Raw genomic sequence first — 288358 nt, 5'->3', positions numbered from 1 at the left:
AAATAGAATGGTCCAAATTAAACAACAAATAAAAAGTCTCAGTCTTTGGCATAAAAAAAACAAATCTGAATTCAACGTTCCCTCTTTCTTAAGCAACAATGGTCTGATCATGCAGAATGGATCCTGCTCAGAGTAAGCAACTGATGTAATGTCTCATTTGTTCCGTTAACTTAAAACAGAAGGTAACCTGAGCCTCAAACCCTCCTCCTTTTTTAACCAACAATGTTCAGCTCCAGTACAAATAATGTTTTTTTATAAAATAAACTCGTAGTCATTGACAAATTTACATGAGATTTATTTTCAGCATTTAAATTTTTTTCAAGCCCAACTTCTGTCTGTTTGTGAGTTGTAGAAAGGTGGTTTAATGGTTTGTTCATGGGGACCTGGAAAAACACAGAACACATGTTCTGCAGGCACCATCTCAGGCCAGTAAGGATGATCTCAGCGTTTTAAGAGTTCAGTTTCAAGATTATTTTACCAAATCAGGAATTTGATAAAACATAACTGGGGGGATGTCAGTGACTGTTGATATGGCAACCTTCTCAACCAACAGTTGTTTCATCTACATGTTATAGATCAACATAATTATTAATTGTGAGTTGTTTTTACCAAGTCCACATTTGTTCTGCTTTTGTTCTTTACCAACTCATGAAGGCAACATCTGGTTGTTCAGCTGTTGGATTCATCATCATCATCAGTGTTCCTGCTTTGTGGTGCTGTGCAGGTGGTGTACAGATGAAATTTAGCTCTTTTTTAGCAGAAACAAGTGACTGCTGTTGCTGAAAACAGAACAATATCAATGGTTGGAGTGAACCAAAACAGTAGAGCTTTGGGTTGAGCACTTAAACAATGAGCTTAAATTTTTTTAAATGTAGATCCACAGTAGGATCTACATGGATATATGCTTATAAAGCAGCCACTTTAGAAGTGATTATAGGGTTTATATCTCCAATCTCTTTCCCGTAAAAGCTACTTTTACAAAATGAAAATGGCCGAGTGCTGACCCATGTTTTGGAAAATTTGTTCTCATAGATCATTTCGCCCCAAACTGTTTTCCTGAACCTTGTTTGTGTCCACAACCAACGTTTTGCATTAACACATCTTTGTATGTTTTTTTTTTGTTGTTGTTGCATTTAGTGTGCCTGTGTGTATTTTTCTCTTTCTCATATTCTGACTGGTTTGGGTTCCAGCGGCGTCTTCGCACATGCGCTATTCATACAATTAGCAGGCTGGACTCTGGATTCTGCGCAGCGCTGAACGTCTCCTGCTCTGACTGCAGCTGGGAGGGGCTACTGCGCGAGGACTGAGCCGCCCTGTGCGTAGTTTGTGACGTGAGAGTGCTGCCGTAAAAAGAGTGATGATGATAATAATAATGTCCCATAACACCAGGAATTATTGGCTAGATTTGTCACTAGTCGCTTTTTTGAAAAAGAGTCGCTAGAGGGTCGCTAGTCAGTATTTTTTATTTATTCTTTTGTCCTTTCAGCTTATCCCGTGAGTTCAGGGTCGCCACAGCGGATCATTGTCCGCATGTTGATTTGGCACAGTTTTTACGCCGGATGCCCTTCTATACTCACTAAATATAGCGACAAATTCTCTAAGTTAGCAACACTGGCTCATCAAGCTTGACAGCAGCACTAATTGTCACATAATCAGTGTGTGTAAAAAAGGGGGCGGGACCCCGTGAATTTGATTGGATGTACATGTAAGTTGGTTTCCCGAGTGACCAATCAAATTTGACTGATCGTTTTCAAGTTATATGTAGGATTCATTAACCTTTGGCGAGCTACTTGTTGGAGAGACCTGGTTACAGAGTCATGTATTGTATTCTTATAGTTATTTGCTTTTAAATTGTTTTGTTTTTTGGTCAAGCGGTATCTATTATTTTTTTAAGCAGTGGTGCTGTTGTATTCATGACCAAGAGCCCACACAACCAGGCAAGTCTTATAATAAAGGAGGCAGGGTTTTTCATGTTTGCTGTGTTGTGTTTGACAGTTGAGTGTCTCACTAAATAAAATCCACAACACACCAAAGGATGCAGCCCAACACTACCAGCACATGTACACAGCTTTTTTCCTGTCAAATAAAATAATAAACAATCCAGTATAATAATATTATAATTATATTAATATCACTTGATGTCAATTTAGTGGTGTTTCATGTGGGATACATTTATTTTGGTTGTATAATCAATGCAACTGTATAACAGCCGTTATACTTTTATGGGAGGCTAATATACATCTCAAAGAAACAAACAATTGCATCTAAGAGCAAATATTTAAATGGGCTGTTGTTTGTAAACATAGACCTTCAAGCAGGCGACATATATAGCTGTCAAAATTAAGATATGTTTGTACGACATCCTCAATCACAGCCAGACTCCAGACCGGACATCTGGACGCCCTACTTGTGAACACAGGTGACTTTAATCATGTAACCTTCTCCAAGACCCTCCCCACCTTCACACAGTATGTGGATTGTCACACCAGGGGGGAGAAGACACTGGACCTGATGTACTCAAATGTTAGAGGCCTACAGCTCTTCTGCCCCTTTCTTACTTATTGTTCAGTGGTTTGTATTTGTTTATTGTCTTGGTTCGGTAGAAGTTCTTTTCCTTTCTTTCTACTTTCACGTTGGGAGCAGCTGTAACAAGGTAAGGCAATTTCTACATGGATCAATAAAGCTTTTGAATTTTGAATCTGAATATTGAATAAGATGTAGTGTATGGTTTACTACACATTGCATTGTTTTTTCCTCATCAGATATGTCTGCCAAATCCTTTATACTTATCCACACTTAATTCATTCATTTCCCTCAAAGAGAAATGTGACTTGCATCAGATGTAACTCTGACTTCTATATCTGACAAATAATGAAAGCATTCAGGAAGCATTCATGTGTCACAAGCCAGACACCATTTTCTGACAGCATGGTGCAGCCTGTATCCTGGATGGATTTGTCTGGCTGTCCTTCTGCCCATTTGGTAAATGTCAGAGGTTGTTTTTTGATGTCCACCTCAAAATTCCCTTCGCTTTTTTTATTGTTAACATTGATCCAGGCATTTTTGTAAACGTCTCCAAACACTTGAGTCAGAATGTTGTTCTCCTCCTCATTCTGGGGTAAAGCCAGCTCTAAGCCTTGTTGGGAACAGAACTCCACAGCCCTGGAGAAAGTGTCTCTCTCCTTGTTGGACACGAAGTATTTCTGACCAACTTTCCGGACAAAGTCATAGTTTATAGCTGGGGAAAAAAAAGAGATGTTGTTGAGAAAAATCTTTCTAGTTAGTTCTGAAGAAAGTATTTAAAAATGACATTCACACAGGGTGAGGGGCAAGGGGCAGTGAGTTGGGGGGTTTCGTGATGGCCAGATGCAATGACAGGATAGATTTGTTTATTTAGACTTTTCATTTTTGGTCCAATTTAATTCAAGGCTCTTAAGATGCACTATGTGTCTGCATTTCACTCAAAGTTCAGAAAATAGTTAAATAGGATTCTTACCCAGCTCGTATTTAGACATCCTGATTGTTATGGCTTCAATGTCTGGTCTAAAGGAATCTGGATTAAACAAATTACATACAGTTACAAACTGGTAGCAAGTTGTCAGATTGAAGCAAGATTATACTATGGGCAAAGTTACATACAGTGTCAATATAATGTGAGACCTCAAAAGGGATCATGGTAGATTTAAAAAACAAAACAAAACTACAGGCCAAAACTTGCACAGGTTGTAGTTTTGGTGCACAGTACATTATAATAATTAGCTGCAACTTAAGTAAAAAAAAAAGTAAAGTATTATATGTATAAGCAACCTGGTTCACACGTTTTCACACAATGTCCAGGGGGTCCACGGGGTCCAGGGGGTCCATAGGGTCCAGAGGGTCCAGGTGCTCCAGGGAGTCCAGATGGTCCAAGTGGTCCAGGGGGTCCAAGTAGTCCATGGTGTCCATGTCGACCTGGTCGATACGGATTCGTATCACAAAATCTTCAGACAATGACTTAGATATTCTACTAATTGTATTAACATCAAATCATACTTATTATATTCTTGATGCATTGATATGTTAACATCCCTGTTGAAGCTGTAAAGCTGGAGCTAATTTAAACTATTTTATATTTTGAAAGATGAATAATCCCTAATCACAATAAATTCATATTAGGATTGATTATAATTTATTGCACAAAAGCTTTTATTTCATTTTGTCTCTGTGTAAAATTCATTATGCTAACACTGTCTTGTCTGCTCTGAATGAAAACACTGTTGCTTCTTGCTGGGGCTGTGCTGCAGCTGCAAAAGATGTAGAAGGAGCAGTAAAGACCACACAGTGAAAACAGCAGGCTGTTAGAATCTTGTCAGAGCCTGGTGAGATATAGTATACTGGGAGCAAAATTGTGGTGTTAATACCCACCTGGATGTCCAGGTAGCCCAGGGAGTCCAGGATCTCCTTTTATTCCTTGGAACCCAGGTAATCCAGGATCTCCACGCTCTCCCTTGTCACCTTTTGGACCAGAAGGACCAGGAAGTAGGCTGTAGCCATAAGGAGCCATCAGGCAGAGTGTGTAGAATAAGAGGAATCTCATCATCTTCCCTACTGATATACTTGAGAGTATATTAAACATAATTGGTTATTTGTGGAAGCTGAGAACGGCCATTGATGCTGTTATCTTTTTTATGCCGTTATCTAATTTTTATCTCCATTTGTTGAAACATTATTCTGTTTTTCGTAATGTCTCAGCCTCTCTAGGTCACATTTAGCTCCTTGTTTCCCAATGTTGTGTAATAATTTGTGATTTTGCTAAAGTTCAACAGTGAATACAGGTGATGGATATTCTGCAGGACTGTAAATGTTTTAGTGGTTAAGATGCCTTCAGATAAAAAACACTCCCCTGATCACCTACATCACTGTGTTGCAGAAAAAGCAGCAGGCTTCAGGTCTAACTTTAAGGGCATTTTTCATCTGTGTTAGTCTAAATTCCCGGAGGACATCCATCCAATACACAGCTCATGTCTATTGGATACTTTAGTTTGCTTTGTCCGTGTAAAACGGCCCATGATCAGTACTAGTGTCCTCCTGTTAGAGGATGTGCAGCTGTTCCAGAGTTCTCAAGAATGCTACACTGCAACTTTTCATTTTCATAATGGAGGCAGCAGATTCCTCAAAGGTACCATAACTGTGAGAGCTGAGAAAATAACTGCATCAACGAAGAACTGGTGATTTTTATCATTAGCCTACACTAAAATAATGCTTTATCAGCCTTTTACTCTCTCATGTTGTAAAGTCACACTGTCAAATGACATGAAAAGTATTTTCAGAATAAAACATGAATTGCTGAAAAACTGCAAAGAAAGATGGTCTTGAGACACAGGATTATTAAGAATTAGTAAACAGTTTCTTTGGAATAACGGACACTAAACTGAGTTAAGTGTGTGGTTGTTTTGTAGGAGCCTTGTAGCATTTCCATGCGATTTAATCGAAGTACAGGGTGGATGGAGACACAGTCATATGAAATGTCAAATAGCCTACAGTCACTGTTTATCCAGAGCAAAATCAGAAATTATTGCGCAGACTTTTAAGAATAAGGCTTTAGATGTGAAATACGAAAGTCGAGAAAGTCAGTATCTTGTTATCTCAGGAAATTAAAGACGTTTTTCCGACATAAGATTATTTTCCCATTATCACAAGATAACTGCACAAAAAAAGGTTACAGCAACCTTGGCCATTCTTGGCTTCAGTAGTTATTTATGAGCTTTGTCAGATACATTTTATCATCACTAATCATTATTCAGTGTGTACAATCAAATCAAAACTTCAAGCCAATGATATTCACTTCTTACTATGTCTCCATAGTAAAAAGAGGAAACCTACTAATACACCTACTCTCTAGAAGTTGCTTGTATTACAAATAGCTGTGGCTTTAGTACTTACAGCTGAATTTGATAATCCTGTTTCTAGTGTTTTTATATGTTGCACATGGTATTAATGGTACAAAATCTAGTAGCAGATAGTGGTAAACAGGAAGGAACTTACTATGTAAAGTTGGAGTGATCTTCTGGTCGTGCTGCTTCCTCACTACTTCCAAAAGAAATGAATTGAACAGTGTTGGATAGAATTGTCCAAAGTAAACAACAAATACAAAGTTTTCTTTTTTGGCAGAGAAACAAAAACAATCTGAGTCCAACGTTCCCTCTTTCTTAAGCAACAATGGTCTGATCATGCAGAATGGATCCTGCTCAGAGTAAGAAACTGATGTAATGTCTCATTTGTTCCGTTAACTTAAAACAGAAGGTAACCTGAGCCTCAAACCCTCCTCCTTTTTTAACCAACAATGTTCAGCTCCAGTATAAATAATGTTTTTTTATAAAATAAACTCGTAGTGATTGACAAATTTACATAAGGTTTATTTTCAGCATTTAAATTTTTTTCAAGCCCAACTTCTGTCTGTTTGTCAGTTGTAGAAAGGTGGTTTAATGGTTTGTTCATGGGGACCTGGAAAAACACAGAACACATGTTCTGCAGGCACCATCTCAGGCCAGTAAGGATGATCTCAGAGTTCAGTTTCAAGATTATTTTGCCAAATCTGGAATTTGATAAAACATAACTTGGGCATTTTCAGTGACTGTTGATATGGCAACCTTCTCAGCTAACAGTTGTTTCATCCACTTATTATATATCAACATAATTATTAATTTTGAGTTGTTTTTTACCAAGTCCACACTTGTTCTGTTTTTTTTTTTTTACCAACTCTTGAAAGCCACACCTGGTTCTTCAGCTGTTGGATTCATCATCATCATCATCATCATCAGTGTTCCTGCTTTGTAGTGCTGTGCAGGTGGTGTACAGATGGAATTTAGCTCTTTTTCATCAGAAACAAGTGACTGCTGTTGCTGAAAACAGAACAATATCAATGGTTGGAGTGAACCAAAACAGTAGAGCTTTGGGTTGAGCACTTAAACAATGAGCTTTAACTCACTATAAACCTCTGTAAAGGCAAGTGAATCATCAGTCAGGTGACAGTTTACTGTACATCCAGCACTTTGAGTGGCTGTGAGAAACAGCCAAGCACAGTCTCTGTGTGTAGCATCACAGAGGCTTGTTGTAGCCCAATTGGTGCCATACTTGACCCAGATGTTCCTGCCTAGCTACATTAGGAAACATGGGGGATTCTTTGGAGCAGCACAGAATGCATGAGAGGAGGTCCCTGAAAATACAAACGTGTCATTTCTGTTTAGTCAAGCAAATTATAATCACACATCAGTTCTGAGACAGACCTAAACATTCCCGTGCATTTTTTGCCATGGAGCCAAACAACAAATAAAAGTATTGCATTCCTCTATATTTTATTGTGGCATTTTGTTTGTATATACTTGTATGTTATTTCATTCATAATTTACTTGAAATCTTTTTCTGAGGAACATCTGTGCCTGTCTAATAATGACAACATACTGAAAGTGCAATTTTTAGTAACTTGAGTATAGCATAACTAATTAAGCATGTTCTGCCCTCTGTTTGACTGCATTTATAACTGCTAAGAAACCTTTAAATAGCTTTGTGTATAGCGTTTTGGGAGCAGCACTGCCCCCCTGTGGTCAGCTAGCAGTAGTAGGTTTAGAGCCTGGATTCCCCTGAGAGTTACTGAAGCAGGTAGAGGAAACAGCGTGACTGATTCCCTGCTGCTAATCTTCTTTATAACGTTGGAGCCTTATTTGTCCGTAAGTATTTTGTTTATTACCCTTTTTTATGCTGTAGACATACTATGGTTGCTGCATTATTATTTTGCTTTAAAATCGTTAATTCAGAACTACAGTAAATTGTGGCGATCATTGCTGTTGTGACCCATATTTTTATGTCAATATTTGAAACTTTGAATTGTACCTGTAAGATGTATGTTATGTTATTTTCATTCCTATTGTTATTTGTCTTCAGTTTTACAGTGAGTGAGTAAAGTAAAGCAAGAGAAAAGAAAAGTGAGCCTTCATAAAACATTCAAGAAAAGTTAGGCCTTGTGCGTATTGGAGGACTTCACACTCACCATGTTAGCTAACTGTCTAGCATAGAACAAGTTCCACTCTGTGTGAGGACAGTAAAAAGCAAATATGTCAGATAAGGATATGACTAATGATGCTACTGGTTAATTCACAGATATTAACACAAAGTGAGAATTCATAAGGAGGACTCTTACTGTCCCTTTATCCACTTATGTTCAGGACAGTAAAATAATCATTATCTCAATATCAAACATCTGACATTTGAAAAACAGTCAGTCAAGAACTTTCTATAACTGACAAATGATATAAGCAATCAGAGAGCATTCTTCTGTCACTCGCCAGGCTCCATTTTCTGACAGCATGGTGCAGCCAAAATCCTGAATGGATTTGTCCGGTTGTCCTTCTGCCCAGTTGGTAAAAGTCAGAGGTTGATTTTTCATATCAGCCTTAAAATTGCTCACTGCTTTTTCATTGTTGACATTGATCCAGGCCATTTTGACAGCTTCATCAAACATTTGAGTCAGTGCTCTGTTCTCATCGTTGTTCTGTGGCAAAGCCAGCTCTAAGCCTCGTTGGGAACAGAACTCATAAGCCCTTGAGAACGTGCCTCTTTCCTTGTCGGACACAAAGTATTTTTCACCAATTCTCTTGACAAAGTCATAACTTAGAGCTGAAAAAAAGAAAAGCGCATGTGGCAAATCAGGAATCCATCTGCAAATTGTTATTTTTTTTCATTATCATAATAGTACTTTGAAAATATACTATATAATATTTGAAATATCAAAAAATGTTTGTTCTCCCAAAAAAGATGAAATTACTGAAATGTTCAGTCTGAAATGTACTTATTTGTAATATGTATGTTGTTGGAAATCCTATGTCAAACTGTGTAATACTGCTACCTTAATGTCACATAATGTGTATTTTCTCACTTTAGAGTCTCATGCAGGAAGATGCTTACCATGATTTAATTTAGCAATGGTCCCCTTTAAGGTTTCAAGGTCCTGGCTAATAGAAGCAAAGGGCTCTGGATGAAACAGAGAAATGTCAATAAGCACAGTTGCAATAAATGTAAACATTTACAATTATCAGCTTCCTCTTTTCCTTCCCTCATAATCACATGCACCGACAATGTAGGGAAACAGAAATGGTTGTTTTCATAAATTGCTTGATTAACCTTTTTCTCAATTAAATTAAACAATATCTGGACCATTATAAGGCATAAAAATGCAATATAGTGCTGAACAAACACCTGTAGCTCAACAAAAATGAAAAACATTAAAAAGATGTCTTTTGTTTTAAGATTCTAACAGTTTTATGAAGTTTCACCGTATTTTTCTTTGTATCTACTTTGTTGCACATCTGAGTCTTTATATAGGTTTGTGTATTGGGGGATTTTCCTGGTAAGACATACCTCCAATCCACTGTGAATATGATTGTTTGGAACATGCTTTTCTTGTCTGTCTCTAGTGTGACCATGTCTGTCCATAGATGAACTGTGTAATCTTGCTCCACTTGATTTTTCTGTAGGACAACTACAGCGTCTCTTGAGGAAAATGTCTCTTTAAGTGATGTCTGAAGCACTAGGTGGTTTTAATGTAGTTATTAAAGATGCCAAAAAAAATCTACATTTGGCCTCTTTACATGTATTGAGGTGTCTCGTAACATCCCCAGTCCCCCTATTTGCTTACCAATGTAATCAGACCCCCTGACACCCATGGCAGTGAGAGGAAACTGGTCCTTACGTCAGATTGTCTTGCAATAAAAAGAGACTGCACTTGGAAACACGTGGACAAGCAAGCAACTTGTCCTCTACAAGCTTTAACAGTAAGGACTAAGTGATTGGTTTTGCAAACTTCTGCCCAATTTATTTCCGATCTCTGTTGAAGTAAAGCACACAGCTGCTCCTACAGGCCTTTTGTTGGGATCCGACATGACGGTATGAAATGTAACTGGTTTTGCTAACAACTGATGGGTGGGCTTCCTGAAATACTCATCCCTTTGTGATAATAGGGAAACTGGGAGACTGTAAGCTAAGTCGAGCCAACCCCTGTAGTGTACATTCTTCATTTAGTTTCTTTTTTAAATAGAGTAGATTTATTTAACCTAAAAAAACTAAGATTTAACTTTTCTTTAACCTTTTTTTAATTTTAGGCCTATTTGGACTTTCCTGCTCATGGTTGTTTTTTAAAATACTAAATTGCCAGAAATTTTTAAAAAAGGAACACAATACAAATATTTAGTTTATTGATTTTTATTACTTTGAATTGTATCCTCAGTATGTCCTATTGCAAACCCCACATTAAATATCAAATTGTATAAAGAGAGTGATATCGTCCCATCTCTAACAGTTATTGTTAAACGTTATTTGTCTCACAGATTGTTGTGTCATAGTGTTTTGCCCTGTTGAAGAGAGGAAATTGGGGGACACTTACTGCGTTAAAAAACTAAACATTGTCATTAGGAGACACACACATTAACAAGTGCTCTACTGGACAATATTCTATATGTTATGTTATGAAATTTTACCTCTACAAAGTCATATTGTCTAGAAAATTACAACCAGTATATCACCCATCACTAAATGGCAGATAACAATTTTTCAACTGCTGAATATTTCTCTGTGAAGTATGTTTATACGTTTAAAATGAGTCACCTCTTTCACACATTGTAACTGACCCAGGTAGTCCAGGTGGACCTGGATAAGAGGAAAAAGATTAACATATTCGTATCACAAAATCCATAGAAGATTCAAACAATAACTTGGATATTCTACTAATTGTATTAGCATCATATCATACTTATTATATTGTTGATGCATTAATGTTTAAACATCACTGTTGAAGCTGTAAAAGTGGAGCTTAATTAAACTATTTTATATTTTGAAAAAGGATTAATCCATAATCAAAATAAATTCATATTACGATTAAATTATTATTACGACAAATTGAATCAGCCTGGTCCTGAATTGTACTGTATCGTATCATTACAAATGTATTGTTTTTGTATCGAATCATGGTTCATTCAATATTTAGAGATAAGTATCAAATCTTTTGAAAGGAAGAGACTTTGATTAAAAAACAAGGCGACATCATTCCAATAACCATCACTCCTTTCATTCATCCTTTTTCTGCTATAGCATCAAATGCACTTGAACATGGAAATAAATTATAAAAAGTATGATCCAACAGTCTCCTAGAGTTTTTGTCAGCCAAAATGATCAGAGCCCTCTGAAGTAGACTTATTACTGGATAAGAACTTTTATTTCATTTTGTCTCTGTGTAAAATTCATTATGTTAACACTGTCTTGTCTGCTCTGAATGAAAACACTGTTGCTTCTTGCTGGGGCTGTGCTGCAGCTGCAAAAGATGTAGAAGGAGCAGTAAAGACCACACAGTGAAAACAGCAGGCTGTTAGAATCTTGTCAGAGCCTGGTGAGATATAGTATACTGGGAGCAAAATTGTGGTGTTAATACCCACCTGGATGTCCAGGTAGCCCACGTTCTCCTTTTATTCCTTTGAACCCTGGGGTTCCAATAATTCCACACTCTCCCTTTTCCCCTTTTAAACCAGGAAGACCAGGAAGTTGGCTGTAGCCACAAGGAGCCATCAGGCAGAGTGTGTAGAATAAGAGGAATCTCATCATCTTCCCTGTTTAAACCTTGAGTGTGTATGAAACATACAGTCATGGCCCAAAAAATTGGAAGAAAATTGTTCCAATAGCAAATGTTTAGGTTTTCACGCACTTAATGTTTTTGTTTGCACTGGAACAACACAAAAAAACAGTTATTTATGGAAGCTGAGAACGGCCATTGATGCTGTTATCTTTGTTAAACCGTTATCTCATTATTTTTGAGTGCTGTTGTCTCCATTTCTTGAAAAATTATTCTGTTTTTCGTAATTTCTCAGCCTCTGTAGGTCACATTTAGCTCCTTATTTCCCAATGTTGTGTAATAATTTGTGATTTTGCTAAAGTTCAACAGTGAATACAGGTGATGGATATTCTGCAGGACTGTAAATGTTTTAGTGGTTAAGATGCCTTCAGATAAAAAACACTCCCCTGATCACCTACATCACTGTGTTGCAGAAAAAGCAGCAGGTTTCAGGTCTAACTTTAAGGGCATTTTTCATCTGTGTTAGTCTAAATTCCTGGAGGACGTCCATCTAATACACAGCTCATGTCTATTGGATACTTTAGTTTGCTTTGTCCGTGTAAAACGGCCCATGGTCAGAACTAGTGTCATCCTGTTAGAGGATGTGCAGCTGTTCCAGAGTTTTAATAATGGAAGCAGTAGATTCTTCAAAGGTGCCATAACTGTGAGAGCTGAGAAAATAACTGCATCAACGAGTAACTGGTGATTTTTATCATTAGCCTACACAAAAATAATGCTTTATCAGCCTTCTACTCTCTCATGTTGTAAAGTCACACTGTCAAATGACATGAAAAGCATTTTCAGAATAAAACATGAATTGCTGAAAAACTGCAAAGAAAGATGGTCTGGAGACACAGGATTATTAAGAATTAGTAAACAGTTTCTTTGGAATAACAGACACTAAACTGAGTTAAGTGTGTGGTTGTTTTGTAGGAGCCTTGTAGTATTTCCATGCGATTTAATCGAGGTACAGGGTGGATGGAGACACAGTCATATGAAATGTCAAATAGCCTACAGTCACTGTTTATCCAGAGCAAAATCAGAAGTTATTGCGCAGACTTTTAAGAATAAGGCTTTAGATGTGAAATACGAAAGTCGAGACAGTCAGTATCTTGTTATGTCAGTAAATTAAAGACGTTGTTCCGACATAACAAGATAATTTTCCCATTATCACAAGATAACTGCACAAAAAAAGGTTACAGCAACCTTGGTCATTCTTGGCTTCAGTAGTTATTTATGAGCTTTGTCAGATACATTTTATCATCACTAATCATTATTCAGTGTGTACAATCAAATCAAAACTTCAAGCCAATGATATTCACTTCTTACTATGTCTCCATAGTAAAAAGAACTAGTAGAAAACCTACTAATACACCTACTCTCTAGAAGTTGCAGGTATTACAAATAGCTGTGGCTTTAGTACTTACAGCTGAATTTGATAATCCTGTTTCTAGAGTTTTTATATGTTGCACATGGTATTAATGGTACAAAATCTAGTAGCAGATAGTGGTAAACAGGAAGGAACTTACTGTGTAAAGTTGGAGTGATCTTCTGGTCGTGCTGCTTCCTCACTACTTCCAAAAGAAATGACTTGAGTTCAGTGTTAAATAGAATTGTCCAAAGTAAACAACGGATGTAAAGTCTCTTTTTTGGCATAGAAAAAAAAACAATCTGAATCCAACGTTCCCTCTTTCTTAAGCAACAATGGTCTGATCATGCAGAATGGATCCTGCTCAGAGTAAGCAACTGATGTAATGTCTCATTTGTTCCGTTAACCTAAAACAGAAGGTAACCTGAGCCTCAAACCCTCCTCCTTTTTTAACCAACAATGTTCAGATCCAGCATGATTATTATTTTTTATAAAATAAACTCGTAGTAATTGACAAATTTACATGAGATTTATTTTCAGCATTTACATTTTTTTCAAGCCCAGATTCTGTCTGTTTGTCAGTTGTAGAAAAATGGTTTGTTCATGGGGACCTGGAAAAACACAGAACACATGTTCTGCAGGCACCATCTCAGGCCAGTAAGGATGATCTCAGCGTTTTAAGAGTTCAGTTTCAAGATTATTTTACCAAATCAGGAATTTGATAAAACATAACTGGGGGGATGTCAGTGACTGTTGATATGGCAACCTTCTCAGCCAACAGTTGTTTCATCTACATGTTATAGATCAACATAATTATTCATTTTAAGTCCCCACTTGTTCTGCTTTTGTTCTTTACCAACTCATGAAGGCAACACCTGGTTGTTCAGCTGTTGGATTCATCATCATCATCAGTGTTCCTGCTTTGTGGTGCTGTGCAGGTGGTGTACAGATGGAATTTAGCTCTTTTTCAGCAGAAACAAGTGACTGCTGTTGCTGAAAACAGAACAATATCAATGGTTGGAGTGAACCAAAACAGTAGAGCTTTGGGTTGAGCACTTAAACAATGAGCTTAAAATTAACAAAATGGAGATCCACAGTACCCTAGTGAATAAAAACTATTCAAATAATTTAAACAAGACAGCATCACTGCCCTGTTTTATTGTATTGTATGCTTATAAAGCAGCCACTTTAGAAGTGATTATAGGGTTTATATCTCCAATCTCATAGATCATTTCGCCCCAAACTGTTTTCCTGAACCTTTATGAAATGTTGGTGTCCACAACCCACGTTTAACATTAAAACATCTTTGTATGTTTGTTTTCGGTTATTTTATTTTTTGCATTTAGTGTGCCTGTATGTAGTTTTGCATGCGCTATTCATACAATTAGCAGTCTGGACTCTGGATTCTGCGCGGCGCTGAACGTCTCCTGCTCTTACTTCAGCTGGGAGGGGCTACTGCGCGAGGAATGAGCCGCCCTGTGCGTACTTTGTGACGTAAGAGGGGCCTACGGCAGCACTCGCTGCTCGTTGAGAAGAGTGATAATAATAATGTCCCATAACACCAAGAATTATTCGCTAGATTTGTCACTAGTCGCTTTTTTGAAGAAGACTCGCTAGAGGGTCGCTAGTCTGTATACTCACTAAATATAGCGACAAATTCTCTAAGACACTGGCTCATCAAGCTTGACAGCAGCACTAATTGTCACATAATCAGTGTGTGTAAAAAAGGGGGCGGGACCCCGTGAATTTGATTGGATGTACATGTAAGTTGGTTTCCCGAGTGACCAATCAAATTTGACTGATCGTTTTCAAGTTATATGTAGGATTCATTAACCTTTGGTGAGCTACTTGTTGGAGAGACCTGGTTACAGACTCATGTATTGTATTCTTATAGTTATTTGCTTTTAAAATCTTTTGGTCAAGCAGTATCTAGTATTTTTTTAAGCAGTGGTGCTGTCGTATTCATGTCCAAAAGCCCACACAACCAGGCAAGTCTTATAATAAAGTAGGCAGGGTTTTTCATGTTTGCCGTGTTGTGTTTGACAGTTAAGTCGCTCACTAAATGAAATCCACAACACACCAAAGGATGCAGCCCAACACTACCAGCACATGTACACAGCTGTCAAATAAAATAATAAACTACCCAGTATATTAATATTATAATTATATTAATATCACTTGATGTCAATTTAGTGGTATTTCATGTGGGATACATTTATTTTGGTTGTATAATCAATGCACCTGTATAACAGCCGTTTTATGGGAGGCTAATATACATCTCAAAGAAACAAACAATTGCATCTAAGAGCAAATATTTAAATGGGCTGTTGTTTGTAAACATAGACCTTGAAGCAGGCGACATATATAGCTGTCAAAATTAAGATATGTTTGTATGATGTCCTCAGTCACAGCCAGAGTCCAGACCCGACATCTGGACGCCCTACTTGTGAACACAGGTGACTTTAATCATGTAAACTTCTCCAAGACCCTCCCCACCTTCACACGGTATGTGGACACACCAGGGGGGAGAAGACACTGGACCTGATGTACTCAAATGTTAGAGGCCTACAGCTCTTCTGCCCCTTTCTTACTTATTGTTCAGTGGTTTGTATTTGTTTATTGTCTTGGTTCGGTAGAAGTTCTTTTCCTTTCTTTCTACTTTCACGTTGAGAGCAGCTGTAACAAGGTAAGGCATTTTCCTAGTTTTTGACTAGGAAGTTTTTGAATCTTGAATCTGAATATTGATTAAGATGTAGTGTATGGTTTACTACACATTGCATTGTTTTTTCCTCATCAGATATGTCTGCCAAATCCTTTATACTTATCCACACTTAATTCATTCATTTCCCTCAAAGAGAAATGTGACTTGCATCAGATGTAACTCTGACTTCTATATCTGACAAATAATGAAAGCGTTCAGGAAGCATTCACGTGTCACAAGCCAGAAACCATTTTCTGACAGCATGGTGCAGCCTGTATCCTGGATGGATTTGTCTGGCTGTCCTTCTGCCCATTTGGTAAATGTCAGAGGTTGTTTTTTGATGTCCACCTCAAAATTCCCTTCGCTTTTTTTATTGCTAACATTGATCCAGGCATTTTTGTAAACGTCTCCAAACACTTGAGTCAGAATGTTGTTCTCCTCCTCATTCTGGGGTAAAGCCAGCTCTAAGCCTTGTTGGGAAAAGAACTCCACAGCCCTGGAGAAAGTGTCTCTCTCCTTGTTGGACACAAAGTATTTCTGACCAACTTTCCGGACAAAGTCATAGTTTATAGCTGGGGAAAAAAAAGAGATGTTGTTGAGAAAAATATTCCTAGTATTTAAAAATGACATTCACACAGGGTGAGGGGCAAGGGGCAGTGAGTTGGGGGGTTTCGTGACGGCCAGATGCAATGACAGGATAGATTTGTTTATTTAGACATTTCATTTTTGGTCCAATTTAATTCAAGGCTTTTAATACGTACTATTTGTCTGCATTTCACTCAAAGTTCAGAAAATAGTTAAATAGGATTCTTACCCAGCTCGTATTTAGACATCCTGATTGTTATGGCTTCAATGTCTGGTCTAAAGGAATCTGGATTAAACAAATTACATACAGTTACAAACTGGTAGCAAGTTGTCAGATTGAAGCAAGATTATACTATGGGCAAAGTTACATACAGTGTCAAGATAATGTGGGACCTCAAAAGGGATCAGGGTAGATTTAAAAAAAAAAAAACTACAGGCCAAAACTTGCACAGGTTGTAGTTTTGGTGCACAGTATATTATAATAATTAGCTGCAACTTAAGTAAAAAAAAAGTAAAGTATTATATGTATAAGCATACAACCTGGTTCACACGTTTCCACACAATGTCCAGGGAGTCCAGGTGGGCCACGGGGTCCACGGGGTCCATAGGGTCCAAAGGGTCCAGGTACTCCAGGGAGTCCAGATGGTCCAAGTGGTCCAGGGGGTCCATGTCGACCTGGTTGATATGGATTCGTATCACAAAATCTTCAGACAATGACTTAGATATTCTACTAATTGTATTAGTATCAAATCATACTTATTATATTCTTGATGCATTAATATGTTAACATCCCTGTAGAAGCTGTAAAGCTGGAGCTAATTTAAACTATTTTATATTTTGAAAGATGAATAATCCCTAATTATTAATTAAAAACCAAAATACTAAATTCTTTTTGTATCGAATCATGGTTCATTCAGTATTTAGAGATAAGTATCAAATCTTTTGAGAGAAAGAGACTTTGATTAAAAAACAAGGCGACATCATTCCAATAACCATCACTCCTTTCATTCATCCTTTTTCTGCTATAGCATCAAATGCACTTGAACAGGGAAATATAAAATAAAAAGTATGATCCAACAGTCTCCTAAAGTTTTTGTCAGCCAAAATGATCAGAGCCTTCTGAAGTAGACTTATTACTGGATAAGAGCTTTTATTTCATTTTGTCTCTGTGTAAAATTCATTATGTTAACACTGTCTTGTCTGCTCTGAACAAAAACACTGTTGCTTCTTGCTGGGGCTGTGCTGCAGCTGCAAAAGATGTAGAAGGAGCAGTAAAGACCACACAGTGAAAACAGCAGGCTGTTAGAATCTTGTCAGAGCCTGGTGAGATATAGTATACTGGGAGCAAAATTGTGGTGTTAATACCCACCTTGAGGTCCAGGTAGCCCAGGGAGTCCAGGATCTCCTTTCATTCCTTGGAACCCAGGTAATCCAGGATCTCCACGCTCTCCCTTGTCACCTTTTGGACCAGAAAGACCAGGAAGTAGGCTGTAGCCACAAGGAGCCATCAGGCAGAGTGTGTAGAATAAGAGGAATCTCATCATCTTCCCTACTGATATACTTGAGAGTATATTAAACATAATTGGTTATTTGTGGAAGCTGAGAACGGCCATTGATGCTGTTATCTTTGTTAAACTGTTATCTCATTATTTTTGAGTGCTGTTGTCTCCATTTCTTGAAAAATTATTCTGTTTTTCGTAATTTCTCAGCCTCTGTAGGTCACATTTAGCTCCTTATTTCCCAATGTTGTGTAATAATTTGTGATTTTGCTAAAGTTCAACAGTGAATACAGGTGATGGATATTCTGCAGGACTGTAAATGTTTTAGTGGTTAAGATGCCTTCAGATAAAAAACACTCCCCTGATCACCTACATCACTGTGTTGCAGAAAAAGCAGCAGGTTTCAGGTCTAACTTTAAGGGCATTTTTCATCTGTGTTAGTCTAAATTCCTGGAGGACATCCATCTAATACACAGCTCATGTCTATTGGATACTTTAGTTTGCTTTGTCCGTGTAAAACGGCCCATGGTCAGAACTAGTGTCATCCTGTTAGAGGATGTGCAGCTGTTCCAGAGTTTTAATAATGGAAGCAGTAGATTCTTCAAAGGTGCCATAACTGTGAGAGCTGAGAAAATAACTGCATCAACGAGTAACTGGTGATTTTTATCATTAGCCTACACAAAAATAATGCTTTATCAGCCTTCTACTCTCTCATGTTGTAAAGTCACACTGTCAAATGACATGAAAAGCATTTTCAGAATAAAACATGAATTGCTGAAAAACTGCAAAGAAAGATGGTCTGGAGACACAGGATTATTAAGAATTAGTAAACAGTTTCTTTGGAATAACAGACACTAAACTGAGTTAAGTGTGTGGTTGTTTTGTAGGAGCCTTGTAGCAATTCCATGCGATTTAATCGAGGTAAAGGGTGGATGGAGACACAGTCGTATGAAATGTCAAATAGCCTACAGTCACTGTTTATCCAGAGCAAAGTCAGAAATTATTGCGCAGACTTTTAAGAATAAGGCTTTAGATGTGAAATACGAAAGTCGAGACAGTCAGTATCTTGTTGTCTCAGGAAATTAAAGATGTTGTTCCGACATAACAAGATAATTTTCCCATTATCACAAGATAACTGCACAAAAAAAGGTTACAGCAACCTTGGTCATTCTTGGCTTCAGTAGTTATTTATGAGCTTTGTCAGATACATTTTATCATCACTAATCATTATTCAGTGTGTACAATCAAATCAAAACTTCAAGCCAATGATATTCACTTCTTACTATGTCTCCATAGTAAAAAGAGGAAACCTACTAATACACCTGCTCTCTAGAAGTTGCAGGTATTACAAATAGCTGTGGCTTTAGTACTTACAGCTGAATTTGATAATCCTGTTTCTAGTGTTTTTATATGTTGCACATGGTATTAATGGTACAAAATCTAGTAGCAGATAGTGGTAAACAGGAAGGAACTTACTGTGTAAAGTTGGAGTGATCTTCTGGTCGTGCTGCTTCCTCACTACTTCCAAAAGAAATGACTTGAACAGTGTTGGATAGAATTGTCCAAAGTAAACAACAAATACAAAGTTTTCTTTTTTGGCAGAGAAACAAAAACAATCTGAGTCCAACGTTCCCTCTTTCTTAAGCAACAATGGTCTGATCATGCAGAATGGATCCTGCTCAGAGTAAGAAACTGATGTAATGTCTCATTTGTTCCGTTAACTTAAAACAGAAGGTAACCTGAGCCTCAAACCCTCCTCCTTTTTTAACCAACAATGTTCAGCTCCAGTATAAATAATGTTTTTTTATAAAATAAACTCGTAGTGATTGACAAATTTACATAAGGTTTATTTTCAGCATTTAAATTTTTTTTTAAGCCCAACTTCTGTCTGTTTGTCAGTTGTAGAAAGGTGGTTTAATGGTTTGTTCATGGGGACCTGGAAAAACACAGAACACATGTTCTGCAGGCACCATCTCAGGCCAGTAAGGATGATCTCAGAGTTCAGTTTCAAGATTATTTTGCCAAATCTGGAATTTGATAAAACATAACTTGGGCATTTTCAGTGACTGTTGATATGGCAACCTTCTCAGCTAACAGTTGTTTCATCCACTTATTATATATCAACATAATTATTAATTTTGAGTTGTTTTTTACCAAGTCCACACTTGTTCTGTTTTTTTTTTTTACCAACTCTTGAAAGCCACACCTGGTTCTTCAGCTGTTGGATTCATCATCATCATCAGTGTTCCTGCTTTGTGGTGCTGTGCAGGTGGTGTACAGATGGAATTAAGCTCTTTTTCAGCAGAAACAAGTGACTGCTGTTGCTGAAAACAGAATATCAATGGTTGGAGTGAACCAAAACAGTAGAGCTTTGGGTTGAGCACTTAAACAATGAGCTTTAACTCACTATAAACCTCTGTAAAGGCAAGTGAATCATCAGTCAGGTGACAGTTTACTGTACATCCAGCACTTTGAGTGGCTGTGAGAAACAGCCAAGCACAGTCTCTGTGTGTAGCATCACAGAGGCTTGTTGTAGCCCAATTGGTGCCATACTTGACCCAGATGTTCCTGCCTAGCTACATTAGGAAACATGGGGGATTCTTTGGAGCAGCACAGAATGCATGAGAGGAGGTCCCTGAAAATACAAATGTGTCATTTCTGTTTAGTCAAGCAAATTATAATCACACATCAGTTCTGAGACAGACCTAAACATTCCCGTGCATTTTTTGCTATGGAGCCAAACAACAAATAAAAGTATTGCATTCCTCTATATTTTATTGTGGCATTTTGTTTGTTTATACTTGTATGTTATTTCATTCATAATTTACTTGAAATCTTTTTCTGAGGAACATCTGTGCCTGTCTAATAATGACAACATACTGAAAGTGCAATTTTTAGTAACTTGAGTATAGCATAACTAATTAAGCATGTTCTGCCCTCTGTTTGACTGCATTTATAACTGCTAAGAAACCTTTAAATAGCTTTGTGTATAGCGTTTTGGGAGCAGCACTGCCCCCCTGTGGTCAGCTAGCAGTAGTAGGTTTAGAGCCTGGATTCCCCTGAGAGTTACTGAAGCAGGTAGAGGAAACAGCGTGACTGATTCCCTGCTGCTAATCTTCTTTATAACGTTGGAGCCTTATTTGTCCGTAAGTATTTTGTTTATTACCCTTTTTTATGCTGTAGACATACTATGGTTGCTGCATTATTATTTTGCTTTAAAATCGTTAATTCAGAACTACAGTAAATTGTGGCGATCATTGCTGTTGTGACCCATATTTTTATGTCAATATTTGAAACTTTGAATTGTACCTGTAAGATGTATGTTATGTTATTTTCATTCCTATTGTTATTTGTCTTCAGTTTTACAGTGAGTGAGTAAAGTAAAGCAAGAGAAAAGAAAAGTGAGCCTTCATAAAACATTCAAGAAAAGTTAGGCCTTGTGCGTATTGGAGGACTTCACACTCACCATGTTAGCTAACTGTCTAGCATAGAACAAGTTCCACTCTGTGTGAGGACAGTAAAAAGCAAATATGTCAGATAAGGATATGACTAATGATGCTACTGGTTAATTCACAGATATTAACACAAAGTGAGAATTCATAAGGAGGACTCTTACTGTCCCTTTATCCACTTATGTTCAGGACAGTAAAATAATCATTATCTCAATATCAAACATCTGACATTTGAAAAACAGTCAGTCAAGAACTTTCTATAACTGACAAATGATATAAGCAATCAGAGAGCATTCTTCTGTCACTCGCCAGGCTCCATTTTCTGACAGCATGGTGCAGCCAATATCCTGAATGGATTTGTCCGGTTGTCCTTCTGCCCAGTTGGTAAAAGTCAGAGGTTGATTTTTCATATCAGCCTTAAAATTGCTCACTGCTTTTTCATTGTTGACATTGATCCAGGCCATTTTGACAGCTTCATCAAACATTTGAGTCAGTGCTCTGTTCTCATCGTTGTTCTGTGGCAAAGCCAGCTCTAAGCCTCGTTGGGAACAGAACTCATAAGCCCTTGAGAACGTGCCTCTTTCCTTGTCGGACACAAAGTATTTTTCACCAATTCTCTTGACAAAGTCATAACTTAGAGCTGAAAAAAAGAAAAGCGCATGTGGCAAATCAGGAATCCATCTGCAAATTGTTATTTTTTTTCATTATCATAATAGTACTTTGAAAATATACTATATAATATTTGAAATATCAAAAAATGTTTGTTCTCCCAAAAAAGATGAAATTACTGAAATGTTCAGTCTGAAATGTACTTATTTGTAATATGTATGTTGTTGGAAATCCTATGTCAAACTGTGTAATACTGCTACCTTAATGTCACATAATGTGTATTTTCTCACTTTAGAGTCTCATGCAGGAAGATGCTTACCATGATTTAATTTAGCAATGGTCCCCTTTAAGGTTTCAAGGTCCTGGCTAATAGAAGCAAAGGGCTCTGGATGAAACAGAGAAATGTCAATAAGCACAGTTGCAATAAATGTAAACATTTACAATTATCAGCTTCCTCTTTTCCTTCCCTCATAATCACATGCACCGACAATGTAGGGAAACAGAAATGGTTGTTTTCATAAATTGCTTGATTAACCTTTTTCTCAATTAAATTAAACAATATCTGGACCATTATAAGGCATAAAAATGCAATATAGTGCTGAACAAACACCTGTAGCTCAACAAAAATGAAAAACATTAAAAAGATGTCTTTTGTTTTAAGATTCTAACAGTTTTATGAAGTTTCACCGTATTTTTCTTTGTATCTACTTTGTTGCACATCTGAGTCTTTATATAGGTTTGTGTATTGGGGGATTTTCCTGGTAAGACATACCTCCAATCCACTGTGAATATGATTGTTTGGAACATGCTTTTCTTGTCTGTCTCTAGTGTGACCATGTCTGTCCATAGATGAACTGTGTAATCTTGCTCCACTTGATTTTTCTGTAGGACAACTACAGCGTCTCTTGAGGAAAATGTCTCTTTAAGTGATGTCTGAAGCACTAGGTGGTTTTAATGTAGTTATTAAAGATGCCAAAAAAATCTACATTTGGCCTCTTTACATGTATTGAGGTGTCTCGTAACATCCCCAGTCCCCCTATTTGCTTACCAATGTAATCAGACCCCCTGACACCCATGGCAGTGAGAGGAAACTGGTCCTTACGTCAGATTGTCTTGCAATAAAAAGAGACTGCACTTGGAAACACGTGGACAAGCAAGCAACTTGTCCTCTACAAGCTTTAACAGTAAGGACTAAGTGATTGGTTTTGCAAACTTCTGCCCAATTTATTTCCGATCTCTGTTGAAGTAAAGCACACAGCTGCTCCTACAGGCCTTTTGTTGGGATCCGACATGACGGTATGAAATGTAACTGGTTTTGCTAACAACTGATGGGTGGGCTTCCTGAAATACTCATCCCTTTGTGATAATAGGGAAACTGGGAGACTGTAAGCTAAGTCGAGCCAACCCCTGTAGTGTACATTCTTCATTTAGTTTCTTTTTTAAATAGAGTAGATTTATTTAACCTAAAAAAACTAAGATTTAACTTTTCTTTAACCTTTTTTTAATTTTAGGCCTATTTGGACTTTCCTGCTCATGGTTGTTTTTTAAAATACTAAATTGCCAGAAATTTTTAAAAAAGGAACACAATACAAATATTTAGTTTATTGATTTTTATTACTTTGAATTGTATCCTCAGTATGTCCTATTGCAAACCCCACATTAAATATCAAATTGTATAAAGAGAGTGATATCGTCCCATCTCTAACAGTTATTGTTAAACGTTATTTGTCTCACAGATTGTTGTGTCATAGTGTTTTGCCCTGTTGAAGAGAGGAAATTGGGGGACACTTACTGCGTTAAAAAACTAAACATTGTCATTAGGAGACACACACATTAACAAGTGCTCTACTGGACAATATTCTATATGTTATGTTATGAAATTTTACCTCTACAAAGTCATATTGTCTAGAAAATTACAACCAGTATATCACCCATCACTAAATGGCAGATAACAATTTTTCAACTGCTGAATATTTCTCTGTGAAGTATGTTTATACGTTTAAAATGAGTCACCTCTTTCACACATTGTAACTGACCCAGGTAGTCCAGGTGGACCTGGATAAGAGGAAAAAGATTAACATATTCGTATCACAAAATCCATAGAAGATTCAAACAATAACTTGGATATTCTACTAATTGTATTAGCATCATATCATACTTATTATATTGTTGATGCATTAATGTTTAAACATCACTGTTGAAGCTGTAAAAGTGGAGCTTAATTAAACTATTTTATATTTTGAAAAAGGATTAATCCATAATCAAAATAAATTCATATTACGATTAAATTATTATTACGACAAATTGAATCAGCCTGGTCCTGAATTGTACTGTATCGTATCATTACAAATGTATTGTTTTTGTATCGAATCATGGTTCATTCAATATTTAGAGATAAGTATCAAATCTTTTGAAAGGAAGAGACTTTGATTAAAAAACAAGGCGACATCATTCCAATAACCATCACTCCTTTCATTCATCCTTTTTCTGCTATAGCATCAAATGCACTTGAACATGGAAATAAATTATAAAAAGTATGATCCAACAGTCTCCTAGAGTTTTTGTCAGCCAAAATGATCAGAGCCCTCTGAAGTAGACTTATTACTGGATAAGAACTTTTATTTCATTTTGTCTCTGTGTAAAATTCATTATGCTAACACTGTCTTGTCTGCTCTGAACAAAAACACTGTTGCTTCTTGCTGGGGCTGTGCTGCAGCTGCAAAAGATGTAGAAGGAGCAGTAAAGACCACACAGTGAAAACAGCAGGCTGTTAGAATCTTGTCAGAGCCTGGTGAGATATAGTATACTGGGAGCAAAATTGTGGTGTTAATACCCACCTGGATGTCCAGGTAGCCCACGTTCTCCTTTTATTCCTTTGAACCCTGGGGTTCCAATAATTCCACACTCTCCCTTTTCCCCTTTTAAACCAGGAAGACCAGGAAGTTGGCTGTAGCCACAAGGAGCCATCAGGCAGAGTGTGTAGAATAAGAGGAATCTCATCATCTTCCCTGTTTAAACCTTGAGTGTGTATGAAACATACAGTCATGGCCCAAAAAATTGGAAGAAAATTGTTCCAATAGCAAATGTTTAGGTTTTCACGCACTTAATGTTTTTGTTTGCACTGGAACAACACAAAAAAACAGTTATTTATGGAAGCTGAGAACGGCCATTGATGCTGTTATCTTTGTTAAACCGTTATCTCATTATTTTTGAGTGCTGTTGTCTCCATTTCTTGAAAAATTATTCTGTTTTTCGTAATTTCTCAGCCTCTGTAGGTCACATTTAGCTCCTTATTTCCCAATGTTGTGTAATAATTTGTGATTTTGCTAAAGTTCAACAGTGAATACAGGTGATGGATATTCTGCAGGACTGTAAATGTTTTAGTGGTTAAGATGCCTTCAGATAAAAAACACTCCCCTGATCACCTACTTCACTGTGGTGCAGAAAAAGCAGCAGGTTTCAGGTCTAACTTTAAGGGCATTTTTCATCTGTGTTAGTCTAAATTCCTGGAGGACATCCATCTAATACACAGCTCATGTCTATTGGATACTTTAGTTTGCTTTGTCCGTGTAAAACGGCCCATGGTCAGAACTAGTGTCATCCTGTTAGAGGATGTGCAGCTGTTCCAGAGTTTTAATAATGGAAGCAGTAGATTCTTCAAAGGTGCCATAACTGTGAGAGCTGAGAAAATAACTGCATCAACGAGTAACTGGTGATTTTTATCATTAGCCTACACAAAAATAATGCTTTATCAGCCTTCTACTCTCTCATGTTGTAAAGTCACACTGTCAAATGACATGAAAAGCATTTTCAGAATAAAACATGAATTGCTGAAAAACTGCAAAGAAAGATGGTCTGGAGACACAGGATTATTAAGAATTAGTAAACAGTTTCTTTGGAATAACAGACACTAAACTGAGTTAAGTGTGTGGTTGTTTTGTAGGAGCCTTGTAGTATTTCCATGCGATTTAATCGAGGTACAGGGTGGATGGAGACACAGTCATATGAAATGTCAAATAGCCTACAGTCACTGTTTATCCAGAGCAAAATCAGAAGTTATTGCGCAGACTTTTAAGAATAAGGCTTTAGATGTGAAATACCAAAGTCGAGACAGTCAGTATCTTGTTATGTCAGTAAATTAAAGACGTTGTTCCGACATAACAAGATAATTTTCCCATTATCACAAGATAACTGCACAAAAAAAGGTTACAGCAACCTTGGTCATTCTTGGCTTCAGTAGTTATTTATGAGCTTTGTCAGATACATTTTATCATCACTAATCATTATTCAGTGTGTACAATCAAATCAAAACTTCAAGCCAATGATATTCACTTCTTACTATGTCTCCATAGTAAAAAGAACTAGTAGAAAACCTACTAATACACCTACTCTCTAGAAGTTGCAGGTATTACAAATAGCTGTGGCTTTAGTACTTACAGCTGAATTTGATAATCCTGTTTCTAGAGTTTTTATATGTTGCACATGGTATTAATGGTACAAAATCTAGTAGCAGATAGTGGTAAACAGGAAGGAACTTACTGTGTAAAGTTGGAGTGATCTTCTGGTCGTGCTGCTTCCTCACTACTTCCAAAAGAAATGACTTGAGTTCAGTGTTAAATAGAATTGTCCAAAGTAAACAACGGATGTAAAGTCTCTTTTTTGGCATAGAAAAAAAAACAATCTGAATCCAACGTTCCCTCTTTCTTAAGCAACAATGGTCTGATCATGCAGAATGGATCCTGCTCAGAGTAAGCAACTGATGTAATGTCTCATTTGTTCCGTTAACCTAAAACAGAAGGTAACCTGAGCCTCAAACCCTCCTCCTTTTTTAACCAACAATGTTCAGATCCAGCATGATTATTATTTTTTATAAAATAAACTCGTAGTAATTGACAAATTTACATGAGATTTATTTTCAGCATTTACATTTTTTTCAAGCCCAGATTCTGTCTGTTTGTCAGTTGTAGAAAAATGGTTTGTTCATGGGGACCTGGAAAAACACAGAACACATGTTCTGCAGGCACCATCTCAGGCCAGTAAGGATGATCTCAGCGTTTTAAGAGTTCAGTTTCAAGATTATTTTACCAAATCAGGAATTTGATAAAACATAACTGGGGGGATGTCAGTGACTGTTGATATGGCAACCTTCTCAGCCAACAGTTGTTTCATCTACATGTTATAGATCAACATAATTATTCATTTTAAGTCCCCACTTGTTCTGCTTTTGTTCTTTACCAACTCATGAAGGCAACACCTGGTTGTTCAGCTGTTGGATTCATCATCATCATCAGTGTTCCTGCTTTGTGGTGCTGTGCAGGTGGTGTACAGATGGAATTTAGCTCTTTTTCAGCAGAAACAAGTGACTGCTGTTGCTGAAAACAGAACAATATCAATGGTTGGAGTGAACCAAAACAGTAGAGCTTTGGGTTGAGCACTTAAACAATGAGCTTAAAATTAACAAAATGGAGATCCACAGTACCCTAGTGAATAAAAACTATTCAAATAATTTAAACAAGACAGCATCACTGCCCTGTTTTATTGTATTGTATGCTTATAAAGCAGCCACTTTAGAAGTGATTATAGGGTTTATATCTCCAATCTCATAGATCATTTCGCCCCAAACTGTTTTCCTGAACCTTTATGAAATGTTGGTGTCCACAACCCACGTTTAACATTAAAACATCTTTGTATGTTTGTTTTCGGTTATTTTATTTTTTGCATTTAGTGTGCCTGTATGTAGTTTTGCATGCGCTATTCATACAATTAGCAGTCTGGACTCTGGATTCTGCGCGGCGCTGAACGTCTCCTGCTCTTACTTCAGCTGGGAGGGGCTACTGCGCGAGGAATGAGCCGCCCTGTGCGTACTTTGTGACGTAAGAGGGGCCTACGGCAGCACTCGCTGCTCGTTGAGAAGAGTGATAATAATAATGTCCCATAACACCAAGAATTATTCGCTAGATTTGTCACTAGTCGCTTTTTTGAAGAAGACTCGCTAGAGGGTCGCTAGTCTGTATACTCACTAAATATAGCGACAAATTCTCTAAGACACTGGCTCATCAAGCTTGACAGCAGCACTAATTGTCACATAATCAGTGTGTGTAAAAAAGGGGGCGGGACCCCGTGAATTTGATTGGATGTACATGTAAGTTGGTTTCCCGAGTGACCAATCAAATTTGACTGATCGTTTTCAAGTTATATGTAGGATTCATTAACCTTTGGTGAGCTACTTGTTGGAGAGACCTGGTTACAGACTCATGTATTGTATTCTTATAGTTATTTGCTTTTAAAATCTTTTGGTCAAGCAGTATCTAGTATTTTTTTAAGCAGTGGTGCTGTCGTATTCATGTCCAAAAGCCCACACAACCAGGCAAGTCTTATAATAAAGTAGGCAGGGTTTTTCATGTTTGCCGTGTTGTGTTTGACAGTTAAGTCGCTCACTAAATGAAATCCACAACACACCAAAGGATGCAGCCCAACACTACCAGCACATGTACACAGCTGTCAAATAAAATAATAAACTACCCAGTATATTAATATTATAATTATATTAATATCACTTGATGTCAATTTAGTGGTATTTCATGTGGGATACATTTATTTTGGTTGTATAATCAATGCACCTGTATAACAGCCGTTTTATGGGAGGCTAATATACATCTCAAAGAAACAAACAATTGCATCTAAGAGCAAATATTTAAATGGGCTGTTGTTTGTAAACATAGACCTTGAAGCAGGCGACATATATAGCTGTCAAAATTAAGATATGTTTGTATGATGTCCTCAGTCACAGCCAGAGTCCAGACCCGACATCTGGACGCCCTACTTGTGAACACAGGTGACTTTAATCATGTAAACTTCTCCAAGACCCTCCCCACCTTCACACGGTATGTGGACACACCAGGGGGGAGAAGACACTGGACCTGATGTACTCAAATGTTAGAGGCCTACAGCTCTTCTGCCCCTTTCTTACTTATTGTTCAGTGGTTTGTATTTGTTTATTGTCTTGGTTCGGTAGAAGTTCTTTTCCTTTCTTTCTACTTTCACGTTGAGAGCAGCTGTAACAAGGTAAGGCATTTTCCTAGTTTTTGACTAGGAAGTTTTTGAATCTTGAATCTGAATATTGATTAAGATGTAGTGTATGGTTTACTACACATTGCATTGTTTTTTCCTCATCAGATATGTCTGCCAAATCCTTTCTACTTATCCACACTTAATTCATTCATTTCCCTCAAAGAGAAATGTGACTTGCATCAGATGTAACTCTGACTTCTATATTTGACAAATAATGAAAGCGTTCAGGAAGCATTCACGTGTCACAAGCCAGACACCATTTTCTGACAGCATGGTGCAGCCTGTATCCTGGATGGATTTGTCTGGCTGTCCTTCTGCCCATTTGGTAAATGTCAGAGGTTGTTTTTTGATGTCCACCTCAAAATTCCCTTCGCTTTTTTTATTGTTAACATTGATCCAGGCATTTTTGTAAACGTCTCCAAACACTTGAGTCAGAATGTTGTTCTCCTCCTCATTCTGGGGTAAAGCCAGCTCTAAGCCTTGTTGGGAACAGAACTCCACAGCCCTGGAGAAAGTGTCTCTCTCCTTGTTGGACACGAAGTATTTCTGACCAACTTTCCGGACAAAGTCATAGTTTATAGCTGGGGAAAAAAAAGAGATGTTGTTGAGAAAAATCTTTCTAGTTAGTTCTGAAGAAAGTATTTAAAAATGACATTCACACAGGGTGAGGGGCAAGGGGCAGTGAGTTGGGGGGTTTCGTGACGGCCAGATGCAATGACAGGATAGATTTGTTTATTTAGACATTTCATTTTTGGTCCAATTTAATTCAAGGCTTTTAATACGTACTATTTGTCTGCATTTCACTCAAAGTTCAGAAAATAGTTAAATAGGATTCTTACCCAGCTCGTATTTAGACATCCTGATTGTTATGGCTTCAATGTCTGGTCTAAAGGAATCTGGATTAAACAAATTACATACAGTTACAAACTGGTAGCAAGTTGTCAGATTGAAGCAAGATTATACTATGGGCAAAGTTACATACAGTGTCAATATAATGTGGGACCTCAAAAGGGATCAGGGTAGATTTAAAAAAAAAAAAACTACAGGCCAAAACTTGCACAGGTTGTAGTTTTGGTGCACAGTATATTATAATAATTAGCTGCAACTTAAGTAAAAAAAAAGTAAAGTATTATATGTATAAGCAACCTGGTTCACACGTTTTCACACAATGTCCAGGGAGTCCAGGTGGGCCACGGGGTCCACGGGGTCCATAGGGTCCAAAGGGTCCAGGTACTCCAGGGAGTCCAGATGGTCCAAGTGGTCCAGGGGGTCCATGTCGACCTGGTTGATATGGATTCGTATCACAAAATCTTCAGACAATGACTTAGATATTCTACTAATTGTATTAGTATCAAATCATACTTATTATATTCTTGATGCATTAATATGTTAACATCCCTGTAGAAGCTGTAAAGCTGGAGCTAATTTAAACTATTTTATATTTTGAAAGATGAATAATCCCTAATTATTAATTAAAAACCAAAATACTAAATTCTTTTTGTATCGAATCATGGTTCATTCAGTATTTAGAGATAAGTATCAAATCTTTTGAGAGAAAGAGACTTTGATTAAAAAACAAGGCGACATCATTCCAATAACCATCACTCCTTTCATTCATCCTTTTTCTGCTATAGCATCAAATGCACTTGAACAGGGAAATATAAAATAAAAAGTATGATCCAACAGTCTCCTAAAGTTTTTGTCAGCCAAAATGATCAGAGCCTTCTGAAGTAGACTTATTACTGGATAAGAGCTTTTATTTCATTTTGTCTCTGTGTAAAATTCATTATGTTAACACTGTCTTGTCTGCTCTGAACAAAAACACTGTTGCTTCTTGCTGGGGCTGTGCTGCAGCTGCAAAAGATGTAGAAGGAGCAGTAAAGACCACACAGTGAAAACAGCAGGCTGTTAGAATCTTGTCAGAGCCTGGTGAGATATAGTATACTGGGAGCAAAATTGTGGTGTTAATACCCACCTGGATGTCCAGGTAGCCCAGGGAGTCCAGGATCTCCTTTCATTCCTTGGAACCCAGGTAATCCAGGATCTCCACGCTCTCCCTTGTCACCTTTTGGACCAGAAAGACCAGGAAGTAGGCTGTAGCCACAAGGAGCCATCAGGCAGAGTGTGTAGAATAAGAGGAATCTCATCATCTTCCCTACTGATATACTTGAGAGTATATTAAACATAATTGGTTATTTGTGGAAGCTGAGAACGGCCATTGATGCTGTTATCTTTGTTAAACTGTTATCTCATTATTTTTGAGTGCTGTTGTCTCCATTTCTTGAAAAATTATTCTGTTTTTCGTAATTTCTCAGCCTCTGTAGGTCACATTTAGCTCCTTATTTCCCAATGTTGTGTAATAATTTGTGATTTTGCTAAAGTTCAACAGTGAATACAGGTGATGGATATTCTGCAGGACTGTAAATGTTTTAGTGGTTAAGATGCCTTCAGATAAAAAACACTCCCCTGATCACCTACATCACTGTGTTGCAGAAAAAGCAGCAGGTTTCAGGTCTAACTTTAAGGGCATTTTTCATCTGTGTTAGTCTAAATTCCTGGAGGACATCCATCTAATACACAGCTCATGTCTATTGGATACTTTAGTTTGCTTTGTCCGTGTAAAACGGCCCATGGTCAGAACTAGTGTCATCCTGTTAGAGGATGTGCAGCTGTTCCAGAGTTTTAATAATGGAAGCAGTAGATTCTTCAAAGGTGCCATAACTGTGAGAGCTGAGAAAATAACTGCATCAACGAGTAACTGGTGATTTTTATCATTAGCCTACACAAAAATAATGCTTTATCAGCCTTCTACTCTCTCATGTTGTAAAGTCACACTGTCAAATGACATGAAAAGCATTTTCAGAATAAAACATGAATTGCTGAAAAACTGCAAAGAAAGATGGTCTGGAGACACAGGATTATTAAGAATTAGTAAACAGTTTCTTTGGAATAACAGACACTAAACTGAGTTAAGTGTGTGGTTGTTTTGTAGGAGCCTTGTAGCATTTCCATGCGATTTAATCGAGGTAAAGGGTGGATGGAGACACAGTCGTATGAAATGTCAAATAGCCTAAAGTCACTGTTTATCCAGAGCAAAATCAGAAATTATTGCGCAGACTTTTAAGAATAAGGCTTTAGATGTGAAATACGAAAGTCGAGACAGTCAGTATCTTGTTATCTCAGGAAATTAAAGACGTTTTTCCGACATAACAAGATTATTTTCCCATTATCACAAGATAACTGCACAAAAAAAGGTTACAGCAACCTTGGCCATTCTTGGCTTCAGTAGTTATTTATGAGCTTTGTCAGATACATTTTATCATCACTAATCATTATTCAGTGTGTACAATCAAATCAAAACTTCAAGCCAATGATATTCACTTCTTACTATGTCTCCATAGTAAAAAGAGGAAACCTACTAATACACCTGCTCTCTAGAAGTTGCAGGTATTACAAATAGCTGTGGCTTTAGTACTTACAGCTGAATTTGATAATCCTGTTTCTAGTGTTTTTATATGTTGCACATGGTATTAATGGTACAAAATCTAGTAGCAGATAGTGGTAAACAGGAAGGAACTTACTGTGTAAAGTTGGAGTGATCTTCTGGTCGTGCTGCTTCCTCACTACTTCCAAAAGAAATGACTTGAACAGTGTTGGATAGAATTGTCCAAAGTAAACAACAAATACAAAGTTTTCTTTTTTGGCAGAGAAACAAAAACAATCTGAGTCCAACGTTCCCTCTTTCTTAAGCAACAATGGTCTGATCATGCAGAATGGATCCTGCTCAGAGTAAGAAACTGATGTAATGTCTCATTTGTTCCGTTAACTTAAAACAGAAGGTAACCTGAGCCTCAAACCCTCCTCCTTTTTTAACCAACAATGTTCAGCTCCAGTATAAATAATGTTTTTTTATAAAATAAACTCGTAGTGATTGACAAATTTACATAAGGTTTATTTTCAGCATTTAAATTTTTTTCAAGCCCAACTTCTGTCTGTTTGTCAGTTGTAGAAAGGTGGTTTAATGGTTTGTTCATGGGGACCTGGAAAAACACAGAACACATGTTCTGCAGGCACCATCTCAGGCCAGTAAGGATGATCTCAGCGTTCAGTTTCAAGATTATTTTGCCAAATCTGGAATTTGATAAAACATAACTTGGGCATTTTCAGTGACTGTTGATATGGCAACCTTCTCAGCTAACAGTTGTTTCATCCACTTATTATATATCAACATAATTATTAATTTTGAGTTGTTTTTTACCAAGTCCACACTTGTTCTGTTTTTTTTTTTACCAACTCTTGAAAGCCACACCTGGTTCTTCAGCTGTTGGATTCATCATCATCATCAGTGTTCCTGCTTTGTGGTGCTGTGCAGGTGGTGTACAGATGGAATTAAGCTCTTTTTCAGCAGAAACAAGTGACTGCTGTTGCTGAAAACAGAATATCAATGGTTGGAGTGAACCAAAACAGTAGAGCTTTGGGTTGAGCACTTAAACAATGAGCTTTAACTCACTATAAACCTCTGTAAAGGCAAGTGAATCATCAGTCAGGTGACAGTTTACTGTACATCCAGCACTTTGAGTGGCTGTGAGAAACAGCCAAGCACAGTCTCTGTGTGTAGCATCAAAGAGGCTTGTTGTAGCCCAATTGGTGCCATACTTGACCCAGATGTTCCTGCCTAGCTACATTAGGAAACATGGGGGATTCTTTGGAGCAGCACAGAATGCATGAGAGGAGGTCCCTGAAAATACAAATGTGTCATTTCTGTTTAGTCAAGCAAATTATAATCACACATCAGTTCTGAGACAGACCTAAACATTCCCGTGCATTTTTTGCTATGGAGCCAAACAACAAATAAAAGTATTGCATTCCTCTATATTTTATTGTGGCATTTTGTTTGTTTATACTTGTATGTTATTTCATTCATAATTTACTTGAAATCTTTTTCTGAGGAACATCTGTGCCTGTCTAATAATGACAACATACTGAAAGTGCAATTTTTAGTAACTTGAGTATAGCATAACTAATTAAGCATGTTCTGCCCTCTGTTTGACTGCATTTATAACTGCTAAGAAACCTTTAAATAGCTTTGTGTATAGCGTTTTGGGAGCAGCACTGCCCCCCTGTGGTCAGCTAGCAGTAGTAGGTTTAGAGCCTGGATTCCCCTGAGAGTTACTGAAGCAGGTAGAGGAAACAGCGTGACTGATTCCCTGCTGCTAATCTTCTTTATAACGTTGGAGCCTTATTTGTCCGTAAGTATTTTGTTTATTACCCTTTTTTATGCTGTAGACATACTATGGTTGCTGCATTATTATTTTGCTTTAAAATCGTTAATTCAGAACTACAGTAAATTGTGGCGATCATTGCTGTTGTGACCCATATTTTTATGTCAATATTTGAAACTTTGAATTGTACCTGTAAGATGTATGTTATGTTATTTTCATTCCTATTGTTATTTGTCTTCAGTTTTACAGTGAGTGAGTAAAGTAAAGCAAGAGAAAAGAAAAGTGAGCCTTCATAAAACATTCAAGAAAAGTTAGGCCTTGTGCGTATTGGAGGACTTCACACTCACCATGTTAGCTAACTGTCTAGCATAGAACAAGTTCCACTCTGTGTGAGGACAGTAAAAAGCAAATATGTCAGATAAGGATATGACTAATGATGCTACTGGTTAATTCACAGATATTAACACAAAGTGAGAATTCATAAGGAGGACTCTTACTGTCCCTTTATCCACTTATGTTCAGGACAGTAAAATAATCATTATCTCAATATCAAACATCTGACATTTGAAAAACAGTCAGTCAAGAACTTTCTATAACTGACAAATGATATAAGCAATCAGAGAGCATTCTTCTGTCACTCGCCAGGCTCCATTTTCTGACAGCATGGTGCAGCCAATATCCTGAATGGATTTGTCCGGTTGTCCTTCTGCCCAGTTGGTAAAAGTCAGAGGTTGATTTTTCATATCAGCCTTAAAATTGCTCACTGCTTTTTCATTGTTGACATTGATCCAGGCCATTTTGACAGCTTCATCAAACATTTGAGTCAGTGCTCTGTTCTCATCGTTGTTCTGTGGCAAAGCCAGCTCTAAGCCTCGTTGGGAACAGAACTCATAAGCCCTTGAGAACGTGCCTCTTTCCTTGTTGGACACAAAGTATTTTTCACCAATTCTCTTGACAAAGTCATAACTTATAGCTGAAAAAAAGAAAAGCGCATGCAGCAAATCAGGAATACAACTGCAAATTATTATATTTTTCATTATCATAATAGTACTTTGAAAATATACTATATAATATTTGAAATATCAAAAAATGTTTGTTCTCCCAAAAAAGATGAAATTACTGAAATGTTCAGTCTGAAATGTACTTATTTGTAATATGTATGTTGTTGGAAATCCTATGTCAAACTGTGTAATACTGCTACCTTAATGTCACATAATGTGTATTTTCTCACTTTACAGTCTCATGCAGGAAGATGCTTACCATGATTTAATTTAGCAATGGTCCCCTTTAAGGTTTCAAGGTCCTGGCTAATAGAAGCAAAGGGCTCTGGATGAAATGGAGAAATGTCAATAAGCACAGTTGCAATAAATCTAAACATTCATAATTATCAGCTTCCTCTTTTCCTTCCCTCATAATCACATGCACCGACAATGTAGGGAAACAGAAATGGTTGTTTTCATAAATTGCTTGATTAACCTTTTTCTCAATTAAATTAAACAATATCTGGGCCATTATAAGGCATAAAAATGCAATATAGTGCTGAACAAACACCTGTAGCTCAACAAAAACCAAAAACATTAAAATGATGTCTACTTTTTGAGTTTGTGCCAAATTTCCTGATGCAGCTAACATTTTTCCCTGCTAAGCTGCAGTGAATGACAGAGTTGGGTAGAATGACCACAAATGTGTGTCATAGAATTTTGTTTTAAGATTCTAATAGTTTTATGATCTATCACCGTATTTTTCTTTGTATCTACCTTGTTGCTACTGAGTCTTTATATAGGTTTGTGTATTGGGGGATTTTCCTGATGAGACATACCTCCAATCCACTGTGAATATGATTGTTTGGAACACGCTTTTATTGTCTGTCTCTAGTGTGACCATGTCTGTCCATAGATGAACTGTGTAATCTTGCTCCACTTGATTTTTCTGTAGGACAACTACAGCGTCTCTTGAGGAAAATGTCTCTTTAAGTGATGTCTGAAGCACTAGGTGGTTTTAAGTTAGTTATTAAAGATGCCATAAAAATCTACATTTGATCTATTAAGATGTTAAAAAATGTCTCGTTTAGCCTCTTTACATGTATTGAGGCATTGTGATATCGTCCCATCCCTAACAGCTATTGTTAAAAGTTTTTTTTCTCACAGATTGTTGTGCCACAGTGTTTTGCCCTGTTGAAGAGAGGAAATTGAGGGACACTTATTGCGTTAAAAAACTAAACATTGTCATTAGGAGACACACACATTGAACAGTGCTCTACTGGACAATATTCTATATGTTATGTTATGACAGTTTACCTGTACGTTAAAAAAATCATACTGTCTAGCAAATAACAACCAGTATATCACCAATCACTAAATGGCAGATAACATTTGTTCAACTGCTGAATATTATTCTGTAAAGTATGTTTATAATTTTAAAATGAGTCACCTCTTCCACACATTATAAGTGGCCCAGGTGATCCAGGAATTCCTGTAATGCCCCGATGTCCTTGAATTCCAGTGTCCCCTGAAGAGCCGTTAACAAGAAATTTAAGCAGACTTAAAAAGTCACTTTTGATGAAAGTGTGGATGAATTAAATCCAGAGATAGTTTTAATAGGCTGAATTCAGGTTCTAAACCTTGTAAATGCCTAATTTTTTAAATGTGAATAAGGTATTTAACAGCATCAGATGCAGAAAGGTTCCTTCTGCATTTTTCTTTGCATATTACAAACACCGACAGCACACTGGTGGAGTCGATACCACTGCTTCCTCTACCTAAGTCAGAGGTAAAGGAAATATCAAATTACTCTTATGCTTCTGCATGTTCACAAATTTCCAGTAATGAAAGGCTGGATGATGCAGAGATTAACAGGGTGATGCCAAAGTGCCTCATAGTAGTCTGAATAAGTCGGTCTTTTTTTTTCTATTCAGTTTTTACTGTTGATCTCTTTAGTTAAAACCTGTGCACCAGACTTCTAAAATTAGCCTGAGGAGAAAGGGGAAATCAGATTGCTGCATTCTGCGTGTGCCTCAGATTTCCAGTAACCTGGTTTCATAAGTGGATGTACACAGCAGTCAGAAAGAACCACTTTGTGACCAAACAGCCCAAACATCAGATCAGTTTTTTCAAGACAAGGATCTACTTGTTTGCAGAGCTGCATCAATTTCTTTATAACAACGGAAACAGAATGTTGGATCTTAATTAAATTTAGTGAATTTATTTTGTAATGTTTAATTAATTATCAGACCTATTCGTTTTAGTTTAACAGTGTTTGTATATCTGTGTGTCAGACATACAAACGATGCCACTCCAGTGGCTCCTACCTACAACCACAGGAGATTAGAAAAGAAGCCTAATTGATTCAGAAAGTAGTTCATACTGTTAGAAATTATTTAAACATTATTCAAAATATATTTGATTCAACAGCTTTTGGCTTGTCCCTTCAGGGGTCGCCACAGCGGAACATGTTCCGCATGTGGATTTGGCATATGTTTTTTTTTTTTTACACCGGATGCCCTTTTAAAATGTAATGGAAAAATAGACAGTCTTCGAAATAACTCTAAGCACTTCCAACTCTGATAGTCCTAACTGAAAGTATAACAGCATCCACCTCCTAATGGAGAGAGACCACTACCATTACCGAATAGAATTGCGAATACTGAATTCTTTTGCAGGCGGACAGCCACCAAGTTTCAGCCTGTGAAACCCTTTCATATACATTTATATATTTTTTTTAAACTAAAAAATTTTAATTAAAAATTAATATTAAAAAGTCAATGACACTCACCTTTCTGCCCCTGTGGCCCTCCTGGCCCTTCTGGCCCAGGTGGGCCTATCTGCCCTTGAGGCCCTGGTGGCCCTGGTGGCCCTGGTGGCCCCGGTGGTCCAGAACTTCCTGTGTCATCTGGAAGCTGACTGTGGCCATTAGGAGCAATCATGCAGAAGGTGCACAACAGGAGACGTAGCCTCATCCTCTAAATTAAAAATTTAAATCCTTATCAAATATAGTTTCTCTTTAAAGTTTGAAAAATCTTTCTGAAAAATTGTTTGTAAATAACATATTTAGTACCTTCAAAAAGGAAACTAAATCAGTGGTTAAAGGCCCCTTACAGTCATACATTTAAACGTTTACAATAATAAACATATATAATAAAAAAAGTCAACTTAATTCTTTAAGAATTTTAAACACAATGTTTTCATTTCACATTGAAAAACTGTAAGCTGTAAACATATAAATATTGTTAATGTTTATATCTTGTTAATGTCTAATATTTTCTATATAACTACTTAAAACAACATTCCTTCTACTTCACCATGATGACCGTTATCAATGTGTGTGTGCAGAAAGTCCTTGATTTTTAAACTGGAATTAACTTTTTGAAGTCCGAAATCATGCTCATGTGTCTTAAACTTTTCAAGTGAGTTGTTAATAACAGTGACTCTTTCTTCTTGCAAATGTAGTGTTTACAGTATTGTAACACTTAAAAAAAATAACATTTTTGTCTAAGTATTTCGGTAGTATTAAGTTATTTAGCAGAGGTAAAGTGTCAATTATTGAACAAAAAAGAGAAAAACTTACAGTTTAAACCGGAGCTATCTGCAAAATGTGCTGCTGCTTTGCTTCTTCCAAAACAAATGGTCAAATGTGTGAGCGATCCACTCCAGAGGAAATGAAAACCAGCTGGAAAATCTCTGTTTTGATTGTATGATACAGAATAAAGAACCACGGCTTCCCTTTGGTTTGAGACGAAAAATGACTACAGATTTATTTTAAAATGCATTCAGTTTATTCCACCGACAATGAATGGTACTTTAATCATGGTAAAAGACATTTAAAATCAGCTGCACCTCTACCAGCTTTAGTTTTTTTTCCACACTGAGACCTTTGTCTTTAATGAATATGTGTCGTTACGATTTATTTTCTATGATTTCAGCTTTGTGGTTTGTGAGCAAATCAGGACTTAACTTGCACATCTTTGTATAAACTGAGTTCATGTAAAGCCTTGTATTGTAAGGCGAAGGATATCAGACCTTCTTATATCTGACAAATGACGTAAACATTCATCGAGCATTCTTGTCACTCACCAGACTCCCTTTTCTGACAGCACGGTGCAGCCTGCATCCTGGATGGATTTGTCTGGCTGCTCATCTGCCCATTTGATGAACTTCTTTTTTTTTCATATCGGTCTCAGAATTTCCCTCTGCTCTTTTACTTGGCGTTGATCCAGCCCATTTTTTTTTTTTAATTGTCCCCAAACAATTAAATCAGTATGCTGTTCTCATCCTCGTTCTGTGGGGAAGCCAGCTCCAAGCCTCGTTGGGATCAGAATTTCTTTAGCCAGAATATTTTAAAAGTAGAATTCATGCCAGTGCTGCGGTATTGGATTGCATTAGATTGTGTAGGTGTACCTAAGAAAATGGTCAGCAAGTGTATATTATCACACAAGTTTGATACATTGATTAGATAAATTAAACTGAAATATGTAATATTGGCAAGACCCTCAATATAAAACCTTTTTATATCTGACAAATGATGTAGGCATTCAGGGAGCATTCGTGTGTCATTCGCCAGACTCCATTTTCTGACAGCACGGTGCAGCCAGTGTCTTGGATGGATTTGTGTGGATGTCCTTCTTCCCACTTGTTAAACATCACATCAGCCTCAACATTCCCATCTGCTTTTCTGTTTTCGATGTTGATCCATCCCATTTTGTAATCGCTGCTGAACACTTGAGTCAGTGCATTGTTCTCTTCCTCATTTTGTGGCAAAGCCAGCTCTAAGCCTCGTTGGGAGCAGAATTCAACAGCCATGGAGAAAGTGCCTCTCTCTTTGTTAGACACAAAATATTTCTCATCAACCCTCCGCACAAAATTGTAGTCTATAGCTGCAATATAAATAAATAAATGATTAATTTAAAAAACAAACAAACAAAAAGCAGAGAAACAGTATCATATATATTTTAATAATCATGAGTTATAAGTTAACTATGGGCCTCTGACTCTCAAGTTTTTTTCAAAACATACCACGGGTGCATTTACTCAGTACTATGTAGGTTTTTTCACCCAGTGAGCCAATCAGTGTATATATAAATTACAACTACTCACAGGTACTGGGTAAATTTAGCCCAAATATTATGTAGGTGCTATATTAGCTCAACACTGGTTGATTTTGAAACAATCAATTTGGAAAAACTGCTGCTTTTTTCGTCATCTACATTTGGTTACTATAAACTCACCATGTGGACCTTGTGTAGGATACTTACCCAGCTTTAATTTAGCAATTCTCTGCTTTAGGGTTTTGACATTGTTGTTGACAGAATAAAAGGCATCTAGATTAAACACAAAGTTCAGTCAAATGACAGGTAACATTGTAAAGCGCTTTATAAGACTATTTTCAAAATCTGCATACAATTTGCACTTATCTTCGCCACATTAAAGCATTAACACATTAAAGTTATATTGTGCAATGTTTTTCACATCTTTTTTAATATTTACAAATGTTCTCCTGAACTTGCAGTGTCAATTAATGTGGAGAATTGCCTGTGCAGAGTTACTTACTTCTAAAAGCTTTTTAACAAGGCTCGACCTTACTGACAAATTAGAGAAGAACAACTATTTCCGTTTGAATAGTATGTGTTTTACCTTCCTATTTACTGTAATTTAATAATTTTCTGCATCACCTTGTTTACACATTGTAACAGGTCCAGGTAGTCCAGGAATTCCACTAACTCCAGCAAATCCTCGATATCCTGTTGCCCAAGTGATGGCAAACAAAAGTAGAAGTTCACAAGCCACATTAGCAACCCTGTGATGATGAAATGCTCAGGAATGTGTGTTTCATCATGTTTAGGAGAATAAGGAAATAGGTAAAGTCAACATTAAATATCTCAGGACAATAGGGGGTCAAAGCTGAAACCAGAGGAAAAGCATCGTACTGCCTTAAACAAACACATCAACTCTGATTAGCATAAAGGAATTCAGACATTTCAATGTTAGTCTTTCAATAGAGGGCAGGTAACAAGTTATTCAAGTACCAGTCTCACTTGGGCTTCTTCTTGTTCCTCGTGCTCTGTCTAACCACAGCTGGAGTGAGGTAAACTCTATGCAGAGTTAACCCACGGAAGTCTGCTGGACCAGACAACATTCCTGGCAGAGTGCTCTGGGAATGCAAAGAACAGCTAGCGGATGTCTTTAAAGACATCTTCAACATCTCCCTGAGCAGCAACTTTGTTCCTACGTGCCCTAAGACAACGACCATTGTTCCCGTGCCTAAGAAGTCTACTGTCTCCTGCCTCTATGACTCTATGTCATCCCGTCGCGCTCACACCCATTGTGATGAAGTGCTTCAAGAGGCTCGTCTTGAGGCACATTAAGACTTCCCTGGACCCCATGCAGTTTGCGCATCTTCCAAATCGTTCCACGGACGATGCCATCTCCACGACCCTTCATTTGGCCCTCACCCTCTTCTCTGAACATGTCCAAACCCACTAAATCTGGCCTCTCTGGCTTTATCTCCAACATATCTAACATGAGCTGTCCTTCTCATGTCCTCATTCCTGATCCTGTCCATCCTCGTCACTCCCAAAAAGAACCTCAACATCTTAAGCTCTGCTACCTCCAGCTCTGCCTCCTGTCTCTAAGCCGAACAACATCGCTGGTCTCAACACCGTCTCGAACACCTTTGCTTTCATTCTCGCTGATACACTTTTATCACACAACACACCTGACACTTTTCTCTCACTTGGGCTATAGTTTTTATTCATTTATGATCATTGTCTGAATTCTTGTCACTCAGCCCTTAAAGGGTTTCTCTTGTTATTGAACTGTGTGACTGTGCAACACAATGCTAATGGGCTTTGCTAGCAGGCGAAGGGATTCAAGGCAATGCAGGACAAACCTGAGGAGCCATCAAAAAAAGAGGAGCCAAACACACGACAAAAAAAAAAAAAAAATTAGTTTAGGGAGCAAACATTCAGCCTCATCAGAGTTATATACAGTGTGCTAACCTCGACAATACCGCTGTAATGTTTCTGTCTAAAAGAGAGCATGAAGGCACTAAGTGAATATATGCGCTGCATGCAGCATTGTGATGAAATAAAGTTAACTCATTTTGAAATGGAAAAAATAAATAATCGAAAATATGTGTCAGCAAATCAGCATTGATTTTGTTACGGGTTGCCACAAACTATAAAGGGTATGGCAAACACTGCACATGTGACAAGCTAAAAAGTAATGTCCTTGTAGTGAAGAGGTTTCAAGCTTCCTGGTGTTGCGGTACTTGTCCTATGAGACGCCGTCCTGTTTACAGTGCTTTAACTGATTAGAGTCTTGTATTTTTTATATTTTTATTTTAGTAGATTTATTTTACTTCTGAGTATGTGATGAAATAGCGCTTTTTTTTTTTCTCAGTATACAAATCTTGATTTAAAACAAAAAATTATCTGAGGAAGTGACTTTTGGTCTTCCTGAACCTCAACAGGCACTAGACAGAAAAAAAGTTTTCCTGAAAATAGAGTTGAGATGATGTCAATAAAACCCAACTGTATAACATTGTTCAACTCTTTCACCTTCACTTCCAACTAATCCAGGTTGCCCTGGGAGCCCAAGTACTCCAACTTTGCCAGGCGGTCCTGGAGGCCCTGGTGGTCCAGGGGGCCCTGCTGGCCCAGGACCATAAAGCTGAATGTAGCCAATAGGAGCAATCATGCAGAAAACATAGAAACGGAGAATCTGCCTCATCTTCTGAATGGGAAATTAAAAATAATATATATTATAATTTACAGCCATACACATTAAATGCAAGCAATTATAATTAATTAATTCCGACAAATTAGAGATACCATGAACAGTTGATTAGAATGTGTTTAGCACTATTTTAACATTTCTGAAAAAGTTTAGGATTATCTATTCAAAGGAATAAGTGAGCATTTAATAAAATTATTCCCAATATATTGGTGACAATAATGTGGTAACAATAAGTAAACAGATTAAAAACTTACACTATAGTAAGAGGAGTGATGAGGATGTGCTGCTGCTTTGCTGTGTCTAAATGAAAGTGGTTGAGAAAATAGTTTGAAGCCAGATATTTGAGAGATCCAGTCTAGAGGAAATAAAAAGCAGCTGATTTTTCTTTTTTCTTTTTTCTTTTTTCTTTTTGGGATATGACACAGAAAGAACTACATCTTCCTCCTGGTCTGAGAACAGATTTCTTTAAAATGTATTTCTAGCAAAGACATTACTTTTTATTTTGATTGATTAAGATGCACCTTTATTTCCGGACTCTGGGATTTAAAGCAGCCATAGCTGAAGTATTCATGGATTGAGGAACTTATATATTATCCAACCCCCTTTAAAGAGTTTAGTTATAACTTTAAACCACATCAAAGTTGGCCGATTTTCACTACTTATAAATTATACTGTTAGTCACATTGATGTTTCCTGGCAGTAGGAATAGGCGATCTGGCTCAACAACCATATAAGGTGCCTCATTTTTGTGCCATGCCAGAGCTTTTGATTGAAATATTTGCCATTTGTTGGTTTTAAAAACGTGGATGTCCGAAGTGTCATATTGGCACATCCTACTTTTCAACGACGACTCATTTTTAAACGGAGCAGGTCCTGATTCAGAACTAGAAATTGATGCTTGATCTATTCACAACACAACTCAATCAATATTTAACTGGGAGATTATAATTGCTGGGACTGATTTGGGATTAGATGATAATTATAGAAGAGAAGACATCTCACTCTGTTAGAAATTTTAAAAATACAGCACAGTTTGACACTGACCAGCAGCTGTGATGATTAGCACTTGATAATCAGCAAAACAGGAATCTGCTCTGTGAATATTCTCTATGTATTTTAAGTTTTACATAGAACTGTAGAATATAGAATAATTTGTCACATTCACACAATATGACTTTTATTGTTTTATTTTTTATTAAGCTGTGGGAATACTGTATGTCTCTGTACAGTGCTGCTGATGCAGTATGTTGAATATTTAGTAGATAATAAATCAATATTAGCACAGTGAGAAAATGCATGTGCGTTACTTTTTCAGTTTAAAGCAGTTATAAAATAATGCACTTGATCAAAAATTAAGGCAAATATTTTATAAGATACACGAAAAGCAAACGATACATGGAAAAATGCAAATCATACGATCGTTCTACATATGACAAATAATGTAAGAACTCAAGTTGCATTCGTGTGTCACTTGCCAAATGCCATTTTCTGACAACATGGTGCAGCCTGTATCCCCGATCAATTTGTGTGGATGCCCATCTCCCCATTTGGTAAAGTTCAGCTGTCGGTGGTTCAGATCGGTCTCAGAATTCCCCTCTCCTTTGTTATTGTTGATACTGATCCAGGCTCTTTTGCAGTCGTCTTCAAAGTACTGAGTCAGTACATTGTTTTCCTCTTCATTCTCAGGCAAAGCCACCTCTAAGCCTTTTTTAGAGCAGAACTCAACAGCCCTCGAAAAAGTTCCTCTTTCCTTGTAGGACACAAAGTATTTCTGAGCAACGTTTCGCACAAAGTCATAGTTTACAGCTGAAAAAGAAAAAAAATGCATAAAATCTGCAATAAATTAACCAGTTTTCATGAGCCACAAACATTATCAGTTCAATTCAGAAGATCTGTTTCTGCAAAACTCACTTGTTTTAGAACAATATACATACCAAGCTCTAACTTAGTAGTGAGCATCGTCAGGGATTCAATGGGCCCAATGAAAACTCGATCAAATAGATTGTTACCAAAGTTCAGATAAGTTGGAACCAACATATCCAGGAACATAATGTACTGATATGCATCAACAAGCCCCCCCACATGTAAAGAACTTACATGGTTTTCAATTCCATTGCTAATTTACAAGAAAAGACTTCCTGTGCTTTTGCTATGTTCTCTATAAATTCCAGTTGTGCTCATTTGGAACAATACATCCCCACTACAGGACCACTGCGTGATGTTTAGCAAGGGGGAACTATGATTATTATATGATTCTGTTGAAATGTCATTTTCAATATCAATATATTTCAATATCATGCAGCCCCAGTTTCAACAATAATTTGAAATTCGAATGCATTCTCTTTAGTTTTGTTACTCAATAGGAAGGGTTTGGGTTTAGGTTGCACATGCCCACGGGTTCAAGTCCCCAGCCACCAAGGGCTACCCTGGTGCCGGTCCCAAGCCCAGATAAAAATGGGAGAGTTATGGCAGGAAGGGCTTCGGGTATTTAAAAAAAAAAAAAGAAAAGAAAAAACTCAAGCCATATCAACAAGCAGAACACATTCTGCTGTGGCGACCCTCTGAAGGGACAAGCCACAAGCCATTGATCTCGGTCTTCTGTGTAGCTTGGTTGTACAGCTGGGTGCAGTGTGTGTGTCTACACCACTTTGCACAGGAAAATAAAAACACTTCACATTAAATGTATGTATATTTAATAGCCACAGTATATCACCTTGTTTACATCTATCCCTGTTAATAGATTTAGACCCAGGTAATTCAGGAAATCCAGGTGGTCCTCTTTTTCCTCGCATTCCACGTTCCCCTGTTGGTCAGGTCAAGTGACATAAACTGGCATTTCAGTATAAATGAAATGTTTGGTACACATTAGAAGAAAGATAAGTCAAATTTGTACAGACAACTGTACAAATCCTCAATACTTTGAGGGACAAAAACATTTTGAATTGAAAGTGGAACCGGAGGAAAGGTTATAAAATGTTTAATGTAGTAATATATTAGCGCTTCATTAAAAAATGTTCCTAATTTAAAGTGGTCAGTATTCCAAGCTAATTCTGGTAGAAAGATGGCTATGCTGATATCGGTTCTACCCACCTTTGGCACCAGGTGGCCCAGGTGGACCTGGAGGCCCATTCGGCCCTGGAGGCCCAGGTGGACCGGGAGGCCCAGGTAGACCAGGAGGCCCAGGTGGACCAGAATCTATTCTGTCCCCTGTAGGACCACTAGTACCTTGCAGCTGACTGTAACCAACAGGAATCACCAGGCAGAGGATGCAAAATGTGAAACACATCCTTCCCAATGCAGGACAAAAAATGTAGATAAAATGTCAGAAGTATGTTTTATCAATTAATTAACAATTAATTCAAAGGGTAGGACATTGTATCAAAACAGTTAGCTTTACAATTGTATTTCTGAAAATTATTCCTAGTTAGTAATGTAAATGAAGTATCGAATAGTACCAAAGAACAAAATAAACTCACCTGATACTGAATTTGCTGCTTCTTTGCTGCTTCCAAACAAAATGGCTCAGAAAACTGCCCTCCAGTTCAGAGAAAATGAAATGCAGGTGAAAGCTCTTTCTATGGAATATGACACAGAAGAGTAAAAAAAAAAAACTGTGCTTGCCTCCAGTCTGAGAGCCTTTAGATTCCATAACACTGAGAATCCAATGTTGGAAAGAAGACTTGGATTCCATAACACTGAGAATCCAAAGGCCTTTGACAACATGTTGAAATCATTATTTTTTGGGAGAAACAACAGATTTCAGGCTCATGTGAATTCAAAGTTGAATGACATGTTGGTGAGATAGCCTCTTACTATAATTTTAGTCTGCTTTTGATAATTATTTATACATCCCTTGCTGAAAAAGGATGACAAACTGGAATGTTTCAGTTTAAGAAATGTCCATTCAGTTGGCCAAATACCTAATTCATGTATTTTCAATAGTCTACCATTTTGTAAACCAAAAAAGTCAGACACATATAATAAATTGCTTTTATTTGTAATGATTTTCTCAGTTCTCCTTGTGCTACAGCAGTTACTTAAAGCACCTTTTAATTCTGGCAGGGGTTGGCAATTTAATTGTTGGGGGTGGGCGGTGCCACCAATGGCCCTTGCCCCTGCTACATCCTGCTCCCCATTTTCAGCTTGCATGAGGAAATTATTTTGCTTGAAAAGGGAGAGGGAAATATAATTTCAAGTTAAACACTATAATTTGTGGAAACCGTGCACAATCTGGCACATGTTCAATTGCAGTATTTATTTACTTAGAAATATTCAGATGAAAAAATGCTGTACAGTTTTATTGACACTGATAACATATTTTCAAAACAGTTGCACAGACACAGGTCTTACAGTGAGAAAATCGGACATAAATGTAGCATCTTATTAAAAACTAGAATTGGAACAGTATTCGGACTGATGACGTTTCACAAGTCCTCGATATGCAAGTACAGAGAAGCACAGGGCGTTTTGCAACTCTCAAGACTTGGAAATCCGGACTTGGTGTACTGATTATTGTGAAAACCATTCTTTACTCAAGTGAGGAGAATTTTACCCCAGGAAGGTGCAGACGCAAGAGCAAACGATTACAGACAGAACAGATTAAGAAAACTTATCACAGGCTTATCACAACTTCAACTAAACAATAAAGGAGAAAATGAACCATGGGAAAATGAAGTTTGGCACTTTTATAAACGGTTTCTCCTAACTGTATAAGGAAAGGACTACTATTAAAAGGTTTGAACTGCAGTACATTCTGGACATAAAAGAGGTCTTAATACTCAGACTGCCACCTTTTCTTTGGCCGAGCATTTATTGCAGTGTGTGACAGTTAGTGTAGAAAGACAGGAAATGTGAGGACGGAGTGGAGATTTCTGACATTCAATTCCCTTATCTAGAAACCAAACAACCATTTTTACCATTTTGAATTCCGAATAGTCATAAAAATAAAATGATAAATGGTTGGGGGGAAGGGGGCAAAAAAGAAAATCTCCTTTCAAAGGATAATTTGCCTGTACAAAATTCAGATGCGACAAAATATATGAAAAAACCTTAAATATAGAAAATAATTAAATATTTATTTTTATTTCTAATGATAGTAAATTATTTAAGCTTCATATTTTTTGACTTCTACTTGTGCTGAAGTTCTACAGTGGGGAACCTTTTTATAGCACGTTCTCGTTCTGGTAGGGGTTGACCATTCAGTTATTTGAGCCTTGCCCTGACCTGTTACATCCTGTTCCCTATTTCCAGCTGTTTCTTGAAATCACTTCCAGAGAGAGATTAAACACAGTTTCAGTTTAAACACTATAATTTGTGGAAAATTTGAACAATCATGCACATTCCATTACAGTTCATTTTTGCCTAAACAATTCTTATCTTATCAAATTAAACTCATTCATATTTCTCTAAACGTTTTAAGTGTTACCACTAATGACAGAGTCTTATTCTTCGAACATAACTATACCCCAATACTGAACAAAATAATGGTAATGAGTAAAATGATGGAAGCCAGGACTGTGGCCCAGATGTTTAGGCAGCGAGCAGTTGAGCCATAGTGTCGGGCACCGTTCATATCTCCAGCCACCTTCCGGTCTCTGGCCTGAAAAGACCAAATAATATTCATTATAAAAGTGGATTTATCAGGGTTTCTGCAGGTCTGTAAAAAGTCGAGCTTTGAATAATCACAATTTTAAAAGTCTTTTTTATTTAAAGGTATTAAGGATTAGTCTCATGTAGTTTAGTTTATGGGTGTTTTGGTGACGGAAACCTTTAGTTTGTAAATACAAGACACTTCTGGTTGACTGGTTTATTAGTGTAGTTCTTACTCTCATCAATTTGTATTTATTGCATTAACAAATCTACTAAGCAAAACTAACTTTGAATCTGGAACAACTAAAAAACTCTGGTGTGCTGTTGTGTTTGATAAAATGTAGTGTGTCTCCCATGAATGGTTGTTTCTATTACTGTCATCTACCAAATACTGCTTGGTTGAAGCCTTTTGCAAACAAGAAATTCAAAGCCCACTGCCCCATGTGCAGGAAAATACTAAAATTAGGATTTTGGGGGTATGGAGACTCATGGGACGAGTCGTGGCAGAAATAAGAACACACAATTGTCACAATCAAACATTATGAATGGCACCCACTAACTTCTCTGGACAGTGATTGGATCAATACACACATTAGAAGCTGAGGTGGACTACTGTAACCCATTGTACTATCAAAGTATGAAGAACATGAAGAACAACAGGCTACATGTGTCCACGTGTGTTTAAAAGGGTAATGACAAAAGACCTGATTGATGAAATTCTTAAGCAGTTCAAAGTAATAAATGTAAACGCACCTTGATGGAATAGATGAAAGCAGCCAGTCCAAGGCAGAAGATGTTGGCGTAGACAAACGAGAAGAGGGACCATATGGTGTGGTCTTTCACGGGCTCAGTGCTGATGGTAACTACAACGGTTGCTTCAGGCTCTCCAGAGAATTTTTCATATTTTCCTGTTTCCAGTGGAACAGGCCCAACTGTGTGATCTGCGGGATTCATCGTTCTCGGCACAAGTGTAGTTCAGAGTAGTTGGTGCAGGAATGTGTGAAAGAACTTGTTGGTGTCACTATATGTGTTGATTTCCTTTTTTTTTTTTAAATCAAGAGTTTAGCAATCTAGTGTTAGCACATGTTTTCTGTGGGGAGGTTCTGTTTTTTTTTTTTTTTTTTTATCTTTTATTGTACATCAATATCAAAAGGGGTAAAACAATAAAACACTTTTGCTGGCTGTTGTGTTTGGCAAAGGACTTCTAGTATAAAAGTCCCGAAAAGATTCAGTTTGATCTGCTGTACACTGTGGACTTAAGAGGTCTTCAAACAGTAAACTTGTGTTTGGGCAAGCATTTTATTGCAGTGTTCAGCAGTTAGTTGGTGTAGAACAACAGGAAACGTGAGGAAAGAGTGGAGATTTTACCAAACGGGTGTAGCCTTACTAATGAGGGAGTATTCTGTTCAGCTGCTATTTGATTTGACCTTGAAACGAAATTATAATCAGTACATTTTAACTTGGTGAAAATGTAAAAATGTATTGCCACAAAGCAGAAACTCAAATAGGTTTCCCTCAAAATAAACAAAAGACCTTTTAGAGATTTATAAAGAGGATAAAGAAAATAAAATGTAGTTTATTGTCAAATGAAATTGTCTTCTATAAAACTGCTTAGATACAGGCTTCAAAGGTAAACTGGATTGAAGGCAGACTGCTTTTAAGGATGTATGGAGTTTCATTACACGTCTGTTACACAAATAAAAAGTTTGGATAAGTTGAAGAGATGATTGTAGGTGCCTACAAAAGTACAGGTAACTCCAACAATATTTGGAATCTACCATCTGTGTCTGTTAATAGCCTCTTACCTTCACAGTTGTGATCGTAATGATTTTTTTTTTTTCCATCCTTAAATCTCTAACTTTTTTCTGTTTAAACCTTCAAAATCTCGCAGACAAACTGCAGAGAGATAGGACACATTTACTATTACTACTGAATTTAATTCTAAACAATCACTGGGAAAGAAAATTTTTTTTTTATGACACATTATTACTTTTAGCTTCAGAATCTTCGTATTAAGTTAAATAAATAAATTGAACAATGAGCATAAAGCAAACACACATTTCACCAAACCACAACAGATGGCAACTCGAGTACTACTTGAAATTGATTGTATTGTTAAAACTGTTGCTCTTGTACTGTTGCTCATATGACTGAAGGCTTTACAACCACAACAACGAGAACAATAACAATCATAAGAAATAAGATGGAAGCCAGGACTGTGGCCCAGATGTTTAGGCAGCAGGCAGTTGAGCCATAGCACCAAGAACCATCCAGTTTCTGGCCTGGAAAGAACAAAGCATATTCATTTTATTGGTTAAGTCATAGTCATCCCCAACTTCACGAGATTTAAAACTGCCAACGTTGAGCATAAACTCAATTTTTCCCAATTTTCTGAAAGAGCTGTAGGATTATTTGTTTCAAACATTATTGCTTTCTCCTCTTTTCATCTCAGCCATGAAAGGAGTGAGGCAAGGTTCAGGTTCTTTCAATAACCTACTTTATTTACCTATTTACCTAACCTACTTTATTTGACTATTTTTATTATCCTGTCTTATATAAGATAATAATATATTATATAAGATAATAATATAATATGGCCTTAAATTTAATAACTGGATGTGATTGTCTTGTTTTTATATACCTGTGAAATTTGTGGAGGCTATTGATTTCTAAAGTGCATAAGGGGGCAGAGGAGGGGTTGAGCAGAGCTCAATTAGGGGCTGTAAATAAGTCTGCATCCCATTAAATTAATGAGAAGGCTGCAAGCACAAAGGTCTGTACTGAGTGGGTCCTATAGCATTTGAGGCCCTGATTAAACTCAACATAGGATTGAAAATTCAAAAACGATTTTGTAGGTTGAGAAAACCGAGCGCACATTAGTTCTGCAGCTTTTGCACAGCTGCAGTTGGGGTTAAACAGCTGGCTGACAGTTGGCTTCTGTGCTTGATGTTTGTGGGTGAGAAATACACTCTGCAGGGAATGTTCTGTCCTGCTGGGGGGAAGAAACTCTTTTTCTTTTTCTTTTCTTCTTGATTCATTTATGTCAAATTGGATTATATTTCAACAAATATACACATAAATTGATAATGGATACAAAGAGATATCATACATACACTGGGAATGTTGTATCATTGGTGCATTATTCTTACTCAAGGAATATTTTTACTTTGAAATAGTTTAAATATTATAAATATGGGAACATTTCATGTCTCTGTTGGAAATTATATTTTAGGTGCAGTATTTATGGTGGCTAATGTAGAGACTAGAGTTGAATAGAGGAATGTAAATGGGGAGTAAAATGGTTGGTCAGTTTTCTAGCGGGAAAGGAAAAAGAAAGAAAGAAAAAGAAAAAGTTTTCCTGAAAATAGAGTTGAGATGATGTCAATAAGACTCAACTGTATAACATTGTTCACCTCTTTCACCTTCACTTCCAACTAATCCAGGTTGCCCTGGGAGCTCAAGTACTCCAACTTTGCCAGGCGGTCCTGGAGGCCCTGGTGGTCCAGGGGGCCCTGCTGGCCCAGGACCATAAAGCTGAATGTAGCCAATAGGAGCAATCATGCAGAAAACATAGAAACAGAGAATCTGCCTCATCTTCTGAATGGGAAATTAAAAATAATATATATTATAATTTACAGCCATACACATTAAATGCAAGCAATTATAATGAATTAATTCCGACAAATTAGAGATACCATGAACAGTTGATAGAATGTGTTTAGCACTTTTTTAACATTTCTGAAAAAGTTTAGGATTATCTATTCAAAGGAATAAGTGAGCATTTAGTAAAATTATTCCCCATTGGTGACAATAATGTGGTAACAATAAGTAAACCGATTAAAAACTTACACTATAGTAAGAAGAGCGATGAGGATGTGCTGCTGCTTTGCTGTGTCTAAATGAAAGTGGTTGAGAAAATAGTTTGAAGCCAGATATTTGAGAGATCCAGTCTAGAGGAAATAAAAAGCAGCTGATTTTTCTTTTTTCTTTTTTCTTTTTTTCTTTTTGGGATATGACACAGAAAGAACTACATCTTCCTCCTTGTCTGAAAACAGATTTCTTTAAAATGTATTTCTATCAAAGACAATACATTTTATTTTGATTGATTAAGATGCACCTTTATTTCCGGACTCTGGGATTTAAAGCAGCCATAGCTGAAGTATTCATGGATTGAGGAACTTATATATTATCCAACCCCCTTTAAAGAGTTTAGTTATTGATGCTTGATCTATTCACAACACAACTCAATCAATATTTAACTGGGAGATTATAATTGCTGGGACTGATTTGGGATAAGCTGATAATTATAGAAGAGAAGACATCTCACTCTGTTAGAAATTTTAAAACTACATGCACAGTTTGACACTGACCAGCAGCTGTGATGATTAGCACTTGATAATCAGCAAAAAGGGAATCTGCTCTGTGAATATTCTCTATGTATTTTAAGTTTTACATAGAACTGTAGAATATAGAATAATTTGTCACATTCACACAATATGACTTTTATTGTTTTATTTTTTATTAAGATGTGGGAATACTGTATGTCTCTGTACAGTGCTGCTTATGCAGTATGTTGAATATTTAGTAGATAATAAATCAATATTAGCACAGTGAGAAAATGCATGTGCGTTACTTTTTCAGGTTAAAGCAGTTATAAAATAATGCACTTGATCAAAAATTAAGGCAAATATTTTATAAGATACACGAAAAGCAAACGATACATGGAAAAATGCAAATCATACGATCGTTCTACATATGACAAATAATGTAAGAACTCAAGTTGCATTCGTGTGTCACTTGCCAAATGCCATTTTCTGACAACATGGTGCAGCCTGTATCCCCGATCAATTTGTGTGGATGCCCATCTCCCCATTTGGTAAAGTTCAGCTGTCGGTGGTTCAGATCGGTCTCAGAATTCCCCTCTCCTTTGTTATTGTTGATACTGATCCAGGCTCTTTTGCAGTCGTCTTCAAAGAACTGAGTCAGTACATTGTTTTCCTCTTCATTCTCAGGCAAAGCCACCTCTAAGCCTTTTTTAGAGCAGAACTCAACAGCCCTCGAAAAAGTTCCTCTTTCCTTGTAGGACACAAAGTATTTCTGAGCAACGTTTCGCACAAAGTCATAGTTTACAGCTGAAAAAGAAAAAAATGCATAAAATCTGCAATAAATTAACCAGTTTCCATGAGCCACAAACATTATCAGTTCAATTCAGAAGATCTGTTTCTGCAAAACTCACTTGTTTTAGAACAATATACATACCAAGCTCTAACTTAGTAGTGAGCATCGTCAGGGATTCAATGGGCCCAATGAAACCTGGATCAAAGATTGTTACCAAAGTTCAGATAAGTTGGAACCAACATATCCAGGAACATAATGTACTGATATGCATCAACAAGCCCCCCCACATGTAAAGAACTTACATGGTTTTCAATTCCATTGCTAATTTACAAGAAAAGACTTCCTGTGCTTTTGCTATGTTCTCTATAAATTCCAGTTGTGCTCATTTGGAACAATACATCCCCACTACAGGACCACTGCGTGATGTTTAGCAAGGGGGAACTATGATTATTATATGATTCTGTTGAAATGTCATTTTCAATATCAATATATTTCAATATCATGCAGCCCCAGTTTCAACAATAATTTGAAATTCGAATGCATTCTCTTTAGTTTTGTTACTCAATAGGAAGGGTTTGGGTTTAGGTTGCACATGCCCACGGGTTCAAGTCCCCAGCCACCAAGGGCTACCTTGGTGCCGGTCCCGAGCCCAGATAAAAATGGGAGAGTTATGGCAGGAAGGGCTTCGGGTATTTAAAAAAAAGAAAAGAAAAGAAAAAACTCAAGCCATATCAACAAGCAGAACACATTCTGCTGTGGCGACCCTCTGAAGGGACAAGCCACAAGCCATTGATCTCGGTCTTCTGTGTAGCTTGGTTGTACAGCTGGGTGCAGTGTGTGTGTCTACACCACTTTGCACAGGAAAATAAAAACACTTCACATTAAATGTATGTATATTTAATAGCCACAGTATATCACCTTGTTTACATCTATCCCTGTTAATAGATTTAGACCCAGGTAATCCAGGAAATCCAGGTGGTCCTCTTTTTCCTCGCATTCCACGTTCCCCTGTTGGTCAGGTCAAGTGACATAAACTGGCATTTCAGTATAAATGAAATGTTTGGTACACATTAGAAGAAAGATAAGTCAAATTTGTACAGACAACTGTGCAAATCCTCAATACCTTGAGGGACAGAAACATTTTGAATTGAAAGTGGAACCGGAGGAAAGGTTATAAAATGTTTAATGTAGTAATATATTAGCGCTTCATTAAAAAATGTTCCTAATTTAAAGTGGTCAGTATTCCAAGCTAATTCTGGTAGAAAGATGGCTATGCTGATATCGGTTCTACCCACCTTTGGCACCAGGTGGCCCAGGTGGACCTGGAGGCCCAGGTGGACCGGGAGGCCCAGGTGGACCGGGAGGCCCAGGTGGACCAGGAGGCCCAGGTGGACCAGAATCTATTCTGTCCCCTGTGGGACCACTAGTACCTTGCAGCTGACTGTAACCAACAGGAATCACCAGGCAGAGGATGCAAAATGTGAAACACATCCTTCCCAACGCAGGACAAAAAATGTAGATAAAATGTCAGAAGTATGTTTTATCAATTAATTAACAATTAATTCAAAGGGTAGGACATTGTATCAAAACAGTTAGCTTTACAATTGTATTTCTGAAAATTATTCCTAGTCAGTAATGTAAATGAAGTATCAAATAGTACCAAAGAACAAAATAAACTCACCTGATACTGAATGTGCTGCTTCTTTGCTGCTTCCAAACAAAATGAACCATGAGAAAATGAAGTTTGGCACTTTTATAAACGGTTTCTCCTAACTGTATAAGGAAAGGACTACTATTAAAAGGTTTGAACTGCAGTACATTCCGGATATTAACGAGGTCTTCAGACTCAGACTGCCACCTTTTGTTTGGCCGAGCATTTATTGCAGTGTGTGACAGTTAGTGTAGAAAGACAGGAAATGTGAGGACGGAGTGGAGATTTCTGACATTCAATTCCCTTATCTAGAAACCAAACAACCATTTTTACCATTTTGAATTCCGAATAGTCATAAAAATAAAATGATAAATGGTTGGGGGGAAGGGGGCAAAAAAGAAAATCTCCTTTCAAAGGATAATTTGCCTGTACAAAATTCAGATGCGACAAAATATATGAAAAAACCTTAAATATAGAAAATAATTAAATATTTATTTTTATTTCTAATGATAGTAAATTATTTAAGCTTCATATTTTTTGACTTCTACTTGTGCTGAAGTTCTACAGTGGGGAACCTTTTTATAGCACGTTCTCGTTCTGGTAGGGGTTGACCATTCAGTTATTTGAGCCTTGCCCTGACCTGTTACATCCTGTTCCCTATTTCCAGCTGTTTCTTGAAATCACTTCCAGAGAGAGATTAAACACAGTTTCAGTTTAAACACTATAATTTGTGGAAAATTTGAACAATCATGCACATTCCATTACAGTTCATTTTTGCCTAAACAATTCTTATCTTATCAAATTAAACTCATTCATATTTCTCTAAAAGTTTTAAGTGTTACACCTAATGACATAGTCTTATTCTTCGAATGTAACTATACCCCATACTGAACAAAATAATGGTAATGAGTAAAATGATGGAAGCCAGGACTGTGGCCCAGATGTTTAGGCAGCGAGCAGTTGAGCCATAGCGTCGGGCACCGTTCATATCTCCTGCCACCTTCCGGTCTCTGGCCTGAAAAGACCAAAGAATATTCATTATAAAAGTGGATTTATCAGGGTTTCTGCAGGTCTGTAAAAAGTCGAGCTTTGAATAATCACAATTTTAAAAGTCATTTTTTTAAAGGTATTAAGGATTAGTCTCATGTAGTTTAGTTTATGGGTGTTTTGGTGACGGAAACCTTTAGTTTGTAAATACAAGACACTTCTGGTTGACTGGTTTATTAGTGTAGTTCTTACTCTCATCAATTTGTATTTATTGCATTAACAAATCTACTAAGCAAAACTAACTTTGAATCTGGAACAACTAAAAAACTCTGGTGTGCTGTTGTGTTTGATAAAATGTAGTGTGTCTCCCATGAATGGTTGTTTCTATTACTGTCATCTACCAAATACTGCTTGGTTGAAGCCTTTTGCAAACAAGAAATTCAAAGCCCACTGCCCCATGTGCAGGAAAATACTAAAATTAGGATTTTGGGGGTATGGAGACTCATGGGACGAGTCGTGGCAGAAATAAGAACACACAATTGTCACAATCAAACATTATGAATGGCACCCACTAACTTCTCTGGACAGTGATTGGATCAATACACACATTAGAAGCTGAGGTGGACTACTGTAACCCATTGTACTATCAAAGTATGAAGAACATGAAGAACAACAGGCTACATGTGTCCACGTGTGTTTAAAAGGGTAATGACAAAAGACCTGATTGATGAAATTCTTAAGCAGTTCAAAGTAATAAATGTAAACGCACCTTGATGGAATAGATGAAAGCAGCCAGTCCAAGGCAGAAGATGTTGGCGTAGACAAACGAGAAGAGGGACCATATGGTGTGGTCTTTCACGGGCTCAGTGCTGATGGTAACTACAACGGTTGCTTCAGGCTCTCCAGAGAATTTTTCATATTTTCCTGTTTCCAGTGGAACAGGCCCAACTGTGTGATCTGCGGGATTCATCGTTCTCGGCACAAGTGTAGTTCAGAGTAGTTGGTGCAGGAATGTGTGAAAGAACTTGTTGGTGTCACTATATGTGTTGATTTCCTTTTTTTTTTTTAAATCAAGAGTTTAGCAATCTAGTGTTAGCACATGTTTTCTGTGGGGAGGTTCTGTTTTTTTTGTTTTTTTTTTATCTTTTATTGTACATCAATATCAAAAGGGGTAAAACAATAAAACACTTTTGCTGGCTGTTGTGTTTGGCAAAGGACTTCTAGTATAAAAGTCCCGAAAAGATTCAGTTTGATCTGCTGTACACTGTGGACTTAAGAGGTCTTCAAACAGTAAACTTGTGTTTGGGCAAGCATTTTATTGCAGTGTTCAGCAGTTAGTTGGTGTAGAACAACAGGAAACGTGAGGAAAGAGTGGAGATTTTACAAAACGGGTGTAGCCTTACTAATGAGGGAGTATTCTGTTCAGCTGCTATTTGATTTGACCTTGAAACGAAATTATAATCAGTACATTTTAACTTGGTGAAAATGTAAAAATGTATTGCCACAAAGCAGAAACTCAAATAGGTTTCCCTCAAAATAAACAAAAGACCTTTTAGAGATTCATAAAGAGGATAAAGAAAATAAAATGTAGTTTATTGTCAAATGAAATTGTCTTCTATAAAACTGCTTAGATACAGGCTTCAAAGGTAAACTGGATTGAAGGCAGACTGCTTTTAAGGATGTATGGAGTTTCATTAGACGTCTGTTACACAAATAAAAAGTTTGGATAAGTTGAAGAGATGATTGTAGGTGCCTACAAAAGTACAGGTAACTCCAACAATATTTGGAATCTACCATCTGTGTCTGTTAATAGCCTCTTACCTTCACAGCTGTGATCGTATTGATTTTTTTTTTTTCCATCCTTAAATCTCTAACTTTTTTCTGTTTAAACCTTCAAAATCTCGCAGACAAACTGCAGAGAGGTAGGACACATTTACTATTACTACTGAATTTAATTCTAAACAATCACTGGGAAAGAAATTTTTTTTTTTATGACACATTATTAGTTTTAGCTTCAGAATCTTCGTATTAAGTTAAATAAATAAATTGAACAATGAGCATAAAGCAAACACACATTTCACCAAACCACAACAGATGGCAACTCGAGTACTACTTGAAATTGATTGTATTGTTAAAACTGTTGCTCTTGTACTGTTGCTCATATGACTGAAGGCTTTACAACCACAACAACGAGAACAATAACAATCATAAGAAATAAGATGGAAGCCAGGACTGTGGCCCAGATGTTTAGGCAGCAGGCAGTTGAGCCATAGCACCAAGAACCATCCAGTTTCTGGCCTGGAAAGAACAAAGCATATTCATTTTATTGGTTAAGTCATAGTCATCCCCAACTTCACGAGATTTAAAACTGCCAACGTTGAGCATAAACTCAATTTTTCCCAATTTTCTGAAAGAGCTGTAGGATTATTTGTTTCAAACATTATTGCTTTCTCCTCTTTTCATCTCAGCCATGAAAGGAGTGAGGCAAGGTTCAGGTTCTTTCAATAACCTACTTTATTTACCTATTTACCTAACCTACTTTATTTGACTATTTTTATTATCCTGTCTTATATAAGATAATAATATATTATATAAGATAATAATATAATATGGCCTTAAATTTAATAACTGGATGTGATTGTCTTGTTTTTATATACCTGTGAAATTTGTGGAGGCTATTGATTTCTAAAGTGCATAAGGGGGCAGAGGAGGGGTTGAGCAGAGCTCAATTAGGGGCTGTAAATAAGTCTGCATCCCATTAAATTAATGAGAAGGCTGCAAGCACAAAGGTCTGTACTGAGTGGGTCCTATAGCATTTGAGGCCCTGATTAAACTCAACATAGGATTGAAAATTCAAAAACGATTTTGTAGGTTGAGAAAACCGAGCGCACATTAGTTCTGCAGCTTTTGCACAGCTGCAGTTGGGGTTAAACAGCTGGCTGACAGTTGGCTTCTGTGCTTGATGTTTGTGGGTGAGAAATACACTCTGCAGGGAATGTTCTGTCCTGCTGGGGGGAAGAAACTCTTTTTCTTTTTCTTTTCTTCTTGATTCATTTATGTCAAATTGGATTATATTTCAACAAATATACACATAAATTGATAATGGATACAAAGAGATATCATACATACACTGGGAATGTTGTATCATTGGTGCATTATTCTTACTCAAGGAATATTTTTACTTTGAAATAGTTTAAATATTATAAATATGGGAACATTTCATGTCTCTGTTGGAAATTATATTTTAGGTGCAGTATTTATGGTGGCTAATGTAGAGACTAGAGTTGAATAGAGGAATGTAAATGGGGAGTAAAATGGTTGGTCAGTTTTCTAGCGGGAAAGGAAAAAGAAAGAAAGAAAAAGAAAAAGTTTTCCTGAAAATAGAGTTGAGATGATGTCAATAAGACTCAACTGTATAACATTGTTCACCTCTTTCACCTTCACTTCCAACTAATCCAGGTTGCCCTGGGAGCTCAAGTACTCCAACTTTGCCAGGCGGTCCTGGAGGCCCTGGTGGTCCAGGGGGCCCTGCTGGCCCAGGACCATAAAGCTGAATGTAGCCAATAGGAGCAATCATGCAGAAAACATAGAAACAGAGAATCTGCCTCATCTTCTGAATGGGAAATTAAAAATAATATATATTATAATTTACAGCCATACACATTAAATGCAAGCAATTATAATGAATTAATTCCGACAAATTAGAGATACCATGAACAGTTGATAGAATGTGTTTAGCACTTTTTTAACATTTCTGAAAAAGTTTAGGATTATCTATTCAAAGGAATAAGTGAGCATTTAGTAAAATTATTCCCCATTGGTGACAATAATGTGGTAACAATAAGTAAACCGATTAAAAACTTACACTATAGTAAGAAGAGCGATGAGGATGTGCTGCTGCTTTGCTGTGTCTAAATGAAAGTGGTTGAGAAAATAGTTTGAAGCCAGATATTTGAGAGATCCAGTCTAGAGGAAATAAAAAGCAGCTGATTTTTCTTTTTTCTTTTTTCTTTTTTTCTTTTTGGGATATGACACAGAAAGAACTACATCTTCCTCCTTGTCTGAAAACAGATTTCTTTAAAATGTATTTCTATCAAAGACAATACATTTTATTTTGATTGATTAAGATGCACCTTTATTTCCGGACTCTGGGATTTAAAGCAGCCATAGCTGAAGTATTCATGGATTGAGGAACTTATATATTATCCAACCCCCTTTAAAGAGTTTAGTTATTGATGCTTGATCTATTCACAACACAACTCAATCAATATTTAACTGGGAGATTATAATTGCTGGGACTGATTTGGGATAAGCTGATAATTATAGAAGAGAAGACATCTCACTCTGTTAGAAATTTTAAAACTACATGCACAGTTTGACACTGACCAGCAGCTGTGATGATTAGCACTTGATAATCAGCAAAAAGGGAATCTGCTCTGTGAATATTCTCTATGTATTTTAAGTTTTACATAGAACTGTAGAATATAGAATAATTTGTCACATTCACACAATATGACTTTTATTGTTTTATTTTTTATTAAGATGTGGGAATACTGTATGTCTCTGTACAGTGCTGCTGATGCAGTATGTTGAATATTTAGTAGATAATAAATCAATATTAGCACAGTGAGAAAATGCATGTGGGTTACTTTTTCAGGTTAAAGCAGTTATAAAATAATGCACTTGATCAAAAATTAAGGCAAATATTTTATAAGATACACGAAAAGCAAACGATACATGGAAAAATGCAAATCATACGATCGTTCTACATATGACAAATAATGTAAGAACTCAAGTTGCATTCGTGTGTCACTTGCCAAATGCCATTTTCTGACAACATGGTGCAGCCTGTATCCCCGATCAATTTGTGTGGATGCCCATCTCCCCATTTGGTAAAGTTCAGTTGTCGGTGGTTCAGATCGGTCTCAGAATTCCCCTCTCCTTTGTTATTGTTGATACTGATCCAGGCTCTTTTGCAGTCGTCTTCAAAGAACTGAGTCAGTACATTGTTTTCCTCTTCATTCTCAGGCAAAGCCACCTCTAAGCCTTTTTTAGAGCAGAACTCAACAGCCCTCGAAAAAGTTCCTCTTTCCTTGTAGGACACAAAGTATTTCTGAGCAACGTTTCGCACAAAGTCATAGTTTACAGCTGAAAAAGAAAAAAATGCATAAAATCTGCAATAAATTAACCAGTTTCCATGAGCCACAAACATTATCAGTTCAATTCAGAAGATCTGTTTCTGCAAAACTCACTTGTTTTAGAACAATATACATACCAAGCTCTAACTTAGTAGTGAGCATCGTCAGGGATTCAATGGGCCCAATGAAACCTGGATCAAAGATTGTTACCAAAGTTCAGATAAGTTGGAACCAACATATCCAGGAACATAATGTACTGATATGCATCAACAAGCCCCCCCACATGTAAAGAACTTACATGGTTTTCAATTCCATTGCTAATTTACAAGAAAAGACTTCCTGTGCTTTTGCTATGTTCTCTATAAATTCCAGTTGTGCTCATTTGGAACAATACATCCCCACTACAGGACCACTGCGTGATGTTTAGCAAGGGGGAACTATGATTATTATATGATTCTGTTGAAATGTCATTTTCAATATCAATATATTTCAATATCATGCAGCCCCAGTTTCAACAATAATTTGAAATTCGAATGCATTCTCTTTAGTTTTGTTACTCAATAGGAAGGGTTTGGGTTTAGGTTGCACATGCCCACGGGTTCAAGTCCCCAGCCACCAAGGGCTACCTTGGTGCCGGTCCCGAGCCCAGATAAAAATGGGAGAGTTATGGCAGGAAGGGCTTCGGGTATTTAAAAAAAAGAAAAGAAAAGAAAAAACTCAAGCCATATCAACAAGCAGAACACATTCTGCTGTGGCGACCCTCTGAAGGGACAAGCCACAAGCCATTGATCTCGGTCTTCTGTGTAGCTTGGTTGTACAGCTGGGTGCAGTGTGTGTGTCTACACCACTTTGCACAGGAAAATAAAAACACTTCACATTAAATGTATGTATATTTAATAGCCACAGTATATCACCTTGTTTACATCTATCCCTGTTAATAGATTTAGACCCAGGTAATCCAGGAAATCCAGGTGGTCCTCTTTTTCCTCGCATTCCACGTTCCCCTGTTGGTCAGGTCAAGTGACATAAACTGGCATTTCAGTATAAATGAAATGTTTGGTACACATTAGAAGAAAGATAAGTCAAATTTGTACAGACAACTGTACAAATCCTCAATACTTTGAGGGACAAAAACATTTTGAATTGAAAGTGGAACCGGAGGAAAGGTTATAAAATGTTTAATGTAGTAATATATTAGCGCTTCATTAAAAAATGTTCCTAATTTAAAGTGGTCAGTATTCCAAGCTAATTCTGGTAGAAAGATGGCTATGCTGATATCGGTTCTACCCACCTTTGGCACCAGGTGGCCCAGGTGGACCTGGAGGCCCATTCGGCCCTGGAGGCCCAGGTGGACCGGGAGGCCCAGGTAGACCAGGAGGCCCAGGTGGACCAGAATCTATTCTGTCCCCTGTAGGACCACTAGTACCTTGCAGCTGACTGTAACCAACAGGAATCACCAGGCAGAGGATGCAAAATGTGAAACACATCCTTCCCAATGCAGGACAAAAAATGTAGATAAAATGTCAGAAGTATGTTTTATCAATTAATTAACAATTAATTCAAAGGGTAGGACATTGTATCAAAACAGTTAGCTTTACAATTGTATTTCTGAAAATTATTCCTAGTTAGTAATGTAAATGAAGTATCGAATAGTACCAAAGAACAAAATAAACTCACCTGATACTGAATTTGCTGCTTCTTTGCTGCTTCCAAACAAAATGGCTCAGAAAACTGCCCTCCAGTTCAGAGAAAATGAAATGCAGGTGAAAGCTCTTTCTATGGAATATGACACAGAAGAGTAAAAAAAAAAAACTGTGCTTGCCTCCAGTCTGAGAGCCTTTAGATTCCATAACACTGAGAATCCAATGTTGGAAAGAAGACTTGGATTCCATAACACTGAGAATCCAAAGGCCTTTGACAACATGTTGAAATCATTATTTTTTGGGAGAAACAACAGATTTCAGGCTCATGTGAATTCAAAGTTGAATGACATGTTGGTGAGATAGCCTCTTACTATAATTTTAGTCTGCTTTTGATAATTATTTATACATCCCTTGCTGAAAAAGGATGACAAACTGGAATGTTTCAGTTTAAGAAATGTCCATTCAGTTGGCCAAATACCTAATTCATGTATTTTCAATAGTCTACCATTTTGTAAACCAAAAAAGTCAGACACATATAATAAATTGCTTTTATTTGTAATGATTTTCTCAGTTCTCCTTGTGCTACAGCAGTTACTTAAAGCACCTTTTAATTCTGGCAGGGGTTGGCAATTTAATTGTTGGGGGTGGGCGGTGCCACCAATGGCCCTTGCCCCTGCTACATCCTGCTCCCCATTTTCAGCTTGCATGAGGAAATTATTTTGCTTGAAAAGGGAGAGGGAAATATAATTTCAAGTTAAACACTATAATTTGTGGAAACCGTGCACAATCTGGCACATGTTCAATTGCAGTATTTATTTACTTAGAAATATTCAGATGAAAAAATGCTGTACAGTTTTATTGACACTGATAACATATTTTCAAAACAGTTGCACAGACACAGGTCTTACAGTGAGAAAATCGGACATAAATGTAGCATCTTATTAAAAACTAGAATTGGAACAGTATTCGGACTGATGACGTTTCACAAGTCCTCGATATGCAAGTACAGAGAAGCACAGGGCGTTTTGCAACTCTCAAGACTTGGAAATCCGGACTTGGTGTACTGATTATTGTGAAAACCATTCTTTACTCAAGTGAGGAGAATTTTACCCCAGGAAGGTGCAGACGCAAGAGCAAACGATTACAGACAGAACAGATTAAGAAAACTTATCACAGGCTTATCACAACTTCAACTAAACAATAAAGGAGAAAATGAACCATGGGAAAATGAAGTTTGGCACTTTTATAAACGGTTTCTCCTAACTGTATAAGGAAAGGACTACTATTAAAAGGTTTGAACTGCAGTACATTCTGGACATAAAAGAGGTCTTAATACTCAGACTGCCACCTTTTCTTTGGCCGAGCATTTATTGCAGTGTGTGACAGTTAGTGTAGAAAGACAGGAAATGTGAGGACGGAGTGGAGATTTCTGACATTCAATTCCCTTATCTAGAAACCAAACAACCATTTTTACCATTTTGAATTCCGAATAGTCATAAAAATAAAATGATAAATGGTTGGGGGGAAGGGGGCAAAAAAGAAAATCTCCTTTCAAAGGATAATTTGCCTGTACAAAATTCAGATGCGACAAAATATATGAAAAAACCTTAAATATAGAAAATAATTAAATATTTATTTTTATTTCTAATGATAGTAAATTATTTAAGCTTCATATTTTTTGACTTCTACTTGTGCTGAAGTTCTACAGTGGGGAACCTTTTTATAGCACGTTCTCGTTCTGGTAGGGGTTGACCATTCAGTTATTTGAGCCTTGCCCTGACCTGTTACATCCTGTTCCCTATTTCCAGCTGTGTCTTGAAATCACTTCCAGAGAGAGATTAAACACAGTTTCAGTTTAAACACTATAATTTGTGGAAAATTTGAACAATCATGCACATTCCATTACAGTTCATTTTTGCCTAAACAATTCTTATCTTATCAAATTAAACTCATTCATATTTCTCTAAAAGTTTTAATTGTTACCACTAATAAAAGATGTGTCTTTTTTTGTTCAGTATCTAAAGTAAGTAACACTAAGCCACAGTAGCTGCTGACTCGAGCACAATTTGAATTTAGTTTTGTTTCAGAGCCGACTTCGAGCGAAAATATGCCCCATACTGAACAAAATAATGGTAATGAGTAAAATGATGGAAGCCAGGACTGTGGCCCAGATGTTTAGGCAGCGAGCAGTTGAGCCATAGCGTCGGGCACCGTTCATATCTCCAGCCACCTTCCGGTCTCTGGCCTGAAAAGACCAAATAATATTCATTATAAAAGTGGATTTATCAGGGTTTCTGCAGGTCTGTAAAAAGTCCATCTTTGAATAATTACAATTTTAAAAGTCATTTTTTTAAAGGTATTAAGGATTAGTCTCATGTAGTTTAGTTTATGGGTGTTTTGGTGACGGAAACCTTTAGTTTGTAAATACAAGACACTTCTGGTTGACTGGTTTATTAGTGTAGTTCTTACTCTCATCAATTTGTATTTATTGCATTAACAAATCTACTAAGCAAAACTAACTTTGAATCTGGAACAACTAAAAAACTCTGGTGTGCTGTTGTGTTTGATAAAATGTAGTGTGTCTCCCATGAATGGTTGTTTCTATTACTGTCATCTACCAAATACTGCTTGGTTGAAGCCTTTTGCAAACAAGAAATTCAAAGCCCACTGCCCCATGTGCAGGAAAATACTAAAATTAGGATTTTGGGGGTATGGAGACTCATGGGACGAGTCGTGGCAGAAATAAGAACACACAATTGTCACAATTAAACATTATGAATGGCACCCACTAACTTCTCTGGACAGTGATTGGATCAATACACACATTAGAAGCTGAGGTGGACTACTGTAACCCATTGTACTGTCAAAGTATGAAGAACATGAAGAACAACACCTGAAGACCTGATTGATGAAATTCTTAAGCAGTTCAAAGTAATAAATGTAAACGCACCTTGATGGAATAGATGAAAGCAGCCAGTCCAAGGCAGAAGATGTTGGCGTAGACAAACGAGAAGAGGGACCATATGGTGTGGTCTTTCACGGGCTCAGTGCTGATGGTAACTACAACGGTTGCTTCAGGCTCTCCAGAGAATTTTTCATATTTTCCTGTTTCCAGTGGAACAGGCCCAACTGTGTGATCTGCGGGATTCATCGTTCTCGGCACAAGTGTAGTTCAAAATAGTTGGTGCAGGAATGTGTGAAAGAACTTGTTGGTGTCACTATATGTGTTGATTTCCCTTTTTTTTAAAATCAACAGCAATCTAGGGTTAGCACATGTTTTCTGTGGGGAGGTTCTGTTTTTTTTTTTTTTATCTTTTATTGTACATCATTATCAAAAGGGGTAAAACAATAAAACACTTTTGCTGGCTGTTGTGTTTGGCAAAGGACTTCTAGTATAAAAGTCCCGAAAAGATTCAGTTTGATCTGCTGTACACTGTGGACTTAAGAGGTCTTCAAACAGTAAACTTGTGTTTGGGCAAGCATTTTATTGCAGTGTTCAGCAGTTAGTTGGTGTAGAACAACAGGAAACGTGAGGAAAGAGTGGAGATTTTACCAAACGGGTGTAGCCTTACTAATGAGGGAGTATTCTGTTGAGCTGCTATTTGATTTGACCTTGAAACGAAATTATAATCAGTACATTTTAACTTGGTGAAAATGTAAAAATGTATTGCCACAAAGCAGAAACTCAAATAGGTTTCCCTCAAAATAAACAAAAGACCTTTTAGAGATTTATAAAGAGGATAAAGAAAATAAAATGTAGTTTATTGTCAAATGAAATTGTCTTCTATAAAACTGCTTAGATACAGGCTTCAAAGGTAAACTGGATTGAAGGCAGACTGCTTTTAAGGATGTATGGAGTTTCATTAGACGTCTGTTACACAAATAAAAAGTTTGGATAAGTTGAAGAGATGATTGTAGGTGCCTACAAAAGTACAGGTAACTCCAACAATATTTGGAATCTACCATCTGTGTCTGTTAATAGCCTCTTACCTTCACAGCTGTGATCGTAATGATTTTTTTTTTTCCATCCTTAAATCTCTAACTTTTTTCTGTTTAAACCTTCAAAATCTCGCAGACAAACTGCAGAGAGATAGGACACATTTACTATTACTACTAAATTTAATTCTAAAGAATCACTGGGAAAGAAAATCTTTGTTTTATGACACATTATTACTTTTAGCTTCAGAATCTTCGTAATAAGTTAAATAAACAATAAACAATAACAATCATAAGAAATAAGATGGAAGCCAGGACTGTGGCCCAGATGTTTAGGCAGCAGGCAGTTGAGCCATAGCACCAAGAACCATCCAGTTTCTGGCCTGGAAAGAACAAAGCATATTCATTTTATTGGTTAAGTCATAGTCATCCCCAACTTCACGAGATTTTAAACTGCCAACGTTGAGCATAAACTCAATTTTTCCCAATTTTCTGAAAGAGCTGTAGGATTATTTGTTTCAAACATTATTGCTTTCTCCTCTTTTCATATAAGGTTCTCTTAAAATAATCGTTCTGAGATTCGATTTGATTCTTTTTTCTCAGGAAGTTTCTCAGCCATGAAAGGAGTGAGGCAAGGTTCAGGTTCTTTCAATAACCTACTTTATTTGACTATTTTTATTATTTTTATGACAATTGCTGTTAATATGTTGATAATAATGTTAAAATATTAATCATAATATGGCTGTAAATTTAATAACTGCATGTGATTGTCTTGTTTTTATATACCTGTGAAATTTGTGGAGGCTATTGATTTCTAAAGTGCATAAGGGGGCAGAGGAGGGGTTGAGCAGTGTGTTGTGAGAAATAAGAGGTGTGTACACGTGCGTTTGAAATATTGAGGAGCAAGTTGTGTAGAGAATCATGTGTTTGAGTGAGGGTTTGAATGATGTTGAAAGACATTGACAATCACTTTTAAAATGGCTTTTGTTTTAATTTACTAACTGACTTTTTTTTTTCTTAGCTACTAACTGCTGAAATACGGAAATTTGTTTTCTTCTTTGATTATTTGCATTTCTCTTGTTCAGTCATTCAACTTTCACTGCTTATTAATTCCCCTTAGTTTCTTGCTACAGTTATTTTTGGTCTTTGTATTTACACATTTGATTCATTTTTTATTTCAAATTGGATTATATTTCAAGAAATATACACATAAATTGATAATGGATACAAAGAGATATCATACATACACTGGGAATGTTGTATCATTGGTGCATTATTCTTACTCAAGGAATATTTTTACTTTTAAATAGTTTAAATATTATAAATATGGGAACATTTCATGTCTCTGTTGGAAATTATATTTTAGGTGCAGTATTTATGGTGGCTAATGTAGAGACTAGAGTTGAATAGAGGAATGTAAATGGGGAGTAAAATGGTTGGTCAGTTTTCTGGCGGGAAAGGATAATAACATTGTATTCCAAGCATGTGTAAGGTAATTGCATTGCAGTCGTTCAGTAAAGAGTTGAAGTTGCAAATTCCTGACTAAGCTAAGTCTAACAAACAAATGAGAAATGTGTTTCCACAGCTGATGTTTGGCATCTGGTAAAAGAAAAAGAAAAATGATAAAGGAAAACCTGATGAAATTCACAAGCAACACATAAACGCACCTTGATGGAAAAGATGAGAGCAGAGTGACCAGGTGATGTGGTCTTTGGGGGGCTCAGTGCTGAGGTTAACTACTGAGCTCTGGCATGTTAATAACCTCTTACATATACAGCTGTGATTATACTGATTACTATGGAAGCCACCATGATCTGACAATTGATTTCTTTTAGCTTTAGAATCTTCGTAAAAACCTTTACAAAGTTATAAAATAAACCATGAACTCAAAGCATATAAACATTTCATCAAGCCACAACAGATGGAAACTTCACCACTATTTAAAATTCACCATCTTTAATGGTAAAAACTGTAGCCCCCATACGACTGATTTGCCACAACAATGAGAACAATAACAATAATACAAATTATGATGGAAGCCAGGACTGTGGCCCAGATGTTTAGGCAGCGGGCAGTTGAGCCATAGCGTCGAGCACCATCCAGATCTCCAGCCACCTTCCGGTCTCTGGCCTGGAAAGAACAAAGCATATTACATTTAACGCTGGACTCATAGTTTAAAACTGCCAACGTTGAGCATAAACTCAATTTTCCCAATTTTCTGCAAGAGCTCTAGAGGATTATTTGTTGCAAATGTTATTTCTTTCTCCTCTTTCCATATAACGTTCTCTCAACATAATTGTTCAGAGATTCTATTTGTATGGTGCAAAATTAAAAGAAACATCCTCTCAAGTCACATACTGTAGTAAGGTCAAGACCTTAAAGAATTATAGAGAAGATCCCAACAATTCCCCCTTGATCGAGCATCAGGCTACAGAGAGGAGGAACATCTTCAACCCCTTTAACAGACTCATGGTGGGCAGCTTTTGTCTCGACCAGTTAAGGTGAAGTGGAGGCAGGGGGGAAAAAAACAAGCAACAAAAAGCAAGAATAATATATATATTAAAAATAATAATAATAATAATAAAAGAAAAATAATAATTCTCCTTATTTGTATTTTTTACCCTTTTTTTTATTAGATTTTTTAGTTTTTTAGCCTGTATTGATTGCTTGAGGTAATTAGAGAGCGGTTAGAGAAAAGAGAAGCAATTTTTTCCTCCACCTGCTAATGCAAAATAATAACCATAAATGTAGCCTTTGTTTAAATAGGTCATTAAAAAAACAAAAAAAGACACAATGAAGTTCGTCAGCAGTTCAAAGCCATAGGACTTAATCTCACCCTAATAGAATAGATGAGAGCAGCCAGTCCAAAACAGAAGGGGTTTGTGTAGACAAAGCAGCAGAGGGACCAGATGATGTGGTCTTTAGCGGTATCGGTGGTGAGTTTCACAGCTGTAAATCTTTGGGGTTGTCTAGCTGTCCCATCAGATCTCCCCAACTGCAAAGGGACAGCTTGAGCTGAGTGTTGTGCAGGATTCATGGATGTCAGCTCCTTTTGAAGGGGTTTAGGGCTAGCAGAGGCCTATCTTTTCCATCAGAGGCCAGTGTGGCAAACGCAAGCTGACCACAACTGTGTGACCAGATGACTGGAAGCTTTTAGTCAAAACTGGAGGACATTCTGTTTGTTAAATATGTTTTACTTCACTGCATTTTCTATGATATATCTGTGAAGTTTGATCCAAGGACATTTCCTAAATGTTAAAAGCTCTTACAACTTGAAGTGTGATGTGCTAGATTTAAAATGTTCATGGTAATGCAACTGCCATTAATTTTTAACAGTTTTTTTTTTTTTTGCCCTGTTTTATTTTATTTTTTAAAGAAACAATTAAAACAATGAACTAGTACCAGCTTCTCCAACAGGTCTTCTCCAGTTTTCTATTATAATACACTAAACATCTTTGCGTTTGTGACAGCTGGTCAGTCTAACTCAATTATTACTATATGTTCTCTAGGCTCAAGGTAATAGTAGTGGGCCTAAACTGATCGATCTATCCATCCATCCATCCCAAAATTCAAGCTCTAACATAGGTAGGTCTGGCTCTTTAAGCTTTAGCTAAAAAGATGCCATCACAAAGTGCAATCGACATAATGCATGTAACCTGTCTGCCAGTTAGACCCAGTTTTGTCATTTCACTTTTACTTGTCTTTTTTTTTTTTTTTTGCTGTGGTTTTGCTGGTTTAAAAGTGACCAGGGATAAAAGACATTGTCACATGTAGAGTATGATGAAAGTTTGTGGTTTGTTGTATAACTGAGTTTTTGTGCAGAAGTTTGGTTTTCAGTGAAAAAATTCTTAAAATGTTATGTTTGCTTGTCTTTTTATTTACTTTGGCATAATTGCCACAATTTTAGTGTCTGGACATCCAATTTCAGATTTTCTCATAAGCTGACACAGTTTCTTACATGTGGTGTGTTCATGGGTGCAACGTGAAAAAGGTAACCTGACTACACTGCAAAATAAAGAACAAACTTTAGGAGACAGCTTTGCCCAATTTGCACAAAGCCACAGTGGTTTGTGTGGCTTTGAACTAGTAACAGTGAAGACAGTGGCATTGGAAGAAATTACTAACAACACTAATCATCATAGTTGTGTTCAGATTTGTCAAACTTTGTTAGCACAGACTACAAACTCAAAATATTGCCAATGCAAGCTAAAGCTAAAATTTTCTTCTTTTTTTGTAATGTTGAAAAAGGAAAACATGATGAAATTCATAAGCCTTCCAAGCAATAACGTATAAATTCACCTTGATAGAAAAAATGAGAGCAGCCAGTGGATAGCAGCAGGTGAGCAGAGGGACCAGGTGATGTTAACTACTGCGGTTGCTTCAGGTTGTCCAGAGAATCCTCCATATTTTCATGTTTGCCGCAGAACAGACTCATCTGTGATTTACAGGATTCATTGTTCTCAGCACAAATGTAGTTCAGAGTAGTTGGTGCAGGAATGTGTGCAAGAACTTGTAGGTGTCACTACTAAGTGTAGAAGTTTAGCAGTCTAGGGTTAGCACAGGTTTAGTGTTTTCTATTTTGTTTCTCATCAAAATCAAGTGAGGTAAAAGAAAACAACACTTGAAACAACACGTGCTGGCTGTTGGTTTGACAAAGAACTTCTAGTATAAAAGTCCTGAGAAGATTCAGTTTGAACTGCAGTACATTGTGGACATAAAAGAGGTCTTCAAACTGTCACCTTTTGTTTGGGCAAGCGGTTTATTGAGGTGTTCAGCAGTTAGTTAGTGTAGAAGGGCAGGAAATGTGAGGACGGAGTAGAGATTTCTGACATTCAACAAACAATAAGTCTCTTAGCCGGAAATAAAACCACAGACATTTTTCTGACCTAGTAAACTCTTTGACGCCCACCTGTTACATTTATACAAGTAAAAATGCGTATAAGAACAGTCTCTGAGGGATGATGGTTTCTAATGAGAGAGCTTTAGATGAAATGGAGTAAAAATCGAATGGAATGTGGGATATCGATCAGATGTTGATTTGTCGTTTTGCAACTAGAAAATTGCTGCAGGGCAGATCCAAACGTTTATAGGGCAGCAATTGCCCAGTGCTTTTAAATTAATTGTAGTTAATAATATAAAATGGTCCTGCTCCCTCTTGGCGAACATATGCGCTGAGTAGATGAAACCTTTCTAATGTGGGATTAAACTGTTAAGCTGCTCCTTTATTAAACCTTCTCAAACTAAATTAAAATCAGTGCATTTTAACTTTGTGGAAATGTACATAATTATTTCCAGCTTGCCAAAAACCATAAGCTTAAATATTTTCCCCTGGTAAAAATAACTAAACACACTGAGAGATTTATGTAAGTGAAAAAGAACATTTAAAATTTATTGTCAAATAAAAGTACTTCTAAAAACCTGCTTAGACTCAGATTTAACACGTAGAGTGGATTTAAGGTCATTTTCTTTGTGTGCTTTTACCTTCAAAATCCCACAGACACACTGCAGAGTTAATACACGTTTACAGACACAGGTAGATTTTATTTGAAACCGTTGCTGAGAGTGAGCTCAGCAAATCAGAATTTTATGATAAATTCTTTCTTTTTACCTTCATCATCTTTGTAGAAAGTTTTAAAAAGTTACAAACTGTATCATGACCATAAAGCAAATAATCACACATTTCATCAAGCCAACAATTCAAGCACTGTTTGAAATTTACTGATCGTATCCCGTATCGCCCCAGTGATAATATGACATATTACTTATCTGTACAGCCAAAACAATTAACACAATAATGGTAATAAGAATTGTGCTGGAAACTAGGACTGTGGCCCATATGTTTAGGCAGCGGGCAGTTGAGCCATAATGTCGGGCACCATCCAGATCTCCAGCCACCTTCCGGTCTCTTGACTGGAAAGAACAAAGCATGTTGATTTTACTGTTGGGGTCATAGTCATCCCCAACGTCAAGAGAGTGGCCAATGTTGAGCGTAAACTCAATTTTCCCAATTTTCTGCAAGAGCTGTAGATGATTATGGGCTGTAAATGTTATTGCTTTTTACTTTATATAAAAAGGTTTTCTTAACATAAAAGAAATAAAGAAAAATATCTCGAGGTCCATACTGTAGTAAAGTCAATCACACATGCCAATGTAAAATAATATAAATTCTTTCTGTTATTATAGACGGTAAATGAGAACATGACACAATTTATAAGCAATTCAGAGTAATTGCACTTTGACGCACCTTGATGGAAAAGATGAGAGCAGCCAGTCCAAGGCAGCAGGGGTTTGAATAGACAAAGCAGATGAGGGACCAGATGATGTGGTCTTTGGGAGGCTCAGTGTTGATATTCACAGTGGTGTGCTGAACCACCATGGGTCCTTCAGGCTGTCCAGGGAACCCATCAAACCTTCCCGTCTGCAATGGAACAGTCTCAGGAGGCTGGTACACAGGAGTCATTGCAGCTCACATTGCTCTGTGCAGGAAGGAGTGTAAGAAATTGTAGGTAGTGAATTTGTTTCAGTTTCCTGGAGTTACGCACGTCTTCTTTTTTTTAACATCAAGATCAAGTAAGGTAAAAGGAAACGCAGCATACTTGTGTTGGCTGTTGATTTGGCTAAACTGTGTCTCAAGATTAAGAAACAAAACAACCTTCTGGACATTTCAGAATCCTTTAAAAATGTCCCTCAACAAACAAAACTCTACTAATACGGCCTTACATATAGTGCTGTTATTTGATCCACTTACAGCGAAGTACAAAACGTAGTAACTGTAAGAACATGTTGCCACTCTAGGTGGCACAATTTATCTTGATGTTGTCATTGGTATGTGCATTTCTAAGCATGAATACCTAATGTTACTTGAATATACAAAAATCTATGGCTGGATACTGCAGTTGGTTTATGAAAAAAATAATTCAATGATCAGTTTCCACTACAGTAGGCACCCATAGCCTGAACTGTTGTAGTGTAATCGTTAAAGCTGGGTGACGGAAAAGTAGCACTGGTACTGCTTAACACCCTCCCTACACTCTGCTGCAGAGGAAAACAGGAAGTTGAGAACACAGTCATTGAGATGCATTTCACAATTTTTTTAAGCTATACGACGTATAATGTACAATGTACAAGTACTTTTGGGAATTTGTTAGTTCCTAATTTTTTTTGATCTGAATCTAATTGTCTTTTTAGTGATCAAAGTTGTGAAATGCTTTCTGATATGTACTAATACAGTGAATGTATTAATTTATTAGCCATCAAAGCACTTACGGTGTTACTTCCTAAATCACGTAAATTATGACTTTACCTCTTAGACTTTCATAAAAACACTTTCCTTTTAGATTTAATTTGACAGTGGAATTTTAAGACTTGCTAACACTGTAGAGCTTTATCTGTTTGCTGGTTGGCCCACTGGTTTGGTAAAAGTGGGTATCTGTGTGTGGGCTTTTTGATCTACCACTCTGAATCAGCATCTAAACTGCTAATTTAATCCTATTTGTTTTCTACTTGAGTCTTTAATACAGATGTAGACCAATATCCTCAATATCTGTGTGTGTATGTCATAAAATATTGATTCCATTAAAGGACAACTGAAAAGCAAATTTTAGTGTATAAAAATAAAGCTGTGAAAAAACATTTTATGGTTGTGAGTTTTTTTTTTCTAGCAGCTGTAAAAAATACAGTGAGGTTATCACTGAAAATACAACATATTCACATCTTAGATGCTGGCAGTTTAATTTGATATAGGGTTTCACAGTTAGTCCCACCACACACGTGGTTTGTTACTGAGTCATTGGGTCCTGCTGAAAAATATAAAAGGCCTGTTCTAATCCAAACAACTCTCAAAAGGAAATAAGTAGCTACACGTTTACATACCTGCACTCACCTCTACACTCCAAAGTTCTGCAGCGCTGATGGCAATGAATCCTGCAGGTCAGCAGTCTGATGCTGTGCATTTGCAGATGGGAGGGTATGCTGGGCACACTGGACAAACTGGGGTTCAATACACCACTGTGAATGTCACCGCTGAGCCCCCCAGAGACTACATCACCTGGTCCCTTTTCAGTTTTGTCTACTTTAACCCTTTCTGCCTTGGACTGGCTGCTCTCATCTTTTCTGTCAAGGTGAGTTTGTGTACGACAGCAGAGGATTTACACCGACACTGCCTCCTTTACTGCCTATTTAAAGAGACAGAAAAACATATTTTTTCTGGACACGTAGTTTGAGGAAACTAAAGGATTTACCATCTTTGAGTAAAACACAGACCTAACAAACATATTAAGAATATTTCAGATGGAAGCCAGGTGGGGATGAGGAATGTCTGCATTAGATTATATGAATGAACCTATGCTCAGTGTTGGTAGATTTAAGGTTCAGTGGTTCCACATTTAAAATCCATATGCTTTGGTTTTTCTAGGCCAGAGACGGGAAGGTGTCTGGAGATCTGAACAGTGCCCGATACTACAGCTCAACTGCTCGCGTCCTAAACATCTGGGCCACAGTACTGGGTTCCATGATTATCTTTATTTCCATTACTGTATACACTGTTTTGTCCATAAATAACAGTAGCTACTATTACTCTCAAGGTTATGTCGATAATCATTACCCTAACAGTGGGTAGATTTCAAATAGCACACCAGTTGCCTGCTGTAGCTTACATACACATAAATCATTTACTTCTTGTTTTGCTTGTGGCACAAAAAAATGTTACACCTTTTTTATTTAGATCAACAAATACTGTGCAAATTTCAGCTGATCCAGTAAACCTGGTGGAACCAATTCTTAGATGCGCCATATTATGAATAAAGAACATCCTTTGTAGGAAAACTGTCATCGCTTAATATTGGTAAATTAATGAAACAATATATACTTAAAATGCTATTAATTTAATCATTATAAATATTTCTATAGAGAGGTGACATTATGGCTTTAAGTGTTTGGGAAATTTCTGTTAATTCAAAATTAACCTGTTTTCAATTCCCTCTAGACTGGATTGTTCATTTTCTGACCGTTTACTTAAACTTTTTCTTTGGAACATCCAGACTCTTTTTAATGTGTCTCATTTATCCACTGTCTTCATGATGGTAATAGTTGTATTTTTATTTCAGCATTTCAATGTATTCTATCGGTGGAAATGTGGAGCAAAGCAAATGGGGCAAAACTCAACATTGTACATAAATGTGTTTTTTGATTTTCGAGACCTGGTGCAAAATGTCTTTCTTCAATATTCATGAAGTTTATAACCTAACAATTGTTCTTGAATTTAGTATCGCTCACTCATTTATACCTCACAGTGCTTTCAGATATGGTGAACACAGCAGCTATGCCATAAATTAAACTTTTGCAACGTTAGATTTTTGCAGTTCTTAAGTTTAAACTGTCAGAAATGTGATAATTCTGTTTATTTTTGAGGTCAGACTTTTAATGTTCTGGACCCCTCATTAATTTTAAATAGAGTGGCCAAAACATTAAAATTATCTCCTATTATAATCCACTCCAGTACAAATCCACCACCCACTTAACAATTAAAGTGCAACGTTTTTGGTCATAACCCACAATTCCTTTAGACAGCACCTCAGTGCTTTTTTACTGTATCATTGGCTCCTGGTAAAAAAATTCAATAAAAAGCCTGTTCAAACCCAACCAACCCTCAAACAGAAATAAGTAGCTACGTCATTACATACCTGCCCACTACAAAGCTCTGCAGAGCTGACAGCAATGAATCCTTCAGGTTATCTGTCAGAGGCTGTGTCATTGCAGATGGTGGGGTATGGTGGGCCCCCTGGACAACATTCAACGGGTTCAGTACACCACTGTGAATGTCACTGCTCAGCCCCCCAGAGACCACATCATCTGGTCCCTCTGCTGCTGTGTCTACTGAAACTTTCTGTGCTCTGAACTGGCTGCTCTCATCTTTTCTATCTTTTCTACTTGGAGCAGCTTAGAGCTTAAAAAATCTTCACTTATTTCATTCAGTCACATTCTGAGCATTTCCCACTACAGCAACTTCACGTCAATTTTGACACGTTTTATCATTTTACAGATCTTCAGATGCATGTTTTGCTGTGTCACACATTTACTTGTGTAAACTGTTGGGTGCACAGTGTTGGGAAAGACTCTAATTATCTTATTTAGATTAAACAGCAGAGCGGCAAACCAAATGCTCAGGGTTTTTTTTTTTTTGTTGAAGTAAAGTGCATCCAGAAAGTATTCACAGCGCTTAACTTCATTTTGTTGTGTTACAGCCTTATTTCAAAATGGTTCAAATTCAGTAGTTCCCTCAAAATTCTACAAGCAATGCCCCATAATGACAATGTGAAAGAAGTTTTTGCAAATTTATTAAAAAATAAACTGTCATCTCATCACATGTGATTCACATCATTGCTTATACTGAAGCACTAACATTAGCAAAGCCTCATGCAAATTATTCTACTAAGAAATCCATGTATTGTGTCTTGTGAGACCCCCATTCAAACTTGAAGCAGTTACTAATTTCAGGTCATACATGACGTTTTAACAAATGTTATTTGACATTTGGCAGAAAACATTCGAAACAGGTTGTTTTATTTTTAACTCTAAAGATATGACAATTATTGAAGACTCTTTGTACTCTTTGAACTACTATATGTTTTTTTTGATTCAATTCAACTTTATTTATATAGCACCAATTCACAACAAAGTCATCTTAAGGCACTTTACAGAATAAAGTCAAGACTATAAAGATGTATAGAGAGAACCCAACAATTGCCCCTTGAGCAAACCCTGGGCAACAGTGGAGAGGAAAAACTCCCTTTAACGGAAGAAACCTCCAGCAGAACCAGACTCAGGGTGAGCAGCCATCTGCCTCGACCAGTTGGGGTGAGTGGAAAGTGAAGAGAGAAAAGAAAAAGAGCAACAAAAGCAACAACAAAACATCAGGCAAGTTGGTAGGACCAGTAGCTACACACTGGAAAGCACACAGCTTCAAAGCACGAGGACAACTGCAGAAAGGGACAGAGAGAGGGAGACAGAGAAGGAGAAAGACAACTACGGGAGAAAACACACAGAGTTAATTTCACACAGTAGTTATAATTTTGAAGTGAGAAGAGAGGAGAAAGGGACAAGAGGAGGGGTGTCCCCCAGCAGTCTAAGCCTATAACATCATAACTATAACTAACTATAAGATTTATCAACGAGGAAGGTTTTAAGCCTAGACTTAAAAGTAGGGAGGGTGTCTGCTTCCCGAATCAGAACTTGGAGCTGGTTCCACAGGAGAGGAGCTTGATAGCTAAAGGCTCTTGCAGTAGTACTGGAGGCCAGACTTATGCCATCTAGAGTAACAATATGGTTGGACATCATATTTCTAAGATTTTGGGCCTAAATACTATGACTTCAGTTTTGTCTGAGTATAGAAGTAAAAAATTATGGGACATCCAGGCCTTTATGTCTTGAAGGCATGCTTGAAGCTTAATTAACAGATTTTTTTCATCTAGTTCCATAGATAAATATAGCTGGGTATCATCAGCATAGCAATGGAAATTTATGGAGTGTTGCCTAAAGGAGACATATATAAAGTAAAAAGTATTGGTCCTAACACAGAGCCTTGTGGAACGCCATAGCTAACCTTTGTGCATGGAGGATTCATCATTAACATGAACAAATTGAAATCTATCAGATAGATAAGATTTAAACCAACCTAGTGCAGTTCCTTTAATCCCAATTTCATGTTCCAGTCTCTGTAATAAAATGTTATGATCAATGGTATCAAATGCAGCACTAAGATCTAACAGAACAAGTATAGAGACTAGTCCATTTTTTGAGGCCATGAGAAGATCGTTTGTGACTTTTACGAGTGCTGTTTCTGTACTATGATGAACTCCTGACTGAAAGTCTTCATACAAATTATTCCTATGAAGGTGGTCACATAATTGTTTTGCGACTACTTTTTCAAGGATTTTAGAAAAAACGGGGAGATTAGATATTGGTCTGTAATTGGCTAAAACACCTGGGTCAAGACAGGGTTTTTTAAGTAGTGGTTTAATTACAGCTACCTAATAGGCCTATGGTACATATCATGTTCCTAAAGATAGATTAATGATATCTAATACGAATATATCTATTAAGGGTAAAGCTTCCTTGAGCAGTCTAGTTGGAATAGGGTCTCGCAGACCTAGGGTCTAGAGGTTGTTGGTTTAGATGAGATAATAATTGAAGTTAGCTCAGCGACATCTATGGGTAAAAAGCAGTCTAAGAGGGGTTGGGGCCTTATTGATGATTCTAGCAATGTTGTACGTGAAGATCTATCTGTAATATTTGGGGGGAGGATCTGGTGAATTCTTTCTCTAATAGCTACAATTTTATTCATAAAGAAAGTCATGAAGTCATTGCTGCTCAGAGTTAGGGGAATAGTAGGCTCAACAGAACTATGGCTCTGAGTCAGCCTGGCTACAGTGCTGAACAGAAAACGAGGGTTGTTCTTGTTTTCTTCCATTAATGATGAATAATATGTTGTTCTGGCATCACACAGAGCTTTTTTGTACATTTTTAAACTGTTTTTCCAGGCTAAATGAGATTCTTCTAAATTTCTGGAACGCCACTTCCTTTCTAACTTTCATGTTGCCTGTTTTAAGTTGCATGTTTGTGAACTATACCATGGAGATCGCCTCTTCTGGTTTAATGCCTTCTTTTTCAGAGGGGCAACACTATCGACTATTGAACGTAGTGAGGCTGCAGAAGTGTCAACAAGATAATCAACTTGTGCAGGAGTAACATTAAGGAGACTACTTTCCATTGTATTAACATATGGTGAAGCAAATGATGAAAGAATAATTTTTTAAAATTTGTTTACAGCTTTTTCACTTAAGCACCTGATATAGTGGAACTTTTCCCTAACTGCTGTAAGAGTAAGAGTAAGAGAAAATAAATCGAATTGATGATCACAGTCATTTACTAACAGAGATTTAGAAGAGAGATATCTGATATTTAATAATCCACATTTAATAGTTTGGGGGGTTTGTTCTGTAAAAGGAGTAGTCTTAACCTTTATTAGGTTACCATGATTAACTCCTCTTGTGGTAATTTTTTTTAATGTAATTTAGTTGGTCAGAGAACAGACAAAGTCTCTTCAGGTATGTGAGAGTTGTAAAGGGGTAACGGTTGTAAGGATACTGCAGAGAGGCATGTAGGACTGGATCTCTGCATCCTAGGTTCAAATCTGGATTGTCATACTTTTGGTTGTCTCAGAAAACCAGCCATATTTCTGGATAAGAAAGCTGCACCATCTAAAGTAGGATGGATGCCATCTCTCCTAATCAGCCTCGGTTTTCCCCAAAAACATTTCCAATTGTCTATGTAGCCCACATCATTTCCTGGGCACCACCTAGACAGCCAGCGGTTGAATGACGACATGCGGGTGTACATTTCGTCACTGGTCAGATTTGGCAGGGATCCAGAGAAAACTACGGAGTCCGACATTGTTTTAAGTTAAACACCGATTCAACGTTCATTTAGTGACCTCCGATTTGCGTAATCGGGCGTCATTAACTCCCACGTGAATAATAATCTTACTGTTTTTACGTTTATCTTTAGCCAAAAGTTTCAAATATGATTACACGTCACCCACTCTGGCCCCAGGGAAGTGTCTGACTACAGCCGCTGGAGTCTCTAACTTCACGTTTCTGACTATAGAGCTGCCAATTACCAGAGTTGGTTTCTGAGCGGTTGTGTTGCTGAGTGGGGAAAATCGATTAGAAACGTGAACCGACTGTTGGTGGACCTCGGGCGTCTGATTAGCATTAGATCTCTTATGAACCGTCACCCAGTCAGACTGGCTTCCCGGATGCTCGGGAACTGCCGGGGGACAGCTAAGAGGGGCTACGCTAGGTTGGCCCGCACCAGCTACCGCTTCCAATTCTGTGAGCCTCGCCCCCAAAGCTGCAAAAACCTTATACTTGTTACATATACCATTATCACTAAAGGAGGCAGAGGAAAAAGTGAACATGAGACACACCAGGAAAATGAGAGAAGGAGAGACAGAGGGAGACAGAGAAGCCATTGCTAAGGGATAACTGCTAAGCTAGCAGAGCTAATATAGGGGAAATGTTGAATTTGTAAACGTTAGCTGGTTATGATATACAAGAGCAGGTGCTTGTGTAATAACCACGAGCAAGCTGAGGAGTTAACTTGGACTAGCTTCCTACTACAGGAGGTTTGTAAAAGACTTTGCCACCATCGCCAGTCCCCTCCACCGAGTGACAGAGAAGGACCGGCGGTTCGAGTGGTCTTTCCAGCGGTTAAAGACAGCCCTCTCAGAGGCTCCTGTCCAGGCGTACCTCAACCCCCCAGCAGCCGTTCATTATGGATAGAGATGCCAGTGGAGTGGGAATCAGAGCAGTACTCTCCCAAAGGGAGACAGGAGAACGGTGGTGGCCTAATACAGCTGCAGTCTGAACGCAACTACTGTCACTAGGTGAGAACTGTTGGTGGTTGTCCTGGCTGTACGACACTTCAGACCATATCTTCTTGCTACCAGATTCACCTTGAGGACCGACCACGCCTCTCGGACCTGGCTGCTCAACTTCAAGCAGCCCGAGAGCTAGTTGGAAAGGTAACTGGAGATCCTCCAGGAATATGACTACGAGATACAACACCGAACGGGGCGACAGCATGGCAATGCTGAGACTGCCACCACAGCAGCTCGCAGCCTGGTAGAGGACATGTTCTCCTGGTTTGTGGTACTGGACGAAATGCACATTGATCAGTAGTGGACCTTTGAGAGCCCGCTGTTTGCTGAGGTCTGCCAGTGGCTCGGGGTAAAAAAGACCCGTACCACACCACTCCACTCTCAGAGCGACGGACTGGTGGAGCGTTTTAATTGCACCCTGGCAACCCAGCTTGCTATCTTAACCAGTCGGCATCAGAAGGTCTGGGACCAGCACCTACCCCTGGTCCTGTGGGCTTACTGGACCGCTGTCCAGGAGTCCAGCCAATGTACCCCAGTCGCACTGATGTTCTGGAGGGAGCTCCTGACACCAGTGGACTTGGTTTTTGGGCCACCCCCGGAGCCTGAAATTGGTGGGGGCCCAGAGTTGGATTATCTCAGGCGGCTCAAGGAGCGCCTTAGGGTGGTTCATCAGCTGGCTCGAGGATCTCAAGGGGACGCTGGGATCCGACAAAAGCAGGTGTACGATGGACGGTGCCATGGACACCCTTTTTCAGTTGGGGACAAGGTCTGGGTGTACTGTCCCGTGAGGAAGGACTGGATCTCTGAGGTGGTGTATCGGGTTTGCATGCCAGGACAAGGTCGGAGGGTGGTTCTGCACAATGATCGGCTGGCACCATACCATCCTCGGTCTCCGACTCCAGTGAGTAAACAGGAGGACAGTATTTTGTCGGCCACTCCCAGTGTCAGCATTGACGGTGATGGACTTGGGACTGAGTCTGGCACAGCGAGTGGGCTGCTACAAAGACCGCCGTGTGTTTGACACCTGTCGGGACAGTTCATAGACTTTGTTGTGGGGCTTTGGAGTGACTGAGGTTTGTGGGGACACTGAACCCTCTCGGGGGGGGGCTGTGTAGTGGCCTGGCAAGTTGGTTGGTTTGGGGGCAGTGAGCCCTGGGGAATTATGGGTATAAGCCATGTGAATAGTTCTCTGTGTTTAAAGAGTTTAATTTGCATGATTTGTGTTAGGATTAGTGTTATTAAGTGTGTTCAGATGTTCTGCTTTTGTTATACATGGTGTATGTGCTGGCCCCCACCATGAGGGAAAGTGCTGTGTTTAGGAGTAGCGATCAGGGTGAGCGGCCACTGTTGTGTGTTCAAAAAAAGAGCTCAGCTATCTCTGTTACTAGCTGTAAGAAGGCAAGAGCTGTCCTGTCTTTGCTTCCTGATAGACAGCTTGAGGCACTTGGAGTCGTGCTGTGTTTTGTGAGGCCACTTTGGACAAGTTCGCTATTGCATTAGCCCACTAGCATCCAAGCTAGCTGATTAACTTAGGTAGCTAAGTCAGGTAGGGTTAGCCTTAGCTTCAGCTTCGCCGCCTCCCACAGTTAGCTCCCATAAGCTGTGGGTCGCTACAATATGTTCCGTGGGCACCAGGGAATAGAAGTGGGCCTAAACTGAGGCTTTCTGTAGTTCTTTACCAATAATACTGACTGTAAATGGTAATGGTAAATGGTAAATAGTCGCTTATATAGTGCTTTTATCCAAAGCGCTATACAATGTTGCTTCCCATTCACCCATTCACAGACACTCACACACCGATGGCAGTGGCTCACCTGACCCACCGGGAGCAACTTGGGTTTCAGTGCCTTGCCCAAGGACACTTCGACTTGTAGCCAGGAGCCACTGACCCTGTGGTCCATGGTCAACTGCCTTACCAACTGAGCTACAGCCACCCTTTGAACAAGCTTTGAACTCTCATCAGTGGTCATGGGTTTTATGTTGTCTGGATAACCCCATGTTTGGAATTTATATAGTTATATTTTGGAAACATAAAGAAGTTTTATAATAGCAGTCCGAGGAGGCAAAGTATAACTGAGTTATGAATGAAAACATATGGCATCAGATTTTGGAAGACACAGCAATGGATGAAGCTAATGGACACAATATTTACTATATGGTGAACACTTGGTGTTTATGAAAATGCCTTTACTAACACTACGAACAAATTACAAAAGTTTTTAACTGGTGGTTTGAGCAACATGTCTTGCTTCACTCATGAAATAGCATTACAAATGTAATTTCTATGCAATTGCATTCTTATCTATAAATCTGAGTTTCAGTGAAGCTTATCAGGCTCCTTTCAAGAAAGAACTGTGGTTTTTACTTCATCTTAGTTTCATTTACTCCCTTACTACAATAATCTTTTTTACACCTGGACAAATATTTCAAATGTTTTACACTGAAACATACATTGTTGCTTCAACAATGAACCAAGATAAATGCTCCTAATAATAAAGAGCCTGATTGACAAATATTATGTTTTGCATTATAAAATATTAACAAAATATCTAAATTAAAGTCCCTTGGTTGACACACGAACAGGTGCAGTGATGCCTGCAGGTACCACCTGTGTGTGATAATACTTCTTACGGTTGCAAGATTTTCAGCCGTGGGTAAAAACTGTTAAGATCCCAGACTTTATGGATGTTGTTTGGGAACTTTTAAAGTTTCCAACTTTTTAACAAAACTTTTAAAGTTTTTTATATATATATATATATATATATATATATATATATATATATATATATATATATATATATAATATAATGTGTGTGCGATATCTTGATAGAAAAGATGAGAGCAGCCAGTGCAGGGAAGCAGAGGGCCAAGTTGATGTTGCTTCAGGCTGTCCAGTGAATCCTTCATATTTTCCTGTTTGCAGCAGAACAGACTCAACTGTGTGATCTACAGGATTAATTGTTCTCACCACAGATGTAGTTTAGAGTAGCTGGTGCAGGAATGTGTGCAAGAACTTGTAGGTGTGAATACAAGTGTAGGAGTTTAGCAGTAAAGGGTTAGCACACGTTTTATGTTTCTCATCAAAATCAAAAGCTGTGCTGGCTGTTGGTTTGGCAAAGATCTTCTAGTGTAAAAGTCCTGAACAGATTCAGTTTGAACTGCAGGACATTGTGGACATAAAAGAAGTCTTCAAACTGTCACCTTTCGTTTGGGCAAGCAGTTTATTGAGGTGTTCAGCAGTTAGTTAGTGTAGAAGGGCAGGAAATGTGAGGACGGAGTAGAGATTTACGACATTCAACATACATTAAGTCACTTAGCCAGAAATAAAATCATGTTAGATATCGATCGGATGTTGATTTGCACTTTTGCAATTTGAAAATGTCTTTGTTTTTACCTTCAAAATGTCACAGACACACTGCAGAGTTAATACACAGAACTATCAGACAAAGATAGTTTTTATTTGAAAGAATTGCTGAGAGTGACCTCTTCCCGACAGAAAATCTGAATTTTATGAAAAATCTTTCTTTTTACCTTCGTCATCTTCGTCATCTATAAAAAGTTGTACAATGTTACAAACTGTACCATGAGCATAAAGCAAATAATCACACATTTCATAAAGCCAACAATTTAAGCACTGTTTACCGATTGTAACTGGTTTTGCTCCTGTAAACACTATTAAACACTACTAATACAAAGACTACAAAGCTCTGCAGAGCTGACAGCAATGAATCCTTCAGGTTATCTGTCAGAGGCTGTGTCATTGCAGATGGTGGGGTATGGTGGGCCCCCTGGACAACATTCAACGGGTTCAGTACACCACTGTGAATGTCACTGCTCAGCCCCCCAGAGACCACATCATCTGGTCCCTCTGCTGTTGTGTCTACTCTATCTAACTATCACTGTCCTGAACCAGCTGCTCTCATCTTTTCTATCTGGTTCACTTTACTAGCAGCGGCTTAGAACTTAGAACAACTTCACTTATTTCATTCAGTCAGATTCTGAGTGCATTTCCCACTACAGCAACTTCACGTCAATTTTGACACGTATTTTTTTCAGATCTTCAGATGCATGTTTTGCTGTGTCACACATTTACTTGTGTAAACTGTTGTGCGCACAGTGTTGGGAAACACTCTAATTATCTTATTTAGATTAAACAGCAGACAGGCAAACCAAATGCTATGGGGTTTTTTTTTGTTGTTGTTGTTGTTGAAGTACAGTGCATCCAGAAAGTATTCACAGCGCTTAACTTCATTTTGTTGTGTTACAGCCTTATTTCAAAATGGTTCAAATTCATAATTTATCTCAAAATTCTACAACCAATGCCCCATAATGACAATGTGAAAGAATTTTGTTTGAAGTCTTTGCAAATGTATTTTTAAAAAAAACTGTCATGTCATCACATGTGATTCACATCATTGCTTATACTGAAGCACTAACATCAGCAAAGCCTCATGCTAATTATAAGAAATCCATGTATTGTGTCTTGTGATACCCTCATTCACACTTGAAGCAGTTATTAGGTTCAGGTCATACATGACGTTTTAACAAATGTTATTTGACATTTGGCAGAAAACATTTAAAACAGCTTGTTTTATTTTTAACTCTAAAGATATGAAGTCACAGCAGTACAAACTTCACTTCACCTCGTTCACGTATATGTGGCCTGACTCAACCATTCTAAAGAATGTGTTCAAAGTGGAAAATAATAGATCCCGTAACCATCCAATCCAATACAACACAAGAAACTTCTGTACATTATGTTATTGGATTGGATTGATTTTTGAGACCTGGTGCAAAATGTCTTTCTTCAATATCCATAAAGTTTATAACCTAACAATTGTTCTTGAATTTAGTATTGCTCACTCATTTAAACCTAAAAATGGTTTCAGATATGGTGAAATGGTAAGTTATCTGCACTTATCCTCATTGGGCACTTTATTAGGAACACCTGGACAATGTAGTGCAATACAGCAGCTCTGCCATAAATTAAACTTTAATAAGGTTTTTTTTTGTTGAGTACAGTGCATCCAGAAAGTATTCACAGCGCTTAACTTAATTCCCTCAAACGAGCGACATCTGCAGACACTTTGAACTTTGACTCCACACAATGAGGCTGGTTCTCTGGTGCACTGAAGCTGTTGGGATAGTAGTTTGGAGCTCCACCTAGGGGCAAGACAGCACTGGTGCTTCTGAGATTGTCTTGCTTCACTCATGAAATACCATTACAAATGTAATTTCTAAGCAATTGCATTCTTATCTATAAATCTGAGTTTCAGTGAAGCTTAGCAGTCTTCTATTTTTTATGGCTCCTTTCAAGAAAGAACTGTGCTTTCACTTCATCTTAGTTTCATTTACTCACTTACTACATTTATGCTTTTTACACTGAACAAGTATTTCAAGTGTTTTACACTGAAACATACATTGTTGCTACAACAATGAACCAAGATAACTGCTCCTAATAATGAAAAGCCAGATTGACAAATATTATGTTTTGCATTATAAAATATTAACAAGATATCTAAATTAAAGTCTCTTGCTTGACACACCAACAGGTGCAGTGATGCCTGCAGGTACCACCTTTGTGTGATAAAACTTGTTTTTCAACCATGGGGTAATTTATTTTTTTTAACTTTTAAAGTTTCCAACGTTTATCTAAACTTTTAAAGCTGTCCAGTGAATCCTTCATATTTTCCTGTATGCAGCGGAACAGAGTGTGTGATCTACAGGATTAACTGTTCTCACCACAGATGTAGTTCAGAGTAGTTGGTGCAGGAATGTGTGCAAGAACTTGTAGGTGTCACTACAAGTGTAGGAGTTTAGCAGTCAAGGGTTAGCACACGTTTCTCATCAAAATCAAGAGCTGTGCTGGCTGTTGGTTTGGCAAAGAACTTCTAGTATAAAAGTCCTGAGATGATTCAGTTTTAACTGTAGTACATTGTGGACATAAAAGAAGTCTTCAAACTGTCACCTTTTGTTTTGGCAAGCAGTTTATTGCAGTTAGTTAGTGTAGAAGGGCAGGAAATGTGAGGAAGAAGTAGAGATTTGCGACATTCAACATACATTAAGTGACTTAGCCAGAATTAAAAGCACGTTAGATATCGATCGGATGTTGATTTGCCCTTTTGCAGGTTAAAAACATCTTTGTTTTTACCTTTAAAATGTCACAGACACACTGCAGAGTTAATACACGTTTACAGGCACAGGTAGATTTTATTTGAAACCATTGCTGAGAGTGAGCTCTTCTCGACATAAAATTTGAATTTTATGACAAATTCTTTCTTTTTACCTTCGTCATCTTTTTAAAAGTTGTACAAAGTTACAAGCTGTATCATGAGCATAAAGCAAATAATCACACATTTCATCAAGCCAACAATTTAAGCACTGTTTGAAATGTAGTACCTGTATCCCATATTGCGAAAGTCATAATATGACATATTACTTATCTGTACAGCCAAAACAATTAACACAATAATGGTAAGAATTGTGCTGGAAACTAGGACTGTGGCCCAGATGTTTAGGCAGCGGGCAGTTGAGCCATAATGTCGGGCACCATCCAGATCTCCAGCCACCTTCCGGTCTCTTGACTGGAAAAAACAAAGCATATTGATTTTACTGTTGGGGTCATAGTCATCCCCAACGTCAAGAGAGTGGCCAATGTTGAGCGTAAACTCAATTTTCCCAATTTTCTGCAAGAGCTGTAGATGATTATGGGTTGTAAATGTTATTGCTTTTTACTTTATATAAAAAGGTTTTCTTAACATAAAAGAAATAAAGAAAAATATCTCGAAGTCCATACTGTAGTAAAGTCAATCACACATGCCAATGTAAAATGATATAAATTCTTTCTGTTATTATAGACGGTAAATGAGAACATGACACAATTTATAAAATATTCAGAGCCATTGCACTTTGACGCACCTTGATGGAAAAGATGAGAGCAGCCAGTCCAAGGCAGCAGGGGTTTGAATAGACAAAGCAGACAAGGGACCAGATGATGTGGTCTTTGGGAGGCTCAGTGTTGATATTCACAGTGGTGTGCTGAACCACCATGGGTCCTTCAGGCTGTCCAGGGAACCCATCAAACCTTCCCGTCTGCAATGGAACAGTCTCAGTAGGCTGGTACATAGGAGTCATTGCAGCTCAAAGTGATCTGTGCAGGAAGGAGTGTAAGAAATTGTAGGTGGTGAATTTGTTTCAGTTTCCTGGAGTTACGCACGTCTTCTTTTTTTTAACATCAAGATCAAGTAAGGGAAAAGGAAACGCAGCATACTTGTTTTGGCTGTTGATTTGGCTAAACTGTGTCTCAAGATTAAGAAACAAAACAACCTTCTGGACATTTCAGAATCCTTTAAAAATGTCCCTCAACAAACAAAACCCTACTAATACGGCCTTACATATAGTGCTGTTATTTGATCCCCAATATCTGTGTGTGTGTGTGTTTGTCATAAAATATAGATTCCATTAAAGGACAACAGAAAAGCAAATTTTTGTGTATAACAATAAAATGGTAAATATTCCCTTTACTATTTTCTGGAGCCCAAGAAACTTTTTGTAGTAGGTAGGTTTTCTTTTCTACCAGCCGTCCAAAAATACAGTGAGGTTATCACTGAAAATAGAACATATTCACATCATAGAAACTGGCAGTTTAATTTGATATAGGGTTTCACAGTTAGTCCCACCACACACGTGGTTTGTTTCTGTGTCATTGGATCCTGCAAAAAAAATAAAAGGCCTGTTCTAATCCAAACAACTCCCAAAAGGAAATAAGTAGCTACACGTTTACATACCTGCACTCACCTCTACACTCCAAAGTTCTGCAGCGCTGATGGCAATGAATCCTGCAGGTCAGCAGTCTGATGCTGTGCATTTGCAGATGGGAGGGTATGCTGGGCACACTGGACAAACAGGGGTTCAAAACACCACTGCGAATGTCACCGCTGAGCCCCCCAGAGACTACATCACCTGGTCCCTTTTCAGTTTTGTCTACTTTAACCCTTTCTGCCTTGGACTGGCTGCTCTCATCTTTTCTGTCAAGGTGAGTTTGTGTACGACAGCAGAGGATTTACACCGACACTGCCTCCTTTACTGCCTATTTAAAGAGACAGAAAAACATATTTTTTCTGGACACGTAGTTTGAGGAAACTGTAAAGGATTTACCATCTTTGAGTAAAACACAGACCTAACAAACACATTAAGAATATTTCAGAGGGAAGCCAGGTGGGGATGAGGAATGTCTGCATTAGATTATATGAATGAACCTATGCTCAGTGTTGGTAGATTTAAGGTTGAGTGGTTTCACATTTAAAATCCATATGTTTTGGTTTTTCTAGGCCAGAGACGGGAAGGTGTCTGGAGATCTGAACAGTGCCCGATACTACAGCTCAACTGCTCGCGTCCTAAACATCTGGGCCACAGTACTGGGTTCCATCATGATCCTTATTTCCATTATTGTTTTAGTTGTTTGGTCCAGCCTTTAGCATTACAATTACCCTTACAGGGGGTAGATTTCAAATACCACACCAGTTGCCTGCTGTAGCTTACATATACATAAATCATAAATGTCTTGTTTTGCTTGTGGCACAACTGGCAATTTTACACCTTTTTTTATTTGGATCAACAAATAGAATAAATTTCAGCTGCCTCACAGGTCCAAAATACGAATCACTGACTCTCATCTACCAAATCTACTTTTTTTTAGCAGGGCCTTTTCTGTTATTTTCTAAGGGCACTGTGAGAGGTGGCATTATGGCTTTGAGTGTTTGGGAAATTTCTGTTAATTCAAAATTAACCTGTTGTCAATTCCCTCTAGACTGGATTGTTCATTTTCTGACCGTTTACTTAAACTTTTTTTTGGAACATCCAGACTCTCTTTAATGTGTCTCATTTATCCACTGTCTTCATGATGGTAGCAGTTGTATTTTTATTTCAGCATTTCAATGTATTCTATCGGTGGAAATGTGGAGCAAAGCGAATGTGGCAAAACTCAACATTGTACATTAAATGTATTTTTTCTATTTTTGAGACCTGGTGCAAAATGTCTTTCTTCAATATCCATAAAGTTTATAACCTAACAATTGTTCTTGAATTTAGTATTGCTCACCCATTTAAACCTGAAAATGGTTTCAGATATGGTGAAATGGTAAGTTATCTGCACTTATCCTCATTGGGCACTTTATTAGGTACAGCTGGACAATGTAATGAAATACAGCAGCTCTGCCATAAATTAAACTTTAATAAGGGTTTTTTTGTTGAGTACAGTGCATCCAGAAAGTATTCACAGCACTTAACTTCATTTCCCTCGAAATTCTACAAACAATGCCCCATAATGACAATGTGAAAGAAGTTTGTTTGAAGTCTTTGCAAATGTATTAAAAACTAAACTGTCATGTCATCACATGTGATTCACATCATTGCTTATACTGAAGCACTAACATCAGCAAAGCCTCATGCTAATTATTCTCCTAAGAAATCCATGTATTGTGTCTTGTGACACCCACATTCAAACTTGAAGCAGTTATTAGGTTCAGGTCATACATGACGTTTTAACAAATGTTATTTGACATTTGGCAGAAAACATTTGAAACAGCTTGTTTTATTTTTAACTCTAAAGATATGAATTCACAGCAGTACAAACACACAACCTTTGACAATTATTGAAGACTCTTTGTACTTTTTGAACTACTGACAGTAGATAAAAACAAAACAAGAAGATATTTTAAACGGTGATGTCACTTCACCTCGTTCACGTATATATGGCCTGACTCAACCATTCTAAAGAATGTGTTCAAAGTGGAAAATAATAGATCCCGTAACCATCCAATCCAATCCAACAACATTTAAAGAAACTTCTGTACATTATGTTATTGGATAGTTTACATCATGCATGCATCACTAAAAATGTACCACTTTTGCCCCATTAATATCTACACACAAAGTATAACTCGTCTTGTGAGGAAGAAGAATGTCACTACAGCAAATGTGATAGAAATAAAAATGCCTCTAATGTTTGTCAAACTGTGCGTTTACCTTCTGGGCCTCTGCATTATACTTGTTGAGAAGGGGCTGAACCCTGTTCCCATAGTCTGGATGGACAGCCTTCAAGTTTTCAACCTGCAGGAGGACATGAATTAACATGAGCCCAATCCCATATCAGAGTTTACACCCCTACCCCCTAATGTTACGTGCTCCCTCATTTGAGTTTTTGAGTTTCCCCCACAGTCATAACGGGTAGTGGTCCAAATGGCTCCCGTTGAAATGGGACAACCCTTCAAGAACAGTGTGCTTCATTTTCTGAAGAGTCCCTAGTAAAACCACACACTTCCCACCTGCACCTCTTTTAGAGATGATGCGATGGCAAAAGGATTAAAAACACGATATGAAAATCGGAATGTGAAAATGCAGCACTGTCTTGCACCAACAATCATCTCAGTAGTTAAAATAAGACGTTAGTCTGCTCACTGGCTTATTGTCACTGGGTGAACTCATTGCTCAGCAGATTAAGGATATTCAGTGGTTAATATACTTTTACAGGCCATTTAACAGATTAATACTGACATTTATTCATAAGCCTTGGTTTTGAGTCTTCTTCTGAAAGTTCATTGCACTAACACATCTCCCCACTTTATTTGTACTCGCACTTGCTGCTAAAGTGAATTGGGACGTAAATGTGGGTTAGAGCCAACTGGGAGAATTGGGCCAAAGAATGTATGTAAAGAGTTTTCTGCCAAAGTTAAAGTCAGTTTGGTTATTTCTCATAGACTTCTAGCATTTTCCCCCATTGTGGTCTCATTGTTTTGAAAGAGGAAGGAACATAAGATCCAGTCACATCCTTGTTTGTACCAGTCAGGGTTTGGCAACATTTGAATCAGTATATGATGAAATTTTTTTTTTTATTCTTAAGTTTTGTTTTTCATATCATAACTATCATGTTTAATTTTAAAAGAGTTAAACTTAATATGAATCAATTTCATTGGTTCCCTATTATATATAATTAAAGTTTTAAAATGAAAAACAGTTGATGCATATTTCTGTGCAAAGAGCTGTAACCTGACCACAATGCAAAAGGAAGAACCTATTTTATCGGTCAGCTTTACATCTTCTGCACAAAGCCACAGGGGTTTTTGCAGGTTTGAACAGGGGTCTCTGAAGGTGGGTATAATCTGAAGGATATCTGAAGTTGACTAAATGCTAAAATAACAGACGACACCAATGTGGATCAACCCAATTAATGTCTACTAAACATTTATCCCCCAGATTTACTGCAACCCCTTGTTCTCAAACAATCCCAAATAACCAGATGGTGAAAAGTAGGCCCTTAGTCTCCATTTCAAAGCAGGCCTGGACCCCCTTTTATCTGCTAGGACCGTTTATGTTCTTTTAATATCAGGAATGAACTGAACATTGCTATACATGCTTACACACGATATGTAATCTCTTTTAATGTTTGTAATTTGCACTGAAACTCAAGCTAAACATTTCCTCATTACAGGCTCACTAGAACATTGAGTGGTTCCAAATGCCACATCCTGTGGTTTAATCAGATAACGTCTTTGAATACATGCAACTACATCGCACAACCAAATACGTACACAAACATACGTATTAATAGGAATAACCTATAACCATAGTAACCCAGAACATGAAAATACACTGGAAAGGGAAGGTAAACTAAATTATAACCGTACCGGGGAAGCAAGGGAACTAACTAAGGAACTATGCATAGAATGCAGACTAACAGATGGGACAAATGACCAACGGAAGGAGCAGGGGGTACAAAGGACCAAACCAAAACGGTGAAACCGAATGAAACAAACAGGAAATTAAACCTCAGACCAAAAGGTAAGGGGACAGAGTCCAAACATGCAGATCAGGTAGGGCAAGGAAGGCGTACACACAACAGTGGGTTAATTTGCTCAACCTCCTCACAGCAGTGGCAGTTAGGTTAAAGGAGCATATTCTACAGGGTGAGTTTCAAGACTAAACTTCTGCAGAATCTAAAGATGAAACCCACCAGTGCAGTACCCCTTACATGAACATACTTAGTTCATCATGCCTGCTCAAAATAAATAAAGAAATGGTCAGACATTTCTCTTATAGTATCTGTATCACACACACATCTGTGTGTGTGTGTGTATATATAAATATATATTATTATATTATTATATTTGTATTATATTGTATGGGCCTACAATCTGCAGATACATCACTTACTGGTTTGTAATCCGCTGCCTCTTTACACAATTAACATGACAGAACAACATCAGCATTCGTTTTTTTTTTTTTGTAGCAGGAAGTGCACACTTTGTTTATTGCCCCCCCCATCCCCCAGTTTCATTTAGCTGGAAACTTCTGCCCGCAGCTGAAAACAAAACCTTTGAGTCGGTGTAAGCTGAGAATAACTGTCAAGTGCCGTCCTAATTTTCTGTATGTCCTTCATACAAGGAGCCATTTGATGTACTTTTATGTTGATATAAAAATTGTTCATGTTTAGAATAATATCTAAAAACAGAAATGGTATAAATAACAAGTATTAGAAAATGTTCAATGAAATCTCTTGAATAAATGTTTTAGGGATATAAGCATAATCTACAGGTCATTTACATTCCTAAGAGTTGAAGGTGTTTAATGAGACAGTAAATGTTGCTGTTGTATGCATACAACAGATTTGACTCTACGAACACAACACTGACGATAAAGAGTGTCCAGGGGGCTGCACCATACCCTCCCACCTGCTGTGACACGGCCTCATACGAGTTACCTGCAGGATTCGCTGCTGTCAGCTGTGGTCAACTTTGGAGTATAAAAGTGAGTGAAGGTATATAAACATGTAGCTACTTGTTTCTTTTTGAGGGTGGTTTGGGTTAAAACAGGCCTTTTATTATTTAACCAGGACCCAATGACACAGAAAAAAACTGACCACACGTGTGTGTGTGTGGTGCAACTCTAACCGTCAAACCAAAGTAAACTGCCGCTTCTATGATGTGAATATTTATTATTTTATAGATGCATATAAATACACGCAATTATTAGCAAAACGATTAGTTCCAAAAACATTGGAGAGACGTGAAAGACAGTTTCATGTATGTTGCCACATTCACTTTGCTCCATGTATTTGAAATATTGAAAGAAAAATACAACTTTTACCATCATGAAGATGGTGGATAAATGAGACTCATTGAAGAGAGTCTGGATTTTCTGTTTCCAAAGAAAATGTTAAAAGATAAAGTTAACAGTCAGAAAATTAACAATCCAGATTAACTTTTTATTTTTATTTATTTATTTATTTTTTACAGAAAATGACACAGAAGAGAGAAAAATTCAAACCTGAAGGTAAAATAAGAACATTCTAATTTGATTGAAGGTCAATTATGCCATCTCTCACAGTGCTCTCAAAATAACAGAAGAGGCCCTGATAAATGAGATTTGATTGGTGAGACTGGACCTGGTGGGTGCTGCTCCAGATCGACTGTATAATAATTATAGTAAAAAGTAAATAAATTAATCAAACTTCAAACAAATGTTTTTAATCTTCACTTCAATGTTGAGTGATAATGATTATAAAGCTACAAGTTGTGACACAAGCGAAACAAGAAATTAATACTTTATGTATTACAAAGCGACATCCAGAAACTTGTGAGCTATTTGTTCACCATCTGTAATTCTAATTGAATTTCTAGCTCCTGTCTACACAGGGCTTGTCCTTGAGCTTTTTAGACCCCTTTCCCTTTGGGCAAGTAGCTGAGATGTTTTACTTGAAAAATGAAAATGTAGACCTATTAAAAGATCGTTAAAATAAACAGGGATTTGGACGATATTTATATGTTATTAATGTACCAAACATAAAATCTCTACTGTACAACAATATTTTTTGCAAAATCTCTATTTAGGTCGGGCCAACTCTGACTCGGCTGAGCCTTCGCACCTTATATTTAACAAGCTATTAACTGGCCTTTAATTAATGCTTAATAAAGATGCATACAGGCTGGACTGTTATTTCACACTCAGCAAAATATGAAGACATAACATTACCATGACCGAACATAGTGAAGCCTTAGTCTGTAGCGCAGATGCACTTTGTTTAAGCTTGATGAAGTGATGGAGGAGTTAGTACAAAGGACAGCAGAAAATGAAAAATCAAACGACCAGGTTTCTGGTTCACCTGAAGTCAGAGATTGTGGATCAAACACACTGCACACAGCTTTACAATGAAACACCATTTTAATCAATTTCTGGTGGCACATTATTTTTTACTTGATCACTTATTTGCACCGGGAATAAACGCAAGCAGTAGAGATGGTCCTTTCATTGCTGATCACTGCGAATACACTGATTAAAATAATTATCAGAATGGAAGACAGGACTGTGGCGCAGATGTTTAGGCGGCGGGCAGTTGAGCCGTAGCGTCGGGCGCCGTCCAGATCTCCCACCATCTTCCTGTCTCTGGCCTGGAAACACCAAGGAATATTGATTTTCAGAAACTTAAAACTACCAACATTAAACATGGATTCAATCACATATTCTGATGCAAAGATGGATTATTTTTGCTGCACATGTGATTGGGTGTTCACTTTTTTCTCCGTTTGCTTCCATTCACCATGTATTGTCTACAGTAGTTACCTTTGTACAATTATTCCATCTCTGGCTCGTTGTCATCAGAAATGTCTAAAAAACATTTTGCATAATTTGACACATTTTAAATAATGATCTTTTGGTGTATGTTACCGTCTCATTAGTCTTTACAATTTTGAGCCTAATAATATCTAAAACCTGTCTTTCCTCTGAAATTATCCTTACTATGTTTCTTTGTTTCTGCTCAAAGATGGAAAATCCTTTAACTGTTTCCTTCATACCCAGATAAAATTCCTTTTTCTTTCTCTTTAAATAGGCAATAAAACAAGACACAGTTGGTGTAAATCATAATCAACTAACATGCCATCACACACAAACTCACCCTGATGGAAAAGATGAGAGCAGCCAATCCAAGGCACAAGGGGTTGAAGTAGGCAAAACTGCAGATGGACCAGACGATGTGGTCTCTCGGAGGCACAGCACGTGGTACCCCTTTTGACGGTTCTCTAGGGGGCCCACCGTACCTTCCCATTTGCAAAGACACGGCCTCAGACGAGTTACCTGCAGGATTCATTGCTGTCAGCTCTGGACAACTTTGGGATGTAGAAGTGAGTGAAAGTATGTATACGTGTAGCTACTTGTTTTCCTTTTGAGGGTGGTTTGGGTTAGAACAAGCCTTTTATTATTTAACCAGGACCCAATGACACAGAAACAAACTGACCACACGTGTGTGTGTGTGTGTGTGTGTGGTGCAACTCAAACCAAAGTAAACTGCTGCTTCTATGATGTGAGTATGTACTATTTTTCAGTTTTCAGTGATATCTCTGCATTTTTGGCCCTTTTTAGGGTTGTCGATGTCAGTGTGCCATTGTAGTCTGATGTGCATCAGGATTAAAGACTGCAAGACTAATTAAATGTCTTTTTATTAAATTAGCAGTTTAGATGCTGATTCAGATGGTTAAATGCAGCCATTTGGCCCAAAGTCTGAGGTAAAGTCATAATTGATGACTGGAGATTAACGCTTAGTCATCATGGAATTAAGATCCTCAGGGCTCTAATCTTATGAGGTCTGCTCTGCTGAACCATGCTGCTGCGTCCATCAAATACTTTTCTTGCTTGCGTAAAGTCACACGCATCTTGTTTTTGTACAAACGTGTCACACAAAATTGAACTTCACTTTCTCTAGATGAAGGATGAACCATGCATAGTTACATTTCAGTTTCACTTTGTATACTTCAGTGAGAAAAATGATTAAAAATGCAAACCTGATTTTTAAAAAAGTGTAACACCTCAAGCAGAAGACATGGAGACCAAAACTGAACTTTGATAGCAAATTAAAACAGGCACTGTATTAGTACATATCATCAGAAAGAGCTTCAGAACTTTGATTACTACAGACAGTTACATTTAGATCAAGAACATTTTAGTCAGATTCCCAACAGTAGATAACTTGTACATTATGTGTGAAGACATTTGCATCTTGTTTGGAATCTTGCTGTTTGGAACAATAAGGCTTTACATGTTGGGAAGAGGGCAGGACCCGGTAATATTTGAAATGAATACCGCTGAAGATCAGAACGTATTAGTCACAGTAATTTACTGGTAAATCAACAAGTTCAATCACCATGTTACTATTTGCAATAATGTCTCTTTCTACTTATAACTATACTGCTGAAAACTACACCCACATTGTCCAAAAGCCAACACAGCAGTTAACTAAGATTTCATCTGAAATACTTGTGCAGGCACCAAATAGTATTTTAGTTGTAAAGAGAAGACTCATCTCAAGCCGACATGCAAGTTTAATGTCAAATGTCCTGTTCCCCCCCCCCCCCCACCCACAATTACTGTGTGGGTTGTAAATACAACCGCCTTCAGTCAAACACGAGGAACAGTAGTCAGAACTTGTCATTGCTTATACCGAAGCACTGCCATTAGCAAAGCCTCAAGCAGATCATTGTCCTAAGAAATCTATGCATTGCGTCTTGTGACACCCCCATTCAAACTTGAAGCAGTTATTAGGTTCAGGTCATACATGACGTTTTAACAAATGTTATTCGACCTTTGGCAGAAAAAAATAAAACAAGCTGTTTCAAATGGTAACTCTAAAGATATAATGTCACAGCAGTACAAACACACAACCTGAGGAATTATTGAAGACAATCACTTTTTGAACTACTAACAGCACTTGGGTTTCATTTATTTAAGTTGTAATACTCCATATCATAAGGATTTAATTTGTTAAAAAAAAAGAAAAGAATTGAAATTCAGGACGGATTTACGTTCGGCTTTAATGCATCACGACCCTCAATATTGTCAGCTTTGAGAATTTGACGAACTTTGGACCCCCAACCCTGACACTACACTGTTAGTCTTTTAATCTTGTCACTTTGTGTTACTATGCAATTATCAATTTAAGCCTCATCTTGTTATTGGCCGTAGCTGTTGGTTATGAGTTAAGTACATTTGTTCTCAGAGCAAATGAGTTGGGCTGTGCCCACTGGAATTTTAAGGCATCACATCTTGGAGGATGCAGCGATGGCAGAGGCTCCTGGACGGCTGTAAATGTGCACAGTAGTGTTCTGAAAAAGACAAAGAGACATTGGACATTAAACCAGAGCGGTCAGCTGCACTCAGCAAAGGAAACCAAGCAGAAGCCAAAACCAGGCTTCTGCACTGTGCGAGTCTTTTATGCCAAATGCTATTTTTCCACCTTTCAGAATGCCTCGTTTTACCTTTGTGGATATGTTAACAAAAATAAGATATTTTAAACTGGTCTACAAATCTGTGAATTTGAATTAAGTCCATTTGTATTTGCTACATTCAAAAATACACAGTGATGTCACCGTTATGACTGAAAGACATTTAGATCCAGTCAATGCAATAACATTTTTTTGCAAAGCTTACATCATGAATGCATCATAATAGTGCTAACTTGATTACATTCAGCAGGCAGCGTACCACTTTTTAACCTTTAGAATCGACACAGTATAACTTGTCTTGTGAGGAACAGGAATGTCACTACAGAAAAATGATGTGAGGGAATTACCAAGGCCTGTAATGTTATAGAACTGTGCGTTTACCTTCTGGGCCTCAGCATTATACTTGTCGAGAAGGGTCTGAACCCTGTTCCCATAGTCTGGATGGACAGCCTTCAAGTTTTCAACCTGCAGGAGGAACCAGACAATGGGAATTAAAAAGCCCTGAAAACATGAAGCAACATGAGCCCAATGCCATGTCAGAGTTTACACCCCTACCCCTAATTTTAAGTGCTCGCTCATTCAAGGTTCCCCTCAAAACAATCATAAGGGGTAGTGGTTGGAAAGGGACAACCCTCCAAGACCCCTGTACATCAGAGTCAAATGATTGGCCACACTTTCTGAAGAGTCGCTAGTGAAACCACACACTGCCCACCTGCACAGTTTTAGTGAACAAACGCTCTGGTGAAAGGATTAAATGTGATGAGAGTAGTTAAAGTTAGTTTGGCTTATTGTCATTGGGTGAACTGGTTGTTCCATTTCTGCTTAGGATATGTAAACAAAACAGGAAACAACTTTAAGCTAATTCGGTGGTTAATATATATATATTTTTTTTACAGGACATTTGCTGTTGACCCTCTGTTTTGAGTCTGCTTCTGAAAGTCCTCCATTTCAAAGTCTACGTATTTGTATTTCAAATCATAACTATCATGTTTCATTTTAAAATCGTTAGAGTAAATTAGATACACTTTGAATTTCCTTTGGGATTAATAACTTTCCAGCTGAACATACATACTAAAATGGAACAAGCAGCGCTTTGTGTAAATAACATCTATGCCTGATGTCGCTCTTCCTCCCCTCCTCACTGATGTATTAGAGTCTGTGGGAAGGAAGGACCTCCTGAGTCTCTGTGGAGCAGTTTATAGAGAGCAGCCTCCCACTGAGGGAGCTCCTCTGCCCCATCATCACGTCAAACAGTGGATGTCTGCTGCCATTCAGCACACAGAGCACTTTGTGAAGTATTCTCTCCACCACAGAATCCTGCTCTGCACCAATCAGAGGTGGCCTTCTTGATTAATCTGTCCAGCCTCTGTGTGTCCCTTTGCTTATTTCATTGGTTTCCGGTTTATGTCCACAGACAGTTCCTAACAGTTGGTGTACATTTCTGTGCAAAGAGAACTGTAACTTGACCACAATGCAAAAATGAAGAACCTATTTTAACAGACAGCTTTACGCACTTCTGCACAAAGCCACAGGGGTTCATATGTAATCTCATTCAAAGTTTGTAAAGTGCTCTGAAACTCGAGCTAAACATTTTTTCAAAGCTCACTAGAACATTGAGTGGTTCCAAATGCCACATCCTGTAGTTTAATAGTTTAATAATAGTTTAGATAACATCTTTGATTGCATGCAACTACGTCATCAACCCAACTATTTAACTTAATAGATTTTCCATTTTAGGGGAACTGCAGTAAATGATAATTCACTCAAAAAAAAAAAACAGTTATAAAAGCATTAAGGACAATACAGTGAGATACGACTGTGGTTCCTGCACCCGGGGTCATTTTGTGAGGTGGTGGGTTCCTTTGCTCAACCTCCTCAGATTCTGAATAGTTGAGTTTCAAGACTAAACTTCTGCAGATTGCAAAATATTCATGTAACATGTAGCTTGGGACAACAATAAAGTGGCTGCTAAAAAGGAAAAAACTAAAAATATCTGGAAAGGTTAGTTTCCAATCCTCGTGGACAGTACAAGGTGGACTTGGACTCACCATGCGTTTCTGGATGAAGAGCTGGGCTTCCTTCAGTGCCCCCGCCAAGTTCTGGCAAAGTCTCTGGCGCTCCTCTTCATTCAGCACCTGGGTGTAGAAGGTACGAACCTGAAAACAAACACAAAGACAAGTTAAGAAGATTCATTAAAATCAACTTAGTTTTTTATTATAGACACACACCCACCCACCCTTACTTCACTTTAAAAAATTAAATTTATTCTGTCATCTGTGGCCCCATTTATATGAGTGCTTTGCCAATATACTGTGTACATTCATTTACATTCATTTGTTTTTTTGGCCAGCCAACAACTTTCACTCTCGTTTTTGTTTTTTGTAGCAGGAAGTGCACACTTTGTTTCATTTAGCTGGAAACTTCTGCCCGCAGCTGAAAACAAAACTTTTGAGTCAATCAATAGATTCAATGTAGGCTGAGAAAAACTGTAGAGTGCCGTCATAATTTTCTGTATGTTCTTCATACAAGGAGCCATTTGATGTGCTGGTGGTGTAAAAATTGTGCAAGTTTAGAATAATATCAAAACTAAAATACAGAAATGGAATAAGAATGTTAGGCTCAGAGAACCCATTTAAAGCTTTTCACTTTAATATCTCTAAAACATTTAAGAGATGTATCTATTAATAAGCATAATCTACAGGTTATTTACATTCGTAATAGTAGAAGGTATTTAATGAGAGATGGACTAAAAAAACCAAAAGGTGTCATAATATTGGTAATATTGGTTGAAAATTGGTAGTTAGTCATAGATTTTCTTAATCCTAAGTTTTTTTTTCACATCATATTATATTTAGATATTATATATCATATCAAGCGTTAAAGTTAATATGAATCAATTTCATTGGTTCCCTGTTATTTATATTTAAAGTTTTAAAATGAAAAAAAGTTGATGCATAAGAAAGTAAGAACCTATTTTATCAGTCAGCTTTACATCTTCTGCACAAAGCCACAGTGGTGTGTGTGTGTGTGTGTGTGTGTGTGTGTGTGTGTTTAACTACTTGGCAAAGGAATCATGGCCAGTAAAGTGTGACGTATCTTTACCTGGGTAACATTGTCTTCATCTCCACTGTTGTAACGAGCGACATCTGCAGACACTTTGAACTTTGACTCCACACAATGAGGCTGGTTCTCTGGTGCACTGAAGCTGTTGGGATAGTAGTTTGGAGCTCCACCTAGGGGCAAGACAGCACTGGTGCTTCAGAGAGCGGTGAATACTACAGTAACTGACACGGCAAAAGAAGTCAGTGAATCTGTTCAGTGAGTGCAATGACAACTTGATGCCAGACAACAATAACTTTGGTACAGCATGCTGAAAATATTGTCTTCCACCTAAAGAATCTTCAAATTAATTTTAAATGCTTATTGTATGCACACAGACTGGACTATGACTTACCTTGGTTGTCAGACACGCACATTGGACCATCACGCTGGTAGTTGGCCACACGAGCCCGGAAGGGGCAGTTGACAGGGATCTGCAGGTAGTTGGCTCCCAGCCGGTGTCTGTGTGTGTCGGGGTAGGAGAAGAGACGACCCTTGACAGAGACATGGGAGACACACAAGGCAGAGTAGCTGGTTACTTGACTTTTCCTAACTCACAACGTGCCCTCTGCTGCTCTGGGAAACATGGTCAGATCTGTCCTTCTTCCAATTAGGTAACTAATAATGGAATCTGCTGATGAACTTCAGAATGAGAGCTGGATATGATTAGGATACAGGTTCAGAGGTGTGGAGTTACTAACAATGAAAAAGCAACATCATGTAAGATCACTTTAGACTCAGCTCAGGACCAGCTGCTTACTTTCTGATCCTACATTGGACAGGTCACCATTTTCAATTAAGCTGTTTTTTTCCTAGTTATCTCTGATTCCTTCTGTGCTCCCTGACAGCCCCCCCCTGCAGTGTTTACAGCTTAACCATGATGGCCATGTTTAAGTGCCATGTTTAAATGCTTTAAGTTTAAGTTTGTGTTATGAGACGGTGGTGAATTTGAAGCTTGTCAACAGAACCCATGACTTTGAAACGGCAATGATATACAAAAAGAAAACACGCTCCAACACTCTGCTGATGGTCTTCATATCTTGTGCTTCCTGCTGTGACTACATTCTATATATAAAACCGCATCTACCTTTTAAGACTTTCTTTAGTAGTGTGAATTTAAAACTTTAGGGACCTACAGCCACCCTGGCATCAGAAGAAATTCATACTATAGTGCTATAGAATTCAAGTTTCAGTACTAGTGATAACCAAAAGTATCAATTTTAACATTGTGTAGGATAAAAAACAAACAAATAAAATGCTGCCAAAAGCAAAATATGTAATGTAACAGTGGTATGTTAATAGATACCTCTGGGAACATTGTGTCTTGATATAACTTATTGTATCAATGCTTATTTGCCTGTGTGTATTAATGTCAGCAGATGATTCTAAAACACTATGCGTTATAGAGAGATTATCAATTTTTGTGAACAGTTTTGAATAAAGTCTGACAAACCCACAAAGAGAAAATCTGCTGTTACCTGCAGCATTTTGTCAGGGCTCGGCTCAATGCCTGGTGGCATGTTGCTGGGGTCAAAGGCCAACTGCTCCACCTCTGTGAAGTAGTTTACTGGGTTCCTGTTGAGGACCAGTTTGCCCACTGGAATCAGAGGGTATTCTTTATGTGGCCAAACCTGAAGGAGAAAACAACATTGGCTTACAATGTAATGAAGTAAGACAACCAGTATCTGTCATTTGAAAACTTTAAGAGCTAATGATCACGATTCTAAAATGAGGCTGCCAAGATTGAATTTTCATGTAAGTTCCAGCTTACATGTACAACAACTTAAAGTTTTTAAGGAGGGTTCTGCATAATACAATTAGTCTAAAGGGTTTCTCCAGATCAGTCGGAATTTGAAATCAAAGGTTCAGTGGAACCTGCTAAACTTTTTGTAAACCCAAACACACCTCACATAAGCTATATTGTGAGAGAACATGCAACAGTACCTTGGTAACATCGAAGGGATTGAACTCAAATCTCTCGGCTTGGTCAAAGGTCATGACCTGGATGTAGAAAGTCCAGGAGGGGTAGTTGCCATTTGCAATGGCATTGAATAAATCCCCAATACCATAATCTGGATTGGTGGAAGCCAGATGATCTGCTTCCTCAACTGTCAGATTCTTTATCCCTTGATCAGTCTAAAAAAAACAAAAAGACATACAGTAATTAGGCAATTCCAAAGCCTCAGGAGGAGAATTGATAAACTAGAGCTCAAACAGACCTTGTAGTGGAACTTGCAGTAGATGCGCTCTCCATGAGCGCTGACCAGTTTGAAGGTGTGAGAGCCGTAGCCGTTCATGTGACGGTGGCCATTGGGTAAACCACGATCGCTGAACAGGAAAGAAACCTGCACAGCGTATACGGGCAGAAGACACAAGATCATAAGTCCTGCAACAATTTTAGTGTCAACCTCTGTTGATCTAAGTCATCCAGTGAGTCAAGTGCACTGAATCACTGGAAGTAGGACGTGACGTTCATCCAAGAACATGTACAACAAAAGGCAATAATACAGTACGGCGCAACAGCACCAACCTGATGCAGAGACTCAGGTCTCAGGCTCCAGAAGTCCCACACCATGTCAGGGTCTTTCATGTGGGTCTGGGGATTACGCTTCTGAGAGTGGACGAAGGACGGAAACTGTGTAGCATAAAACAGATTATTGTTAAATGTTTATCAGTGGATGCATTGTGACAAAAATTTTGTTGTCCGATCATATTGACTTTAAACCATTAATTGCAGTTTGGTCTGCAAATTCTTCTACAAAGTTTGATTTTGGATTGCACTGAAGTGCACCCCTCTCACCAGCATGGCGTCCCTGATGAAGAAAATGGGGGTGTTGTTGCCCGTGAGGTCCCAGTTGCCCTCCTCAGTGTAGAACTTGACTGCAAAGCCTCTGGGGTCTCGTACTGTGTCTGCAGATCCCGACTCCCCAGCTGGAGTAAAACAAGATGTAGTCAAGATGGCTCATGTGTTACTGTGTTAATATGTCAAAACTGCACAGATGTAAGTTCCTGTAAATTCCTGCTTCAACAATTTTTGCTTTCATTCAAAAGTAAAATTGCTAATATTTAACCAGGAATCATTTGTGGAGTGTAAAAGATAGAGGGAATAAAATACTGAACATTCCCCATCTAGAATCTGTTGGCATGACAGTTATGAGGTCGGCACTACTGGGGTACTTGATTTGTTAATAATTTAAGTAATGTTTTAAGCATAAATGCTAAACACTTTATGGTAACCAGCTAATTAAATGTGAGAATTTGCAGCTATTCCTTTTCTTACATGCATTGGATTTAGAATGTTCTATAAAAGCGATATTTAAAAACACCGTCTTGGGCTCTTGAACATCACAATGTACATTCTAGATTATGATTTACAGAGCGGAGAAGAAATTGGTAGCTAGATAAATTAAAGAACTAGCTTCTTTGCAACTCTAGCAAGTAGGAGTGGGGCTGTGCACCCTCAAGCGCCACACACATTCTAATCTTGTCTACCCTCCATGCCAGCGAGAGTGCAAGACTCTGGGCATAACCCACCTGTTGGAGAGAGATAACCCACATGATGTGGAAACTGTTCTATGTAACCAGGGTGAAAAAAAAGTAGCCTACACTTGACCTGGAGCTTAATAGGTGGGTCAGGCTTGTGCCTTTCGTGGCAGGTCTGCAGTCATCAGTGCACAAGTGTGTGAGTGGGTGCATAATTGTCAGCACATTGTATTTTCACATTTCTGCACCCTTGTTCTAGGTCTGCAGGACAAATTAGCAGCAGTCAACATGATAATGTGTGAAGACATAAAATCCTATACAGTCAACACATTCTTACCCACAGTGGAGAAACGAACAGCAATGGGCGTCTTCTTGCCGACATGCTCAAATACCTTGGCCTTGCAGTAGCGAGTGATGTCATGGGTCACCTCAAAGTAGCCAAACGCCCCTGCAGCACGAAGGAAGAAAAACAAAGACGTCTTTGTCTGTTGCATACATTTATATCAACTTAGACAGGTCTAGGTCACGTATTTGATTCTATCCAGTCCAGCTGGGTGTTTATCAGCACTGTGTAAAATGCAGCTCCTCCAGGGCAGAACAGCGAGCATCTTCAATATTTGTCCCAAGTCTGTCACCTTGTTCTAAAGAGCTTGCAAAAATAAGCATCTTTCTGGAACTAATCCACAAACAATGGCCCCATTTGCCTTCTGCATACTTTGGCATAAAAAAAATGTAAATAAATAAACTAAGATCATTATCCAGTTAAAGCTCAGAAAAAGCTCAAGCTGACAAACCAAAAAGTTGTTACTTGTGACTGAATTTTGTGTTTGAGGAGCTGCAATCACAGATCCTTTTAGAAAAAAAATTAAATCTGACAATTCTTAGCGTTTTAGTATGCGTCACTACATTTCCGCCTATTGATCACAGAAGAATAAGAAACTGCACTCACAACATTAACATCATTTAAAGAGACTAGTGTGACAAAGCCGCTACCACTGTACTTCAGATGCTCCAAGATGGTTCTGTTTTACATTAATCTATTGCATCACTAGAACTGGGTGACAAATTTGCAAATGCTTTATGTGCAGATCCAAATGTGTAAAGCATCAACATCCATTTTGCAATGGAAGGTACAAATTTCACAGTTTGGAGGAAATCAAAATGCTGATGTAGCACCATGGTGCTACTGAGGTGAGAAGGAACCCATTACTAGCAAACACTCACCTGCACCTTTGGCATGCACCACTCTCTCCGGGATTCGTTCCCGGTCAAAGTGTGCCATCTCATCTGTGAAGACCACATCTTGGACCAGCAGTGGGCCTCTTGGTCCTGCAGTCTGCAGGTTAAGCTTGTCCCCAATAGGATGGCCAGCTCCTGTGGTCAGTGTGTCTGGCCTCTGTTGTAAACCACATTTGTGTAAAACACTGGTTCTTAATCCTGGTCCTCATTGACCACTGCTCTGCTTGTTTTTCAACAAACCCCTCACTAAGGACTGCTGCCAAACTGGATCAGGTGTGTCCAGTCAATCATGAGCTGGAAGATACTAATTAACTTTGTGTTACCCCACTTCATCTTCATCTGGGATGAGGTCTTCCAGTTTCCCATAGAGTGAAAATACCTGATGCAGGTAATCAGCAGAGGGTAGTTGGAAAACACGCAGAGGTCCCTGGTGGACCAGGATGGAGAACCACAGCTCCTTGAACCTAACTCCAAATAGATTAATGCACTTTAAAAAAAAAAAAAAAAAAAAAGTATCTCAGCACATGCAGATAGGTCTTGTGTTTTTGCCTACCTTTCCTTTTATAATTTTCTTCTTTTGTAATTAATGTAAATTTAAATCATAACATTTGAGTAGCACATTAACAGCTACAGCCTCAAAACTAAGAAACGGGTTAATGCTCTGACAGTTTTCCTCTCTATAATCAACAAAATCAATCTCCAATGTTTTCATAGTTCCAACTACAGCGTGCTGGGACATGTGTTGCAAAAAAATTAGTTGACTCGTATGATTTTGTTATTTTTGCTCATGTGGTCCTTCACCAGAAAAAACGTTTGACGCTTGAATATTGCATGACATTCAGATCGCCTCGTATATCTGCACAGCATAACGTAAATATGAAACAACTGCACGTAGTAGAGGAACGCGAGAGTTGAGTTTGGGTCGGAGGTATCTCTCGGGTACACGCCCTGCGGTGCTCCGGTTATGGAACTAACGGGGCTAAGGTTCAACCGCAAACATACCTCTGGACCGTGACCTCCTCACACCGAATTGCAGCTGTGTGCAGGTTTACTTTGTGATGTTTGCTAATTAGCCGCTTTATATCGCTGCGAGGCCGCCTCCATGTTTGCTGTTGGGACGTGTACGACACTGGAGCTTACAAACGCTCACAGAACAAACATTACACAAAGTGGAAAGCAAACGGCACGTCTGCAAAGTGTGTGTCGTTAGCGTTAGTGTGTGTCCTAACGAGCTAGCTAACAAGAAACGACCTCTCACCAATTTCTCCCAAGACGAGCAGCGCGGCGCAGCAAACACACTGGGTTAAACGCAGCGCATACACAAACCTGAGAGCCTCGATTTTCCTTCCATATCTTCAGTTGATCTGCACATTTATCCCTGTTTTCAGCCATCTTAATCAGTCAGCGCAAAACCACGTCTAGACCACACGCTCTGCAAGAGGTGCTACGGAGGAAAACGTTATCGTTTTATCCCGAAAGCCTGAAAAATTCTTCCTGGACTTTGCTCGCCGTGAGCCCGCCCCCTCATGCGCCCCCTCTTTTGATTGGCTGAGAGGAGTAAACGGACCTACTTTTAGGACAAGAAAGGAGAGAGAGAGAGAGAGACAAAGAGACAGCTCACCGATTCAAAGATCGTCTATTGTGATTACTTAATGCAGTATTGCTTAAGCAGTTTGTGCAAAACTATTAAATAAGTTTGGCAAAGGATTAACTCCCAATCTGTTTATTTTTTTATATATTTTATTTTTTTTTACCTAAAAGGCAGACAGGCTATAAGTTTTTCTTCATCTCGTGTTACTTAATGGTGGTACTTAGTATTCAGGTCATTTACTTAAGTAATAGTTTTAGTAGTTTGAAGTTCTGCTCTGACCACTTGAAATAACTTCAAACGAATAACTAATAAATGAACAATCTAGTATCAAAGTTAAAATGTAAGGCTTTTGTAAACTCCATAGTGTTTTGTGTAAGAAACTAAATTATGTTATCATAATTTATTCTCCTTCACATAACCGTGGGATCTCCACCTGGCTACATAAGAGGTTAAATTAAAAAATATATCAAATATTATGATTATTGCATGCTTGTGTTAATAAATTTAGCTGGTACTGATGGAGCTTATATTGACGACCTGTAGATGCAGGTAGTTATTTTCCATCAAAGATGAGCACATTAACTGGAGGCCTGACCTGCCATGTAGACAGATATGCAAGTACTGTAGTTAAAAGACTGGTCATGACAAAAGAGTCCCAAAAAGATGCCTTGTCATTTCTTAATTTCTACTTTTCAAAAATTTGAGGATAAGCAGACATTCTATGCTTTCAAACTAATGTTCCCGTACAGAACATTTAATCTAGCACACTCGCATGCCATTCCTGTGCTTTATACAGCTGCTGCTGTGCTATAGTTTAGCTCTGAGAGCTGTAATGCTCACCAAACTACCATGGTTTCACACAATATTTATAATTATATTCCAGCAATCCTCAATACTAAGGATAGATTCCAGTCTACACTTCCTCAGTGTTAAAGAAAACTTTTGTGGTGCTCGACAATGAGGAGAGCACGAGACATCGCTCTTTCCCTTCACTCGGATCACTTTAATGCCACATAATCCCCACATGATAAACAAAAGGTCAAACTGTTACTGTTGAATTGCTTTTATTTCAAACAGCATTCACACAATACGCTGTATTCTTGAGGCACATTCACATCAAGTGCTAAATAACTTCATGCATGACTGAATGTTGGCTACAGGTTTGTTGAATCGAATGCAAATGCTGATTGTAAATGAAAATATTGCTTTATTATTTGGCACAGTAGTAAATATTTTCTATCATATGTCCACACGTGTGTGGTTTTCCCACTGATTTTCAAAGTGAAGTGAGGAATGCGTTCAGAAGTTGACCAAAAGTGACGATTAGGATCTGTTTGAAAAAAGCAAAACAATCACAAAGTCCAGAGAAAAGACGGTTTTTAGAGTTATAGATATTTCACATGGTAGTTCACGTCCTAAAGTTACAACAAAACAGCACTATTGCACAATGTTGTAGAGAATATCTCAGACAAATAAGGAGCCACCCTGACATTCTGTCCTTTTAAAAGATTCTAAGACAAAAACTTTGAAAAAATTTGTTTGAGCAAAATTACCATTAACACTTCAAGCTGCACACTGGCTCTACTTGGTTTCAACCAGGGAGGCTCTAACGAGGCGTATATGCAGGCGTCTTAGCAACAAAAGCTAAAACGAGTGTGACAGGTATCTTATTACAGGTGAATTTAGAATATCAAGGTGATTCCTGGAACATAAAAGGAACTATTAACCTATTTCAAGGGTTTAGCACACTTTACATCACAAGCTCATTTCCCAGAGGTGTTTTAATAATAATTCACTTATCAGCAACGACGTAGGTGTTAGGTAGCCGCAGCCTGTGCCTCTCACGAACTGCGTGGATTCAAGTCGCAGAGCTAAGTGTCTGGATACCCTGTGAAGCAGAGCATGGTGACAGTTCCTAACTCCGTAGAGTTGTTTACAACACTCGCACAACGGCCCAAAGTATTTCGCGAATCCTCACACGCTTGTCTAGGTACAAGGAGTCCAAAATAATCTGGCTGGGCCCTGAAAAAAATTGAACTTTAGTCTGTTTCTTAAGTAAGACAATCAAAGACAAACAAAGATCATGCTAGGTTGTAAAAACAGAGTTAGAAGCTATCCAGAGGGTTAAAGTAGCTCTGTGACACTCATCTATCACACACACACGAGCGTCACACGCTGAGAATTTAGAGCCGTGGGAGTGTGATATTTATTAAAGTGTAAAACTATGAAAAACAGGATTTCCAGAATCTAGAGAAAGAAAATGACAATAAGGAGAGTGTGGTAGAGTATTTACATCTTAAAATATGCTTATGCAACTTCTATTCTTCTACTCACACTCACACACACACACACTCATTATGGTTAAAAATAGAAGAATGTAACATGATCTTTATATGCTGATTACAGCTGAGTCAACCACCCTGTAACAACTGCTACAAATTACAATTATATCACCTGGATAAGTTTACCTGGAATTTTTTCTCTTTATTTTATTTTCAAAAGCACAATACATTGAACATACCAAAACCTCTATTATTTGTCTCACTTTTAGCAGATTACACAAGCAAAGAGAGCTAAGTCCGCTCGTCTCTAAAACCGCTACAAAATCATTTGAGTATATGCAATCGATGACTGGCTCCAAAAGACAAATGAGTGTTTTCCCGGAAGAAAATCGAATCCACCACCTCCATCCAGTCGGCCGTCCTCTCAACAGCTATAACAGGCTACAGACAGAGTAGGCACCATGCAGAGGGTGGAGGTTACCTCCTGTTCCTAATTACAACTCACCACAAAGTCCAAACGGGAATTTTTGATAAAGACTTTGAGAAGTGAACAAATATGCACACGTCGTTTTTTTTTTTTTTTGTCTTTCTTTGTGGATTCAGTCCAACTTGTTAATTTAGGGAGGACGTAGGTGGGTATGTATCTATGTGGTTTGGGTAGTTTGGGACCTGGACTATTTCTTAAACCCATCAGAATGAAGCCAAATGATTAAGCAAATAATTGATCCAGGTCAGGGTCAAACACTGACTTTACTGATTCCTCCCCTTAGCAGTGTCCCAACACACACACACACACACACACACACACACACACACACACACACACACACACACACACACACACACACAGTAACCTCTTGTGGCCCACAATGTAAACTCTCATCTCACCATAACAGATCTTAGCATTGCATCAAACAAGGGCCGACTCTCAGAGGAACATAAAGGAAGCGAGCGTTTTACTTGAGACAGGCCAGGTACGGCCTGTGTGAGGGCAGAGAGGACTAGATCCTGCGCAGGGGGTGCCACATGGACACAGGCTTTCTCAGCGTGGCCAGCATCTGGTTCCAGTGGGTGATCCCCATCCCGCTGGCCTCGGGGCCAATGATCACGTGACCCAGGTTCTCGCCCCGACCGTCGTCTGTGGCCTCGGCCACAGTCACCCTCAGGGAAAGTTCCTGCAAACAAGGTTGCACAACCTGCCATGTCAGCATGAGACAGGATCTGGTTTACAGCAGCCAGATCACGTGTAATAACAACATTTGCTACTTTTATTGCTTTTATCATTTTAAGCTCATCACCTTTCACTCACATTTAATTTTACTCCTGTTTCGCTCATCCTCTGAACAGCCAGAAGGGTGAGAGCAGGGGCATTTTTAGGCTTTAAAATCTTTTATAGACTGATCCAAGCACTTCATAAACCTTTATGGTGTTGTCTTAGTTATGTTGATGGTAGATGTTTAGCTTAGTGGATCATCATGTCATCATGGCACTGGGTACAACCTTGAATGATTTTCAAAGAAATTATGACCAAGAAAGTCACCTAGGTCAGAATTTTTATTTTTCCTGAACTTGGCTTTATGACCGAATACCTGAAAACCAAACTGATTTTAACATTTGTTTTAGTGTTTAGGTATTTGTACTTACGTAATCTTTATTTATCTAGGAGGACTCTTGTTCCTGTATCGGTTTCATAATAGAGCACAATAAAATGAGCCCTGAGAGGCATGACTGTTAAAAACCCACAAGGAGGCACTGTGTACACACCTGTTTACTGGAACTGTGTATGCACTGTGCCTCTTTATGTTATTTCTGCTTTAATAATGTGAACATCGATGATGGAGCTACTAGATTGGGATTTAAGAAAGGGTCACCTGCAGGACAATGGACGGCACTGAGAATATCATTGCTTCATTGAAGATGGGGTTCGTGTCGTCCCTTTTGGTGGAAGTCTTCTTTTTGCTGATCTTCCTGCCGTCTTGCAGGAGATAAACTTTGACAAATGGATCTGACAATGACAACCAAGATTACAGTGAGATTACAGTTGTGTTTCCGGACTTTAGTATGTAGCTTACGCACGTACACACTCACATGCAGTGACCTTTGCATGTTGTGCACATCATATCAGTAGGTGGCCTTTAATGTCATTTAAAGTTATGTTCCAGTCACTTATGTCTAATCTGCCTTTCTGAATAAAGATAATGTAACTTTTGGGAGTTGGCATTATGGCTCTGTTATTATTGAGTTATTAAACATTCTCAAGTTTGAGTTATTTTAGACAAAATCGATTTTATGGCAGGGAGAGACATTAAGGTAAGTCACAAATACTCAACTTCACAAATACAACACAAACACACACTACAGCAAACAAATAAATTTCCCTCTGACCTGCAGTGTTCTTGCTGTTGGTCCACACCAGGTTCTTGCACTTGGCCACGACCACAGTGAGGCGTTCGGCCGTTGGCAAGTAGCTGAGAGACAACAGGATCTCCCCAACCGCATCCACAGCCTGCGGAGTCAAAGCAAAACACTGCATTAAACATTAAACAGGACGTGTGCCGCACTGGACGATGCTCAGACAGAGAGGAGTTGGACTTCTGTCATCGTACCTGCTGTTGCTGTGTGTGTGTGTGTGTGTGTGTGTGTGTGTGTGTGTGTGTGTGTGTCAGGCCAATCAGAGCTCCTACCACCGGGATGGATTTAAATTAATTTTTTAAGAGACTCATCTTTAAATCAGAGAGCTTTGTTGAGATCAACCACAAATTGAAAAGTTCCATATTAAAATAGGAAACAAATTTTCAAGTGGCGTGTGATTGGCAGACATGCAGTATTATTCAATACTTAATGCTCAATTAGATTAAAACAGATTTGAATATATTTTAATATTTTATTCTTCCTTCATAACTGGGAAAAAGAATAAAAAGGTTTTTATGCCCAGTCAGCATCTTTTTGTGAATTTTAGTGTGTAAACCTTCTACCTTTTGCTTAAGCTTTTTGACATTCAGATATAACTTTAGTGATTCACGGTTAGGGCAGTGCGTGAATCCTGTATAAAAAGTGTCAGACTAGAGTTTAATTGGTTTAATGGACCGAGGGCCTCACCGTGTTTGGCATTAGTTGCTATTTACTTCTACTTAAACAATAAGAAAATAGAAATAATTTGATGCGGATTTAAATAATGTGATATAATATACTTTGAAAATACCCAGTGTGTTAATTGATTATAAATAACTGAAGTATTACAGCATTCAATATGTATGAGTATTTCTTAGGGGCAGTAGAAGTACACAAACTGTGCATGTATTGGCACTAAGCAGATTATCTCCACTTTACCTAAAATCCATTGACATAATATTGTATTTTAAACAATACTGATTCTGGTAATTATGGCAAAACATTGACATAATGAATAACACAGAAGGGTCAAAGATCACTGTTGTTAAAGGTGGATTTACTTTGTAATACACTTTATGTGCTGACAGGCGATTAGTGAAACATCAGCGTTTATTAGTTACTGTACATGAAAACCATATAATACTTGGTGGTTTTAATGTTGTGGTGAATGTTTCTAATGTAACGAACTTCACTTCTCACCATGTTTTAATGGTTATTATGTTTTGCATTACATTTTCTGAATAAAATCCACTCAACTTTGTGATTTAATGAGTGTAACATGTAGTTTGGCTGAACATCCAGCAGAGGGTATCAGGAGCCTATGCACAGGTTTTTTTACACAGGAAGTATTTAGCTAGTTTACATACAGTACATGTTTGTATAGACTTTGCTGTAGCAGCAAATAGTAGTGATGTGCCTGAAATCAAACTTTAGAGTTTATTATAGTTTTTCTTTTTTGTGTTTCTTCTATAGCATATCAAGTTGTGACTTCTGAAACATGTCTGTAGTGTGATTCACCTTATTGACATCTTGAAGATAGAGCCAGGCATTGAATGGTCTCATGGTCAAATCCAGGTCCGACAGCTTGAGCTCTGCAACCCCTGCGCTGATGTTCCTCTCATCGGTGTCAATACCGAAGGCAGCGAAACGCAGGCTGTGCTCATCCAGAGTGGACATGTCCATGGGGACGGAGAAGCGCTCGTCAAAAATCACAGTGAATGCATTTGTCTGGACCTGTGGGAGACAGAGGACAGTTGAAATGCAGGAGGAGAGCAGCAGTTGGTGATGTTGTTGATGCTGGAGAGGGTATCTGGGCTGGTTACACAAGCTTCAAAAATAATTTAACTTTGTTTAGTTGGTAGAGTCGTTAGCTTTCTAAGAAAAGATGTGGTGATGTTGGCTGAAATATCTGCTACATTCTCCATCTGCTCACTGACTCACTTGACCTCACAGTCACGCTGTGAAGCACAAAAGGAGCAAACACTTTCTATTTGTTAGATGATAACTCACTCAACTGTGGAAAAAGCTCTGGTTCACATAGACAGAATGGATCCCTGTGCATTCATTCTTTTTCCGTCTAAAGCTATTTCCCCTAAAACCATTAGCACCTGATACAGATCTAGAACGAAGCAGGTTTTCTTCTAACTTTTTTTATCAGCTAACTTTTCAACAGGAGAAAGTGAAGATCTATCAGAGTTTCAATTCCAGCACACAGTTTAAAAAGGACAAGCTGCCGCAGCACTTGGTCCAAAGTAAAACTAAAACCTACAGTAATATATTCCTTACCTCTGCTGTCTGTATCCATGCAGATAGAGTAGATTTATTTGCTCAGTAATACTCCACTAAAGTACAGGTGCCTCTTAATTGCACGGAAAGTGTGAAAATGTGAAACAATTTTTTTCACATTTTTATATAGAAACATGCTCCAACACTTCACCAAATGTGGAACGGTGCATTCAAGGCTTCAGGTGACACAGACTCTTTGAACAGTATTGACAGTGGTGCAGAGATATTTGCTTCTAAAACCATTTTGAATGAGGCTCAGCCTGCTGGCAAATCAAGGAATTCTGGTAGATTAATATTTCTTTGAGCTTCTCATTGTTGCAAGGCGCCTATGGGCCCGAGCCCCTGAAGTTACAGCTCACATAAAGCACATAATTGCCACTAAGAGCTGTAAAATAAACCGCAAAAAGATGCAAAGCGACTCAAATATTATGAACAATGGTGTGAAATTATCCCAAAAAACAGGATTTTGTTTTTGTATATAATCTCTGCTAATATATAATATCTAATATCTGTGAATCCTGGCAACTAAGGCCAAAATTATGTCGTACAAATCGAGAAAATAACGTTGATGTTTGGCTACGAGAATGTTCAAAGCTCCAACAAAACGTAGAAGACACTGCAGAGCAGGAATATTATGTTTGCCTTTCTACGTTACATGGAAACATTTGCTGTTTGCATAAGAATCCAGTAAGAATAGGAGGTGCGACATTACTTCACTCTGCTACTGCTGGAAGCTACAGCTTTTTAGGTAATAAAATAAAATGTCAGCAGCATCATCTGCAGGGCACAAAACCTTTTTTCTGTGTGCGTTTTCATCAGCCATCCTCAGAACCGAGGGGACTCAGATTACTAGTCACCATTTATTTTCCTTTCTTGGCAGCTCTAAACAGCGTTTACAATGAAAAATTCAACCTGAAGGCAGTTTGGCCTCGCCAGCAGAGCACACCATGACTACTTTAGATCAGTCTGAGGGGCTCGGCTGCTACACTCACAGTGACCAATGCTGATTCCAAGCCATCACATGCTGCATCACGTGCTGAGACGAGGCTTTGCAAAGCCACCAGAAGTTACCAGGCAACTAGTAAATGTGCAGAAAAGCATGGATTTAATAATAGTCCGAGTGTGGAATAAGACAACAACGGTTTCTGCCAACAACACGTTAAATAAACAGCAGCTTTCTGTTTCAAACAAAAAACAGAATTAAAGCACATTCTGTTTAGGTTACTGATAATGAGCATTATAACAAATCTGTGAAGCATAATATGGTTTCGAATTCCGAGCGCAGCGGCTATGAATCAGCCTGTGAGGCCGACCTTGGATTGGATTAAATAGAAAAAAAGCCAAATGGCATCACAATCATCCAACACCTAAAGAATCCAGAAAAGGCCCCTCTGCTGCTGTGCAAATATGTACAGTACATAGAAGCCTCCAAAGCAGGTGATATCTCTCTGAAAGCACAGCACACAAGCCGGCCCTCCGTCCACAATATGAAACTGTCTGCGTGCACTGTTAGGCTTATTGTTGGGGGGAAAACAATAGTGATCTGTGGGGGGGAAATGAGGCAATAAAAGAAAGAGAGGCATACACGTTATTAGAGGCAGAACAAAGCAGCGAAAAGATATGAAAGGAAAATGAAAAAAGAGAAGAGGCCGTAACACACAGGTCATGGGCAAAGCAAAAACTGTGACGGCGGAACAGAGAGGCCGGAAAATGAGAGGAGAGAAAGCACAGGACAACAGAGAGGCACAGGGAGCTGATCTCAGCATTTCCTCCGGTCTTCCCCGCTCCTCCACATAGAACAGGGAGCCACTAAAGCCGCCGCATCAGTGGCCGCTTCCATTATTATCATTACACCCGGACTGAACACATTAATACAACACAAAAACGTCCTCCATTAACAGGCAGCTCTAATGAATCCGCGTGTCGCGGCTCTGTCAGCTGCACAAAGTGTACAAAGCCACAGTCACACGAGGCGCGATGACTCACAGCCAGGCAGGAACTAGTACATTTTCTGGCAGCGTCGAGCTAAGAGCAGAAGGCAAGTGGCAGGTGCAGCAGATGGAGGAATGTAGCCCTGTTCTTTTCCTGTCAGAAACGCCCCTTTGCATTAAATTCAAGCTTTTATGAAACACTTGTAATCAAATATTCAAAGTAAAAAGTCTTCTTTTCCTTTGGGCTGTTCACTTTCAGGGGTCACCACAGCGAATCATGTGCCTCCATCTCTCCTCTGACCACCTCCACCTTGAACTCCTCTGTCACACCTACAGTCCACCTCAGCACGGTCTTACAGCTCTCATACATGTCCTGCACCACTCTAACATACTTCTCTGACACTCCAGACGTCCTCATACAATACCACAGCTCCTCTCTCGGCACCCTGTCATACGCTTTTTCTAAATCTACGAAGACACAATGCAACTCCCTATGACCCTCTCTGCACTTCTCCATCAGCATCCTCAAAGCAAATACTGCATCTGTTGGACTCTTTCTAGGCATGAAACCATATTGCTGCTCACAAATACTCACCTCTGCCCTTAGCCGAGCTTCCACTACTCTTCCCCACAACTCCATTGTTTAACTCATCAGCTTTATTCCTCTGTAGTTGCCACAGCTCTGCACATCTCCCTTGTTCTTAAAAATTGGTACCAGTACACTTCTCCTCCAGTCCTCGTGGGATCCTCTCACTCTCCAAGATCTTGTTAAACAAACTAGTCAGAAACTCTACTGCCACCTTTCCTAGACACTTCCATACCTCCACAGGTATGTCATCAGGACCAACTGCCTTTCTGCTCTTCATCCTCTTCAATGTCCTCCTCACTTCACTCTTACTAATCTTTGCTACTTCCTGCTCCACACCAGTCACCTCTTCTACTCTTCGTTCCCTTTCATTTTCCTCGTTCATCAACTCTTCAAAGTTCTCCTTCCATCTTCCCATCACACTCCTGGCACCTGTCAATACATTTCCATCCTTATCTTTAATCACACTAACCTGCTGCACATCTTTCCCATCTCTGTCTCTTTGTCTCACCAACCTGTACAAATCCACCTCTCCCTCTTTAGTGTCCAACCTAACATACAAGTCCTCATATGCTCTTTGTTTGGCCTTTGCTGCATCTCCCTGTCCTCCTGTCTACTCTCTTCAGTCCTATTTGTCTCTGAACTTCCTCCCTGAAAACTACACGACATTCTTCCTTTTTCAACTTCCACCACTTCGTTGTCTGCTCTGCCTGAGTCTACACAAGATGTCGTCCACCTGAGTGCTTCTACCTCCGCTCTTGTATGTCACCCTATGTTCCTGCCTCTTCTGGAAGAAAGTGTTCACTACAGCCATTTCCATCCTCTTTGCAAAGTCTACCACCATCTTTCCTTCTGTGTTCCTGTCCTGAAATCCAAACCTGCCCATCACATCATCATCATCTCTCTTCCCTTCACCTACATGTCCATTAAAATCTGCACCAATGACCACTCTCTCACCTCTGGGGATGCTCTGCATCACTTCATCTAACTCACTCCAGAATTTCTCCTTCTCTTCTAACTCACATCCTACCTGTGGGGCATAACCACTAACAACATTGAACATCACGCCTTCAATTTCCAGCTTCAGTCTCATCAATCTGTCTGATACTCTTTTCACCTCTAGAATGTTCCTCACAAACTCCTCTTTCAGGATAACTCCTGCTCCATTTCTCTTCCTATCTGACCCATGTTAGAACAAACCAGGTCCTGTTAACCCTGTAGGTTAACAGCACCGGTGGCGGTCGTTGTTAGCTCGGGCCCTGACTGATCCGGTATGGGAGTCATTTGCGGTGTGAAAGTCATGATTCGCATGTTTAATTTGGCATGTGTTTTACCTCAGATGCTCTTCCTGACACAACAATCTGCATTTATCCAGACTTGGGACTGGCAAAGAAGACACTGGCTTGTGTCCCCTTGCAGTTGTATTAGCAAAAGAAAAAGCAAAAGAAAAAGAAAAAAGTAAAAAAAGCATTTATCAGAGAAGCAGCCATGAGGCCCATGGTAACTCTGGAGGAGCTGCAGAGATCCACAGCTCAGGTGGGAGAATCAATAGCTATTAGTCATGCACTCCACAAATCTGGCCTTTATGGAGGTGTAGTAAGAAGAAAGCCATTGTGGAAAGAAAGACCTAAGGGGGGACACAGCAAGCATGTAGAAGAAGGAGCTCTGGTCAGATGAGAGCAAAATTGAACTTTTTGGCCTAAATGCAAAACACTTTGTGTGGCAGAAACCTAACACTGCACATCACCCTGAATGCACCATCCCCACCGTGAAACATGGTGGTGGCAGCATCATGTTGTGGAGATGTTTTTATTTAGAAGAAAACCTGTTAGCATCTGCAAAATACTTGAGACTGGTGAGGAGGTTCACCTCCAACAGGACAACAACCCTAAACATACAACCAGAGCTACAATAGAATGGTTTAGCTCAAAGCACATTCATAAACATTTGTGGTTGTAACGTGACAAAATGTGAAAAAGTTCAAGAGGTATGAATACTTTTACAAGGCACTGTATGTTCTCTCAGCCTCCAGGACTGCATCCAGCTCCTGGGGGGGGGCGGGGTCCACTCAAGCAAATGAAATGGGCTCAGTCAGACAGGGAAGGATTGGCATGTCAAGCTGCAGGATCAAGGCTCTCGCCCCATGGGACGTATCACTGTCTTTGTCTAAAAACTCGTGAACACAGATGAAGTGAGCAGAGCTGCACCATGGAAAGAAAGCTTCAGACTCTGCTGCTCTCCCACAGCATCAGGAGCGACTTTTATCTTCCCTCTTTTTGCCTGTCTTCAGTCTTTGCTGCCTCACTGCTAATTACCTATCTGAGAAGCAACTTCTTTCATTTTTCTCCCTGCATCTGGAGTCTCAGCTTCGTTAGTAGTCTACTAGCAGTAATGTTGAAAGCCTCCCGTTCACTTTTTGTACAACGGTGGAGGATGAATGGCCTCTTTATTCTTTAATGATTGCATTTGAAACACTGAAAAACTGGCATTTTCTTTGCACGAAGCATCCACCACAGTGTCAGCTGGTGACTGCTGTGATGGAGTTTGCTATAGACATTTTTCAAATGCCAAGCAGTTGTTTGTTCATGCTTCTCAAAAATGGGTATTTGAGTATTTAATCACTCTAAATGTGAGGCCTCAGAGTTGTGGACTTGCAGTGTGACAAAATAATCAATTTGATTCCTTTTTAGCAATAACAGTGTCTGTCTAGCATTTTGGTCCAGAATAAAACATCTCAAAATTCCAACATTATAGATTCATACACACACAGAGTCTTGTTTACTACTATTTGATATTTTAAAGAAAATAAAAACGATTAATTAGTTCTAACCTTAATCAAAAAAGTTGCAGCCCTAATTAAACGTGCACTGTATCAGATATATTAGTCTCCCTTCAAAGATACCATGTTTACATTATGGAGTTTCTCACCATAACAAAATAACTGGGATTATTATATCATCTGTGCCGTAGACCTCTGTGCGTTAGGGTTAGGGGGTTACACACATCAGCCAAACACACAGATCCACTGGGAGACATGTTCCTTTAACAAACATTTCAGCAGTTGCTTTGAATCACCATAATTAATAATTCATTAATCCTACATGTACAGTTGACTGTTTACTTGGCTGTAAATAAATCTCAATGTGCATCTTGGTCAAACAATGAGATGAGACTGAAAGCTCTAGACAAGCTACAAGTTACCGTGATTATGTCACGTTTTTGCTCCACACGCTGAGGCGAACTGTATCATGCCACTTCCTTTTATAATTTTGAAGACTTAAGCACAAAAACACAAAACAATGTGCTTACTCTTGTGACTCCCACATTAAGCTCCTCGGGCCCCAGGGAGACTCGGATGAAGCAGCTGGGGAAGTCTCCCTCCTCCTTCTCCAGCAGGTCTTTACCCTGGTGTAGAGTGATGTGGAGCATTCCCGCCCCCTGGCCCTGTTGCCTGGACGGCTCAAACTCGAGCGTCACCTCCAGTTGGCCGACCGTGTAGTCGTGGCCGAAGTTGTTGGCGATGGAGGAGATGGAGCTCAGCGAGTCGGTGGAGATGGACCGGTTGAGCTGGGCGATGCCAATTGGATCCAGCTCCCGGCTCATCAGCTCCAAGTGGCCCAGGTCCCTGAAGCAATCTGGGGTGTCCCCAAGGGCCAGGCTGGGCTTGCGGCTGGAGGTCGTGGAGGTCCGCCTGTGGTTATTGGCAGCTGCTCTCTACAGAGGGGGGATAAAAAAGGAAGCTATTGAGATGTCAAAGGACACTACCTAAATTGTGGTATCGTAGTATTGGAGCAAGCAGAGTTCACCTTGTTTTTCAATGAAGGAACAGATGCAGCTCTACATTATTATTACCACTGATTACCAGCTGTGCTCCTAAATGTGTCTTTCAGCTCTGTCTTTAGTGTCTATAAAGGCCGGAGGGAAATATCTGGTGCTTTAGCTGCTGGTTTCTAACACCATCAGCTGTAAGCAGGTGGTCTGCAGATAGATTTGAGAGCTTTTTCACTGACAACAACTGCCCACTGTGACTGAAAACAATCCTTTGAGACCAGTGAGGGGGAACCAGACACAGACAGGCAAACACAAAGCTGAACATTTGAGTGAGAATTAGCTATAGATTTACTGCATTGAATGACTGCTTTTATTTGGTCACTTGATTAACAGCAAAAGCAAAAACATCACAGGTGCTTTAACTCAAATCAAATAAAAAGCCCCCTAGTTTTGACTATGATTCCTTTCATTAAAAAAAATTATACCCACCAAACAACTCTCAGAACGAGGCAACATCACAAACAAGATGTCAAGCGGAAACTCTCCTGCTGACTTTTGTTGTAGTAAAGTTGCTTTGGGTTTGAACTTATCATATATAAAAGGACCCAAAATATAATCAATCAGAATCGTATTCTAAGTTAGTATTACAATATTAAACAATCATAATCCATCACTCGACATCACCCCCTACTCACTCATTCCTTAATCCTATACGATGTACACCAAGTAGTTCACTCCATAGTGAGACGTTAATGGACATTTCAGACACATAACTATCGTTGTCACGATGCATTATATAGTGGACAGATTTATACACTCAACATTCGGACACTACTGTAAAATGGTGAACACACTATAAAGTGTACAATATTGTGAGTAGGGGGTGATCTTGGAGAACAATCAGCAGACTCACCTCCATACAAAGCTAGTTAATTTAACAATCGTACAAAAACTCTCTTAGGAATTTTATATTGTTATATTAGTAGTAGTAGCAGGAAATGTACCTTTTGTCTAACTTCTGAGAAGGAGGTTCCATATTTTTCCTCCAGATATCGATAGTCAAAGTTAGGGAAAGGCGACGGCGTGGGGAAGGTTCCCGATTTCCACAGCTTCCAGATGTTGAGCCCAGCGACTCCCAGCAGCACAAAGAACCCAACCAGGTAGATCCCCACCTCCCATCCGGGTGGGTTACGCACCACTGAAACAGACACGCAAAACACATTTCGATTTAATCCCTTTAAAGAGAGAGTTTGATCCCACCTGGAAGAGCAAAGAACAAACAGGACAAACTTTTCATCTTAGGGCCAGTAGGAGACTTTACAAGCTCACAGAATAGTCAGCTGCTGTTTCAAGCGCTGTCATTTAACAGAGAGTTGTGACTTGGGGAGACAGGAAGAATAACGTTTTATGTACTTGAACAGCTTGAAAGAAAATCGGAAAAATCTGAAAAAGTGTCTGAAGTGTCACTCTGCACGCCATGGCATCTCTCAGGATTAATGGGAGCCTGCAGTCCTTTCTCTTCTTTCTCAAGATGAATTGCATCTGTAGGAGGGTTTGACAGCTTTACCTTCACTTTGCACCACGACAGATAAGCCAAACACAGGGTGCGTTTAAATGTTTTGTAACACTGACGGCCCGAGGCGTCGGAAAGCTTCAGTTAAAACGTGAGATCAGCCGTCGAACAGAACAGACACATAAATGCACATCACTGAGCAAAAACCCACAGACGCCCTCCGGCCCTTCTCGTAGCCTGATACTGAGATAAAAATACACATTTACACAGCTGTCAAGCATTCAGCCGCACGGGGACACTCCTGCAGAAAAGATCAGAGAAAAGAATACAGTGGAAACACTGCTGTCCACTCACCACTCAGATGGTAGCTTGATATATCCCCACTTTGAGCCAAGGACATGGTGCTGCAGCCAGCCTGCAAAAACACAACAAAAAAAAAAAGTGACTTTGAATGCCAAACGTTGGATACGAGGGAACTGAAGGAACAAGTTAGACTGTTAAATAAGGGCCCGCATCACCTCTCAATCTGAATCTTTACCTTGAACATAAATCAGAGCAAACACGCCTGCTGCCTGAGACCCTGACGGCTCCTGACATCCACCGCTGGGTTCAAGATACATGAACAGAGGACACAGAGGCACAACAACCTGAGTGCATAACAGGTTAGAGTACACTGTAACATTTCTAGGACAGAGGATAACCCATCAGTGAAATCATACTGAGGCCATTTGTTGGAATGGAAACCTCCACACTTTCACCTTTCAGCTGCACATGGTTAGTTGCCTTGTCCAACAACAAAGTTCGCGACATACACCACACTGTCTGTCAGCGGCTTGCAAGAACAAAACAACGCAATTAAACTAGTGTCCGTAAATCTGGTGTTTTCCTGTCAGAGAGCTTGATTTGTTTAGTTTACAGTGAACAAAGAATCTAATCAATATTAATGGCTCTTATGAAAAATCTTTTTAAAGACAAAGGAGAAAATTGTTTTCTCTCTCTCTTCATCTAGAAACAAAATACAAACAAACAACAAAAAATGGTTGTCTGTGTGTGACTCATTCCTCCTCCTCCCCCCACACTTTTTTGGAATCTCCCCATATCTCAGGAGCTCGAGGGAAACAGGAGCATTACACTAATGATATAGGTTGGGGTGAGTGCATGTGGAGGGCAGATGGGGGGGGTGGGGTGGGCGTTCACTCAATTCTACTGAGCGCTTTACAGACCACAGCCATGCGGACCAATTAAATTGGCTGACGCAGTGCAGGGCCCCGCTGACAGCTGCTGATGGACCATTAGCAAAGCATGGGGAATCTCTGGCAGGGAGGGAAGCACTGATCACTGACCCCCCCACCCCACCCCCACCACCACCACTCTGATTGACCCAGCACAGCTCAGATCAGCTCAGCTCATCTTAAGCGAACATATGAGCGTAGAGGAGGGTCAGAGTTAGCCTAAAATAGGCAAGGGAGGGATAATCAAGGATGGGGAGGGAAAGAAGGAGTCAGACAGCTGAGGAAGACAACGTTTAAGACAAATTTAGGAAATAACAAAGGGGCAGCGTGGGTGTGGGGCGGCAGAATACTAACAGTGGAGTCCAGCTTGCTTAAAATAGAAACACAGTAGAAAACAAAGAGGCCCACAGTCTTTGATCTGCTGGTTTCTGAATTGAAGCACTTTTAGGAGAAAGAAAGGAAGAACTGTCAGAGGAATTGAACATGCTTTTCTACAATAGATCACATCCACGTGTGTAATTGATCTCCAGACCAAACCAGAATTCGGTCAACGAGAGTCTTGTTTCTGTGCAAAGAAATTGTCGTTAGCTACAAATCATCGCGCGGGTTAAGGCTGAGAATTACCTGTCTGCAGACAACCGCAGAGAGGATGGTGTCGCGGGTAAGAAATGATCGCAAATCTTAAAAGCACAGAGAGTCATGTGAAACTGAAAATATAAGTATAAGTTCTTGTACACAAAGGACACTACGCCAGAATTGTCAGTGACGTAAAGACCGGAGAAGCTTCTATCAGCCGTAAGATGGTTCCCCTACATGCTCCTCTGGACAGAGAAGAATGTAATGTACCTGTGACATTTGCTGCTTGTCAACCCTCCCGTTTGCCCATTTTTTCTGACATCATCCACCAGAAAGACTCTCCGGACAAGTGTCTCACATTGTGTGATAGAGGAGGCGATGTGATGTGCTTAACAACAGTTTGTGTAATGAACCGAGACAGGTTCAATCTTTAACTCTGCAGTTCTACTTTTTTATATACATTTTGTCTTGAATACAGTGATTAAACCCAGTGAAGTGCAGCATAAAGCACAATGATCTAAACCTAAGCTGTAATGCCTTATTTCCATGAAATTATCAGTCCCTGATTTATCTCACGTCCATTTTCTCCCCTGGTTTTGACACTTTTCTTCAGCTGACAGCTCATTAACACATTGCTGTGCAGGGCAAAGTGAAATTATACATAAAAGCGTTTCCACCGATGTCCCGTCTTTATGCCCACACGGTCTGGATTCTCCTACTTCAGACTTCTCTCACCACTGCTGCAGGAATTCTGTGTCTGAAAATGTTGCTCACAAGGCCTGAGAAGAGTGTCTCCCTCCAGTGCACACAGAGCGCGGTTGCCTAAAGGATGTTTTAATTACCAAGACATGCGTGAAATGAGCATCTTGTCAGAGTGTCAGCTGGAAAAACACGTTGTGATGAGCATTTAGTGGCATGTGAATAATGCAATGGATCAGAGCTTGTGAAATTTGCGAAATGTAATTTTCCACAACAGTAATGAGGCTGTCAAAGGAAAAATCCTCATAAAAGGGAAAATCAGCGCTGTGAAAGATCATAGTCTGATAACCTGTGGAGTTTTTCTCAACACTAGTAATGTTTTTACTACAGTAAGTTTCACTGTACATTTAGTTTCATATCATGAGCAGTAACATTACTTTTTTATACGGGATCAATGCATTGGTTTGCGACTTGCAAACAGTAATATTATTTAATTTACTTATCCAACTCTTGCTGCATTACTTTTTGTACTTAGACTTGATTCGATTTTGTCCTAGGCAAGATAAGTAATAACACTGCGCATCCAAGCAAGTCCATGTTGGCCCCTGGCAAATAAGCAAACTGAGATTATGACCATCGTTTCCACACTGTGGACATCTGGACACATCTGGACAGCTAACACTAACAGCTGTTTTGGCTGCACCTTTTAACTAGATCAACAGTTGACACGTTGTGCAATGACAAATCTAAAAGATTCAGAGGCAGGTGCACCTATAGTAATATCAAACCAGAGAGAATAGATAAATTATTCTGAAGGACAATTTGGCAAAGTCATAGCTGCTGTAACAGACAATGCCTCAAACTGAGCAAATGCTGCTGGACATGGTCATGCAGCCAGTTATGGACAGCAACAGGCATCATGAGGGATACTGCCATTTAAAGTTTCTTAAGTCAGTTTTAAAACACACGAAAAGGCTAATTTGGGAACTTCTGAACTAATTTATTACTGTTCATACTGCGCAGTTAGTAGTATTATATTATTTTTTATATTTATAAAAATTGTATTATATTATTCTCACTTTTTAGGTAATGCAATAAATAATACTGTGGTTCAAAGAATGAGTACTTAGAAGACAAACAACCTTAAAAAGGATGAAACACACTGTGGCGGCTGCGTTCAAACCAAGCTCCTCTGTCTCCACAGTCGGGCCTCAGCGGCTCAGATGAACGCAGGAAACCCGACACAGGATGTTCTTCTCACTGGATGTAAACATGCCACACAGCCACCACCGTTTGTTGCTAACAGAAAACAAGAAGCCCCCTCTATGGGAGCTGCATGTTAAAAGAGGCCTTATCAATAAGAGCTGAGCAACCTATTTATGCCGATCACAAACATAGAGGGAGCCAAAAAAAAGAGTTGACAAATTCAAGAATAGAGGAGCCGTCACATAAAAGGAGAAGCAAATCAAAGAGATAATAGAAAGAACGATCTGAGGAGAGTTAAGAAGAAATGACACAATAAAAAAAACAACAGATCATCTGCTCCTCTAACGCTTCTAATGAATCAACTTTGCTTTTAATCTCACCCAGTGACTCATAATCAAATGAACTGCTTTACTGCTGCACTGTGTGCTGCAGCCTGAAACATCTCATCTGTGGCCAGACAGCACAGCTGAACGTGTGTCGCTCCCCTTCACACTTTGACTTTCTGGTTCAGGCAGCTGCGTTTGGTGCACGGTCAGGTAAAAGTAGCAATGCACCGGCCGGCGCCGGGTTTTTAAATGTCAGCAGTGGCGCCAGTTGAGGCAGAAAAAAACCTGCAGGCTGCAGCCAATGAAGTCAATCACTCTGAGCCTGAACTCAAAGCTTCTAAACGCGTGGCAGCCAGTGCATCTTTGAGCTGTAGCGCGGTTGGTAAGGCCATGGACAACAGAGTCAGATGTTCGACTCCTAGTCCCTCCTGGCTACACGTCATAGTGTCCCTGGGCAAGACACCGAACCCCAACTTGCTCCAAGTTTAGGGACTGGGACTTGACCTTTGCATGGCAGCTGCTGTCATCGGTGTGTGTGTGTGTGTGTGTGTGAGAGAGAGAGAGAATGTGAATGAGAAGAAAACACTCTTTCCTGTCTTGAGCTGAATACTTTGCTATGCAAACAAACTTAAAAAAACACAACATTATACATATTACAGGTTAATGCATGTCAGCATCCTGAAGCATCAAAGGTGGCAGAAATACAAAAATATTTAAGTAAAAGTGCACAAGGACTTGCGTAAAAGGTACTCAAAGGTAAGCAGAAATAAACGTAATATTACAGAGTATTTCTACACAGTAGTGTTGCTAATTTTGAATAAGTAAATGACCTGAATACTTTATTTAGCAATTAAGACAGTGTATCTGCAAGTAACTACAGTAAAATAAATCAATCCAGCCATTAATTTGCAATATTACGATCTCAACAATTAATTCAACCAATGCCTCGTGAATCCTGTGTGACCTTGAACGTGCATCATAATTTTTTTTAGAAAAAGCTGTTGTGAAATCAGGCATTTTGGGCAGCAACAGTCACAAAAAGGTCAGTGAAATCCTACTGTATGTGGATTCAAAGTACAACATTTCCCCTCAAAATGATGATAACATGGAAGTGCTCAAGTACAGTACAAGTACCTCAATGTTGTAGTGAAGCACGGAGCCTGTAGTAAATGTACTTTGTACTTCCACTACTGCTGAACGTCCCCGAATAGCAGTAAACGCAAACAACAGCTGTTGCTAAAGGAAAAGGACACAAACCCACATCTGACGACAAACTTTAGCATAGCAGTTCATCCATTTAGCCGTTGAGGCAAATCAGTCAGAAGTGTTGCACAGAATGTCAGACCCACTACCTTCCCTAGCGCCTCCAACGGATGTGGCTGAAAACAAAATGTTGCTGGTTGACTGGCCTGGTAATGTGATTTCGTGAGAACACGACTCATCTTCCATCAAATGTAGTGGACAGATTGGCCGAACAAAAGATCCCATCTTGGCAGTCTCTTCATTTCATTTTGCACTGTCTAAGGCTTGAATCTGATTTAAATAAGATTGTGTTTCTAGAGTGGAATAAATGGAGAAGGCGAGTGCAACAGTGAGCGAAGTATTGTTTGCACCGTGTCTACTTTGATAATTCAGTGGAGGGCTTCTTAAACAACTAGAGTGTGATTTGTCTCCAAAAATCTGGAGGATAAATATTTTCTGTCCGTCTTTGGCAGAGACAGAGAAAAGCTCTCTCTCTCTCTCTCTCTCTCTCTCTCTCTCTCTGCAGTTTGTGATGAGCTTACGAGAAAAAGCCTGCTGACTTCACTGTAAAGCACATTAAACAACAAGAACGTCCAAAGGGGCTAAAGCAGTCCAAACACAAAGGGAGACAGAATGCTTGTTTGGTTGAATTAACTGCAGACTCATTTGGCTAAATAAAGTTTTTGCCTTCATTTAGACTGAAGAATGATGAGAGAACATATTTTAAGCAATCAGTTTGATCACAGTTCCTTACACGTGGATGCGTCCCAGTGCACCCACAGTATTAGGGCAATTAAAGGAGCTGCTGAGTGCTTCCCAAACCTGGAAGGACTTTTTCCATGCTGCTGATTTTCCATTACTTCTCCAGCGCTGATGTTGGGCTTATAGAGCAAAGACTTGTGTGAACGTTGCCCTACCGCCCCACAAACTCATTATACCTACTATTTATAAGATTAACAACCTCACAGGACAGGGAAATCACTTAGTGCTGCAAAAGCATCTGTCAGACCTGACTTAATGTTTTAGAAAAGGGTTCATTCACTCTCGGTGATGTGGAAGTGGGCGGAAGCCTAAATTCTCAAAGAGTACGGACGTGAAGCCGAGCCACAGCTTTACTGTAGTGACATTGTACATACTGAGTAACTGCATTCAGATCCAAAGGTATTTGGATTGCAACACACCATTTATACTTTCAACCTCCATCTTTCTTTATGGGTTAAATCACAGTGTGCATGTGAAAGCTTGTGGAAGCACGAGACAGGAAATCCATCTACTCTGTTCCTCCCATCTCTGCCTCTCCCTGCTCCACCTGTGCAGTGCCTCACAGGCACTAGACGAAATGAGGATGCTCCGAAAGCTGCTAACCTCCAAACCCACATAAATAAATTCTCTGATTGGTGAGAGGGGTCAACCTCCCTTTTATAAATGAAGATTTCTGCATTGCTGCCAAACACTTCATTGAGTGTGGGTCACAGGAAGCTTTGACAGCGCCTCTCCGCATTAACATACATTTTGACGCATATTTCTAGTTCGGTATGCTAAATCAACCAATGCGGCAACCCCAAATTAAATGGGATGAGCCAAACTTCTAACCTGCAGACCTGTATGTTTAAGTCAAACTGAGATTTGAACTGGTCGGAGATATAAACCGTGTTGACTCATTGTACGAGTCGGTAGAAGTTATATATCATAACCATTTGAGCCTACAAACAAGACACTGATCCAAGCACTGGCTTTGGATGATAGCAGGTCATTCAATGGTCGTTGTCTATTGTCTATCCAGATTAATAAAAAACAAATGATCTAACTGGCTCCATGTTTACTGCAAGTGGTTAAAAATAAGCAAGAAAGCAAATAAGTGTAGTTCCCAATTTGTAAAATATTCTTCTAACATAGCTGTTGACCAGTTTTATATGTTGTCAATACTGTTTAACTCCAGATAAAGTTTTCACATGTCAACATTGTAAATATGATTCATCTTAAGTTGCTTTATTTTATGATTCTGCATCTCTGAGAAGTGAGCTGTAGCTACATTTGGCAGCTCTGAGCACAGGTATTCACTCTCAAACAAGACAATCTACTCCACGTGACCTATTCTGGAAATATCAATGTATCAGTGCTACAATGTGTGAAGGTGGAACCCAGTCACCTGTCTGCATTTTTCATCTACTCCACTGTAAGTGTTCTCAGTTTTCTTAATGTAATAAAGCTTTTCTGCAATGGTCAATGGGGGCACAGTAAGGGAAACGTGGTGTGTTATGGCTGTGTGTGTGTGTGTGGGCTGGGAAAGCCCATGACAGGGGGTGAGAAAGAGAGTAGGTGTTAAACGAATGGCTGAGATGATTGCGAGTGCTGGTGGAGGAATTGAATTTTGAGCAGGTCGTATTTCAGCTCGGCGAAGAGGCGCGAGTCTCAGTAATACACACACACCCCTCTACTGCCAGGCTGCTTTACACAGACCTCCAGCATCCCTGGAAAGCTGTGGGAAACACAGTCAAAGTGCTCCTCTCGATTCTCAGTGTACTTCAGTTTTGGAAAAAAAAATCACACGTTTGAGAGGCAGAAATTCTCCTTCACACCTTTGAGCTGTTAATTAATGCTGAAAGCTTTCCAGGCAGTCGGCACACAACTTTTGCTTTTTAAAAAAAAGCAGAGCGCAGCAAGAGTACTGAGCTGATGAGTACGGGGGGCTTCAGGAGGACAGAGGACAAGAGACACTCGAGCTGCATGGAGTATAGTTAAGGATGAGACGGCTATAGCTCCAAGTGATATACATAACTGATATCCATAGAATCTCTGCAAGAAAACACCAGGCAACCTCAAAGACACAAGACAAGCATTTAACCACCCACCCACACACACACACACACGTAGATATTGTGATGTATTGAGTGAGCTTTATCTGCCTCATTTTAACATGTAGGTCCCAAATGAAGCAGTGTCTACATGCTACTACTTCACAGGATGCACAATATCTGAGTCGTGAGCAAATTAATCAAAAAGTGATGTCATTATTCATTTGGATTATGAATTTGGAGCTGCAGTTAGAACTATGCAGTATTTTATGATTTAAAAAGTAATAAGTAGTTGTCCTGCTGGCAGAGTGTGAGCCCGCGGTTTGAATGGACAGTACCTTATCAGGACTCACTTTTTTTCATCAAAAATGATTTGCTTTGGTCCATAACTTTGCTAATTTTGCTTTTCATTTAGACAAAAAATACCAGCCAGCTTCTTGTATTAAGCTAAAGTCAAATTAACCACAGAAGGTTTTTTTGGGCAAATTTTCAGCAAAGAATTTGTTGTTAGTAGCAAAGCACACAAACAGATTTAAAGGCAGTCTATCTACAGTTGGGTGCAAAAGTTTTCATCCCATTATTATGAAACGGCAAAAAGAGTAAGAAAGATTGTTTTTTTTTTTCCTTTTTCATTACCGTGATATTTCATGCACATTGATTAAGAACCAATGTTCCACTCCCTGACACATTTAATGATGAGGAAACATTGGTAACAGCTGAAGGGGCACTGTTATTGTGTTAGGGGCAGCTTTGTATCCCCTTAGACCGAAAAAAAGGGGATGCAAACTTTTGCACCCAGCTGTGAAAGGTTTTTACATTCTGTAGGCACACAATCTTCGAGCCTGGATTTGAAGAACATCACGAGTTAACAAAAGGCACAGAGATCGACTGCCCAGCAAACTCAATTTTGCAAACCCCTAAAGCTGCACTAAGTTTTTTTCAGGCCGATGTTTGAGCTGGAGTTGGGCAGAGTGGTGCTGAACGGACAGCTACTGCTGCTCCGTGTGACATTTGCCATCAATTCTCTGCACCCCCGAAGCCACCGAGGCTGCTGTTAGCATCGATTCACTCCCAGAGACAACAACCTGCTCCTAGTTCGGGCCGACTTGAAACGCAGGACAGTGTTTTGCTTAAAAAGAAATTGTCTCCGAAATGCCGCGCCAGGGAAAAGCCTGCCATCCCGTCTGCTGAGGGGCATTCACAAGCGCAGCTAATGCCTCCCACGCTTTGAATTCTCCCCCTGACTGTCAACAAAGAAGCAGCGGAGAAAAAGACGCATGCAAGTCCCAAAATGCACGTTAGCGCACGGAGAAGCGCAGCGACGACGGGGCCAAACGGCCTGAGTGAGCACGCATTTCTTACCCGGAGTTTTCTTTTGGTGCAGTAGGGAGGGAGGAGGAGGAGGAGGAGGTGGTGGGGGGAGTAGACCAACTCCACCGCTCTCCTTTCTTCAGGCACCTCTCTCCATCCAATGACACCGGTGCGGACTGTGTATCACGGGGGTGGAGGCGGGGAGGGAAACCGCGTTCGCACTCGCTCCGTTTCAGCGCATCCGGAAGCTTTTCGGACTGGAGCAGTTGGAAGAGGAAGAGGAGCAGAGGTACGAAGAGGAGGACGAGTGTTTGTCTTCAGCTCTGAGGTCTGTTGCTGCTGCTGCCGCTGCTCGCTGGAGTCTGGAAAGCTGCTGCCAGAGGCATTTCTGTGCGAGGCGCAGCTCACAGCGCACGAACTAAGTCCCACCCCTGTACCGCAACTCGCACCGCCGGGCCCCTCAATAACACGACCAGCGCCTCCTCCTCCTCCAAGGCTCCACAGCAGCAACAGCAGCACTGGAGAGGAACCTACACGCGCACACACACACACACACACACACACACGCACAGCTCGGTGTTACGCAACGGATGCACGGGGAGAGACGGGAATGGGAGGTGTGAGAGTATTTTAGGGACACCCAAACTTTTTCAACTGTTCTTCCGCATTACTCCTTAAAGTAACACCCACGCAGCCTCCCTGTCCCCACAAAATTGAAAGATTCTGTCTCGAGAACCCAACAGCCTCCAACCCAGTGCCTCCCTGTTCCTCCGAGCTTTAAACAGATGATTCAGGGGGAAGTTACATAACAGTCTGTACTGGATGTGGACAGGCTGCAGTGGGGACACTTATAGAAAAGTATTCGTCCATTTATCCAGGTCACTACCAGATAATCCCACTTTAGCTAAATTCCAGTTCTTCTCACCCAGCGGCATTTTACCTGGGCAGGTAAAGGACGCCTTCACTGAATTTGAATTTGCTTCTTTTGGTTCTAGTTTGAGTAGGACAGGCACATAAATGCCATTGAACGTACGTCCCTATGTCAAAATATCTCTACGTCTAGCTGAAAAATGCATCCAGATGACATCACTTGGAGGACGCTTGAGTTCAGGTGATTTCATCTGGCACTATGGATCATGGTCAATCTGCTTTTGACATCATCTGGACTCTTAATGATGAAAAACTTCTCCGGGTGCTAGAAGCAGAGACATTTTTAAATTATAGCGAAGTCAGTGGCAACTTAAACCAATTTTCCCCTTGCTTTGTATGGCTTTAGCTTAGGGTGTAAAATGTACATTAATGCTAACAAACTCCCCTCTGACTTCCCTATATTAAAATATTTATCTGCTTCTAGTTGAAAAACGCCTCCAAATGACATCAACCAAAGGAGTCTTTCATCATTAGGAGTTCAGATGATGTCATATGGAGGAGTTCTGGAAAAGTGGGTTGTTCATGATTACAACTCCATAGTGTTCGTGAAGAGATGACATAATCGAAACTGAAGGTTCCTCCAACTGATGTCATCTGGAGGAGTTTCTCAGACGTAGAGACATATTTTAATATATGGAAGTTAAATGGTATTTATTTACATGTACTACCCAAACTAGAACCAAAAGAAGCAAATTCAAAAGTAAAGGCATCCTATAAGCTACTGTACTTAGCAGAAAACAATTTGGAATTATGAAGGAAACTCTTGATACATTTCTAAAATCCATCCATGCATTTAGTTTAATTTACTTATAGTGATGTGGATAAAAACCAGTAGCTGGTAAAGATGGGGCTGATTTTAACCGTGTTACGTACTCACATGTGGTTAATCCACACTAACACATTGTTGGTTGATCATATTCTGTATTAAGAACGACTAGTAGCTAAAGCTGCCAAATACTTTCAGCAGCATAAAAGGTACTTTAATTGGGTATTTCTGTTTTACAAGTATTTGAGTTAATGTATTTAGTTACTGTACCTACCACCTCTCATTATGTTATTGATGTATGACTTTACTGATAAAAAAAAAAGAGTAAATGTTTGTCTAACTTCACACTGATGCATATTGTAATCTATTACATCCTTTAATGATCCATATAATTGATTATATATTTAGTTTAATAATGTAAATCTACAGTGCCAACCAAAAATAAAAAATAAAAACTTCCCTGAAAAGTGAAGTATTAAGTAGCTTCTAATGAAATTTCTGAATTCAGTCAGAACTGTACTGAATTGCAGTATTTGAGTAATTCTACCATTTACCACCAGCCAGCAGTAAGCCAACATGGACTTACTCCATCCTGCTGTTAATTATCATGACAAACTCTTGCAGCATGTCTGTGTGTAGAGGTGGACACACTACTGACAGGAGTTTAAATGAAAATTGAGAAACTGTTACTGTAAATCGTGAAATTCATCATCATCATCATTTCCCTCAGGATCTCCTCCTCAAATGCCTCCTTCACCCTCGTTCATTTGAATAATTGATTCAGCACTGGATCACAATACATATGTGACAGGACTACGGGTCTTCATCCTGGGCCCAGATTGAACAGGATCATTACCTCCCACAGGAAGTACTTTCACACCTTAATGCAATGGATTTCAAATACTAAGAAACCAGGATTTCCTATGGAGCTTCATTGGGGATATTTAAAGTAAAAAAAAAAAAAAAAAAAAGGGAGTTAATACATTTCAGCGTCAATTCTGATCAGGCTTACAGCACTTTGCAAGTGGTTGCATTTCCTACTTCCGTGCACAGAGACCCTCCAGATTCTGGTGTTTGTGTTTCTGTTCACAGCTGTAGAAACGACATCGGATCACAGAGAAAGACAGAGAAGCAAGCAAACACAGTGAACAAGTATTGAGAATGAAATTGTGCCAACACAGGAGCTGCCTGATCAAACAAACTTCTCTCATTTGAACTGAAACTAGGGCCTGACACAAAGTAACTGATCTAGAGGAGGGGAGCAGTTTTTTTAAAGAGAGAGATACAGGAGCGGGTGTTGTGTATGGTGTAGCTTCATCCTGCCTCCTCTTCTCCTTTTCAATTGAAGAAAGAGTAGAGTAAGACACATTAAGTTAGATAAGAGTATTATCTCTGCCTAGACAGGATAATCTCATCTTTTTGGTTTCAAAGCTAAAGGTTTCATTAACGCACTGAACGAAAATTCTGCTTCCCTTTTTGTTTCCTAGTAAAATACACACAGTATGTTGTCACTCATTCAAACGCCTTCACTACAAACTGAAGTGGTAGAGGCTTAAGTCAGGAGGTGTAGCAGCAGAACGGTGCAGTCTGAGTTCGCTTTGCCTTTTGAATGTCTCCACCTGGTGGTGGAGCTGCTGTAGTGTAGAGGGCCCAGAAAATCATCCAACAAAGGCAAAGGTGGAAAACACCTTGTGAGCAGTGTATGACTCACATGTGTTAATAGGGTTTCATTGGGCCCAAGGTCATTTTTTAACCACCTGACATGACAAAACATGACTCATTTGGAGGTGGAATACTAATAAAGTGCCTTATGTATTGATTCCATTTCATTTTTGGTGCTCAGACTTCCCCATTCACCAAATTTTCCTGCATTGGGGTTAGTGTTTGGCATTAGAACCAAATCAGAACAAAATCAGAAATCATATCTTTAAGTCTTAACAAATCGTGACTGTGACTGCTGGAAACCAAGCAGACTGAAGCATTAGACTAAAGAGTAATGGATTCATAAGCCTGTAGGCCAAGAACAGTGCAGGAATGCACTTTATCTTTCAAACCATCAGAGATAAGTTTTTAAAATTTGCTGAGAAAAATCAAATTCAAACAGTCAGACAGCGGTGTTCTCTGAAGTCTAAAATTCAGAAGGATTTAGTTCATGTTAGATACCACTGAAATGACAAATGTGCTTCCTGTTTTAGGGTGGTCACTGTAAATAATTGAAAGGCTCCTTATCAGCCCAAGGCTTGGGGATGGTTCCTACTTTGCTGAAATCACACAGTAGTTTCAACTCAATTTAAATGACTGGAAACTAAATAAAAAATACAAAAAACAAGTACAAAATAAAACATCTCCTTAAGCAGAGCAGACTAATACTATTGAACTAATTTAGATTCTTAGTTATGTAGTCAAATAAAGCATTTGAGAGCAAATTTCTTTAGAAAATAAATAAATAAAAATGTAAACCTACTTGTTTTGAGACAAACCAGCTGGCTGAGAGCACGATTATTTTTTTTTAATCATACATCATGTCTGTTTTCCTCACCACTATACCTCCACTGTAATCTGACGAGCAGCCAAAGGTTTTAGAACTTCAAGTTTTAGTTGAAACCAAAAACAAACCGCAAAGGAAAAAAGTTTCCTTTGAAATGTAAATTGCAGCAACTTCAGTCAATTTTTGGGTTTTAATTTATTACATTTAGATCTCAAAACTCATCTTGGTTGCAAAGGATTTTATTTTAAATGTCATACCAAAGTTTTGCTCCCAAAAATATTTTGACTGCATAATTAGGACTCAACATAACCTCTATGTACTGCAACACCAGTTCACACATCTAATTTTTCTCCTCTCCAGGGTCCATCCAACATACCAGAGTAGTAATGACACAATGATACAAAGTGTTTATATTTATAAAAACATATATTTATTGTTCTGTTACCGTAGGTTAACTTGATTAACAATAAATGGCGGCAGGCCAGGGAGGCATACTGTACACATTAACAGGAAGCCTTAGGAAGCTTCTGGTTTTTTTCTGTTCAGTGGCAATCAACAACGCAAGGAGAAATAACACAGCAAAGAGAGACGGAGAAAAGGAATACATTGCTGTAAGCCAAACTGTTGATGAATGCTGAGTTTCAATGGTACGTTCTAAAGTTGTCTTTTCATTTTTTTTCTCCAAGTGGTTCACGTCCTAAGCAGGTCTTTTTTTTATTAGTATTTTTATTATTTTTACAAGGGGGTAAAAATACTGTACATTGTTCAGTATCTCAATGCATTTAAAGATGTCTCCTTTGTTTATGACAGTGATAACTACTCACCGTTTTCTTCCTCCCAAAACAAGCGAGGTTGAAGAAAGTCAAGTAAAGCTTTAAAAATTAGTATGTGATATCTGACTCACTAAAGACAGAAATAGAGGTGCTCCATATTAGACAAAATAGTGTGTGGATTAAAATAGATAAAAGATAAAATATTTATACTATACAGTATATACTATATAAAGACTTAAATCTTTAGATACAAGGACAGCCACCAGTGCTGCCCACACACATTCCTCAGTACACAACCTCTTTTTTTTTAAGCAACCAACTCACACCTGCTTTAACTCATTTTCACTCCAAGGACCATTAACTCTTGTGCTGTATCTGCAGTAGGATCCTGATCCCAGAAGAACATTTTCTCCTGCTGATGAGCTGAACTGCTGCAGTTTCCAGAGAAGAAAAGAAAAACTTAAATTAGGCAAATTAGGTAAATGTGTGGATGCAAAGCCTTTTTCATTTTAGGAAACATTCACCCAGATGCATGTCAAGGGAACATTATGCACACAAGTACATCAAGTACAGTTCTAAGTGGAAGATCTCTTTTGTGGATTTTTTTTGCATGTAAATATATTGTGCATCAACTTGTGTTCACATGTTGCTTCCACTGACTCCGGACAGGAAGGTACTGATCAATAACTCAGAGCTCATTTAATTAAAACAGAGTAAATGTGTCGAATGAAAAACACGAATACACCAATGCAGGTTCTGCTGCAGGATAAATACTAGAGGACGGAAAGCAAGGCAGGAGGAATGGAAGTCTCAGCAGTGGTTGAGCAGTTTTCTCTTCAAGGCTGTGATCGTTTTCTTCATAAAAGAGTTTTTATGTGAAACAAAGTGGTTCAGTTGGAAGATGAATGAGACTGGGTCCAAATGTCTGTTTCAGTCCTGGCAATACTTTTACATTCCACATGCTGTAAAACAAATCAAATCCAGTTCCTCAAATTCACAGGAACTCTCCTCAGTCTCTCCTGCATCATCATCAAGTCTTCAGACTCCATCGAAGTGCACCGACACTCACACTGAATGTGCATATGTCGTCTATAACGCAGAACCGTTCAACAACTTGACAAAAACAACCCAACAAAGAAGTTTTTGCAGTCCCTTCAACATCCCCGTCTCCTACACGCAGTAAGAAGTTCTTCACACTAAACTTCAATTTGTTTCTAAAGTTGCAGGATTTAACTGACCAGGATCAGTTTATGTGCCACAAAACTAATGAAAGAGTAGTGAAAGGCTGTACGATATAGAATGTTCATGCACTGCTATCTCCAAAACAATACAAACATAATAATAATTGCACATAATCGGACTACAATCCAAACCAAAAGCCAAGGGAAGTGTCTAAAAGGTGTTAACTGTGCTCTGAGAACTGCAAAGGCAAAGTTAGCCCAGTGTTCATCAGCTACCTTATTGAAAGCCCTGTTAGGACGTGTGAAGTGTGCTATGATAGAACAGCATTTAAGCTTTTAATGTTTGAGTTAAATAAACCTTATCGATTTTGGGACTAACCACCAAAAAAAAGGTACTGTTTAAACATCAACATCATCCCCGTTAAGTTGTAAAAGTAAGTAGTAAAACAATAAACCCCCCCCCCAAGCTTACAATTTGTGGCAGATCTTTGGCTTCAGTGCTAAAAATTTTTTACTTTCAATTAAAAAAAAAAAAAAAATAGGTCACTGTTTGTTTTGACCTTTACTTCTTTCCTTATTGACTTCATTTTAAATGCTTTTTGTTTATTCTTTACAGATATGAAATATGCGCCTTTTGATAAATGAATTGTTGCTTATATGACAACAGTGTGGGACTGGGACAAAAACCTGTATATGTTACGCTATCTCAAGCTTCCGCTCTAAAAATCTAACTGTGGCATGCTGCCTTTAGATGTATGGTCAAACTTTTCTGTAAAATATTAATGTTTAAAACTCTAAAGCCTCAAATGTATTTCATTTCACTGCCTCAAATAAAGCTGGGAGACAGATTCCATTCATCATATAGCTTTGACAACTCTGAAAAATCCAAACATTCCTCACACATTTGTAAAATCACCACTTGTAGGAGTTGCGATACGTGCGTGACATGAAAAGATAAAATGTGGCTGTATATTTAATGTTTGTCTTCAGCTTGATTTGAGAAAAACATCAGACAGCCACTTCATTTGCAGGACTTGTGGCATTCATGCTCTTAATCTGCTATGAATAGCAAAAAAACAGCTTCTTCTTTGTGAACTGATTTGTCCATGGAGGAAGCACAGACACTGCACGACCAACTGATTACTTTTAGGTGGCTGCTGCAAGAAACAAAGCTTACATCACACTGTAGCATCAGCACTGGGACCACACAGGGGAAGTTGGATCTGTTGCTATAGTAACAGCTGGGAGAGGAACTCAGAGTGGCTGCGACTGAGTCAGGTGGAAGTTGTGTGCTAAATGTGTTTGGGTTTGGTTCTGTGCTGCGCGCTGTGGCTGGCTCTGGTTCTGGAGCTGAGAATGCGGCTGTGGCTGCTGCAGGATGTGCACCACCCGGCTCAGGGAGTCTGTGGTGGCAAAAGCCAGATACTGACAGCAAAGCCAGTCCTCTAGGCTCACACCGCAAGCAGAGTCCAGGGAGCGTTCCGCAAACTTGATCATCATCAGAGTCCGTTTCAGGTCGAGCCAGTTCTGGAGGGTGGCCTCTCGCTGGCTGGAAGTTGCCCCTGACATCGGGCCTGTGCTGCTGCAGCCCAGTGCCTGGAACAAGTCCTCTCGAGGGCCCCAGAGGAGGCACTGCAGGCATGCACGGGCCTCGCACATCCTGATCCTTTCAGAGGGGTTTACAGTGAGCAATAACCTGGCCAGCTGCTGCAGACCCTGTGAATAAAGCGATCTGACAGGCAGCGGTGGCAGGTCAGCCCAAGTGTACTCCCTCTCCTTTAGCTCTGGTGTTTCCTCAAAGGGGTTTGGTCGGTGCAGCATCTCATAGATGAGAATCCCAGTCTGAAACTCATCACACTTACGGTACTGAGTAGCTGTGATGATTTCAGGTGCTAGACGCGACTGGTCGCGCAGAGTACCAGGGTCAGCTGCCATGAGAGTGCTCTTCTGCTTTGCCTGGGAGAAGTTACTGATGATGAGGCGAGCAGGGCAGGTGGCGTTGGCAGCAGCACTAGCAGAGGTCGCCCCAGAATTGCTGCTGTTGCTGTTGTTGTTGGGCTCAAGTAAGTCCAGATTCCAGGGGTTGCCAGGCTGGCAGTGGACCAGCAGCAGGTTTTCCAGTCGCAGGTCACAGTGGGTCACATGATAGGGTTTCATGTGCTCCAGGCCGGAGCAAAGCTGTAGCAGCAGGAGACACACCTGACGCTCGTACAGCTCCGGGTTATGAGCATGTCTGGCTACACCTTCACGGACAAAGTCCGCCACTGTTTGGAAGGGTACTTCACGTGTAATGACCACTACTCTGCTCCTTAAGCAACCAGCAGTGTTGATGTGACCTCCTGCTGGGGTTTCATCTAATTTACCATTTGGAGCTTTGGAGTCCGTCATCTTGTTTTCACTCTTATTATCTTTCTCTTTCTCCTTTGGCCTGTTTACATCTTCCTCTTCATCCTCTTCCTCCTCGTCTTCTTCCTCTTCCCAGGGCAACAGACGGGTGGGGACATCAGCCAGGAAGTGCCCACAGTCCTGCTGGATGTTGAAATGCACAGGCAGACTCTGCCGAACTGCAAGGCTGTGGAAGAACTGCTGCTGTGTGTCCTTCACTTTGCACCGGCAGATCTACATAAACAAAGACAGGGAAGAGAACATTAATGTAAAGTTTGGTTACGACCTGGGCATCATCTCAGCTTCAATTTCTGAACTACCAATTTGGCAAATTCCAAATTTGCGATCAAGTATGCGTCTAGCAATATTCTTTGGTAATTACTGTCAAAAACTATTATGAAAAGAGAAGATTTTTTATCTTTACATTATTTGTCATCGTGGGGATATGTGCTTTGGGCTCCACATTTAGCACCTCAGTAAGATGGACTAAGTAATAGATACAGTGCAGTAACACATTGGAGACAGACAGTACAGGACAGCTAAAAATAAAAGTACATATCTGGACAGCATTCAGCAGTTACACAAAAAGATACACAACACATACTGTACCACAATATTTTAAAACCTCAAAGGGAACCGTGGCTACTGGCATCTTACATGAAATGGTGTTGATAGTCCTGATACAAACTGGAATAAACAGGTATTTTTAGTGATTCATCTTGTATCAATAAACCCTGTATCTCCTGCCAAAGGATAAAGAGTTGGAGACTGTGTAGGATGAGTGGGGTTGCAATCAATTTTTTGTGCTTGCTTAGTCAAGTTTTTTTTTGTTTTTTTTGTTTTTGTTTTTTTGCATAAGCTGGAAGGAGGGATGGATTGTGACATCAGTGATTTTTTATGGTGGATTTAATAAACTGGCCAAAGAGATTTCAGCAGGACTGACAATTCCCACACCAAGCAGTGATCCCATAGCATTTGACACTCTCTGAAACCCTCTGGTAGAAGAGTAGCACTGGCTTCTATTTATCACCATAGAGCCTAAGTCTCCTTAAACTCTACTATTTGTGAACACAAAGCTTATTCCTCACACAGAGGTCCACTTTTGTCCAAAAACTATTAAAAACCACGCGTATGACTCAATCCCACATGCACCATCCTTCTGCAAGAAATACTGTCGTCATTTGGGCACCAAATGTGTATTATTTCAGAGTTAAAAATAGCAATGTTTAACACTTAAAAATGACAGTGCCAAGCTGCTTTAGCCATTTCAGCCTTCAGAAATGAGACTTTATATCGGCATTGTCATTTAATATGGCTGAAATGTCTAAATTAAAAAAGCTGAGAGCTGTAATTTGCTTTATTTAAATGTTAACCTATTATTTCTTTAAAACGTTCTATTGTGGTATAAAAATAGACTAATGTTAATTTACACAACTCCACCAGCAACGGCCTGTCACCTGCCCTGACAGACTTTACAACAACCAGAAATATTCTGCAACATCAGGAACAAAATAGGCCACTTATTCAGAGAATACAATGTATTTTCTGTTGCTTTCCCACCTCGTGTGTGCTCCTTAGTTTCTCTATAAATTTGCAGCTCATGCCGTTAATGATATATAGAGCTGGGAGAAGCAGATAGCAGACTCCAGGCTGTCAAAGACAGAGAGCATGTCTCTTTCTCCAAAAGCCACAGTGACAGCCTCCACAGCTCTCTGTCTTTTTATACTTTGATCACAGCACAGAGTTGGGAAGTTGAGTCAAGGACAGTATCTGTCTCCACAACAGGGAAAGTGGTCACGACATGTTACTAAGGAATGTTTCGTTAAAAATATAAGTTGAACATGTTTAAACTAGTGACTCAGTTTTAAAAGTAGTTCGATTACAGAGCAAAATCTGTACCCAATACAAAAATATTTCATAAATATTACATAATGTCCTAAATAACATTGTAATTAATATCGCTTTCAAACATTTGAAAATACAGTATTTAAGGATATTTTCAAATATAAAGTTAATTTTAACAGAGAACAAAAATGCATTGTAAAATGACTTATTTCAAGCTAAAGCGAACCTTTATGTAAAAAATTAAAAATAAAGGCCTATTTTTGTTCTGCATGCAGTAGCTCACATCTTAATCATGATATACTAGAATATGGCTATACAGGGCACTGACATGATTACGGGGTGACCCACTTCTTAAAGTGAACTATAGCAGCACAAAAACAATTTTAATGTTCAACCTGCTCTCTAATGTCATCAGACTCCAGATATGCAAAAGTAAAGTAAATGTATTTTCTATTAAAACAATTACATGGTAGAAGTGTATCATTATGATGAGGTTTCTATTAACAGTTAAAACGTGATGTTGTATTATTGCCTTATTCTATATCAGTACTAGAAAACAGTGACTTTTTGACTTCGGTCTTCAACAAGTCTTGAACAAATCTGTAATAAAACTGTCTGTGTGCTTATATGACTTTTGCTAACTTAATCATTTTACTTTACGCATCTAGTACAGTTGACTTTAACCTTGGTGGTCTTCTGCATAATGTATGTATAGCTTATTATATGAGTGTGTGGTGTGAACAATATTGCAAAAGAGAATTCCTTTTAAATACACCATGTTACTATGAAAGAATGTGTACTGAATGTTTATTTAGAGATATTTGCTCTGAGTCTAAATCAGATCATTCTTTGAGAACATACTGTAATTGTAGAATATTTCACAACTGTATCGCTGATTGATTTAACCTTAAGATCTCTGCCACAATCAATTTAATGTACTGTCCCCTCTGATTTCCCTAATGCTCACATTTCAGGGACATTTAAAAACTTTACAGACCAATTTGTAGACCTCCTCTGAGAGTCAGGAATTCACACAGACATGGTGAAGGTGGATTATGAATAATTTCCACTGCATAAAAAATATCACAGCATGTAAGACCTAATTTGCAATGGGACTGCCTATACTTATGGGGTTATCGAAAGCGGAAGCACAACATAGGCCACATCAAAATGGAGAGTCGAGGAAAGTTTAATTGGGATATATGGGCCTGTTTGTCTTCCGCTGCTTCGGCTGCTCCTGGGTGCCTTATTTATAGATGAACATCATGAAAAAAGAAGACTTTCTCTTGAGCCTGCTACTAATATGAAGGCAAAGCTTTGAAGTGCAGTGGAGCACAGAGAATTTCATATCTTGTGAATAATGCAAACGTTATCCATATCTTATTTGTATTTTGCTTCAGAAGTCTTCCGGGTCTGCCCCTGACCCCCACCTTTCTTCCTTCTTTCTCTCTCTGCCATTGTGCACAGGACACACACAAAAACACAAATGCATGCACACAGATAATTATTATTTTTTTAAACACAGGGTTGTGCCCTAAAGGTTCAAACTTTAAGTGCCAGTATTTCAGCAAAAACGTCCTCCTCAGCTAAGTGAGTGAGAGAAGATTGCAAGGACAGCCACAACCTAATGTTAATTCTATCTAAAATTTATTCTGATGCAGTTTGGTCTCAAAGCATAAACAGAAACACTAATAATAATATACTAATAAATGCAGAAAATATGGTATGTGTTGCAAATATTTGGTAAAAGCAATATATATTAAATGTAATTCAATGCAATATATGATCTACTGTAAAATGACTTTACATGTGATCTGTAGCAAGGGCAGGGAGCAGGTGGAGGAAAATCTTAAGAGGTGGAGGTCTGCTCTGGAAATCAGAGGAATGAAGGTTAGTCGCAGTAAGACAGAATACATGTGTGTCAATGAGAGGGACCCAGGTGAAACGGTGAGGTTACAGGAAGCAGAGGTGAAGAATGTGCAGGACTTTAAGTACTAAGGGCTCAACGGTTCAGAGCAACTGAGAGTGTGGCGAGTGCAGCAGGTTGGAACGGGTGGAGAAAAGTGTCAGGTGTGTTGTGTGATAAAAGAGTATCAGTGAGAATGAAAGGAAAGGTGTTCAAGACGGTGGTGAGACCAGAGATGTTGTTCGGCTTAGAGACAGTGGCACTGAAGAAAAGACAGGAGGCAGAACTGGAGGTAGCAGAACTTAAGATGTTGAGGTTCTCTTTGGGAGTGACGAGGAGAGACAAGATCAGGAATGAGGACATCAGAGGGGACAGCTCATGTTAGATGTGTTGGAGATAAAGTCAGAGAGGCCAGATTGAGGTGGTTTGGACATGTTCAGAGGACAGACTGGGAGTATATTGGTAGAAGGATGCTGAGGTTGGAGCTGCCAGGCAGGAGGTCTAGAGGAAGACCAAAGAGGAGATTATGGATGTAGTGAGGGAGGACATGAAGTTAGTTGGTGTGAGAGAAGAGGACGCAGAGGACAGGGTTAGATGGAGGCACATGATTCGCTATGGTGACCCCTGAAAGGGAACAGCCCAAAGGACAAGAAGAAGAAAATTACTTTATATAAATTAAATTAGTCTTTCTCAATACCAACTGTGAGAACAGATAACAGTTTAAGACTCATATTTTCATATTAAGTGGTTTCACATGCATCAGTAGACTTGGGCTGCAACTAATAAATCCTTTGCTTATCATTACTAAATTATTTCCACAAGTAAATCATTTGCATTATTGGTTAATTTGCAAATTACTTCTTCAATGAATGAACTGGAGTTTTAATCTATGAAATATCAATCATGCAGGTCAAAACTGTTTAGCTAATGACATTTATGCTTGAAAACACCTCCAGTGAGCTATCAATTATCACTACTTTACAAACTAGGTAGACTAGATTTTTACTAAATCACTGCAGCTGTACAACACACCACTAAATGCATTTCACCTTAATTTAACATTAACTGGCTTGTTTCAAATTATCTACACACCATCATTAAATCCACAAGAGACATCATGTTATGTTTACTGGATTAACTTAATTCAGCAGTTTAAAAAACTGAAATGCAGTGATTTTCAGGAAACTTAACAGACAGACTTGAATCTGTCTGAGCCCTGAGACTACAAGCAGAACCTTTTAAATTGTATATCTTCTTATAACAAAATGCAAACAGGATCAGGATGTGAATCATGATGAAAGTGCTCAGTTTTAACATTGTTATTAGGCAGGACAACCTGAACTACAAATAGAACCAGGCATCTTACCTTGATGGCATAGTTGACCAGAGGGTCCTTGGCGTAGGAGGCAGTGTAGTAAACAGCATCCCCCGCCTCACAGCAGGGCTTTCCAGTGGTCAGCCTGAAATGGGACCAGCTATCAGTGCCAAACCTCAAGTGGTCCTTCTGGCCGGCCATGAAACGGTCCTCACACTTTGAAGCCAGTTTCCGCAGGGTGTCAGTGTGGAGTCCCCGGATCCTCCCCACCACTTCATCCCAGCTGTCCAAACCCCTGTAAAGAGCAGCTCTGTGAGGTTTGGTACATCCTCCTCCAGCAGCAGCAGTGGTTCGACCTCTTCCAGCCAATGATTCAGTACTCAGGTAGGGCTTCCTCTCTCTGCCAGTGGAAGTATTCGGTACAGCAGGTGCGGTTTGAGGAACCAGGGAGGACAGGCTATTAGTTGGCCGGCCCTTGTTGGTGGTTGTAACTGCCGATGGCCTCTCTAGGGAGTCACCACTCTCATGGTCGTGGGCCCGATGAGGTTCGGAGCTAAGAGAGGAGCTCTGACTACCTGTCTCCCAGGTGGAGTCCAAGTCGTAAAGAGGGTTGGCCACACTGAGGTTGGTGCCCCCAGGTTTAGCCTCAGCCCGAGGTCTCAGAGCTCCCTGAATTGGCTCTTTGCCTCCAAGGCTGGGTTCAGTACTTGAGCGAGGTACACCTTTCTTGGGTAGTGGTGGTGGTGTGGCCTTAGGGACTGGCTGGTCAGAAAGGCTGTCTAAGTCGATGGAGGCCAAGGTGTCGTTGGATGCTTTGATGTTTCGTGGTTGCTTCAATGGGATCATGTTGGCTCTGGATTGACCTGGATGAGAGGGAGAATCTTTACTGTATGAATAAGATTTAAAATCAATAGACTGCTTAAACCACAGTAGCATATATAATTGAGTGTAGAGCATATTATTTGCATGGCAGTTTCAACCAGGAATAGCCAAGACAGCCATTGCTGGAAAGTAAACAACCCAAAACAAAAGAACTGCAGTAAAGGTTAAAACTTACACCTGACATACAAATCATTCAAAACTCTTATCACCAGCTCCCCCAAAGAAACTTGTTCCTTTACTTGGCATTTCATGTCACCTTCAGGCTTGCTGCCTCTTATAAGAGAAGGGGGCTGACATAAGGTTGTGTGCTGCAGTGCATAAGGGAACTGGTGGCCTTGAGGGGAATTCAAGCCAGGGGGCCGGACAGCTGGGCACAATTTGTCCCTCCAACCATACAGCTGCCCGACTCAATCTGCAGTCCTGTTCTGCAGTGAAGCTTAAATAGGAAGCATGTAGACCAATTTATCAGGCGCTCAAAGTGACCTAATTTTCTTGGTTGATGATGGGAATGGGTTAGTGAGTTGAGGGGTTGATTAGACTCCTTCGATGTTCTCTGGAGTTGAAGATTCTAGAAGCTGATGGATCAGACACAAGTTTCTGATAAGACTGAAAGAACAAATGAGTAGTATCGCTTATGTGGTAGCAACGAGGCAGCCTAACACCTTAACTGAGTGGGTGTACAAGGTCACAGACAACCCTACTGTGCAGCTTTTAACTCACCAGGGAACGCCCCAATTTCATGGAAGATTATGATGGGAGGCTGCAGAGTGTTATAATATGACGCCTTTTAAAGTCACATCCTTTGCCAAATAATTTCTCCCATCAGGATGATTAAGGAATCTGCTTGGACAAACCATTTGTCTTTGCTTAGCACAAAAGCAACTTATGCAAGTAACTCCTCACGTGTGCATCATGCTGCCATCATCTTATGAAAGAAGTAGAAGCCTTAAGAAAGAGCTGTCAGGATAAAGTAAATGAGTCTTGTTAATCCCCGCCTAGAAGGAATATATTTAATGTGTTTCCTCCAATAATCGCCAGTAATCCATCAAAAAAAACAACTGTCTCCCTCGTCCAGTCATAGGGATATTTTATTGCAGCAATGTGGCTGTGATTTCATAAAATTACATCACATTGAGTTTGTGACAGTCACTTTGCTTAAAACTAAGAATACAGTATTTTTAGAATGATGGTATAATGCATACAAGTACAAAATTAATATAATATGAGTATGCTTGATTTGCAGATTATTAAAATAATGTAATAATCAATCTGTGTATGAAATGTCAAAATATAGTGAAAAATAACTTCTCAGAGTTTAAAGTCTTCACACAGGCTTTGAAATGGGATGAAACTGACAGAGCGAGAGAGAGAGAGAGTTTGAGCGAGAGAGCGCCTGAGCGAGAGAGAGAGAGAGAGCCTGAGCGAGAGAAAGCTAGAGAGAGACAGAGCGACAGAGAGACCGAGCGAGAGAAACCGAGAGAGAGACAGAGCGAGAGAGAGACAGAGCGAGAGCGACAGAAAAAGCAAAACTTCATATCTAAGAACACGAAACCAGCAAATGTTTGGCATTATGGCTTGAAAAATGATTTGATTTAGTGTAATTGCAATAATTATAAAATCACCGTTCGAGTCAAGTTCAATCAAACGTCTTTTTAATCTAATACAAAATGTTGTGATACCACTACAAAAAACTAAATGTTTAAATTGAATGTGCTATATTACCTGTGCCTAGCAATTCTGTATTGGGAATTCACTTAAAACAACCGATTTGAATGACAGTATGATATATGCAGTGGTTAACCCCGTTAAATCTATTTTCAGTTACTACTACTTAACAGTTACTGGAGAACGGTTTATAGTTTTTTTTTTAAACATGTTTTGTCCTGAGTTCAAAAAGACAGGAAATAAAAAGGGGCATGCATGCACACAAACACACACCAATCTATTATCTAGTATAGTACAGTATAGTATATTAAGTATATAAATCAAATATACAACCTAAAAGGATAGAGATTACATTTACAATTCAGTTATCTAGTCTTAAGTATATTTAAGCTATAAAACTTTCAAATAGAAGAAACCTGACTTCCTACATAGAAATATTTTTTAATCAGTCCAGTTAGAATAAATATATATAACAAAAATTCCACATTAAGTTATTGTATTTGCAATTTCGGTAAACTGGTATTTTCCAACACTTGCTTGGCAGTAGAAGGAGGAACTTGTTGCCGTAGCAGAGTGATTACTGTTCAGCCATTGTGCAGCAATAAAACTAACTGACTCTGCAATAAGAGGATGATGTAGGAGGTGGGTAGAATATTAGGAGAGGAATAAAACAGTAGCAGTAAAGTATGTAGCTAGAGGTGCTAAATGTGAGGGAAGTGACAGAGATGGAGAAATATAAAGAGCTGAGGGGGCGAGCATCACAGACAGAAAGACAGACAGGTAAAGAAAGTAAAATACTGAGAGACAGGGAGCAAAACAAGCCTACCTCAATTCCACTAATGCCTTAAAGTTTTTGGGTGAATGCAGTGCAGCAGCTGTGCAGGGAGGCAGAGAGCTCTGCTTCCATCCCTGAGAGTCTGTACGGAGACACTGGTGCCAACAAGCAGGCTCAATGTTACCACCAAAACTGGAGATTTCTCACTGAGTGAGGCAGTGAGGGCTCTGCCTCCTACTGCCTGATGCTCGATATAAAAACACAAAGTGTGTTTGAACACTGCAAATATAGCAAGTCAGAGAGCGAGAGAAACTTGCACTTGAAATTTGAATACGATTTTCCTTTAAAATGTGTCAACAGGGATTACTGCAGCCAAAAGTGAACAGCAGAGAGAGAGAGAGAGAGAGAGAGAGAGACAGAGACAGGGAGGGGAGACAGAGAGAGAGAGGGAGGGAGAGAGAGAGACAGAGAGAGAGGGAGGGGGAAGAGAGAAACAGAGAGAGAGGGGAGAGAGAGAGACAGAGAGGGAGGGGACAGACAGAGAGAGAGACAGAGAGGGAGGGGACAGACAGAGAGAGAGACAGAGAGAGAGAGGACAGACAGAGAGAGACACAGAGAGAGAGACAGAGAGAGAGAGAGAGAGAGAGAGAGAGAGAGAGAGAGAGGAGAGAGAGAGACAGAGAGGGAGGGGAGAGACAGAGAGAGGAGAGAAAGAGAGGAGAGAAAGAGAGGAGAGACAGAGAGAGAGACAGACAGAGAAGGAGAAGAGAGCGAGAGAGAGAAGGAGGGAGAGAGAGAGAGAAACAGAGAGACAGAGAGAGAGGGGAGAGAGAGGGGGGGGAGGGAAGAGAAGAGAGAGAGAGATACACAGACAGAAAGAGAGATAGAGATAGACAGAGACAGAGAGAGAGAGAGAGAGAGACATACAGACAGACAGACAGACAGAGAGAGAGAGAGAGAGATCAAATCAATTCTGAAATCTTGAAAAATAGAAAAGAACAAGATCGATGTGGAAACTTAAAATAGCCATCACTCTGCTTCTGGGTGTTAATCTTGAAGGCCATACACACACTTCCAAACAAAAATGAAAGTACAATGACTGAAAAACAAACAAACAAACACTTAATACAGCGTTTTCCCTCATTAGCAGCATGTAGAAGAGCTGCAGGCAGCCCATCGTGCGTCATTCAGGGAGCTTTTAGCATATTCACAATATATCCATCCATGGTGCTTATGTGCATTCTGATCATCACACAAACACAGCGTACCCAAGTCGCACATAACCTTGTAAAAAGCCTAATTAGTGCAACAACAGCACACACACTTTGCTCTGATCAAATTACTTTCTAAACACCACACAACCAAATTTGTAAACACACACGAAAGCACCTCAGCTGTGTATCTGCTCCAGACCCACAGTCTTCACCCTATCGCTTTGTGTTTCTATTTCTCTTGCTCTCACACACAACTTGATCACAGCTAGATTATTTCCCACCTAGAGAAGGTGTCATGTTTAAAGCTATACACAGCTAAGCACAGCTACGTTTGACTGCTATGCCTTTACGTCCGTTTGCCGCTTTAAAAGCCTGCTCTTAATGTGCTTTCATGATTCAACCACCTCCAAGCCTGTTGTACTGAGCCTCTGTCAAGTCTCATGAACAGACTGCAATAAGAGCTTGTAACATTGCAGTCTGAAGCATTATAAACCAGATAATAGTTGGGCTTATTATTTAGAATACAGATATAGTTTTTTAAATTGTCATAGGATACTGAGACTTAATATTTCTTTAAATCCCCCAAATCACTAGTGCTATGTAAATTTTGAGCTTTCAAAAGTCTGCAAAACCACATCTTATTTTTTTTTTTAAAGACACTTATGTAGAATAACAACGGGATTAGAAGCAGCACTTCTCAGTAGTAGCTTGAAATTATATAATGGTAATAATATATAATTATTTGTCTGTGCTGCACACGCTGGAAAGCTCAGGTTAGAAATCTTGACTTTTTATTCCAGATGGAAACTGATATTGTGCTCACGAACTACCTGAGGAGCTCTGTGGGAAAAAAAATAAAAAAATCAAGCACCTGTAAGTGATTAACTCAGCTTTATGCCTGAGTCAGGCCAGGTAATTGAAAATGTTTAGTTAACAAACACAGGCTAATTATTAGTTTAAGATGGTAGGATAAAAACTTTTATGACATTTATTGCAGTTAAGCTATGAAGTACATTTTCTTGTGATGTCCTTCGTGTAATGTTCTTAGCATAACCCTGCTCTTAGCTTATCAATCATATTAATTAAAAGCAATGCAACAAAAACTAAAAAAGAATACAAAAAATAGCATTTAGATGAACATATGTTAATCGGCATGTTTTCGTTCTCTTTGTGTCAACACGTGTTAAAGCAAATGGCTGTGATGAGATTAGTCCTAACAGAGAAGAAGCTGCTCCGTTAAACTTGACTGTTATTCTAGATTCTAAGTGGCAGGCTGCAGGTGAAAAGATGCGTCAAGATTCTGAGCTCCAGCTGTGTTAGCAGGTAATAAATTATGACTTGTCACACGTGGAGGTGTGGCGGGTGTGCTTCAGAAGTTGCTGAAGAAAAGTCAAATCCCCTACAGTATTTAAGATGGAAGTGAACCGCAGACACTCAAGAGAGGGAGATTGTGGCATCCATCCACTGATTCCAGTTGAAGTACCTAATAATGCTCAACAGAACCTTCATGTGGACACAGACATCCAAAGACATATGATGCATTTTGGAAAACACAAACAAACAGGACTGGATACAATTACAACTTGAGTCCTATGGTTAAAGTCTAGAGTGTAAATTTTATTGCACCGAGAACTTGTGGTGTGCAATCAGCAGCTTATTTGCAATTTCCCCTGGTCACATTTCTATGAGTTGCACGGTAAATTACAGTCAACTGTGTTTTTGCTTAAGGAAACACACACACGTGCTGTAATAGCACCTGGTGCTTTCAATGTTGTGATGTACAGGGCTCAGGAATGCCACTGGACTGCCATCTTCTAACTACAATGAACTGTTTTCTGAACTGTTTTTTTTTTTTCACGTCTTAAGACATTTTTCCCATGCATGACCCAAGACCACCAGAAATATCAGTCCTACACACAAAAACATCTTCATTTAGACAATAAGATCCTGTTCCAACACAGCACAGTAAATAAATAAATACTCTTAAGTTTTGTGTCAACTACTATATGTACAGCCCCAACATATTAATTCTTATAAACTATACCGCTGTGATCTTGTGTATGTCATTCTTACCCAGGTTGCTGTATGTAGCACTGCAGCGGCTGGAGGCGGGAGAATGGGAATGATGAGAGTGATCTCCATCATCCTCATGCTCTCCGAGGCTGGCGCTGCCGTCGCTGGCTGAAACTGGTATGGCAACCTGGTTGGCATGGACCTCCTCTCCCTCCCCAAGCACCAGCCCCAGATTCACTTTGGCAGGCGGGGAGGCAGCACCAGGCAGTTCTCGATCCTTGGCACTGCTGGCACTGAGGGGTACCTGGCTGCACATGACACAAAGAAACATGGCTTGTTTAGTTCCGGAAATGCTGAATATTTGCTCCATTAACAGTTTCATCAAATCTGTTCTAAATGGTTTTATTTGATTATTTATCATTGACAATGTGCAAAAAAAGAAAATTCAGATGATAATAGCAAGCTCCATTGTGAAAACAGTAGTTATTTTTTCTATGACGGATAAGGGTATCTGACAGCATAAGATACGAAAGAAACACATTCTGTACAATAATGCTTGTATCTGCTCATTTTTTGTGTCTCAAATCAATATCTGTATCACTTCGTCAGCTCAATGCATCTTTCTCAGCAAGGAAAGAAACGGAGACAGCGCAGTTCTGAGTGGGGGGCTAAAGCCTAGCTGCTTCATAAGCAACGACACATATTTCGCCTGAGGGGAGATGAGAAGAAAATGTCAAAGCAGGTCAGAAAGGTGCGTGATAATTAGTTTTGAAGACAGTATGGCTATGATTTGAGGAATTTTAAAAGGTGAGATGAATTTCATCTAAATCTGCCCCAGCACACTGTGTTATGATAAGGTGGCAGACTTAAATGTGATCGTTAGTTGTTTTTTTCTTTCTTAACACTTTAAACCTGTAGGAGTGTAATGAACTATTGCGATTTTGCTGAGGAATAAAAGAATGAACCAAGAAGCTTGGAAAGATGGAGCAAAGAATTAAATAAAACATAAATGAAATGCAATGTGTTTTCTGAGTGCAGCAATGGTTACACAGATAGACCTCATGATATTTATGTGAACATGGCCTTATGAAACATTATGTCTGTTCCCCTAATGATTTGTTGCATTTTACAGCTCTGTTGTAATGCTGCTAAGCCTTACTGGAAAGCCTTACTACAGACGGATATATAATGTTCCTCTTTACAATGCATTCAAAAGGATGACATTTCTTCATAATGTACCGACAGTGGCCTGACTGAGCTGTGGGCATAAGAAATCTGTGGTATCTTACAGTTACTCAGAGTGTGTTATCACAGAGAGAGGTGAGATTGCACATAGAGACTGCAATCACAGTGTAAAAGCCCTGGGGATGCTATGAGGAGACTCGTCATAGACTGTAGCTCATTGCTACCAGAGCTGGAAGTTGTGGAGGCAATCTGCCAAATACCATCCACGTCTTCACAAGCAAGAGCAAACATTTTACACCGCAATGTATAAAAGGCTAAACATATTTTATGTGCAATGTAGTTTTATTATTTTCTTTTAAAAATAACTAACAATAACAGTTTGATTTTTAGTATTTTTTTTCCCTCTTCTTCTTTTCTACGATGTATGTGATACATATTATTTAAAATGAAATGAGGTGGCCAAAACACTAAAACCACTTCAGTGCGACTCCACTGCCCACTTTGACCACAATAATAAACACATAGAATTTTCACATTGATAAGTTTTAACCTAAAAACTGAAAAATGACACCTTGCAAAAGTAGAATTCACGGCACTGCATTGAATTGCATTAAATTGCACAGGTGGTTATAATGATCAGTGCATACAAGTACCACATGTTACAATGAAATTCAATATATGCATTTAACCCAACCTCCTTGTCAGAGTAGTGGGGCAATTGCTGAGAGGGCACAAGCTTGGTAATGTTTTAACTAGAATGTTTTACTACTGTATTTGCAGGAGTTCACATTTTGAATCAGGTAACCCACCATACATTTTAATACAACTTTGACCATTACATGTTTACACGTTTTATTGCTTCTATTGCACGATATACACTTCACTGACTAGATCTTCAAGTGCTTTCCAAATGTAAATGCATTACACATAATGCAAATGTTTGGCATTATTAAGAAAAAAAACGTGGCGAGGCCTGCAGCCTCTGTTCACCGACAGCAGCACACCTGTGTCCATGAGACAAACAACTACCGCCTACAAAAAAAAACTATATCATTCAGTACAAGCATAATCTTTGGATGAAGCCCCAAAAGTATGTTGTTCATTTGTACATTGTAAGCACTAGGGATAGATTCTCAGCTGAAAAATAATCAAATATAAATAATTTGCATTTTGTTCAAGTATGTTATTCAAATTGTAAAATGATAGAGATATTTTCATTAAATTTAAAGAAAGAATGCCATTGTGATATACAGTATATCATTATGAGGATATGAAATTAACCATATATGGTCATATTGTACAGCCCTACCTTTCAATGTGACCTGTGTGAGAAATCAGAGCGTCAAACAACCTGGCTTATGACCACACAGGTTAAGAGACAATCAAAATCACTGTAGATATTGTAATACACAAAAAACCTGCTATCCATACTCGTGGCACGTGGCTTTTAAAAGTAGCACCGTTGTTTGGTGTTAAGATCGTTTCTAATTGTGGCAGTGCCTTTAGGAGTCTGAATTGTTTGATCTACTGCAATTATTATCCCTGTCCTGCTGCTGAATAATTAGCAGACATAGTAAAGTAAAACTAAAAAGGTAAAAGGTCACAGAAAGTTAAGAGAGCTTGTATCATAGCCACAGGCACTTTGATAGGTGTGGCTCAAATATTTATCACATGCTCAATCATTTCCTTTGATTGTAGTGTTGAACAAACACTAGATTTATGATTTATGTGATCATAGCAAAACGTCTCCCAACAAATACAGCTCGAAACACAGCAGAGTTCATAGAGGGCTTTATCTAATGCAAAAGTCTGTATCACATCTTTACAGCAGCTTTTGCACCAGTACAATTGTCAAGCCAGCCAGTTATTCACAGCCAGTTATAGTGTAAAATTTAGAACCAATCCAAACCTCTTTGCAAGCAGTCATCAAAACAAAAAGTAAATGACTAAAAGCTAAATGACTAAAAAATGTCCACTTCAAAGTTCCTTAAGATATTATTAGAATACATTGGAAGGAAATGTCATTTTCAGAAAAATTCTATTACCAGGACATTTTGGAGACATTTTGAACACAAGAATTATTACAGTATCCTGACTATGATGCCACTGAAAAGAGAGCAGCTAAAGAGCACTTAAAGCATCATATTTGACATGTTTATGTTCCGTCTTCGTACGCCAAAAGCTATCTGTGTCTCTTTTAAAGGGACAATCAATAGTTGTCACAGTTAAGCACTTGCCAGAATTCATTTCAAAGAAAATACTCATATACATTGTTGGTCAACTTGAAAACTAATGAACAAACTATAAAAAGAAGGAAGAATGACTAAAGTTGATTAAAAAATAAACAGCCTATTAACAGTACAGTACGGTAAAACTGAAAGCAGAAGATTGAATCAATCTTTTATGACAAATTTCCTCTTTGACTGTTCCCTATTTTGCCTACATGAATACATTTAATTACTGCACTTAGTACCACTCATTCTAGTGAACACTATTATTACCGGATCATTCTCAGTTATAAAAATAGCCAAAAAAAAGCACCAAGTCACCAGCCAATCTTTAGTATACTGTATAATCCTAATACAGTGTGGATACACGCCTTGAGAGGCCCCTTGGGAGAAAGAAAAATACCTTTATGGCTACATGTTTCTGTGTCAGGACCTGACTTGTTCAGGCAGTATGAAGCTGCCTCAGTGTATTTTACTTATTCACAGATCTCTGCTTCGAGGAATGGACAAAGCACACATCATAGAATCTGAGAAAGCTATCCTCCTGCTTAAGTCAACATGATTTCAAATGGCCCGGATTTGTCACAGGTACTTACAGAAGTAAATTAAAGGAACTGGTTCAGTTCTTACCCACTGTACTGGCTCACACAGCTTCCCATTTGGAAACCTTGAATACAAGGCAAAGGTGAATTCACATTCTAGCTAGAGCTGTAATCGTAAGCTGGCCAGTTGTGAAGAATCAAAAAGCAATATCCTTCGTGTGTTCTTTCCTTGTGTCTGTGTTTCTCTCTCTTTGAATGTTCCTACCTGCGTTAGGTAATGTGTGTTTGGCAGGGCTGAAGAGCACGCCCACTCTTAGCCAATGCAACCACTGGAGTTAACCCCTCTTCTGCCAGTAAAAGCACAGGGTCTGGCGAATGACCTGTGTTATCATTTCTCCTAACTATGGAGACATATTCTTTGAACTCAAGTATTACATTTAAAAAACTGTTTTGGTCGTAGAATGTCCAGGGCTACAGAAAGTCTCAGAGAGACACAGATGTTTAAAGCTCATAAAACTGGCTGTTACACAATACTTATCCTTACTAAGAGTTATTTACCGAATTCACTTTCCACAAGCGCATTTTTTCTAAATATTAATTTAATCTACTGTACCACCAATTAAAGCATAGGCACCAATGCACATCTTAAGCTCTTTTTTTTTTGTTTTTGGATTATGAGAACGACGAATTAATACTTAGAGGTAAACAGTAGTAGGTTACACTGTAACATACCATGTGATTTCATTCACAGGGAGGGCTGTAAACGGCAGGGTTACTTAGGGTTAGAATCTTTGTACAAAAAAAAAAAAAAAAAAAAAAAATTAACAACAGGTGTAAGAAAATAATGCATACTACACTCAAAGTGAGATGCCAAAGAATGTGAGAGGTTAATCTGGTTCGCTTCATTCGACAAAGCCATATTATATATTTGTGTAGCCAGTATGTAGACTTAAACAAGGTGTAACAACAGTTTGACTGAGGAAAGTATTGTTGAAAATAAAATTAACCTTGTGTCAAATATAAGTAAATACATTTAACTGAAAACAGCTAGTCTGTCTTTTAATGTTAAGTCAGATGTTCCCGCTGCTACATGAAAAAACATTTATCATGGGGACTTTGCACTATAGTTCTTTGCTGAAATCAGGCCCAGCTAGTGGCATTAGCCGTTACTGAAAAACGCATCTAGCTTTTTTTTTACTCAACATTATAAGCCAAGTTTATATTTTACTGTTCTTCCATCATCATTGTATTCCAGAATTAATGATAATAATTACTTGTAGATTTTGGCTTTAGATTTTTCAGTAACATGTAAAATAAACTACCCGTCTTCAATATATGCAGCAAAGCCCAACATAATCATGGTATTATTAATCACGGTATTGTCCAAACATATCATGTCCCTTACAAAGCTAATGCATTCTTGATACCACTTGTTGTGAGAAGAAAGAAGAGACAAGAGCACCTGGAAGAAAGAAATAGATGACTCAAGTTCAAGCTTGTGGAGGAGAAAAAAGCAGGGAACCTAGGGAAAAAAAGAGAAGACAGAATGGGGCCGAGTTCTTGACAGGAAGAAGCAGTGAAATATTTACACAGTGCTTTAGGCTCAAAGTATAAAATATGGGAGGAAAATATGGTACAGGAGCAAGATATACATGATGAAATATAAAGTGATGGTATAAAGCTAAGCACCTTAAATACAAGACAGAATGTATGGATATATAATATGCAATATAAAGGTAGCAGCAATACAATAGGACAAAAGATACAGTGTAAGGAAGAGATCAAATGTAAAAGAACAGGTGAGAAGATGAACACCTGAACAGGCTCTGCATGACCTAAATTTGTTTGAGGGTGTGACACCTGCTGAGTAAACAATCACAAGCATCCCAGGAAGAGGCAGTGAAAAAAATACTGTACAGATAACTTGATTCAAGAAAAGAGTATCTTCCAACAATGGATAGCTACAATGTTACTGACACTGAAAATATATTAGCTTTGATAAAACTAAGCATATTAAAAAAGGACATGAGTAGACAGGTAGATCCAGGTAAATGATGGATGTTTTATTAGTGAATCAGGAGAAATGCATTAAGCTTGTCACTGTACATTCCAGTTCAAAAAATTAAACTGAAACATTTTCCTGTTAACAAAAAGTAGCATTTGAAAAATTAAGCTTAAACAATGATTTAAAATGTTTCCACTCTATCACCCAGCCTGCTCTTTAAGTGAAAATGTACCTCAAGAAATCAAACATGAAGGCAACAGCAGGTCAAAGGCAAATAATTAACCCAAAACACAATCATACGACAGCGCGAGAGATCTGGGTGTGTATATGTGTGAGGCTTTGATGCAATAGGTGAAGAGACTAGTTGTTTATGTGGCTGACATGTAACACACTGAGATCCCACTCTTAACCACTGAGCACAAACTTCTGCCTTTCAAGAAATAGATAACATTAAGGGAAGGACAATACAGATTGTACAGTCAGTGCCTTCTTGCTGTTGGAAAGCAGCAACACCAAATTCAGAATAAACTCCTCTATATGTGGTGAGAAGAGTTATAATAGAGTAAGAAGGAATACCAGCACATAGGAGGAGCAATTGCAAAAGATTGAGCAAAACATATAAAAACAACCTTGCATAGTTTAAAGTAACTTTTGGTTTTGTGTAAGGTTATTCTTGCTATGGTTCTTCAATAGCTGCATATAGTAAGTGCGTTGTCTGGTAAGCACTGTCTCATACGTCATCTCTTCCAACAAATACATATAATGACTATTTTGATCTTTACTAACATTTACTGATTATTATACGCTATATTCTGACCGGTCACTGAATGCCTCGCAACCTGGATGATCAACACAACTTGGAGGGCCTACACTGTGTACGGTCCCTGAACATACTGTAGTGCACCAGAGAAGCAGCTATCAGCTCACTACACCTTCTAAAGTATATAGACACAATTTCAATTTTTTAAAGTCAGGCCTATGCACAAAGACAGATGAAAGATCAGCTTATGGCTGAAAATAAGCTGGAAATTGTACTAAATTCGTAAACCCTATAGGGAGCCACTATTTGTATGTAGGAAACTCCACCACAAGTGAGAAGAGTGGAGGTTGTCGAGGTTCTCGGTTCAGTTTTTGACATTGTTTTAGTGTTGGTTTCTGTACCGTTACAACCCAAACTACACAAAGAAGTACCTACTGGTCTGTATGTGTAAATCCTAAACAACAAATATGGAATATGGAATTTTATCACATAATATTTATTGTAAATGAGTTTCAGACAAATTTTCTTTACTACAAAGTACAAATTAGGGCTTTACTTTGGTCTCTGGGGAATCTTTTAATATAATAGGTCAGATGAATAAATATAACTTTGGATAAATACCTGAAGGTCTTGCTGATAAGATCAACTCCAGTAGTGTATGAAGGTGCTGTTTGGCCTTGGCTCAAAGGCTTGGGTTCCGTGTTCTTTTCGGGTGTTAGTGGTATAGTTTCTCTGCGCTCCTCTACTCGTAGTTCACCATCTCCTTCGCCAGGGGTGCTCCCTCCATCAGGTTTGTAAGTGAAAATGATGGTTGGCTTCTGTGTGGGATCTTCTGGTTTGGCCTCTGTAAACCAGTGATGATGCTGAATTGGTGGTGGTGGAAGAATGTGAATGACTGTTCCATCAAGCCCAACCAGCTTGCCCTTCTCCTTTTCTCTCTCCACCTTCTCTCTTTGCTCATCCTCATCTTTCCGCCTACGAAAAAAGCTCTTAAAGGAGATCCAGCGTTTGGGTTTGGTATTTTCTGTTGAAATACGTCTTGCCTCTGCACCTGAACTTCCTTCGCCTTCACTTGGTCGCACAGGAGAACTGGAAGCAGAGCTCTTGGTCCAGTTGCCAAAATGTCTCTGAAGGATGTTCGATGCATGATATGGGGAAGATGTAGATCTAGGAGGGGGGAAGGGGGCATTAGGCTCTGATCGGGGGCTGGAGAGTGGAACAGCAGCAGAGGCACTCTGGGATTTAGACAAAACTTTTAAAGGTGTGTCCTTTTTGGGCTTGGAAATACAGCCATCAGCGGTAGAAAATAGAGACTTGGGTCGGGTCAGAGTTTCTTTCATTGCATCAGGTGGTAGGGCATATAGCTCCTCAGAACTGAAGGTTTTGTCCTGTGCTAAAGGCGACTCTGGAGGAGATTGTGGGGGCTGGATAGAGGCCACAATCTGTGAAAGCACAGCACTGGCCTCCTCCCTATGGTTTGCCACTATCCCAGAACACATAGTTAAGTGTGTATCATCATCTTTACTGTAAGTAGTATCTCCACTTGTCTTGCAAGTGCGTGCAACAGCATTAGTAGTAGGGCTGGTCTTCGGTAGGTCTGCAGTAATGGAAAGAATGGCAGAGGAATTTGTTGATGCAGCTGGAGAGAGTGCCCCACTTGTAGAGCTCATCAGACTCCCGGTCACAGTGTTAAAGTCTGTAGTGGTTCTTGTATGTAGATTTGGTGCTTTTGACACTGCTTCAGGTGCAAGTTTAGTCTCTTCACAAGAGACTCTTTCTGATGTGTATCTACCAGAGACAGCTTTCTCTGTTGTGGAAGACTGGACACTCTCAGAAGAGCCAATCTCTTCATAAGTATGGCTAACTACCCTAGTACCCAAACCTTTTGGCTGTGGCAGTTCCCCACTAAGTCCCAAGAAGCTCTTGTACACAGCTAAATTGTCATATGCACTTGGATTTATAACAATGGGTACCTTTACTGCATTCTTGGAGCTACGGGCATAGGCTGGCTCATCTCGAATAATAATGGGGAAAGGAGGCATGCCTGCATTATTAAAACTGTTAAACTTAATCTCTGATAAGTTGGGGGATTTCACAGGTACAGTACGAGAGGAAGATAGCCCAGCAGTGGGAGAAGTGGGAGCTGACTTGTGACTGCAGTGCAGTGTAGGAATGGAGGGAACAGGATTACTCCCAACCTCAAGATCCACTTTAGGTATCTTCTGGCGAGGACTTGTGCTTGATGTCCACACTTCTTGGTAGCGTATGCTCCCTGTTTTTTTCCGGGAAGTACTTGACAGAGCAGCAGTTGTGGATGACGCTGGCATCACAGGCGAAGCTGGGGAAACAGGAGATGTTGGAGACATAGGCTGACCGGAAGGATTGCTACAAAATGATGTAGGGCTAGAAGGCATTGAAAAGTTTTTGTGTTTTGGAGTAGAGTCTTGAATCTGTTCATCTTTGTTGGCCATGGATGCTGACACATCCACTACAGTGTAAGGCTTACAGATTAATGATTTTTCCAAATTTACGACACGGTATGGTTTAGCTTGCTCCTCAGTGGGACTAAAACTGATAGTGACAGGCTGACCTGGAAGAGCCTGGGGCATTGGTATGCCTTCTTGACCATCCTGATCTTCTAATCGTATGGCAAGGACAGCTTTGTGTGTTTCAGTCACCTTCAGTGGACTCAATGCTTTTTGGGTAGGCTCTTTTTTAGGAGACGTGCAGGGGACAGGTTCCTTAGAAAATGTAGGAGAATGCACGCCATTTCGAAGAGCACATGGGGCACTGCTTGCACTGCTGGAGGTTGTTCGAGAATCTTCTGGTAGCGATGATGAGGACTCAGGGGAAGTGGTAAACTCAGAATTTGATTGCAAACTACTACCTTGCATTTCATGAAGTCCATATGGAAGAAGAGCTCCATTGGAGTCCATGGAGGGGTATCCATTTAAGATCTCATCATAGCTGTCATCATAATCCACTGCACAAATACGCTGCAGAGAGCGGTTGCGAAGTGGCACAGTATTCCACTTTTTACCTGCAGCAAAGGGGACTGGAGACAATGTGGCAGCACGGAAATTTGCAAATCGTGGTTGACCTCGCATGCGAATCTCCATAGCTAGTAATTCTTCATCACTTTCATCCCAGCTCTCATGTTCATCATCATCCCTTTCAGTCTCTTCCTCCTCATCCTCATCATCTTCACCTTCACTAGACAACTCTGGGTAGCAAAAGCGACCACCCTCTGCACTGATGACTTCTGTGCTGTCGCTAAGAGATACCCGTTTTTGAGAAGTACCACCACCACTACTACTGCTTCCAATGGCCAGACAGCTTGAAGCTGGAAGGCCTCTTTCCAAGGACCGTCGGTATGAACTACTGATTCGTCCCCAAAACAAGTCTTTAGAGCCAGAAAGAGCTGTGGGGCAAGGTCCAGGGCTTAACCCAGCAATCTCCTTTAGAACATCTGTTAGTCCACTGTTGTTATTTCCACTTGGGGTCCTTGGGCTAAGTTGTCCATAACCCTCTATCTCATCACTGCCATCCTCCCCTTCATTGTTGTTACTAGGCCCACCAGGCCTCTTACGGTTCCGTCCATTGTGGTTCCAGATTGAGAAGGCTGATGGTTTGCCCTGTTCTAATACATTTGGTGGTCTTTGTAGGTTGCCATCAGAGTCCAGCCCTGTAGAGGAGCAAGGCAGCATCATAGTAGGCTTAACAGCAATGGTTGGCTTCTTGGCCACTGGTGGACGGAAGTGTCCTGTGCGGGCAGACCCACTGCCAGCCCTTTGTGAGCTGTTGGTAAAGTTAGGATTGGCTCTGAGTCCAGCAGGGTGTGGAATTGGTTGCTGAGTTGCTGGGGACCTGTGCTCAGAGGGAGGTCTCCCTCCACCACTTGGAGCCAGACAGTGCAGACTCTTGGGTTTAAAGCAGTTCTTGCACTCGCCTGGTTTCCATACGTGCTCAGTGAAGGTACTGCAGGCGGACATGGCTGCTAGTCCAGTAATGCAGCCTACTTTATCAATGCACAGGAAACCCCTCCATGATCCTTCAGGTTTCAGGAACCAACTGTAGTACAACAATGATGACACTATTCAAGTCTCAAAATGGGGGATTCTGAACCTGAAATAGGAAAATGAGAGAGAAAGAAGTTTTAGAAATACAAAATGTATTACTATTTTTCAAAAATATTCTTTGATTTCTTTGCCACGAATATTTCACTGAAAAAAAAGTATGCATAAAAGGTGGAAACTTATGTATTTACAAAAATGTTTGTGTAATAAAATACAGACCCAAACAAGGAAAACAAGTTTATATTGGTCTACATTGATCACATTGCTATATTGAAGTAAGACCGTGCACTAGAGAGGGAAAGAACAGGGTGGAAAAAAACAACTTGTGTGAAAGGGAATTTGAATGAGGAATGTAGCGCTACACCATCTCCATTAGGTGGCAAACTTTCTCCACTTAGCAGCCAATCTATTGTATCAGCCAGTGATGTGTTTCCTCATACCCCACAACTAGACCTTCAAAACTCAGAGGAGAGGAGGAGAAGTGAAGAGGATTAAAAGCTCTTATTTCAGAATTGCTGTCCTGTGATGTTGTTGGCCATTTCAGACAGGCTTAGTTGAAAGAAAGGTACTGATATTGTCAATGAATCAAAACCTCAAAGCTCTAAATCCTATAAGCTAAAGCAGTTACATGGAAAATGGAAACCAAAGGTCTTTCAGCTGAGGTCACATGTACTGAAGTCTGACAAATGGCATGGGGGCTCATATAAAGTCTGAAAGCTGAAGAACACTGAAACAATTTTTGTGGTTTGTCTCAGTACTCCAGCAAACTATACCTGAGATAAAAATTAATGGCAGAGTGCCTGTGGGATGTCAATATTGAATAACCAGTGTAAGTTACATTATAAATAATAATAAATCTAATGAAGAACAAGGAAATCCCATTATTAAAATAAGACTTATCCCAACTGACCAGGCCACACCGTCACACAAGCTCTTGAATACATTAACATCAAATCCACAAATAATAAGTGGTATTTGACTCAAGTAACCAACTAAAATCAAGATATTTCTTGAATATCACATTGGATTCTGCATGTTACTTATCCATTTTCACATATTATTTACGGTTTGTTCTCAGTAAGCCTCTCAAGTACAGCCTATTTTTAACACTTTTGGACAAAAGTTACACATACAGTACATTTAACTATTAAGCAGAGGTGATTTCTAAAGCAACTTACAAGTAGGAAGCAAACATCTAAGGTAACAAAGGGTTCAGTCTCCAGTGTCTTGCCCATGGACATTTAGTCCTGTGGCCAGGAGGCATCAGGAGTCAAACCACTGATCTGTGTTGACCTGTTTCCTGGACGACTGCTCTACCAACTGACCTACAACTACCAAGTACGAATAAGGAAAGAAATGGAGGTTAGAAGGGACTAGAAGGGAAAATGTTGTGTGTATAAAACTTCCAAATATTGTCCCACAACATTGTGTTGCTTTTGATTATTATTTTTGCTATTGTACTGTTAAATTTAATTCTACTTAGTCACATCTTAATGCAAATAAAATCAGGTAACTAATTTCAGTGTTTACTTAAATTGAGTTTTCTTTAGCTTATTCAAATAATTTCACAGATAACACTAGGTAATACAAAAATACATGGCTTTCAAATCCCAAAAGGATGTAGATATCTGGATTATGAAGATACAAAGGTTTGTTTAATTGTTACCACTAAAGCTACACCATATGCATCTTCACTTGATCACATTATTCAAAATTGAATTGTCAATATTAAGACAATAAAATTGTTGAACCGACCCAAGTTTAAAAAAAAAAGAAAAAAAAAAGAAATAAGACTGTAGGATTAGGGAAAATACAAAGCAATCATTGCATGCCTGCATCTGCTCAACTATTCATTTGGCTGCTATCATAAATGTGCTTTTCTTCTATGGAGACATATCAATAGTTTCAAGCTTTCTCCCTCAGCCAGCAATGCCTGATTAAATGATCTTTGCTGAAGCAATATTCCATCTATTGGCTGGGGCAAGATAGCTTATTCAGCTCTGTTTGACATATAAAGGCAGCCAAAGGATTATCATACAATGCTTGGCCTCAATACACTACTGGATGTGGTATACGTCTGAGAAAAATACCCATACAAAGAGATCCCAGAGTGAGGAAGTGAACTCCTACATCTTATTTGACTATGAACAATGATAAATCCAAATAATGATTGTGCAGATAATTTACAACAACTTCAGGGATGAGTCAAAGTAGAAAAAGATTGGGTTCTATATGCTTATAAATATATTTTGTAATAAATTATTGAAAAAATAAATGTGAGCTTGTCTGTGCTTTTATTAAATAAAGCTTAGGCTATCACTCTTCTTAGGTTTGATATTGACAACGAAAGGTGAATCAGTCTTCTCATCAATCTAACAAGGTCATGTGTGTCAGATCCTGTACGGAAAGATGTCACTATGACAACACTCAGCCCAGTACCAGACACAACAGAGTCGGATATCCTCCAAACTTATTCTCAGGTTTAGGCCCATGACCTACATGTCACACAACAGGATGAATCTTAAAAATTCAATTATGTTTTGCACATCGAGAAAAAAAAAGTTTTCATGAGGTCTACACCTCTTTGTAATTTTATTTCTGACCTGATCGGAGTTGGTGTGGTTGACAGAGTGAACAATCTTGTTTTAAAGTAAAGATAAAGTCTCTTTTTGCGTTTACTTTCTTTCATGGTGCATTCTGTTAAGATAATTCTGCCTTTTTGTTTCTGATTGCACTTCAGAGAATCAAGAAACACTTCCACAATCGAGCAAACATGGCACTTTTACAGTTTTTTATGAAGCAGGAAGAAAAAGAAAAGTAGTGCCATGTTGTAACACGACACAACAACATCTTATCTGGGATGACAGCTGTGCCTTGCAGACGCCAACAGCACAATCTGCCCACAATCCTTTTTTTAAATCATACAGTTTTTTTTTTTTTTTTTTAAGTTTGCCCACCTCACAGTTTGGGGCACATCATTAAAATATGATAACTTTAATGTATAGAAAGAGCAGGGAGACCTTAGTGGAAAAAAGCAATCTCTCTTTCTTATGTAACCGTCTTTGTCATTTTTATTTGAACATCAAAATGAGTATCTGTGGCTACTGTATTCTCTTTGCATTATAAGTGTTCATGGCCAACAGCCAAATAATAGCCTGCTATCTTTGACCAACTTTAATTATGTAAGATATTACACAAGACTATTGAAAGGTGAATAATAATACAAAATCTTCAATAAACACATAACATTTTTATTACAGTACAAATGTGCTACTAAACACATACTGTACAACACACACACTAAAACTTTTTTCTAGCCCAGAGAATTTTCTACAATATTGACCGTGTGTTACTAAACCAATCTTTGTGTGTCCATAGTTGACTCTGTAACGTCTTTGATTAAAGATATGAAGAAACACAAAGATGCCAGTCACAGCAGATTCTCGAAAAACAAGGTGCAGGCGTATCTGTCTCTTCCTTCAAATTTCTGCCTTTTCCTACTAGCTTTTTTAAAGTGTTATAACTAGCTACTTTTAATACACACTTTATAAGATAATATTATCCTAAAAGTTTGGAAAGCCATAATAATGGGCATAATTAATTCACATTTCTGCAGCAAGAACCTGTTATCTTCAGCTGCACCAGTCTGTCCTCAAAATTGTTTTTCTCCATTTACTGTACTAACGCTGCCTTTTCTTCCTATTCTATTCTATCAAAGTTTTTTTTTTGTGTGTGTTTTCCCTCTGCCTAAGATTTCCCACTTTACTCTCCTTTTGACTTGTCCATTCCGACACACGCTGTTTCTCTTGAATGTTTTTCACACATTTGCTCTCTCCTCTCAGATGTATAAATTTGCTTCCCCTCTGTCCATTTTTACTTCAAAATGCCAAAAAGTAACTATATATTGAGGAATATGTATCTGTGCAGCCAGAGAACCTAATTTGTGATTGGGTCATAGGATTATACAACTCTTACAGCTGACAACTCATGCGGTTACCATGCCAAATATTCACAAAAAAAGAACCACATGCACAGACTGATCCATGCCCATATGCATGATCCAAATGTTTATAGCCAATTAAATACTTAATATTCAGTGGCACTACTGCTCATTTGTCAAAGACAAAAATCTGACAACAAACCAGTGTCACAGATGACAACACAAAAACAAACAAAGCTTTGCCTCATTAAAAAAAAAGAAAAAAAGACAGTAATTTTACCATGGTAGCAGCTGAACTCAACTCATCTCTGCTTGAGGTAATGCCAAGTAGCTCATTTCCCACTGCAGGTATAATACCCTCTCAATGTAACTGGTCGTCATAGCGACACTACACGAATGTGAACAATAGGGGATCGAATCGAAGGAATGTTTTTCTGCAATTCTCAGTATGTGGTTATTTGGAAAACCAAGACCAACATTTAGTTTCAAAAAAGGCTGAAGGGAGCAAGACAAAAGATTTCTTCAGAGCTCAAATGATAAGACAATTGTGGTTACTCGAAGTAGATGCTGTGGCAGTGATATACCTTTCTGACCAGATCAGTAGTATGCAGAGTTATTTTGTCAGCTTTTAGTATCATCTCTGATGATACCAAACATGGTACCAATACAGTACCAGGTATCAGGTACTATCCACAACTTTTACCAAAAGTAAAACTAAAACAATCAAGTCAAGTTGACCTAGTACCTGCAGTGAGAAAAACCTATGTGATGAGACATTGCAGGGTGGGTTTCCGTTTCTGCAACTGCAGTTGCTGGTGTAGAATTAGCCGTTCACATCAGATACAGTGCTGACCCCTGAATCTGTGACCATCTGCTCATGATCTGAAACCAGCAAACACTGTCTAGTTTTGTGCTATGTGAGATATTACACAACACTTGCTAATGGTGCCACTATCACTAAGCCACAAAGTGAGACCCAGATTTGTACTGGGATAAGAATAACTTCTGACGGCCGACTGGTGAGACAGAACTTTATTTACCCAAAGCTACTCAGTGAGACTTATGCATAAAACATATCCGTCTGTCTGTGATTTACAGAAAAAAAAGTTGAAGATATCCGTTTAGCATGCAGTGAACTTGCCCCAATCTTAGCAATAAGGTAAACGCAATTGCAGTGCAATAGAAGACAACGTTTCAGCATGACTTCACCCCAAACGCCAAAGTCATACAGAAAAGAAAAATAAAAGGCCAGAATCTGTTTTTCAAAATGGCCTTTTAACTTTATTACAATCCAGTTTTCCTTGGGGTCAAATAAGTGTGTTTATTGTGAATTCTAGAATGTCTTAAGACGACCCAAATGTCAAAACATGGCTATAATTTCATGCAAATAATGTGTTGTGCAATAAATACGAAAATAAAAATACTTTGATTTAGGATACACAGAGTCATAAACCCTTGCATAAAGAAAATATAGCACCCTTTAAAGAATTGGTAGGGTCTTAATTCCAGTCTATGGACCAATACATATTAAAAAAGTAGCTCGAAAACCACATTGCTTAATGCTTACCATTAAGCAACAACATTCCAATGAAGAGAAGGACATACACTTGTAGGGAGAGGCCTATTATCGCACTACCCGCTCTTGGTTTCAGCTTAAACTACATTTACGGTTTTATCTTTTCTATGTACAAACAAATCTTTATTTACTCTCAAATTGCCCATGATGTATTGAGTACATGCACTCATGAAACACTATTGAGCACAGTCATGCTGATTCGATAACCACAACAGAAAAATGTGAAAGTATTCTGGGTTCTAAACCATGACACAGAAAATCATATACACTAAAGCGGCTCTTCGGTGACTTTCTAAATTGTTGCTCAACTACAACAATAAATCTGTGGAGCAACACTAAAAAAGTTGTAATAATTTGTCTACTGAATTAATAGGTTATGGTCTTATGGACATGAATGTTTTTGATTACTATATTAATTACTGCCTTGTGGTCTCTTTTAAGTACTTGGAGGCTATATTATGCTTTTTGTAATTTTACTTGTAATTTAACTGTTGTGATGATGGGTGTCCATTTAAAACAATGGGAAATTCTAATATGTGAGCTCAATTTAATAAAAAAAAATAATATATATCGCACAAAATCAAAACGCACAAAAGTCTGTCTGTTATGACGAAGCAGTTGTGAGAATTTCCCAAAGCTTTCAAGTGGCCTTCTCTGGAACCCTCTAAAATGTTTCAGTTGTGCCCACCTGCTCTGATATTACACCCATGACTCAGCACTCGGCTTGGCCCACCAGCAGTCTTCCAAAAGGTGGCCCCAGAACACAGTGGACTCTGGGTGAGGGGGGCTGTAAGGAAACAGCAGAGTTTCATAAAGAAAAAAGTTGCATAAAGGCTAAACATTTAAGCCTGAAACTATGCATAGTACGGCCTCCTTGAAGTTCGATTACACCTTGACAGTTGAATCCAGTTATAAACTTAAAAAGACTAAAAATGACTGAAAATAATTTTAATAAATGGAAAGATGTCAAAAAGTAAGGCAACAAAACAAGAGACAGAAAGCTCAGATTGAAATTTCAAATCAGGTTCTAGCACTCTCACCTCTCCATAGAGAGGCAATGTTTTTCTCCTAAGAAAAGTCAGTTTGGTGAGGACAGAAGCTACTTTACCACCCAGAGCACGTTTGTAGAGAGGGAGTGGAAGCTTGCTGAGCCTGGTACATCATAGTGGAATAACTGAGGCTGAAAGCTGAAGCCACCAGGAGATGGGATATGGGATTTTCTGCTGCTTTACAGGAGAGGGTTTGAATGATAAGACAGCCAATGTAGTGGGCTGAAGAAGAGCAGAATAGATATGAAATAGGAGCAGAACAGCAGAGCAACATGCTCTGTGTGTATGCTGTGCTGGGAGATGACTTAAGGCAACAATAAGCAAGTTTGTGGTATGAAAAGTTCTTTCAAAATATTCCAATCCCCTATTGTTGCAGAGGGGCTGTGTATACATCTTTAAGATATTTCTGTTTGGATCAAAGCCAAATGGGCCAAGAACAGACACTGTTAGTGATGTGGCAGTTAACCAATGTCACTTTTTACCATTTAATGTTGTGGTATACATGTTATGGTCCTGGAATCCATCAAGAGAGAAATCATTCCATTTGATATGTTTTTTGTTTTTTCTGTTCTTTCAGATCACCTGTTCTTGTGTTATCAAAATGGATTCCAAGCTGAATTTAAAAACAATAAAAAAAGCTATAATTATTCCAATCCATTCAACATTCAAACAACTTTAGTAATCCCAGAGGGAAATTAATTTGCCATGTTGTATTTTCTATTTCATACCAAAAGAGGCATGAAAATGATTTTCAGTGACTGGAGTACATTACATGTCCAAATTCATGTTGCGGTTCAGGCTTTATATTTTGAGCTACAACTCTTTTAGAACTGTGTTTCTCTTTTGTTTTTACATCACCAAGAATTTAGGAACACGAAATGCTATTGGGTTCAGAGCTCTACTCTAACAAAACACTCATGTCCTACACTCTGTACTGTCAATGAATGCACCAGGGCTGCTGCTGTGACAGACAGCTCAAGCTATGCCTTCTATAACAGTGGCTGCAGACAAATTAAGCTCATCCACAACATTCTGAAATTTAAAAATCCACAGGGGAAAGTGACTTCTATGAGAAACTTTATGTAAATAACATTTTCTGTCAGACCATACGCAGTCTTTGGTCTAAAAATGGGGCAGCATTGCCCCGTTAACTCGTTAATGATCTCTACTTACATTCATTCTTTCACTCAGCTGTGTGCAAGTTACTGCCTGCAGCCTTTGGTTACACATATGTGCAGTTGGAGAATACCCATTACAAACCATATACCATTTTCATGGCATAGTGATTGGCATTCTCAAAGACCCCCCTTCTTTTATCCGGGCTCAGGAACGGCACCAAGGTCATCACCTGGTGGGGTGGGATTCGAACACGCTGCCTACTGCATCCCAACACAATGCTCTACCACTGAATCACCAGACTTAAATATTTAAAAGACTCTGAACTTTACGGAGAGGTGGGATGTCTGCAACATTGCTGCAAAGTGTTCAGGGTGGGGGTCATTGTCACCATGAGACCATGCACACAAGACTGTGTGGACTTGTTTGTCTTAGCTTTAGGATTGGTTTCAGAGCAGTTACGCCTCCACTGGACATCCCTTACTTTTTCCACCTGGTTTGTATGTCCATTCAGCTTATCCCATGAGTTCAAGGTTGCCATGCCACAGTTGGAAATAACAAGTAAAGCTACAGGCTCACAACAGTTGTCCGGCATTTTTGTAAAAGGCACTGCAATAAATAAAGTGCAGCCTATACTTCAATAACTCCGAGTATCTCAACTCCTTTGGGGATTAAAGCTAATGATCTTCAAATATCTCTCTCAGTTATTCAAATCAATGCCACCTCACGCCACAATTTCTGAGTTCCACTGTCTAAACTCTTCACTCGGCCATGAGTGTTGGTGATAAGTAACAGGGTCTTTCAGCATAAACTGTCTTTAGTTGAAAACAAATCAGAATGCAGCAAAGGAAGTAATTCAGAATGACACTGCCTACAGACAATAAGTTGTTCTACAAAATCTCCAGAGTGCATGATTGTGTACATGAAGGTAAACCTGCTTTTAATTTCAGAAGCACACCCACTCCAAGTCATGGCTGACTTATTCCACATTCATTCCCATTTCCTAGCAAACTTTAACTTGGCTCCATAGAGACACGCTGTCAAAATGATTGCAGAGTGTGTCTCTCCAGTGCTAAGCTGCTTTCCCACAAGTATGACCCTCATCAGCTGCTCAATTAAACAGCCTGGAAAAAATTAATAAATAAAAATTATCTTCAAAATGCAACTAAAAGTCCACTCCGTTCGGGAACTTTTTAGTGAGAAAGAAGAAAAAACAAAAACTGAAACAGAGAAAGTGACCAGGGCTTTTGCATGGCACAACATTAATACCACCTGGTGGTTTGAACATAAAACTATGATAGATTTTTTTCTATAAATATTATTAAAAATAATGATATGTGTATACGATAAAAGCCAACCATTACAAGCAGCAGCAAGCATGCAATTAAGTTTTATTAGCTGAAGAGATTCGTGTTACTCAGAATCATCACTTTGGTTACATAACAATGAGTAAATCAGTAAGTGAAAAACAGCCTGTGAAACACAGTTAAGTTACACAAATCTCAAACTAAGGGGTTAAGTATGTGAACACTGCAGTGAGTGACTTGGTATGTAATCTACAGAATGTCCCCTGACAGTTCCTTTCACAATCCAAACAACACACTGACCACAAAAAAAAAAAAAAAAAAAAAAAAAAACCCACAGAGAAAGAGTTTATTTACATCACTTCAGCTGCAACTTCTTAATACGCTAAACTCTAACTTAAAACCGCCATATTATATATATTTTTTTGTTATTAGTTACAAATGTATTCTTTTGTTGTTGGGTCCCTATTAAACAACGCAATAAGTTCCAAAACCTGAGCTGAACACAGGTTGAAGAAACCACACAAAAACAAAGTACTGTGACTCCGTCTGCCCTGTTGACTCTTGTCTCCGGGTTCCCAGAGGCTCATTAAGACTTTTTCTGTACGAAATGAACAAAACTTCTTACCGCAATATGTTTTTATTGTATATTCAATGAAATCCCCACATGGAAAATCTTAATTATATACTTTAGAAAAAGGTACTCATTCATATTTGATTCTTTTTCTTTAGAACCTGCAATTTTTTTAGTTAAGCACATAAGAAAATGTACACCATACTTTTGTTACGCTCATCTCATTATCTGCACTGTTTGTGATTCTTGCGTAGATGTAAGAAGTGCGGGGCCGTTGAAGCACACTGGCTGGCGTTCCAGCTAACGGTGGCATTCTGTAGATTCAATTTAGAAACAACCTGCAGTTTGTCTTTTCACCCACCAGACGTCGCAAAGTGTCGTCATCGTCCCACTGTCTATAGATGCATTAACAACTTCTTGGTGAAAACTAGTTTTAAAACTGATCTATCACACAGCTGCTGTCATAACCCTGTGTTTATGTTGACTTTGTCAGATGATGTGATGGACATAAGATTTCCTATAGACTGTGTTAATGTTAAAGTTAATTTCCTCTGTCAGTCTGTCAGCTGGGATTTATTATATTATTATAATCTATTCATAGGCTACTGTGTGTGTTGTTTAGAACAGTTGTTTTTTTGTAATGATTAGATTAGTTTAAAATAATCTGTTTATCCAGAAATTCTCTGGTTAATAAACTAACAGCAACATCCGCTGCCTGTTTTAATGATCATGCGCTGGCACCTAAGCAGAAACAGGAGACGTGGGGAGTCCCCACCTGTCAATCTGCAGAACCTTTTCCAGGTGAGATTGATGTGAACATCAAAACATTAAAGGACTATAAAAATAAAAGAAGATCTTCAGTCTGAAGAAGCCGCTTGGATAAGCAACGAAACATTTCTAACCAAGGAACAGAAGTCCAGTTGACATGATAAGCCTCATTTTCTTTTTATGGTGAGAGGCTTTGAAACCCCACCCCTCCAAAAAATAGGAAAAAACACATACTCTCAAGTTTCCCATAAAAACACTCAAAGCAGATGTTCATGTCTGAACAGTAAATATCTGTGTGATAGCTTCATAAAGTCAGATTAACTACAACATATTTAGGTTCCATGAAACTTTGCCATTCTCCTGCCTCTAGAATAATACTGGATATATTTTCTAATAGAGTACCTTGTTGGTGTACAAATACAGTAATACTGGTATGGTACGTCGTGGTGGGGACTATGACTTGCGCATGCACCTGGGAGCTGTAACTGTGAGTCTAAGGTGAGCGCCACCTACAGACCGTATATTATAATCACATGCCATCGTGCGGGACCATAGACGAGCAACTGCTGTAAAGAGTGACGAACTCACGTGGCAGAGACCAACACTTGAATGGCTACATCTGTATATGCGAGAACACAAATGTCCGAGTGAGATGCTCCTGAGATTATCCAGAGTTTACACCTAGGACAAAGTCCAGATTATGTGCGTGAGCCTGTGGGTTGTGGTTTTTTTTTTGTGTTTATTGTTTTGTTTTGTTTTTGTTTAACACAGCAAGGCTCTGCTGTGCTGTCTTTCCTGCAGCCTAATTTAATTTCTCATGGTGTTACTTCTGTAAGTGCTGTCCCTCACTGAAATCAAGCTCTCACTGAGATTTTCCCATGAGAATGGTTCTGACTCAGACAATCTCCCACTGTGTAATACTGTACATGGGTGAAACACTACTCCAGACATGTCTGCAGTTGATTTCTCCGGGCTACTGTCCACACTTCATATGTAAAGAAGATATGACGGGACCTAAAACTAACCACTTCATAGAGAGGGGTTAGATAAGGTAATAAATAAAGGCCCAATTTAGTAAAAATATATTTCAATTGTAAATAACAAGAAATGATTTCAGCACAGCACCACAATAAAAATATATGTTACGAGGTTATTGTGTGCTTTGTCACTTTATTCTTTTTGTCATTTCAAAATATGGGGTTCCAAACCTTACATTATGTTGATGGGAAAAATGGCGTTTTGATTTCCAGGGCTCATTCACTTTGATAAAACACAAAAAATTGGATACACTGTAATGTATTAAAAGGATAGACAGCTGGCTCTGTGTGTGTGTGTCTGTGTGTGAGTGAGTGAGTGAGTGAGTGAGTGAGTGAGTGAGTGAGTGAGTGAGTGAGTGAGTGTGTGTGTGTGTGTGATAGCTCACACTATGTGTTGCCTTATGCAAGAGTATGTGCAGCAGCTGTTTGCATTAAAGGATTCTAGGTAAAGTTCACAGGACCTTTAAAACATGTGAAAATAACATCCACCACAAACAGGGCATCTGCTTTTATCAGGTACCTAATAACTAATGCTCATGCAGTTTAGAAAATATAGGATTTCTTTGTGGTCTAGAAAGCTATTTTCCCTTGATGCATGCATTTGGAAGTGCAGGCAGGATTAAAGCTGTCGCCAGCCATATGAATGCGTCTAATCTCAGGTATTAGTCAGTGTCAACAGAAAATGCTTAACAACTGAGGAGCTTCAAGACCTGTTGCTTCTTTCCTGCCCACAGAAAGACTATTGTTAATTTTATGTTTGAACAGAAGATTGACATTTTTACTTGTCTGAGCTTTTAGCTTGTGATAAGTAAACATGAGCATTGAATGGATAGTGGGGGCTGTAAGTCTTAAACAAGTAAAACATTTTGCTGCAGAAGATGTACATGTACTATCTACCATACCACTACATATGTATAGCACAAAGAATGCTTGTAGTGAGTAAATAAAAACTCTTTGTTTCATTACTTGTATTTTTTTTTTTTTTTGGCAAATGTAGTTAGTGAATACAGCTGGTTGCAATATGAGCCCGTATTCCAACTCTGCCTCCTATTTAGTTCCTTAAGTCTCAAGTCTTCCTGGAGTAAACTAAGGAATTACTCATCACTGTTGACAGACAGCGATGAGAGATGCGATAACCAAGTTTAACCCTCATACTGTAGCTTATTCACTGATTCAACACCTAATGCAAAGCAAAATAAAGAAATGGCCTCATTCATTAACAATTTCACAAGATAGCACAGTGCAGTTAGTCATGTCATTAGGCCAGGAAGGCACTGTATGGATTCGACAGCAACCTAGTGATTTTAGAATTGGGCCAAAATTCTGTTTTGTTTTTTATGTGCAGTTTAAGCAGGGATAGCACCAGATTAATAACTTTTCTCCATCCAAACCTTTCAGTCACTCTCAGCTCCATTTCATTCATTTTCCTATCTCACTCTCCGTTTTTTGTAGACTTAAAAACGTAGCGCCACATAGGATTCAGTCAAACTTCAATGGAATTATCACTACACAAACCTGACTGAACAATCCATGCAGGCTTTCAAAGTGAGCTTCACATCACGGCGAAATGACTGCACAGAGTGAGCAGTGAAGTCTGAGGTTCTGGCTAATTCAAATAAGAAGTGGGAGTTAACACACCCGACAACTAAAAGATCTTTCGGTACACGCACAGGCAGTCAGGAAGAACCATTTTGTCTGGTACTTTGAAGTTATCTACCTTTTCAATACCAGAAAGCTGAATATTTCAGGCAAATAGGTTAAAATGGAAACTAAGGCAATAAAATAACTACATAGCTACATAGTTTTATTGGTTGCTAAAAAGTGCCAACGTTGTGTGCTAGGGTAAGACAAAAGAACATGAAATTATATATATATATCTCTCAACACTGAAATGTTTTTGTATTGTGCAAGCTCTGAGAGAGTTGTTGCAGTCTGACCTGGGAAAGAGCCAGTGCAAATCTCGGAGGAAACCAACCCCCCTAGCCTCCAGAGAAACATCAGCAGAGTGACAGGGCAAACACAGCCGGATGTGTCGAAGTGCTTTATATATGCAAAAACACCTCATACATTTATGGGGACACAGATTAAAAAAAAAAAAAAAAAAAAAACTCCAAAGAGATGCAAATACTGTACAGAGCTCCTTTGTAAAAAATAAATACTGGTCATTTAAGTACTTACTGAGTAGGGAAGCAGTGAATTACCTACATCATCCTAATAAAATTATTGTGCATCATAACAGAACTACTAAGAATATGCATGTAATGCAACTATTTTGAAGGTGTTTAACAGCATTTTTTGGGGAAAAATAAAACCAAAAAAAGACAAAATGATGTAACTTATTGCGTATAGTACAAGGCTGAAAACGAGGAAGAAGTCATTTATCATTTGCTGGTTGTGGAAAAAAAAGGAAATGCGCACTCAAAATTCATTTATGGTACAAACTGAAACATCCAAACCTTGAATTACTTGCACACAGCTGCAGCACTGTAGCAGGTCCATATTAATGTAAAATCCAGCTGTAGGGCTATAAATAACAAGCATGTCATGAGATTATTTTCCCCCTCTCTCTCACATTTTTCTCTTTTCTCTGTCTCTCGTCAATTTTGCCACACCAACACATAAACACACATGCATGCACTCATTCACTTTTACTCACTCGCACTCTGCAAAATCTGCTGTAAAACTGACACAGTGATTAGTCAGGGTCAGAATGGTGATGACTGTGACGAGCCCAAGGAGGGTTTACTCCCCCCTGACTAATAACCTCTTTGCTTCCACTCCCTCCCGAGGAACCGAGGCTTGTTTGGCACCAGGAAACAGTGAAGGTAGTATCACACTGAGAGCTGGATTTTCCTGGGATGCCAGTGGGGGTGCATTCTATTGAAGTTTTAAAAAGCAATGGGTAAGAAAGAACATCTCATCACTATTCTCGTAACATTACAAAATGTTTCATGAATACAAAATATTGTCATACACAAATACATAAACTGTAAAACCAATAAAAACAAGTGCAATTATTTGCTATTGGTGGAGGAGTAATTAACACAATTTGCATTATTTCAGCATAATATACAGTACTGCTAAAAGTCCACAATTAAAATAGCAATGCTATGAGGACCAAATTTATTCATTTCACATTTAATACAGGGCTTGGGGAAGCCATGTTCCACAGCCACAGCCCTGCTTGTTTTCTAACTATGCCAGCAGTCAATCAGAAGCTGGAGGAGCACTGGAGGAGCAGATAGTTGGAAAACAAGCAGGGCTCTGGTCCTCAAGAAACATGGGTTTCCCAAGCCCTGTAAATGTAAAATAAATATATTTGAGGAGCACAGGTTCCCCTTATTAGACAAAAGTTCCATATATAGGTAATATGTACACAGTAGTCGCACTGCTCCAATTTAAAAAGAAAAAAAAAATGTTTGCTTAAAGGCAATTCCTGATCAAGTTATTTCGTACTGCGAAAGGATCAACTTAGCATCCAGATGAAAAAGTTAGATGCTGAGCCAGGTCTACTAAGGTTACACTAAACACTTGAAAGCACGTTTTCGTGTTTTTAATGCTATGTACATACACTTCATTAGGTACACCTAATGTGCCAAAAATTCTACTTTTACAAGGTTATAATTTCTCAGCTTTTAAGTTAAAACAGTCAGAAAGATTATAAATGTAAATGTGTTTAGTAGTGAGGTCATAGTGGGTGGCTGAGTCGCACTGGAGTGCATTATATCCAAAGGCGGTTGTAATGTTTTCCCCTCCTCATTAGGGGGGGGGTCAAAACAGTAGAACCACCAGACTACTGTACATGGTAAAAAGATAAGCGGAAATTCTCAACCCAAATGTCTTCACTGAAGGACAATAGCAAATGAATTGGTCTCCCAGTAGCACAAAATTTGAATGCGGACAATACATTGAAGAATAATAATAAGCTATTAGAGTGGGTTTAAAACCTTACATTCACCACTAGCCCGAAGTACAAGCACAGGAAAAAATATGCAGAGTATATAGGAAGCTCCAAAAGACAAAAACAGCCTCAAGACAAAAGTGAAGCTGCTGGAAAAACTTGTCCTACTTTCTTCAAAGACGAATTGCCTGTTTTTGCTACAGCACTTGACTCTGGGAGAAATGAGAATGGTGAATAGACTTGATAACAGTTCCTAATTACATCCAATGAAAAGAAACTTTTTGTGACCGTAGAAATTCTCTTCTTTTGCACCATCATCGTGTTGGACTGTAGGCTAACCTTAACAGGGAGAAGCTTATTTACTAATTTACAAAATTTACTTATTTACAAAAATCTCTAGTTTGGAAAGGATTCACAGCTGGGTTTTTGTTTTATGTGAATGCAGGAGTTTTGTTCCAAAAAATATGCCAGACCACCTAAAATGCGACGACGAAGATACTAATAGTACTCATTAAAGTTATAGTATGAAACTTTAAAAAATATATTTTTATTATTTTTAGTATGTTCCAAAAGAGGTGCTGTCAACCTCTGGTCTTACCTGCCAAGTGCATGACAAACCAACGACAGCAGCAACTATTTGACACCAATAATCGACCCCAGGTGAAAAGCGCAGGAGCTGAAAGGAAGCAGATACTAGATGCCTGAGGGTAAGAGGCTTCGAAAGGGACAGTCTATGTACAATTTACTTTCTTTGTGCACACGGCGTACACCGACTCTGCTTTTGCCAGAATAAGTGTTTCATCCTCCTGGCTACCTTCAACCATCCGCAAAAATCAAGAACATCAAGCCTGATTGATCTCATCAAAAAAGACATTTCAGACACAAGAAATGTGAAATGGGGCAGATATTGGCAAACGCTGTTTGCGTTTTTTTGTGGCAGGGTGAAGAGATTAAAAAAATTAAAAATAATAGAGCATGTTCCTTTAGCATCACTATGACAATTCTGACACGTGCCATTATTAGTTCCTCTATAAAATATACAGTAACTAATCCCTGCAATATTTATAATTTTCAATATTTTTAAGTGCCACATTTTTTGGCACAACACAACTTTTTCTGTACAAACGTCCTTTCTCTAGCATGGGCCTTTCCCCAACAACTCAAAAGGCACCTGATTTATATTTTTAAAAAAGCACAGTGTTATTGTTTCCCAAATACAATACATGTATTTCTTCAAGCTCTCAACTCAAAAGAAAAGCATATGCCGCAGACAAAACAAAACAGTTATCTGGCGTTTTCTTGTAAAAGGTCAAATGCAGCATAAAGATTCTATTGTTAGTGCAGACAGTGTAACATCTGTGGTGGGGAGCTCTGGAGATTTTGCACATGCAAACAGATCAAGACCCAAATCTGCTCAGACACAGCAACACAGATGGCTTCTTTTACTCCGCTGGCACTGTGACATATGAAAACAAAGATCATTAGCGAAATAATAAGTGTGTGACAATGTTAGTGAAGGTAAGCCATCAATCAGTGGAATATTGTCCAAAAATGTAAAGCTGCACTATATTTACACTGTGGCTAAAATGACTAGTGTGAAAATAATTGTCTGGGAGGTTTTTCATTGTGGAAAATTGCCCAGACAATTACAGTATCATTGAACTTTGCTGATGGTCTGTGTTTAGTCTCTTCCCACTCTTTGTTTCGGTTTTATAGTCCATAACATTACTTATAGTTCAGTCTAACTGATGTCATCAGGGTCATTTCCAGCAGCAGGCAGATGTTTATGTTACAAACCCCATAACATAAGACAGTTCAACTGACCCTATACCAAAAAAAACAAAACAAAAAAAACATACAAAACTATTAAGATCCCTCTCGTTACCAGCTGAACATGAAACTGGTAAAGAAATACAGTAGAGGCTACAATAATGATAATTCTGTATACATATGTGCACTTGAGTCACATTGTGAGTTCTGTAGGTCTTTCACTTGTAACAAAATACTTCTACACTGTGGTAATTATACTTTTACTTCAGTTAATGACCTGAGTGCTCCCGGTTCATACGGATCCAAAACATTACTGTCCGTTAGATATCCATTTATATTTAAATACACCAGTGGTTACACTTATGCTATAGAATATAGACAAAATACGTTGCCTTCAATCATATACTAACAAGCGCACTGCAGTGTCTGGAGGTGTATCAGTATCACAATCTATCAGTCATGTCAGTGAGATCTGGAGCAGTGCAGAGTGTGAAATCAGCAAAAATAATGAACACAGCAGGGAAGACTGATCACAGCACGACTCTGGCCCATAGACAGTAACCAGACTCTTCTGGCATCAAGTAACAAAAATGTACCCTCTCAAATCAAAACAGTACCACAAATAAAGTTACAGACAGGCAGCTGCTGCAGAGGATAAAGTGAGGGTTTGGTAAGTGATTCATTTGAGTGTGCAGGCTACATGGGCAAACTAAGGACCACAAGAAGGCCCATGGTTCTTAAGGGACAGAAATGCAAATTGACAGGCAGACAAGTGCCTGGGAACACACACACCCACACGCACACACACACACACGACAGAAATACACTCAGCATAATAAATCATACCGCAGCCATTTAGTCTGAGTTGGAACTGGCTGGAACTACTGCTGAAACCTATGGATGACAGGAACAGGCAGAGAAAGAAAGATAAACAGTATGCTTGAGTGTGAGAGAGAGCATTGTGTTGGACTGCCTGAGGCACCATGTGGCTCATTTTCATTGTACAGGTATGGTGTTAAAGAACAGACATCAGATGTATTGGTTCCCTTGCAGTAATACCCACTCATATTAAAAAACAAACAAACGTTATTTTACAAACAGGGGCAACTTGATGCATATGGACTCTTATGCCTCAACTGGCCCTTGGATCAAATAACTAGGTAAGATATTGGCATGAAGTATGAGATGAGTGAATTTCCTGCATCAGGTCAACAAGTGTGTGAAGCATTTCTGTGGATAAATAAATGCATGTGCATATTTATATACTACTACCCCTAAATTAGAATGCAAGGACTGTTTAAAAGTGGTTTTCCAGAATAAATTCCATAGAATGAGAAAAATTAAACTTCAGTGAGCAGCTTTACAGAATCACCCTCATTAATCAAATGTCAGATTTATGGTACAATTAGCAGACTGGAGACTTTCCTTTCATTTTCTGTATAAATTCTGTTTATAAAGAATGTAAATCAGAATTCCAAACCCAACATAGAACATAGACTATTTTATTTAGTATTAACACAATGTGGTCGCCACAGTCCACTGTCAGACATTCATGGTTTCTATGGTTTTGTTTTTCCTCAGCTTAGCAAGACGCGAACATCCTTCTCATCCTGGTGCTGTATCCTATATGCTGAAAATAAGCTGGACAGTGATGAGTCTCCTAATAGTCTTGGTGGATTTAATGCTGACACCTTAACTGTCAGCTGCCTGACATTGTGTGCCCATTTGCTGTAGTATATGTTTGAGTTGTATTCGGAGACAAAATAGGTGGTTCCTTAATTGTTGTGAAGCAACCAAGGAAAGCTAAAAAATAACACAACCCCCTCCCCCCTCCTATGTTAGCAACTCCTGAAATGCATTGCAATAATTTATCTTAGGACAAACCATCTTGTTGGGAGAAAAGAAAAACCCCTCGGAAACCCCAGGCTTTTTATGGGCTTATTTAGCTTTAGACTGGAAGGGGATTTATAAAAATGTGAATGTGAACACTAAATCTCAAAAATTCCGAGGTGATAAAACTGTTGGGAGTACATTTCCATCCATATGCCTGTTATCATTAGCCATATAATAATCAAACAGTTTTTACAATCATGAGTGGTTATAGTATTTGGTCTGATTGTAGATCATTTTGGCTATAGTTGGCATAGTTGCAGATTATGATGGGCTTCATGCTTTATCTCTGAGTGTTTTTCATGTGCAGCTCATCTCTTTGTGTGATTAACAACTGGCATGCACACTCTAGTCTTCACTTGTACTTTATGTTCACACATATCATTTAATGTGGAGCATGAATGCACACAACTGTTTGTGTAACATTATTACATTGGAATAATGCAAATACTTTATGTGGTGATCCTGTCAGTCTCTTATGTAAGATTCATAACTATGCAGCACATCATCATTCAACCACCATGGCTCTGATGGCATCTAATAAGCATTTCAGCCCCGCTTAAGCACAAGCCACCAAACATTTAGCTTGTTGAATTATCAGTGTGCATAAGGGAAATTTACTTGTTTTAACTGACATGGGTGTCGCTTTTGTAGCTTCCTCATTAACTTAGTGGCTAAGATCTTAGAATAAGCTGATATTGGAACAACCATTAACTTTAACACTGTATACATTACATGAAAAAAAAAATACTAAATGACAGATTTAGGCTTTTCTATAATAACTATTGTTGTGAAGCATAAAGAATTAAACTATCGAACTGATTTAAAAGAAAGGGTTTTGGAAAATATAATCAAAATCACATTGACTGCCACTTACACTGTTTCCTAAAGAGAGCGCCCTCATACTCTGACCTGAGATAGAGTAAAATGATATAAAGATAAAAAAATATGGCCAAAAGGTAAATCCCAAGCTGTAATGGAATGTTTGCAGATTTTAAGCAAGTCTGTTTTATGTCCTACACATGCATTCCTGGTTAAATCTCCAGCTAAAGCTCACTTTGTTGTAAAAACAGGCAAATGACGGTTGCTTAGTTTTGAACCCCCATACTCTCAGAACTATATACACATGCTAGGAATTGGCCCATAGACCCTTAGCCCTACTTCCATTTGGTTAGCCAGAGCAGTCACTTGGCTTTGGGCAAGTATGACAGAAGCACAGTTACTGAATAACATGTTTTTTTGTTTATCTCCTCTGCCTACGCTTGGAATGTTGAAACTGACAGCTTTACAGTCATAAGCAGGATTACCAAACCCTTAGTTTATCACCACTCCCTCTTCAGGAGTGTGACACGTCTGTTTTGCACATTTCAGCTGACTTTAATTAAAGTGTGATATTTGCAGGTGCACTTCACCTGCGTCTCTGCCCCTGTAAATTCTGCTGACCACAAACCCTCTGTCACACCTAGTAAACAGCAGCTGGTTCCACTAGTCCATCTGCTACCTGTAAATTCCCTTCCACTGCACTCACACCTCTAGCATACTATTGGTTTGTCTCCTCTGAGAGGTGCACTTCCTGGACACTGTGTGTGTGTGTTGCTGCTTTGACACTATAATAACAGTTTAAATTTTTGTCTGGCACACACTGCTGTAAACAGGCTTTTAATTGACTGTCTGAGTGTTTTTTTCCCCCAGCATGATGGAGTGGCTTGAAAATAAATGTACTGTGCTACTGTGGCTGCTGTTTAGATGCTCAATATGTGTAGCCCATCTATGTCAATAGCTCCCTAAAGGTTTTATAAAATTCCCAGTGTGCTTATTGCAAAGCAGCTGCTAAATTTCTCTTTCTACTACCAAAGTAACAACAGACAAATTGTGTACCTTACCTTCAACACCACCTTTACTACCTTTACCAACCAGGTTTGAGAGCATCATTTGCTAATTTACTCTTGTTAAAACCAACTGCTGATATGCTGAGCTAATAGGTTACAGTGAAACCACTAAAATAAATGCAAGACAACAGCACAGCGATGGTGAAGAGAGAGAGAGAGAAAAAAAAAAGTGCAACAGACTGGAAATAAAAGCACCGGAATCCAAATCTACGCTTGTAACAAACAACTTTGAATGAGTCATTTGACCACAATTGCGCAAAATACCTATTTGCAATTGGGATTACGGTATATTGACATCCAGCATGAATTACACAAATGGCAGTCATGCAAAACATATCAACTGACCACATTCACCAAGCTAGATAATAGTTGCATATTGTTTGCAGGTACCAACACAATGTAATGACACTAGTCAACTTTTTAATCATGCTCTATATTTCAGCAGAACTGGATGGCTCAGTCAACATACCTATTTTATTAAAGTACAAAAATGTTATTTAGTTCCAATTATGACACTTAACTTTCTCTATTTTAAGGCATCATAATGCCAGCCTTTCTTAAGATGTAAGACCTGTGTTTTTCTTAAATACAGTTCTGGATATAGTATAAGTCTGTGGTTGAGTACAGAAACAGAAAGGATGCTTCTATACAACACCAGAGCTCAGGCAAAGACCAAAGACAAATTACTGTTTAAAATCCTGGGCTTAGTGACAGAGTCAACACCATACAGACAAGGAAAATGTCCCTATCAGAAAAAGAGTGACAGAAGTGACTTACACTAAACACAGGTCAGTCATCCTGGCAACATCCTGAATATGCAACGTACATACAGTCCATCCCAGACATCAAAATAGCGACTTGATCCTCCATATCATCTTTGTCATTTCTCCGTGTCATTCTGCTCAACCTTGTCCTTGTCTCCATAGCAACCATTGCCAAAACTCTGCATTTTTAGTGACAGACTGGGTGCTGCTGATAATGAACAATACTACAGTACTCCACTGTGACAACTACCACTGTGACTCTCTATTTAAGGGACAGACAACAGACAGCTAAGTCAGAATGGGGGAAAATCAAAGGTTGTAAGAAACTCGTTACAACTTGAGAGATTTCTTCAGATTTTAGAGGACATTACAGTTGCTCTTATGAAGACAATGAATGTGCTTCTAGTCTGGTCTTATGATTGATTGCATAATTTAATACAGTACTGGGCTACAATATAGTTCTGCCTGGGCAACACTAACACAGCTCAAAACCTTTAGCTAAGGCTTAGTGTCCATAGTGACAACAGGTCTTCATGTCTAGCCTGATTTAATTCTATTCTACATACATGGTACTTAGAGTATCTAATTCACTAAGAAATATATTTTAAAAAGTAGTTCAAAACTGGCATTCTGGTCAATCAAGAGTCTATTAGTATGGATGGCCCAATAGCACTTTTGCCAAGTACTTACTATTTATCAGAGAGTACGAAAATGTATCATTACAGGTACTAAACTGTTTCGCTTCTAGATTAAGTTGCTGGACAGTTAAGTCCAAGTTGGCAGCATAAGATTTGCTTTGGTGTTTTACTTCTCTTCTCAGACCTATCCCTATGTATGCCATCAACAGTAAAGCTGCATTGAACAGAAATCATTATTCATCATAATTCATCATTGTTCGCAGGCTTTGTCATATTATTCAAACTTAAAATTGCACTTCAAAGCACCAAAATGAGCCTGTGGGGTTTCCATCGAGCTTAAAATTGAGACTCCCTGAAAGTAGAAAAAATAAAATAAAATAAATGTGTGTGTGTGTGTGTGTGTGTGCGCGTGTGTGTTTATTTTGTTCCAAAATGAGAATGCAGCAATATAGAAAACACAAACCCTGATGAAACACTGTAGGAGAAGTAATGTAACAACACATGCACTTATTTTACCAGTGTTTTAAAAGTTAATACAGAACTACACAGCAAGATACATAAGTGAACCTTTAAAACGTAAAATGTATTAAGTAAACAAAGCAAAAAAGATTGTACATGCGTTACCTACAGAGTTTAGGGGATGACAAGTGTATACCGAAGAACTTCGGAAAAAAATAATAGCTGCTTTTAAGTGGTAACAGTCGTTTCTCTAATTGTTTCCAGAGTTGGAGGAGGCAGCTTCCAAGTGGTTTATTTCCCAGTTGTCACAGCGTGCCTTTATTTCTCTGGTTCCTCCGGTGGATGGAATGGCATTGTAACAGTCTGAAACCATGGCTATCAGGACCTCCAAATTAAAATTTGCCAGGAATACTTTGACAAACTGGTTCGTCAGGTTCTGGTTTATTTCCATTACCTTGAGAGTTACCAGGCATTCTTATCTCTCTTGCAGGTAAGATGCTATTACAAAATTAAATTTTTATCCAAGTATGTGAAAATGTCCACTATAAAACTCTGCAAAACTTTCCTGCATTGGGAAGACATTTTTAGTATGGCATCATGCCTTTAATTTACACACAATGTCCAGTGAAACATGTGAAATTAAAACAAAGCTGAATCCCAACTACAACCCTGCAGTGGCATAACCAGAGAGCAGACTGAAAACTGAATACTAATCAAACAAACTCTCTTTGGTAAGGCCTAAACGCATTAGCTACCACGCAGAGGTCTGTATCTTCCTGCTTAGAGCCGATTGGGGGAAATTGTGTTGGGCAGGGGTGGGAATATCCAAGATGCATATGGCAAAAATAATACCAAAAATCACCTTGTATTAACGTGACTGCTGAGCTGGTACTTCATATTCAGACAAATGAGAAAAGTATTAGAAAATCAATCACTTCCTATCCCAGTTTAAGTGCTCATTTCTCTCCTTTCACTTTAAAGTTCCATTATTATAGCCAATAAAAATCCAGTAAAAGAAACAAAAATGCTATTGGGTTGGATTTTTGTTTTGCCAACTGTAAAGTATTTAGTTGAAAATTCAGTACATAGACTGCAAACAGCAGTAGATGTAAACACATACAGTTAATCGTTTCCTGTGAGCATTTTAAAGCCATTTAAACACCAATTCAATATTATAACAAGGAAAATAAGCACACACTATTATGATATACAATAGAACTAAATAGGACATCCAAACATTAACATTGCTTGCTGTGTTGGAAAGTAAGGCTGATATAATGTTTTAGGAAAGTCACTGTGGTGTGTGAAGAGACGTGATATAAACATTTCAAAACTGTTTCACACCATCTTGAGCAAATTACCAGGTAACTATCAAAATGTAAAATTATAGTCCAGCATATAAGGAGCTCCCATTAATGTATTAGCCACCCTGTTCAAACCTACACACAGCTTAATTACAGTGTGTCCTGTCATTGCTGCAAGTCCTTCCTATGAACACACAATACTTAAAACAGAAGATCATATTAATTATGCATAGACAAGTCATGCGGTAGCAGTGGCCTGGGATTCTCTGTCAGACTTCGTCTAATCCGATCCTATGTACAATAATTTTCTGGGGATCTCTTAAGTCCTGTAATACCATTATGTCCATCTGTGTCTTTGAGCCTGTCAGTATGTTAGCAATCCTTTGCCATGCTGAGCACTTGTTGGCGCTTTGAAGAGCAGAAAGAAGAGGGCGATGGTAAGTATAAACAACAAAAGTGGCTGACTACTTACAAAGCAGCAGCGTGTATCCAATCAATGGCCAGGCAGATGAATGGGGGGAGAGAGCCACATGACAAAGTCAGGATGATGCCGGTGCATGAATGAGAGACAGAGAAGAAGGGAGGAACTGCTTGAGTGCTATGCAAGGAGAGAGGGAGGGGACAAGTACGAGAGTGGTTGATGTTAAGGGATTAACCTAATGAAACAGAACTGAGGCAGTTATGTGGTCAGCTTCGGCGAGTTATAAGATGGTGAAATTCTAACAATTTAAAAAAAGAGAGTTTGGAAAAACTAAAACACTCAAGAGGAAAGTAATTAAAGGAAGAGGAAGACTGAGACACATTTGTGTAGACATTCTTCTCTTTAGCAGTAGTAATTCAATTTCAGTCCATGCTCATGTCATTCAGGGCCATTAAGACTCCTCCTCCAAGAATGGGGGGAGGGGGAGGGAGGGAGAGAGAGAGAGAGACAGAGAGAGAGAAAATAAGAGAAAAATGAGAGAATGAAGTTGAGCTGAATCCTGAATTCCCACAGGGACCTATCAGTTTCATGATGCCTCTTAAACATACATTTTGTAAGCAAGACCAGTGCTGAGCAGCTGTCAGCCTCTCAAACATGAACCTAAACACAACCCAGTCAACTTCCAGCCTGCCTAGTCAAAATCTGGTAGATATTTTAATAGCCTAATGGTTTGTAAAGCAAGTAAGCCTACACAGTAAAAGTGACCTACCCTTTTTAACAACCTACTGTCAAACATAGAGCCAATCAAGCCTATCAGGAGGAGGGGAAGAAGGGGAAGTGGCACATAATGCCATATCACAGTATAAGAATATGTGGTACAAGTACTAATCTATAATTTTTGAAGAAGAGGTAGCAGTTCCATTTCACTCAACTAGAATTTAGTGGTAAATATTGTACCATTTAATCCACTACATTTATTTGACAGCTTTAGTCGCTTTTCAGATGCATGGTCTAAAAAATATAAATTTAGCTAATTTATTATGTTTATTATTTGATGGATCTATTGTGATTATGCAATACTCATCTGTCAGTACATAAGTAGTTTAAATCAGCTCATTTACACATTAATGCATCTATAATTATAATCCAGTGACATAATATATATTTTACACTAAAATAGACTATTTTACAATACTTTATTAGGCTACCTCAAGTATAATTTATTGCTAAAATTATTTTTCTACAGTGTTGTGATGTCCTACTGAAAAAGGTATCAATAAATTACATTAGCTTAGAGCTTCAGTTTCTGCCAGTTAGCGGTGGAGTTATTAGCTGATATGCTCTATAAGTACAGTACATACAAAGTATTCACCCACCCACATTGTTACTTTCTTCGCTGGGACCATCTGACTTTTTAACTCTGCGGCCATTACTAATCTGCTTTTCAAGAGCTTCTCCAAATGACATTATATGAACTCCTAAAGTTGAAAAACTCCTCAGGGTGATGTCATCTGGAGGAGCCATATCTCTAACTGTTGTATTGTACTAAATCTAATTTAACTACAAGCTTACTGGATTATTTCCTGCCAATATCTTTTATGCAGCTGTCAACAAACATAAAGCTCTTGAGCTGTATGTTAAAAAAACAATAATTAAACAATATAAAAAAAAAACAACAGAGGTTCCACAACTAATGTGTCTACTTTCCAATACTGCCGCCATAGTTGGTCCACTCTTGCCAAATATGCAAGACATTTAAAAGCAGGCAGATGCTATCAGCGACTATTTTCAAATTTAAAAATTGGAATTCTGGCTGTAGGCCTGCCAGCATTTATATGCCATTTCCAAGAATGAGGACAGACACATTTAATGACTACTATTTTTTCCAGTGTTCAAGTAGCAGTATTGAATTAACTTAAAAAGGCCAATTCCTATTGACCACAAAGGTACTGTGGGTGCAGATGTCAGTGCAGTTGGCATATTATGTGGTGAGGTCTATGCGGCCCAATCATCTGTGCAGACATGTGGACCATATGTCTTCTACATAGAGAGGCCATGATCCAGATTCAGAATTAAAAACAGGGCACTGGGGGTTGAAGTAGTCCAAGGACTCACAAGGGCATTGGATGTACTACCAGTGCTGGTGGTAGTTCATTATACTGTAACATTAAATGTGTAATTTGTGGCATGTACATAAACATAAACCAAGAATCTGAAACTTGATACAAACCAAAAAATAGATAAAAATCAGGAACAGACTTTGTCCGGACTTGCATTTTACACACGTAACCCACAGCGTGAGATAGTCACAATGAGAAAAGCTTGATTTCATGTGCGGTCAGCATGCACAAAAGGCACAACATGTAATGAAAAAAAAAAAAAACTTTGGCTGTGGAGAAACCGGGTGTTGTTTACAGCACATCGGATCTGTGAATGTATAAAAACTATGGGCATCATTAACACACCCAGAGCAGGACCTTGCAGGATGCTGCATGCACACGTTCATACACATAATATAGACTTTGTACGAGGGAGCTCGCAGAATAAAGTCTGGATAAATTTGGAGCGTCTCACCTGGATATTTACATTCTCGCATACACCACCTGCAGATCAAATCAGGAGAATGTCACACACAAAAAAAAAAAAAAAAAACATAGTTGATAGACGTACATATGACTTAAAACCTTTTACCCTTTGTGGTTGTCCTCTCAATAACTCAAGTGTGAAAGTATTACTGATCTCATCTCTCACTGTGACTGTGGGGCATAGCATTTGTATCGCATTTTAGCCAAGGATATATTCAGTACTCTATAAAAGAAAGACATTTGGATTATGCTGTGTGCTAGATTTATAAACAGCAAACTTGGGTGTTAATTGTGAAATTGTTTGAAATAATCTGTAGGGCTGCGTATCAAACTTCAATGCTTTTTTGGCACTGGCCAATTTGCCGTGACTCTATCAAGTATTGAAAAGTGAGTTGAGTGATAATGATTGACTTCATCCTTCATAACAATACCCAGCACTAGTAAATGGAACACGACAGGAATGTTAATGGATTACTTAATATCATCTATTTACAGATTCCACTGAACCAAAAATTAAAAAAAAACAAATGCCAAGTTACTTTTTGAAAAAATGTTTTCTCTTTCAGGTTTATGCTCATCCCATCAGGTGTGCCTGTGAGTTCTGATTCTTCAGTGACTTTCAAATTTCAATTCAATTCAATTCAACTTTATTTATACAGTGCCATTTTACAACAAAGTCATCTCAAGGCAATTACCTTTAGTCAACCGTCTGTGACCACATTTAATGTCAGATGGATTTGAAGAAAAAGGCCTGTGGTTTGTCACCATCATCCTCGTCCAACATGCCATTTAGTTGTGAAACCTTGTTTCGGCATGTTTGCATGTTGTATGCTCTACTTTTTGCATAAAGTCATGTGTCCATTTACACACGCTAACACCACTGAATCCTCAGCAAACATCAATTTCTGGTTACCGTCCTCACATATAAGTTGCCACATCTCCCACTTTGTCATGCTCATCTATCCCTCAAGTCTATCAGAGAGACTGAAACGATCCCTCACTCCTTTTTATTTTCCCGACTGGAAGAGTCAGGGACCTCAACCGAATCATCCATCGCTCTCTCCTTCACCTTCAGCTGCACTATACGCAGGCAAAAGAGCTGAAGCAATTGTAGCAGTCACTGTAATAACTTACTTTTGCAGGGTGTGTCCACAATAAGTGAGTGACGATGTTGGTCTTGATCTATTCGTCCTTCTCAATGGTGGCTTTTTTAAGAACAGCGATTAATTAATTTCCTTAATGAATCCTGGTATCATTAAAGGCTACTTGAATAACATTATTAAAACAGAATGATATAGTCAATCAATCAATGATTTCTATGACTAGAGGCTGAGAGTTCTCGCACCATAAAGTGCAGCTTGGTAGACTGTAACTACTTGACAGCTATAAAGCCCCTCTGATACTATGAAGGACACTAAAACTCACTCCAGTTTATTTTCGGTATTTTCCGACATTCCTAATTCATGTCTTGATGGGATTTACTGTATGAAATTGTCATGTGCCAAACATAATTTGGAGTGATTTTAACCCAAGTTCCAAAAAAACCAATAAGGTGTGGAATGCTCTTACCGATTACTGTACCCTACTCACATCCAGTCAATACATTGCGGTGGTTGTTAGGGGATTGTGTAGGATTCAGATTTGAAGAAAAAAAAAAAAAAAACCTTTAAATGTCTGGCTATGAGTAGATGTGTTGTTAGATACAATTTCTTCCTGTAAACAATTAGCTTCTTAACCCTCAGAGGAAACATGGAGAACTTTAGGCTCTATGATTACAAATTCAGTATGCATGGCATCACACCAGGCCAGTATAAGCACCAGTATCTATGGAGAAATAGAAGAATGTCCCAGTAATCTATCTCAAAAGAAGAAAAAGATGAAGAAGAGCTCCTTGGCTAGCTTTCGTCCCCCAGACAGTGCCTTTCTTTTTCAAACTTGCCAGCAAACCAGTAGGGACGTTCAACCCATTTCTGTTCTGAGCCCATCCAAACTCGCTCTCGATAAGGAGCTGGTCCAGGAGGAAAACGCTTTCCAACAGCAAAGGACAGCATAGGGGAGATAAGGCAATGCTGCGTGATCAGAAAGACATTAGGAAGAGAGGAAAATAAAATATTTGGACAATGATCAAGAATGATGCACTCAGCAACAGGCTATTGTATTGAAACGTGTAGGCATAAAAAAGAAAAAAAGACACAATAAGTCACAAATTTAGATATTATTAGCCAGGGCAGGAATGTTGTCTTTTGCCACATACTAACTGCTTCAGATGAAGCCTTGAAGCCATTCTCTGTTCTTTTTTTACATTCAGCGGAAATGTCTAAGAAGGATAACACGGGGTTGTTAAAACTCCCACACTACAAAACAGTCCAAAAGTTTTATTCTTTCTGTCTCTCAATGCCACTATCAGTGCATAGCATTCTGCTGTGTTTTCAATTTGCCCTTTTTCTTCAGCTGCATAGCAAATAATTATTAACAGGATCAAAGCATATAAAAGGGCTTTTGCGTCGGTGAGGTTAAGCTTGGGGAGCCAGGTGACTGAAAGTGATAATGGCAAAGCAGTGAATTGTTTTTGTCCTCATTGCTCAGTGCTGGAATATCTGAATTCAGCAATTAATGCTGATGGAACTAAGAAACCCTAAATTATTCTAAGGAAAATCCATATCTGCTGGGGCTTTTACAAAGTTGAGAGTTTTCTCATGATTTCAGTACTTGCAACATAAATAAACTCTGACCATAGCAAGAATCCATTAGTCATTTAAAATTCATGTAATAATAAAAGTGAACATTGAAATATCCATTTAGAGGCAAAATAGAATTGTCAAAGATATGTAGTCAAACATGACAGCCAAGAAAATTTTAAATATCAGCAGTGTGTCTACAAGAAATATTCTTCCTCAAGCAGGCCATCATCTTTAGCAAGCTCATTCTATGTCTAACCGACTGACTATCTTTGCCCGCTACGAACAGTCACATGCACATAACTGCTGTGGTAGCTTGGTATATAAAGTTTTAAAGCATTAAAATAGATCAGATTTCCACCAGCCAAGATGGACTAGGACAATTTAATGCTTGACAAGTGTATGTGGATACTTTGAGACTGTTAATAAATGTGATCTCCACTGCTACTTATAAGTAGTGTGCTAAGTAGTGTGCATGGGCTATGTTTCGGACCCATGGGTCCTGTAATCAAGCTAAAAGGTTGGTGACATGCAAAACCACTGACTGACAAGATGGCATTCCTTCAGTGGATGGCTTGTTTGTAAAACCAAGGAGGGGAACATACATTCCAGGATAAGATTCTAGAGTGACAGTTGAACTGGCCTTGAATAAATCAAAGACTCTTTGTTTGCATGTCAGGTCGGGCAAGACAATGACTCTAAAAAGGTGTCAGAAGTGTCCTTGAACATTTCTGCACACCCTTCAGGAAATCCAGCTTTACTGCTGTTGGATGGCAAATATACCTAAAAGTAACAGTCAACTCATAGACTTGGTATTCTATGGTCAGAATCCAAGAAATTCGGAATAACAAGACACACTTTATTTTACCAGACCTCTGATAAAACTTTGCTAAATTTGCTTAAACATAGATTGTTATGGCTTATTGCAAAACAAACATTTAGAAAGATGAGAAATCCAGAGTCATTAGAAAGAGGTTAATAGAGTTGCTCTAGGCTGTGGAAAATAAGGTAAATATTTACCCAACTGTGGCAAAATGGTTATGAAATGAGTAAAAAGATTTGCATGTATTCCTTGCTGATTGTTGAAAAGCCTGAAGTGGAAAAACTAATAATTTCCTAATGAGTTGCAAACCCATGTAAGTTATGACATAAAAAAATATGGACGTGTATGTTAATAAATGAAAGACAAATAACCGGAGGCATAATTACGATGATAATATTGGTATGGATGAGAATATAAATGGTATGCTGGTTAGAGAGGTGGTCTCTAAAATAAGTAGTAACATGACTAGTCTTTGACTGTAGAAAATATAATTTTATATCATGCCATGTTGAGGGATGAGGGCGCCATTCATATATATGGAATCATCCCCTGAGATTCATAATGTACTTTGGTCATTGTTTCCTTCTACTGAAACAGAAAAAGACAATAAATTATAAATGTCACTGTCATACATAATTTACATTACAATTGCATTGTGCCTCTACTTGTTAAAAGCATTCAAAATGACTATTTCCGATGGCCGTTTGACACTGTTAAATACCAACAACCAAAATGGCAGAATACCTTCCAATTTAAGGGCAAAGGACAGTATTAGACAGCAAAGACTACCAGTCAGCCCCAACACATTTCTCTGAGCTAGAGGAGAGCATCATATCATAGACTATTCCGAAGAGAGAGATATCAATAGCCTAACTTGAGAAAATATAAGGTTTAACAGGAAAATGTTGTGTGGCTGTTCTGTGAGAGCATCTAGTACGTTGAAATAGATGATGATGTCACCCTGTTCCATGTATCCACAGGAACAACACACTTAACAATTAAAGCTTGTTGCACCAGCAGCCCACTGACAAGCAACATTTCATAGTGAAAACAAATGAGCATCATTAATGTTTAATACTGGTGAACTGATACTGCATTCAGATTCTAATAAACTTACATTTAGTCATTTAGCAGACGCTTTTATCCAAAGCGACTTACAAGTGAGGTACAAGGCAGCAAAAATCTAAGTCAAGGAGAAAACATCAAAGCAAAGTCCTATCAGAAAAGTGTTCATAGTTCACGAGATGCAAGTACGAGAAAGAGCAGAAAGGATTGTTTTTTTTTAAGAGATTTAAGTGCGTAGGAAGATGCGGAAGAGTTCTGTTTTCAGCAGTTTCTTGAATATTGGGAGAGAGTCTGCTGAGCGTGCAGAGTTTGGTAGCTCGTTCCACCATCGTGGGATCATTGCGCTAAAAGGTTTTGCTCGTTGTCTTCTGTGCGGTGCTGGGACCACCAGACGTCGTTCGTTGGCAGACCGCAGCGGGCGGGAAGGATTGTAGGCCTGAATGACTGAGTTGAGGTAAACGGGAGCTGTCGAGTTAACCACCCTGTGAGCAAGAGACAGAGCTTTGAACCTGATGCAAGCAGCTACAGGAAGCCAGTGCAGAGATCTGAAGAGCGGTGTGACATGGGTCTTTTTTGGCTGATTAAAAATGAGGCGAGTTGCTGCATTTTGGAAACTTTGTGAAGGCAAATCTGACGGAACATTGTGGTGTGTTCGACAGTCCTCACCTCTTTTGACACCTCCTCTGCCTTGTTGTCACTCCACAAAGGTTTGACAATCCATATCATTTGATTGTTCTGCTTCCTGCCTACAGATCAAGATTAGTTGTGTTCAAAGATCACCGGCTTTTGGCCTGTCCCTTACGGGGTCACCACAGTGGAATGTGTCCCACACGTTGACTTGGCATTTTTTACGCCGGATGCCCTTCCTGCTGCAGCCCTCCCATTTTATCTGGGCTCGTCACCAGCACTAAGGTGAGACTTGGTGGCAGGGCAGGGTGACCCCCTGCATCCCAAACCAATGTTCTACCACTGATCCACCAGACCTCTAATACTGTCACTTGCACAATGCCATTTCAGCTCTTTAGATTAATGTTTATTTGTTATAAATCAGTATGCTGCTGTATATCATAATCACGTATTGCACTGTGAGTATTTTGACACTGATGAGGGTTCTCAGTGAACACTACAAACTATCAGTCTAAGTGTGACTTCCTGTTTAGCTAACTGACGATATGAAACAGAGAGACCTGACTCAAGTTTGGATATTTTCTTTATGAATAGACTGTCAGTGTTCAATTTCTTATAATCTAGCTTGTATCAGTGCGTGCAAAGGTCTTGGGCACTTTAAGTGTTTAGATCAATGTTATCTATCCCAAATTTATTTGCAGTAGTTAAATAGCCCCAGGCAGTAAGAGTTGTAAAGAACAAGCTTCAGTGACTAAAACAATGAGACCTTTAATATATGAGACAGTCTTAAAGAGCTGTGATTTTAATATGTCAAAAGTGGTATACTATTTTGATTTTTTTTTTTTTAGTTTACTATTACAAAGCTAAGTCAAAAATAAATAATATGCACAGCATTATTTTTTAAAGCATCCTTCGTTCATTTATAATGCCTAAAACTTGCAGTATACACTGCACAGAACTGTAAATACAGTACAATTACATTCTGGCGGTTGATTCTGGGGAGAAATTAGTATTTCAGGAATACATACCAGATTGCATATTTGTTATAATTAGGTCAACAGAAGCACAATGTTAAATCCCTGTTAATATAGAAGGTGAAATATAGTAGTGTACGATGAACGATGTACATACTGGACAGTCTTGACATTAGTTCCAACACATACCTCCTCGCAGATGTCACCTTATTCCACATTTCATATCTATTTATCAACCCCTCTTTTTTTTTTTATGTTAAAAATAAATAGTCAGAGCTGACATCAGCTAAAGAGAAGAACATCCTGATTAGCTCAAATTTTCCATTTCCAAAAGAACTTCTCATTTTTGTACATGAGCTCAGCACTCTGTCCCTATACAAGCTGTAAGCATTTCAAATATCCTCTAATGTGGCGTTCACTGAAAACAAATACTCTCGATAGATCAACTTTCATGAAAAGGGCAGATTTTAGAGAAAAATGAATACCCAGTGTGTTCCTGTCAACAACAGTTGGGGGTGCTCACAGGAAGGGGGGGGGGGGGAATGACAGGAAAGCAAGAGAAGGGTCAACCGTGGCTGCTAAATACATAATAATGCCTTCTGCATAGCCTGCTTATGTTCGCTTCCTGCTCCAGACTGATTGCAGCAGGTCTCTGAGGGCCTGTTTTAAGACAAAAAAAATTCTGATAAGAACCTATGAAGGACCCTTTGCAAAGGGCAGACACACAAGAGGGAGAAAAAAAAAAGGCATAAACAAAGAGTCAGGAGTAGAGATGCAAATAGACTTAGGAAATACAAAATAAAATGTCAAAAACAGCTTTTGTTTCTACTTTTGTGGAAAAAAGGAGAAGATTTCCAAAATGTTTTCAAGTAAACAGCAAAAATTTACTTAGAACATATTACTTTACATTATTTAATAAAAAATCATTTCCGGGCGTATAAAAAAAAAAAAAAAAAAAAGAAAAAAGGTGACACTTCTAAAAAAAACAAAAAACATCTGTGGTATATGTATTTGTACATACAGGCAGGAGTGTTATTCCCCCACTTTTATTACATCCAAATTAAAGGGAGCCTACACTGTGGGATTGTGGATTTAAAGAGACAGTTTTAACAGGAAAAGAGATGCACCAACAGGTGCAGAGATACCTGCAGGTACCATGTGTGTTTTGGATGGTTATTCAAAGTAAAATATCCTCCTTCATAGGATATTTGACAGAGATCACGTTTTGTAGAGCTGCTCACAATGAGGCAAAAGGATTAGTTAGGTTTATTTTACTAGCTAGTTTATGTTAATATTTAAAATCATTTTTATGTAGTAGTTTGTTTACTACTCATCGACTTTAACCACGCCATAGCCATCCCTGCTCTGGCAGTTTAATATAAAATAACCTACTTTGGTTTAAAGATTGTATCTGTGTTTGTCAAAGCACCTTTCACTTCTATTTCAATGAAAATAGCGATCTGCGCTCAATGATCAACCGAATTTGAAGCTACTCCATGAATATTTGTTTTGGCACATTCACACAGTATAAATTGGAAGGCAGCTGCAGCTTATGTCTGTAAAAGTTGTTGAAGGACACTATTCTTCAGAAAGCTAATGTCAGTTACATTTATATGACAAACAGGGCGAACACTTCATAAAGTTACCATGAAGTGAGGACACCATCAAATGAAAACTAAAATGGCCTGGTCTCGGGTTCATTTGAAATCAGACCGTGGACACTTTAAGGTCGTGCAGCGCTACAATTTGATTTTATGCAACCGCATAATGCATTTCACTGGCCCAATCATAGAGCTTACTTGCCGTGTGATGCATTAATGTCAAGCCTTGCCTGTAGGTTGGTGAAACTGGTGTGGGAATACTTTTCACAGTTTTAACATTTAACTGAAGCCTTCTGGTGCATCTGTGATGGTGTAATATTACTTGCCAGAGGTCAAAACTGGGATAGCAGTGACTACTCATTTGCCGACACAGCTGACACAGACTTGTTGTAGTGAGACACAGTAGTTAAGTCTAACTGCATGTTATGCTTTAATTTTGATTGTGATTTTACACAATAAACACAAAATGCAAATGTTTTGACTCTGCTAAATGCCATGCTCGGCTCAATTTAACATATACGTGAAATTTCACCAACATTTTACTAATAAGTGATGAACGTGTAGGTTTAAATTCAAAGCTCAAGCTATTGAGCTACTGTCTTTGTCATTTGCTGAATATTTATAAAAAGTCACATGGCCAAGCGGAATATTTTGACCTTCATAATGAGCAATACGTGACCGTCATCACAACGCTCGGCAAGATATCAAAATCCATCAGTGCTGCTCCTAATGCAGAGAAATTAAGTCATTAAAACAGTGATTGATGGCAGTCCATTCTGAGTTGTACTGCCTCACTCAGTAATATTTATAGGGTGTCAGGCCTAATTAGCCCTGTGAAGTATAACTCGTATTAATCAACAGGTACTAAGTAATAAGGGTGGCACTGGTAACTACACTGGTAACTATCATAAAAGCGGGACTGTGGATTGAAGTGACACTGTAAATATAATCTAATAAGGCAGCGTGGAAACATAAACACCTGTTGGATTACAGGGCTAGCAAAGGTGAGCTCACAAAGGGAGCTCATACAGTAATCCCTGTATTAAAAACTTGTGCAAATTGTTCAAACCCAATGTAAATTCTGTTTAGCGGTGACTTTATCCTGGTTTGTAGTACTGTACTCTGATGATTGCACGTGTGTGCCAGTCTGTGGAGAAATATTCCTACTCCACCAGCCCTGCATTCCATCAACAGCTGAGCTTGTGAGAGACATGCAGCAACAAGACACCCCAACACAGTCAGAACCAAGGACCAGGCAATGAAGCCTTTAAGAACCGTATCACATTGCAACCTGAAAGGGTTTAGGGGATTCATAACAATGTTGCTCTGGACTGCTTTGAATTTCATGCTTTGAAATGTCATGATGAGCTTACACCACTGCAGTTTTTCATAGGGCATGTGACAAACATCATTTGGAATGTGAAACTGCCTCTTTTATTACAAGAAAAAACACTTAAGGAGAGATCTAAATGGGTTACACGCAGAGGGTAAGTGACAACGCAATAAGTAAAATAATATGCATATAACATGTTAGACAAACCACTGTGGTTACAACGTCTTCTCAGGGAATCCATGCACCATTTTGTAATTATTCTCCACCATTTCAGAGTTAGTGTAGATTAAAAAACCAAGCTGCTGCTGCAAATTAGAGCACAAAACTTAAACTAATGATCCTTGAGCAGACAAGTTAGTTCTCTACAAGTACAACACAACATCACTGTAAACAATTAACAATTACCTACTTCTCGGGAACTAGCTTAATACACATTGTGTAACTTCCATTTCTGAAATTAATCCGGACATTAATTATGTATCTTAAGTTCAATTAGGCCATCTAGGCAGTAGTGGATGGTTAAATGGGGGGTGGGGGCATAGTCCTGAGAAAGTCTTTAAGTAGTATGGGCAACAAAAAAGTATGGTCTATAATTAGTATGTATACCACCTGAATGAGATTCCAAAAACAAAATTATCTCTAAGTTTTGGTAAATAGAACAGGATTTGTAATTGTTTTTGAATTTATAATTTATAACATTTACACCACCCAAGTTACCCAAAGTACTGAAGACTGAAGTAGCATATACGTGACATTTTTTACATACAGAAAAAAAAAAACCTCTTTCAACTTTCTCTAAAGGTTCCACAGTGATATATAATTATATGAATTATATGCTGCAGCATTTTATTCCTGTTACTGTTACAAACTGACACAAGTTGACAATACTTACTCATATTCATTTAAATACTTTAACCTATACAGTTACTTAAACATGACATTTAACTGGGACCAAGCTGCCATGATCTGCAGTTGTGAGATTCAGCACTGACAGATACCACTGTGGAAAGAATAAATGTGCTGCAAATTAATTGCACTGGTGAGGCTCCTGGATTGAAGGGTGAGGGAAGAATTTATATAGTATTTGATGTAAACAGCAAGAACATCAGTGCTATTAAAAATGTAAAGCTGAGGGTCATAAACTAGCATTTAGCCCTTATCAGACTGGCTTTGTTGAATTTTCCCCACAAACAAGGACAAAACAAACAAAAGGCATATTTTCCTCCACAAATTCCCAGGTTCACCACTCTGTCCTAAGTATTTCTCATTCTTTCTCAGTTACATGGCTTCAAGTGTTAACATCTTGATTACATTACAGGCTCTTTTGGTTTCAACCATGTCATGAAGAGAACATACTTGATGTGTGATAGTCAAGCGAATCAAGTACTGCAATCTATTGTTTGGTCTATTGTTCACTTCAAATTTAATATAATCCTCAACTAATGCGTTGCACTACATTACGGTCATGTTCTCTCTCTCTCTCTCTCTCTCTCTCTCTCTATCTATATATATATCTATCTATCTAATATATATCTATATATATCTATCTATCTAATATATATCTATATATATCTATCTATCTAATATATATCTATATATCTCTCTCTCTATCTCTATCTCTCTCTCTCTCTATCTCTCTCTCTCTCTATCTCTCTCTCTCTCTCTCTCTCTATCTCTCTCTCTCTCTATCTCTCTCTCTCTCTATATATCTCTCTCTCTCTATATATCTCTCTCTCTATATATATCTCTCTCTCTCTATATATCTCTCTCTCTATATATATCTCTATCTCTCTATCTCTATCTATCTATATATAGATAGATATTTTTTTTTTCTTTCCCCTCAGGGGCCTCTAATGGTAATGCAGGATGAAATACCACGTCACATCAAATACCATTAACTATGATATTGCTCTGTAACAGTCTGATATTTATAAGTCTACCTACCCGTTACAATGTAATCTTCAAATAAACTCTTCTAAAGTTATGCATAATTTATTTATTTTACATTTTCATGTCCAAAACAGTCAACTGAAAAATGATTTCTGCACAATTATAGACTATTCTTTTGGTGAACTAGAGCAACTGATTAAAATACAAATAACAAAGCAAACAGATCATACTGAGTTGGGTCATTTTACATTTAAAGGAATGCATTAGGGTTAACGTGTGAAATCAATCCGTTTTAAATCCATTAAATTCCTGGATTGTTTTTTTTCCTGTAGGGGATTCTAGACTTTAGTGAGCAAAACCTCTAGGGAGAATTTAGGCTCCGAATGATTGGCTTAATTTGTGCAATTTTCACAAAGAATGATGGGAATTGGATACGGTCACATTAACAAAAAGGAGAGACAGTAAGTGACCAGACTAACATCTGTTTACAGGCTGACTGATCTATTGAGGCAATCTACCGCCAAATGCTGTGTTCTTCCCACATTTTCTCAAGCCCTTGGTTGGCGGCATAACATGCACACAGACTGTAAATTATTCTGCATGAGAAAGGCTAAATTAGATTGCAAATGATCACTAACAGCAGGGAGGAGTGATGGTCAAGGAGTGGGTTCTCACCAATCTATGATGCCAAATATGCTGTACAGCAGACATAAAAGATGACCCATTAGCTCAGAGGCTCAATTTGCACTCTAATCAATAATGTGTCTAGTATTTGTGCTTTTTTCCTGCTAAGTGTAATGCCTGGCTTCCATTATTTGACATGGAGGCTGTGTGTACATATGGGCTAAGGCTGCACAATATTGGAAAAAGCTTACATTGCAATATATGTTCTGACTGCGGTATATGTTGCACTATTAAACTAACAGTTATTATCACTAGATGATTTGATTAGCTCAATTTATAAAGAACCGATCGTTCTAATATGACAGTGCTGTCAAATTCATTCTGAATATAAATATGAATAACAAACCGTACGTCTTCTTAGAGGTAGTCATGCAAGGAAGTTATGTTAAGTATTCGAAGTATTTGAATCAATTTTAAAATGTAGTTTAGTCTTGGGAAATAACACAGGACTAGATAAGGGCAACAAGAGCATTTTCTGAAATCATTGATATGAAAGCCAAAAAAAAATCCCTCTAAAATTTGAAGCATAAAAAAACCAAGAAAATAAGGAAGTTTCCTTTAACATGAAAATATACATCAGTGTAAAAGTGGCACGTTACACGAATCACTTTATGTTCTGACAAATGTCAGACTTTGGTACAAAGGAAGGATTCACCCCACCTTTCAGGTTGGCATTAAGCTGAAAAAACATGTAATTGAAGGTGGGATGATCCGTCTCTTCACTCACACCAACCAAACTATATTGGTTTGAGCTAGTATTTCTATAGGGTTAAAGCTTAATGTATATAATCCCTCTGTCACATTGATATTCAATTCTGTAGTTTGATGCGATTCAACATCATTTTTAGTTGAACCTACTGATCAATTGTTTTTTGTTGTTTTGGCTTTTTTTTTTTTTTTTTAATGAAAATCCATGCAAGTTTGCTTCTGGCCAAAAAAAGTACACCATCATACACTTATTTTTACTTAGCCCATAGTCCTTCACAACCCCCTTCCATTTAAATAAGATTATACACACATTCAAATGGGTAGCCTCTGGGCTGTCAATAAAACTGATGTGCATAAAATGTGTTGTAATTTAATTCACGTAACGGCTAAATCCCTTCAAAATTGGCAGAATGATACATCCCCCTGGAGGTAATATTCTATTACTTTTTTATCTGGCCTTGCACATCACCTACAATACATAGTAACACCAATCGTACATATGTTTGCATGTGTATCCATCGCCTGCCCGCCCACACACACAAACACACACACACACACACCTTGAGTTAAAAGTTAGACCCTGCCAATATGTATGTTCATTAGCTTTATAATGTGATTGCTGAAAGAAATACTTGGTCTTCCATCACATGCTTAAACATTTCTATGCACTTTAATTTACAGTTACATACTTTGCCATCAGTCATCAAATAACTTTGAAAACTGACATGGTACTGACATAAATATGACTACATAACTAAAATAAAGCAAGGACTTTGTGCCATTTGATATGAAAGCCAGAGGCATTACACAGTGATACATCTTTTAGAAGTTTTCCATTATGACTTTAATGTCAACTCCAAAGCATGAATTCCAAATTCTCAATCAGTCATCAAAGCACAAAATACATCTGGGGTGTGTGGGGGGGCCAAAAGCCAAACAGCTGAAACTTCAGCTTGTTTGAAAAGTCAGAGAAGACAAGGTTAACTAAACACTGAAACAATAGGTGGTCAGACAAAAGGGCTCAGAGCAGATCAAGTTGAAAGTCTCTAGGCAGACAAGTGCCAATAAATCTGAAACACAGATTACAGGATAACATGTGAAGTAACTAGAGCTACTTTCAAAAGTCAGGGGTTTCCATCACTGCAAATACCCTTGAGTGCAGATTTGAGGTTGGCAGACTTGGCTTTGATTTTTAATGAAGCTGATATACTGCAATGTATCTGAGCCTATAAACATTATCTACTGTATAAATCTAATTTCACACAGTGTGGTGGTTAGAGAATTCTTTTATGCTGAATAAAGTTCCTTCAACTAATTAAAGCAACCAGTTATCTTTCTGACCAGCCCAAAAGCTACCATCTGTATCCTAACCAGTTTGCTGGTTAACATACTGCATTATTACCATTTCTTTGACTATGAACCATGTTAAGATAGTCAGTACTAAAACAGAAACACTGAGTAAGCAAACTAACTCAATTTAAGACAAAAACAAACTGTCATTTTCCCCTTTCGCTATAAAACACACTCATTCCATTAAATCTCTGGGATTGCTACAATTACGAGCTTTATTGAACTTTTCTTCATAGGGAAAAATCTCATTGACCTTCAAATGCTGGTTTGTCCCCACTAGGCACAGTGATGAAAAATTACAGTCAGTGTCATAAGCTGGCCATAATTTCACAGAGCATCATGCACAGAAAATTGACTCCAGTTTCATAAATGGGAGAAATAGAAAATTTCCAGGCCACTGACGAGTTAAGATGAATAACGACATTGTTGGGGCTGCAGTGTGATACATTAAAGAAAAAAGTCTGCGTGAGCTTGAGCACCAGATGTAAAAAAGTGGTTAAAAGCTAAATTATGTGCAATAATGCAATGAGGTCAAAGAAAAGCTATGGTTGGTTTCATATGAGACAAGTTATTAATTTATGCTAACAATAAACTGGAGCAGTGGTTTATTTAAAAACTAACGGGGCATGAGTAAGTAAAGCTTCAAAGAAAAAGATAACACTGCTACTTAGTTTAAACAGCTTGGATAAAAGAACCTTTAGCTCCCTGCATAACGAATATCAACATTCTTCAGTGATCAATGAGAGGGGGGTTGCATGTGTGGGAAAGGATCTCCATATCTTGGCAGCCTTGACGAAGGACTGGGGAAAAGCCACAGCAGGCAGTGAGGAGTGATGACCTTTTCTCATGCAATGGCACATTCCTGCCATAACTAAGTTGAAACAGGCCTGGGATAACTATAGCAGACAGTATAGAGACGGGTGGGTCACAGCTTGGTAGACGTTAGGGTAAACTGTCACCCACCCCTTCCAAACCTTTCCTAATATGCTTAATCCAAAGAGACTGATGAACCTGATGTTTTTTTCCCCCACTTGACCTTAGATCCACCAGCATTAGATCACAAAATAAGGCAGAAATAACAGCAACGCCAATAATGACTTGGGTGTTTCAGACTTCTGTGACAACAACTGCTTGGTTTCAACAGTCCACTTAGTGGGGCCTTAAGGGAAAGTCAGGGATTGAGAGGAAGGCAAAACAGGAGTGTGATGGGGATACATATTCCAGACACCTGGTCATTTATTGATCACTACCGACCTTGGCTCCATTGACATTATTTGAGTCACGAACAGACCACTATGCAGGTCTATCTTTTTCCACATTTACACTACATTCATGGAAGCTAGATACCGTATAAAGCCTAACGGGTTTAAACCTTATCAATGGGGTCCTAATGGGAAATATTTACATAGTTTAATGCTGAAACTAGATTCCAAGGGCACTTTTATTGAGCAGTGCTCATGTGGAAACTCTAGAGGGAAAAAAAAAAAAAAACAGAGCACATCCTAATCCATTTATCAAGAACAATCACAGCAGGGGAACTCCAATAATCAATGAGTAGAGTAACTTAAAGTGCTTACATGAGTCATCAGTGTGCAATGTTGATGGAACTATGCATATCATGCCAGTCAATACACACTGAGCCCTGAGAAACCCTACAGGGATTAAACGCTGCAGGTGCCATCTGTATCAAAGCCAAAACATACACTAAATAGAACAGAAAAGTCTGGTGAACTAGGTATGAACAGATAAATGTATTTTATATGAGATTAAAACCCATAATCTACCACTTATATCATTGGATATTCATAAGGTGTACAGTTGTTCAGCCTACATGATAACGAAGCTACACCAACAAAAGCATCCTACATCCCCATTTGAAATATTTAAAGCTACAGTATGCACCAGATTTTGAATATTAATAAGTGCAAATCTGCACCATAATTTATCTTACTGTGAATAGGTGCATAAAGCTGTTATAGGAGAAAAAGGTTCACATCTATTCTGAGGTCTTGGCATTTTGCAGAGCATTTCAACGTAGCAACATCATTGGCAGATAGGCAGGTTCAGATGAATTCATGGTCCTTATAAATAACTTGCTTCACCATGAGCCCCTCACCATTTGTTTTGTATTCAGCTTTTAACACACCAAGCGGCTGGAGATTAAGGAGAAAAAGCAAGATAGATAGAAAGCAGCAAGATAGAAAGAAACCTAATCATCTGGCACCTTAGCTTTTTTGATTCTGCAGTTGTAATATAGGTAAATATTCCTTTTTAAATTGCAGGGCCATATGGTAAAAACAATTCTGTTTACCAGGTTTTCAATTTAACTATCACACTGCCACAGTCCTCTTCAGTCACATGCAAGATATGCTCATTTGTTACTACTGTCAAGCACTAACAGTAATGACCAGTAACAGGCAGGGCTCTATATTTTTTATACAAATTTCCTAATTCTTACAGGGAAATTAACCCTTTGTTGCTTCTTTCATTCTATGAAATCTCTACTGAAGAGTGTCAATAATACAGCACTGACTTTACACTGGTGACATATAGTATAGTATTCTATAGTATTTGTGCATATAATTACCCCAGACACCCCCTTCACCAACTCACTGATTAAAGTTCCCCAGAGAAAATCAAGAAGAAAGGTAGATGGCACATTTGTGCATTTTAATGATTGCACTATTAGTGAATCAGTATTTAGGAAGATAAATATTTCAAACCCACCCACCCAAATCATCCGCCTAAAGAACTCCCAGATCCTCCATGAAACTAGACGGTGCAGGGCCTTTCAGGGTGTGCCTGTGAACACAGAGCAATGTGTGGTGGCGGTCCGAATTCAACCAAGGAACTAACAACTCTAATTACGCTCAAACAAATAAAAGATTTTGCTATGATGTTAATTAAGTCTGTAAATCATGACTGGCCACAAATTAATGCACATGATACTGTCAAAATAACTGTGCCACACTACCCAGCTATTCAAAAGCTTTTTAATGTTAAAACGGAGGAACATAATAGCTCTTTATTATTTTACGTCAAATACATGACAAAAACCCTTAATAATAGTAAGGGTGGGAGAAAAAAATTGATTCACATATGAATGAAAACAGCAACCCTGGGATTGGTGGGCAACTGCTCCACCTTCTGATCCACAGTCACGCTTTAGTTAGTTGCAACAGGAACAACATAGAGTGCACAAATGGTAAGGTTAGCTCATAGTTCATCCTCACCTGCAGAGAAAAATGTGAGCACATTTTGGTGGCTTGATAATGGCTTTTGCAAGGCAGCTGTGGAGGATCCTTTAAATACTCTATACACTATTACAGGCAGACTAACATTAAATAGCAGACCCACAAACTGTGGCCCTAGCAAATGAGCAATCCACACACTTCAGCACATCACAAAAATTCCCGGTGTTTTGGATAAAGATGTCTTCAGCAAATCGGCTGATCTTGTATGGATCCTGATCAGTATTGTTACAACACAGCAAAAGATTTTTCCCTTCACGCTTTACACCAGAACAGACATGATAAATTTAGTTTTTATCAAAAACATTAAATTAGTGATGCTTTTTGATAAATTACACTTTCATTAACAAAATATTTAATCTAAATAAATATTAATAAATTTCCCTTTTTTTACAACTTTAGTTGATATTATTTTCATACAGGCAATAAGTTAATTTATTCTTAAACCTTTTAAAAAAATATTCATGATGCTTAACATGGAATGGAAAGCTACAAAAAGATACAGTATTCCAAGGTCAGAGAGTTCATTAAGGAATGGTATGTAAAGGAGCTTTAGAAGTCAAGAGAAGGTCAAGAAGATGAAAACATTCAAATAAAACGGGGCATCTGCTATGCAAAAAAGGCTCAAGAAAATCCCCATAGATGAAAGATCTGCAAAAGATGTAATTGTCCAGATACAGTAGTGCAGCCCCCCTGGGTTTAGAAAACTATACCATATAACCCAAACTGGGTTGCGTGGCACCCAATGACAAGGTTGACACGCATGCAGAGAAGTAAGAATGGCTTCCTCTAAATATCAGCATATCCTGTATCCAAAGGTCATGCATACAGGAAGGGAAACTGAAAAGGAGATGGCTTATCTGCGTATCACTGAAAATCTGTGGGTAGATCTTAAACATGCGGTTAGTGCAAGGGAAGCTATAAATATCTCCGAATTTAAAATGATCTGCAAGGAAGAGCGGGAGGAAATTCCTAAATCCGAAAGAGAAATACTCCAAACTTTGACTTTAACTACTTTTTAATAATATATTCTATATTATAATTGATAAACTATAAACAACATATGCTATGTCTCACCTGTAACTGCATTTACCCCATTTGCTTCAGGGAAAAATAACAAACAAATAATAATACGCCATTTTCCAAGGTGTGCCAACTATTTTTATACAACTATAGACAGTGACAAGGACACTACACACGGCTGCAGATGCTCAACTTTTTCAGGACCAAAACACTAAAAACCAGCTGACATTTACTACTGAAGCAGAGTTGTAAAAACAGCAACATAGCATGTTTGCAAGACACAACAACAGGCAACAAATCAAATGTGTCCACGGATGAATAAAAAGGAACCAAAAATACATATTGTGAATGTGAAAGGACAGAGCAGCAGTGGCATGAAATATAGGGGGGACTTACAGAGACAAGGTAGCAGTCCCAGAACTTAAAGTAGAGGTGGTAATAACTGCCAAAACAGAACAAAAACAAAATATGTCTAAAAATAGCTGCCATACTTTGTATCTGACATGAAGCTACAATTTTGAAATACCTTTGTTGTCAAGTAAGAAAGAATGAACTCATTCGCCAGGGAGAGGAGATGAGCGTGTACTTGAAAGAAGCTCCGTATCAACAGAAACAGAAGTCGGAAAGTACTTTTTTTGGATTAAAAGCAGTAATCTTTAACATGTAAATTAGTCAGCTAAAATAGACACGCCCACAAGAGCCAAGTTAACAAGGTGAGGTTATCAGGCAGTTTGACAAATCTGGTTGCTTTATAGTTTTTTTTCTGTGTCAGAGAACTGTTTATAGGGAGGAAGATTAATATGGGCTAAGACTCAAAGGCGAATAACTAACAAAGCTTAGGCAGCAAGGGAAGAAATCGAGACAGATAACATGGCCTTCAAGTCTCCCTGCAAGAATGACTAACCCTTTGTTTGAAGGCCATTACAACCAGCAGGTCTGCGAAGAGCTATGCTGAAGATGTTGATTTTTCAGTCAAGAATTCCTTGATGTCTTTGTGTCCTTGTAGTAGTGAAGTTGCAAGTTCTTATATACTGCAAGTTAGTGTTGTTAGATTATTTTTCTTTACACAGCATTGATTCCCTACAAAAGCCCAAACTCTTAAAAAAAAGAATAAAGTTGAAAAACGTTAAGACAAAGACAAAGAGCATAAAGTGGTGTAAAAGACATTTTAGATGCACAATAGTTAAAGAGACTTAGCAAGTGCTTAGTCGAGAGCAACAGACCTGCAAATTTAAAACTGACAGAAGTGTTTCGTACAAAAACACTGTGTAATAGTGTGAAATAGTATGAAACAGCTATTTTAATATGGTTATTAACTGTAGACAATAATAGGAAACAGTTATTTTGATTCAGCTTACCTGTCAGGCTATGCTTCTCACTGTTGTCTTGAGTCACACTGGTCTGAAAGCACCAGAAAACGCTGATTCAGACAAAGCCACATGGCATCCTTAGGCTGCAGCCAAATTTCCTGCAGCCAAGGAAAGCAAGAAGCAAGAGGGCAGGTGTCAAGATTCATGTCCACAAGTACTTTGGGTAAAGCCACAGACAAAGCGTTGTAAAATTAAAAGGTACAGTTTACAACATTTTTCGTAGTTACAAATTCCTTAATAGAAATAGGCTCCATGACTTAAAGTGAAGTTTTTTAGCAAGGCTCACCCTTCATCAATAAGAGAAGAACCACAATTTCTTCTTGATAGTACTTTTGTTCGGCATCCGTATTTATTGTTATTTCATTTGGACAACCTGAAGGGCTGTGCACATAAATGCCACAGCTACCACATTACAATGTAAAAAAAATGGTAATTCCCACCCAAATGGAGGTTACTCGTCAACCTCCTTATACAAAAAATGTGTCCAGAAGCTCCTTTCCCACATGCACCGGAATCCTGACATTCTCCTGACTTTGTCTGGAGGGGGTGTATGTGAGAACGCAAATCTCCGAGTGAGATGCTCCGACATTATCCAGAGAAGCCACATAGTACAAAAGGAGCTACTCCGGCCCGAATTGCTGGGAGGACTTAAAGAGAGCGAATAGGCGTGTTTTTGGTTGTTTGTTACCATGCTCTACCTCCTTTGCATGCTGACAGAGCACTGAAATTAAGTGAGTTGCTCCCGGGTGGACGCTTCTGACTCAGACGATGTCCCGCTGTGTTTTACATGTGCGAAACGCAACTCTCGAAAATCCACGGGTCTGATTTTGCCTGACATTGTCCGGAATTTATATGTGAAACAGACCATTGATGAACGAGCAGCAGACAGAGTTGTCACATACACTCTGGCAGAGGATCAGCAGATCTCATGCTTGGAGATCGCTTGCATAGGGGGAAAGAAAGGACTGAGGTGAGGGATAGCTGAGCTAGACTGGAATGTGAGCTTTTCAGTTATCTTAATTCAAAAACAAAGTGTGGCCTGATTGGTCTGCAAAAGTGTCTCCTTTTTAAATTACTTAATCACTAGTCCAATAAAAAGACAGACTTTGTATGGACAGATACATATACCTCTGTATAAGACATCAAGCTTGGGCAAAGGGACAAAAACACTGTTCTCATTTGACAGGAGATAATCTTCATAAACATTCACATCACCTACCCACAAGGCACTTTACATTAATAATGCCAATGACAAAAGTCATTCTCTATAACACTATCATATCCAAATTCTCATTAAAAGCTATGAGTCACCAGAAATTAGACATGAACCACTCCTCTGCCCCCAAATTCATCCCTGCAGGCATGGCATTCTGGTTTCACCCTCTTTATGCTGCAGTCTGCTCACCCATGAAACCAAACTATATAAGGAATTGTTAGTGTAGAGCACAGCTAGGGGCTCTAAACTATTAGAGCCAAGGGTTTTAGAGGTAGGGGGTCTATTTACACTGAAAGAATTTTTGTTTGTTTTAAGAGGGTCCACTTGCTAAACATGATTCAGGCTTTAATGTATAATCCAACACTAATATTGACTGCTAGAAGGCAGAGGGTGGGGGGGTTGGGGGGGATGAACAGAGTCTGTTTGTGTGAACACATGCAGGTGTGAGTGTTGTGCACTAATCCAGATTTGGGTGAATACCCATGTATTTGTGAAAGCTATAATATGTACATACAAAACGTCTGAAACATGTATGCATAACATCTCCTGTTCTACTTTGAACTTGTATAGGCAGGTTCAAGCATATACTGTACAGAGAGACAACAAACAATCTAAGAAACATTGAACAATTAGTGAACAGTGAAGTTTGACTAAAAATCCATGGGACATGATACAACTGAAAATAAGAGAAAAATGTCCTGCACATAGGAATAGTCCAATTCTCCCCTGATCTTTGCTTTACTCCCAGTTTTAGCCGTGACCACTTCCTTCCTTTGGCTCTAACTGACAGTGCACTACAGTATTTCAACACAGGCTGATAACTAAACAGCTCCATGTGTCCCTTTATGGCAGAACAGCAATGATAATCAGCACAGATGCACTGCTGAGCACACCAAGCCACTGCTACTGTGATGCAAAGGGTTTTATTGCATCCAACAGCACCAGTGTAGGCCCCCACTCATTCAGTTGTGTTTGTAATAAATTGCATGCTTATGACATTGTTGAACAAATTTCATGCATTAAGTCTGCAAAATGATCACGCTAAGGCCAAATCAAAGAGTGTTCAGTAACACTTGGAGATGTAAAGTGAGGACAACATACACACACGGGCCTTTGATATGAAGGTAAGACTACGAGATTCCTGTGGTATGGTAACATGCCAAGCTAAAATGATCCTGCTTGCTGCATGATACTAGGCCCCAAATTATGTATGACATTTTCAGACTTGAGGCAAGTTAAAGTTTCAAAAACGTTTGCAAAACATTATGGTGTCAGCATGAAATGCACAGATGTTTTCTCCTCTTAGCCATGTGCCTAGCTTGGTTGTGTGTGCAGAGTAAGTGGGATGAGAGGCCACAGGAGGGGCAGGAGACAGTGTGCAATGGTCCATGGAGCATGTCTTCAGGCCAAGACCCTGTTCCCAAGACGATAAAAACCAAGAGTTCACTGTGACCTTCACAAGAGCCTGGAAACTTTGGCAATTGAAAAGAAAAAATGTTTTAGACATGCTGGAGCTTCCAATGGTATATTTACTTAGTTCTTCTCCTAGATGTGACAGATATCTGACATATAAACAGCTTGCAAATCAAACAACCAGACCACAATTGGAGAAAGTATGGCCAGAAAAAAAAAAAAAAAAACTACAAATATAACACACACGGCAACTTAAAACTAGCCACTTTTCTTCCATGAAACAATGGTTAACCCAAGTCATGATTCAAGCATTTAGAAGAAGTCCAGTTACTAAAAGGCTGAATTAGGGGCTACCCAGTAGTACATTTACAGTGATGTCATTATTGTAAATCTTTAAGCCAAGTCAGAAAAAGAATCAGTGCTGATCCGAAAGCAGAGGACATGCATTACATTTAGATGGCATCAGACTCTATTTAAATTTGGTTTTGCAGGAAGACAAAAACAGAGTCTGATGTCTCCTGGGTACAAGTTACTTAACACAACCCTCTTTTATCACGATCTTTACAAACCATTTTCTTCTTTCCCATTTCTTCTTTCAGTAGTATTCAGTGGTACATCTGTGTTTCTGCTCCATCTCCCCGGCTTCATCTTCCCATTTCTCTATACGGTGGACTTGGTGTTCGGCTCCCAGGGTGGGCAGCTGGCTCTACATCAGACACATACGACGACAAAAGGGAAACTCCAGATTGTCGTGGTGAGGGCAGCCACCCATGGCACCGCTCAGCGGGATTCCGGTTGTTTATGGTTGGCACTAATTACAGATCCACAGACTCACCAAGCCCCAAAAACTCCAGTTGGTACAAAGAAAACATAAAACTGGTTTAGACAGAAAAGCACGGACTGACCACTAAAACTGTCTCCACTCGCAGCAAGCCAGATAAAACATTGAGTGATGTAAACTCAATAGGGTGGTTTTTAAAACTTCACTCAGGATCAAGCCCACACTCCCAGCAGAAGCCTATTAACTTGTGCAAGGGCAGAGTGTGGCAGTTATATTGCTACCAAGGCACGTGGTGCGTAGAGAATATCTGAGTAAAAAATAATTTACACTAAACCCTGTCCCAACCTTCATGTCTCACTTTGGAATCGCTATAGTGGCAAGAAATCTACTTTTAAGTAAAGTGTGCTTCATGCAGATACAGCAGTTGTATATTTGACATGACTTTAAGGTAAGACCCAATTGTCTTTCTTACAATACACAAGCATCTGTTCTTTTGAAGTGTATATTGCATTGGGATGCTATAAAATAGCTATAAAGCAGCCCACAGATTTGCATTACCACTCTTAAGTACACTTTCCTTTCAAAACCTCAATGTTATACAGTCACAACCACCTAAAGCTAAAGTTTTGGCTGTTTGGCCATTAAATTATTTTTTACATTTACATTTAGCAGACACTTTTGACACACTCCAATTTGACTTAAAAGTTATGAGATGTTCTTGACAAGGAGAACAAGTATTTGCTCAAAATATTGCATAAATGTGTCTTATATAGGTACACACTAATGCCAATACAAGCATCAGATTTCAATTTAATTCAACTTTATTTGTATAGCGCCAATTCACAACAAAGTCATCTCAAAGCACTTTACAGAATAAAGTCAAGACTATAAAGATGTATAGAGAGAACGCAACAATTCCCCCTGGAGCAAGCCAGAGGAAAAACTCCCTTTAACGGAAGAAACCTCCAGCAGAACCAGGCTCAGGGTGGGCGGCCATCTGCCTTGACCGGTTGGGGTGAGTGGAAAGTGAAGAGAGAAAAGAAAAGAGCAACAAAAGCAACAACAATCAGATGTGATACTGCGTCACTTACTCACAGTTAAAAGTTATGCATTACCAATTCACAGCTGCCACTTCCAGGAAAATTATGTTAAACTCCCTCTGCCCAAAGCAAACATAGGGAGAAACTTTAACAGTATTGAAATACAAAGTAGGTGACAATGACAAGTAAAGTTAGCTGCCATCTGCATTAAAAAACAAACCCTTCAGCTGCATTGAAATATGTCAGACCATGCTTTTGACACTTAACTGAAACAATTTTAATTTTAATGTCATTTAACACAAGAAAGGACAATCCAAAGTCTAAGTAATGTTATCTCCCAGAAAGTCCTTCCACCTCAAAATCACTTCATTCATTTCAGATCATACCAGGGAGGATTCTGCTAGAAGAATAAAAAATAGAAAGGGTTTGCTCTGCCTAGTTCACGGTCGCTTGTTGGTCCAGGTGTTCTACTCTATCACTTGCCCAGAGGGTAGTAATAGTGCTGGCACACAGGTGAAAATGCATGCCAGAGTAAATACACGTGTATAGAGAATATGAAGTTGTGTCACACTGTGTTAACTGTTGGTGGATGGGTGCTTCAGCCTGCTATGGTGCTTACAATGCATTAGCTGATTACCTTTTGTTCTGTTTGGCCAACAAGCAGTTTAAACTGTTCAAATTTGGACGCATTGGGGTAAAGCTAAGGTGGCATTTCTCTACTGACCTACTATGGTAGATGCAGTAACCTACCCTGGTGACGCTTTTTAACATCATGACAGAAATTTAAAACACAGACTCAAACTCACCAACAGAAAGGCAGAGGGATCGTCAAAAAAAAATAGCACACGGAAACAGAAATTCTGATTCTATACATTTTGTCTAATTGTGTCTCTTCTCCGATTTGGCACAGAAAAAATATTTCCAGCACTCAAGCTCCTCCTTAGTGTGCATTAACAGTGCAAGAAACCAACCTTGATGTTTGAACATCACATTTTCACTTTGATCCTACAATATGGTGTCCCAGCAGGGAGTCCAGACATATAAAATTGACTGAACACAGGAGCTTGTTGTGCTGAGGTCTTGTTTGTCAGCCTCATGTTCATTGGCTAGTATGTGTACAGCCCCTGTTCCTGTCAGTCAACAATCCTCTGTATCATATCACTCCCAACTCCTCCTCTTCTTCTTCCTCCTCCTTCCATGGCCCACATCTAGTGGCTGAATGCCAGTATCTGGGCAGGACACCCTCCTGCTATCACGATCAATCTCTCTCCCTCTCTCTCTCACACACACACACACACACCAAGCAGTCAGATCAAACGCAAAATCAACAAACTTGCTTCTCCCATCCCAATGCTGTCCCAATGTGGACTTCTGCTTCTACTTTACTCAAACTGCTACACGGTCTCTTTGACAGTATTGTCAGACAGACACATCACATACTTTTCTCTTCTTCTTTGGAAAACCAGCATGGACACCCTGTTGTCCTGCCAGCCTTTTAAAGCTGTGGTATAGGCCAGGGTCTGAAGGAATGGGAGTGGTTTCTAGTCATTTGGATCTGCATATGATCCACACCCTGTCGGCCAATCGACGAGCACTTACACAACCACATGGGACTGACTGTTGCAGATATGGCATGCACTAATATTACTAATGAGATCAGGGAATGGATGGGAGGTGTGTGCACATGTGTGTATGCAAAACAGAGTCTAAAAGTCTATGTGTTAAACGGGTAATTTGAGCTGTGTCCTCACTCATCTGGGAAAATGAGTCCATAAATTTAATTTGAGCAGCACCAACAGGATTATTTGTGGACAAGTCTTGCTGTGTCAGGCAAGGTCATGCAGCAGATGTCTGTTTACATGTGGTGAGGTGATGTATGCAGGGATGCACTGGGAAGATTGCATAATGTCTTAACCACCTTGGAATGCCTAGTGACAAATACTGAAAGGTATAATTGTTCTTTGGGAATAAATGTATATTTCCAGCTGCTTAAACTTTGCTTTGCAGGTAATATTATCCTCTAAACACAACTTTTGCTTACTGATACAGAATCAGTGAAGCATCATGACACAAAGATTTGGGATCTGGGACAATTTAGGGACAATGAAGACTGTCTCTTAAAGTGTGATAATTTTTCAGTAAAAAAATAACTAGAGCAGGTGAATATAAACAATTATGTGTCCTAAGTTTCTAGGATATCAATACAGTGAAATTAGCAGATGTCCCTGGCTGTGACATAGAAGCAGCACACAGCTCAGTAAACGTAGGACTTACTCCTCAATTCCTGGACAACATCAGTCCTCATGAGAAAAATCCCAGCTAACAACTATTTAGTGTAAATTATCAAAACATTATACAAAATTATACAATTATAATAATGCATAAGAGAAACAATTTTAGCTCTGCCTGGAGTTTCCTATCCACTGTCAAGTGTTTACAACAACAAGCTTGTTAGCTATTCTTTACGCACATACATACAGCTAAGACTGTATTGAAACTGTAAGACATGTAAAACTGTGGGCCATTCTTAATGTGCAATCCGTTCAACTTGATGCACAATAAGCTACCGTGGACGCCAACACAGAAGCCCCCATATGGCCAAAACTATACTAAACTATCTAAATTAAAATTTAGGGATGTTTTGTTTTTGTTTTTATTTCAATTTGGCCGCTTCCATTAGGCTTAGACGTTTTATCAGTTATGTATTGACAGGTAAGAGTAAAGCTAAAGCAACTTTACCCTAGCTGACACGCACCAACTCAGAAAGGTAACTACACATTGTGTCTACAGCAGTGAGTTACCACAAGAAGACAGCAAGAGCTGTTATTGATCAGCTTGTTTTGCCTGCCAGGTTCAGTAGAGATCAGACCTAGTACAACATGAAACTATTTAAGTAACCCACATCCAGCCATGTCCACTGCTAACTGCTGGCTCACTGTGAACACTGCAGTCAGTAATGAGAATGAACCTTCCCATTACTCTTCTCCCTTACATGTATTTCTTCCCTTTTGACACAGCCTGATAATGTACAATATTTCAATCTAATATTTTATCCATCTAGTGATGTTTTTTGTTAAACCTTTGTTTCAAATGTTAATCCCTGTTTGCTCTGCAGTTTAAGCCGAAAAATACAAATCTTCCAAATCACTGATACCAAAGATGTTCTCATTAATATTGAGCATTGGCTATATTGTTTATCCTAGGCAAATTACTGCATTTTCAATATTATATTTAATAAAAGAAGAGTAGCTAGTTTTTTCTATATTTGAAAAGTGCATCGCGCAACATCAGACAACATTATGATGCGGAAATTATGTTCATTATATCCTTAGCCCTGTTACATTGGCAACAATTATTTGTCAGCTACAGCTTGAGACAGCACTTACGTTTTTCCAATTGCTCAAATCAGCCAACACTATGGTTTTGGCATATTTTAACAACAGATAATAAAGAGAATTCCTAAATTTGGATTTAAATGAGTGAGTCACTATGACCTAGTTTAGCACTCAGAACACTGCATGAAGGTTTTATACATTTGCTGTGTAAGGAAGAGTCATTATTAAGTGTGGATTTAGAGAAAGACACCACACCCACCCTCTCTAACCATTTCATATGGAATTTATGAGACTTCTGTATTTCACTATGTTTTGAATCGAACAAAGAACAAAACAAAACAAAAGCGAGTATTTGGAGAGAATTAGAAATCACAGTTTATAAGACATTCACTATTGCAGGCAAAGCAATCTTATCTGCCTGTTTTCTACGAAAAAATATACAGAGAACCCAGATCCCAAAACCTACCATACCTAATCCTGAAAGGCTGGTGCTTCAGATGACTCTAGAAGATAGTAATGAGGCACGTAAGTAACACCCAGACTTGTAATCTCTAATTACAGCCAGAGCTAGGGTTTGCCATGGTAAACAAGACCAACAGCAACGTGGTATATCTGAGAGATTTCAGTACAACACATAGCAGGTCATTTAAAGCTGCAGAGTCCTGGAGAGTTAGCGAGGCCAAAACTTAGCTAAAAGTATGTGTTCCCTTGGATTCTTAACACACTTAAGTAAGACAGAATTGTTTTGGCCTCACCATAGCCACAACAAATCATGGAGACCTTGCTCAAACTCAAACAAATACTTGTGTAGATAGATCACCACTAATATTGCAAGGGGGAATTATCCTTCCATATATGGGGCTTAATATGGCAGCAAGGCAGTTAAACACGGCAAATCATTTAATGCTTGTTTTTTATCTCACACCACTTTTTAAGCTCTAATCCAGAATTTACCAGAGAAGCAACTGAAGCCGAGATATTGGGCAGATATTACTCCTAACACTGACATTTCTCTTTTGACATGTTTTGCCCGGAGAGATGCCAGTCTCCCAACTTGTTGGTAACATTTTGGGCTTTTTAAATATTCAAAACATAACCAGTGTAAGTCATGTTAGAACTGAAACTGAGGATCTTAGAAGTTGAAATGTCAGGTCAGCAACATCAAAAATGGCAGACAATTCATTCTACATGACGCTACATTCTGATTAAGCAATCTAATGGCCATCAAAAACAACAGCTAGGCTAATATAATGTCTGACATAACCCACATCAATAAGTCATTAAAATTTGTAAATATTCTGTACTTATATAGCACTTTTTCTACCTATTGGTGCTCAAAGCACTTTACACTACCTCTCATTCTCCAGTCGCACTCAATCTCTATGCAGCTGGGCAACACTCACCAGGAGCAATTAAGTTGGGGTTCAGTGTCTTGCTCCTGGACACTTCGACATGTGACTGGAGGAGCCGGGGATCGAAACAGCAACTGGGGAATTGGTGGACAGCCGCTCAATCTCCTGTGCCACAGTCGCCAAAGACACTTAAGTTATTTTTACAAGAAGAAAGACAGGTGAGAGGTCTATAAGATGTGAAAAACAAAAAGGCCCATTTGAGCCTTTGTTGTGTGGACATCACAGGATGATGATGATGGTAGGTGTGGTCTATTCCACACTAACTGCCAGTTTGGGATCCGCCATATAGCTGAACTCTGTGAGGAGACAAGGAGTGAGCAGCAGTCCACAGCTTTTAGCTAGACAAAAGTCATTACAGTAATCAACCTAGGCTCATAGCACTCATTTGTATGCATAGCCTAACAACTATGGCACAGAGGCTTACTGGAATAATGCAATGGAAAAACCGGCATCAAACTTTTTGACTGCCCCCGCTATCATACATTACTCATCTAACAACTAATTTGAAAACGCACTAGATATGAACTATATTTATGAATATTTATGACCAACTGAAACTGCTGTTGATTTATTTCTTTTTCTTTATACATCATTGCTATATAATAACTCCAACTCAGCTAATGGTTCCTTAGACTTACATTCTCAAGGTTAACAGCTTATTTGCAAAGCCATAGCCTTGAGTTTTCCCACATAATCACAAGTGTTTACAAAGTCAACATTCCTTGAAAAGGTCAAACTGAAACATTTGTAACCGTTGAAAAAACATCAGCTCTCTTCAAACAGTAAATATATACAAAGAGAACAAAGCCAGTGTAGTATAGATTAAAGCCATTATTACGGTTATGCAAATCATGATTTAAATATAACGTCTTGCCTATTAGAATTGCTAATAAATTACTTTAATAGTATAAAATAAAGCTCATAGTAAAAAATTGTTGAACCAATTTTAAAAACCAGAAAAGTAAGATAACAAATCTTTGTCAAAACCTTAATTTAAATGTAAATCATGTTTGACTGCATGTGTACCACACGTTTTCATATTGAAACCAAAGATTGACACTTGACATAAAAATGAGTCATTATGCTGATGACACTTAGTTGACCTGGTGTAAAACTGAAACAAAATCACATGCAACAACTCTGAAATCAATTAGTAAAATGATCGATCAGAACATGAACATAAAAAAGGTACTGAAAATAAAATTTAGATGTTATCAAGGAATGTACTTCACCTAAAGAATAAAACTTCTAATTTACAAAAATTGACTATTGGTAATAGAATACATCAGTATCTACTATAACTTTGTTAAACCATTCATTTGAGTGACTAGTGCAGGGTCGTGCAAACGTCCCAAATCCTACTTTTAAATGTCCCAGACTTAACAACCATGGTCCTAAATTAAGTATTTTTCAACATTATTGTTGTTTTATGGTTAAAAAATGCATCAATGTAAAAACTAAGCTGTAAATTCTTGCTATAGTTTGTAACATTGTTATTTAAATTCTGTGATAGAAATTATACTGTATGGAATATGGAACTGAAATACTTAGTTTAAATACTGCTATAGTTTAAATACTATAACAGCTAAAATATAAGTTTTCATTTTTTTAACTCATATTACCAGCAGATTTCTTGACCATTTTGTAATCACAATTATAGCTTATCATTAGTATATTTGGCTTTGTTTTAGGGTACAGCAGTTCAAAGTTCACATTGTGCTGTACCTTAAGAGAGTTTGAGCATAATAAACTAACAACTGAGTGAAAATTTATTAATCCATGCCTAAAACAACAAAGTCACCACACACACTTAATATCTTCCTTAATCAAATGGAAACTAGATGTAGTTTAAGAAGAATGAGCAGGAAATCAGTCCCCATCACCCATCCCTTCCTACCTCGGTCTGCTGCTGATGGCAAATCTCTGCTGACAGTTACAGCTGCTACAGGGTCTGGTTTGGGAGCATGGGGGCTGCTGTGTCATAAGTTGAACAAGTGCATTAAGTGGCACATACAGCTTTATATATTTTACAGCTTTAGGTGCATGTATGCTAACGCGTTCATAGCAGTTGTCGAGTATACAACCAACTTGTTGTGGTGAACACGACAGTCAATGGGAGACTGCAGACAGAACTATTGGTTTTCTGCACGTTTATGATTGTTTAACGAGTTTCTTAAAAATTCACTCATACCTTCGTTAACTAACGGAGCGTTTTTCTCCTCCCTACCTTAACCAGCGCCCATATTGTCCATATCAGTTTGGCTCTACCTCACCTATCTGCTCCCTCCCTGCTGCAGCCAGGGACACTTCGCTTAACTCCGCCTCGCTCATACACAGAATACCAGGTGTTGCATTTACTGTCCCCAGGACAACAGGACACCTTTAATTTCAAGCCCTGGACCAGAGTCCAGCGAATTACTTTAATTTGCCTTGACATCTTCCCACCTGGAGGACTCTGATGACACCACCCTTACCTTTGGTAGGTGCAATGTTATTGCCTGATGGCTGCAAAATGTACTCAGTATAAGCCTAGGGCTGCCATCATGGATTATACCAGAACAACAAAACACAACTTGTCTCTAGCTTTGTCTTGACTGCAGAAGACCAGAGCTGAAGTTTAAACCATGGCTTCTAGCCCAAAGTGAACTTCATCAGGCTTCGGTGACCTTCTAAAACCTGACATGTTTTGTTTAAGGGGCAACTACACGGCCAAATTCCCGATGGTGTGAAATGGGAACAACGTTGTTTATCCTTTGAGATTCAGAAGTGTTTTATGCTGAATTTTAGAACCTAATTACTAATCTAACCAAATATACACTTTTATCAAAGTTTTTCAGTCAAATGTGTTCTTTCCATTTTGATCATTTATTATAGTGTACAGGGGCAACTATGAACATTATTATTAATAATTAATGATATTCATCTATGTGAAGACACTAATCATGTTAATGATTTGTCACAATAACTATCAAATGTGATTTTAAAAAAAGAATAGCAACAAAAAAATTTGATGCAGCTCATTGGTAACTGGCTCGATGGTGAGCCATTTTTAGAACAGGCCAGCAGGCGACTCATGGGGTCCTTGCGGATGACCTGGTGCCCACATGGACCATATTGGTGACCCCAGCTCTACAGCAACACAAACGCAGAATAAAAATGAAAAAGGAACATTTTCTGCTGCAATACAGTTAGATTTTGTCGGCCATACTTCCAAAATAAGTCAGAGTTAGAGGATTAATTAGATTTCTCGTCTGTATGTATGCGCTTTCCCACCATGCTTGTTATGCTAATGATTGAGAGGAGACAGCTTTTATCTTTAACCAAATGGAAGGCATCTACTCCCTCTCCCTGAAAGTTCTTGAAACTTGATTTGGTAATACCTCCTGCTGGGTGCTGAAATTCGTCTCCCAGATCTAGTCTCCAAGGCAGGATTAAGTCGATCAAAATAAAAGCCGAACCCGAACCAAAAGGGTAAAGTAAAGTTCTGGCTCTGGTCAGTTCCTGTGTTGGAAAGCCACCATTTGAGTGCCTGTGTTTCCTACCCGCTACCTATCTCAAGACCTATATCAGGGCAAGCGGGAGGTCAAGGTTGATGTCACCACAGGACTCATATTTTCTTTTAATCAACAGATAACTTATTATTTAATAATATCTCAAGAAAACTAGAGTTTGTGAGATTCCCTTTTGCCAGCAAGCAAAGCTGAAGTTACAGGTGTTACTTCTGACAAGCACACACACGTCAGGTTACAAAATCATGACACCAAGTCAACAGGACTTACAGTGCAAAAAGCAAAACCTAAGAATGTATACAGTACAGAATATTGAAAGCCGTTATGAAAGGGTTATGATGGTTCTGAATTTTCATGTGTGCCTGGAACACATTAAACTTTTTCTACCAATTACAATTAATAACATTTTGGATTCAGACAAGGCAATTTGAGATAGGAAAACTGTGCAGAATTCAATGTCTCTGAAGGAGACTAAAGCATAGGCTCACACATAATTCAATAGTTTCGCCCAAAAATGCTATTATGCCTCAGGAAAAAAATTAAAATTTTAAAATCCATGAGGCGATATGTAAACAAAGAAAAACACCAATTAAAAAGCAAAAGTATGGTCTAACAATTTGTTCTATTAGGCTCATTAATAATTACATTGCTGTTTATCGTCGCTAAAATTATAAATAAATGTGTTTAAAGTTTTTAAAAGGAAGATTCACTTTGTAAGCAATGTCATCCTGAGATCAATGAAGTTCTTTAAATCGTGAATCATAAAAATGCAACACTAGCTGATTAGCTAATTAGTGTGTTGGAACTTGGATCTGGCATTTTCTAAATACAAGATTTCAAGGGGACACATTCAATCTTGAAGCCAATTAGGGTTTTTAATAATAAACCTTTTAGTATAGCCTACACGTTTGTGTTCTCAAGTACACAGTGACGCGGCTGTAGCTACAGTTGGTAAGGCAGTCATCCAAGGACCACAGGGTCAACAGTCCATTCCCATCCCCAGCTGTGCAGTGCTGGTCCAAGCCCAGTAGAAATTGGGGAGGGTTGCATCAGGAAGGGGATCCGGCATAAAAACTGTGCCAAACCAACATGCGGACAATGATCAGCTATGGCGACACTGAACTCGAAGGATAAGCCGAAAGGACAAAAAAAATAATAATTGAAATTGTGTTTTCAAGTATTCAAATAATACAATTGTTGTGCCTTATTTCACTTTTACAGGGGAAGACAAGCAGAGAGTTCGGGTGAAGCTGTGGGTCACTGATCTTTCTAACAAACAAAAACAACTTTCATCCCAACTTGCAATGTGAAAAGACAGATTTTAAACATCTCATTACAGTGTCACTTCATAAAATGCCTTTAGGCCACTGGAAAAAAATGCATGACCGTCCTCTACATCGCAAAAAGTCTATTGTAATTGCAAAGATAGCTTAGTTTGCAGTACGATACATTTATGTAATGTGCACACTGCTACAGTAGCATGGATCAATACGGGAGTTGAATGTCTGTGATGTGCAAACAGAGAGGTGAAAGGCAAATACGTGTGACTGTTGAGCAGCTGCCATGAAATGTTGTGACCATTCATGCTTATATTCTGTCTAACTTCTTCTTGATCAGTCAAAGACACTATGAATCATAATACCTCAGAGTAAAATCAAGATCTCCACAAACACTATCTTCTTGAGAATCACCACAAAGAATGTCAGGTATATGTTCACAATTTCAGAAAAATAGGAAACAATCCAACAAAATATCTGTCCCACATGCTTTGGGGACAGACTCTAATCGAAAGGTAAATCCTCTTCATGTGCTTTTAACAGGCAAATTTCAGTGGCCTGTCTTTGTTGACACTGTCAACACCACAGGCAGTCATCAAAACAAAAGAAAGGAGCAAGTAAAAACAGGATCCAACTACCACAGTCCCACATGAATGCACAAAGAAGATGTTATTTCTCAAAAGCTCAGTGTCTGTTTTGAATGGACTGAGGTTTAGAGCAGAAATGAAATCTTCTTTGGTCTGAACTTGTGACACAGAGTGAAAAAATATTTGACTTTCACATAAACAAAAGAACCCTGTATGTAGTATAGGAAAAAAGTAATGAATTCTGTGGATTTTCAGATGTCCACATTTGCAGGAATGGAACTGGAATGAACAACTTATTCTAGTGTCTACGTATCGCCGAAACTAAGCATATTTTGTACATTTCAGATATTTTACGCATTTAGAACGTCACTGAGAACGAACCGTGAAATGACATAAACTGTGTGATGTATGATTCGTGTGAAGATGTCCTACTCTTATACTCTAACCTAAAACTGAAATGATTAGTCAATTTAAAAATGAATTATTAGTCATTTTAAATGTTTCACTGGATTTATTTCCACGCATGAAGCCCCATCACCAATAGTACATTATTATAAAGAAACCCAGGATGACTTTGTACACGCCTGGCTTTGCCATTAAACTGACTACTGTAACAGTTCAGAACTAACCTGAGAGCTGACAGGCAGAAAGGACACATTTAAAGAAATGTTTCACATCACTACTAAAAACCTAAATTTGGTGATTGTTATTTAAAAAAGCAATAGTTTATAGAAAAGTAGACTGTTGTGATTCGGTTACCTTGTGTGTTTTCAATGCTGTAGGCTATAATTAAAGCCTCCCTTTAAATTTGCATGAAGAGAAAGAGGCATCTAGTCAAATGCCCAAGGGACACGTAAAATTATTCATGATGTAATGTTCATAACCGTAGCGAGTTTATGTAATACACTTGCAAACATGTCTTCCTGTGGAGTCCTGTGACATGATGGGGATAAGCAGGTGATCAGGTTTTCGTACACAAAAAGAGAGAAGAAAAAGAGGGGGGGTGGCGGCTGACACGGGTCAGATGTGTGAAAAAACAAGCTGAAGACAGCTTGATGGAAGAGGACACGACGGGATGATACCCAACACCTGTTTCCACGCAGGGTACAGAAAGCATTGCTCCACACTAATTCCAATGTATTCATCTGCATAAGTGGGAGGCTGCTGTAGTAACGACAACACCTTTAACAACAGTGAAGCATCCTATTAAACCGCTTACATTAACGTGCAGGGTGGTGAAACATACCTCCAATGAAACCAGCTCCCCCCCTTTGCCTCTAGAAGACCCCTGGTGGTCTCCAGATCCCTGCTTTGGCGAAAGAGGTGAGTCGCCGTAAACGCTGCCTATCCCCTTCTGTAAATACTGAGGAGTTGGGATTTGGACGAGGGCTCGTTTTCCAAACCAGCTGCACGCCAAACTAACTTTTGAGCAGCATCACATTTCCCCCGTGGTCGTCACGCACCATTTCACGTATCTTTGACTAAAGTTGTGACAGCAGCACCAGCAGCAGCTAACGCTGGGTCACGGACTCCGCGAGCACCCAGTAGCTAACAGTTACCATTCAGTTGGCTGAACACCGACAACAGCTAGCAAACTTCTCCGCCGTCTTCGCCTGCGTACGCTTCACATTTCAGCGATAACGCTGCAGCACAGAGCGGCTCGTTTGTCCGTAAAGACGTGCCGTTTCCCCCGCTGTTCAACCTGGAAGTTGGCAGGCGAAGAAAACTGAAGAGACTTGTGGCTGATACACTTTCATTTTTGGGGGAAAAGGGAACCCTTAGCTAACTTTTTCTTACCCTTCAGGCGCCGTGTATCGCCGCGTCGGTCCCGCCACTTCTTGGCACCAACTAACCCCGGTTTTGACTGCGTCGTCCTCGGCAGGAATAACGAAGATCCGACCGCGTTTGGCTCAACTCTCACCAGGACCAGTGATTTTTCGCACGCAGCACCTCTCCGCGCGACACCGCTGCCGCTTTTTCCACAAGCCTGGCGCAGGAGCGAGCGCGCCGGGAGACGGGGCTGGCCAGGACAACCGCGTGAACGCGCAATGTGGAAAGCACACCAAACCTTCTTTTTTTAAACAAGGTGGTTGTAAAAACCTTCTTCACCTGAAATGTCAAATTTAAAATGCTCAAGATGAATTATCCCATATAGGCTTCTCTGTTTGGCTCCTGGTATATATAATCTCTTGGTAAAAAGACTGAGCAATAATTAATTTTAATTATGAATTAAGATTCATATAAATTCTGCAGCACAAAGACTATATACAAGTTTTAAAGTATTTTAATATACTTTTTTACTTAATTACTAGGTTTACTATTGTTAAAAAAAAAAAACGTCATTATTTTTTGTTTCCTCAGCAGATAGAGTTTGATCTAAGATGTAAGATGTTGAAAGCTCAGGAAAATGCTAGAATTTTTGTGTATGTTTTAAGCGCTCACCTTTTACATTCCCGTGGCTTTGTAAAATATATAGCTCTTTTCACTGCAAGCATGTGAATGAAGGACATTTATTTGGAATAGTTTTACATAGTGGTATTACCAAAGTAAATAGTTAAAAATTGGTTTATTGCACCAGAGGCTGCCTCCCATACGATTCCAAACTAGAACATTTTATGGCCCACTGCACTTTGTGTTGGTGTGACATTTGCTCATAATATCGTTCTTCTTTAACACATGTGAAGAAAATTCACATTAGCTGGTGATAAAATGAGACTATGAGGCCACACTACAAAGCACACATTGATTTCAATCACTTCTAATTATACTATTCAAATCGCTGTTTGCATGGAAAAGACAGCTGGCATCAGAAGGAGGCAAACAGATGTGCAGTGCAGAGCCCCAGACAGTATGTGCATGTTACAGTTATTGAAAAGCATTGATTGCAGTCAGTGTGTCCTTTAATGACACAACTCTTCTCATGAGGGATAATGACCGCTGGGGAGGAAATCCCCTCCTCTTCTGCTGCCTTTAAGTACTGCTGGAAATATTATAATCAGAGTTAAAGGCCAGGTGCACATAAAAACCCCAGCTAAGTGGCAAGTTTAACTGCAAAGATTTGAGTTTTGGCACCCAAGTTCCAAAGGATAATAGACGCTTTAGTTTATTCGCTGCTCTGGTAATGTCTTTACTCAGGGATAAAAGTCTAGAAATGTAAGCATTCATCTGTATGTTTCAGGCAGCAACGACATTGTTTCGATGGCACATCTACTCTAACAGGGAAACTGAAGAGTTTATGAGAAAAGCCTTGAAGGAACCACGTGTTTAGGAAGAAGAGGAGGAGCTGAGCCAGAGGTTGACATGTGGGAATGACTCAAGTTTTTTACAAATTCCAAGCATTGTTTCCTCCTCCTCCCTGCCCCAGTCCCGAGCACTGAGGCCAAGGATTTTCCAGGGCTGGGGGAGCAGATGATGGATCAAGGAAAAGGAAAGATGACTCTCATTTTCCTCTTTTGCCTTTTTAAGACTTATTCTCTGCAGCTGAAAAAATAAAAGTTAGAGGTGTTTGGGTGAACTTTTAAGATACCTATCTGTGTTTTTGAACAATTTTGCCTACAGGAGGGAGTAGAAGACAAAATGAAACTAGCCCTATCTGTTTAGAGGTGTTAATCTGGTTCATAGGAGACCTTTTCAAAATATTCATTAACAACTTGATGAAAAAACATTTCAAGAAAGTTAAGTAAAGCTTTAACAATTGCAGATGATAAAATGTAGGCAAAGCTGTCGTGACGCCATTATATAATAATTCCTTTCATTTTGGTATATATCATCAACAGTAGTGTGTAGAAGCATCACACTTTGAGGTCATTCCCAAAGACCTGAGACTGTGAGAGAGAGAGAGAGACAGGGGAGTATGAATCAGTGCTGGCTGGAACAGATGCAATAACATTTGAATTGACTCAGACCAGCAGCAGATTTAAAAACAAAGATATTTTCTGTGATGATGGAATGGAAGAAAAAGTATATGACAAAAAAAAACAACAAAAAAAAAAAACGCTTTTCCTATTATGGAAAAAAGAGAAGCTGTCAGACTTCACAGATTAAATCTCAATCTTCAGATCACAATGTCCCACATCACTATGTATGTCAAATATCCTTTAGCTTACTTCTTAGTTTTCTTAAATGTTATACATTGCAATGTGTTTTTTTATTTTTTCAACAAAGCTCAAAAGTATTGGTGATGCTAACTGTCAAATTCATTACTTTTAAAAGGAATAATATCAAGAAAAAATAAAAACCTGCCACTGGAGAAGCATGAGGGAGATGGAAGAATCTGTCATGTAGAGTATCTTCAAGATAATGCCATCTAATTCTATGGTCTTGTTAAGGAAATCATCAAAGAATCACAAAAAAGTATCCCGTAGAACCAGCTTCTTCTCTTCGGAGGAACAATTTCAAATACTTGATCAAACTAGCAGCAGATGAGTAACAGAATAACTTTCCTATTAAAGGGAAATTTATTGTGAAAAATATGACAAAGATCATTTCAGATGTATTACACAAAGAACATGACAAGCTTGTCAGTAAATGGTCAACTTGAGGTCAACTACAGCCTTCAGCAATCACTCACTGAACTGAACACATGACCGATTTATTGATTCTGTAGCATCGTAAAACATTTTAAAAATCAATCACTTTGAACAGTAAATGATAAAAAGATTTCCCTGAATGTTTACTGACCTGGATACCTGGGCACACTAACAACTGCTAGCTGATTTTGATCATAATAGGGATCTTATTGTGCTAACAGAAACTATTCAGGGCACTGAGACCACTGAGTGCCAATTCAGCACATGACACATGACTCATGCTCTGTGCTCTGAGTCACTCCCACCCTCCACTGGCCCAGGATCTGCGGCTCTCTGCTGGAGCTGCTGGCTCCTCTCTCCCCATGTCAACGTGCCACAGGCAGGAAGCTGGCCTAGGATGCAGACATGGCCCTATTAAGGAGGAAGAGGTTGTTGTTTGTATTTCAGTGGGTGTTTCTATGGGAAGAGACAAAGACTGGGTGTGATGATGTGGTGAAAGGAGGACAAGACAACGGCCGTCATTAGGGATTGGAGTACAGCCAGGCTACCCTTCTGTTCCAACAACCCTGTCATGTTTTATAGCCATAGACTGCATACAGTTCATGCCTAAACAAATAAGAACGAATATTGATTAGCTATGTACATATGGCTGAAATGTGTCAACATCTGGATAGAAACTCAAGGTCAGTGGGATCAGAAATGAACCAATTCACAATTTATTCCTTCCCCCCTATATCAGTGTTGTTTTTACAGTTTTGGGCCAACATCAAAGCAGAAAGGGCTCTGGCTAAGCTCATTATACAAATGAGCTTTGGGGTCTACTGCACACACACCATGCAGTACACTGCTGAAAGATGATCCCAGAAGTTAAAATGTAAGCAGCTCTAATAAGGGAGAGAGTGTCTCACTGGTCACATAGTTCACTGGCTGGCAAAGTTTCAGGAGCTAGGACCTTGTAATAAATTGCATTCAGCCATATTAGCGACATAGTACGAAAGACGACCGTATTGGTCAATGATTCGTGGTTCTCAAAGGATGAATTTGGAAATATTTGGGTGATTCGTGAGGTTCCCACTAGCCACAAGCACGAGCGGGGCCAGAGTGTCAAGGTGGTAGGCACCTGCTTTAGAACTTTCAGCACAAGGAGAACCCACCAAACCTAAAGCTGAAATAAATCACTATCATTACAAATAGGTCCAATTATAATGTTATGTATATTTAAGGCGGTTTTAAAAAAATTTTGTAGCAGTTGTAACCAGGCAGATTATCCCAGCCAAGGATTCAGTTCTACTTCTCCACAACTGAAAAATGGTAGATGTTACGCATTTGATATTTCTGACACTGAACAAACACTTATTAAACACACAACTAGCCTAACCACACTATTTAGTTTAACACCTTTCAAACTATTTTGAAAGTGTGCCACCCTATAGTGTGTGCCTCAGCCTGGCCACAAGGCCTAAAGCCAAAACGCATTGGTCTAATAAAAAAAGGGTTGCTGGAAGTTGGATCTTTCCCGTTTGCACCTTGACAGTGGGTGAAGCTCTACCAGCAGTTGCCTCAAGAACTGCTGCATGAATAACCACAAAATCTTGGCATACACATTCATGTCTCCCTAAGGATGAATTCTAAAAATGTTGTTGACTCCTTTGTTATCTGATGTTTAATTTATCCTTTCGTTTGATTAATGCAAATACATGCAAAACTAATGACACTGCATTGTCCTCAGCTATACTGCATTGGGCTAATTTACTTTGTACATAATTCAAATGTTAGCATCCTAACACATGGGTATAAACATGTTTTTACATGGCCATTACCCACATTTTAGCGTGCTGACATTATCATTGAGCTAAAGGCATCACTGTGCTCACAGAACCACTGCCTCACTAGTTTTCCTTCCACAGCAAAGTATGACTACAAAAACAAGCTCGCACATGATCATCTTCTAGGTTGTAAAATTTCTAACTTTCATAATGACTTGTAAATTACCAAAGTCCTCTCCTTACACCTTCACACAGCAGAGGGACAACTGGCTCAGAGGAAATGGACTTTTGAAATGAGCATGTACAGTTCCTTGTATGTGTGAACCCAGTTGGCCATAAACCGGATTGTGATTTTGAAACAGAAACACACAATCAGTACCACAGCAGTCAGCGATTGTGTATCATTACTGTATATACATGTCTCGTGGGTACTAAACATCTGTTAGGGATATTGTCATATACAACACTGCGACATATGCAACTATTATGGACAGGAAGTGTCAGCTGGCAGAGGAAATGGCCATCAGTCAATGGAAATAGGAGGGGTTCATAACACCAAGGCAAAACCAGATACAGTAGCATGTAAGCAAAGTGAATTCTGAGCTAACCTGACTGCTCCTGCTCATTCAAATGTCAACCTTCAATTTCAATTTCCAAATGAACAATAATATACATTTAAAAAGGAATTACTGCTTTCTGCCATGCTCACTTTGTTCCTCATCGGCTGTTCTCCTCTGGACTAATGTGGCTATGAGTGGGACAATTCCCAAGCATGATACTGTAGGTTATTGTTTCCCAAAGCCGTGCACGGCTTACTGTCTGTGAATGAGCCACAGTGCATAGTAATTTGTGTCCGTCTTCAGATTTGAGTAAAATACAGTGGAGCTGCTCAATCAGCTTAACCAGTCCAAATCTTTTAAACTCCACATCTACTCTAAATAAATAGGATCAGGTGCTGACTAAGGACAATTCCAAACAGCGATGTATTACAGCAGATTATCATCATATTTCTATTGGAGACCGGCTTCAAAAGTAGACCGTTAAAAGTTATTTCCAGTGTGACCAATCAGAAAGGGGAAAGTCAGCATTTACTTTGGAAAGTAATTAAAAGCTGCTTTTATAGTGATTTCGACATGCGATCAAAGAGCAATCACTTCACACTTGACTGTGGCCATCATATGACCTACACTAACTTTGAGTTGTTTGTATCACTTTTTTTAAACTTTCACTACAGTGCAAGATTATTCACAGTATGTGGTGAACCTGTCCAAACAAACTGACTGCTCACATGTTGTGAATGTTTATTAAAAATACACTTTTTTTTTTTACACACAAAAAAAATGGCACATTTTTCTTCAACAAGCATGAAAAAAAAGTCTGAAATTATTTTTTACTTAGATATTGCAAAAACAAATCCACTGAGACCATTTGTGTTTGATCAGACACAACATGTTTAATAATGGTTTAGATATTGTTGTGGAAGCATTTGCTATAAATGGACCAAAAACTGATGTCCAGCCATCTGATTATTTTATAAAACTAACTACAGTAATATTAATAAAATGTAAACAGTTAAAAAAAATGTATAAAATAAATAAATATGAGAAGCTACATCACCTTCACCTACATCATAGTCATAAAAAGACATTTTAAAATATGATGACTGACTGAGAGGGACATTGACCATGAAAGAACTATGGCGTCAACCTGGAAACAGCATCTTAATGTTGCTGTGAATCCCAATCCTGTTGGACCTGGTAGAATTATCTAGGGCAAAGACAGCAAGACAATGATTCATAATTAATTAACAGCCAGAACAAAAACAAAAAACAAAAAAGTGTGTTTCCCACCAAGAAGGTAGAGAAAGTTAACAAATTGACCTTGAGCTGGAATTGTTTTTTTTTTTTTTTTTAATTAAAATAAATGATTTACCGTTAACATTTTGGAACGATGGTCAGACTGAGAAAGCCACTTAAAGAGGTGTGTTTTAAGAACTAATAACTTCTGATTGGTATTTGTTCTCATTGTTAAACTGTTATTGAGAAGACATTAAAAAAAAAAAAAAAAAAACTTTACTTGAAACTCTTAATTTGATTAAAGACAAAACACCCTTCGTCCAAAGGATGCAGCTTCTACCTGTCCAAACGGTTGACCACATCTCGTACAGTGATGATGAGATTCTCGTGTTCTTGGGGGTTACTGACAATGATGCTATGAAGCTTCTTCATGTAAGAGTCAACGGTTTCAAGAGTGGGTGTCTCTCCGCTACCTGTCGAGCAACAAGTGAGTAATGTCAGCACTCAAAAGGTTCTCATGTACCTTCTTTGTTTTTTTTTTTAAGGATAACACAAAGCTCAAGTTTCATTAACTACAAAACTTTTTCAAAAAGCCATAATTTATTCTTAAGCACACGCTGTGCGCTGTATTGAAACCACCACAAAATGTAATCAACTGTACTGTTACCAAATATTGACATTTTGCATTTGCCCGAACATACAGGCGGCACTGAATGACAAGACAGATGAGAATGAAAGTAGGATGCAGGTATAAACAAACCAGCCACAACTTGTAGCAACTGATTTTTTTTTTCCTCCTGTGAGAAACATCAAAAGGTCTCCAGCCTGGGTTAAAGAGTCCGGCTAGACAAGGACAATCATCTGCTTGATAGGATATTTCTAGCATTTATCATAGTATAAATGACTTTTAAATAGTGAATTAATTAAAAAACAAAGTCTATGAGAGGTACAAATTCAAAAAAACAAAATCTAGAAATATGAAAATACGTAGGCTTGAGCAGGTGCAAGGCCTAGCTTCTGATATTGTGACATAATTCCAACAGTGTTGTGTCGGTGTGTGTTGTTTGCAGAGCTGGCCCCTGTGCTGTGTCAGCAGAAAAATCAAATATGTGTAGAAGAAAAACAGCTGTGGGTGTAAGCTAAGCATGAGTTCTTTGTTCTTGGTCGTCTTTCAGTTTAACTAATGAAGAGGTCAAAACAAAGACTTTCATGGCCAGTCTCAAAAAGAACAGCAAATGTTGCTTCTGAACAATCGGTCCAAGTAAGTGGATCAAGGCAGGGAAACACTTGAGTTGGTGAAAAGTGTGACTAAGACACTCAGATCTTACTTATTTGTCTAGTGATAGAAGACTGGTATAGGTGTCAAATCATTGCTGGTTTCTAATCTGCATTGATCAGTATGAGCAAATTTGAAGCCCAAGAGCAAAACTGCACACTTGCAGAAAAAAACAAAACCTAAAGTAGTTTCTATTGTGACATACAGCAGAATATTGATTAATAAAATGAGTATATTTAATTATTGTACAAGACTATAAAATCTAATATTCTGAGACAGGGCTGCAGTAATGGAAGAGACAAACTATCAGAAAAGGTTTTCCAGCATAGTGTTCAGTTTAGTATATAAAATTAAAAACAAAACAAAAAAGAAAAGGTAGATAATTCCCCTGTACCATAAAATGCCTAGAATATTGTGACAAAAATCTTTTGAGACCACTTCATTTTTTATATGGAATGTGTTATTGTGCATTTGTAAATGGGAGTCAAAGTGAAGACAGTTATATGGGTGTGGTGTTGCTAGCTGTTCTAACCTGGCAAAGGCACAGCAGAGAAACTGGAGGTGAGCGCCTGGCGCAGGGTTTCCAGGTGCTGGTGAAGGAGCCCGTTGCGCTCCCTCTCTTGCATCACTTCGCCTTCCAGCCTCTCTACCGCCCCGCGCATGCTCTCCACGTGCTTCTGCAGAGCTGCGCTACGCTCCTCGTACTCCATGTTGGTCTTGCGCAGCTGCCGCATCTCGGCTTCACGTGCTGTTGAGGAGTACACAAACGCACAAAGGGAAACTGAAGTGAGATATGGCAGCTGGTGCATCATCCACTTTTCATTTGTGTAAGGAGATGTGTTCTTTTTAAGTTTAGGGCATCGCTGAATTTGGTGAAACTATTTTCAGATGATAGAGTACCATAAAACTAAGTTCTGTTGTGGTAGCAAAGTCATGTGTTTAGAAAGACTTAAGACAAATGGAGGTTTAAAAAAAAAAAGCATACACAGTACAAAGCCTTTCTCAACAGGAGAACTGAATGTTTTCAGGCTCTTTACCTTTGCTGTGGTTGAGGAACTCTTCTGTGAAGATCGGTATGTCAAATACAGTTCTGTCCTTTCCTTCTGCATCTTTCTGTTAACAGCCAGAGACAGTGAGAAGGAGAGAGATACGCTGAACAGTGAAGCTATTTGGCAACACACACTGACAGCGGGTGGTGGTCATTTATCTAGCTGGGCTGTGGGTGGGTAATTGATTTCATACCTGGCCACAAGGGAAAGACAGTGATACAGTTTAAGAAATGAGGAGGTAGAAGAAATTTCATCAACTGTGCTGGTTCAATATCAAAGCTTCTGAAATTGTTTGCAATAAATTTGCAAGAAAATATTTTACTCAACAGAAGCACAAGCTTCAGCACAGGTTCCACTTGTATTTTCCCTCTTCGTAAAAAATGCATCGTCCATCTTTATTTCTCTGTATAATTCAATTTATGCCTGATCCTGTGTCCTATGAAATCTAAACTCATTTTCACACCGGAATGCTGACTGCAGTATTCCCTCAGCTTCACCTCAGCTCTGACCCTTCAGAGTATGCAGAAAGGCTTAAAAAGAAAACCTCCTAATTAATCACAAATCTTAATAAAAATGAGTTACACACTTAGTAGAAGCCAAGTGTTTGGATCAGAAACACAGCACCAGAGCAGATTATCCCAGCTTTAGTGATGCAACAATAAGCGCTTAATGTAGAGCAGCAGGGTAAACACGACACGTTAAAGTTCCCGGACGAGAAAACAGCAGAAACAAGTCTTACCAAGTTTACACACACTCATAATCACAATAACCTTTTAATTCTTTTTTGGGGGGGAATTCTTAAGCTCCTTCCAACTCAAAGCAAAATTTAATATTTTAGGCTGATTAAGCATTTACATAAATATTTGAAGAGAATTGTCAGTTTGATTAATCTCGTTGTTCTAATGCATGCAACTTCTAACCAAGGCAGTGGGACCTGTGTGTTTGAAAGCCCATAATACAATTGAGCATTAGGATAAATTTACATTAGTCACAGTTGCTTTTGTTTTAAAAAGCTGTGATAATAATAGTTGGTACTTTCCACTGTACCCTTATTCAGTTTTTATGTTACTCCTCTGCAAAGAGTTGGTGAGAGATGCCTCTGGACAATTGCCAGTATGACAAATAAGGACAGACAAAGTGAATTCTGTTTTTCAGATGAGGACTTTCCTTCTCTTAAATCCAATTAGATCAGTCTAACCGTCAATTATAATATCAATGATGACATTCACTTTTTAAGGAAAGTGACTGTGAAGGCGACAGGACAGGAAAGAGTTACTAACCTCATGAAGAGCCTCGTTGGTTACCTGGTGCCCAACATCTGGAGAGGAAGGAAAGAATAAAGAAAGGACAGCAGATGATTCATGTTTCCCCTGGCGCAGTGTGCCTTTACCACATTGTGAACTAATCAAATGAATCAGCTGAAATAAGGCAGGTCTACTTCAGTGGAGCACATTTCTCATTAGTTTTTGCCACGGCAGAGCGGTTTGTGTCATCAGCCTCTCTCATGTTTAAACTGTGATTTATACACGGTACCAAAATCGGAAAAAGATAATATAGTCCATGTGTTGGGTGAGTAACGTGACGGCTCCTTGGCCTCAAGATGAACTATAACTTATATCCTGGACTACTATAAGCTAATAAAGTATCTTCTTTCCTTGCCACGTTTCCATTGACTGAGCAAAGCAAATCATGAGGTCTTGGTTGCTACAGCAATATATTCAAATTGTGTCATATTTTACTGTACCAAGGTGGAGCGAACACCCAGAGAGAGAACATCCAACTTTCTTTGAAGTGTTTGTGACATGGCCTATCTGTAGTTGATGCCTTAGCTCTCTCTCTCTTTTAATAGCTCAGCACATTAGCATTAGCAAAAGTGAGGACCAGCAAGACCTAGATTGCTCGTCACAAGAGCTTCAATTGATCATTTTAATTAGTTGCTTAATGAAATCAAAACCAAACAAATAAATTCAGAACCAAGATCTGACAAAAACAGAAACCACAGTAGCATGATGTCTACTTGCTGCACTGTATGGGATTTATTTGAACAGATCCATTTTCTTGTTCATCAGTTTGGGCAAGAACTCTCCACTATCTAAACTATAACAGATGTAAAAAGAATCTGACTTGTAATCTACTGTTTAAACGTTACAATTGCTGCCCAAAAACTGCCCATCTATTAAATTTCACTAGTTAATGCCAAGCTACCATCCTGCTGCTATTCTAGCCAGATCTCACCTCCCCTGTGCCGCTTGCCCTTCTGCTTCTCCTGGACCTTTCTTGTGAAATGTTTGTAGGCCTCTGTCTTCTGGTACTTCTCTAGCTCCTGCATGTAGCGCTCCTTATCTCGCTCCGCCTCTTCCAAGTATCGCTGCACAGACAACAAAGAAAGGTGAAAGGTGCTTACAGGGCTCAGCCCCCCCACCAAAAAAAAGGATGAAAATAAGATTTGGTGAAACAGGATGGAGGATCGTGGGTAAGATAGCAAGATGATTGGGAGTAATGATTCTTAATCAGGATTAGTTCTTTTAAACAGACAAAAATCAGTAATTCCCAATATTAATCACCTCACGTAATACAATGAATTTAGGAATTAGGAAAGACGATTATAAAAGCATCTTTATTTAATAGTCCTGTCCTAGGATACAACATCATGGTAAGAAGTAGCAGCAAGGTTATACAGGCCCCATCACATCTTTGGATTCAAAGACTTCTCAAATCATCCTGGGACAGATTGTCCAGTGAACTTTTCAATTGTTACTGTGAATAACATTTAGACTTTAGTAGCTATGCATAAGCAAAGAGCTGTACAACATTTACACGCTTCTCTTCACAGTTGTGTGCTAAGTGTAATCATATCAGGAACATTTTCACCGACCTGCTTCTCCTCTGGGGGCAGCTTACTCCACTCATTGCCCAGCATCCTCGTAATCTCTGGAAAGGGCACGTCTGGCCGCTCTGCCCGTAGCTGCTCACGTCTGTCGTTCATGAAGCGAACATAGCCCGTTAAAGGGGCCTTGGGTGCGTTGCTATCCTTCATAGGCTTCTTCCTCTTCCTCCCCTTGGTCCAGCTGCCACGTCGGGGCTTCTGCAAAAATAACAAAAACAGATACATTTTGAAGGTTCAGGTAGCAATCCCCGCATGACATACACTAGAAGGAGGTTCTTAGAGTTTAAAGAGAAACAAATGCAAAATGTAAAATTTTATATCTGGTTTTCCTTTCTTACCTCATCTCCATTTCTCTGGCTATTGTTGTTGGTATTAACTCCAGGAGAGTCTGTCTGCTCCTCCATGACTTCTGTTACTACAGAGGAGACCTAGAAAAAAACAATGTTAACTGTTAATGGTAAAAATATCTCATAGTTGTCCACTATAGATTATTTTCTTAACCTGGACATAAGAGGGTAACATATGAATCTAATTTATCTGGGATTTATATATGATGTGGATAAAGCAGTGATGAGTTAGGGAGGCCTGTGACGCCTGGATTAGCCAAACGCACAAAACAGGGGCACACTGCTGTACGGTAAGTGGGTTAAGCATTTTGAGACAGGACTGGACTCAGGCGTGGGTGCATTGTCACCTGGGAGGCTGCCCGGCCAGGAAATAGAGAGCAAACCATTGGCTTTTTGTCCAAACTCCTCCCAGCTTTGGCTCCAAACCTCTTCTTGGGTAGTCACATTTCCTCTAATAGAAACGTCTTGCCACTATCAATTATTATGGAGCAAATGAATAACAAAATGCTTCGCCCTCACTCTTCCAACACTATTACAACCTGCTTTAACAGGACGAAGTATTGTTTTGCTACTGCCTTGTTAATTCAAGATAAAAAAAAACACCTACAAGCCAAAAAAAGCTCTCAGTGAAACAGAATCTGCTCTCTAGCTGTGGTTTTGGTCCAACTAAATTTTAATGAGACTTTGTAGCCCAGACATCTGAGGGGAAAACTGTTTATTAGTGGTAAAATCTTTCAAATTCAAATTTCATTTACTTTAAAAAACATTTGAGCACCTTATCGAAAAGCAACCTGAAAAGAAAATGTGGGACAAATAACCAAAATTGAGCTCTTATAACAGGAACAGGAGTGTTTTAACCTCTGACCTCAGTTGAATCACTGCATGGGAAGTGAAGCTCTGTATCCGGGATTTCTGCCCTTCTGCCACTAAATAATGTGGGAACAGTTACAGAGGAATTAGCCAGTCTGCCACAAAAAAATAAAAAAAAGATCTGGTGGGATAAGAATAGGAGGGGAAAACCAGCACTACTGCAGAGAGTCAGTGTGAGAGGGAATATTATGTGATGTTTTAAGGTAGTTTGTTTAGGGCGCTTCTAAATGTGTTCATCACACATCCTGCCAAATAAGGAGCCCTCATGTGTCACCATCTGTGAAGCTAGTTTGAGCAAGCATTAGAAAAAGAATTTAAACTCAGAGCTTACAGGTAATACGGTGTGAAATACTGCAACTTAATAAACCAAATGCTCAAAAAGAGCAAAGATTTTAAGAATAATGTAGCCCTCTTCCTATTCTCTCACATAAAGGCTATGCAGCAGTGCCCTCTGCAGGAGGAGAGTGTATAGTAAACGGGTAATTTGTATGGAGTTTTAAGTGTGATGAATATGGACTAAACACAGAGTATTTCAGCGTTTCACATTTCCCCGAGTGCCCTTAAATAACGTTATCCCTATTGCAACTTGTAAAAATCACTCTGTACATTTTGCTGAATTGTAAATGCACTTAAAAAAAAGAAAAACTCACATTATTACAAAAATTAAAATAGGCCCAAAATAAGCTAACTTCACTACAAGGTCTGTTGTGTTTTACAGCCAATAGAAATGCACCTAAGTAGCATTAAAGAGCATCACAAGAACGCGTAGTTATGGAAACAATCTAGTTGCTGTAATGAGGCTAATTTAAAGAGCACAACGTCAGAACTGGTCTACGAGTCGGTAAGAGGCACTGTTAAAAGCAAGGCTGATGTTAATGGAACCTGGCCTAAGAGAGGCTACGTTCAGATTGTACCACGGTGAACACAGCTGTTTATGTGGACGAAATACCTTCAAAACGTACGGACAGCTGTCAAAACCTGTTGTCCACTGTTTGGCTAGCGTCAGTCATTAGCTAACTTCACGAGCTAACGCCACCGCTAAAGGCTGCAGTCAGTGATCTTCGCTCCTCGGCACTACGGTTCATTGCTGTTGCATATTTGACGCTCATGATAACGTACGTTACTTAAATCTCATGGACCCGTTGGTCAAGCACTAAGTCCATGTGAACAGCTAGCATAGACTGGTCAGCTAGCTCATAGCTAGCTCCTCTGCTAGCTAGCTATAGCAAGCGGCTAGCTAAGTGACGGACAACGCACGTTACCCTAGTAATAAGCCTAACTCAGCAAGATACGGTTTGGAAACACCGTTAGCTTTAACACATTTAACTTTCTTGTAACAAAGCCACCCAACAGACTCCGGTATTAACTTTAAATGAAGTCATTCGTAGCAGTACCTGCCCAAAACGATCCCGAATCAAAACAATACAGCAGCCATTCCATAGATTCGTGCCAGATAGAAAAGCAAGCCGGTAACTTCGCCCTGCAAAACCCTTTGGCTTCCGCATATGTGTTGGTCCTTTGTCCGATGCGCAAATAGTATGTGCTGATAAAATGATAATAAAGCATTTTCAAACAAATAATTAGGACATTGTTGTTTTATTTGTGTTTACTATTACTTTATAACGTCCGGCTCAGGCCATAATACTATAATTATCAATATTATGCAGCGAAGTCCGCAATATATTGTTACGAATGTCATTAAACGTGACACAAGACGAATTGACTTCCTTTCCATCGTCTCCACAGCTTGTGCCTCTCATGTGTTACACAGAAAAAGCACACGCTGGCGGATTCGCCAAGGAAAGAAGCTGCTCTACACATTCTAATTCTAGGCCTCTCTCGCTGGCTCTTCTCTTTTCTTCTTGTCCATTTCACGCAACAGACCAGCCTCTGTCAGAGCGGTGCTGCCCCCTACTGTTAGTGGTCCGTATTAGATTCGATTTTTAAATCACTCTGAATTTGTATAGCTCCCAAAATCCAATAAATAAAATAAAATGTATGAGTGATAAAATCTTCTAAAGCACGATCACACAAAATGAAAGATAAAATAAAAGTGAAGGTTACAAGAAATACAAATATTACATTTAGAAGAATAAATAGACCGTTTTATCACTAACTAAGAGCTTGTAAGAAGCAGAGCATGGATGAGATGATGAACTCTCTAATCCGCTCAGACTTTTAGGTTACTTGGGCAAAAGGATTCTATAAGATGGACTGGCAAATGTTCAAATTTCTTAGTAGTTTGCAGCAGAATTTTTAGGACATATGTGCCAGTTGCAAGTTGTAATTCTGCTGCAATGTCTGCAATTTCTTATCTCCTTAGGTTGGTTTGTTTTAGTACTATTACAAACACATAAATACAAGAGACACAAATACCCATAAGGAATACAAATCAAACTCTGTGAACAATTATATCATCATATTCTAATGAGGGTCCCCTCTACATTCATAAATCATTTTATTCATCTGAGAAGACTATGCAGTAGTGCTTGTTGAAAGTATCCATATCCCTGTTTGGATCAACATGGTCTGCCCCCCAAAAAAGAAATTTGAACACATTACTGACTTTAGTGGGCATTAAATGGTCTTCAGAGGGTCCCAAAACAGAAACAAATCCTAACTTGATAAACATAGCAAAAAAAGAAAGAAAAGAAGAGCAGGAGGAGGAGGGGAGAGAGAGAGAAGTAATACTGTAAATCCAAATGAACAGATCTCAAATCAACACCCAGGCGGGAGCAACCTAACTAGCTCCACTCTAATTGAAACTTTGATTGCCATCTCATTGCAATTATCCAGAGTTAATCCAACCCAATTCTCTGGTTCATTACACACAGACTGGGTACATCCAGTTGCTGCATGGAGTTTCAAAATAAGGTCACAAACAAAATAAAGACATTGGGCTTGGAAGGCTCCTCAAATTTCCCCATATTTTGTAAATAATCAAATCAATTTCCAGGGGATGTAAGACATGGTTTTTCCAAAGACTATCTGAAAAAATTGCTAAGGAATAGCAAAAGTGGGTGTAATGGTGTCACATTAATAACTGCGAAAAGTCAGAATTCCCCTGTGGTTAAAAAGTACGTGCTCCTAGCCACTTTCATGGAGCACTTGGAAGCTGCAAACCCGACCCCATAGTGACAGTTAGTGATCCCGTATGACCCAGTGTAAAATCTGACATTTGCTGTAGACTTTTAATATGGAAAATGTTAAAATTAATCGAAGCTGCACAGGGGGGACTGTGGCACAGGTGGTAGAGCGGCCGTCCACCAGTCCCACAGGTTTGATCACTGACTGCTCCGGTCACATGTTGTAGTGTCCTTGAGCAAGTCACTGAACCCCAACTAAGTGGGTCCCGGGGAGTGTTGACTAGCTGCATAGCAGCTCCCGAATTAGTGTGTGAGTGTGTGTGTGTTTGTAAGTGCGAATGGGTGAATAAGAAGCAGAGTAAAAGGCTTTGAGTATCAAAGGTAGAAAAGCGCTATATGAGTGCAGACTATTTACTGCTGAATTGTTTAGCAGTTTTATTAAAAATCTCAAACTATCTTTTCTTTTGGGGATTCGTTGTCAATTACAACAACAGGTACACAAATTAGCTAAGATAATTTTAGTTGAGATGAACAGAAAAAAAGCATCTGCCAATAATATGATAATCTCTTCCAGCAAACATCTCATAGTTTAGCTTTCCAACAGTCTTGAATTAATAAGGGGTAGCACTGCCTGTGGAATCATGTTTGTCACTAATTGGCCAACTTGGAACGCAAAAGTGATGCTGGCCAACTGTTCAACTCCCAGCAGTGGCATGTCTGGCTTGGTTCCTACATTTAAAAAATATATATATTTAAAAATATGAGCATTAGTGGTCACTGTGTTGTGAGCAGAGGCACAGCAAACAAAGCTTGGGAAGCAGTGTGTAAGGTTCAATCAGCTCTGAGCCGGAGACTCTTCAGATCCCAGCAGGCCTGCAGGGCACAGTGTCCAGCTGTCTCCTGCACCGTTATCCACCTGTCCTGTGCCACGTTGGATCATCTGGTCCCAGCCTAAGGAGGTTAGTGTAGAGCAAAGCCTTCTAGCCACTGGCCCCTCAGTGGGTTGGTCATCTGTCCTTGCCAGTCGTCTGTGTAGCCGGGAAACAGTGTGACACCCACACTGCATCCATTAGTCCAGCCGAACGCCTCAGGATACCACGGGTGACAATGTCCCATAACGTGCCAGCAGAGTGAGATGATGCTACTGACAATAAAAGTGTGAACTGAGAGTGTAACACTGCAAACACATTTGCAAAATAAAGATTGAAGTGTGCGTGAGACTAACCAGCATTTGCAGCCAGCAAAGCAAAAGTCTCTTTGAAAACTACATGGCAATAACAAGACCTGACTCGCTAAGGGGAAGAGGAAAGCAATAAAAACCCAGATGGACATGGTAAATAAAGTTATTTATTATAATGATTGATCGTGACTGAAGTAACAACACGGGCAGGCTTCAAAAGAGAGAGCAAAGGCCAACGGATGGTACTCGAGGCAAATAAAGCAATTTCACAACAACACGTCCATCTTACAATACAAGAAACATTTCAAAGCTCTGTTCAGTCTTAACCACTGTGCACTTACCTATGCCAAACAAAACAGAATCGGGAGTCGCACCCCTACGCCTAGTGTTACCAGATGCATTTTTTACTCATAGTGTCTCTCAGCGAGTGTCTGTTGTTTTAAGGTGATTACTACAACCTGGCCCACTCTCCAGGGAGCAAACAAGCACCTTATGAATAACAAGTCTACAGGGGACAAATTAGGCGTAATCGTTTAACAAGGGCTATACAGTGACGTAGAGAATCCAAAGCTTAGCACAATGAACACATTCAATCACAGCTACACCCCACTGACAGCTAAGCTTCACTTTTAAAGACTGCTGAGGCTTGACTAGAGCACGGGACTGGGGCGCCGTCAGTCCAATCAGTCAGAGCCAAAGGCGAGCAAAGAGAGTGAGTGTGGTCATTTTAGGCACCAGTCCCCAGCCGGCATCCATGCATTCTATTCTATTCTATTCTATTCTATTCTATTCTATTTAATCCAGACTGAACCCTGTACACACATTAAAATTCCCATAGTTTTATTTTGAGTAACGTTCAGATTAATTTACCAAAGATACATTTCCAACATATCGGTGTGAGGCATCCAATATATTTACAGTAATAACACCAGGAGTGAAACATTGTGCAATTATGCTAATAAAGGTCATATTTGCACCAAATATTCCCCTATAGAGCAGCATGTTGGTTATTAATGAGAATACATTTGCTTCAGCTCAATCATGCCCTCATGCCTTAAGAGGTGTGGTTCAGATTAATACCATTCTGAGTAGTCTGAAAACAAGTATGTCAACACATGTATTAATTAGTTTCGTTAATGACCTCATCAGCATGACTGGTTATGGTTCAGTGTATGATGGTAAATGTGGCAGGATGCTAGACAGCACATGGCAGCCTCTTGTTTCTTGTGCACAAACACAAAGCACAAGCTGGGAGTGTTGCTAACACCACAGAGGACAAGAGCTCAAAGGGCGCAAGGGTTGTTGCATCATCTTGTTGCTATGCAACTGTCTAATTAGTAACTAACCTGAAAAATCAAAGGGGAATGATATTGAAAATAAGAATGAGATACATGCATGTTGTCCTCATAGGAAGAACACAGCATGGAGAGTATTCTCTTTTCCTAAAGCTGTGGCTGGAGCAGCGGTGGGCAACCACACGCGGCTGACGGCCAAATATCCAGGATTTCATGCCAAACTTCATACCAGGTGATTTCTGTGATTAGTACTTCCTCTTTGGTTGTAGATAATCAGTGAAACTACCTGGAAAACGGCTCAGATACATTCAAATAAGAATTCAGTGCAATCAGAATCCCAATGGGCAAAGCTAAATTATCTCAAAACTGTCATTATCATCATCCTCTGGTCCCTTTTCATCAGAACAGTTCCATCCCCCTTTCAACTCATGTAGTGTGGCCATTGCGAACAGATGGTGGAAAAAGTTTACTTTACTTCACTGGAGCTATTTTCAAAATGTCAGACTTCGAGCACATTGACATCTTACATTGTTTTACCTGAGATTTGAAGATGCAAACGCTGGATTTCTGCATGGTATGACAAACATACAGTAAGGGCACCATGTAGGCTTTTTATGATTTTACAAAGGCCTCTGGTCCACATCAAGGCTTTTCAGCAGTTCCTGGAGGACCTGAAGAATTCCTAGCACAAAAAACAAAATGTACATCACTGTGGTTCTACAACTATCTGCCGTTAATTAGCCTTTAATGATAGCATGAAGATGTTACTGATTGAAATGTAAATTTGAATGGGATTGACTGGCTTCCATGATGCATTGTTATATTGTGCAGCACTTTGAGCATCTTCTTTTGTATATTTTATACAGGATAAACAAGTCTTCATAAAAATAAAATCTGAATCTTCAGTGAAAAGAGACGACTTGCTAATCACCACTGGAATAACATTTGCATTTGAAACAGGTGCATAAGTTCAACAGAGAGCAGCTTCACTTACATACATTAGTACGATTCTAAGAAACAAAAGGAGATGCTTCCCAGAATTCTGAGGCAGTGAATACAGAATATGTCACTGGCAAATATTTTGTCAAAAGAAAACATGCACATGTTAAATAAAAAACATCTGAGGAAAAATGCTGTGAATCTGAAAGTGAATATAGAGATTATCTACATGTCATCACTAAACTGACTTAAAAGTCATATTTAATTGTAAATGGTAAATGGTAAATTTCGGTAGCTCATATGTACACACAATGACACAAGAGACGCAGATTAAATAAGCCAGATAAGACCTTTAATGTCAGTCAACCCTGATTTCGAATGATGGCACGAAAGCAACTTGCTGCCCTTTGTAAAAGGGCTAAAGAGGCGAATGGAGGTGACAATGGATAATAATATGATTTATGATGCTTGCAGTAAGCTTTGAATATCTTATCTGAATTCATACATAATGACAGCGCTTCTTCCAATCTATGTCACATTTATCATTTTTGTTGCACCGCCTGCCAGATAATGGCCAGAAAAAAAAAAAATAAATCAATATGTGAGAGAATCTTATTGAATGGACTATGGGGTCCAAAGCAACAGGCATGAATGACTGTTTTGGGTTTGTGGAGGATGGTTATGAGGTTTGCATTTGGCTTTTTAAAAGTATAATTGTAATGAAGTCTTCAACTTATGCACTACTTTACATAAAGTCGGAGAAAGAAAATGCATCTAAATGTAACATACAAACGTGTTTAAAGAAAATTCAGTCGACGTGTGAGAAATGTGGGTGCAGAAAGTTACAAAAGAGACAGAAAATGGATGTTCAGTGATTCGCAGCTGGACTAACCAGCAGGTTGGGGCAACCCCACCCCACTACGCCGCCATCAATTCAATCTGAACAAACAAAATTCAAGATATTTTATTTTTTTGTAAAAGAATACAAAATGGAAAAAAAAAAAGCTTTGAATTTCAACGAGAACATCACTGCAGCTGTGTGGATCATGACTTTGTGTCTGTGTCAAAATCTGATGGGTTGCTAGACGCAACAAAAGAAAACTGATGAAGATGGTGAATTGAAGTGAAAAGAGAAGTAGTCTAAAACACCTACAACAGAAACGGGCATGTTTCCAGACTTCAGAAGAATGTTGCCTCAGATAATTGTATTTTCGCTTAATTATAAAAGCAGCATCTTTTGACATTGGACTAACGGGAGACGGTTGAATAAAATAACAACATTCCTGGAGAAACATTTTGTTTTATGAATGCAGCAACGAGCTGTTCATTGCGGCTGTGACAAATTCCAGTCGTGGATGTCGTGTCGGAGCAAAGACGTGATTACGTTCATTATGCTTTTTTTACATTGGCGTGAATGTGTAATCGGATTCCAGTGAACACCCACATAACCTGAAGTGTTCCAGTGGGGTCCTGTCCTGCATGAGGCCGTGTGATCACATCGGGGAAATTGTTGCTGCTGGACGATGCAGTAACCTGTCCTCACCAATTTCGTCCCCTGGGTGACAGTGATGGACAAGCCGGTCATAGCTTGAGCTCACCAGCTGAGTATCTCTCTAATACTGTACATGTCTCTGCACTTTGCTGTGGTGGGGGCACTTGTGTTCCCGCAGAGGAGGCTGACACACTCCTGGCCTCAGGGAACAGTTGACTTTTAATGAACACGATGGACACGGAGCAGTAACACGCGTCTCTTTGCTGCCTGACCTGGTCGCACAACGACCATGCTGGGAAATACGTGACTCCGTTTGAAAAGCTTGTGATTAAGCTTGTGATACTAAAGCATAGACGGCTGACTACAACACCAGACTCACCTCCATTCTTTATTTGTGGAAGACAAATCACATCTGGCTCCTGAGTTACTACAGTACCTGCACTACATTCATTTGGATTAGTTGTGCCATTCCTGGTCAGCATATGACATCTAACACTCCCTTTCTATTCAGTTGTGCAAAGTAAGTTATCATTGGAAATAAGCTGTTTGTCCAGTCAGTATTTCTTAAAGCCACACCAAAAGAGAAAATATCTGACTTGATGGGAGTTTCTGTTTCCTTCAAAAGAACGTGACTTCGGGCTTGTCCCACTGGTGCGGCTTTTCTTCAGCCTTGCCAAACTAATTGGAGCTTACATGTGCATGTCAACACCCTTGACTTGTGCAACCTGTGGCATTACAACAGGGAGATCAATGGCATTATGCAGCAGGGCATGTGTTTTGGTCCACCGTACATTTTTTCTTTCCTTTTTTCCCGTCTTTATTCATTTGACCTCACTGGCAGGCTTCTCTTTGTCTCTTTCTCAACCCTTCTTCCCTTCATCTCATCTCTTTTCTTTCCCCTGTCTCGTGTAGCCTGCAGCAAAATCTTCCACTCCACATCTCGCTCAAATACTGGCTTTGTGCAGTCATGTTGTTAGGCAGGCTGGTTGAAGATGCAATTTAATTAGCAAGTCATGCGATAAATTACCCCCACAATTAAAAGGCTGCTCCCCTTTTCTTGTTTATGCCTATGGGAGAGCTCTCTAAACAAACCATAGCTTCCTTTGTGTGGACACTTCACTGACGGTCACATACAAGTTTATTGTGGCTACTCCAAAAATATGTAAATACAGTTGTGAGTGGCCTTCTCCAAAGAGCCAAGTTTCAGTCGCTCTTTCTGGTTACAGACGAGCTTTATCTCATGTTACAGAGCTTTGGCTTTGGCTGAGGCCCAGGAAGCACCACGGAAAGAACTCAGTGACTTCAATGGTCCAAACACACACACAAACACACACTGACAAAGACAAATTTACGCACAGAACAGATGTGGTTGGAAAATCAGTCCAAGTACACAGCTGGTCTGTCCTTGGTGTTTCACTTCCTTCTGATCAGAGAAGACTTTCAGAGGTGAGCAATAAGTCACAGGCTTTTCGTCCATTAAACAGGCTCTTTTTACGGAGAGTAACACTGAGTGGATCTTTTAAATGCCATGTTATAATGAATAAGTAACCCTGATAAACGTTTAAAGTACTCCTTTTTTGAAGGGTAGGGGTGGGGAGGTAGCAGGTGTTTGCTAAGGATTCACCCTGATAAGCCGTCTTTATATTGTACCTGTCCAGCACTAAACGTTGAACAGACACTTGTTGCAAATTGCTGGCGAATAGTAGAACAGTTAGGAGCAAGAGATACAAAATATAAGCTGGAGACAAAAAGTGAAGCTGGGGCAAACACATGCAGCATCTTAGGAAATTGGACTAAAGTGAAAAAGTGTATATAGAGCTGGACTGAAACCTGAATTATGGTTCTGTACTTCATTCAGTGGATTGGAGCTTTGTCATATCGTTAAGGCGAGTTATTACTCACTATCAGTCCATTGCTATGATTTGGCAGCTACCTCCTAGGATATTTATTATGAGTGAGACGTGTGGGTAGTTTGTGATATCTAGCAACTGTAGGCGGCTCATTAGGGAGGAGGTCGGGGTGGATTAGTGGGTGACTTTGGAATGTGAGACACCTGTGAGTCCTCTATGATCTTAAACTATAACCCACCCCACAATCTTTCCCTAACCCTAAAAGTCTTATTTGTTTGCCTAAACTGAACCAAAAGCTTGTATTTATTATGCTAAAACCAAATGACATGAAGTAGCACATAATATTGCATGATAACAACCTGCTGAGCCTCCTCCCATGTGGAGCCGGTACCTACTGGCCCATTGCTACTGTATGATGTACGGATAATCGAACCTGAACGAGGCAGGTGATTCCAAATTCAGATTTAATGCACAAATAAAAAAGCACAAGTAACTAAAATGACAGAGTAAGGCTTACTTACAGTAGATAAGGATGGTAAGAAAAAATTCAATGAACAGAATTTAATAAAGCAGTAGAACTATTTTCTTTGAGCCCAAAATAATCAAGGGTAAAAGGACTGTGGTGCTTGTTGGGAGCAGTGTTTTATTTTTTTGCGTTGTTGAGATTATGTAGGTTTTAGCTTCTAATGACATGTTTTAGAGTAGGACTGCACTTATATACATATGGGAATACTTTTCTGCAACAACATTTTTTTTCCAGAAAGACTAATCTTTGATGAGAGGCTGCATGAAAAGAGAGAAGCATGTGGAACAGCTGCCGTTAAGGTGACATCAGGGCTCTCTGAGACTGACAGTCCTTGTTGTTTGTTGAATGAAGGTCTCAAGGTTTCTCCTCATTTGTAAGTGACAGTTATTTTAAACATTTGCCAATGACAGCATTTGCTTTCCGTGAATTTTACCAGCAATGTATGAAGCTGGTCATTATAACTTTGACTACGGGAGGCTGTTATGTCTGGTACCATCACCAAGCTCTCCCTCGGTTTCTTGTGTTGCTCCAAGGAATTCATGTCAGACTTATTGCTGAACGATTAATGAGCAGGAGATACAAAGTCCACACACATGTGATCGCTATGTGATGAAAGCATTAAGGCACTAAAAAGCCTGGCCTTTGTTCAACCGACTGGGAGAGCTGAGGGTAGTGGAGGGCGACTGGAAAATTGAGGCAGCCTTTTGCAAAATAAGTCTAGGTAATCCATCAGATGCCAGGTCTCATTATGGCTACGGGTACAGCATGAAAGAGAGCCCTTTATCTGGGTTTCCTGTTCTTATTAGCAGCACTCATGCAAAGGATAGTAGCACACCCTCCCTCATCCTCCACCTATGCGCCAGGAGGCTGCTGCTGACACAGAGAAGCAAAGTCGATCTCTGGCCTGCATTCGCTGGCCAGCTCTGTGGGCAGGCCTGCCAAGTCGTGCGGATAAGTGTGTCTCTGTGTCTGTGTGTCTGTGTTGTCTCTGCATAAATGTGTATATGTGTGCATACACATATCTGGGGAGACACAATAGTCACTTTGCAAACCTTTTTTCCAGCTGCAGCACATCCTCCCCTTCACTGACTGTGGCCAAATCCAAAATGGTTGGAGCTTTTTAAAGCTATACTTTCTCAAAATGGTGACGCACAACCCTGATATTTATTTTCAAATATGAAGTAAGCCGCGAGTGCAATGTAGTGATCATGTGATATTTTACTGCATACTGATCTGAAGTTTATAGCACTTTGAGATCTCAGGGGCGTGTGAGTCGTGGTTCTTCTTGCAGTGTGGTGAAAAAAGTAAAGTTGTACCTTTTAAAGAATTACGCCAGCTCATTGACAACAGCTTAAAAAGCTGCTAAGTATGACAATGTTAAGAGGGATGTGCCAAACCAGGGTGATAAACCACACACACTGTGTGAGAATGACACCTGGTACATCACTATTGGTCTCTTGAGAGTCTTCTGTGAAATTACTGCTTGTGTGTTGCTCACAGGGTAGTCACCAACAAACTTGAGATGGCTGCATTAAAGATTAAAATCACGAGGAAGCCCAACTAGTAGGACTAGATCAACTATCACATTTAATCTCCTTTACGTAGCGCGAGTCTTTTGCACACCGATGCGATATCCAGTGAGGCCAGCAGAGTGCAGTAGGTGACAGTGGTGGTGCCACGTCACTGTCAGAGGTGTCCTGATGAAGGGCGAGTGCTGGGGGACATTAAGGAATCCTGAAGCATGGCAGGTGGAGCGAATAATGCCCTCAAAAGGGAACAAAATGGTACAAAGACCATCTCCAAAGATGAGGGGCTTCAATTATCACAGCCAGAGACTAGCTGACAATGCGTGAGGGGGGAGCCGGATTGAACTTTTCAAAGAAGTGGAGGCGCAGCGTGAGGGTCATTAAAGAAGAGGGGCTGCCACTTGACAAAATGAAAGGTGGCAAATAGGACTGGACTTTGGATACCAAGGGTTCTTTAGGGGCATGCAGGAAGAAAGAGACAGAGGCCTCAGTGCGTATGTACAAGCAGAGCGGTCACTCATTTGACATTCTTCTGCTGCCCCCCTCTGTCTCCCTCTCCACAGTCTCTGGGATTGTGCCCTAATCAAGGTGGCTGGCTTGGAGAGGAGTGTTTGTGTAAATTGGAAACAAGACGTCTGCTGTCCACTGATACAAAAACAGTCCCAGATTTTTCTATAAATGAAGCGAAAAATAATCACCACAGACCTCTGAATATAATTATGTGGCTAAACATGAGGTGTGTGCGTGTGTGTGTGTGTGTGCGTGGGCACTATGTCTACATTCAAAGGGTGTAAACACCTGTCATGTGTGTGCTCTCGTCAATATGGTCCTATCATCTGGATGTCAAAGGTTACAAACAAGCTCACGGCTGAGCAAGCAGTGGGATCAAACAGGAGAGAGCAGGAGGCAAATCAGTTGACTTTCCCCCCAGACGGGATGACTACTGACAGCAGCTCACAGTCTCAATACAAACACACACACACACACACACACACACACACACATCCATCTAGCCGTTCACCATGCATGCAGCTAATTGGGGCCTGATGAGGAAGTCCTCTTCATCCCGCAAAACAATGAAGCAGGCAGCAGAGGATGTCGTCAGCCAACATAAATGGAGTCGCAGAATGGCTCTACAGATAAAATCTCTGCCAGCGCCTCCGAAAAAAAAAGGAGCCTTTTTCTTCAGGTGCTGGCACAGATGAACATGAAGGGGCCTAATTAAGGGTCATTTCCCTTGGGAGTCAGTTAGAACCAGCTGCATTATTTGCCCAGTCCGATATGCAGCCAGGCTGCTGTTTTCCATTTCTCTCTTTGCCCCAGGCTTCTCTGCTTGCCCTACTTCAGTCCACAAGGTGCTCTCAGTCTGGTGAAAGAGTACAGGCAGGGCTCAAGGACACATAAGAGCCTCCTGTATGACATTGGGAAGAAATGAAAAGGTAGCTTTTGGGGTTTTGGGATGGGGCGGCACGGTGGTGGAGTGGGTGTACCCTCACCTGTCGCCCAATGACACCTGGGATAGGCTCCAGCACCCCTGCGACCCTGAACAGGATAAGTGGTTAAGATAATGGATGGATGAATGGATTTTGGAATAGATTTGATCAAGATAAAACTAATTACATTGGCACTGCAGCAGTTCATCATCAGTTCAATATCTCCTGATGCTCTGTCCACATATGTCATTGATTGACATCTTAATTGTCGGACTCCCTTAGAGCTTTAATGCATTTAGCACCTTAATACAGCCCCACAATCAGTTCAATGAACTAATTAAATATTATTACACACCAATGGAAAAAAGGGTTTTGTTATCTGTGGGTGCGTAGCCACTGCAGCTCAGACGCCGACATTCGAAGCAACCCTGAATTCATCCGTCCTATTCTCTCCACGCTCACCATTCTTCCAAACACAAAGCTAATATGCGACAGGCCTGACAGTCACTACTGCGTGAGGAGGCATTTACATAAGCTTGTGTATACGGCCATTGTGATGATAATAGGCGTGTGATCTCCTGTGTCAGCGAATGAGAAAAACATCTCATCCATTCAAATAGATATGTCACCCAAAGCATTAGCCTCCACTATAATTGGCCACAGAGGTCACCCTGGTGAAGCCGAGAGGCAACATTTAATGTGGCACAAGAATTTGTTGTGCTCATTCACCCCCTTCTCTCCTCCACAGACAAAACTGCTCTTGCCCTGCTGAAATGTGACAACAGGCCCACAGATGCAACTGCCCATTCAAGGGTCCTGATTCTGTGTAAGATTTCTTTAATGGATTCCATTAATATCACTCATGTCCAGTATCACTGTGGAGCAACGCAGCCCATCTCATTCACTTAATGCTTTGTCTGTGCACTGTGTGGCAAAGGGCTGTGGCAGTCGGTTCAGAAGATTATAAACTAACACTGAAATCTGACCTTGTGAGGATGTAGCACTGATATTAATCTGGGTGTTCTGACTTTCTAAGTAGCATTTTTTTTAAAAAGCATGTGGCCTGTCTCCCTCACACTCACTGGTTTTTGTCTCAAAAATTCAATAGACTGGGGGGGGGGCCTGGTGGATCAGTGGTAGAGCATTGGGTTGGGATGCAGAAGGCCGCCGGCTCGAATCCCACCCCAGCAGGCGTGGCTCCACCCAAGCCCAAGCCCGGAATAAAAGTGGGAGGGTTGCAGCAGAAAGGGCGTCCGGCGTAAAAACACATGCCAAATCAATCGATATCTGGTACGCGTGGAACGTGTTCCGCTGGGGCGACCCCTGGAGGGACAAAACAAAGGTCGCAGCGGCACACCTATAAACAAACCCCCTCATTGCCCGTTTTTTGATAGCATCCATTTACCAAAACACGTTGCATTGGAGCACAATCATGCCCAGGTTACTTTCACCAAAAAAAAGTTTCCGTTTAAAGTTTAGTTGCACAGAAACGTTGTCTTTAGTGTTGGTCACGATGTACCAATTTCCACTATTTTGTCTTTTTTTCCACCAAAGCCGCCACCAGAATATTACAAATCTTATCAAACAGCTAACAACTAAGACTAAGAAATAAAGGTGTCATCCTCAGATGTTCACACCTGGTTGATCTGCTGGCACCTGTAGTGAACATGTGCAGTTTAGTAGTGGAGCTGCTACATCAAAAATACAAAAGAGGAGTTTCTACTGCTACCACAGGAAAACAAAACAAAACAAAAAACCTCACATTGCAAAATAAAGAAGTGAGGCAATAAAACTCCAGAGGAGGCTAGTACAAGTAACAGGAGTTGGTTATCGTGCTGAGACACTGGAGGCGTGCAGTGTGTTGCCTGCAGTTCTTCCTCTAAAAGCTTCATATTGTTGCACTCACTACCTTGCAAAAATCAAACACGATCCACTGATGAACAATGGCGCCTATGATTATTGTTTTCGTGTCACATTTTTGATGCCGTTGTGGTCAGTGCTAACCACTTTGCTGTTGCTGATCGACTATAGAAGACACTCCACGTTTCACCATCTGAAGTTTTTCATGCAACTAAACGTGCTCTGGCTGTAAGGGAGTGAACAGTTAACATGCTGGTATCAAATCTCACAAAATTAGAAACAGCAGGTGGGCAATTTCAGTCCATCATGGGAATGGTGGATTCTGCCTCTAACAATAAAAATAATTATCAAAGACAGGCTCAAACTGCCTGATTGTTAAAAGAATGCAAAAATAATATTAGTATTAAAATGGGGGGAAATTGAATAAAGATGTTAAGGATGATATTAGAAAATGTCCTTTGTGATTCTTTCACTGTTTTTTAGTAAAATGTGTCAGAGTTGTCAGAGTTGCTCTTCCGCTTGCAGAATCTCTCCAGGGTCCAGTCCTATGCCTTGTCTACAGGGCCCTGCTTCTTACTGTAAGAGGATGCTACATGTAAATGAATTCTTTTGTCTTCTTCATCATCTATGTGAATTAGTTTGTTGCTCGTCTCTTTTTGAGTTATGTATATAAAACTGTCATCGAGGTCTTGGATTGTTATTTTCTACTTTTCCTCTTCTTCTCATCCAAGACTGGAATTTAATAACATTTCTGGGGCTTTGAGAGGTTTCTGACAGTTTCAGAATGGCACGGCTTGACTAACAACAGGCGCTGCACTTACACGTATAGGTCAGTAAGTGACTTTATTGCTGCTGATTGCTTCACACAGGGAGTGGAGCATTTGCAGGGGACAAATGTTACAGTCGTCTGTTGCCTTGTCACTTCGTTGTTTTTTTTTTTTTTCTTTTCCAAAGTCATCCCATGGTGTAATGCTCCCAACTGTCATCATCTGCTCTCACCAAACAGAAAGCTAAACACTGTGCGGAGAGTCAAGTGGCAGCCGGTCGATCCAAAAATGAATATTGAGGCTTCTGAAGGAGAAGCTGAATTCACACTTATTTAAACGTGCACTAGAGATTGTATATCGACGAAGGACATTGTGTTTACTGGGTGGAATGTTAATGTTTTGAGGAGGATGACATCCCTGTCTCTCATTTTTTGAAAAATGGAAAAATGAATTCCTTCAAGAGGAGAGTATGCACATTTGTACGGTTGCAGTATTATATCTCATACTGCTCTGTGATGAGTGTGAACGGTTCAGCTCATAGTTATGCTTTGGCAGATCATGCACTACCTACTGGCAGAGATATTTTGAATGGCACATTATGGGAGATTGTTGACATCTAGAGGCCATAGTAAAGATTGTTTTGTAGGGAGGTGGTCCGGTGGTGGCTGGTCATTACTTTACTCCATGTTCATTCACCATTTAATCCAACCCTAATCACTAACTTCAGATTGTATTGTTTGTGTGCCTAAAGCTAAACATAAGCATGAGCATAAGATTTTCTTAGTTAACACCAAACATCATTGCAGTGCAGAATTCTACACAACACTGACCCACTGAGCCATGTAACATACAGCAGGTGTCTACAGCTACAGATAACGACTACTGGATGGTGTGATAACATCTGAAGTTGGTATATTTCTGGTTTTGACCGAATGTTTTTGAAAAACATCATCACAAAACATCATCTCTAAAGTAGAGATGATGTTTTGTTTCAAACACACCATCCCGTTGTAATCCTTTAAAGGCCATTTAGCAATTTGACCTATTTGACAACATCCCAACATCCTATTCAGTCTCATTTATTAACTGCATCTAGAACGAACACCAGGTCCAGTAAGTTAAGGTCTGTGTGTGTGGTCTGACTCACTCATTCCTCCTTTCCCAGATTGACTCAGATTATAGCCAGTGACTGTGGGATCGGAACAGGCTACTGCTGCATCCTTGCAGACATAATTAACTCTGCAGGAGTTATAACAAGCTCCTCATAAGTGCTGGGGAAAAGTAAATCTTTAAATCTAATAGGAATTGCATGAGCCATGGGCTGCCACCAACCTTTAATGGGGATGTATAGGAAAGGATACTTAATTTGCAGGTAAATGAATCCGAAGTAGGCACTTGTGTCAATGTATTCAAATCCTGTATATGTATATTCATAAAGTTTATATATATTCGGTCCATTTGTGTCATTCGATGGTATTTATGTAAGAAATAAATCATGTCTTCTCTCCCAGGGTAAGTACAGGGGAACATGGGACTGAGATTGGCCTCATCCTGTGTTAATGTTACACCTCTTCTCCGGACACAGCCAGTGGCAAAAGCATGTTTTCCACATAAGATGATCAGAAGACAACTCTGATTCTCATCCAGATGAGAGAAACACGACACACAGACCCTTCCCCACTCATCATTTCTCCCCAAGGCCGTTTTCTTTATGTTTCATAGAGTTTTACATCAACATCTTTCTCTCTTGAACTATAGCAGTTCTCAATGGAGACTTTAATAATTGATAACCCTCCAGCACTGGACAGTGTTGCACAGTTTGTTGACAGAGCTTGGCTCTTGTAGGGAGCTCTTCCCCTCCATAGGCTGATATTAGGATCACAGGGGTTTTTGAGGACTCACATCAGCACCACCCATTGGCAAAGTGTGCTTCTTCAGTGGGGAATAGTATATACACAATACGGGGAAAATAATGTTCAGTATGTTAAGTGTCAACATGTCCTCATTATGATAATCCAGTTGAAGTTATGTTCCCCACAAAAAATATATTTGCATTTTCAGTTTAGCTGCTGAGAAGCTTGTGGAGACAGGCTTGTACAGTCTGATGAAATATGGAAAACAGTTATGTGAAACAATAATATGACAGTACAAAAGAACCGCAAATATATTGCAAAATGAAAGTTTGAAACAGTATTTGCCTAAAACAGTAAGTAACAGAATAAAGTCAATAAAATTGGATTAATTAACAAAAAACAGTGTTTGTGTGTGGGATCTCTTCTGAGGTTACTTTGGATGATATTACGGGAAGATTGTAGATTTGACAAAGTGCTAATAAACATATCAGTTTCCTTCACCAAGAGCTGTGAGTGTCTTGTCAGATCATAGAATCTAAGATTAGTTTTGGAAAACACAAACAAACTAGTGTTTAGTGGTAAGTGGTGTCACATCAGACATGTCAGGTAGCTACTAAGAAAGTTGGTGGATTTGATGTTGTGTAGCTACATTGACAGTTTTGGTTTCATTTTTTTCCATACTGATGTATGTGTCTGTGAGGTTTTGTACCGGTGCCTGACCTCAGACCTCAGAGACAATCTATTGTCTATCTCTGGGCAAATAAAACGAAAACTATGTGCAGTATATGGTTACATGGTTTTGTGTCAAACTCAAATTGGCCTGTAGCTTTTAGACAGGGGATATGGGAATCACAAGGAGTTCAGCTGCATGAGACAATATGAGAAAACACTACACACTCACAACCAATAATATGTAGAAAGCAATGTAATCCAACTGTGGTAATGAGATTCCTGCAGCAACAGTGTGTGTCTGAATGTCAGGCCGATGTATTACTGAATGGGACTGAGGGTTTCTGAATGCTAGAGGGTTTTTTCAATGCTCAGGATGCCTTACTCATCAAGCAATTACAGTTCTTCAGCTACTTGATCCTGACAGCCCATCGGGTGTGGTTGTCAGAGAGACCAGTGTGTTCTCCCGCCGTCATGCCCGGCATTAACATACGTCTCTTATCAGGATTGTGTCTCGCTGTGATTTATCCGGATTACTTTTGGACTTTTGACATTAAAATCTGAATCCCGTGCGGCCGACCCCCCCAAAAATCAAATTGCACTTCTCCTTAACAACATGCAATTTCCTCTGCTTTCTGGTGTGGCTCATTATAAACCCAATTGCCAGAAAAGTTGGGACACTGGTTAAAACAAACTAAAAAGAGAAAACAATTTGAAACAGATTTTTGATTGCAAATAGTATAGTAAGACAAAATATAACATGTACAGTATAGATTTTGAGAAACGGTTTTCCACCATTTCTTCTTGGGCCCATAAGTTAGTGGCATTTGTGGATGCAGGAAGAAACTGTATTTACTGGTAATGGTTTTGACAGGTGTGTTTAAGCTCAAGCTGTGATTTCCACTTTAAAATCGTGTCTCTTTTAAAAACAGCAAAGGCCTGACAGGTCACGGCTATTCAATTTCAGATTTTACATTTACATTTACATTTAGTCATTTAGCTGAAGCTTTTATCCAAAGCGACTCACAAGTGAGGTACAAGGCAGCAAAAACCTAATTCAAGGGCTAAACATCAAAGCAAAGTGTATAGGAAGGTGTGGAATAATTCTGTTTTTAGCAGTTTTTTGAATATTGAGAGTGAGTTTGCTGAGCATGCAGAGTTTGGTAGCTCGTTCTACCATTGTGGGATCATTGCGCTTAAGGGTTTTGCTTGGTGTCTTCTGCTTGGTGCCCCGACCACCAAACATCGTTCGCTGGCAGACGGGAGGGATTGTAGACCTCAATGAGGGAATTGAGCTACGCAGGAGCTGTTGAGGTGGATGATCCTGTAGGCAAGAGGCAGAGCTTTGAACCTGATGCGAGCAGCTATAGGAAGCCAGTGTAGAGATCTGAAGAGTGGTGTGACATCAATTCCTTTTGCTGCCACATCACCAGTAACCCCATTAACAGAGCGTTGCAGTAATCGAGACGAGAAAGGACTAGCGCCTGTACAACGAGTTGGGTTGTATATTCTGTGAGGAAGGGTCTGAACTTTCTGATATAGAAGGCAAATCTGCATGTTCCAATGTTGATGCAGATGTTGTGTTGTGTTGAAGGTCTGGCGGGGAAGACAAGGACTTCAGTCTTGGAGAGTTTGAGCTGAAGATGTCTCTCTCTCTCATCTAGGCAGAGATGTCTGAGAGACAGGCAGAAATGCGTGATGAGACAGTGGAGTTGTCCGGTGGAAAGAACAGGAAGAGCTGTGTGTCATCAGCATAGCAGTGATAGGGAAGGCCATGTGTCCGGATGATAGAACCCAGGGATGTAGTATAGACAGAAAAAAGAAGAGAACCAAGAACTGAACCCTGCGGTACACCAGTAGAGAGGCTATGAGAGTGAGTAACATGCCCACGCCAGGATACCTTGAAGGTTCGTCCCGATACGTAAGACCAAAGCCAGGCTAAAGGTGATCCAGAGATGCCCAGGTCAGAGAGTGTGGAAATGACAATCTGATGGTTTACAGTGTCAAAAGATGGATGTAGGTAGAGTAGGTTTAAGACAGAAGACTGACCTGCAGCTTTTGCAGGGTGAAGACATTCCACGAAAGTCTCGAGGTCAGAAAACTGCCTGTTGTGAGAGATGTGTTGATGATTTATGTAATAGCTGGCATTAGTGCAGGTGCAACTGCTTGAAATAGAGGGGAAGGGATTGGATAGAGAGAGCAGGTGGTCGGATGGTTAGAGAGGAGAAGGGTGGATACGTCGTCCTCAGTCAGAGTTGAAAATGAGGAGAGCGATGAGGATGTCATCATCTTGAGCCTTGTCCTTTGAATTCCTAGATTTCTCTTTATTCTCTGAACATTTTTATGACCAAATCTTTTGAGAACTGAAACAGACTTTTTATATCTACATTAATAACTGTTGATCCAATTTTGATAAGTTTTATTCAACTGTAAGTAGTAGGTTCTTAGTTTGGCAGCACAGCACTCTGTCACCTTTTATAGCTTTTTCTGCCCATTCTAGCCACATATTCAACAAAATGTTATTTTCATTCTGAAGAAATAAAATATTTAAAAGGATAATGGCATGAGGATAAGAACAAAGGCCTTCCCGACTTCCATTGTCCTAAAAGAACACTTCTACATGACCCGTTTCCTTTACTGTGAAACTGTTTTATAGAAAATACAATGTTTAAACCCTGAGCATGTGCTAGTTTAATGGTTTCAGTGGACTCCATGTTCAGCGGTGGACATCATGTTATATAGACATTTTTACAGCTTGGACGAATCAAAACAAGAAGGAACAGCCTTTTCTTTATGGTCACATCAAAGAGTAGCTTTTTTTTCCCATCTGGGGTGACACAAACCACAGCGCCAACGAGACAGGGAACTCAATTCCTTCCAGCATAATGAGAATACAACGTGTGCCTCTTTGGATATTCTGTTAAGTGTTCATATTTCTTAGAGACTGAAGGACAGGGCAGTGTTTTCTGGCTCTCTAAGGAATTTCAATTTAAATGGCATCATTAAAACTGAAATAAATGAAAAGAAAAAAGAGAGAGGGACAGAGCAGAGATGTTGAGTGAGCAAGAGCAAAAAGTTTTGAGAGGATAAATGAGTAACGCCACATTTATAAGGGTAACAGGAAACATGCACATTCATTTATTAGGCAAATAGATAAGCTGTTTATGGTATTATGCTTTCAAAATATTATTTGTGTGTCTGCAATAAAAAAAAAAAATGCTCAGAATGTTCAGTTGTGTAAATCGGGAGACTTATAACTTAATCCAAAATAAAAGATTTGATCAGTTTGCTGCTTTGGATGCACATACATGAAGAGAAGTGCAAACAGCACAAATTGAACAGAAGTGCAGCAGTCATCTAACATGCCAATACAGTATGGAAGGCATTTTCAGCCCGTTGCTGCTCCTCAGGCTGCATTCTGCCTGCCTGCTGCATGGGATTATTTTCAGAAAGTTGACTGCAGGAGAGAATTATAGTGCAAATGCAGATAGTTTTTTTTTTTTTTTGAAATTTGAATAAATTCAGCTTTAAACACTTCCCTTTATTTTAATGGTGCTTATACAATGTTATAGAACTTTTCATTGGAAATGCAGGAAATAGTCAACTGTAGTTATTTGAAATTATTGCCACTGTTATAAATTTTGACTCATTAAAACGTTGAAACTGTTCCATATAATTTTAATTGCGGTGTAAAGGGATTAGACATCAACGTTGGAACAAACTGACTGTTGACCTTGGTGTTCACAAATAATAGCAAATAAAAATAAATATTTTTGCAGCCACAAATGATGAGGACTGCTGTCCAGGTCCTGATCCTGGAGCTGTCCCGGCTACTTTTGTCATTTGTGTTGGCATGTGAGGATACTGTTGAAGGGATGCTGGCGTTAGCTTGCCAAATACAGTGCCTCCACTAATACGAGTCCTTGTGTCACTGAGCTCAAAGACCCACGTTTTTCAAGGTGATACACAAAAGAATATTTTGTGTGTGACCTGAGGGTGTGTGTCGGAGTTTGAATACATTGTCTGAATCTGTGAAGATGAGACGTTCAAGGAAAAACACGGTCTCAGGGTTTTCTTCTCTGTCACATCCTGTAGCTTATATTGTTTTTGCCACATTTTTGAATAGAAATAGTTTGAAAACTCACTTTTGCTTGAAGCTTTCTGTACTTGTGTCCAGCTCAATACTACAAAACTCGTTATGTTTAGTTGTCATATACTTGCAGTCATTGTGTTTGAATCTGAGTGAATATGTTTTGGAGAACATCTTTTTATCACAGTGAATCACAATTGTTGGTGCCATTATGTGACAACAGATTTAACTTTAGGGCCCCTTTGGGTGGGCAAAGAGCAGCTTCCAGCAGCACCAAACAAAAAGGGAACTCAACAAAGCTCTGAATTTTGCACCAGTGTTTGTGAATTTCACCGACTCCCCCCTGATGTTTTTCCATCACAGATACATTACTGTCTTCAAAACAGGCTGCTCTCAAAGGGCTCTGTTTGAAACTGTACAACAGAGGTCAGATGGTCAGCAACCTCATGATAGCTTCCATTTTTTAGTTTTCCGCCATTTTGTCCAGTCATCCATTTGGGCTCTCACCTGCTGAGCGCTGTTAGAGGACTGACATTCTGCCTCACCTCAAGGTCAATGCTGTTACAACAAATTGTTGGATGACCCACTCTCTTCCACATAGTGACAGGTACTTTAAAGCAAAATGCCTTTTTGCAAGACATTTCTCGCTTTTCTCCCTTTTAATATGAACCATTGGAACTGTTTTGAGGCATCTGACTTCTGTAACAGACACCTTGATGGAAAGAATCAATACTGGGGATGTGTCTAAAAGCCCGCACCCGCCTTAGAATGTCAAATTGAAATGGTTATTATCATATTATCCCATCCTTTGCCGATTGTGTCAAATGTCATCAGTCATAAGCACTTTAAACTTTTGGGAGCAGTTTTATTTAAGTGATAGTGGCTGCAAAAGATGTTAAATTGTAGTAACTGTAACAAACTGTAGTTGACTATGAAGATAGCTGGAAAAGGCAAATGTGTTTTAAGGATTGCAATTTAGTCATTACTACAAAATTAGTATTCTTCACGAGCTCCTACTCTGGTTGGCTGTAAGTGTGGCCTGCACGTTCAAAAATATTCTTCTATGTTGAAAAGATGTTACGGTGGGAGGAGGTCCAACGTGCACGAACTTAGTTAAAACCACAGTGGAGAGATGGTTCAGTAATTTAACAGGAGGCAGAGCTCCTGCCATTGTTCTTGTTGCTGCATCGATAGATAAATTAAGCTTTTAGTTTTCTTTTGGTGGCTTAGTGTGTTGCTAAAAGGTATTGTGGTGTGTCAGAAGCTTTTCCTTCCTCATAAAAGTTTTGCAAATTGCATGACAACACTTGAGAGGAAAAAGTCACACCACTGACAGCTGTGTGTACATGCCTCATGTAAGAGTCACAACGGGTACAGGGAAGCTCCAGCCAGCTATTATTTGCAACCGCTTATCCTGTGTAGGGTCACGGGAGGTCGGGACTCTATCCCAGCTGTCATTGGGCGAGAGGCGGGCTCCACCCTAGACAGGTCTCCAGTTTATCTCAGGGTCAATACAGAGGGACACACACAGACAGACAACCATTCACACGTATGGTCAATTTAGAGTCACCAACTAGTCTAACCTGCATGTCTTAAGAGTGTGGTAGGAAACTGGAGGAAACCCACACAAGCACGGGGAGAACATACAAACTCCACCCAGCAAACCTTGTAGCTGCGAGGTGACAGGGCTAACCACTCCACCACTGTGCTGCACTACAGGGAAACTTAAATCCCTAATGTTGTTCCAGAATTTCCAATCTTTGGCTTGTGCTGTAGTCAATGTTGTTATTGTCACAATAGAAACTTCTGTCAAAATAACCAGAACCTTCAACCATGACATGCAGCTATCAGCAGTAATAGCATGAAGCCGAGTTGATTCTAAAATGTGACCTTATTAAATTTTGCCCCATTCATTTCTTTTAGAATTTTTTAATTATGACACCTAAAGGAAATTGAGTCTTGCCACAGCGTTCTCGTAGTGTTTTCATATAGTGTTCTCTATAAAAGACAGACGTGTACAGAATGAATACTCCATCCAAGAGCTCCAGAATTAAAAATGTATCACAGGTGAAAGTGAGCGACTACTACGTTTACTTCAGTGAAAATTCTGCACACTCTCTACCAGGCAAGGGGTTATCAAACCTCATTAACCTCTCAGCACCAGGTTTAAGGTATTTCAAAGGGAAACTGCCTTCTGACTTGCAGTCATTTGGCAATTTCACATGTAGTGTTGCTCCTTTGTTTTCAGCCTCATCCCAAGGTAAAGTTTGCCATTTGTATGAAAACACTGTCATTCTTATTTACATATGTGTCTCAAACAAGAATATAAATGCAAATAATTTCTTGCTCCGTAAAAGGAGATAATGAGCTTTTTTTAACTTTATCCTTGATGATAAAGCATGATTAAAACAAAAAGAAATAAAATGATTTAAAAAAAAAAACAGAGGTGCAACAGTCTCTTAAGGCCAAAATGAAATGATTATTCCAAAATCAAATCTAAGTTTAAAATGATTTCGAACAAACACTTCAACCTTGGGAGAGTGACGTGTATCAAGATGTGAATTGCTGTAGATCTGGGCAAACTCAAACTAAATCTGTGGTATAGACCTTAGGATTTCATTGGTGTAATGTATCAATTTAAAATACTTAACATGGCCTAATTTCTGCACCAGGACTTAAACACTTAGATTTTTGCTGCCTTGTACCTCACTTGTAAGTCGCTTTGGATAAAAGCGTCTGCTAAATGACTAAATGTAAATGTAAATGTAAATGTAAACACATAAGGAAAATTTCCTTTGAAAAATTCCTGCCAACCACTGTTGACTGTGGAGGGCTGTTCCATTGCATTCCACATCTGTACATATCAACCTCGCCTGGAGGTTTGCAGCAATCGTCTCAGCTGCATGTCACTCCAAGTCAATTAAGACTGGACTGGAAGGCTGGTCCAAAGAGACCGGAGACAGGAGTGACAGCTGGAGTAAGAGAGGGAGAGAGGAAAGAAGTGATGGATGAGGAAAAAAATAAGTATAAACAAGGCAGACAGAAGGGTGTAAGAAGAAGAGTTGGAGGATAAAACGGAGAGCGTGAAGAGAAAGGAACAGAGCGAGGGCAGAGCGAGAGGGTGAGAGAAAGAGAGAGGCGACAGCAGGTGAGAATTCATGGGGAGTTTTGATAGAGACTCTGTTCTTAGCACGAAACACACTGACTCCTCAGTGTGAACCATCAGAGAGGCCTTTCTCTGCTCGGCTAAAAACTGGCCAGCTGCTGGGTGATAGAGGGAGGGACAGGATGGAGGGCGAGGATGAAGGAAAGGATGGAGAGATCTGACATGGAGACATCTTTACTCAACTGGCACCCATCCTTTCCTGCCCAGCACCCCCCCCCCCCCCCTCAAGAATCTCATCCTTTTCTCCTTTTAAGCTCTTTCTCCCTCCCTCTGTGTACCTCAGTAATAAGCGATGCCCTGATCCAAAACACAGTTCTCTGTGTTTGTAGGACTCAGCCGGATGGATCACTGTGGGAAGGAGGAAGACGCTTTGGAGACGCCAAATCCCTCTGCTGAGCCGTCCAACCAGCTGTCATTTCCCTCTCTTTAGGTACATAACTCAAAATGGGACAGTAATGGTAATGATGGAATATTTTGGTTGCAATTAGCACTTGCATGAAACCGATTTCTTCTGACAGACAAGTCGTTCAATGTTTTATATCGAGTTCTTTACACTGTGGAGCTTATTGGGTATTTTAGTAACTAACACAGCCTGTAAAATAACTCCCTCTGTGTATTGTGTGTTTGAAAGGGACGTTGTCACTATAATCTGTTGTCACTATAAGCTTTAGCTTAGTGTTTCACCACAATGAAATCTGAAGTTTTATTTGTCTATTTTTAATTTTAAAGAGTTCTTCCACTTATCGAATAAGTCATCAGGCACTTTAAAGGATAATTTTAATAAATGATTGATTGATAGATCCATTATTTGCAACCACTGGGAGGGGCTGGAGCCTATCCCAGCTGTCAGATGGCGAGAGGCGGGGTCTGTCTCAAGGCCAGCACAGAGAGACATACGCAGACAGACAACCATTCACACTCACGTTCACACCTATGGGCAGTTTAGAGTCCAACTGATCTAACGTGCATGTCCTTGGCCTGTGGGAGGAAACCCTGAGTACCCGGAGGAAACCCACCCAAGCACGGGGAGAAGAGACTGAAAGGCCACGGTCGGCCTTAGGATGTAAAAAATTGACTTTGGTCTGGGAGATTTTTTTAGCTCACTGACTCAAAGACTTAGTTAAAATACAAAGCAACTTATGCTGGAAGAAGATAAACACCAGCAAATATAACAAATAGCTTATTCAACATATTTAAGAAGTTAATGAACTGTTCATTATTGTTAACAAAGTCAATTGTCACATGTACGTGCTTCAACAAACTGAATGAGAACATTCAAGTGGTTCTTCACTGCTATTCAAATCTGTGTCCTGTCCTGTTTTGTCCGGACATGAAAAATATAAATCGATGCGATGCCTTCAAAAGACTATTGTTGTGCTGTGAGGATTTCTAGCCACCTACTGAGCTGAAAATGTCAAGAATGAACAACCTGAGAGTGATGCATTAATCCCGGGCAGCAGCAGCAGCAGCAGCAGCAGTACGGTGTCAGTTTTGACAAAATGCAGATATCCTCGAGGCATGACCCTGTTCTCATTGTGCTGGGCGATAATTGATGCCAGGGTAGTAATGGCTGAACCATACAAGCCATCACACACAACAAACAAAAGCTAATACTTGAGCGCATGTTTGCGGCTGTGAAGAATTATGTGGAGGATGTTTATCCCAAACATCAGACTAAGACCTAGGAGGCCCAGTGCTGCCTCTGAGGATTGTGTGTGTATCTGTGAGCATGTGTGCGTTTTGACTGTGCTCGGTTGCGTGAGAGATGACACAGCCACGGTCCCTCGGGGGGGGGGAGGGGGGGGGGAGGGGTGGTGGAAGACAGATACCACTAGCCATCACTGCAGAGGAATCCTGGGGGACGGCAAGCTTTCGCTGGCACTGTCCATGCCACAATCTCTCTTGCTGACAAACACACACCTCATCAACCTGTCTCGCTTTTTTCCACCTTTCCCTTCTTCTGTCTCTCTCACCTAAGCAAACTCTTGCAACAGCCTTTCCGCATCACACTCACTCATTTCCAATTACGAGGCAGGTAGCTGCTGTTCCAAGACAATAGCTCACTAAACTTGATTACCTGTTCCCATGGAGCCGGTGGGACAACATATGAAGTCTGAGGTATTGAACGTAGCTAGAGCATCAGCTCATGTTGCTTAGAGACTGCCTCATTTATTAAGATGGGCACACGCACACGTTTATGTGGAGAGAATTTTTAATAACATGCCATTTGAATCGTTTCTACTCAAAGTTATTTTGCACACATTTCTGGCATATTTTATGTAAGTGAGAACAGAAAACAAAGACATTAAGACCTAAAGTGGTTTAGAAAGAGTTGTGAGTTTGTAAAGTGCCCCTTCCTATGGTGGCACGTTGTAGGAACAGATTTTTCTGGTTCCAGTGTTTAAAAGGAGGGAAGACAGAGAAAGAGAAGCTGCTGCATGAACACACGAGTAAAAATCTTCCATTGTTTGGGATCTTTGGAAATTAGTTTAAATACAACATAATTGTTTGTACTTCCATATGAAAAGCATCTTCATTAAATTTATCAGTGGCTAAGGCCATGCAACCGCAACATAACGCACAATCTAACATGTGATTTCAGGCAGGTCTGACCCCCTAACGCCACCTTCATCCTGCTGTGCCGCCAGAAAAATCCAGTTCCTCCCAATAGCATTGAAAAAGGTGCGGCACAAAGTTTTGTGCCCTTTCAAAGTTGCAGACATGTTCATGTATAGGTTTAGAGTAGCCCAGTGTCAGTCACCATGTGACTGAGGGAAGGTGTTTCTATAGCAACCTTCAGCTCTATGATAGAATGCAAAACCCATATGTAACAATATGCACACAAACACACTCTCCTGCACAAACGTGCATGCGCAGACAAACACCCTTTTCATTTGTTCAACACAGGAACACTCCAATATACCCCTCCACACACACACACACACACACACACACACACACTCGACTCAGCAGGAAGACCAGACTGTATTTGATGACCTGAGGCACTCATGCTCCTCAATCTATGAAGCAAAGAAACAGCTTTTAGGCACAGACAAAAACAACAACAGCAGAGGCTCTGGCTGTAGGCCGATGTGGGGTACGACATTAAAGAAAGTCAGTAGGTGGAGAGACAGACAGACAGAAGGCGTGTTCTCTTTCCCCTCATTTGACAACAGTATAATATGAGCCAACAGCTGAGGTTTGGAAGCAAAAAAAAAAAAAAACACCATCTGCATCTGAGGAATACGTGTCTCCATCCTACTCCCTAATATCAATCCTCTCACTGATAGGAATCCTAGTTATGACCAATATACACAGGCTTTGGATTATTACTATAAAAATACACCTCTGCGGTTGGATGCAGACCAGCAACTGATCTGCCTCATTAATATTGATGCCGGACAGATTCTGTAGGAGCAGGAGCTCAAGGATATTCAGCTATTACCTTCACTGGTCGCAAGTCAGTTGCACTTAGCATGCATGTCGAAGCACACACACATACACACAGACACAAGCAAAACAACAAACACCTTTATCTCTCCAATGTTGCACAAATGCCATAATTACAATGCTCATCACAGTTTCTCTGTGTTCCTCCCTGTTAATAATTTGAATTATAATTGCTTCATGAATATTTTGAGGGGCAAAGGAACCCATTTTATCGTGAGGTGAAGTCTGCCTCTATTTCAAGGCCAATTGACCTGAACAGCACCTCTTCCCCTGCTTCCTCTTCGCTCTCACCTCACCTGCAGTTTGAGCTGAAAGTAAAAATCTGTAACTGTGAGAGCAACGAACGCAATAACAGCAATTTGATCTACCAGGGAGTAAAGCAATGATGGATGACAGAAGCTGCTTAGTAACAATTTTAGCTCTTCTTCTCCCCTGATGCAATAAAGTGTCCAGAAAACATGCATTAACTCATAGGTAATACGCATGTAAAACTATGAATGATTTCATAGCATCGCATCTATCGCGTAACTATATACGGTACATATATACAGGTTTCAGTATGTGTATGATGATGTGTGTAATTGGATACCAAGGCTGTTAACGAGGCTTTGTGCTCTGCCACAAGTCAATGAAAAGTATTTGAAGGTCATAAAATGACTTTGGATGGATATTTGTTTCTTTCTTGATTTGTACGAGGTCCTGCTGAAGCAACAGCTTGCACCTCTCATTATTTCAGCAGACACATTTTCAATCCTTGGATGGATTCACTTGACACTAAACTGAACAGCGGGAGCTGAAGACATAATGCTGGGTGTGAAGGGCTTTGGAGGTAAAAGTGAATCACACTCTCCCGATTATCCTAAGTAGTATTTTGTAGATGCATGGAATGAATGTGCATTAATGGACCACTGCAGATTCCAGCCTTTTACGTTTGGAGGCGAGTGGGGAATCAGGAGGGGGACTATGTGCCTTCAATTCACCCGCTCACAGTCGGTCAGTCAGCCACACGGCAGTTATATAACGCCGCACCTGAGTTCTTTAATCTCCCTCATCATTGCCTTCTATCCTGCCGTCTTCTTTCTTTTTCATAAAGACTGGCTCCTTGCTGGTCGATACAGACCTCAGGAGGACTGGTGGGAGCTGCTCTTTTCTAAAGCAAACTCTGTTGTCATTGTGAAAGAGGCATCACAAGTAGATGCTCATCTGATCATCCTAAACTTCTGACTTTTGCTCAGGTACTGTGCATCCTACCCTGCTCTGACAGACCCCCACCAAACGCTGGAAGGCACACAGCACTGACAGCTACTCTCAATAGCTTTGCACCTCAAGTTGTGCAAAGCAGCAGTGAGCACAAGGTGCAAGGTTAAAATCAAGGCTTTTTGCACAACTGTTCGAGACCATCTAAGTAAACAAAGGTACACGGTGATGTGAGGTCATATAAGTGTTGGTAAAATGCACACCTGCACGACTAGTTGAAATACGTTTTTATTGTGAAGGTAATTTTTTTTGATCCCAGAAGAGAGGATGAAACACTGTTCATCACTAAATTTTTTTCTCTGCTTTTTTTTTTTTCTTCAAATTTTACACCACGCTCTGTTTTGACACGAGCAAACACAAGGGAATTTCCAAAAACTGCTTTCTTTTAATGACTTTGTGTGGAATTATAAATCTGCAGTCAGTGTTCAGTCGGAATTCTTACCTGAAAAACAAAACAACAGCAAATTATTTACTTGCAGTGTCAACAGCACCGTGTTACAATCACAAATAATATTGTTTTGCTTGGGACTAGATCTGTGGAGAAATGCAGGTGATAATTACATTACTTGACAGGAAATAGAACAAATTCCAAAGGGCACAGCTTTAAACACGCCAAGCAGGCAGGCATCTGCCTTCCATATGGTTGAGGAGTGTGCTGATGCACGTGCAGGTAGGAGTCAGACTTCAGGATTTTCCTGTCACGGTGTCAGGGACTTTTTTACAACCCATCTTAAACTCGTAAAGAGCCACGGCAGGGATTAATAATTAATTAATAATGAAGTCCAGATGTTCGCCAGAGGGCAGGAAGGCCTCGAAACACTGTGCATTGTTTTGCCGATTTACCACAAATACCTATTGTACAAAAAGACACTTGTTAAGTTATTGTTTTTTATTCTGAGTTATGCAATAAAGTGTCCGTATTTTTCCGTCAGTTTTGTTATTGTGATACAATCCATCACTTTCAGACCAACACATGTTGAATATACTTATCTGGATGAGAATGTGCAAAACGTCCCTTAAAGCCTTATAAAGAACACCGAGTAAGCAATGGTACACACCTGTTGTTCCTGCCATTTAAACCAATGTTTGGGGGTGAAATTGCTGTTCAGCAACAGCTGCTTGCGGTAAAATTATATTATCTTCTGCACACGTGCTTAGCCTGTTCCTTGAACATCAATTTCCCATTCCATTCCCACACATGGATCAATATATTTCATCTATTCTTCATAGTTCATCATCAAACTCATCAGCAGCAGAAACATAAAACAGCTCAGACTCAAAGAACACATTCATAAACGTAAGTCACTCCAGTGGTGTCACATTGTACGTACCCTTTGAACACTTTGACTCTTATAGATATACGATATAGAACAATATATATTAGTTTGCGAGGTTATAAAATAACAAAGGCTGCAGATTGTTATTTACAGTTCTGATTTAGATACAGAGTTTTGTGCTCAAGTTATAGTTATAGTTATTATAGTTATTCTGCAAAAATACGGAAAATATACTACTGTTTGCAGTAATTCCGGGGTACGAAACGATTTTTCAGCTCCAGATTTATTGCGTCACCCTGAGTAAAAGCCAGAAACAGATATTCATCATTAAAAAAAAATCTATGACCTTTAGTGCACCTGTACAAATCTATACTATCAAGAAACAACACCATACAATTGATCTTCTGCACAAGGCTCCTACAGCAGTGATAAAAATTTTTACTTGCTGACCTTTTAATAAAACCTGTTTGTCTGTGATCGTGATTGTTTGTTCTGAGAGAAACTCTCTCTGTCAAGTGTTTATCAGTTTGTCTCTTTGCTCACTTAGACTTTTCGTCTCAATAAATCCATCAGTGGAGCCCTTTGTTTAAACTTTTCTCTTTCTCTCTCGTCTCATTTATTCTCCAGCAGCTCAGACTCGGTTTCATTGCTTCTTTCTATCAGCTCATTGGCCGAGTCTCTGATAGTCTGTCTCCCAGAATTTTTCACATTGTTATTTCTTCAGCAGTCCCAGTAGCTCTCATGCTGCCTGCAGTGCGAGAAAAAAGAAATGGGTCTTTCTTTAGAGCAGTAAGCTTAATATTTGGCTAAACATTACTGTTATTCCAATATTCCAGTTTGGTGTCCGATGATTCGCACAGTTATTAATTTGTGATAATAAACCAGTCTAACCTGTAAATATTGTCCACAACTTTGTGTCACCTCGAATCCACATTACTATAATGGTTTTAAATCATGGGAAATGGGTGTGCAAGGAGGACCAATAGTGGACACACACGCCCTAACACAAACAGACACTTGACCACCCTTTGCTGCATGTGGATTGGTTGGTTGTTCACAGTGAAGAAGCTAGAGGGAGCTGTGGGAGTTTAATATTCACATTCTGACTCCCCCCCCCCCCTCTCTCTCTCGCTCTCTCTCTCTCGCTCTCTCGCTCTCTGTCTCAGTGACAACACATAAACAGACACACACACACACCCACACACACATGCCCACACACAGACTCAAACATGCACAGGTGAGTTATTAATATCTCATGAGCGGCTCACCGATTGGAATCAACCCAGGTTGCGCTGACATATGAAATGCAGAGTCTGTAGTCAGCTGTTGGGACGTCGAACAGAAGTAAAAGGAAGCTTTTAAGTGCACCCAAAAGCGGCATGAAACCAATGAAACGAGGCGTCATACCCACAGCCCAAAGCAGGGAGTGGGTTGCTCACTCGGGAGTGCATGTAGTATTAAGGTTGTGTGCATGAGGTGTCCTTGCCGGAGGTAGTGAAGGAAAACCCTCAGCACTCCGCTCTCAAAGGGCAGGAGACAGTTCGGCTTGGCTCAGAAGAAACATTCTGATTTCATGCCCATAGAGTTTCAGTCTGTTCACAGAGGCATATGTATCTCTGAGTGATCATTTTATTAGGGGTTTTACAGGAGTCTTGGTCATTTGAGCAGCAGAGCAGATGCAGGAAGGTCTGTTTGGTCAGGTTTTATTCGTTTCTTTGTTATCTGCTGAGGCACGATGCAGCATGATACAGAAAACAAAAAACATGTAAAATGCAAATCCATTCTCTAAAATTTCCATAGTGCACTTATTCAAGGGGTTGAAATGGATGAATCCACCTCTTTCCATTCCCAGCCATGACCACTGCAAAGACAAAATGCTATAAACCTCTCTGGAAGGTGACAGCTCTCCAAGAGAGTGCCACAGAGGTTTTTATCCAGATAAAAATAAAGGCCGAACCAAACGGCCACAAGCTTTGGCCATTGTCCTGATGGTACACGCCTACTCACCAACTGTCATTGCTGATTGAAACCACAGAATGTTCCTGGTAATCTCATTCCCCAGAATGTGAAAGGACAACAGTCTGATTTGAGTTTGAGTTCTTTTGTCAGATTACAAAAGATTTTTTTTTTCTTTTTGCCAAAAAGTGGTTGCCTTAGAGGAACCATTACAATGTCAACTGTCACACCTTTTCAGAGGTACCTGCTGTTTCTTTGTCCTTTTTTTTGCATCCTGTCAATGCAGCATTACTTGTACACAGACCTTATGTAACATCAAAATGAGATGTTCTAGATGTTCTAATTTCCCTTTCCTGTCATTATAAAACATATTTTTTAGCTGAGGACACACATAAGCAAAGACTGGCAAAGACACATAAAGACTGTTTCCACCAACCAACAGTCTACTAGTAAACTGAGGACAACACACTTAACTCCAAATCCCCGTTGAGCAGGAATTCTGGGAAAACTGGGAACATAGAGTTTTTAATGTAACAATTTGTGGGTAAAGGAACAAAAGCCAAAAAAAGCCAAGTAGGTCACGACTACATTACATTGATAATAAGCCGTACCGTCATCAAGTGTGTGCCGGCATTTAAAGAATCAAAAAAGATTTATATCAAAAGATCACAAGTAAACACAAACTGGTATCCAACCACTGCTTCTGTTACCTATTGCGTTTGAATAGTATAGTTCACTTGAATAATGGCTTTTATTTGTTCACTGTTGAGTGGTGACTTGTAACTCTTGAAAAAAAATCTCATAATTTAAAATATAAATGCTGCAGGGGCACAAAGGCTTTTAGTCATGTTGAAGAAAATTTGACTCAATGACATAAAATAAAAGTTTTATGTCTCAAACTACCTACTCAGGGCCTCCACAATCTTAGAGTGTATTATTACATCTAGCCCTCAAATCTTTTTCTTTTTCTTTCATTTTCCCCCATTTCCCTTGCATTTTGCTCCGATCACCAAGTCACCTCAAAGAAACACTGGCCTGCAGTCAGACGCCTTCTGCAAAGAAAAACTGATGGTATTACTGGCAGTGTAACTTAGTGCTTTGGACTGTATATAAAGTTTTGTTTCTTTTTCCTCTGTCAAGCAGTTCTCCCAAGGGGAAAACAACCCGGCCGGTGGCTCATTGACCAGTGGCTAATGGCGATGTTGACCGAGCAATGAAGGTTTCTTGGTTTGAACCTATTATTTCTGTGTTTTTATTTTATGTGCCATAATAAATATAATGGTTTAATTAAAATCCCCACTACATGAGACAGACTGAAGATGTTATGCCTGAGCAGATGTGCGATTGGGAAACGTCACAGTTTAGTGATCATTTACATCTAAAATGAACAATTTCAGCACATTCACAACGTTTTGTGTAGTGTTATTCGATTATAGATATTACAGAAGTTTCCTTTAGTCCAACAATGAGGCACTTGCTGCATTGCAACAGCCTGTTTGGTTCCTGTGTTATCTCATGACACAGGTTGTTGCGAGGTGCAGTAAAATGCCACATACCTTGCAACTTAAATTCCCATGAATGTAAACACCTTCAATTGGATTTTCACAGGCACAGCATATGTCCAGGCAGCGGAAATGTTTGAATCTACCACATCTGAGCTCTTACTGTTTCCAAGCATGACCACTGCAATGGTTTCAACACTTGCACAGTGGTTCCAGATACCCAGCTGAATTCAGAGATACGCTCTCTGTAGCCTCCAGAATTCTCACTCTTTGCACTGTAAACACATCTTAGCACGGAAAATGTAAACATAATACAGAACAATATAGAGCTACACTTTTATCAAGGATGCTGCAAGAAATCTCATATTTTTGAGGACTAGTGACACCTCAAAGGACGCTGGTGTTTAAACTTTGGTGGTCACATATTGTGGAAGGATCTCGGTTCAAGCCAGGCAAAGGTTAAGTGCTGCTGTGGCCCAGAAATTGTTCATCGCCCCCACATATTTCATTGGCTGTCTTCTTAAAAATCTCCTCGCACTGAAAATGAGCAAATGGACAGCGAGATAAGTTTATGTGCTGGAGCATGTACCAAAAGAGCAGAATACTTATTGTTGTTCAGGCTGAAAGGGGCGAAAGGCAGCTAGCTATTGAAGCACCAGCAGCCATGGCTCCATAGAGCAGGCAGAGCTATTTGTTTCATCTGTCCTCACAGCTCACAGCCATTCATCATACAGAAGAGGCTGAGCAACTATCAATGCACTTTCAATAACACAGAGGACTGGATTGCCACCAAACCCACGCAGGTGAGCAGAATTCCATGTGTGTTAAACAGAAGCAGGTCTGTACAGCAGCAACACATATGCAGGCACAAATACGCTTTTGCTCTTTAAAGGCTGATCACCTTGGTGCTGACCTCTCTACCTCCCCCTCTGTTCTCCAGCTCTATTTCCCTCAGTCCTGAGATTTCATGGGCTCAGAACAATTCAAAAAGCTGGAAGGCACATGTGCTGCTATTTAACAATGATGTCACAGACCAAGGTAACGAAAAAACACGACCGCTGTTAACAGCCCATAATATACCGTTAGTGCCCTGCTGAGGGCTGTGAAGGCAAACACGGAAATCTAAGTCTTGCCTCTCAAGCTGCACACAGCAGCACTGCTATGACACAAAATCTTGTGTGTTTTCTCCCCGGTGTAACTTGAACTCGTCCCTTCTTTCCCGGCCTCATTTCAGAGCCTTTGAGGCAACAACGAGGAGGAAATTGTTGTAGAGTAAATAAGTCACGTCGCATCAGCGGTGCAGTAATGTGTTTCTAATGACCGTCTAAAATGAGAAATCCTCCCGTATTAAACTGAGGTAATTAATAATAGAAAAAAAAAATTAACTGACAATGAGCAGCAAAACAATATGTGGTGTGCTTGACTGAGCCTGCAGTATGGATTTATGCTGAAATATGCCTATGACAAAGGGAATGAAGTACAGTCAGCAAGTTGGCTGCTTTGACACCAACACACGTCATTAGAAATATACTTTTTTTCCTGTCAAAGGAAATGAATAAAGTGAGTAAAAATAAAAATGGTTGGATCTACAATAGAGTATAAAGGAAAAAAAACCCTGTCCTCGTTATCGAACTACAAGCTTTTGGTGCAGAAATGTCTTTGATGTTGTCAATTTTACATGCAGCCCAAACTAGGACTGCAAAAATGACCAACGCTTTCATCTTGACTCTAGGGTCAAATGTACACTTTTGTCTGGTCTAAAATCTGTCTTTTCTTTGTGTTTTTGGAGGCCAGGATAAAAACTAAAACCCTACGACGTGTGTCTGCAGTCAGAGGGTTTCGCTGGCCTGTGTTTATTCCCCCCCTCGGATCAACAGTTAATTTTACAGTAATGCTGGCTTTGATGTTGCCTTTGCATGGCTTAGCTTTAGATCTACAGCTTTTTGTGCACTCCGATGGCTGCTCCTTATTTCATGGCCTCTGGATCTATGCCAACAATCACCCTTTCAAAGCCAGTTGGCCCGAACGTGCACACAGAACTTCTTGAATATCGTTATATTTCCGCAATATGTCCAATAGGAAGTCATATGAAATGTCATTTTTGGCCTGACATCTTAAACATTTTCAAATGCAAATGGTACTGACAGGTACTGAAGAATACTAAAGTCAAACACAAAGTGTCAGGATATGAAGTAGAAGAGCATACAAACGACAGCAGTCAGGGAACAGTTTTACACATGGTCCAACCTTATTAGTCAAGACTAAATTCACCTTAATTCATATTTTCAAATGTAATAAAATAATTAAGAGAGGAAATACATTATATTTGTGTGAGCCCGAACAAATCTCCATAGTCTGTGTTAACATGTCAGTGGCAGCGTGACAATGAATTGTGTGTACACTGTATGCATGACGATGACATGTCAACCGACGTCATGTCCATCCACGTCCTCTCTGCGTACAGCACATCTGCCTCGCATATCAGCTGGTGCTGCTATATGTGCGTTACAGCTGACATCAACGGGCTGAGTCACTGGCAGCTTGTGCCATCGCTGATGTCAACACGCTCACCACTAACCCAGTGGAAAACCCCTCATTTAAGGAGGCTGTTTTAACCATTTTCCTCCCCTTCCCTCTCTGAGAGCATCTCTTCAGAACCGCACTACTAAACAGTCCCACCGTTATGGATTTTCACACAAAATAGATGCCAATTAAAGCAACAGCCTCCAGTTAAGTCCTGCTGGATCAACTGGTGGGAAAGGTAAAAGACACAGAGGGGACAAGAGTGCTGTCCCTGTTCCTAAACAGCCACAGGAAGCCAAGTTGCTATTTTAGGCAGATTTCACATGATCGAATAAGGTTCCCTCAAAGTAGCCATCATCCATCCATCCATCCCTGCTGACATTGGATGTGAGGCTGTCCTGGACAGGTCACCAGTCTGTTGCAGGCTGTAACTGCTACCTTTAGTAGACAATTACATTTTTTTTCCTATTTCATTTCAACTACCGTATTGATCCCCATGGAGAAAAAAACCAACATCATGGTAAGACAATGTTGTGGTAAGAAGGTGTAGTTGCTGTGTGAGGCAATAAGCACAGTAAATGCCAGTGTCAGCATGTTAACAAGAAGTTAACAAGAAGTTTTGAGATCAAAACTTCTCCTGCATTCAACGTTCTCATCCCACAACATCAGATATTGACGCTCCTGACGTTTCAAATTGTGCTGCTTTGTGCGTCCTTTGGGGTATCATATTGACCTTTGACCTTGTGGAAGCCCCGGTATTGACGCTGCAGGTGCACTTTGGTGTCTGTATCGGACGCTCCCGGAACGTCACCTTTTGACACGTCAGGAACAACTTACATTACAATGCATTAGGGTTAGATAAAACAGCTTCAGGGTACGGTTAGGGTACGGTTAGGGTTAGGCACAAATACTTCAGGGTACGGTTAATTTAGAAGACAAATTACATAAAAAGCACACACGTATTTCCTTAATATAGTAACCATGTGCGCCACATTGCGAAACAATCCTCAATAAAGCAAAAAACATTTCACACTTTTTCTCTTCTTATATTACATCATGGATTTTGGCAGGGGGGGGTTCTAATTAACAACACTGTAAGCTATGAGCATCAACGGCAGACGCAAATGGGTACCTTCATCGTCAGCGTGTAACGCAAAAGGTCTTGTCAAAGCGGTGCTTTTTAACGCCTCAGCAATCCAGACAAAGTATAAGAAAGCCGATGGGAAAGTTTGCAGCTATATGGTCACAAATGAGAATATAATTGTGGGACAATTTAGTCGGGATTATGGTTCTGGATTAGAACTAAATAGATCACATTTCATCCTGCAGAGGACAATGTCTTTATCAATTTGAAAAAAAAAAATCCATTCACTAGTTCTTGAGGTATCAACAGGAAGATGTTGCTCTCCCCATTCATAGTTTCCATCAGGGTCTACAGTCTATGTTATGAATCCATGTGTGACAGGTAGACAATAGGACTCATGGTGGCAAGAGAGGGGCAGCAGCCAATGAGAGAGACAACAAACTGATTAAGGGACAAATGTGAAGCAGGTGTGGGAGGACTTATTGCTGCTCACTCCGCTGGGACTGTGCTGAGATTTGGCTGCTGGTGGTTTTTTTTAATGCAGTACAAGTATGGGTGTAAATACCTTGAGGTATTCTTTTAAAAATTCTACGTTGGTCTGGCATAACTTTTGTAGGTTAACAAGTTAAGCAGTTTTACCGTTTGGTGTGAAATATACTGTTTAATTATAGATGAAAATCTAAAATGTGTGTTGGGTTCCTTAGTATCGTTGTACATTCTGTTGCATATTGTGTTTTTAGGTTGTTTTGGATATGGTTGAGTTTTGATCTTTCTCCCATGTCTACTGCAGCAGCTGGGACCTCCAGCCGTGGGTGTGTTTGATATACTGGGAGTTCACTCACTTTTATACTGCATGTTTTGTATGGTTTGATGTGCCTTTTATTTAATGTGATTTTGTTTTTTCTTGTTCTGTTAATTGACATTTAGAAAACCCCCAGCCCCCTATCAGTGGGTGGCTGGTCTCCGAGCCATTCTATGACTATCTCTCTTCTTCTTTTCCTTCAATATTCGGATTTAATTATGTTTTTGATTTTCATAAATAGCCGTTATGGCAGTTGACCCACACGGACTGTTGTCCGTGGTCTTGAACCACAGGGATTGAACCAACAACTGCGGGATTGGTGGACGAACACCCTACCTTCCTCTGTGACCCAATTTACACATTTAATATAGACTAGGTATCTCCAGATGCTCAAGGTTACACATATGATATGATATATGTTCATTAAAACGTTCGTTCTGAGTAGTTCATGTTGAAAATGACAAATGGAAACTTTCAGAGGGGAAAACAAATTTTAAAACCTTATGGCAGTTTTCCTGGTCATACACTAGGATTAGTGCACTAGAGAGTTACAGAATTCATAGTTTTCATCATTAATTTCATGTAATTTTATTAATTTATTAGAAATAACAATGTTCATTTCTTATCACATTCTTTTTTTTATACAATACAAGCCTTCAAACAGCTAATTTCTATCCCAAAATGAAGTGTGAAGAGCGGGGCTCTTTGCTGGCACAATGCCTAAGCTTTTTACTCTTTATGAATAAAATAACTTGTCTGTAAACTGGTGGTTTCATCTGTGCTTTGTGAAAATTCAGATTCTCAGCCAAATTAGTATTGCTTATGCTCATCATACTTCCTATTTAACTTTAAAAAATTCAAAACTGCTGTGCTGGGGGAAAAACTACTTGCATGCAAGAAATTTATAAAATAAACATAATCTGTTACACTTACTGAGAAACATGCAATTAAATTAGCTACAAATCAAAATATTGATAATTACAATCGGGTTTACATCTGAATATGCTCATTTTTGTTTAAAAAAAAAACCCTATAAGTGGAATATAACACTCATTTTGCTGTTTTGCATCTTTTGTTGTGCCTAAAATATTCTTAGACAATGTGAATCAGCAAAGCTGTTGGGACAATAGCATTATGGGTAGAATGGCTCTGTGACCAGATAGGATCGATTCATTTGACAGCACAAACTCAGATTTCTAAAAGCCTTTTTGATTAGTACTCTTTTGACTTTCCACCGCCTCTCGTCTGCCAAATGAATCAGTGCACATTTCTAAGCAGCTGGAGTCTGTCGGGCTGTGACCAGCCAACCAGGCCATGGCAGGGACATGACCATGTTCCTGGACAAGAATGGATTTCAGTGCTGAAAATTCAGTATTTTTGTCCATCATCTTAAGTGTTTATCACAAGCGTCACAGAAGCTATGCCAGCTGACACAGGGCAAGAGGCAGAATACACCCTGAACAGGTCAGTCTGTAACGGGGCCACACATATGGACAGACAACCTCTAAACCTAGCTGCATGTCTTTGGACTGCAAGCAGAAAGGCCACAGCCATCAGGTGGATTTGAACCAAGAACATGTCCCTGTGAGGTGGCAGCATGATCTTCTGTATTCAGAAGAGCGTAAAGTCTGTTTGGCAGCTGTAAAGGTGCTCAAACCTGAGCAAACAGCTACAGGTAGTTTGACAGTAATCAGTGTTGTTCAAACCGCCTGGGTCATATGTGTGTCTTTCTACTTTATTGCACAGTTTAAAACGTTTGTTGGAAAAGCAACCGAAAAATCAACTGCATAAAAGAAATAAGACAAGAGTTACATTATTTGTTACATTACGTTTCAAAATTAATCTTCCAAATACTAGCACACAGTAATTTGTCCACTGTGCTGTAAATGTAGTTCAATATTCCTTTGCACTTCTCTGTGGAAATTAGATTATGTGAAGGATTCACTGATAAGGCACCGAAAAACACTAGAACTTTAACAATCCATCACACACAGCCGCAGAAGCTCCGCCCATTCTTCCTCTGAACACCTGCTGCTGCTCCTGTTCAGGTGCTGTAACTGGAAGCTAGTTTTTGGACCAGCACCTAAAAATTTGACTTCATGTCGTGAAATTTGTGGAATATCAACCGTTGGTACCGTACTTCTCCCCGGCACGGTGAGTGTCTGTTTGTTGTTGTTTGTTGTGGGTGGTGTTTGGTGCTTTGGTCTGGGAATGTTTGTGTGTTTAGCAACATGGCCGCCAGGGCTGCTTTGGTATTTTATGCTGTTTTTTTCCTTTATCTGGCTGCTGAGTTCTGTTGCCGTCATCGTTTTGACACAGTTAATGTTAAAACTTGAAACTACTTGCTTGAAACTACCTGTAGACATTATCTTTACTGAAACATATTTCACATGAGGAAATGTGCTATGTGACAGTTTGGTGAACTGTGTTTTTTTTTTTTTTTTTTTTAAAGTCTCCATTTTATGCCTTGTTGTGCTTGTTTTGTGTTTTCTTGCATTATGATGTGTTCATGTTGTCTATTAGTGTAATAATGAAATCTAAATACTCCTGTTTGAGTTTTATGGATGCTATTGGCCGAGATGGTTTTCCAACATGTTTCACCTGCGTTGCTGCCATTCTTATGGTGAGGGGTGCAATTCTCTACTGGGCTCCAGTAGGAGATAGGAAATATGAACACTGGTATAGTTTTTTCATGTTCATTGTGAAAACTCAATGGGGTTTGTGCCACAATGCAAGTCACATATTTTACTGCTTGCTTACTTCTCTTGTACTGTCGCTCTAAGTACTGTATTCATGTACTGATGGCCATCTTGGCTGTTTCCATCAGTGTTTGTGTGCTTTACAATATGGCTGCTGACTCTGCAGTGGCATTTTATTTATTTTTTTGTTCGTGTTGCACTTCTCTGCTTGACTGCTTGTTTGTGTAGTTGTCATTTATGTGGTAGTGTGCAGTATGGTAATAGGATAGCTTTACATTCTGGCATTGTTTTTGATTGTTTAACATTATGATGCTTGATGGTGCATATACTGTATATATGATGTATTGAAACATAAACACCATGTGTGTTGTAGGCTGCGGCATGCTCGCCTGTCATTGTCGTCATTTTAATCAGTTTCACACACTTCAGTCAGCCTGTCAACAGTCCAAAAAAACGTGGCTTTTAGGACGAAGACTTGACGCCTGCTAAATGCTGCTTTGAGCGGGAAACTCAAGTTTCCAGAGTGTGACTGCATCTTGAGACTACAGTAGAATTTACCAGCTATTAGTGTTTCACATCATCAAGGTAAGTGGCCACTTTCTTCGCACTAACAAGCGTAGTATTAAGTTGATGTGTTCGCTTTGGTCACTCACTGCCTGTTTTTGTGCTTTGCTTGCTTTGTGCTCTGTGTACTTGTTGTTGCTGTTTCGATCATTTATGTTTGTCTACTAGTTGCTTATTTCTGCCACTGTCAACGTTATGAAGTGTAATTTAATCAGTTCTTGAGCAAATTGATTAAGTTACACTTACTGTTCTGTAATATCTGAAAATTTTTTTCTTGTTAGATTTAGATTGTTTACCACATGCTTTTACTGTCTCTTAGGTAGACTTTGTATCTATGGTCATCTTTTGTCTGTTTCTTTTGTTGGACACACGGTTACTTGATTTTCCGTGTTGTTGTGCTTTTGTGCATTTCTTTTTATTTTTTTATTTTTTTTTGGTTACAACATATTCTCCTGGATGCAGCCATGCCTGTGATAATAATTTATCACTAATATTGGCTTCATAGAAAATTCAGCGGGACTTTTTGTTATCATGCACAATGTTTGTTGTTGCATTGTTGGCATTTTTGTAACACACCTAATCTTAAAAATGGTCCCAAATTGTGGCGTTGAGGCGTTCGGTGGCTCGTCAGCCCTTTCTTGCCAGCTGGAATTCTCAGTGTGTGTGATATCTGCATCAGTGCTCTGCTTTACCAAGGTAAGTGACTACTTATTGCTTCTGCAAACACGCATACCGTATGTTGTTGTCTTGCCTTTGTTCAATTGCTGTTATTGAGCTTGGGAATATGGCTGCTGACTCTGCTTTGCTGTTGAACACCTGTTTGCTGCTGTCAGCTGCATGCAGTATGAGCAATAGTTTTTATTTTGTACATGTAGCTGAGCTTTTCCAATGTAGTCATTGACTTTCATTCATGGTGAAGTAGGAGTACAGGTTTAGCAGTTGGTGCCCTGTCTACTTCACAGTGTAGTGAGTATCAGCTTTGTGAATGTTATTGCAGTCTTTCATGAAGCTCATTGACATAGTCAACTTGGTTTGTTCAGTCAATGTTTTTGCATTTTACAGTGCAGATGCTGGCCTGCTTCTCTGCTGGCTGCTATTTTCTTATGCGGTGATATTCAATTTTTGCCATTGTTTTAGATTGTGTCTGGCTTTTGATGCATTTATGTTGGTAATTTATGTTGGGTTGAAGTATTGGCTTCATATCAAACTTGCACAGTTTTGATCACACATAATGCAGATTGTCACATTCCTATTTCCTCCCTCATTTTAATATTAAAACCTGCCAACAGTCATCATGACATATTTCTTACAAGCAGCCCATTGACATAATTTTCTTTCTCTGTAATACTGACTTAATGGCAACTCAAAATGGCGTTTGTCCTAGACTTCATATCGAGCAAAGCATTACAAAAATATTTAATTCGTAGGGAGTTTATTGTGACTGCTTATGTTATTCCTTTTATTTTATTTTATTTTTTTTACATCACCTACTTGCCAAGTGGTAATAAATGTAATAAAATGTAAGTAAAACAGTGCAATGATTTTTAAATTATTTTTTTTCTTTTTTTTTTTTAATGTTCATTTTGAATTTTCCAGCCTCAAAATAGTTGTGACACGGCAACGATATTAAGGAAAAGTTATGCATTGGAAAAAAAAACAAAATTCCCAATATAAAATTGCAAGTTATTTGATCGGAGGATCCATTATCTACAGGAGAAATCTACGTAGACAAGAGACGGGCTAAAAAAACAACTTTGAATGACTGTGATCTTCAGCTGTCAAATATTTATTGTCAAATAGGACAAGGGAAAACTCTAAAATGCAGGAAAAGCGTATAGAAACAAATTCCATAATGCCACTGCCTTGTCTGACCTTGAGCTCATTTAAAATGGGCTGACGCGAAGTAAAAAATTGTCCTATCGGCTGAAAAGCCATATTTGAAATTCTTTCTGAAATGATGAAATCCGTCACCACCTTGCTAAAAAGGACAGGGACCTGATATGTTATCAGCACACAGCTCTAAAGTGAGCATGGCCGTATTAAAAAAATAAGCAACATACGCTTCCATCCATAACAAGCAACATCAGATATTTTGTCTCTGTGCTTTTTGGAATCACAAATAGGTTCCAAATAATTTGAAAATCACTCTATGCTTTTTCATACACATTTTTCCAGTGTCTAAGCTTTTCTGGAAATGGAGTTTGTGCAGTATATCTACCAATTCTGCATATTGGGGCTTTGATGGTGGCTACCACTACTACAGGTTTTTGGTTTTACAGGTATTTAGTTCTGGTCTTTAAGTCATTAAGATTGTCCCCCCCTCTGGAAGTAGCATGATAAAGAGCAAGTGGCCATTGTGTCTTGAGCCACTGCAGGGGTGACATTGAGCAGATACTTTGGAGCTCTGAGGCGATACAGACTTACAATCTCAGTGAAGTGCCCGAGCAAGGGGAAAGCAGAAGAAATCCTCTTTCTCCTTTTCCCTAACAAGGGACTGAGCTGGCAGTAGTACAAGGCTAGGATAAATGGAAGTACATCAGAGTAGAGGGATGGATTATCCTGGTTGGGATTTGGATTGGTACTTTGAGGAAATGCTGAAGGTGGGAGTACAGAAGAAGTTCTTACCTAAGCTACTGCCGGCTGGCAGAGCGCAGTCGACTGTAAGGTGAGAGAAAATCCTGAAATATAGAAAATTGGTATCTTTCTAGTGTGTGCACAGAAAATGGACAATGGCATTAAAGTGTGTGTGTGTGTGTGTGTGTGTGTGTGTTAGAGAGGATGTGTGCGGGTCATTTCAAACTGGTAAAGTGAGGTAAGATAAGTACACTCTCAAAGTACTTATATTTTAATAAGAGCAATTATTTCTGCACAATTAGGCAGTTTGTTGTTCCTGTTAGTTCAAATTCCCACGTCACTCTGTGTAATTAGAGTCACAACACTTGCACTGCATGTCCTGGAATATTTCATAGAGCAGTTAAGCTGTCGTCTTAACTTTTTTCCAGGTCTCCTTAAAACTACAAGAGCATGTAAACCTCCTGCTTTGACCTCATGACATGGCTGCTGGTGCAGTGGAGATTAATATTGCCAGACTTGCCATTTGCTAAAGAAGTTGTCATATCTGCTGCAATGTGCCGAGTACCGACTGAGTCCTGTGCTGCATTAGCAGGCTCTCAAAGAAAGTGTGTCGTTAAATTTTCACAAGCCTTCAGCTTTTGTCTTTGGCGGGACACATTTCAAGTTATTGTCATTTGAAGTAAGAAACTACTTGGGGGAGCAGGATTTAGTTTTGCTTACAGAAAACAAAAGTAAGTTATTTTAACCACATACAAAGATCTCAGTTGCTTCAGCAGCAATATTGCAAGTAGGACCACATGTTGTGTGGGTGTTTTCAAGTTTGTGTGACAACTTTGTTTGTTCCGATGTGCCACACAACCTGAAGCAGCACATTCTCCCACTGATTGTTTGATTTGAGTCGTATTGTTACAGTGGGCATTCTGAGGATGTGTCTACATTGTCCTGTTGTCCATCTTGGTGTTGTTATTTTTATAAATGTTAAATGTTTACTTGCTTGTTAGTGATAAGTCCCACTTATTGTACTTTATAACCCAATTACTATGTCCAGAATTTTTACAGGGAACAGTGTAGTTTCAAAAAAAAGGAAGGGACCTAGTCTGCTTGACAGATGAAGCTTGTCAATTCAACGCCCAGCTTATGTTGTTGTCTGTCAGATATCAGAAAATGTAGAAACGGCCAAGTAAGCATTAAAACTGTCAGTCTTTTCATAGTGACTGTAGAATAATTTACTTTAAAAATGTCGCACTCAACGGCGAACGAGATATATCGAGATTTTTTTAGTTTATTTTTATTCAGTAAAAAACATCACACAGGGGTGATATGGGATGCACCACTGGGGCGGGTGTATCCCAGATGGTAAGGCAGTCGTCCACGTACCAAAGGGTCAGTGGTTTGATCCTGACTCCCAACTATGTGTCAAAGTGGGCTTGGCCAAGTCACTGAACCCCAAGTTGCTCCCAGCTACTTGTATATAAGTCATTTACCATTACAATTATACAGTAAAATGTTATTAATCACCCATGTACAAAAAAAGCAAGCTCTTATCTAATTAAGTTAACTTTCAGAACCTGGGAACCTTTTGGAAATGTTTTTGTTGTACTGAACTAACGTAATATTTATCCAGTACTTTGTTAATTTGCTCATTTAATATGGTAATTGCTTGTTTTTGCATGATGCTTTTTCTAAGAAGAACAAATGTTACAAATTGTTCCATATTCAGCCTGTGCTCCAGTACTTTGATCATTAAAGCGGACCAGTCACAAATTGTCCCTCTCATCGCTGACCAGATTGTTGGATCGAAATCTGCAGCCAGAGACAAAAAGGCAATGGAAGTGGAGCAGGGGTGGCCTTCTAATTAGTAAGAATAATGGGTATTTCATGCCTTACTTTAAACATTTATATGCTGCGAGTCCTGCTGTCAGTGTGGGAATACAGAAGCTGCATTATGCAACAGCCTCAAAACGAGTTTCCTTTCTTTTGCTCTCTTAAGAGTCCAGCAAAGCAATCAAATAAACATGGATGCTTTTGCTGTAACTTCTAGGAAAAACCTAATGAGACCATGAGGAGCATCACACATGTGATCAGGTACCCGTAGTGATTAAAGAGCTTGTTCCCTTTGGTCATGAAAAACTTTTCGTGAACCTAAAGTGGGCAGTAAATTAAGTAAACGACCGCATTAGAATTGTAGATACTTTGAATAAAGCTAAAAAAACTCACCATGAATTATTTATATCATCATGACAACATTATAATTAAATGCATTAACACAAAATAGTCCTCTTTAATTATTCAGCTCCAGTGTTTTGTTGAAGGAATGTCATGTAGTTTGTTGAAAACCAGAGGTTGCGTGCATAGCTGAGCAGCAATATTTCCATAAACGGGCCTGAACTGTATTCGAAAGGAGGTGGAGGTTTAAAAAAAAAACAAAAAAACAAAACAAAAGAAAGATGGTGACTTATGTGGAATCTCCAAATCACAATATCTGCAGTATATGTGAGATATGTTTGCCACCAGAAATCTCACCTACCCAAGCCAAAAGCCACTGGGTCTGCTTTTAAATGCTATTGTTTGTTGTTAGTGGTTATCTTTTTTTACTTTTACTCATCCTTTCAAAAATATTTAGGTTAGTGTATTTCAAGTGCTGAAAGCTTTACATATTAAGTGAAAACTTGAATAGCATTACTGCACCCACATTACCGATGCTCCATATCAGGCGCTGTAAGAAGAACCGCTCTGTCTTCTGAACGCCAGCAGCCATGGAGCCCCCCGCTCCTCGCTGAAGATTCGGTTTTAAATTAATGGCCGATAAAATCAATTAACTAGATCAGAACGTTCAATCGATGGCTTAATTACAGGTAATTTAATGCCACCGCTGGAATTGGTTCTATTTATTACGTAGCTGTGAATTAATCAAATGTAAGTGGTGTGAAAGAAGAAGCCACATGAGACGTGTTTGGGGTGAAAATAACAAAGTTCTCTCCGCAGCATATTGGCCATTTAACTCAGGAGACTTTCAATCAAGCTTCTCCAAGAAGCATCTGCAGCAACACTGGACTCTTTGAGACACGTACATCCAACAAACCTTAGTCTCTCACCTGTACATATATTAAGATTTCAACTGTTTTATGCCCTCTCTCACCTGGAGAGTGATGATTTTTAGCATAAACCCTGGTCTTTACACGTGATGTCAGATCAGACAGAGCTAGGTTTTCTCCAGCTTTCCACCACCCTGTTTATTCTTTTATTAACTTTGGGATAATTGTGCCAGTGACTCACAGAAGATAAGACAATATTCTTTCTCCCCACCCGGCACGTCAATAGTTTGACGATGCACCAATTTCCCACATAACCTACAACACATTTTGTGCGCTCAGTATTGCAATAAACCCACCGACTGAATCGTTGCCACTTGGACTCTTTGTAAGTTCAGACCGTCCATGCTAACGCGCTGTTTGCAGGTAGGATCACAGATTGCATTGATCTTAGATTCACACAAGGGAGCTAATGGAAAAAACATCCATGCCTATTTTGTTTCCATCTATAATGCAGCAGCGTCAGCGAGTGTTTGCCTGACTCTTTCAACTTAGATTGCAGAAGCTTTCACAAAATCTGTAGCCTCTAGCATCTGTCTCATTGTTAGTCTGCCGCTATTTTGAGTGTTTCGTGGCACCTAGCAGTCGGCAGAGATGGAGGGTGGGAGAAGTTTCCTGCTCCTGAATAAATGCAAGAACCTTCACCTACCATCCAAAGAGAAAAGGTTACTATTGCAGGTGCTTGGAGTTTATAGAGAATTATTAAAAAAAAGCTTCGTTGCCTGATTTTAGGATGAGATGTAATGCTTACCAGTCTGTTTTTAAAAACTGACATGTCAATGATGCTAAATAGTTAATCATAAAAACCAACCTCCTACTACTTTGTCATCCATACATGTATTACTGTGCAGGTATGTTAGTTTGATGTCATGATCCACACGGACAAAGATTTTAAACAAACCAGTAATTGAAGCTGGGCTTCTTATCCAGAATTGAAGTGAATAACATTCACAACCTTCACTGCAGATACAGTGTGTTAATACTGAGCTGGTTCAGGAAACCACACTGATGCTCAGATAAAATAGCATAACTTCCCTCCTAAATTGAATACTCACATGTGAAACAAGGACATTAGCCAACTCAGACAGGTTGGCAATAAACCAATAGTTGGTTAAAGTGGAAGAATTACCATCTTTGAGGCTTTATCCAAAGCTGAATTGAGCACCTTTGGAATCTCATTCAGTATGTACAATAACATTGAGTGGACGTGTGATAGGAAAAAGGTTGAGATCTGCATCCCTTTTTAAGAAATAAGGCTCTGAT

At 39.1% G+C, this 288358-nt stretch overlaps 16 protein-coding genes and 2 long non-coding RNA genes across 49 annotated transcripts in view; 1 reads left to right on the top strand and 17 right to left on the bottom strand.

The window, feature by feature from the left end:
- LOC137125936 (mannose-binding protein C-like) overlaps window positions 1-153 on the bottom strand; it is a 5814-nt gene extending 5661 nt beyond the window's left edge. Inside the window, exon 1 of the mRNA XM_067502196.1 lies at window positions 1-153. This exon is cut by the window's left edge and continues 76 nt beyond it. The gene's annotated coding sequence lies outside the window, so the exon portion shown is untranslated.
- A 125-nt stretch (window positions 154-278) lies between these two features.
- On the bottom strand, window positions 279-13393 carry LOC137125928 (mannose-binding protein C-like). 4 transcript variants are annotated; one of them, XM_067502183.1, is made up of 5 exons: window positions 13162-13390; window positions 4405-4595; window positions 3808-3951; window positions 3497-3553; window positions 279-3238 (listed from the first exon to the last, which is right to left on the bottom strand). In XM_067502183.1, exons 2-5 carry the CDS (start codon window positions 4577-4579, stop codon window positions 2856-2858), a joined length of 759 nt encoding a protein of 252 aa, XP_067358284.1. In that variant the 5' UTR covers window positions 4580-4595; window positions 13162-13390; the 3' UTR covers window positions 279-2855. The 4 variants fall into 4 exon arrangements, with proteins under 4 accessions (XP_067358284.1, XP_067358282.1, XP_067358285.1 ...); XM_067502181.1 differs by lacking the exon at window positions 13162-13390 and adding an exon at window positions 6025-6269; XM_067502184.1 differs by lacking the exons at window positions 279-3238; window positions 3497-3553; window positions 3808-3951; window positions 4405-4595 and adding exons at window positions 6029-8652; window positions 8941-9006; window positions 10636-10677; window positions 11460-11640 and having other exon boundaries at window positions 13162-13392.
- A 1796-nt stretch (window positions 13394-15189) lies between these two features.
- LOC137125926 (mannose-binding protein C-like) lies at window positions 15190-19618 on the bottom strand. Of its 2 annotated transcripts, none has more exons than XM_067502177.1 (5): window positions 19263-19618; window positions 17657-17746; window positions 16828-16962; window positions 16517-16573; window positions 15190-16274 (listed from the first exon to the last, which is right to left on the bottom strand). In XM_067502177.1, exons 1-5 carry the CDS (start codon window positions 19447-19449, stop codon window positions 15892-15894), a joined length of 852 nt encoding a protein of 283 aa, XP_067358278.1. In that variant the 5' UTR covers window positions 19450-19618; the 3' UTR covers window positions 15190-15891. The 2 variants fall into 2 exon arrangements, with proteins under 2 accessions (XP_067358278.1, XP_067358279.1); XM_067502178.1 differs by having other exon boundaries at window positions 17657-17847; window positions 19263-19397.
- A 925-nt stretch (window positions 19619-20543) lies between these two features.
- LOC137125935 (mannose-binding protein C-like) lies at window positions 20544-26620 on the bottom strand. 2 transcript variants are annotated; one of them, XM_067502194.1, is made up of 5 exons: window positions 26387-26619; window positions 24685-24865; window positions 23861-23902; window positions 22167-22232; window positions 20544-21878 (listed from the first exon to the last, which is right to left on the bottom strand). In XM_067502194.1, the coding sequence occupies exons 2-5, from the start codon at window positions 24848-24850 to the stop codon at window positions 21496-21498; spliced, it is 657 nt and encodes a 218-aa protein (XP_067358295.1). In that variant the 5' UTR covers window positions 24851-24865; window positions 26387-26619; the 3' UTR covers window positions 20544-21495. The 2 variants fall into 2 exon arrangements, with proteins under 2 accessions (XP_067358295.1, XP_067358296.1); XM_067502195.1 differs by lacking the exon at window positions 23861-23902 and having other exon boundaries at window positions 26387-26620.
- A 1794-nt stretch (window positions 26621-28414) lies between these two features.
- On the bottom strand, window positions 28415-33633 carry LOC137125927 (collectin-11-like). 2 transcript variants are annotated; one of them, XM_067502179.1, is made up of 5 exons: window positions 32500-33633; window positions 30894-30983; window positions 30065-30199; window positions 29758-29814; window positions 28415-29499 (listed from the first exon to the last, which is right to left on the bottom strand). In XM_067502179.1, exons 1-5 carry the CDS (start codon window positions 32684-32686, stop codon window positions 29117-29119), a joined length of 852 nt encoding a protein of 283 aa, XP_067358280.1. In that variant the 5' UTR covers window positions 32687-33633; the 3' UTR covers window positions 28415-29116. The 2 variants fall into 2 exon arrangements, with proteins under 2 accessions (XP_067358280.1, XP_067358281.1); XM_067502180.1 differs by having other exon boundaries at window positions 30894-31084; window positions 32500-32634.
- A 145-nt stretch (window positions 33634-33778) lies between these two features.
- LOC137125929 (mannose-binding protein C-like) lies at window positions 33779-38786 on the bottom strand. 2 transcript variants are annotated; one of them, XM_067502186.1, is made up of 5 exons: window positions 38704-38786; window positions 37912-38098; window positions 36571-36648; window positions 35401-35466; window positions 33779-35113 (listed from the first exon to the last, which is right to left on the bottom strand). In XM_067502186.1, exons 2-5 carry the CDS (start codon window positions 38093-38095, stop codon window positions 34731-34733), a joined length of 711 nt encoding a protein of 236 aa, XP_067358287.1. In that variant the 5' UTR covers window positions 38096-38098; window positions 38704-38786; the 3' UTR covers window positions 33779-34730. The 2 variants fall into 2 exon arrangements, with proteins under 2 accessions (XP_067358287.1, XP_067358288.1); XM_067502187.1 differs by lacking the exon at window positions 36571-36648.
- A 612-nt stretch (window positions 38787-39398) lies between these two features.
- On the bottom strand, window positions 39399-48323 carry LOC137125925 (mannose-binding protein C-like). 7 transcript variants are annotated; one of them, XM_067502173.1, is made up of 7 exons: window positions 44804-48323; window positions 43124-44675; window positions 42692-42866; window positions 40805-40873; window positions 40388-40453; window positions 39638-40009; window positions 39399-39533 (listed from the first exon to the last, which is right to left on the bottom strand). In XM_067502173.1, the coding sequence occupies exons 3-6, from the start codon at window positions 42861-42863 to the stop codon at window positions 39642-39644; spliced, it is 675 nt and encodes a 224-aa protein (XP_067358274.1). In that variant the 5' UTR covers window positions 42864-42866; window positions 43124-44675; window positions 44804-48323; the 3' UTR covers window positions 39399-39533; window positions 39638-39641. The 7 variants fall into 7 exon arrangements, with proteins under 7 accessions (XP_067358274.1, XP_067358276.1, XP_067358275.1 ...); XM_067502175.1 differs by lacking the exon at window positions 39399-39533 and having other exon boundaries at window positions 39642-40009; window positions 44781-44857; window positions 45583-48323; XM_067502174.1 differs by lacking the exon at window positions 39399-39533 and having other exon boundaries at window positions 39642-40009; window positions 44804-44857; window positions 45583-48323.
- A 4-nt stretch (window positions 48324-48327) lies between these two features.
- LOC137125138 (dispanin subfamily A member 2b-like) lies at window positions 48328-49412 on the bottom strand. The gene is made up of 2 exons (XM_067500132.1): window positions 49212-49412; window positions 48328-48468 (listed from the first exon to the last, which is right to left on the bottom strand). Exons 1-2 carry the CDS (start codon window positions 49410-49412, stop codon window positions 48328-48330), a joined length of 342 nt encoding a protein of 113 aa, XP_067356233.1.
- Window positions 49413-53129: 3717 nt separating this feature from the next.
- Window positions 53130-65081, bottom strand: LOC137125924 (cuticle collagen 1-like). 6 transcript variants are annotated; one of them, XR_010914239.1, is made up of 7 exons: window positions 63030-65081; window positions 62644-62840; window positions 62267-62356; window positions 61490-61543; window positions 59644-61362; window positions 56984-58512; window positions 55895-56242 (listed from the first exon to the last, which is right to left on the bottom strand). XR_010914239.1 is itself a non-coding variant. In XM_067502167.1 (6 exons), exons 2-6 carry the CDS (start codon window positions 55305-55307, stop codon window positions 53208-53210), a joined length of 774 nt encoding a protein of 257 aa, XP_067358268.1. In that variant the 5' UTR covers window positions 55308-56242; window positions 56984-57270; the 3' UTR covers window positions 53130-53207. The 6 variants fall into 6 exon arrangements, 2 of the variants coding, with proteins under 2 accessions (XP_067358268.1, XP_067358269.1); XR_010914238.1 differs by having other exon boundaries at window positions 56984-59827; window positions 60080-61362; XM_067502167.1 differs by lacking the exons at window positions 59644-61362; window positions 61490-61543; window positions 62267-62356; window positions 62644-62840; window positions 63030-65081 and adding exons at window positions 53130-53590; window positions 53718-53771; window positions 54495-54584; window positions 54872-55068 and having other exon boundaries at window positions 55258-56242; window positions 56984-57270.
- LOC137125137 (dispanin subfamily A member 2b-like) lies at window positions 55871-57184 on the bottom strand. The gene is made up of 3 exons (XM_067500131.1): window positions 56984-57184; window positions 56109-56242; window positions 55871-55910 (listed from the first exon to the last, which is right to left on the bottom strand). The coding sequence occupies exons 1-3, from the start codon at window positions 57182-57184 to the stop codon at window positions 55871-55873; spliced, it is 375 nt and encodes a 124-aa protein (XP_067356232.1).
- On the bottom strand, window positions 65079-66146 carry LOC137125136 (dispanin subfamily A member 2b-like). Its single transcript, XM_067500130.1, has 2 exons — window positions 65946-66146; window positions 65079-65240 (listed from the first exon to the last, which is right to left on the bottom strand). Exons 1-2 carry the CDS (start codon window positions 66144-66146, stop codon window positions 65079-65081), a joined length of 363 nt encoding a protein of 120 aa, XP_067356231.1.
- A 2108-nt stretch (window positions 66147-68254) lies between these two features.
- On the bottom strand, window positions 68255-70014 carry LOC137126338 (dispanin subfamily A member 2b-like). The gene is made up of 2 exons (XM_067503006.1): window positions 69768-70014; window positions 68255-69061 (listed from the first exon to the last, which is right to left on the bottom strand). Exons 1-2 carry the CDS (start codon window positions 69966-69968, stop codon window positions 68888-68890), a joined length of 375 nt encoding a protein of 124 aa, XP_067359107.1. The 5' UTR covers window positions 69969-70014; the 3' UTR covers window positions 68255-68887.
- Window positions 70015-86400: 16386 nt separating this feature from the next.
- Window positions 86401-107986, bottom strand: cat (catalase). Of its 2 annotated transcripts, XM_067500431.1 has the most exons (13): window positions 107786-107982; window positions 106445-106616; window positions 105558-105668; window positions 104538-104668; window positions 104268-104372; window positions 103957-104082; window positions 103682-103873; window positions 103216-103368; window positions 102093-102231; window positions 101741-101871; window positions 100687-100794; window positions 99020-99103; window positions 97254-98518 (listed from the first exon to the last, which is right to left on the bottom strand). In XM_067500431.1, exons 1-13 carry the CDS (start codon window positions 107849-107851, stop codon window positions 98453-98455), a joined length of 1584 nt encoding a protein of 527 aa, XP_067356532.1. In that variant the 5' UTR covers window positions 107852-107982; the 3' UTR covers window positions 97254-98452. The 2 variants fall into 2 exon arrangements, with proteins under 2 accessions (XP_067356533.1, XP_067356532.1); XM_067500432.1 differs by lacking the exons at window positions 97254-98518; window positions 99020-99103; window positions 100687-100794; window positions 101741-101871 and adding an exon at window positions 86401-86531 and having other exon boundaries at window positions 107786-107986.
- Window positions 89361-93633, bottom strand: LOC137125258 (uncharacterized). The gene is made up of 3 exons (XR_010914113.1): window positions 93579-93633; window positions 91395-91478; window positions 89361-89457 (listed from the first exon to the last, which is right to left on the bottom strand). It is a non-coding gene; the product is annotated as an uncharacterized lncRNA (long non-coding RNA).
- Window positions 93007-96347, top strand: LOC137125257 (uncharacterized). Its single transcript, XR_010914112.1, has 3 exons — window positions 93007-93206; window positions 94031-94172; window positions 96253-96347. It is a non-coding gene; the product is annotated as an uncharacterized lncRNA (long non-coding RNA).
- A 1251-nt stretch (window positions 107987-109237) lies between the features above and the next one.
- On the bottom strand, window positions 109238-132751 carry syt12 (synaptotagmin XII). Of its 3 annotated transcripts, XM_067500433.1 has the most exons (9): window positions 132249-132751; window positions 123349-123413; window positions 123165-123225; window positions 122302-122495; window positions 120836-121240; window positions 114242-114457; window positions 112718-112838; window positions 112204-112337; window positions 109238-111507 (listed from the first exon to the last, which is right to left on the bottom strand). In XM_067500433.1, exons 2-9 carry the CDS (start codon window positions 123355-123357, stop codon window positions 111334-111336), a joined length of 1314 nt encoding a protein of 437 aa, XP_067356534.1. In that variant the 5' UTR covers window positions 123358-123413; window positions 132249-132751; the 3' UTR covers window positions 109238-111333. The 3 variants fall into 3 exon arrangements, with proteins under 3 accessions (XP_067356534.1, XP_067356535.1, XP_067356537.1); XM_067500434.1 differs by lacking the exon at window positions 123349-123413 and having other exon boundaries at window positions 132249-132748; XM_067500436.1 differs by lacking the exons at window positions 123165-123225; window positions 123349-123413 and having other exon boundaries at window positions 132249-132748.
- Window positions 132752-136788: 4037 nt separating this feature from the next.
- On the bottom strand, window positions 136789-226014 carry peak1 (pseudopodium-enriched atypical kinase 1). Of its 7 annotated transcripts, none has more exons than XR_010914131.1 (8): window positions 225861-226014; window positions 209482-209591; window positions 159677-163180; window positions 157753-157812; window positions 152396-152643; window positions 145838-146649; window positions 139513-140954; window positions 136789-137585 (listed from the first exon to the last, which is right to left on the bottom strand). XR_010914131.1 is itself a non-coding variant. In XM_067500651.1 (8 exons), the coding sequence occupies exons 4-8, from the start codon at window positions 163045-163047 to the stop codon at window positions 139590-139592; spliced, it is 5856 nt and encodes a 1951-aa protein (XP_067356752.1). In that variant the 5' UTR covers window positions 163048-163180; window positions 187583-187708; window positions 209482-209591; window positions 225861-226014; the 3' UTR covers window positions 136789-139589. The 7 variants fall into 7 exon arrangements, 6 of the variants coding, with proteins under 6 accessions (XP_067356752.1, XP_067356751.1, XP_067356753.1 ...); XM_067500651.1 differs by adding an exon at window positions 187583-187708 and having other exon boundaries at window positions 136789-140954; XM_067500650.1 differs by adding an exon at window positions 169336-169434 and having other exon boundaries at window positions 136789-140954.
- Window positions 226015-231691: 5677 nt separating this feature from the next.
- hmg20a (high mobility group 20A) lies at window positions 231692-240114 on the bottom strand. Of its 5 annotated transcripts, none has more exons than XM_067502405.1 (10): window positions 239978-240069; window positions 238579-238639; window positions 237705-237794; window positions 237355-237564; window positions 236715-236847; window positions 235760-235797; window positions 234468-234543; window positions 233963-234178; window positions 232495-232627; window positions 231692-232125 (listed from the first exon to the last, which is right to left on the bottom strand). In XM_067502405.1, the coding sequence occupies exons 3-10, from the start codon at window positions 237768-237770 to the stop codon at window positions 232122-232124; spliced, it is 876 nt and encodes a 291-aa protein (XP_067358506.1). In that variant the 5' UTR covers window positions 237771-237794; window positions 238579-238639; window positions 239978-240069; the 3' UTR covers window positions 231692-232121. The 5 variants fall into 5 exon arrangements, with proteins under 5 accessions (XP_067358506.1, XP_067358507.1, XP_067358503.1 ...); XM_067502406.1 differs by lacking the exon at window positions 239978-240069 and adding an exon at window positions 239533-239901; XM_067502402.1 differs by lacking the exon at window positions 238579-238639 and having other exon boundaries at window positions 239978-240114.
- Window positions 240115-288358: the final 48244 nt, after the last annotated feature.

This window comes from Channa argus, chromosome 4 (assembly GCF_033026475.1).
Source record: "Channa argus isolate prfri chromosome 4, Channa argus male v1.0, whole genome shotgun sequence".
NCBI classification, from domain to species: Eukaryota; Metazoa; Chordata; class Actinopteri; order Anabantiformes; family Channidae; genus Channa; species Channa argus.
Note: the sequence above shows the minus strand (reverse complement) of the source record. Positions and strands in the feature narration are given on the sequence as shown.

Coding starts and splice junctions, on each gene's coding strand:
- LOC137125928 (XM_067502183.1), bottom strand. CDS start 4,579: ATGATGAGATTCCTCTTATTCTACACACTCTGCCTGATGGCTCCTTAT. Junction 3,554..3,807: donor TGTGAAAACGTGTGAACCAG/GTTGCTTATACA, acceptor TGTTTAATCCAG/ATTCCTTTAGACCAGACATT. Junction 3,239..3,496: donor GATGTCTAAATACGAGCTGG/GTAAGAATCCTA, acceptor TTTTTTCCCCAG/CTATAAACTATGACTTTGTC.
- LOC137125926 (XM_067502177.1), bottom strand. CDS start 19,449: ATGATCAGACCATTGTTGCTTAAGAAAGAGGGAACGTTGGACTCAGAT. Junction 17,747..19,262: donor GATCACTCCAACTTTACACA/GTAAGTTCCTTC, acceptor CTGGTCCAAAAG/GTGACAAGGGAGAGCGTGGA. Junction 16,275..16,516: donor GATGTCTAAATACGAGCTGG/GTAAGAATCCTA, acceptor TTTTTTCCCCAG/CTATAAACTATGACTTTGTC.
- LOC137125935 (XM_067502194.1), bottom strand. CDS start 24,850: ATGATGAGATTCCTCTTATTCTACACACTCTGCCTGATGGCTCCTTGT. Junction 23,903..24,684: donor TGGGCTACCTGGACATCCAG/GTGGGTATTAAC, acceptor CCTCTTATCCAG/GTCCACCTGGACTACCTGGG. Junction 21,879..22,166: donor CATTGCTAAATTAAATCATG/GTAAGCATCTTC, acceptor TCTTTTTTTCAG/CTCTAAGTTATGACTTTGTC.
- LOC137125927 (XM_067502179.1), bottom strand. CDS start 32,686: ATGATCAGACCATTGTTGCTTAAGAAAGAGGGAACGTTGGACTCAGAT. Junction 29,815..30,064: donor TGTGAAAACGTGTGAACCAG/GTTGCTTATACA, acceptor TGTTTAATCCAG/ATTCCTTTAGACCAGACATT. Junction 29,500..29,757: donor GATGTCTAAATACGAGCTGG/GTAAGAATCCTA, acceptor TTTTTTCCCCAG/CTATAAACTATGACTTTGTC.
- LOC137125929 (XM_067502186.1), bottom strand. CDS start 38,095: ATGAGGCTACGTCTCCTGTTGTGCACCTTCTGCATGATTGCTCCTAAT. Junction 35,467..36,570: donor ACTTATAATGTGTGGAAGAG/GTGACTCATTTT, acceptor CATTTCATCCAG/AGCCCTTTGCTTCTATTAGC. Junction 35,114..35,400: donor CATTGCTAAATTAAATCATG/GTAAGCATCTTC, acceptor TCTTTTTTTCAG/CTATAAGTTATGACTTTGTC.
- LOC137125925 (XM_067502169.1), bottom strand. CDS start 46,560: ATGGAATCCAAGTCTTCTTTCCAACATTGGATTCTCAGTGTTATGGAA. Junction 46,157..46,345: donor AGCAGCAAATTCAGTATCAG/GTGAGTTTATTT, acceptor TGCATTGGGAAG/GATGTGTTTCACATTTTGCA. Junction 45,673..45,959: donor TGGGCCACCTGGTGCCAAAG/GTGGGTAGAACC, acceptor CCTGACCAACAG/GGGAACGTGGAATGCGAGGA.
- LOC137125138 (XM_067500132.1), bottom strand. CDS start 49,412: ATGAATCCCGCAGATCACACAGTTGGGCCTGTTCCACTGGAAACAGGA. Junction 48,469..49,211: donor CTTTCATCTATTCCATCAAG/GTGCGTTTACAT, acceptor TGGTCTTTTCAG/GCCAGAGACCGGAAGGTGGC.
- LOC137125924 (XM_067502167.1), bottom strand. CDS start 55,307: ATGGTTCATTTTGTTTGGAAGCAGCAAAGAAGCAGCACATTCAGTATC. Junction 55,069..55,257: donor AGCAGCACATTCAGTATCAG/GTGAGTTTATTT, acceptor TGCGTTGGGAAG/GATGTGTTTCACATTTTGCA. Junction 54,585..54,871: donor TGGGCCACCTGGTGCCAAAG/GTGGGTAGAACC, acceptor CCTGACCAACAG/GGGAACGTGGAATGCGAGGA.
- LOC137125137 (XM_067500131.1), bottom strand. CDS start 57,184: ATGAATCCCGCAGATCACACAGTTGGGCCTGTTCCACTGGAAACAGGA. Junction 56,243..56,983: donor CTTTCATCTATTCCATCAAG/GTGCGTTTACAT, acceptor TGGTCTTTTCAG/GCCAGAGACCGGAAGGTGGC. Junction 55,911..56,108: donor ATTATTTTGTTCAGTATGGG/GTATAGTTACAT, acceptor TCTCTCTGGAAG/TGATTTCAAGAAACAGCTGG.
- LOC137125136 (XM_067500130.1), bottom strand. CDS start 66,146: ATGAATCCCGCAGATCACACAGTTGGGCCTGTTCCACTGGAAACAGGA. Junction 65,241..65,945: donor CTTTCATCTATTCCATCAAG/GTGCGTTTACAT, acceptor TGGTCTTTTCAG/GCCAGAGACCGGAAGGTGGC.
- LOC137126338 (XM_067503006.1), bottom strand. CDS start 69,968: ATGAATCCTGCACAACACTCAGCTCAAGCTGTCCCTTTGCAGTTGGGG. Junction 69,062..69,767: donor CTCTCATCTATTCTATTAGG/GTGAGATTAAGT, acceptor TGTTCTTTCCAG/GCCAGAGACCGGAAGGTGGC.
- cat (XM_067500431.1), bottom strand. CDS start 107,851: ATGGCTGAAAACAGGGATAAATGTGCAGATCAACTGAAGATATGGAAG. Junction 104,669..105,557: donor TGTTCGTTTCTCCACTGTGG/GTAAGAATGTGT, acceptor GTTTTACTCCAG/CTGGGGAGTCGGGATCTGCA. Junction 98,519..99,019: donor ATAATGCTGAGGCCCAGAAG/GTAAACGCACAG, acceptor TGTCTTTTTCAG/AACACTACTGTGCACATTTA.
- syt12 (XM_067500433.1), bottom strand. Junction 112,839..114,241: donor ATCTTCAAGATGTCAATAAG/GTGAATCACACT, acceptor TTGACTCCGCAG/GCTGTGGATGCGGTTGGGGA. Junction 111,508..112,203: donor TGCCGTCCATTGTCCTGCAG/GTGACCCTTTCT, acceptor CCTTGTTTGCAG/GAACTTTCCCTGAGGGTGAC.
- peak1 (XM_067500651.1), bottom strand. CDS start 163,047: ATGTCCGCCTGCAGTACCTTCACTGAGCACGTATGGAAACCAGGCGAG. Junction 157,813..159,676: donor CTTATCAGCAAGACCTTCAG/GTATTTATCCAA, acceptor TTTTTTCCCTAG/GTTCCCTGCTTTTTTCTCCT. Junction 140,955..145,837: donor TGGTCAACTATGCCATCAAG/GTAAGATGCCTG, acceptor TTGTTTATGTAG/ATCTGCCGGTGCAAAGTGAA.
- hmg20a (XM_067502402.1), bottom strand. CDS start 240,088: ATGCGGAAGCCAAAGGGTTTTGCAGGGCGAAGTTACCGGCTTGCTTTT. Junction 237,565..237,704: donor GCCAGAGAAATGGAGATGAG/GTAAGAAAGGAA, acceptor TTATTTTTGCAG/AAGCCCCGACGTGGCAGCTG. Junction 234,544..235,759: donor CCAACGAGGCTCTTCATGAG/GTTAGTAACTCT, acceptor GGCTGTTAACAG/AAAGATGCAGAAGGAAAGGA.